This window comes from Porcisia hertigi, chromosome 34, assembly GCF_017918235.1.
Source record: "Porcisia hertigi strain C119 chromosome 34, whole genome shotgun sequence".
Classification (NCBI taxonomy): Eukaryota; Euglenozoa; class Kinetoplastea; order Trypanosomatida; family Trypanosomatidae; genus Porcisia; species Porcisia hertigi.
Genome location: NC_090593.1, coordinates 1,372,109 through 1,588,706, shown reverse-complemented (window position 1 = coordinate 1,588,706; position 216,598 = coordinate 1,372,109). Strand labels below are relative to the sequence as shown.

Here is a 216,598-nt window from a genome sequence, read left to right as displayed (position 1 = left end):
ATGTATCTCGACCAACGCATCGCGGCCGTAACCGAGTGCGCGGAAAGAGGGAGGGGGGGGCGGTTCAAAAATACAAATATTTTTAAAGAAAGAGGGACACAACAACAGAGGGATCCGAAGAGGGAGAAGAGAGAATGAGAAAAAAAAAACGGTGCGAACTGCGCTCACGTGCGCGGTGCATGTCAACCACAAGTCATCCCCAGCCGAGAGATCACACACACAAATGCGTAACAACAACGCCACGCAGCAGGACGGCAAGTGGTTCTGCAACTTGTGTGTGTGTGTGCCTCTCTGGCGGTACCGCCCGAGCCGATAAGACAGTCATGGGAGGTGTGCAGGGCTGAAAGAAGTTGCATGGAAACGAGAGAGGCGTGGGTCCCTTTAGGTGACGTCAAGGGCCATTCATCGAGAGATTTGCTGTGGTCCTCGAGGAGGGGGGTAAGGGAAGCTCACTGACAGCGCCGCCGCCGGCGCCCTCTTCCCCCTTCTACACACACACACACGAGGGGCTGGAAGACCGGAAGCGAGAGAGTAATCGAAGGCAATACGCTGAGTGTAAAAGAGGGAGGGCAAAAAATCAAACTTCGCGGTTTGAAGAGGCTCGCGGCACATTGCCCATCAGAGCGAAGGGGAAGTAACGCTCAAGCAGAGAGAGAGAGAAAAAGAGGAAATGGTCTTTCCCGTGTCTCCCAGCTGCACATTAGTGGCGGCGCGCACATCACTTCTACCCCCTCCTTCCCCTTTCCAAGCACATCGCCACAGTGTACGCCGCCATCGAACAAAAGATTGGGGGAGTGGAGTGGAGTGGAGTGCAGGGGAGGGGGACGCTGCACAGCATCAGCTCCACCAGAAGTTCGCGAGCGACGCAACAGAATGACGCACGGCCTTCGCCGCCTCGTAGTGTAGCTGGGGTTTTTCTAGGGATTCCATGGCAGATTTGAGGAGGAACTTGGACAACTCAGTCTTGATGGCGGCGTTGTTCAGCAGCTTGCGCACCTGCTCTTCTGTAATCATCTGCAGTTGATCCTGAATCCAAGGATCTTGCACCACGCGCAGCACGAACTTTTTCGTCACCTCCTGGGTGTAGTGATCTTCGAACAATGACTGCAGAAGAGAGGAAACAGCGATTTTTGTTTCCTCCCGCCCCAGAAGGGTGACGACGACATCCACAGTGGCATCAAGGGATTTGGGATTGCGCAGCACTTCCAGCAACACATCCTTTGTGAGTTGCACAGCCTGTTCCCTAAGTCGGGAGTCAGCCAACGCCTCAGACGCAACCACAGCAGTGTGGTGTACCGTGTCCTCCTTCACCGGAGTGTATAAAAAATATACAAGAAAACCGATACCCATGACGGCGCCAATGCTGGCCACCACCCCTTGTTGCCAAGAGGCGAGGAGGCGGCGAAGAAGACTGTCCTGTCGCGGTGGCGATGGGGGGGGAGGCAACGGTGGTGACCGCGGTTGTGCAAAGGCGTCTGTCATTAAGTGCTCCGCACCTCCCGTCGTGGGTTCCGCTGCGGCGCCCGGTGATGCCACTTCTGTGGAGATGGGCGCCTCCTGTGTAGAAAATGCGGCCCGAGTATCAGGGAGTGGCGGCAGCGGCGGTGGCGTTTCCGACGAGATTTCCTCGGAGCGTACAGCGCTTGCCTTGGCGGGAGGAGGGAAGGTGCTCGGAGGAGACCCAGCGCGTGACCGGCCTGAAAACGCAAAGAGCACACGGGTAGCTCTGGTACAGAAGCGCCTAGCGCCGATCGCCGTTGAGCACGGTTGCCGTGCAGGGCAATGAGGAACGCCACCACACTGCCCGAGTCGCAGCGCCGTCACAGAGTGGAATCGTCTCATTGCCTTTCAAACGTTGTGTGAAAGCGGATAAATTGATGACCTCAAGGAGATACTTGAAAAACAGCACAACAACACACGAAACGCAGGGGTTGAGGCCCCGCGTCAGCGACGAGATTAGAGAGCGGAGAAGCGCGCTGTCCCAGCGTGGGGGTAAAAGGGAAAAATCCTCTTGTGCCTCTGTGTTACGGCGCGGTAAGGCCACGCATACCCCTCGCGTGTATGCGTGTCTGGCTCCTCGTGATGTACAGTGAATTCTGTTGCTGGTGATCCGCTTTAGCTCGAAGTAAGGTGGAGGCAAAAAAAAAAATAGGGCAGAGAAGCACAAGAGCAGTGCGTGACAGGCTTTACACACAACAACAGAAAAAAAAAAGGCGAGGGGATATTGTCACAGAGCGTACGACCTGTGTCGTCGAGATACGCGCCGCAATAAGACGGAAGTGGGAAATATCATGAAACAAGAAAGCGGAGATCAAGAGGCACAAGTGAAAGGGTTTCTCAAGTACCCACTCCCATAACGTCATCATCTCAGCCTCCACGCACACACACACACACACACTTACAATGCTCGCTTCGTACAGGTCAAAAGGCATCGTAGTGAACCGGAGGGAGTCAGTGTCGGACAGCCACCTACACACGCAACGCATGCGAGTGCTGCTGCGTGGAAAATGCAAACCGTGAAAGCGCGTGCGACCCAGTCTGGTGACCTCGTTACAGACGGAGTATCACATTCGACATAAGTGAGTCGATGCGGTACCCCTATGGAAGCCAGTCGATGGCTTCTCATGTCTGCATACGACGATGTCCATCCATTCTTCACCCCTCCCCCTCCCCCAAAATTTTCGAGACGCCTCTCTTGTCGCGAACACCTTCCGCGCGGCTATGCTCGCCTGGTTTTACTGCGGGGAACTACACATTACGTGTTTGTTCTTTTCCTGTTGTTTTTATCTGGTGTTTCGCTACTACATACTACACTCGCCTTCGCTCACGTCCGCACACACACACAAAAAGGAAGAAACATAGAGAAAACATCATCGGATCATCACATGAAGAGATGCACCTCTTGTTGTTAACGAGGAGAGCGACACTGGCATTCCCGCGCCCCTCTCCATCAAAGCGGATGGCAACAGGGCTGCGCAGCCTATTTCGTGAGACAAATGCGCGCGCAAGATACTCTTAACTAGACCACACCACAGTCTTTCCTCGCTCTCTGCGGTGGTTTACTGTTACTTCCCAGCGTCGCCAGCGGGGAGGCTTTCCTAACAGAGTTTGAGGAGGATAGTCGGAAGCACAATACAAGTTGAAGGGAGGGGGCGGCGAGGGGGTAAAGCAAAGGGGGGGCTCGCATAGTTTAGCACGTCCAGGACAGAGGGACTCGCAGACACGCAGAGTCCTACGAACTCTTCAGCCGGAAGTAACGTGGCATCTGCGCGCGTCGAAACTCCTCCATTACATGATCTCCGCTCCCCCTCCCTATTGTATGTCGCCTGGCATTCAGATGCTCTTGGGGAAAACCACTTCGTAGAACTGATAAATGAAGGCGCACTCGACACCCCACAGGAATAGGTTCCAGCTGCTGAGCCCCTCAATAATCTCGGGCGAGTTCTTGTACGGGTCCTCCGGGTCGAAGTCGCGGAACTCCTCAGGCCACTCGGCGTAGTTGATCTTCACCTTTGCCCGTTCTTCAGGAGAAAGCTGGGGGCGGCGCACAGGGTCTTTGAAGACGAACAAGTTGTAGGCGCGGGTACTGGCCAGCAGAGGCGCGGCAGCCGCCATCGTCGTTTTCGTGGCAACACGGCGGAGCATGATGAAGCGTGGCAAATTCACAGACACACTGGAGGACAGAGTGAGGGTGATGGCGGGATCAGCGTTTGTTTTCCTCGGAAAAGGTACATGGAATCCGGCTCAATACCGTGACAGAGGTGCCCACGCACACACACACACACACAAGGGCGAAACGTGTATATATAATTATATAAATATATATATATATATAGGTGAATTAAATTTTTATATTTATATCAATGATAGAAAAGTCCCGTGAAAGATCCGAGGGAGGGGAGGGGAGGGGGAGGAGGAGGGAGGTTGTGATGCACACGCAAAGTGGCAACATATGTGCGCACAGGCATTGCACATAAAATTGACACCACCAGGTTAGAGAGAAGCCGGGTGCATCGCAGCGTGAGAGCAGTAATCGGAGTGGTGTTGGTGGAGAGGGCAGGCTGGAAAAAAACCCAACATCATATAAACCGGCCCCCATAAGCATTACTAGTTCAGGGGAATAGACATCCATAAACGTGGCGGCCTCGCGCACCACACCAGCGCGCGGAGGTCTGAGATCCCACTCATGGCATGTGCATGGATGTAACCCTTGCCAAATCGGTTTCCCTTTGTTTTCCTTGGCTGCTAATCTCGGCGCTTTGATTGGCGGTTGGCACACTTGAACGGCGAACGCGAAGACACGCGTGTGCAGTCCGACAGTGAACGTTCCTTTCCACAGTCCTATACGCGTCCACTCACTCAGACAGGAGAAAACACTTGTTCATCGAGGATCGAGAACATCTGCACGTGGAATGCACAAGTTGTACCAGCTACCCGCCTCGAAAAACTTTGAGGCCTCTTTCCAGCCAATATAACGCTTCTTGATGGCTGTCTTGAGATGCGTTGGGCAAGCGGAGTAGTGTGGATCGAGGATCAGGTACAGTGCCTCCATCGTGTGGACGTTTATATGGACCCCGAGGATTGTATGCGCATAGCTGCTGCCTCCTATCATCACCGGAGCGGCGCGCGGGTTGCGGAAGTGCTCAGTTAGCAGCAACTGCACCGAGGGGTCCGTATCCAGGTCTTTGCCGCTTTCCAGCCGCTTGATGGTGCACTCCAGAGCTGGGACATAGTGCTGCAGGACCAGCATAATTTCGAAACTGCCGATCCAGTCGCGCGATCCGACAAAGGTTTTCCGGTTCGCCTTGTCGGGGTCGATCTGGTACAGAACTTCCTGAATGCGCCGGATCGACGGGATGGCGGCGCGCATGAGACCGGCATGCTGAAACCATGAAAGTACCGTCTGCAGACTGCGGTAGGCACAGCCCCACCCATCGTCGCGGAAGCCGTCCACACGGTAGTGGTAGTAATCATAGGGACGACAGATTGAAAATGTCTCACCGCCGCTAATGGATGGTTCGAGTCCAGGGGCAAGCTCTCGGTGCGGACTGGTGACCAGGTGCCGTTCCCAAGTCTCGTTGGTTCGGAAGTCAAAAGCTGCATTCGACCTGTGTTGCCAGCGCAAGTCCTCCCATGTGGTCCAGGCTTGAATGGCATCTTGGTGATGTAAAAGACCCTGATAGGGCAGCAGCAGTGATGCGTGTTCTGCCCGCCGCCTCGCGTCGTCGCGGGTATGCACGTTTACAGGGAAGAGCATGCAGGCAGGCCAACACACCTCCGTGTCAGTGAAGTTCTGTGCTTCGCCACCAATAAGCTGATCGAAAAGTTGGCGCACCGCTGCAACAATTTCGCTCAGAGAGTTCCCAAGATGGACCCGGGTGGTGACTGGACTAGACGCCTGCGCCGCTGCATCCGGACCCGGGATATCCTCTAGTGTATAGGAAATCGCGTCTTGCACCTCCGGCACGCTCATCAGATGCACGTGAATCGTTTCGGTGCCGTCGCCCGTGGAGAGATCTTCCCACAGCTCCACGGAGTGCTTCACCTCTCCCCACAGTTTTTCCACCGCGTTCGCGTCACTAGGGACTCCCTCGAGGAGAGCAAAGGTGGCCAGGTCGTGCGAGAGACACTTCACAAAAAGGCAGTGTTGCTTGAGCCTGCGCGACACCGAGCACGTGACCCGCGCGCACCACTTAAATGGTGCCTCCACTGCTGCCAGATCCACCAAGAATGGCTCTAGCTCGGTGGGCGAGGTGACGAGACGGTGTGTGTACCCGTCACCTCCCATGGGCAGTGCACATAGTGCGGCCTCCCCGACTACGGCGATGGTCTTATTGCCGCGTTGCAGGACGTGCAGCGGATACAAGTCTGCGCTGGTAGCGCGCGTCTGGAAACCTTCCATCAAGAAAACTTGCCAGCGTACGTGCCTTCGCCTCGGTGTGTTCCGTTTCAGTGAGGGGGGGGGGAGGGAGGGGGGAGGTGAATGAGAACGGGGCAGCGGAGACCAACGGACCTGGGGACAAAGAGGTGCCGGGAAGGGAAGGGGAGAGAGACACGGGCATAGAGAAAAGTGCAGTGGGGAGGGGGCAGAAGCCACAGCGCCCAGGTTTGAACATTGGCATCAAGGGGAGAGAAGTGACGCGACATTGACACACATCCCAAAAACACATCTCTGTTCTTTCTTACGGAACTTCACTGAGAGCTGCGGGCGCACCACGCCACCTGGAAAGCCCCTACAGAGGCAAAGTCGACAGCCCTGGAGGGTTGTGAGGGATTGAATTGAGCAATGAAAAGACCATCCGCACGTATTACAGAGAGAGAGGACGGGAGGGAAGGGGGAGGGGAGAGGAGGGGGGAGGGAATAAGAGCGGCGTCGAGAGGTACCCAACCCGGAGCCACCTTCATTGCTTCCTACCACGCGGCACCCTGTCGCACCTTGCACGGCACCGATGGAGGGACCACAAGCAGGGGAAAGACACCTGCGACGGGCTCTAGGAGAGGCCCGAGACGATCGACTCCCGGCTTGGCAGTAAGAGCAAGTGCTTTGCGCGGCACGACCGTCACTACCGCGCGGAGTTGCCACAGGAAAGTCGTGATGTCGGTGATGGTCGTCGTGGGCAGGAATCCCACGGGAAGAGAAAACTCGAAGGGAACGCACGGGGTATCGAGAACGCAGAACTCACTTTGATGAACAACTCGCCTGTTCGCGCAAATAAACTTGTCAAAGCCATGTACCCTGGTGTCCACCACACTGTCGTCTTGCATCGCCAAGGCGAACTCCTGCGTACAGCACTCGAGCAGCTCCAAAGAGAGGGTGACGGATACAGGCACTGGAGTTTCCTGGTGTTGCTTGCGCTGCGCTTGTAGGTCATCTATGGTGTCCTGCAGCCCTTGGCTTGGCTCTATCACCGTGAGCATACCCTGGAGGTAGTCGCCGAGAGAGATACAAGAGGAGCGCAGGTGAATTTGAAGCACGTTGACGCCCCTGCATGGCATCATGAGCGACAGGGGCTGCCTTTGGGCAGCTAGACAGGACTGCATCATTGCCTTGGCATCATGACGTACAGTTAAGGAGGTACGCAGCTGTGCGTCCTGTGGGCGCATGACATCTGTGAGTGGCGCCGCCATTGAAGGCTCTGGGACTGCGGCGAGTGATGTAGCTTGGAAGTGGAAACCCTCAGCTACAAGCGCCGAGTCCGGGCGGAGGGGAAAGAGCGACATAAGGGGCAGTTGAGCCACACTGGCAACCGTATTAAAGACGATCAGGGGTATCTCCAGCGCGCAGGTGTGCGGGGCGGCAGCCTTTGCGGAGTATGCCGACCGAGCTGTAAACCAGGTAGCAGATATGGTGATATCATGTCGGTAGTCAGCGGCTCGACCCTTGAATGTGGGTGGGCATCCCTCCGGTAGGCGAAAGACGAACTCTATAGCGACGGATTCGTTCCGCTTCAACTGCATCCATTCCCGCAGATGTTTTCTACCGGTGCTGTACAATGTGTAGACTTCCACAGAAGGGCTACCGCGAGAAGGCGGACTCATCTGTATTTTTCTGTCACCAGCTGCGGCTGGCCAACGGATAGGCTTCATGACACTGAGATCCACCTCGACGAGTCCTCGGAGTTCAACCTCGAGTGGCCCCACGCGCACATCCGTCTCACCCGAATCCGCCTCCGAGGAATCAATGGAGAAGTGGTTGTGCTGCTGCACACCTGGCAGCGGTATTAGCTCCTTTCGGGTGTCCTGCGCCATCTCGGGTACGCAAGTTAGGCCCACCCGTACCTTCACCACATCGCCGTCAATGTACCACGACCGGTGTGGCGTGGCAGTCATGGCGAGGGAGAACTGCATGGCTGCGTGCGTGCCAACGTTAACTTCACTCCTTTGATGGGTTTCGCTACCACCTTCATGCCGCAAAGAGAGAGAGAGGCGACTGTGTGTGTGTGGGGGGGTATCCCTCCGAGAAGGCAGCAACCACTGTCTCGTATGCGCCGCAGTCCTTTTGAGGCGTACTTGTCTGTGCACCGAGAAGAAGCCGAATGAGTGTAACGGCACCTGTTTGATTCACCGAGTTTGCACACGATACAAGACAAAGAGAAACGGTGGTGGTGGTGGTGGTGAGTGGGGCGGGGGGGGCAAAGACGTCAATGAAATTAGTGGAGAGTCATAAAAAAAAAAGAGAGCGAACATGATCTACACCGCTGCATAAATGTACCTGAAGGATTCGTACGGCGTCAGTGGGCCGCAGAACTCTTCTCCCCTGGCAGTGAAATCAGAGGGGGGGGGGTAACTTCTGCCGCAACGCCTCACATAGGTGAGAGGGCCGCTCCATTCAGTTCTGATGGGATATCCAAGAGGCCTCAGGCGAACGAACAACGTCGGCAGCCTTTGCGGGATGTCTCAGCTGTCTTTTTCAGTGTTTTACCCAATAAACCGAACGCCACGAATGACCACTTGGCCAGAGATGCGCGCGAATGCGTGGCGTGCATGGACGTGCGCATCCGCGAGAATGAAAAACAACTTGATGTACTTGTGAGGGATGCATTCAATTGTCGGTTAAGTCGCGGAGATTATCACAGAACTGAAAAAAAAAGCCGAAGTGCGGCGGAGGGACAAAGGGGTGTGTAGAAAGGAAGGGGAGGGGGGGGGGGGCGCTGCGACACCCTCCCGCTCACACAACCAAAACCCCCACACCTTTTTAGGACGCACGGACACGACATCCCTCTCTCACCCTTTTTTTCTCCATTGCTCAGAGTGGCGTATATATGAGGACACGACCACGACGCAAAGAAAAAAAAACAGACGAACAAATCCACTTTCCCTTTCGTTTTAAGCATTTTCTTTTAAAGGAGAACCAGTACAAGGGGAAAAACAAAGCAGCGCTGGCGGGCGGTGATTCGAGAGACAGGAATGTCGTGATCGAATCGTCCTCGACACAATGGGGGTCTGCCTCCATTCCTCCTCCTCTCGCATGCCAAACTTGGGAACAAGGCGGGACAGGGGGAAAAGAAAGCGTGACGCCTTCGGATGCGACTACGCGCGCGTGCGAGGGGAGGGGGGTGGGGGCAAACACATACGCGCCCACAACCGGCGTACTCTACGTATACCCCCACCCCACCCCCCCTCCGCTCCTTCTCCTGATGCATGTGCGTAGGAATAAAATCCCCCTTTTTTTTAATATTATGAGGAGGCTGTCGTTCCCCTTCCCGCGCCACGCTTCATCACAGGAGAGGGCCGCGTAGATATCAGACACCTCCTTGGAAACATCACAGCCTTCCCTCCCCCCTCCCCACGCAGCCTCGTCCTCACACACTGGGTTCGCATACCCAACGTTATCGCTGCATCATGCTCGACAGTGTCAAAAGAAGTGAGGTCGCCCTGAGCCGAACGAGGCCAAGTACTGTTTGCTGGAGTACTACACAGCGACTTACGTAGAGTTCACTCTTGTGAGTTCAGATCCTCGATGGCGAGCACAATCTTTTCATAGCTCGACTTGAGCTCCTCGTTCGCCTTCAACAGCACCACAGAAGTAGCACGCTTGCACTGTGTTGCAGTGCCTAGATCTTGACGCGAGGGTACCCACACGTACGGAATCTTTGCTTCTTCGGCCATAACGGGGAAGTGCGCCACGACGTCGTACGGAGAAGCATCAGCCCCAAGAACCAGAATTCCTTTCTGGCCCTTGCGCACAGCCTTGGTCACATCCTTGATGCCTTTGACAATGCCTTTTTTCTTGTTCGCTGTGACCGACTTCTTGATGAGAGAATACACCTTCTTGGTCATCTTGGGCTTGTCAGATGTGATCGGCCACGAGATGGGGCAGCGGTAGAGCTCACGATCGTAGTCGTATTCCTCTGTTGCCTTGGCTTGGTCTTCCTGCGACATGGTCTCACGGGGGAGGGCGGGGAGCGGAGATGAGAGAAGGTAAAACTCGAATTATCTTCTGCGGAGAAAGAGAGGCAGAAGGAGATGGTGAGTGTGTGTGTGTGTGTGTGTGTTGGGGGGGGGTGGGGGGGGCGGCGGAGGAGGAAGGGGGTATGGGGGAGAGTGCACTCGCAACACGTAAAGGGAGGAGTTAGCAGCGCGGGCAGAAGACTCTCAGCAGATGACCATCAACCTGAGAGCAAGGCACGAAAAACTGCGCGCACAAACACAGTGACAGCGACGATTCGCGTGTGGAGAAGAAACGAGTGAGAAATGAAGCACGAAAGACAGGTACAGATGGAGGGGCGGGGAGGGGGGGGTCAGAGGTAGGTGTAAAGCGCCAAGAGAGACCCTACGCAGACGTCATCAGTAGAGGGCGGAGGTGATGCACTCAATGGTCCGCTTGTAATCCAAAGAGGGGAGATTATTCTGTTTTTGTTGTTGCTCTTCTTCAAAGCAAAACCATCAGGGATGGTACAGAGACGGCTGTGCATCACAAAAAAATGGGTTCAGCGTCGCGTTCCTGTGCGCACCTTCCTCAACCCTCATCCTCCGCACAGGCGTTAAGCCGACATCACGATAGAGCGGTTGTGAACGTTTCTTCACACACACACACACACACACACACACAAACTTGCAAAAAAAAAAACAGTGCTCTGTTTTTCGTGAATGAACTTGAAAAAGAGCGGTAGGCAGAGGAACGCGCAGCTAGAAGAGACCTTTACACGCACACGATCCTTCCAGCCCCGGGGGAGACTAGGGGGGAGGGAGGGAAGCGCACGCACTGCAACCGATAGAAACTTCCTCCAAACGAGTGATGTCTTGACGTAATCAACATCATTAGTCCATCGCATCCCCCCCTCCCCGCCCCTCCATCCCCCTCCTCCTTCCCCCAAACAAGCAACTCTGCATGGCATCATATCCACAGCACATCGAAAATGGAAATATAAGACAGAGGGATAAATAAAGGCAATTACTTTTGAGAGACGCGAGAGGGTGGGTCTGCCTGTCCTGTTCCCCAACCCCCAACCCCATCCCCATCCCCGGAAAGAAAGAGACCAAGGCACCAGAGAAAAACAGAAACAAAAAAGGCAACCACCAATTAGAGCGGGGGGAGGGGGGGGCAACGGTGCGGAGTGTGGGGAACGCTATCTAGGACGACCAACTATTCCTCTTTACACCGAGAGTCGGTGATAGGGAGGTGCACACGTGTCGACCTCCAGCGAGCGGCTTCACGGTGCGGCTAAAGTTCTTGGGAAACCTGGAACGCCTGCTCACGAACCTCACCGTACACGGCATACGTTATCTTCACGCGTAGTGCCAAGGTGCGCGGCTTGGTCGTGTTCTGCGTATTGTCCACCCTTAGGTGCTGCGTAGCTGTTCCAAAAGGAATGATAGTGCTTGGCAAAGGCTCGACATCCACGGTGCACGTCCGGAGCACAGAAACACTAAAGTTCAGTTGCCCAACCTCCTCGCTGAGGTTAGACTGCAACACGAGATCTGCGAATATGATAGCGCCCTCCATCCATGCCGAGAGCAGCACCTTGAAGTCGGCGCAGCTGCAGACACATACACCAGTGACCCCTTTCCCGACCCGAGGATGCGCCGACCCGGATTCGCTCTTCGAGGCAGCCGTCAGCGGTGGTCCCGATGGAGCCGGTGCACACATCGTGCTGTCGAACAGGTCGTCTAATGGGTTCATGGTGCTCGGTGAGTTCGGCGATACCTTTGGGGAGGCAAAGAGAGCTGTAACGGGTTGGGCAACGTGAGGGGGCGATGCGGCCGGTGTGGTGTATGTGTCCGTAGGGGGCAGGTCGGGCTTGCTGACACCGTCGAAGTTGAAGAGGTCATCCAGCGTATTAGCTGTCTCTTGGTGGAGCTGTTCTTGCGTCATTGACACAACTTCCACTGGTTTTACGGCGATATCCTCGGGGGTGATGGCCGGCATGGGGCTAAAGCTGAAGGCTGCTTCTTGCGGGAAGTCAGTGAGCAGCGCTGTGTATTCGCACGCGCGCTGCTGCAGCTCGCAGTCCTTGCTTGACATGTTGCTCGCAAACGTGGCCATGGCCTGTGGCTTGGCGTCAGGGCACTTCGTAGCCACTTTCATGAGCGCCGTCAGACCGTACTGCTTGATCAGAGTGCAACTTGTGTTGGTGATGATGTTACAAAGGCAGGTCGCCACGTCGGCGCCCGTTACTCCCTTCACGGCATCGAGGAGGAGTTCTACGTACTCGCCAAGGCACCACAGTGCAACCATGAGAAGCGCCTTGCGAGACTGATGCAGCGCATCGAAGGGGTACGACGCCTCCTCCCACAGCGCCTCCACCGCGCGCGTCTGAACATCCTTGGGCTGACTCGAGAGAACGATGAGCAAACGGCGGCCAAAGTCCAGCGGGGCGAGCTGTTTCGCAGCCTTCAGAAAACGGATGGAATAATCCACACGCCAGATCTCGCTAGGGGAGTGCGTCTCGATGACATCAGATATGTGCCGCGCCACGTCGCCCTTCATATCTTCTGAACAAAGAGATAAGTACATAATAAGGTCCGGCACGAGCAGCCGCACGTTATTCACTGTGATGAGCGTCACAGTCAAGTCCAGCGCACGGCGGCGGATCGAGATATCACTATCGCGCAGACATTCCAGAATGATCGCCTGATGTTGCACCACGGCATCGAAGTTCTTGCTGGAATACAGCAGCAGCGTCTCCAGTGCGACAAAGCGCAGGTTATTATCCTTCACGGAGTCAAGAAACCTGCTGACGGTGTTCACAGCGAGAGTGCGAAGGCCCCCATCGCTCTCGATGGCATTAATCGTGCGCACGCACTCATAGAGCACAGCATTCGCCACGTTGTGCGGGGTGTCCGTGTTCGTGATCACCTGCGCCAGAACGTCGTTGAGTGCCTCAGAGGTGACAACGCTGCCTGCCCCAATAATGCGCATGAAGTGGAGCAGCTTCACCTGCAAAAACGGGTCAGTGATGCCGTTCACGTCCTCGTCCGTGAAGCGAGGTGAAAGTGCCAGACTCTTCAGGACCCGCACAGCGCCCATGGCGTGTTTTCGAAAGGCCCCTATCATCTTTGAACCGCTGTCCGTCTGAAGGCATTCAATGACGAGCGTCAGCACACACATGAGCGACTCATGGTTGCCGTCGAAGAGTCCTGTGCAGTGCTCTAGAATGTAACCCGCCTGATCGGGAGCTTTGCGCACCACTCGCAGTGCCGCCAAGGCAGCTTTGCCGCGGAGCGGCTGCGGGGTCCCCTGGAGTAGACGCAGGATGGAGCTGAGGAAGTCGCGGCACATGTCCTCGCTGGCTACATTGGCTGCAGCGTTCAGCGATATCCCGATAAGGCAAAACTGCTCTTGGGATATGCCCCGGAAAGATTCACTCACGTTGAGGTGGGCAAGCATGCGGTTCTCCACAAGCGTCAGCACCTCATCGCTCTCGTTGAACAGGAGCTGGAGTGCCAGGTATCCGATGCGCATTCCGGAGAAATCGATCTGGGACAGAAGGTTGAGGACTTCCATGTGGGCAAACTCCGTGGGGTAGCCGAGCATGCGGATGTACAGCAGTATGAGCATGTACCGCACTCGGATGTACGGCTTCGCGTTTGAAAAGCCCTTGCGCAGCTGCGCACTAATCATCTTTACGGTTGACCGCTCCTCCTCCGTGGTTTTGCACTTACGAATGAGGCGAATCGCCGCCTGCAGGCGCATTGAATCCATCGAAGACATTTCGTGGCGGCCGTTGCTGATGCGACTTGGATTTTCCTTTTCAGGGGGCTGCGGGAAAGGAGGGTGGAAGCGATAGAAGCTTCGTTCGCTTCTCGGGTGGTAACAGACAGTTACGTATATGTATGCAGATATGAAGAAAAAAAAACTTCTGACTGCGTTGCGCGGGTGGGTAGTGGGATTAATAAGAAGAGGCTTGCGCACGTGCCTGTTCTCGTGGTGATGTAATCGTACTGGTTCGACGCCTCGTTTGCTGGGTGCACAGCGCCATAATCTACGCCCCTTGATATATGTTTGCGTAGAAAGGAAAAGAGCAGAGAAAGTTAAAGGAGGCGAAGGTGCGTGTAAAGGATAGGGAGGGAGGGGGGGGGGAGGGGGGGAGGGGGAGGGGGGACCGTAGCCGACACCAAAGGTGTATACCAGCAGAATCACCGGATGGAGCAACGTAACAGGTCTGCCATGACTCTCACACTCATAACATTGCACAACCTCCGCAGTGGGACCTCATGTCAAAACTACAAAATTCCCCTCCTGCACACTCCTTCGCAGCGTTACCCCCTCTTGTTCAAGGTCATCAAAGCGGTGTCCCCACCCCCACCCCGGTCGCCAGCGGGGAGGTGGGGAGGGGGAGGGGGGGGGATGGGGGAGAGAGAATAGAAGAGCACAGTGGGCAAAAAGTCCATGAGCAAACAGTGCGGTGTGGCATATGGCGTACGCGGTGGTGCCGGGCGCGTGCGAATTAGCGCAGGCTTTTCGTGTAGAACAACGACGCCTCGTTCTCCCTTGTTTATGCCTTGCTTTTTAGTAAATATCGCGTATTTTTATTAGAGGGAAAAAGAGAGACGCGATTCTTAGCCGTAGGAAAAAAAAACTCAAAGAGCGTCACAGCACACTGGGGTGGAGGGAGAGAGAGCGCGATGACGACGACCATGACGACGGGGGAGAGTGGGAGAGAGGAATGCGGCGAAAAGGTCCACTCAACTCGCACACACACACACACACACGGGGAGAGCTGCAGAAGAACGAGGCACATAGGCGGTTTGAGTTTGTAGCGACAGCGACAGCATTGCGTGTCACCAGCCTTGCTATCGGTACTCGCCCATTCCAGGTGTTCCATGACCTTTTCGCGGGAGCCACACGCTTGACTGAATGCCAGCAAATACTGTGGGGAGAGCCTACGAAAGACTGTAGTTGCGACGGCCTTCCGTCACAGCAAACAGTAAGCGCTCCTTCATGATTTCACGGGTTGTGTAAGGCGGCAGCTTCAGGTACAGAAAACACGTGTTGCAGGAGGGAAGGGTTTGTTCCTTTTTGCTTTCCATGTCTTTCATTGCCACAGTGATGCATCGACCGAGACCCGCCAAGCCGTTGAAGGGCAGTCGAGGCGACCCGGTCAGGAACTCCAGAAAATCCCGCTGCTGTGCACGTGTAAACTCACTGCCGACGATGGAAACAAACATTTTCACGTGTGTACTGCCACCGCAGTAGCCGTTGCCCGGCGTTGTTTGTGCCTGCAGCTCCTCCTCCGTAAAGAGAAGGCTGTCGCCCACCGCGTCCGAGCCACAGAGTAACGCACTGCGCTCCTCGTCGCTGAGGCACCACAGTGCCTCCACCTCCATTACGGAAAGTAAACCCAATTGAAAGTGGCGCAAATTTTCCAACGCAACCTCAAATCGGGTAACCACTGTGTGCTGTATATGCTGCTCCAGGTCGGCATGGCTTTTGAGGGGAGTTCCATCGTCCATCTCTAGCCCCGCCGCCGCCAACTCAGTCTCCGAAAAGGACCGCAGCTGCACGAAACTTCGGTGCAGCAGCGGGTCTAGCACCTCCAGCAAGTTCGTTAGTGCTGGCACAGTCATCGCATGGAGTGGCGTGTGCCTTTCGGCGTTCTGGTGCAGGGAAAGCCCCACAGAGGGCAGCATCAACAGTGGCCACGCCTGCGGAAGCAGATCCATGTCCATTCTGTATTCATCGATGAAGGAGCGAGCACAAGCGGCACCAAGGACGAAAAACTCCTTGAGAAAAAGGGCTTTGGTGGTCGGAAAAGACAACGTCACCGGATCTGCCCCACCGTCGTCCTCTGTAACGAACCAAAACTTCGGTTCTGCGCGGAAGTACGCCGAGAGCTCCGTGTACACCTCTTGAGATGGACCACTACCGAATCCCTCCTCACCCTCGAACGTGAAGTCCAACGTCACTAGCGGAGAAGGCAGGCTACAGAAAGTGTCGTACAAAACTCGAAGCAGCCCGGGTTTATCACTGCGTGGCACATCCACCTTGTCCAACTTCGACGACTCGGGGGCAACGCCGGTGTTTCGTGACATGACCGTGGCCTCCTGATCATGGAGTATTTGGAATGCATAACGACGGCAGCCCATCGCGACGTAGCGCGTTATGAGATGTTTCACTGAAAGTGGCAGGTAGGGAGCCAAGTGTTTTGTCAGACACCGAAGCTCCTCGGGGATCGCGCGGGCGCCACCGAGAAACACAAATACTCCGGCACTTTCGTATGCTTTCAGGAGACACCGCTGTACGCCCACATCTTGTCCACATGTGCGACCAAAGGTGGAGATGAGCGCACCAAGAAGAGAGCTGTGCGTCGCCCCTGCCACATCTGGCGCCATCGCAGAGCCAGGGGAGACGAGTCCGCAAGGACAGGCCGTGTAGACCTCACCGAGATGCGCCGTCTGCCCGTGCAGACCAGCCAGCGGCGTGGCAGTGGAAATAAGGCCCCTCTCTTCAGTGAAAAAGAAAACGTTCTCGAGTGATGCATGACCTTCTGCAGACCTGTCCACGGAGCCCCGCCAATCTTTCAGCAAATCCTGCACCGTAGCCGTCAAGGCACCGCTCACGCGGTTACAGTGTGTCTTTGAGCATGAAGCGCAGATATCGTAGTCGCACATCCGGCAGGACCACGCGTCCTCAAGGCCACTGGCGCTGCATTCATCACACTTCCAGTTGCGGCTATGATGGTGGTGCAGGGAGTGCTGACTAGGACAGGTGAAGCGGCCGGAGCGGCCTCTGTCGCACACAATAATCTCCACCACACCTTCCTCTTCTACAATTTGCTTGAGCGTTCTCGACTGCTGAAGGTGAAACGCCAAGTCTTGGAGACGCTTCACCACAAAGCCCGTCAGGTGTTGCTCCAGCTGTCGTGCCCATCTGGCCGGAGCGGCGCCGCTCGTCTGGGCGGCATCAGCCAGATCGAGAACAATTTGTCTGCATGCCTCGGTGTCCCACGCACACGCCTCGGTGAATGTGAGTGTTTCAAGAAGCCCCTGGACACCACTGCGATCCCCACCTTTCAACACGCGTCGCAGCTCCAGCGGTCTCACCGTTGAGAGCTCAGAGTGCGGCAGCAGCGGCGGTGTCGAGGGTAAACTGGCGGCCTCACGACGAAGCATTTGTAGTACGGGGCTCCGCACCGCCGTGGCCGAGACGCTGCGGCGCAGGATCGTCTCTGCGACACCTACCTCGAGCAGCGTGCCCGCCCATGCCTTGTCATGTCGCACAAGAACGTCGGAGACTTCCTCGACGAGCGAGGTGGTGGCATCTGCCAAAAAACTCCGAAGTGCAGCACGTGCGGCATCCTTGGCGTGCGGTCCAGCAATCAGCAGGACCTGCAGTAGCACAGATTGAGCGTAAACCCCGACACTGCCGTCGTTGTGGCAGGCGACTTGAAGGTGTTCCAAGAGCGCAGGCACGTTGCACTTACGAAGTGCAAGCGCCAGCTCGCCTGCACGCGTCAGCGAGCACTGAAGGGATGGCGCGACAGGCACAGCTGCTGTTAGAGCAAAAGCACACGGAATTGGCTGGAAGAAAACTCCCCAGCCAAGATCGAAGGGATAAACAAACTCACGCATACTCGAAATGTAAACGCGGGTCTTGCGCTTGGTGAAATCCAGGACATCTTGACCAGCGAAGAAAGCGTTGGTAAGACGGGTGCGGTCCTCTTTGGAGAACCGAGACATGTACCCGTCGCTACCCACGGTCCACCACATGTGCTTCGCTGCCGGTACGGTCTTTGCAGCGAAGAGTCTCGCAATGAGAATAAGCAGTGGCCATTCCGGCTCCGGCAGATACCATTTGGCATCCTCGCCATTGTTCAGGAGGTCCTCCTCTCTCTCCTCGTCGGCATCCACAACCGGTGTCGTGGAGGCCCCACTGTTAGAGCCAGAAACGCCATCGCGATTCACAAATGGATTCCCAATCGTGAGAGTAGTGCGAACGTTGCGATTCAGCTCACGTGCGAGATCCATCGCGACGGTAATACAAATGTCTGCCGCAATACCCGCCACGTACGACCCGTGAGAGAGAACGGCATTGGCGCAGCTGAACACTGTGCTGCGAAAGGCATGGTCGAGACGTGGTGTGGCGCAAACTCTTTGGCAGAGTCGCAGCAGGATGAGCGCCTCATCAATTCCTTCGCGACGCTCACCATCGACTCCTGCTGCGGATACCGGCACCATACGTTGGGGGTTTGGTGCAGTGCTGCGCTTCCGTTTTCTGTGTTTCTTCTCCCTGGCCGTCGTGTTCGCTTCCGAAGTGTCTAGCGGTCGCTCCGCGTACGCCTTGAGCGTCACTGCGACCTCGGTCAGGTGCCGAAGCAGGCGTAGCCAATCTTGATTCATCTCCATGGACTCAAGTGCAACCAACCTGCTCCGAGACAAGTCACGAATCTGGGCGATCAGGTTCGGCTGCGAAGACAACTTGCAACTACGAAGTAACACGCAGCACATCCGCAGTGCCTGCAGGCACATGTCCAGTGAGACGTCCATCACCGACAAGCAGAAACTCAGCTGCTCCTGTAGCGGAGGCAGGGCAGCCTGGATCACTTTGGCGCTTCTTGCAGCGGCAGACATACACTGAAGTAACTCCTCCTGCAGCTCCCACCGCCTTGTGTGAACAAACCTCAAATCAATGTCCCTCCTTGGTAAATCACTCATCATACGACCCACCCGCCCCAGAGCCGCCTGCACGCACTCCACCAGCTTCACCCGCAGCTTTCGGGGAGGCGGAGAGATGAATCGCTCGAGAAGAATGCGAACTGCGCGCACAGACAACACGGTGGCGTCGCCGCTGAGGTCCTCGCAGTGGAGAAGATCATGAAGTACTCGAAGTGGTTGCCTCAAGGGGGTGTCATCGGTGTCTTCCGCAATAATGAGCTCTGTGCAAATTTCCAACAGCGACGTATACGCCTCCTCGTCAGTCAGCCTCGCTCTCCCGTCTCCCGGCGAGGACATGCTTTTTTTTTTCTTCTCCAAAAAAAAAATAAACGAGGTGAGCTTGAATGCGATTCGGACGAGCAATTCTGCTGCACAACCCCGCACAGCCTCGGGAAAAGGTAGTTAGAGACGTTGATGTCAGCGACGTGTACGGATGAGCCGCAGCAAGGGCGCGTCTCGCTGTAGAGGCCGGTGTACCCTTCACGTGTGAAGCGAAAGGGATAATCTTTTACACGTTTTTTGCTTCTCCCGTGTGTCGCCATGCGAAGGGGGGCACAGTGCGCCGCCAAGACACGCACACACACGACCACAGAGTCGACGACGACACCACCCATTTCGGAAAAAAAAAGGCATGAAGAAATAAGGGAAGAAAATGAGAAAGAAGTGGGCAAAGAAGGGACTCTCTCAGCTGGTGATGCGCAAGTTGGTATCACACAGCATGCAGCGCCTCAATACGCTGCTCGGTTGAAGAGATGGGAGGCGAGAAACAGTGGTGGGAAGGAGACGCAAGGCGTCCACGATAACGCATCCCCCGCCGTTGTTCCGGAGCCGCCATTGAGTACTGCACACAAGGCAGGAGTTCAACGGGATACACCGAAGTGCCACCAGGCTGCTTTCCGGGCGCTCATAAACGACCCTAGGTGGTATGGCTGTGTTTGCTGCTGCTGCTGCTGCTGCTTTGGGGGAGGGGGGAGGGAGGGAACCAGTTCCCCCTCCGCCCCACATGCACTCCCCTCCGTGTCATCCCTCTCAAGTCAGCGCCGGTGAAGGAGTGGAAGGGGACAGGAACAGACAAAGCACATGTCTTGCATGCGACAGTGGTGACAGCGCCAAGTCGCAGAGAATCCAAGCCTACCCTCTCTGTAGTCGACAAAATACTATCTGGTTTGGGGTGGAGGAGAGGAGGGGCAGCAGCGCTCTTCGAGAAACAATAAACATAGAGTTAAAAAGCAGAAAAACGAAGGCGGTGACTGCTCGTCACCCCAGTTACAGTCAGAAAGGCACTCAGTTGTGGCGGAAGAACTTCCAGCTCAACCATGTCGTGTAGATGCTCACAAACAGTCCCTGGAATATGAGTGGAGCGGCTACAACATAAAATATATCTCGGCGGACCGAGGTGGTGGTACTTGTGCCGACGCGTGGCGTCGAACCGCCATCAACCCCCCGCAAAAGGCAGGTAAAAATTCCACAGAAAGTCGTGAGACTGAAGAGCACGATGCCGATGAGCGCGGGCCACGCATAGACGAATCGCAAAAATGGTTTTTGACGATAGTCGGGTATGTCGAACGACATGACGGCGTTGAGGTTATCTGTGGCTATGGAAATGTGCGAATGGTAAAGGGTGGAGGGGGTTCGGGGGTTTGGGGGGGACGAAAAGCTGCTAAAGGCCTTTGAAACAGAGATGGTGAACAAAAGGAAAGGGAGAGGGGGGAGGGGCACGGCAAAGATGCAAGGAAGTTGCAGGGGGAGGGGGGGGGTAAGGGATTCGAGCCGGGCCCAGTGGCACGTTTTCGCTACGCGCGCTTGGCAGTCTTTTTTTTTGTGTGTGAAGAGACCTCTTGCAGCTACTTGCTTTGCCACCTAAAATCAGGGGGATTGGGGCAGAAAAGACTCCCCCTCTTCGACAGACAGGCAGCAGTACAAACTTGGCTGTTACTTCCATCGTTGGCGATGAGGCCTCGCCTCGATATGATGCCTTCATGTTACTTTGAATTCAGTTTCTTGCGTTTATTCCCCTCTCCTCCCGCTCCGAGATATTTCAAACATGTGTGATGTGAGAAGGAAAGTCGCCAGACAGCGTGGGTCCCTGCGCCAACATTACAAGGATAAGCCCGTCACCCGGCGGCGTACATCGTTGGAATCTTTGGAATAGCCGGCGACAAAGTGCAGAGAGCGTCAAGGGGTGTAACAGCAACACGACATCAACGTCAAAAGGGAGCCAAGAGAAAGGGGAGAAAAGTCGATGGCCCCGAGATGAACGAGGGGGGAAAAAAACTGCAACTTTACACAAAAAAAAACAGCATCGATTTTTTCTTCTTCTCTTTTGTTAGATACGAAAGTGTGGAGGAAGGAGAAGGCATGTCCTTGTGGATGTCGGTGCTGTCCTTCATTCTTCGCCACAATAGCGATTCAGTCGGCGATGAGAGAAAAAGAGGCCGGGAGCCGGGAGGCGGCTGGGGAGGGGAGGGGCACCACAACAAAAAAAATGGACGCGCCTCTTTTGTGCCACAGCAGCACCATCACATATTTATCGCTCCTATCGCCGGTTCTGCAAACGACAACGCATTAAAGAGAAGGTACACGTGAATGATTTCCTGAGAAGGAAAAAATAACTGCAGAAAGGCAGTGTTGGCAGGGGAGGACAGACCCGGCAAGACTCCACTGATGTGGAAAGGAGACAAGTGAGGGCATCCACCAAAAGCCGAACAGTGGGAGAAGGGAACGCTACACAGCGCAGCTCATATACGTGCACAAACACGTTTCAGCAGTCGCCAAAACCGTCTGGTCAGCACAGCCCCCCCCCTCCTCCCCCCATCCTCACCATTACCACATGTTGCCCCCCCCCCCTCGGCACAGCGCAAATGGGGATTCCAAACACCACACCAACAGGGCCAAGTGTCTCTGTCTTCCCTGCGTGGTAGGTGTACTGACTCTGTGCTCATGAGAAGCGGTGCGACGTAGGGGCTCTCGGTGGGTTGGTAGGAGGGGGGGGTGGAGGGGAGAGGGCGCTGGACTCCCCCCCCTCACCTGCCACCCACTTAAACAGCCTGTAAAGCTGAAGTGTACGCCCCGCACCACAGGGGGTCAACACAACCAAGCTGTGATTCGAAGTGGCCAAGAAACGATGATGTATATTTATCGACTTCTGTGCGGAGAGCTTAGCGTGTGGTGACGCATCCCTGTCACCAAGCGATTCATGAGTTTAAGAAAAGCAAAGCAATGATTAAAGAAACACACAACAGATAGGACGGGGGAGAAGACGTCACTGCATTAGTTATGCTTGAAGAGTTCCCAGCCCATCCAACTAGCATAGAAGCAAAGGAAAAGAAGCTGCGGTGAGACCGCCATCCAGAGAACTACGTGCCAGCGTGAGCTCAGGATTGGTGAGGCGTGATGGAAGTATGTCGACCTGTCCTCCATCCACGTGTATGCAGTGTATAGAAGCCACGCCATGGAACTCAGAGGAACGATTAACGTGATAAAGCCGTAAAAAAAAGGAGGACTACTCAGATCCGGGGGTGGAATGGCGTTGCCCTCCTCCAGGCTCCCGGAGGTGACGCGAGCACCGCATACTGAATATTTCATTTGACCAGGCGGGGCGCCGATGGACGTGTACCGTTCACCACACCAGACCAAAAAAAAAGCGGATTAAAAAATGCCTCAGTCTGGAAACCACGGATACCTTATTTACTCAGATTATATAGATAGAAAGATATACTCTATTCCATGAAGTGTCCCAACAGCGCTGATTTGGCTGAGCACTCCTCTCTCCCTTTGCGCTGTGCCTGTGCCGGTCTCTTGAACAGAGTACTAAGAAGATCAGATGCAAACGAAGGAGGGCTCACGGAGGAGGGAGGACAGGGGGTTTAAGTGGGGCGTGATAGATTGGGGAAGGGGGGGGGGGCGCACGGAAAAGAGCAGACACAGGCGAGCTGCAGACAACAACTGATGCAATATTAGCCACTCGTGTGCTCGTCAATGAGATGACCAGGGGACGAGGGGAAGAGAAAATATGAGCGACGTCGGGGAAACGTTGTGGGGAAGAAGCCACACACGCCAGCGGCTATACAAAACACGATAATGAGCCTTTTGTCTCACGTCGATGTGTATTGAGGCGGCGATCTCGCGTGGGCGCGGTCAACTTGATGGACTGCTGAATGGTAGGGGGGGGGGGGTAGAGAGACCCAGATGCGTCAAACACAATGAGCAAGTTTGATGAGAAAATAGAAAAAGTGGTGAGAGGTCCCAAGTTGAGGTGTGGTGTGATGTAAAGAGGAAGACCGAGGGCAACCGCAGAGACACCAAATACATATATATATATATATATGTCAAAAAGGGGAATAGAGTGCGAGGGGGGGGGGGCTAGCAGGGGAATGCGCGTGCGGGCAGACACACTCGCGCTCACAAAGCAGCTCGACGGAGGGGGGATACGGCCAAGAAAAAAAAAGTACCCGATTTTCCCTGCGAATACAAAATATTTAAAAAAAAAACGAGGCTGGAAGTCGCAAAACGAGACACCCGAATGATATAGCACCAATGCGCTGCCCTAAGGTGGCAACGATGTACCTGGGCAAGCGGGAAGCACCGAGCCCCTGATGAGGCAGACAGGCCAGGGAAGAGAAAGTGGAGAGACTGTGAGCAGGAATGAAAAGGCGCGGTGTCTCTGCGCTCTCCACTTATGTGCTCTCTTGAGTAGGAGGGAAACAAGAATGAGTCAAAATATAGTACGGAAAGTGAAACGAAGCGCCGCATCGGCACTTGATTAGGTTCGAAATCACCGATAGCTCGGCCGCCTGGGGCTACTGGTCCGAGGGATTGTCGCCGTTATGATGCGCTGTCTTCGCAGCACCGAAGGATGGGAAGAAGCAGATAGAGGACCCACATGGGCCATTGTCAATAAGGGTGGATGAGAATGGTACGCGCTACAGGGGATGGGCTGTGCCAATTGCGAGCTTTCTACCTTGCCGAGCCGAAAGGCGCTGAAACGCGGGTGTGATGCCGCAACTACAAGTGCCTTCAGAAACCATAGCATCATCTTTCACAAGAGGGGAGGGGGAGGGGTGATGCACCCCCCCCTCTATAGAGCTCCCCTCTGATCCCATGTGTTGGTGGATATTTTTTTTCTTCCCAGACTGCTCTTTGGCTTACTGTGTCTCCTGTCCGGTCAGCGCATGATATGAGACGGATGGTTGAGACACGAACTAGCAGCATGCCAACTTGACTGCCGCTTAGGTAAGCAAGTCACCTAAGCGGTTTCCTGGTGTGCAGTCTCTCTCTATCGCCATCAAAATACCCCAGCGAAACCCATATCTGACGCAAGCAATAAAAAAAGGGAACACCACGCCTGATAATCTCAAAAGCAAGATCAGCACGCTCATACAACACGCCCAAAATGTGCCTCAGGGAGAGTCAGTCCCCCCCTCCCTCCCCCCCCCTTACCCCTCTTTCCTTCCCTCGAACAGTTGCGCCTGCATCCACTTCCGTGCATTGCGCGAAAACAAAAGACATGGCCTTTGGGATATGGTCGTCCGTTGCTGACATGCGGATGCTAGCGATCAGCACGGCATAACCGCCCCCCACCAAGAATACACATCTTGAAAAGACGCTAAATAGCTAGTCGAGGGCTGAGCACGAGCGCATTTGGAGGGAAGGGGGGGGGGGGGCAGGGAAACCACAACGACAAGCACGATGTGTGTGACAGCAGCCAGAAAAGCGCATAACATGAGGGAACGATGAACGATTAGGAGGGCAATAAAAAAAAATGTTCGACAAAAAGAGAAGGCGACATGTTGCAGTAAAGTATAAGTGGTTGGCGGCGGGGGGTGGGGGGATACACAGCGCCGCCGTGCACCAATAAATCGGTGCACTAACGTGTCCCACATACACCACGCCCGCGATTTGAAAAAGAAAAGGAACCGCTGAAAGTGACGAAGAAGCGCACACTAAAGAATCCATGCAACGAGAATCGAAAAATCCACCACTCCTCCGCCCCCCCCCCCTCCTCCGATGTGCGCTCTGGCCCTTGTAGAAGCAAAACTGAAAGACGCGGTCTCTATGGCCTTGGGCTTCTGCCAGAGCGCATGTCCTCCGATACCGCCTAGTACGTACGTGGAGGACGGGAAAGCTTGTTGTATCGTGGGGTGTACGCACCTGGCCCGGGCGTCTGACTTGTGTTTCCCAGCTCCCTCTTAAACGTCGTCACATGACCGCGCCCCCTATTTATGCACTCCCCGAGGGCAGAGTCCGTGCTGAGGAAGTACCTGCCCTTGTAGTCAAGCAGCGGACGGAAGCGACGCTCTCGACCAAAGGTGCACGCGCGGGGGTTATCCTCTAGCAAAAAATCACCCATAATGGCTGTGCTGTCATTCTGTAACGCATCGCGCAGCGCGTTCTTCATCGCGACATATGGCGTTGCTTTCAAGATACGCCGCCGCTCGTTCTCTGACAGAATAGGTTTCATGTTAGCAAGCATGAGAGAGTCCTGATAGGTGAGGTTACCGCGGCGTTCATGACTCGCGTGCAACGCGGAGCTGGCGGCGAGAGAGTCCATCTCGCTCCGAGCGCGTGTGGTGGTCACACCAGGAGTTGAGTTCGACCTGGCTGGACCCGTACGCCCAGACGCGCTGCTTGAGACGGGATCCATCCGCTGGACCTCAAAAGTGCCTCTCTTTCCCTCAAGAAGCTCCTTGCGCTGACTCTCCAGCCGCTCGCGTCGCAGCTTCAATTCCTCCAGTTCTCGACGAATCGAGTCCAGATTGTGAGTCACGCTGTCGTGTAGATGCCTCGAGTTGAATGTGCTCGGAGTTGCTTCGCCATGAGACGCAATTCGGAGTGGCGGGGGGTTGGACGAGACATCAAGCAAACATCCTGGACAAGACGCGTTGCTCAGCTCATGGTGAACAGAAGACGACATGTAAGAAAGCGACAACAAGCACGAAACGAAGAAAAAGATGTCAAGGACTCGCAGGCGGTCACACGGAATACGCGGCAGTAAAGGAAGCACAAGCAAATCAAGGGTGCTTAGAAAGTGTCCTGGAACGTGTAGAAGTGATTGACCAAAAGTTCTCCTTGGTAATGCTAGAGTCGAAGATGGCCTTGTGCTTCTTGTAAATTTTTTTTTGAAAATCAGTAAATTTTAGGCAGTGCTGTGCGCGCTGACGTAGTGCTTTGAGTGATGGAGAGGGGGTACCCGGACTCGTTGATTCACGAAAGGGGGAGTAAGGAGCAGCTCTAGGGTATGCCTTGACCTATGGGCATTTATTACAAGAGTGCAGGAGCGGTGTTGAAGGGAGGCGAGGAGGGGAGTAGGTCAAGCAGACGCACAGAGCACAATACTTGAACGTTTTCGGCAAATGATGAAAACGCTCGGCTCGCCATAACCCCACGTAACAGCACCTGTTTCCGTGAGCGACGGACCTCCCCCCTCTTCCCCCCCCCCCCCCGAGGGTGCGGTGGAGGGGGAGGGGGAGGGGGAGAGCCTACTGATGAAAAAGCACATCGATGGCGCCTTCACTTGAGAGCAATAATATCACACATGGGGACGCTTTTCAGCGCACTCGTGGAGACTTTGGAGGGATCTGCAGCCGCGGGGAAACTTCATTGACGCGCTCTTCTTGTTTTTTTTTTGCCGTACAACATAAAGAGGTCCCCTAACCCTACACCTCTCGCTTGGCTGAGTCTACAGTGACCAGGGATGCCGAAGAACAACGGCGCAGAGATTCGAAGTCTGTGGTGCTGGAATACATGAGCGTTCTGTTTTTTCCCCCCACCCATTCCATGTCCGATGCCCCTAACCCTCTCCCCTCTCTCCAGTCTAGGCCCCTGCATCCTGCTTTGAGCTGAGGGAGTCCCCCTGGGGCGGGACTTGAGCCGGACACTTCGAAACGATTGTGACACTCAGCGAAAGCCACCAGTCGCATTGGTGGACCATTGGAGAGCGACAGGAGCCAAAATTAAGAGGGGCACCGCATGTATGAGGACGGGTGGGTGAATGAATGAGGGGATAGGCGAGAGCCCCTGAGTCCGTGTATTTTACTCAGCACACAGAGAAAACTGCCTGGTGTCTCTGCGCGCGTGTGTTCAAGCAAGCATAGGAAAACACACGCACACACACACACACACGCGGGGAGGCACCTGAGCAGACACGCCCCGCAGCGCATACTATAAGCGGAGGGGCGGATCTTTATCCAGGGAAGAGCAGTGGCGATATATATATATATATAAAGAATTAAAATACGGGGGGGAGGGAGATGCAATCGATACAGTGAACCATGACGACCACGTATTCCTATTGTATGAATGTATCAGAGCCTACACACACCCGAGACAAACCACCAAGTGGAGCTGCATTGCTGGTCGAAGTTGCTTCGATTTTCTTCTCGTGTGGGGCTTGAAACCTCCTCACATCCGATCCAAACCCACCGGTTGACAAGTGTGTGTGTGTGTGTGTGTGTGTGTGTGTGTGGGCACACCACTGGCCTACTCGAGAACACGGTCGTTGGCCGCCAGGATTACTCACGCACTAAGTTGCAAAGGAAAAAAAAGAGGAGTGGGGAAAAAGGGGTCACCGAAGACACTACGAGACCGCCGTATTCGTCACTCGTGAGGCGGCTGCACACACATCACCAAAGTGCACACTGGCTCATGTGATGCCACTCAAGCCCTCATGGGCGACGCCCCATCTGTGCGTGTTAAAAAAAAAAGGCGAGCCGGTTGGTACCGTCGAAAGAATTTGAGATGACGGTTACCGCCGCTACGAAGCGGGGGCTCATTTTCTACTACGTTGGACTGCCTCGCCTGATAGATATATTGGGGGCCCACATCCCTCATCTCCACAGCGTCCGCGTCAGTAAAAGAAAACCCGCATGTATCGGAATGAGTGGATCCCTATGGATATGCACACACACTCGCACGAGCGACCTCCCACGGGGGTGAAGAGGGGCACAGAAAAAAACAGAAAACCGAGTAATGTAAAAAAAAAGAGAAACAGGAAGATGTGGTAATATGAGAACCGGTGAACGCCGCGTGTACTGTGGCTTCGTCTTGTGTGCGCGTCTACAGACACCTGCCATACACACAGACACACGATGTTTTCCGTCGATATTAAGAGAAGCGATGGATGTTGTCGCAGCGGAGTTTCAAGAAAGACACACCCCATAACAGTCGATCGTAGAAGGTAGGGGAGAAAGGAGGGAAAGGGGATGGGGGTGGGGGGTGGGGGGTGGGGGGGAGGTCGACGCTGTGCCCCCCAACCCCCACAGATCAGTGAGGGGAAAAAAAGCGCATTCATGAGAAAAAAAAGCAGAAAGGAAAAGGGGCACGAGGCGCGGGGCATTGCTTGCACACCGCAGCAATGAGAGCATGTCTTTGTGCTCTCCAGATATTTCGTGCGGCCGCGTGTGTCACCACCACCACCACCACCAGCCGGGGCCCTCCGTCGAGTATACGCACAAAGTCCGTCCGAGAGGCCGATGCGCCCAGACTCAGAAAAGTCTTCAAGCATCGCCACATTTAAAAAAGAAAAAACGCAGACGTTCCCAAATTTAGTAGAAGCCAACAGGAGAAAGTAAATGGGATAAACTGAAAACTGCAAAGATTTTTTAAAAGGAGATGGGAAAGGGGATGCAGGCGTCGTAGGACTGTGCGCCGGATTCATCAGTGCACTGCGTTGCTGATGTCGTCTCGGCAGCTGCGGGCGCCCAACGCCACCTTCACAAACACAAGCTCCTTCACCGAGACTTGAAACTCTCGCGGAGTGATCACGGTCAAACGGACGCCGTCGACCATCCGCATCAGTCGCTTCATTTTTGAGTCCATATGTACCACTCCGTTGAAAAACACTAGCCCCATCACCCAAGATAATTCTCTCTTCTGCACCCCATTCAACCAGTGACTCGTGCGCTCCTCTTACGTAGGCGTCTCCGGTCACCAACGAATTGAAGCGAGAGTGACTATGGCCCAAGGAGGAACGGCGCTACCGCGACGCGAACTTGCTGGCATCATCGCCGACGCTAAGCGCATCTCGGCGCCTCGCCCCCCCCTCCTCTCTCTCTCTCTCTCTCCCCCATCCCGCCTCTTGTGATGTGAGTGCCTGTACGTTAGCGTACGTGTTTGGGTAGTACACGGAAGAAGGAAGCAGATGAAAAGAAGAAAACGAAAAGGAATACAGAGAAGAGAGGAGGAGCACAGATGAACAAATACGACGGGAGAGGAATGGAGGGCATTTGAATGGCAGCAGAAACCGCAGGGCTGAGCTGCTGTCAAACACACCGCTGAATGTTGCGCGCCAGGAGGGTGAGGGGGGAGATCGGATAACGCAGAGAGCACCCCTCCTCCCCGCCCCCCCCCCTCTCGGCCAAAGGCGTGAGAACCACATCTGGGCGACTGTAAAGCACGGTCCCTCCATGTGTGCGAACCAACCGAAAAAAAAAAGCTACTGGGCGCTGAGCAAAGAGGACAAGCGCCAGTGCAGGCTCACCCCATTCATTTGGGCAAGCCCTAGGTCCTTCTCATTCGAGTAGAGGCCGTGGCGGAGACCATGACAAACGGGGCAATCTCAGTGAAAGCAACCGTGTGGTTGGCCCGACAGAGGTGTGACAGGCTGCTCGATCCAGTTCTGGTCACACCCAGCGCGGAGAGGAGGGCACCAGAGATGGGCAGCGGTGTTGCAAAAGCAAGACGCCTTCTTGAAAAACGTTCCCCAGCGATCGAGGGCGGGGGTGCAGTACTTTTCTTCGACGATTTGACGCTAAATCGACGGCCCAATACAAACGAGAACGCATCGCCCAGCACACCGGGCGCAGCTGAACAGGGGCACAAGTGACCAACTCAGACACAAACACACAAACAAACAAACACACACACACACAGAGTGAAAATGGGGAAGGGGGGGAAGCCCAGCGAGAACATGCGGAAAGGGGAGGAAAAAGAAACAAGAGGATTACAGACGAACGCGCTGCGCCTCACATGTGTACCTGTGGAGCGCTGGCGGCACCGCCTCAGGAGCCTGCCATTGTTGTACCGTGAATTAGAACGACCATGCCCCAGAAGTGGGGGGTTCGAAATCTGAAGCGAAAGAAAAACATCACTCGCATCAAGCCCAGGAACCAAGGCAGCATGCCGTGAGTAGGAAGACCTCCGGAGAGCGAATTGGAAGGGGACGCAAAAACAACAACAAAAAAAGAAAGAGGGCAACCAACACCTTCATGGACGCCCAGGTTACAGACTCTGAAGATACCCGGGGTCCCCCCCCCCTTCCCCCCGAAGGGCACGACACCCTGATCCGAACCACCCAAATAAGAAAAAAAAAAAAAAGCGGGGGCGGCCAAGTTCACCACAGGAGCGCATTGGGGCCTCACAGGCATTTTCGTGTGCGATTGTTCGGTGCAATTTCTCTACCAGAATGGGGCCCACCCGGTGAGAAACGCATCCGAGAGATTGTCGAGACTCGTGGCCTCTTGGATCAGGCGATCGACTTGGTGCGGTACGTCAAGGCTTTCCGCACCTCCGTTCAAAACGCGAAGCGAGAGGTAGGTGGTTAGAAGCGGTGCAGCGAACGAGTCTTTTGGCGACTCGGGGAAGCCAGCAAGACTGTTGGAGTCCCAGGAGGACTCTGGGTTGTGAGAGCCGCCGACGTCGAGGCGGCGTGAAGAGCGCTGCACGGAGAAGGAAGTGTTCACTACACTAAAATCTTGGCCGGTGAGCTTCGCACGTACACGTGCGAGGGCTAAGTCGCCTTGCTGGTTTCGCGTCTCCTCGCCATTCTCAAACATTTGACTCATCGCTGGCAAAGTGGAATGTGCCACCGCCTTGGTCACTGACTTGGAGAGCTGCATGGCTACAGGTTTCAACTCGGCCTCTGACACGTCCACAACGCCCAGGCGCGCTGCAGCAGCAGTGTCGCCAGCAGATGCCGCGACTCCGCCGGTGTTGCTCTCTGGTCGCGCCGACTTGGACGCCGACTTTTCCACGCCATCGTTGACGGCGTTGAGTCGCCAGTTGATGAGAGGATCGTAGATGAAGGCTTCGAGAATAGACAGGAGGTTCTCACTGTGACGGTGGAGATTTTTCATAGCCAATTCGCATGTCATGCGATACACACCATCGACGCCGGTGATACCGAGTGCACACACCAGCAGGCGTGTGAGGCGAAACGGAACAGCCTCTGCGTAAAGGGCGCGGTGCATGGCCACCTCGAAGCAGTCGCCGAAGTCGATGTGGACTACGGTGCCGTTACCCTGCAGCATTAGGTTATTGAGATGGCGGTCGCCGAGACCAAGCACGTAGCCGACCATGGACATAGCGGCCAACGTCTGACCGTAGATCTGCCGGTAGCCTAACCACTGCTCACACGTATCGTTGTGGTCCCAGAAGATGCGACGCAGCTCATTCTTCGGTGTATTCTCCATCGCGTTGTGCAGAAGCGCTTTTCGCTGCTGCTTGGGTAACCGGTGGTAGTCCTCGATGGTGCTCACGCCGCCCTTCTTCAGAATAAGGTTAACCTCCTCGTAGATGGACACTCCGTGTGCTTGTCTGTATGTCTCCAGCATCTTGTATATTGTCTCCGTGTTCTCCACCCACCCGACGACGCCGACGTTGTCGGTGAGGGGAATCACAGCGTACTGTGGGATACTAAGTGCAATAGCGCTCGCCGCGTTGTCAGATTGAAAAATGGTGTCGATGAGGCGAATGAACTGCATAACGCGCTCATCCTGCCGCATGTCCTCGTGGCCTTTGAGTAAGAAGCGGTAGGTTTTGCCGTCGGATGCGTCGAGACCGATGCGGCGCGGCTTCTGTTTGGATGGCATCACGTATACATTGCTGTGGAAATTTCGAATCGTGATGAGGGACTTGTTGTGCTCGAAAGTGCCGGGCACAGCCACTATACTGTCCTGGATTTTATTCAGCGTCGGCGAGACGTCGCTCATGTAGAGACGCCGCTCCAACACGCCGCGGCGCAGCTGCGCGTACACCTGTCGCAGGAACCCCCACGCCTCGTCGGTTCTGGAGCCCTCCAGCGCCATCTTTGCGCGACGCAGTGTTTGTCCGTACGTTCGCTCGAAGCTCTGCTCACTTGGTGTGAAGGCGTTGTCGAGCTCCTTGTACAGCGGCTGCAACATAGAAAGGATCATGGCCGCGCTGCTCGGTTTGTAAGCCGCCTGCTGAATCGCGGCGTGCCACTTCTCAGTCCACAAAATTGCGATGCGCACCATTTCGTTGCTAACCAGAGACGCCTCTTTGACAATGCGGTCGTTCTCCGGGATAATGCGCATGCCCGTGATAACACGCTCAGCCATGTGCTGCCGCACCGCATCTGGAGACTTCTCCGCCACCGTGAGAGGGTAAATAAGGGAGTGAGAGTACTTGGACCCGACGCGAATCAACAAGTCAGTCAAGATGGCCCGAGCATCAGGGGCTTTGATGCCAATGCGGGCAATAAGCTGTGGCACGACATTCAACCACACATGATCCGCCACGACCTGCACGCCGTGGTGCACGGCCTCGTTGATCTCCTCCACGTCGCTTTTCGCAAACCAGACAGAGAGAATACGCAGCACATCTTGCATCACGAGGTTGCCCAGCACATCGTTGCAGAGCTGAATAGATTTAAAAAGGGAGTGGATGCACCAAATCAAGTGGTTGTCCTGCACTTCACCCTGCGTGCTCGGGTCGCGGGCGAGATCAAAGTGCAGAATTCCCAATGAGTGAAAAGCAGCGGCACTGTTGGGGCCCAGCTCCGTGGCGCAGGTGAGTTCCTCGATGGCCTCCTCGCCGCGCTCGGGGAAAAGGTACATGGTCCACTCGCCCAGAAGCAGCCAGCATTGCCCCCACATCTCAGCTCGTGGGTTCTCGGGGTCGACCATGACGGCGGACAAGATGTCCTTCAGCTGTCTGTGTGCTCCTTGTTTGTCCTTGGAAAGGTACACGTATTTCATATATGTGTGGATCAGCTCCGGATCGCACAAACACAGATCCCCGAGAGAGGCATCCTCGCACAGCAGCCGTTGTAGGAGGTGCTCAGCGTGAGAAAACCACTGGGCCTTGCACAAGCAGCGGACAACGTACAAATGCGAGTGCAGGTCGTTCGCCGGTGCTAGCACAAGTGAGTTGATGGATAGCACAGTCATGAGGTCATCGGGCCGGGTAGACATCTGCAGCAGTCGGCGATGCCACACACACTTCAGCAGTTCCTGCCGCTCCCCACAGGCGGTATTGAATAGGACAAGCTCTTCAAAGTGACGCAGGTGCTGCAGACGCGTCATGCCTTCGTATGCGCGGCTGTAGCTCTCGTTCAGCGAATCGGCAAAGGGCTCGAGCATCGACTCACGCACCTTGTCAGTGTATCGCAGCAGCTCGTCGTAGCACTCCGCCCTAAAGAGTGCAGCGCAGCGCTCAACAACGCCGAAGCAGCTCTGCATGCGCTTGTCCACGGCCAGTTTATCAAACGTATCCCACGCCCCTAGGCAGAAAGCTGCCTTGGCCCGGAAAGGCGCCACCTCACGCTGAGCATCGAGCGGCAGCTGATCCCAGTACTCTTCGGCGAGGCCCAGCACGCGGCTTGAGTGCCCCAGCGCCTGCTCACAGCGCAGCACGCCCACAAAAGAAGCCACCTCGAGGTGCGAGGTACCGCAGCTGACCATTCGTGCTTCGTATTGGCGCAGCGCCTCGTTCCACCAGTTGAGCTGTTCCAGCGACGCCACCTCCTCGAAGCCGAACTTCTCCGGTGCGAATATTTCGTCGGAAAATCTGCGTGTGAGCATCTTCAGTAGCCCGCTGGCCGCCATGGTCATGTTCAGGTGTCGGTAGTAATGAATCAAGTCCTCGGCAATGGTCATGACGCGGCGCATCTGGATGTCTTTTCGGTCCGCGACTTTGTCAATCTTGCTTGAAAGGTGCTCAAAGAGCATCTCGTTGAAGTAGATAGCCTTGATGTGCATCTCCCCACCCGAGGCGACAGACGCCAGCACTTCCAAGCTCATGAGCGGCCTCTGCCTCACCTTTACCTTCTCTTCAACCTCGTACCTCAGGGAAAGCTCGATGTGCGTCAGGCCCTCGATGAGGCCGCGAATGTCACTGACTGCACACACGGGGTTGTTGTTGATCGCTACCAACTGAGCCCCGATGGGAACGCCGGCGCGGGCGCCGAGGCCGTTAGGGGCCAGCTTCGTAACAACAACGCCCTTGGTAGGGTCTTGGTCGTAGTTGATGCCGAACTTCTGAGAAGTTGACTCTCGATCCACAGTGAAGACACTCTCGCGCATCACCTTGACTAGCTTCTCGCGGTCCTCGTCACGCTCGCCTTCCATGAACTCAGCAAAATAGAACAGCCCTTGCTTCACGTCCGCGGGTGCCGCAGCTAACGCACGATCAAAGATGTCCATGAGCTGCGCCCGCAGGGTCATGTCTAGGTGTTCGCACACGGCAGCCACGGCAAATGGGAAAAGATCTTTGGCCAGCTCTGTGTTGCGGTCTGCGACAGCGCATGTATCACGGAGCACGGCGTACGGCGAGTGGAGCAGAAGAGTCACGGTGACATTGTGAAGCCACAAAACCCACGACTGCTCGCGTTTCTTCGTCTTTGCGACCGGCAAGTTCGGCAGCGCCTCGATTACCTCCGCCCCAACCGGCTGAGGGCTCTCTTCCGTCTGCTCCACGCGCAGTATACCCAAGTTACGTCGCATGGAAGACTTGCTGTCGGTGGCCTTGCGACTGAAGAGGCTGCAGTGCGCCGCTGTGTCCGCACCGGGTTGAAAGCGAAAGTTGATCATGGTTTGGCCATGGTGATGCCGAACGTCGAGGACATCAATGTGCACGTTCTCCGCGCGCGCCACGCTACGAAACTCGTTCTCAAACTCGGCCTGCGACAAGCGTGGCAGGTGAGAGATGACCGTGATGGGGCGGTCCGGGTTGAGGTCTGTGGGGCTCAACGTTATCGTGCGCGTCTTGGCGCCGCCAGCGGCACTCTGCACGAGTTCGAAGAAGTACCCTGAAGGGAAGCCGTTACGTTCTGCAACACGCTCGATTGGCATGATAAACCGCTTTGCCGGCATACCCACCGTGTCCACCAGCCTCGCTAAGGTGTGTAAACCGACATCCATCTCGCTGTTGTTGTCAGCCAGCTCGATATACCACATGATGGTGTGAACAATCTGCGCACAGCAGTGCTTCACGAGCATTGCCTGCTTCGCCATAACGAAGTTCAAGAAGTCGAAACAGGCGTCGTTGATTTCTTTTGATTTCGAGAGCTTCCCTCCTGGCGACGCCTTCGCGGGCTCAATGCACTGTAGCACGTGGGGCAGAATCATTTGCAACTCCTTCTCGTGCATCACTGCGACAAAGGACTCCAGGGATTTCACAACACGGTGTACGAGGTCAAGGTCATTTTTGTTTTGCGAGAGACGCTGGTGAATAAACTCGACTGCCCAGCGGTTGCAACGCATCTCTTGCGCTGGGATGCCCTTCGCCAGGCTATCAAGTAGCTGGACCACGTACGCCCTGAAGGGCTTCTGACTCGCCTGGGGCAGCAGGCAAAACGCTTGGACGCACTGCAGCAGGTTGTGGCCGACAGATGAAGCCACAGTTTCCTTGTGCTGACAAACCAGAATGGCGAGGTCGTTCATGAGACCAAGTACCGTCTCGTAAAGAAACGCCCGCTCCGGGTCAAGCAACCACGTCTGCAACTGTGGAAGCAGCTGGGTGAGCAGATTGAGCTTCGACTTCCCCTCCACATTGTGCAGCATCGACCGCACCGCAATCAACGTGTCTACCTGTTGCCTTGGATCTAACGCGAGCTGCAGCGATCGGACGAGGTAGTACAGCACTGCGGGGGGGTAGCGCTCCTGCATGTCCGTGGAAACGCGCAGTCGCGGCTTGCAGTGCGCTAATGCAAGGGTCACCACCTCCTCCTCCTCTTCCATTTCATCTGATCCCATCATGCGGAACACGTGACGCATCTTTACTGGGGTCACAGCTCCGATGGAGCTGAGCACCTTCATGGCAGCAATCGTCACGGACTCCTCTTGTTCCGTTTCGCGGCGAATGATGCGGGCCACTGCCCGGTATACCTCGTTCAGTTCCGAAAGGTCTGTCTTTACAATGTGACTTATGAAAGCCGTCAGTGTTTCCAACGCTTCGCAACGGCGTGTACAGGAGTCGCCGCCGTTGACAATGGTCAGGAGCGGACGGATAAGCGAATGAAAGTCAGCGTGGTGTTGTGGAGCTGTCCGCTCCAGGATCGAGCGGATGAGCCGCAACAGGGCAAGGGAGAGAGACCGAGATATGAAGGGCTGCGCCTCCAGCCTCTGCAGCGCGATCTCCTCCACTTTGCTCCCTTGAATGAGAAGGGCACCGTAGTCCACGCACATCCTGAGCAAATCGGCGTTGCACACCGCGAAGGAGACGGACGCGTCCATGGCAGCGAGATCATTCAGCATGTACTCTTGCGCACGCTGCAGCTGCGGCAGCACGATTGCCGGATGATAGGGGAGAAGCTGGCACAGCAAAATCAGCGATTGATCTCGCGTGGCCCTGTCGTCGTCATTGCGTGCCATGAAGAGGGCATCCAGCGCATCGGGGAGACACAAATATGGAAAAAAGAGGACTGTAAGCTGCTGCAACGCCCATAGACGAACCTTTGGGTCCCGGTCCGCGACTGCTACGTCGAGCACCCTCTCCACCGTGTTGCTCACCGCACGGTCCAGTCTGTGTGTATGTTGCACATTACCGTTCGAGACAACTTCTTGGATCTTGTTGCGCTCCATAATGATTTCGCACAGCTCCAGCGCAGTAGTAATGGCGACACGCCGCACATCCTGGTTATCGTGGGAGAACATCTCCAGTACATCGTCTAGTTGCTCCGTTCTCTGTAGCGTGGTGAGCAGCGGTAGTGAGCGCAAAATCACCGGAATCGTCCAGTTGTCACACAGATTGATACGCAGCTGTGCCAGCCGCGGGTCGTCAAAACGAACCCGCTGTCCAGCAAAGCGCAGCAACGCATTCACTTTTCCAAAGTTGAGCAATTCCTGCTCGCTGCTCAGATAGCGCTCCAAAAAGGAATAAATTGGCATCATCTGGGCGTCCCCGTAAAGGTCTCGAATGCGCTCCAGCACCTCACTGATTATGGGCACGTGAGGAAGTCGCTGGATGCACGAACAAACCGCATCCACGACGGCACCGCACAGGGTGAAGTCCCTTTCTAACCCGAGCATCTCCTTCAACAGCTTGAGTCCCTCTGTGACCACCTCCACGGAATCGTCGGACGAGATAAACCCAAGCGAACGCATCCGGAGCGCCTCGTACAGGGCCTTCTCATCTTGACAAAGCAAAAAAGCGACTTTGTTCACGCCAGTTACGACAGCAACACGAGTCATCTCCGAATACGCCGACCAGTCTGTGTCGCAGAGGAAACTCACCAGCTGCGGCAAGTTCCATGGTGCCGAAACAAACGCTGGCGTTGCGGCAACGTGAATGAGAGCAGAGAGAACGCCAAGAAGCTGCGATTCATCCGCTGCGGCGCGCATGTATCCTAAGACGAGATCAGCCACGTCTTTTGCCACCGCCGGTGTCACCTCAAAGCAGCTTTCCTCCACGAGTGCGGAGGTCAGACGGATGAGGGCCGTACGGTGCCAGACATCTTGCGTTTCTATGGCGTCCTTTAGCGTCACCAACGGTGCACACGATGATGCGAGGCGACCCAGGAGTGTTGGATTTCGCTTAATGACGAAGGCGGTCGTCGACACAATTTTTGCAAGCACCTCACAAGCGACGGTGCGGCGATGTTGCTGTGCCGTGAAAAGGTCACTGATGAGAGCCTCCACATTATCTGCCAGGAGGTCCGTCGTCGTACGAATGTTGTCCGCCAGTACCTCCCCCAGACACTCGACCACCTTCAAGCAGTCGTCCGGTGTAGTGCAATGGAATGCGCGATTAAGCAACAGTGCAAAGCAGCGAGTTCTCTTGTCATGTTGATCCTTCCATTTGATATCAAAAACAACACGGAACGAGCTGCACCCCTTGTCCACAGAAGTGCAGAAAGTGCCGTCGACGAGGGCGATGATGCGCGCCTGGAGCGACTCATTTGCACCCAATTCTTTTTCGTGTAAAAAAAGCGTATCTGTCAAGGCGCTGAGACACTCTTGGGCACGTTGCCGGCGGTCTTTAGGTGTGCTATTAAGGTTGGAGAAGATGGAGGTGACCTGCTGGTCCAACGCAGCGGTGCTATCGCTGCTGAAAATCCTTGTGACAGGAAAGCCCCCCACATCTTCGTGGTCAAGCGTCTCGGCCATTCTGTGTTCCTACAGTGTGTTCGTCAAAGTTTGCAAAGAGTAAGTGTGGTGAGCGAACCGTTGAGATGACCGCAACGACTGACCCGCCCCACTCCTCCCCCCCCCCCCCCGCGCAACCACTCGAGCCACAACAAAAAGAAGAGTGGGGAGAAAGCGGAGAGGGAAAGTTGTACACAAGGGGGCGGTCCGGCACGCACGCACGCGAAAGGAACGAAGCAAGGAAAACAAGATGACCCAGACTAGGATAAGGGGTCGAGAAAGAGGGTGCAGAAAGCAGCGCGATGACCGCTAGAAAAGGAGGAGGGAGGGGGGAGGAAGCGATGAGGGCAACACGCGTACACGCCTTGGTATGTGTGTGTGTGTGTGTCGCGGTAGGGGGAGGAGGAGGAGGACGGAGCCTTCCAACCAAAGCCCCAGCGTGCAGGTTGGTAAACCAGCACACATGCCGTGCTGGAGGGCGCTGCCGTATAGCGACCGGCACAGCCACCATCATTGCAGGAGTTTTGTGGCTAGCTCCTTCATCAGTGCGTCAAGCAGAGATGTTAGTCACTCTCGGTGAACTGCCATCATCAAGGAGAAAGGGCATCTCAGGACTCTCCACACGCACGGATTCAAGTGCTTGGAAAACGATAAGCGAAATGCTGAGATTACATGAGCTTCTCCTGTGATCATTGCCTCGGGCTAAAAACTCCCTCCTTTCTGTTTCCGTTTTTTTTTCTGGTGTCCGGTGCAGCTCTGCGTCCCATAGGCGTCAGCTGAGGAGTGAAAAAAAATAACAACACAGACTCTTCCCCCCCCCGTGAGCCACTTCTCCAATACATGATTGTTTCTCCTGACTGCAAAGATTAGTCATATCTCATATTCTGAAGCAGCGGAGCGTGTGCCTTTGTCGACTTCGTGCCCCCTCCCCCCCCTCCACCCCTTTCTGCATTGAGGCGGTACACATGGAATTGGGTATTCTCCCCTGCCCTCCCGTCTTGGACTCAGTCGAGGGCTGTCGTACTACGCATGACGATACCGGCATTTAGTTCATCGCCTGAACGCGTCATGTCTGCGGTGCAGCCCCCCCCAATGAGCTTAGCACGACTCTCGATCTCCTGGCCCTCACACCCCGCAGGTCTCACCCACGGTACTGGGGTGCCAAGTGGCAGCACAAACACGTTCCAGCCGTCGCCAAACCCGTCTGGTCAGCACAGCCCCCCCCTCCCCCATCCTCACCATTACCACATGTTGCTCCCGGCACAGCGCAAATGGGGATTCCAAACTCCACACCAACAGGGCCAAGTCTCTCTGTCTTCCCTGCATGGTAGGTGTACTGACTCTGTGCTCATGAGAAGCGGTGCGACGTAGGGGCTCTCGGTGGGTTTGTAGGAGGGGGGAGGGGGAGGTGGAGGTGGAGGGGGTCAAGAGTAACGCAGTCAAGACCACCATCACCAAAAAATAAAGAGCAATGATGGGGGAGTGTGCCGAGTACAAAGCACGTTGGGGAAATGAAGAGGGGGGGAGGGGGGAAGGGGGGGGAGCAACGGGGACGAAGGGGGAAGAAAGAAAATAAGGCGAAAAAAGGCGGTTTTTTTTTACCCAGACCAATCATCGATCACGACGTCAATACAACGCGAAATATACCAAGGGAGAGGAAAAGGAAGGGCGCGTGTGTGTGTGTGCCAGTCAATGCCCTGATGAAAAAAAAAAACACGCACACACAAAGAAGACAGAAGTGCACACAGTGTCTAAATAATGCGAACCGACGTCAGGTGAGAGGACAAAAAGAAAGTTTTACAGGTAAAATCCGGCACACAAACAACACCAGCAATGAAAAAAAAAAGAATGTAAATACAGCGGTATACAAAACACTTGCATTACGAGCAAGCAGTCACGTACTCCGATAAATGCGACACCAAAACGGAGAACGAACTTTTAAAGCAGAAAAGATACGACCAAAGAGGGGGAAGGGAGGTGAAAAAAAAAGTGGCAGAGCTCCTTCTACGTCAACTTTCCTCGATACGGAGCACCCTGGACGCTACATAAGTTAGAGAACCTTGGTCTACGCCTTCCGCCAAAGCCACCCCTGATGCTTTGTGTTACCATCGACCAACGCCGTTGCCGTAACGGTTCGAAGAAGCTCGTTGTGCAGGCCGATGTTCAGGCCGCCCTGGATGAGCTCCGATCCCACCTCCAGCAAGGCTCTCTGTGCAAAGAACGGCAAGACCATTGGAGCCGCACCGTTGACCAAAGGAGTGGCAAACACGTTGTAAACTGTAGTGATGAACTTCACTAGCTCGTCCGTGTTGACATATCCGATATTGGACTCCTCTACCTCTATATCAACGTCGGTTATCGGAAGTACCTCGTAGTCGATCGAGTTCTCTGCGCCGGCGTCGATGTTCCGTACGCCGGTGGTAGCAGAAAATCGAAGCGCCAGCACCGCAAAAGGCTTACCAGCTTCCCGCGATGTCCTTCCTTTTGAGATATGCAAGGATCGGAAAGCCTTGGCGGGGTCTGCGCCCAACACGGTCGCCTTTTGTGTGGAAGATAGAGAAGAGAAAACGGTCTGCTGAGAGGAGTTGGGCCGCACGTAGAGCTCGAGAATGACGTCCTCGACACCCACGTGAAATTCGCCATCGTCGGGAACGCGAATTACGGGCTCCTTATTCGCCTCCACGAGCGTGAACAAAGGGCACTCCGGACAACTGAGATAGAGATCAGGAATGACATCCTGAAATAGAGAAGTGTTCCAGTAGGCTGGCAGGCTATGTTCCACACGCAGTTTCTTCGCCAGCACTGCGTTGTGAAGAAGATTATTTATGCTCGTTGGGGTGGTGCGCACCGCAATGTCACGAGGCACCAGATCAGGTACAGTCGACTCGACAGCCGCCGGAGGGCAGCCGAGAGTGACAGGGTTCATATCCACCGTGACAGTCAACGCATCAGCGGTCATGACAGGTGGCGTAATGGCACGGATACTAAAATTTGCGAAGGCATCGTTTAGCCCACGAGCCACTTTGGCTGACCCCTCCTGGTCCATCACTGCCATCACCTTCGAGGCCACGAAGGTGTCCAGTTTCCCAGTGAATAGCTCCACTACGTTTTGCAAAAAGTTGCATGCGCCGCCTTCCAGTTCGTGGTGGACTTCTAGACGGCCCCAGTCGAACTTCAACTTCGAGAAGGTCGCGTTCCATCGACCCTCAGGCAATATCGTGAGCCTCAGCGCGGCATCTACACCCGTCTCTCTCAGTGTGGCCCAGAACGTGCCATGGCAAGTGAGGCCTAAGTACTGAACGGTGAACTTCGTCCGCTCCACCTTGAGACGGAGTCCCTTGATGTGCAACACCACGCCCTGCGCATCTGGGGTACCGGTGCGGGCAACGAGGGAGTCTAGATGGAAATGCTGCAGCGTCATCGGACCTACCCAGACATGCTCCAGCACCTCCTCAGGGATAATTAGGGTGCCGTTGTATCTATTGAGTTCGGGAATGAGGAGAGCTTGAATAAAAAGATTAATGAGAGTGGAGGTGACACCCAGAGATAAAGTGGCTGGGCGACAGCTGATGGAGCCATCGTGGGCTGCGGAAGTACCTTCAGTGCGTGGCGATATGTAGATGCACTGGGTAACCGTGCAACAAGCGCAGCCGAGAAGGATGACAGCCAGCCAGAGCAAGAAGCCCGACCTCCTGCACACTAAGCCGTCCCAGCGGTCACGCTTTCGACTGAAGGACATCGGCGCGAGCGAAAGAGGAAGGTAGCACCAATCACTTCCAGAAGTGGGTTGGATAAAAACAGAGAAGAATGTGCACGAGACTTTTGCAGACAGAGAGAAAAACAGGAAGGTGTCACTATGGTGTGGGGTGGGGGTGGTGGGAAAGTGATACGAAGGATGGGGGACAATGAAGTCCCAGAGTCGCAATCATGTAGATACAAGACATTAGCTTCACGCCCACTACCAGGGGCTGCACCGAAACACGTCAGTGGCCTGATATAGTTGAAGGAATCACCTTTTAACCGTTCCTATTCGGCTTTCCGCGGTCGGTGTCAACTACACAACGTACTCAGCAAGTGACGAATGCCAAACGCATGCGAGTAAATACGGCGCAGGCACACACCGACCCTCTTTTTTTTGTTAACTAACGGTGAATTTGTGTGTGCGTGCGTGTGTCACACGCACGCACACGCACACAAAGGACGCCCATAATCGAAATGTGGTAGCAAAGAAGAGGAAAAGGAGCGGGAGGGCGAAGAGCTGACAACGCCGTCGCTGAAGAGAGTACATATCGAGCGCAGGTGCGTGGAAAGACGAGCGCCGCTTGGTATCGTAGAGTCGCGGCCCACACATCCGCACTGGGGGGGGGGGGATCTGAAGCACGTCAGAGGAATAGCGTGAGACGAGCAGCTGTCTGTCTTTCTCAGAAAGAAAACGTGCTTGAAGTTCAAGAGAGCCACACAGTGTGTTCCTGCACAGGTTCCATGCTCTCTTCTCCTTACAAAGGATGCAGTGGATTAATGGATCCGTAGCTTCGAAGGGATAACAAACTTGAAGTCACCGACGCCGCACCCCCCGGCGGTGCCACGAGAGTGGGCGGCGCCAAAGGCGGCGGTCTGTAGCGAAGGCCCAAACATCTCAGCCTGTCGGCACCTCCGACGCACTCTCTCATCTCGACTCGTTGGAGCATCGAGACACCTTTCTCCTTGACAACGTCTTCTATTTGGAACTCCACAAACTGCAGCGCGGCATCTTCTCGAATGAGCACAGCCAAAGGAGCTGACAGGAACGTGGTCGCGTTGACGACTGTCGTTAGATCCCGTAAGGTGGTCGAGGACGAGGTGGCGATTCGTTGTGCAGAAGGGAAATCTTCGGTTGCTTCCTCACAAATACCTGTGGGGGGTGCAGTAGATAATCCTCTCGCGTAGCGCACCACGAGCCGCTCAAACAACTCCCTTAGCACCAACAGCGACTCGTCCGCTGGATTTGGTCCAAGGTAGTCCTCCAGCAGCACGCACATCGAGGGCTGCGGGAGGGCGGAGACGGGGTTATTCTCCACCATGACAAGACGGTCCAAAGGGCGCCCCAGCTGGCTAAGGTCCTTCACAGACGTGTTGGTGTCGCGGTACCAGCGCTTGTGTCGGCTAATGACATGGTGGAACCACTGCCGCCGACCGCAGGCATGCCCAATCGACTGAAGAATGGGATTCACATAATGTGCCGTGCCGGCAGTCCACACAATGATCTCCACGGGAAGGCGGTGGAGTGAGCGCAGCAACTCCCCAACGTGAGGGCGCAAGTGGATGGGGCCGTAGCGAGCACTAACGAGCGTTTCGTCCAGATCAAACACAATAGTAAACCAGGGCCACTGCATCGAGACACCCTCTCCCGCATGAGCTGCCTCGACTGATACGCTGGGGAGAGGGGGCACAAGCCAACGCCGCTCTCTGCCTGAGGTTGGCCTTGGCTGCTTGCGAGTGCGGCACCGCTGCGAAGCTCCACCCATCGTCACCGCCTCCCTCACAGCAGTGTCCAAGTCACTCAGTAAAGTGTGGCTTGCACTCGGTGTAATCCGTGGAGCGCTGGAGAGCGACGCGCAACTTTCAGATTTCTTCGCGACTCGGCGACGGACAGGCATCTTCGTTCGTTTCCAAGAGCGGGACCGATGTGCCTCTCCCATGCGTGTGGGTGTGAATTCCCCCATAAAAACAGCGGCAGAACTCAGCAGGCCGTCCACGTCCGCGTCACTGTCAGACGTATCCTCGGAGTCCAGCAGAAAATGCTGCATCTGCTCATTGACGAGGTCATATTCAGAGTACTCAGAGGCGGTGTCCGAGACGCTCTCGAGATTCATATATCTGGCCGTCGAGTGGGTGGTTACAGAATACGAGGTGGAGACCCCCTCCCCATTGCCACCGGAGTCTACGCTACGAGGCAGCAGAGACTGCGTGGAGTGCGAGGTGCGCAAGGGACGGCGCTGAAAACGGTTGCGGCTTTGGCGCGCTCGGTGGCGGTCAGTCAGTACACTGTTGGAACTTGAGCGCGGCAACATCCTTTGCAATGGCCGCTTAGGGCGACTGAAGCTCATCGAGGCGCCCCACCGAATCCTGGCTTGGTGCAGATCACCTCTTTCGCACGGCAATTGTGTCTTCCCCTACGCAATACCTGTGATCCGCCTTGCGAGAACGCGAGAGAGTGAGACTGACGGCTGCACTGATCTCTTCACTGTTGAGATGCAAAAAAAAACTTTCTAGCATTCGCAGCGGGGGGAAAAATACTAAAACTCTGGAGATCGGCGCAAAGACCGTCCACGATCGGCCTACCGTCCCCCACGCCCACCCGCTCCCCCGACCCTTAAAAGGTATATGTTGTTTGTATGTGAATGTGTGGACGTGTGTATTGTGCGCCTCTTGGGGAAACAGGCGCCAAGCGAATTCGGCGCAACCTCTCCACTGGCGCAGGTAGCTCTATTCGCTGGCCTTCACCCACAGAGTAAACCGCCCTACCCCCAAAAAAAGAGAATAGGTGATTACAACCATCAAGCACAAACTGGCAGTGATGGTGTTTGCCGCGGAGGGGGGAAAAAATGTATACGAGGAGTAGCGAAGAAACTTCAAAGCGACCGTGGTAGACCAACTCTTGTGCACTAATCACGTATGCACTGAGGGGGGGGGGAGGAGGAGGAGGAGGAGGGGGGGGGAGGGCGTATCCATAGTGCCCTGGAATCTCCGTAGTGGTTCCTTTGAGTAGAACCAAAACGGAGTAACATTAGGTGAAGCGGAGAAGCACATGCTCAGAGTACCCAGCACAATGAGCACCCGCGTCTGTAGAGGGAGAGGAGCCCACAGTGACATCCCCTTCACTGCCCCCGACGGGTGTTTCTCCCTACTTTCTTCGACCCCCGCCCCTCGTCCGCCGGCGCTTCACCCGAAAAGAAGACTGGCCGTGCGCCCGAGGAATTCTACGCAGACAGCCATGGAAAGTGAATGTGACCATCCCGCTATACTGCGACCTCCACACCCAGGCAGCGGCGATATCTGCGCTTTACCGACCCTTTAATACGCCAAGCGAACATCGACACATAAATGCTGGCATCTCGGAAACCGTTTCAAATTAGTGTGGCAGTAGCGCTCCTAGATTGGGGGGGCAACAGCGCGTGGTGAGCAAAATGCAGATGACAAACGGCGACACAGCACATCAAATAGAAGCATGTACTTACGTGTACGTACGCTTGCATATAGGAGTTGTCAACACCGCGTGTACACAAGAACGCGTCACCAAAGGACGACGGCCGACCGCATCTTTGATTACGCCAAACCAAACAGAAATTCACTAGTGCCGTGAAGGAAGAGGAAGACGAGGGGAGGGGGGGGGGTGGAGGGGGCAAGCGAAGGCGTGAGAGTGTACACAAAAGCGGAAAGGAACTCCCTATAAACAGCGGCAGGCAGCTTTTTTGCTGACACTCAACGCGCGCGAAAAAGGCTATCTGAACAAGCGGAGTTGACGGCACAGTGCTACACAGTCATCTCCGCCTTCTCCCTGCACATGTTGCCGGGCGTGTTACTTGGTGAAGATGCCCTCCTCCTCCAACTCACGCTGTCGGATGCGCTCATCACGCGCCTCGATCTTCTTCTGGTCCTCAGTGGCCAGGTCGTACGGATTGCCACGCAGACGATACCGCGGGTTGACAGCATTCATCTTGCAGAGCGTCCAGTTTCGACGCTCAAGGAAGCAGTCGTTGGAGCCGATGCAATCCTCAATGCTCTCCTTCTCCTGAAAACACTTGCTCATGACAACACACTCAATCAGCGCGTTCTTCGGCCGCCAGCAAATGCTCTTCTGCTTCGTCTCCATTTCCAGTTGTGGCCTCTACGCGCGCCTGCCCAGGCAGCCCTTCCCTCCCCTCCCCCCCTCCTCCCCTGTGAGGTATACTGTGTACGGCTACCTTGGAAACGGATCCCGGTCGCCACGTAATGGGAACCACCACAACACGACCAAAGTGCGGTGAAAGCTTTATATACCACTGTGACACATATCATGCCCACCCCGTAGGCGCATTCAATGTAGGAAAGACAAAAAAAAAGAAGTGGGGAAAAGGAGAAGAGGCGTTAAAAGTGTTTCCCCCGTTGAAATGCCAATGCGTGCGTGTAGGGTGCGCCGTTTGACACAACCGTATGGAGCAACAGAAAAACAGGGGAAGGGGGGGAGAGAAGGTACAGAGGCAGAAGAAACGGTGATGAAAAAAGGACGAACATCGGCACAGACGCGCTCATTGGGAACAATGGAAAACGATTGCGGTGACGTCGGTGGCTTACATTGGGCTCAAATCCCTCAAGCGACAGTCCCCATCGCCTCCTCTCATTTCTACATGCACCGCCCCCGCCCCGCCCACCGCCCCCCCCCCAAACACACACACCAGACTCATTTTCACTTCCACCGATGAGGGTCAGAGTATCAACCGAGACTACGTAGACGCGTTCAATCTTCTGTGTTGAAGAGACCGTTGGAAGCGATCCCGAACAATGGCCGCTTGTCTAACCCGGCAAAGATACAGGGCATACTCTAGATAGGCCTTATGTGGATGTGCGTGTGCGTGTGTGTGTGTGTGTGTGTGTGAGTGAGCTTGCGTGTCTGTGTGCGCGTGCCTGTGTGCCACTCACATTTACCCTTGCAGCTTTACTTTTCTCCTCCACTATTCCAAACACACACACACACACACACACACACACACACAGACAGACACACACACACACACAGCTCCGCAATCACACCAGTATTCACATCATCTCAATGGGGTTGACATGCCACCAACCGTCTCGGACTCGGGCACGAGTACCTCGACCGGTGCTTTAGGGAAGCGCACACGCACCGTCGTCTGGCCACCAAGTGTGGAGAAAACATCGATGGAGCCGCCCCACAAACTCATGTATACCTTAGATGTAGGCAGCCCAACGCCGAAGCCGCCGAGGTCACTCTTGTAGTGCTTACGAGTGGTCCAGCCAAACTTCCAGATGTTCTTGAAGTGCTGCGGACGAATTCCGCCGGCCTGATCAATGAACTCCACAACCACCCACGTATCATCGGTGGCATAGCGCGCTACAACGTCGATCTCGGGATTTGACTTGAGTGTTGCTGCACACGCATTTTTGAGCACCTCATGGAAGATATAGGAGAGATGGCCTTCGACAGAGTAAATAGCAGAGGACATGACTGGGGTTGGGCGATTCTCTGGCAAATCAGCTGGACAAGAGAGAGGCGAGGTGGAGGAACTCACGAATCTGCCCGGCGGCGTTTCAGTAAGAATGCGCTTGTCCTCCTCTAAGTGAATTTCCAACGAGTGGACGATACCGGCGTCCACAAGGCTTGAGAATATCTCGACAACGCCCATGCTGGCGCGCTGCAGCAACTCGACCAGGTTTGTGTTGCCTGAAATGACCTGTGGCGTGTCAGCAGGATGGGTCAGGTACAGAAGGTGCTCGTGAAGGACCCGCCACGCGACACGACGGCAGCAAAAGCGAATGAACCAGCCGTTCAATTCGTCAGAGCGGATGGCGGCCTCGTTCACCATGACATCCAGGAGCGACTCATGGGGTCGAAGGACCTTGAGCGCCAGAGTGAGAGGGATTGTCGCTTTTCCTCGATCCCGGCTGGAAAAAGCCGCCTCTACCTCATCACGTGTCATGGCAGCCGTGGAAGGAAGCCCGGCTGTGCGAAAGGTGCGCACCGTCGGCGGCGGCGGCGGCGGCGACGAGCGCGAGGAAAACGCGGTGTCATTCTTCACGTCGATTCCTGGAGAGCTGCCGGTGCTGCCGCCGCTGGAGCAGAGCTGCTTCAGCTCGGAAATGAAACCGTCACCGTCCATGTCCTGGAGAGAGGGATACACGGAGGAAGAGTTGCCCTGTTCTTGGCGCTCAAAGCTGATGGCGGTCGAGCTCTCGAACGCTCCTTGGTGAGGACACCGCTCCAAACTGCGGTGAAGGGCAACGCAGTAGTTAAACTCACGAAGAACGTACGATTTAACCCACCAGAGCCGATCTGTCTGCGGCTTGCGCATCGTCTTCTCGATGATCGGCTCAGAGAACGACTTGTAGCACCTCGAAGTACGGATGGCCATCTCGCGCACAATTTGATGAACCACAGCGTTATCCACTTGCTGTGCTTGCAGTTGGCTCAACGTCGGCAGGTCTAGCGGGGTTCGAGGAAGTGATAAGTAATACTGAAGCGCCGTGGGATAACAACGAGGCTTTAGACTGGCGGACGTGGAAAAGTTCTGCATTGCATAGAGAAAAAAAGGCTCGAATGAGCCTCGAAAAGGATAACCGAGGAAGGACACACACACACACACACACACACAGAGAGAGAGAGACACTGAGCACAGTGCTCCGACAATGCGCCGTCAAAAAGACGTTCCCGTCTTGGGCAAAAGAAGGGAGATGAAAAAAAGAGACGATCGAGAGTCAGAAAGGGTAGCAATCGAGGAGAGAGTTTCAGGGGAAGGGGTGGGGGGGCTAAAAAACATCCCACCCAGTCGGTCAAGCAACGAGTTGCGAACTGCGTGTTCGACGACAACGGTGGGGATCTCAGCAGAAAGGCATTCAGAGAAAATAAATAAAAGGCCCTCAGCGCGCAGGCGAAGAGGGCAAAAAAAAGGAGGGGCCTTGAGGTGAAGCCGACCAACCAAGCGAGGGCATCAAAGGGGGGGGAGGACGGCTACAGTTATGCTCCTCAATCACCTCTCGGTTTTTGGTTGGAAATAGGCGCGTGGGTATGCCCTCATGGCAACGCCACAGCAACCTTTGCTTTTAGTGGCTAAACTCTTCACACCCTACCGCGTGTAAACGTGGTAGCCGTAGTGCCTGGACGAGGCATGTCGGCACAGCACTTAGGGATACCCACGAAGAACCCTGAGGAAATCTGCTCGAAGGTCTATGCACGTTCCACGTCTTTAGAAAAATCGAGTTAATCGGCAAAACAAAATACACAAGGAGTGCCGCATTGAAAGCCGATCGTCCTCTCGTTCTCTTGCTCTGAAGGAGGAGGGGATATAAAACAACAACTAATACCGTAGTGTATACACCTTCATGGGAGTCTCCTTGGTGATTACATAAGTGACCTTGTGTCGGTGTGAACGGATGCCAAGGTCAAAAATAGGGATTGGAAGGGAAGGAGATGAGAAGGTAGGGGCCAGGAAGGAATAAGGACTCGGTGGGACTAAGCAACAATTGCGCACAAGAGATGAGTTTGACCGTGCGCCAGTGCCTCACGCCCACTCCCCAATATACGCCTTTCAGTTGCCGCTTTATTTCTTGTTGGGAAAAGGACACGAGTGACACGTGGCATCTACTTGACTAATTAAAAAAAAAAGGGTGATAACGATCCGTCGGAGACTACACCTAAAAATAAAAAAAAACATATATGGACTTGAAGGAGGGGGAGGGGGGGGGAACGAGAGGTACTGCACTTTTCCAGAGCCCTCTTCTCCTCGCTTCCATCTGCAGTCCTCAGAAAAAACTTTGTAGTTTTTCATCCCCACTTGTGAGGGGACAGACTGGCCCTCACCACATCGCCCCAACCCCCCCCCCAAATCCGTAAGCATGCCCCGACTTCGTTACTTCTTGAGCTCAATGGCAGATCTCCTTTCAGACAAATATATAGGAGGGGTTTCCAATAGATCTTTTCTGCGGTGCAGCTCCCCCCCCCTCCTCCCCCCATCCTCACCATTACCACATGTTGCTCCCGGCACAGCGCAAATGGGGATTCCAAACACCACACCAACAGGGCCAAGTCTCTCTGTCTTCCCTGCATCGTAGGTGCCCTGGCTCTGTGCTCATGAGAAGCGGTGCGACGTAGGGGCTCTCGGTGGGTTGGTAGGAGGGGGGGTGGAGGGGAGAGGGCGCTGGACTCCCCCCCCTCGCCCCCACGCGATACGTCAAAACCAAGGCATTTCCCTTCCTCAGAGAGGGACGAGCCAGAGCCATCAGCAGACCATGAAACTCCAGCACAGTAACACCTGGACCGGTAGACCTTCTCCGTACATTAAAGTCGTTTAGTCGTCTTTCCCCCCCCCCCTTCTCCCCTCCCCCACACACCACTACGATCACCACCCGTTTTTTCCGTTCACATGAAGTGGCGCGCTGCTGCTGTTGCCGCCACCACCATCCGTGAACCCGTCCACAAGATCCCTGTCTACCTTTGCTGTGAAGATTTCTCTTGAACAGTTCAGCAAATCATTATGAAGACCGAAGTCCGCCTCCGATTGAGTTGTTGCCACCCTCGCACTGCCTGAAGGAGAATGCGTGCCATTCCCTCTCTCCTCATAACGCGCAGACGGAAACATCATCGCGCGCGACGCGACCTCCACCCAGAAAGGCACTTCAAGACGACACGCGCACTGATCTGCAGGCCCCATAAAATATAAAGAACACAAGACGGCCCGGAGGGAAAAGGAAAAAGAAGTGTACACCCCTTCACGTGCACCGTGCGCTGTTCGCCATCTCCCCCCTCCCCTCCCCGGGAGCCTGTGGTCGTAGTTTGTTGATCTGCTCCATCCGTTGCCTCCTTTCCCGCTCCTCGCCACCTCGCTGTCAACATTTGGGTGACCACCAGGATTTTTGCTTCGAACACCTCCCGTGGCGAATGACCCTCCAGCCCTACCCCCATCCACTTTGCCCTCCCCCCCTCCCCGCCGCCGCCGCCGCCGCCGGCTGAAATACTACACACGCATGGCAAAATCACTGAGACTCGTAGTCGCATGGCGCGCAGTACACTGCAAAGCAGGAATCACGGCATAACGGCGTTCTCAGCTAGACAGCGGATGGGAAGAGGACACCACATTGGAAGGAATCGGAAAACACACGGGCAACACAAAGGTCAAAAAAAAAAGAGGGGAGAAGAGGAAACACATCAATGTGGATGAAAAAAAGAGATGGACTTCACGCAAACAGAAACCCAGCCTTCAAATAAAAACAACGACGATGATGCCCAATCCAAAGGAGAAACAAAAACATTACAGCCGCAGCTCTTGATAAATCCAACATGAAGCGATGTAACTCATAAGGCCCTGGAATTCGCCCTCTATTCTTCATTCTCCCTCTGCCTGGCTGGCCGGGAGCATAAAAAATAAATATGTGCGCCCCCTGGGTGTGATCCTAGACATACTTGACGAGCACTATATATTCTTCTGTGCTGCACATGCGAGTCACTTTGAACCGGTGAAGGTGAGAGGAGGTGTGAAAAGACGAGTGATTCACCGGATGTAGAGGTCCAGCGGTGCGGCGCACTTCGGCGATGACGCGTTGCACAACATATTCTGGGCAACAAAAGCTTTCTGGATGCTGGTGTACAGCGAGAGGAGGTCTCGCTCTGCCATTATATTGTGAGTGCTGACAACAACCCGCAAAAAATCTGAGCTACCCTTTTCAGGAAACCAGCGCTGCAGGGCCACGCGGATGTCTAGGGGTCTGCCGTTGTAGTACACGTCAGAAACCCCCTCCACTGTGTAATTCATCGAGAGCGTGGGGGACAAAGAAGCCGAGGCTGGGGCCAGCTGATGAAAGCCTGGGAACACGGACTGCAGCTGCGCCATGGTTGTCAGGCGATTCCTATCCTTCGTGGTCAGCGAGCTCCGCTGTAGGTACTTGACCGTGCTGTTCATCAAACCGAGGGCCTTGATGTGATATGCGACCCTCTCGTAGTCGACATTGGCCATCACCTGCATAGAGAGAGTCGGATGCGTGCCGCAGAGCTTGTCAAACACGGTGCTTAGCCCGAAGTGGTAGTTAGAGCCAACATTCCTACGCACCAACCGAAATCCGCGCCCTGCGATAAACCGAGTGTCGGTATCGAGTATGTCGAGCTGCACCTTAGTGGGCGCATCGTCATTGCGAAGAGGAAAGTCCAGCCAGCCGCCTCGCTCTTCCAATATCGACCTGAGAGCTGTCAGCACGCCCTCGCTGGTGAGGCCTGATCTCAGCCTCAGGTCCAACTCGATTTCGTCGGCGCGGTCTTGGCACGGAGCCTCGCGGTAGAGCACTGCCGAAAAGGTCATCACAAGGGCAACAATGATGAACGAGAACACTAGCACAAAGGTCGCGATGCGCTGCTGCAGCACTGTTGCGTCGCGGTAAGTCGCGTACTTGTTTGGGTCTGCCTGATGTCCCATTCTGGACGCGCCTCGTCAGGGCCTGTAAGGGCAGGAGGGGGGGGGGGGAAGGCTGAGAATGATGAGGGGATGAAACCCGTAGACTACCCCTTGAAAACGGGGAGGGAAAGGGAGAGGGGGATTACACGTCACCCGATACGGGCATGACAAAGGCCAAGGCGTCAACGTGGCCGCATCGACAATTGATGAGAATAAACGATACAGCGAGGTTGTCAGGAGCGGCGGACAAAAAAAACGGGGGATAGATTACGTGGGTGGTAAAAGGGAAAACCTCTACAAAGGTGGGCGTGATGCACGGGTGAGGGAAAAAAAAAGAGTCCAAAGCGACAACGGAGGGGAAAGAGGAGAGTGGGGCAACGGCTAGCAGGGACAGTGGTAGGGGCAAGGGCGAGCAGAGAGATGCAAATCAAAGACGTATCACTCCTGCGAGAGAGCCACTATCATCGGCGGGCATGCGTAAAAAAAAGTGTGCACCGTCCTTTGTTTTTCTAAGGGGAGGAGGAGGGGGGTGGTACACACAGCCGCGCCTTACGTCGTTTGAAACGTGGAGATACGGAGAGTCGAGCGCCCTTCCTCGAGCAGCATTCACTATTGGGCGGGGTTCTGTCTTGGTTGTAAAGGCTGTTGCAGTTCAAGTATGTGACACAGTCGTAGACGATACATCAGTCTGGCGAAGAGAAAATATGAACGCCAGACAAAACAAATAGCACACACCAAAAAAAAAAAACGACAACGCACCGATCCAGAACGGAGCCTGGCCAAAGGGAACGGGGAGCCGAAGCTCAGAAGGAAGAAGACGCGGATGTCGGGATACACGAAATAAGCACAACAACAGCTGTGTTACGGTGAGGGGAATATGTACATTGGTCACAGGAGGGGGTACATAAAAGAAAGCGAGATAACACCAGGGACGATCCGACGGAGCGGAGACCAGCGCGTTGGGGAGAGTGACATGAGGGAAAAAGGATTGCCGCGTCATCGCGCAGCACCCAAACACTATCAGCGCGACAGAAGGTAAAGAAGGGGCAACAGTCACCTACGCTTACAAGAAACGAAAAGAAGAGCAACACGGGGGGGGGGGGGATGGGGAGGCGGTTGCCCTGGAGAAACGCCAACCATTCACATGTATGCGATCTAACGAAACCACAAAACAAAAAGAAAACCAAGATGGGCAACAACAGGCAGACATGAGCGCGGGCGATGATGAATGCATCCACTGCACACACACACACACACACACACACACACACCAAACAAAGGGAGCGGAAGGATTGGTGCGATGAAGGAGGCGTCGAACAGGAGATGCATAAAAACAACAAAACAAAGGTTGAAAAACGCCAACTTGAGTCTAGGCCCCCATTAGTCATCTGAGTCAAGCAACAACGCCACGTTCTCCAGCACCCACAGAGATGGGTGCATATCGGATGGGAGGTCAGCTATAAACACCAGACCCACTCCAGCGGCATTGCGACGATCACTGTTGACGTAGACTGGCGTCTTAAAGGTGCCGACCGTCTTGACACGCGAGGACTCGGTAGGCACGATTTGCATGACCGGCATTTCTGAGATGAGCTGTTTCTTTCGTTGTGGGGCCAGCGCGCGTCGTTCAGGGTCCCAGCGCGCCCCCTCGAGGAACAGTCCGCTCACGTACGCGCCATCCTCGGGCATTGTGGTGACATCCTCTGGCGTTGCGAATGCGGTCGCGGTCGTCATCATCGTGGACCGGTCGAGCGGCCATCGGTATTTACGGCACGTAACCTGTACCAGCGCCGACAGGTAAGAGTCGGGCACCATCAGACCCGAAAGCCACACACATTTGGGCTCGCCATTCGTGTTCCAAGAGAGGTACTGCTCATAGCGACGCTGAAAATGCACGATCCATCTTCCGAGGTTCTTGCGTGTTGCGGGGGCATAGCGACGCCATGACTGCGGCAGCTGGCCGTTGTCAAGAGCAGACTCCAGCTCATCGAGTTCGTTGCTCATACCAATGATACCCGCCAGCGCCTTTTGCAACTCTTTGAGTGACGATGTGATGACGCTCACAAGTGTGTTCCAGCGCTCCATCTCCTGAAGCAGCACCACCTGCGTTGGCTGCACTACTTGGTAGCCACTCGCCGTCGCCCGCTCGAGCTCCTTGCGTGCAACAACCTTCATGTCAAACTGTTGGGGGATCTGGTTGAGGATCTCCTCTGTGAATTTGGTCAACTTCGCCTCGTGCGTCTCCTCGCCCACCGAGACGGTGCTCACGCGCGGCATCAACTCAGTCAAGCTGGCCCACAGTGTCTCCGTCGAGTGCTGTAGATAGCCCGTCTCAGCATTCGAGTGGAGTCCAAAGACATCCGGAGCGTTCGCGTTCGGGAACGTGTCTACGTGTGCCACCATCTGCGCCAGGGTGATGTGCTTCTCGGCGTCGGTGCTCCAGGCAGGCAGGCAGTAGTCCGCGACGCCAGGATCGACAAAGAAGTGGAAGGGCTGGAAGGTGTCAAACAAGTAGTCACCAAAGTACTCGGCGAGATATGTCTGAACGATGCGGCGGTCCATGCTGTCCGTGACGCGCCCGCCATACATGGCTTCCCCAACCAGGTAGCGCAGCGTCTCCCACGGCAGTGGGTCCTTGTTCAAGTACGCCTTGGTGAGGTACGTGTCAAGCAGCCGCATGGACACGGTGAAGTCCGTCTCGTTGAAGTCGTAGATCACATTCCAGCCGATCTTGCCGTACTTGCGCCGTTCCTGTACCACTGCGTGAAAGAACGCCAGGGTGAATACAAGTGGTCGGAAAGCCCAGTGCGGGCAAACGTCCAGCTGATCCTCCGTGACCTTCGATAACGTGTTTTTCATATTCATTTTCAACCCATTCGGTGGCTCATTCACGACCTTGAGGGAGCGCTGCAAGATGCCCATAGGGAACTCCTCGCTCGGCTCCGTGGTTAGCCACAGCCGGAACTGCTCGTGCACCTGCGAAGAGTCCATCTTCTCTAGCGCCTTCTCCACCTCTTTCATCCACGCCGTGAGCAGATGGCAGTTCTGTAGGAGGACCCAGTGCCCGCGCGTCGCGCCTACCTCGATAAGCCGCATGGCCTCCTCGCCCTGACCCTGCCCGAGTGAGATGGAACGCATCTTGTCCGGCCCGACCTCTTTCGCAGCCAATCTCACAATCTCATCGGTTGGATTTGCCCCAGGCGATACAATACAGACGATCGGAGACATCGAGGAGCTCTTCTCCAGCACCTCCTTGTAGCGCAGAATCGGCGGCATGACAAACTGCTCGCCCAACAGGTCACATGTGGAAATGAAATTCATGACAGCGCTGTAGACACGATCTGATCGGAAGCAGCGCAGCAGACACAAAAACTGAAACTCCGAAACCTTGTTGGAGTACCCGCAGGGAAGTGGGTTGTGGCTCAGCTCATCCGGTCGGTCCAGCTCCGCCCAGGCCTGCCACTCCTCTGGATTAGCAGCGACATCTTCAGTGAGATGCTCAAAAACTTGGACGCTGGAGGCAAGCTTGCACACGTCATTCCACTGCCGCTCCGTCAGCCACTGTACTGGGTTCGCCGGGAAGCTTTTAGAAGCCAGAACGCAGCCACGAAGAAAGAATTCCAGCTCGTTCTGATGCATACGGCCCTCTTGACTCAGCAGGCGCAGAGCCATCTGGAAAGATAGCATTACCTTGTCCTTGGCAAAGATGCCCATGCAGACATACGTGTACAGGTTGTACGTGAGGGTCTGAATAATGTTGCGCAGGCGATCCTGAATTTCGAAGGAGGCATCGCTCTTCGTGATGGAATACCCAAACACGTCGTAGAGGAAGGCGGAGAGAGAGTACTCGTACATGGAGTTTATGGCCGACAGCTGGGAAATGATGAAGTAGAGCACGGCGCCGCGCTTCGCCGCCGGGCGGTACTGTTGGCGAGACTCCTCCGTCGTCCGCGCGGTCTCCTGGGCCTGGTGCAGCTTCTGCTCCACCTCGGTTGCACTGCTTTTTGTGTTCTCCAGGGTGGCGATGAGGTCGTCGTTGTCGAGGATGTTACCCGTTGCTAGCGTTAGTTCACGGATGAGCGTGTTCTCGAGGTCCTTGAGCTGCGCGCGGCTTTCGGCCATGGTCTGTACGAGCTCCTCGCTCTGGCGCTGCAGATCGCTGCGTTCGCTCGCGACGACGTAGTTGAGCAGCTGTGCCTCCAACCCATCCTCAGTGACGCCGTAGTTGATCACAAGCGTCTTGCCAAACACTTCTGCGGGATAGTTGGGGTTCGGCAGCTTCGTGCAAAGGTACAGCTGAAAGTTTTCATCCCACGGGATGTCCTTGTCGCCGATGCGGATCAAGCGCTGGCCAGACTCGTAGCGAAACTGCGGGTCGAGCACGGAGTCGATAATGGGGTCAATAAACTCGTCCACGTTCTCGAAGAGGAAGGGATTGCCGTACTGAATAGAAAACTCGAGCTTCTTGAGGAAATCAGGATCACTGAAAGTCGCTGTCTCGAATCTTGTGTTGCTCTGGTGCTGGCGTTTGATCCACCTAACCGCCTGCATCTGGGGATCAATGCACAGTGGAAAGCGAATCTTGCCAGCACGCTTTCCCTTCCCGGTGTAGTCAGTGCTCAGAGAGGTCAATATGCCATTCTGCACCGACAGCGCATCCGATGGTAGCCCATCGCTGGCCCACTGCGACACCGCGACATCGTTTGTCAGCAACCCCCGCACATCGAAGCCCTCTGTCAGTGGAATGCCGCGGGAGCGCAGGTCTGGTAGCCAGATATTCTCCAGTGCCTCCTGGCGGTATGGGTACGTGAATGCACCCAGATAAGATAGAAAAGCGGCACCAGCCAAACAGTCGCCGACGAGGCGACTGCGCGACGCGCTGAGCAGCGTCTTCTCCTCCGTCCACCGAACCTGCTCCGAGCTAAAGCCGTCGATCAACTTGCGCGCCGCGTTGAGTCGACGCTCCATGATAGATTTCTCCTCCTGCAGCCGCCGTGCCTCCTCCATGCCAGCCTCGAGCTGCAGCTCCAACCGATGCAGGCTTTCAGTGAGGCGATCGATCTCATCACGGCACGCCTGCAGTTGCCGTTCTGCCGTCTCCTTGGCCTTCTGCAACTGGCGCACTCGCTCCTGCTTCGGAAAGACTTCCTTGGCCACATTCCAGTACTGCTTCATCGCTTCTACCCAAATCATCAGCCCCGAGGCCGCTATACTCACCTTCTTGAGGTCGTTGGAGTTTACCGGAAACTCCTTCAGAACTTTGTTGATTTCGTTCATCTTTGCCTGGTTCAGCGTGGGCGTGAGGGTGTTGATGTCCACCAAGGAGCGAATAAAGTCTGCCTGACCCATCATGATCCTGCCGGACTCCCATGTCGCCGGGACGCCCTTCACGATGCACACCATGCGCACAACAGCGACGACGTTAACAGACGGCTTCGCAAAAGAGCGCAGCTCTGTGATGCTTTTGGGGTCGATGTGCCGCACAGCCTCCATCGCCTCCTCCAGTGCCGGCATCGCCTGCTCAAGTACCACCTGCGCCTCTGCCGACTCCTTCTCGATCTCTGCGTTCTGGATGTTCAGCTCTTCCTCCATTTTCAGGGACTCCACCTTGCGCACCTCGTTCTTCTGCTTCTGCTCCGTGATCTCGCGCGTCATTTGGGCGTTGATCTCCTGCTTCTCGCGCAGCGTCACCTCCTTCTCCGCCAGCTCTTCCCTCAACACGTTTACCTCGGTCTCAGCGTGCAGCAGCTTCTCGAGACCGATCGTGAACTTCTTCACAATGTCGTCGATGTCCTCGCGCCGCGTCACGAGCAGCTTGGCATAGTTCGCCAGGAAGCCGAGGTAGTTCTTGGGGGTCACATAGTTGTACCGCTTCAGCTCGTTCTGATACTGAGTCGACAGCTTGTCCGCTGTGAGGTGCACGTGCACCATATGTTCCACAATTGGCGTGCGTAACTCGTCCGGGAGCGTTTCCTCGGCCAAAACTTTACGGCCCACCGCCTCGAGGGCCTGTGCTGGCCACTTCTGAAACCAGTCAATAGTCGTGTTGTTGATTAGACTAGGAAAGTTTCGGCAGCGAGTGCGCAACGCATCGCCGGAGGGACTCATTGAGAGCACAACGTGCAAGTTGTCACGGCAGCGCGCGATGAAAGCAGTCCATTTGTTGTCCTTCGACGGGGCAAGCCCCGCTGCCTCGATATCCTCCATTACACTGGCGTAGAGGGGCTCCTTTTCCTCTTCGGTGAAGATCGCAGGGACCATACCGGAGGCCAGCAAGTTGTTGATGTCCTCCAGGAAGCTCTCCTCCTTGACGTGGCTGTCCATGAAGAGAAAGACCGTCTTCTCCTTCTGCACACCGACACACTGGTAGAGCTTTTTGAGATCCTCGCGGAAGGCATCCTTGCCGTAGTTGCGCGCCAAGACAATCTCGAACACGCCCATCTTGCAGATGGACGCTCCCAGCTTCGTCAGCGATTGCTTGCCGCTGCCGCCGACACCGATGAGGAGACAATGGCCTCGCGGGAGGGAGAGCACGCGCGTGATACGCAGCAAATGCTCGAGCGCCATGTCGAACATGACGAGGTCGATCTTCTTTGTTGGGGTGTTGATCTCATCCATCACCGCCTCGACAAGCTGTCGTGCTCGGCTGTAGGTGGAGCCAAAGTCCTCATAGATGTGCAGCCGCTCATATTCCCCGTCTGGCTCAAAGTCACCAAAGTCCCCGAGAAGGAGTGGGTCCTCCATAACATTCGCTGCATCGCGAGGGAAGTTCTTGGTCACCTGTCTCTCAATGAGACTAGAGACGAACTCCTTGTCCTCCTCGTCTGCCATGCGGTCGACGAACACACGCGTCACCTCGTTGCGCCACAGGCGCACCAGGGCGGCAGATGACGGGAACTTCTCTGGTGTAGCCCGGCAGAGACCTTCGTAGATGCGGGACAAGTCGCGCAGGTTGAAGATGTAGTGAAACTTGGCTGGGGTAGCAGGCAGCGCTGAGACGAGGCGAGCGTACAGCTGCAGAGTCATCGAGGTGATGGTTGTCGCAAAGTCGGCATCGACCGGCAGTGTCTTGTACGCGTCGGCGAGGATCTGCTGGTATATCGTGTGAATTGCCTCATCCTTGGGGAAAATAATGTTGAACACGGTAAACAGAGAGACGAAGCGAGGATCGAGGGCGTTCCGGCCACCACCGGGCGGCGCCATGGCGGCAACAAACTGCGTGTCGCGCACGTTTTTGAACAGCAGGTCCTTTCGGTCGTACCAGTGCTGACTCTCAACAAGGAGCTTCAGGAAGGCGATGGGTTGCTGCGTGCCATAAAGGTCCACCTTTGGCATGTTGATGTCATCGACAAAGACGATCAGTCGCTTCTTCGCAGGGGGGCCGAGCACGGTGTTGGTGCGCTTCTCAATGTTATCCTCTATGGTCCGCTGAGCATCCAGGGAGGTGGTGCGGGAGCTGAAGTTCATCTCGAGCAGCATCGCCTCCAGTTGAACACCGTCGCCGCTGTCCATGCCGCCCTCGCCGCCGCTCTCACTCGAGTGCATAGAGGCCCACTTCAGCTGCTGCAGATAATATTGAATTGTCACCGTCTTGGCGGTGCCGCTCTCACCAACAAACATGACAGGACTGCGGTTCAGGACGATCTTATTCAGCAACCACACGTTCCGCTCCGTATCCACTGTCGACACAAGCAGTGAGCTAAACGGCTGGCCAGGTTTCCTCTCAAACGGCCTCACGAGCACGTTCCACGGCTTCCACCGATTGTCTTGCAAGTCGAAGTAGTAGTCATACAAGGTGCGCGCCTCCGGGAGAGACCCTGAACCGACAAAGCGGGTGAGAAAGTTGTCACCAACGTCCTGCAGGTTCCAGCCACTGAGGCGCTTCAAAAACGCATCGAAGCGCACTCGGTCTTGCTCGAGGCTAATAAGAGCACCAAAGCTCCACACGCAACAAAAGATGAAGACAGATTGCAGCGCGCGCGGCTCCAGGGATGCGTCCTTGGGTGACACAGTGAGAAGCATCGTCGTCAGCTGCTTCACCATGTTTAGCTCGTTCGTCGGCAGCACCAGCTTAGGTGGCGGTGACATTGCCCCCTCCTCTTCTACGCCGTTCAAAACAAAGTTGAGCAGCGGGTCTACAAACTGATCCACCAACTCGGCCAGCGTCTCCTGTTCGTCACGCGAGCGGCGCATTTTCCACGCGTGCATAAACGGCTTCCACCCGAGATTGATGGGATCCAAAAATACCATGCCGACACGCGAGACGGTGGCAGGGGAGGCGTACTGCAAGTCGCCTACCTCAAACAGTACCGAGCACTGCGGATGCAAGCGAATACGCTCGCCGTTTGGCAGCGTCAGGAGCTTGTTGTCATCCATCACGGAGTTCATATCCTCGACCCACTTTGCATCCACATCACCGTCGAAGATGACATACCGCCGCTCCCGCCCCGTCCCGTCTGCCGGCTTGTTGATGGCACGGAAGATGTTGGAGAAAATACCGTCCGACCAGTTTCGCGTCATCGGGTCCATAATACCATACAACACAGCTGTCGGCTGCGCCTTGGGGTTGATGACGTAGGACTTCGTCGCGAGACCCAGCTCCGTTTGCGCCTTGCACAGGGTCTCGATGACCGTCGATTTACCGCCGCCAGTTGGACCCACCACCATCGACGTGTGTCGGGTCTGCATCGTCTCGTACAGCTGCACCACCTTGTCAATCTGCTTCAGGTTAATCTGAAAGCCACGCTCCTTCAGCACGTTCGTGCTGGCCTTGGAAAGGTTCTCCTGCGGGACTCGGGTGGGGTCAAGTCCGGGGAACAAGTCTCCCATAAGACCCTTAAAGAGGGGTTCGTCTTGCGCAATAAACTTCGGTGCGTTCATGTCACGCAGCGCACGCATGAGCACTGACTCCTCTGATAGCTCGGAGGAGCCACGCTTAAGCTGCCCAGCCATCACCAACACCGCCTTGAGAGCGCGCAGACCCCAGTCGTAATGGTGCTGCTTTGAGAGCTGGCCCTTGGCGAGGGAGTAAAGGGTGACCATCTTTCGCGCCAGCTCACGCGCGGTCGTGAAGCCCTCCGAGAAGAGCATATTCTCCGCGATGAGTTGCATATCCGGGACCACCATCACCACAGGACGGAAAAGCGCCTTTAGGTTGTCGGGCAGCTCAACGCGGCCGGCATAGCCGGGGTTCATTGTAATGAAGGTACCGACAGTCGGCACCAAGCGAATGACGCTGTCGCCGAACAAGAACTCCTTGTCGCCTGACCGAAGTGCTGCCTGGATAGAGCGCAGCTGCTCCGACACAACCGACAACACTGGCAGCTCGATTCGATTGAACTCGTCGAAGCACCCCCACGAACCGGTCTGTGAGAGGCCAGAAAAGATGGTGCCCATCGCCTTGTAATCGAGGCCCTCACCGCAGTTGAATACGACGCACTGGATCGCCATGGCCTTGGCCAGATCCTTTACCGACTCTGTTTTGCCCGTGCCAGCCGGACCGCCAGGGGCGCCGCCGAGGCAGAATGTCAGCGCCTGTGTCAACGTCATAAAGCAGCGATCTGTCAGCGGCGTAATGACAAGGCGACCGTTCAGACCCATGTACTCGAAGCCGTAGCGGAAGCGGCCTGTGCACTGCGCGATCATACAGGTGTCCACGGCCTTCTCCCAGTAGAACCGGAGCTGCGACTCCCAGTCAAACTCGCGAGCATCCGTAACCGAGTCACGAACGAACCGATCCACGATATCGCGGCCATGCACGTCCACAATGATGAGTGTGTTGATCTTTCTGCGGTACTGCTTGTCCATGTCTTTGTCCATCTCAGCGACCAGGTCAATGAGCTGGCGACTCAGCAAGGCGGAAAGCTCCTTCACGGCGCCGCGTTTGCCCTTACGCACCTGCGAAAAGGCGTGCTCCACCTCGTAGGTCCAGAAAACCTTTGCACCTGTCAACGTCACCATGCCGTGATACTGCCTCACCCACTCTAGGCGTTGCATCTTTGGGTAGTAGAAGACACCTGTCTTGAGAATGTCATGTAGGGACTGCTTCGACTCATCAAGGACAGCCTGAAGCCACTCCTCCACGGGGCGACCGTCCGTCTTGACAGGCGTGCCAAAGTCGAGCCTCTCTCCCTCCTGCGATTCCACGCCGCAGATCGTCTCATCGCGCTCACTTTTGAAGATAAGCCTGGCGCAGTTGTCGAACATCTTCAACATGTGATCCTGCACCGCCTTGGCGCTGCTCGTTGCGAGAATTGAAAGCAACTCGTCATCGGAAATGAAATAAAACCGCGGAAAGAGGCAGCGCTTCGTCTCGAGGTAGTTGGAGAGGTCCTTCTGGCACTCCTCGAGCTTTTCTTCCAGGTACCGCAGCTCCTCCAGCCGGCCAGTGACGTTGCAGCACTGGTTTACGTTCGGTGAAGCGCTCGTATCGTTCATGATGCGCACAAACTTCTTGTCAAGGTCGTTAAACTTGGAGGCCTCTTTGGGCAACTGCTGCACAATGTCTTCGTTACCCTTGAAGATCGATTCCAAGTACTGCCACTTCTGCTGCACTGTCACCCAGACGGAGATCACGTCGCTTATTACAGACAGGCGACGCTCCCACATCTTTACTTCATCTGCGAACGGCTGCGCCCACTTGACATTTGCAATGGACTGGACCTTGAGCATATTATCGTCAACGGCCTCCTGAATCTCACTTGTGTCGGTGAGGACGTCGCAGCGCGCGGCGCCTTTACGTGGCGCATACGGAACCGGCGTGAACACCCTCTCAGCCCAGTACTGCTTAACTGCGCGGATCTCCTGTTCGATGCCCTGCTCGCGAGCCGCCGCCAGTACGACAGCGTCAACCTCATCCGTGTAGCGGAACAGCTCCATCGCGATGAGCTCACTGAGGTTGATTTGTTCGTAGTTGAAGTTCTTCTCCGTGACCCGCATGAGTTCTGTCCAGTGGCGCGCCTTGAGTGCCGGGCTTTTCAACTTTGCTAGCAGCGGCAGCGAGCTTTGGAAGTTGAGAATGAGCTGATGAACGGCAGGGAAGGGGTTGACCGTGCTGTACTGCTTTCCCAGAACACGCGCTTGCTTGGCCCGCTCATCTGTTGTCGCCTCTAAGTCGGACAGCAACAGATCCTTCCAGCTGCTCCGGTTCCAGCGGCGCAGGTCGCCCATCCACTGCTCGTAAAGGTCGTAGATGCTTTCTATTTTAGTAAGCTCTTCGTTCAGTTGCTGTAGACTTGAGTGCGTCGTCAGCGGGAGGTCAAACAATTTCTCAGCCTTGACAAGCTGGTCACGTCTCACTTGCAGCTCGGTGAGTTTCTGCCGCCACTGCTTCTTTGATTCGTTCCCAGCCGCGAGGTCGATGGCGGCGCGGCCAGGACCCGTTTTGCGGAACTCCTTTAACACCTTCGCCCCTTCCCCGAGAAATTTGCCGACCTCTTGTACCGTGAGCTCACGGAACTCTACCTTTCGCGGCTCCAACGAAAGGCCGGTCAGGTGCACACGGGCCAGTGTACACGACCACATATCCTGCAGACTCATCGCCAGCTTCACCGTCTCGGGGTCCAGTTTAACCCCATAGTGTTGGAGCGAACTATATACATACTCAATCTCACGCACCGCCTGCTCCACTTCCAGTGAAGACCTCCGCGCGTTGTGCATCACCTCAAGTACAAACTTGAGGTCAGCAATGTTGTCGCACGGTCGTGCCAGATCTTCATTGATCCTCTTGATGGTGTTGTAGCGCTGCATCATGCGGGCACGCACCGTGTCATTGAGCTGCGCGCCCTCCATCGCAACCCACTGGTACACGTGTCCGACAAGCTCCGTGTAGAACGGTGTTTCGTCGCATCGCATGAAGCCAAAATCGTGCACGTGGTTCTCCTCGTCGAAGTCGTGAATCATGTTCAAGTAGAGCTGGAGCTTGGCGTCGTAGTCGATCCACTGCAGCTGGCTCTTTGCCTGCTGCTCCACCGAGATTTTCTTGTCTGCCAAAAAGACGAAGCGGTAACGCTGCAACATCTTGATGTTTGTAGCCAGAGCGCCGAGGTGGGTCTGAATCGTGCGGTTTATCAGTGCCTGGAGCTTGTAGACCTGGGGGAGGTTGTAGATGTCCTGGTAGTAGGTGAAAAGGGTCATGTAATCCTCCTCCGCCGGTCGCGGAATAATCTCTCCCTGTGTGAACTCCAAGCATGTCCCGCGCATCCACCGTTGGAAGTGCTTGGTGCTTTCAATGATGCCAGCTTGAATCTTGTGGAAGGCGGTTGTGATCTCTTGCTGCTGTGGCGTGTACGTCGGCTCACTTGTGAGGAGGATCGTCACCTTGAAGAGCGGCAGCTGTCTGGCCGAGAAACGCGAAGTCGAGTACCCAACCAGCTTTGCAAAACTCGCCAGCGACTTAAGGACCATGGTCGTCAGTGCGCGCCAGATGCGCTGCTCCCAGTGAGTGTAGTAGGACGCCAAGACGGCGCACCTCCCGGTGTGGGTACCCCATAGCTGGCCTTCGACTTTCGTGAGTAGTGGCTTTGCCGTACGATAGGCCCGCATGCAGCGCTCCAGCTGGTCGACACGTCGCCGCTCGATGATGTCGACAAGAGTTTGCAGCTCTGGCAGCTCCCCGCCCGGCTGCAGAAAATCACGGTACTCGGGGATGAGGCGGGTAGAAGCAATCTTGTTCACCACCTCCGTCTGAAGGCTGTCTGCACTCTTGCGCACCTCGCGACTGACATTCCGGAACTTGGTGATAGCCTTTTCACAAGTACTCACAAAGTCGGGGATGGAGAGACTAGTCCAGTTGATGTCGTGCAACCCCGGCTCAAGCGCCTGTTTCAGTTCCTGGACTTCGGCGGCGAGAATGGACCGCTCTGGCCCTGCGAGCGCGCCCAGTTCAAAGTTGAAGCTGACTAGCATCGCCCTCAGTGAATCGACATAACCATGGTAGGCATCGTCTTGGAGAGTAAGGTGCAACACTCCCTTCGGGATTTCAAAACCCAAACGGTCCAGATACTTCGTCTCCCGAATAATGTCAAAGATGGCCCAGTTAAAGTTGATCTTGTACGCGCCATCTGATTCGACGCGAAGGATGTTCCACTTGAGGGAGGCAGGCGCAGGAACCCGCACCTGTTCTCGCCACTGCAGAAAACGTGACGTTGAATACTCTTTCATCCGCCGTGACGCCTCAACGTATTTGGCCTTCACTTGCTTCCCCATCGAAGATGTGAGCATGCCCTCGTTCTGGAAACGCATAATGGGCTTCTTGAGGCGCTGGAAGAGAGACATGCTCCAGTGAATGGCGCCAGCAACGGGAGGCTGGTTTTTCGTCAGCGGCGGCGCCTCTTTTTGATCCTGGAAGATGCGCCGCACGTTCTCGACCTCGGTGAAGTACTGGGCCAGAATGCGGTCCATATTCTCAAGCAGAAGAGCCGAGATGTCGAAGGAGTTTTCGCCGCGGGTGGGCCGAGTGCGGATGCGCTTGAAAGAGAGTAGTAGTTCAAAGGCGGACTCCGCACTGCGCAGGTCGTCGTCGAAGATGCGATTGATAAAGAGCGAAACCTCGTGGTCAAGACTCGTGACAGCGCTCAGGAAGCTGGAGAAAACAACCTGCCAGTTGTGCGTTGCGCGCCTTTCAAATGGGTCAAAGGTGAGCGTTCCGAAGGGGCGCTTGAGCTTCTGGACGTCCTTCAGGATGCGCTCGATGCCAGTGACGTCCCTCAGCACCGTCTTCAGCTGTGCACTTAGCACGGTGGAGTAGTACTCCACGGCCTCGATGACCTCCAGCAGGTCCGTGCATCGGTCCGACATGTAGTCCGTCACCTCAAAGAGACGCCGCTCTTCGAACTTCCAGTGCTGCTCCCGCTCCGAGCTATTGATCTCCTCCTGAACAGTCTTGTACGCCGCCTTCCACTTGACCAGGCATTGCTGACCCTCTGTAACTTTTCGTTTCGCTTCTTCGGAGGGCAGCGTCAGCACCGTGCGGAAGTCAATGTGCTCACTCACCTTCTGCGCAATGAGCCGCGCGATTTTCTCCAGAAGACCAACCATTCGCTCCTCCGTGGAGTAGAAGCGCGAGATAATCCACACCATCCGCAGTGCCGTCATCATTGAAAAAAGCGTGTCGATGATGGGCTGCAGTGTGCCGTGTTTCGGCTCCACGCTGTGCAGCATGCGGAAATAGCGGTCTAGTGTGCCGAGAAACTTAACGTTGTCCTTGGCCTCTGAGTACATGCGGAAGAACTGCTGGAGCGTCCCAGTGATCATCGTGGCGGAGGTGCATCCAGCCTCTTTGGCGATCCTCAAAATGAATTTTGCCTGCGCGGAATTCAGCTGCTCGTAAAGCGCACTGATGGTGCTGTACCGCTCGCGCCAGTACTCTATCTCACCGAGTGGGCCCTCCTTTTGCGGCTCCAGCGACATGGCGAAGCTGATCTCCGCCTGCCACTGCGATACCGTCACATCCACTTGACGCAGGAGGTCCTTGTTGTCCAGCGCAGCCTTCAGTTGGATATCGCTGTCCTCCAACGCGTACAAATCTTGAGGGATCAGTAGCTTGCGCTCCGCGCTCACTTGATTTATGAACCCTTCCAGCTGCGTGCCGAGGCGATTGACCCATGTGTGAATCTCGCTATACAGCTGAGGATGGTTGGAGATGACTTTCAGGCCGTCCGCGACTTCCGCCCCACTGTCGGCCTCCGCTGCACCTCCGGGTGCGATCAACGCGTCACTGGCTCCGCCGCTTAGCACGAGCGCCTGGTGCGCCCTCCGTTTCCCAGCTGACTGTCTCATATCCTGCAGCATCGGCTCAAAAACATCCATCAGTAACAGGTAGAAAGAGTTGAGGGACGGCACCTGGGTGCCAGATATCTCGAAAGCGAAGTGCATCGGATTCCGCGGGTTGGTGGTCCAGTCCGCGGCGTCCTCAGCAGTAATTTCACGGTGACTGGCACGCACAAAGAAGAGACAGCGACTGTGGTCGGGGGAATACAGAGCGGAGCAGGCAATGTTGGCATTGAACACCGCACCAGTGGAAATGCGCAGCCTTTGCCCTCTGACGCCACTCTCGGTGTTGCGCTGCAGAACAGAGGGGGCCTCCGCAGCGTTCTGCATTGGGTTTTTGGTGCGAGTGTCAATCGTCTCTTTCTCACGCGCCACAACGACAAAGCTCGACTCCGACATATCGTCTATCCACATCATCGATGAGAGCACGATGTCCACGCTCTCCGTGTATTGAAACAAATCACTGAGGGATTCATCTGTGACGCCGTAGAGGTTCTTGCGAATCTGCTCGAGCACCCACGACAGACGCGGGTCCGTTCCCTCGACTGCGGTCATCTTGTCCGTGTAGATCCGTTGTCCGTCTCTGCGCTGCAAAAAAAAAAAAGGCGCGCTCACGAATGCGCTAAACAGCGGCCACGAAAGAATGTCGTATGGACGGGAAGTGGGAGGGGAAGAGGGGAGGGAGGGAATCCGCTCAGTGGGCAAGAGAGGAGACACAGACACAACCACGACAGGGGCGCAAAAGGGAGACGAACAGCTGCCCAGGAACGATCACGTGAGACGCACTGCACTTCACACGCACGCGAGAAATTTCAAGCAATATGAACTTTCACACACCTCCGCGGCTGCACTCACCACTCCAAGGCAAACGTAGGGTCGTTGCGCCAAAAACCTTGCTTCCTTTTTTTTTTGTGTGTGGGGGGAAGGGGGAGGGAGGGAGGGAGGGGGGCGCTGCAGCGAAACCACTCTCCTGGATCTCTTACCTAGTTTCTCTCGCTTTGGGCGCTTCACTTGCACCACTTGGCTATGCAGTGTACGCAGACGCGCATATGAGCACACAAAACGAGAGTATATGTTGTTGGACAAAAAAAACAGGAGGAAAACATAATAGTCAGACTCGTAGAGGTATGAGATGGGAGGGCATCATGTGTTGCCCTCGAGGATGATTCAGCCGCTACCGAGGTGGTGATGGTAAGCGGGACGCAGCCTAACGGGTATTCACGGCTACAATGAGGGAAGTGACGCAAGCCTCTCCTTCCCTAAGCACACGGTGGCTATAACGCGAATATTGACTTCTCTCTGCAATGGCTAGAAAAAAAGCAACACACACACACACACAGGAGACGGATACGGAGGAGGGGGGGGGGGGGGGCAGAGGAGCCCCAATCGGAATACGGGGGCTATTCCACTGCCTAACTCTCTCTCTCTTTCCGCCTTTCATAGTCGCCCACCCTCACAAAAGGGAGAAGACAAGTACATATGGAGCATAGCAGCCGCAGCGGTGGTGCATGTAGCTTATTCGGTGGATACACCCGTGCAGAAACAGCAGACAATCACAGTTCCAATTGCAAGAAAATACATGAGAGAATGAGAAACCACTTTGATAGGGAGGATTGCGGGGGGACCAGGAGACCCCAAAGAAGACATGTGAAAGAATTACGCAAAACAAAAAAAGCCTCGGAGAAAAAAAAGGAGAAAAAACAACAACAACGGAGACGCGAGCTGTCAACTGCGTTACCCATCAACGAAGGCTGGACAGTCCAGCATCGTAAGTAGCACGAAGCTGGGTGTCGGAAAGGATACTGTAGGCATGGCTCAGCATATGGAAGACCTCCAGTGCAGCTTGCCGGTCGCTCTCGGTGGCACGGACGAGCCGGTCTGGGTGACACTGGAGGATGAGTCGGCGATAGTTCTGTCGAATCTCAGCCGCGGTAGCCTCTCTGGCGACACCAAGCATACTGTAGTAGGTTCGGTTTGATGTTGAGAGATTCGTGTCGGTGCCCTTCCACCCTCCAGTATCCGTTCTTCTCCAGGCGCCTCTGCGACATCGCCCCATCGGCGATGAGTGAAACGGTGCCGCGACTGATGGAAATGGGGCGAATACCGGTATGGACTGTCTCTTGGCGCGTGCCTCAGCCTGGGCCGCCTCGTGGCGTGAGCGCTGCACCCGCATCTCCTCGAAGACAGCGTCGACCTTCGCGTGAAGATGCTTCGCCGCGGCGTGGTCTGCAGCCGCCTCAGCCTCCCTGCCCATCGTCACAAAGGCATCAGCCCGCAGTCGAAGAGCGAGAGCACATTCCGGATCACATTCTACACAATGCGAGGCTTCACGCACCACGTCCAGCGGCTGTCGTTGCATCCACTGTACCTGAGCACGCACCAAGTACAGCTCAGCGTGCACATGCCTCTTGGTATCTGGTATGCGTAGCATCTCGGACGTCACCGACAAGACTGCTGGGTAGTTGCTAGCAGAAACGGCAGTGGCCATACGCTGCTGCTGTGTATCGTACGATAACACGAACTCGGCAAAGAGGCGGGCCGGTGCGTAAGCGGGGTTGATCTTCAGTACACGTTGCAGCAGAGACGCAGAGATGTTGAGGTATGCACTGCCACACATGAAGGAAGCCTTGGCGAGTAGAGTCATGGTAAACACAAAATGGGAGCCAAAGTCGCCCCACAGCTGTGCGTACTCAGCTGGTCCCGTCGAAAGTGTCTCCCACGACGGCGGCTCAGGGAGGGACGCGAGGTAGGGGAGGAGGAGGGCTCGGGCAGCCTTCGGGTCGTCAAGCTCTAGTCGTGCAAAGGCAAGAATAGCGCAGAGCGGAGTAGTCTGCACCCAACTCTGCGCAAGGGCGCAGCCGTCGATGATTTTCACAGCGTCCTCCCATCGACGCGCCTCCACGCAGCGGCGGAAAGACGCGAGTGATAGCAGAACCCTTTGCTTTATAGCGAGCAAAGGTGGAGACGGTATGTCGAAAAGACTCTTCGACAGCGGCTCGGTGTTGATGTCTGCTAGTAGTGGCAAACTCTCCATGAGCTCGGCCGCGTCGTTGTACAGCTCACGCATTACAAGGGCAGCCACGACTAGTTGTGTGACGCAGCTGTGCAAGAGCCCTTCCGGACTATCGGGTGAGGAGGAACCGTCATGGCTGCGCAACTGCTGATAAAGGGCCAGTGCGGCTGTCCCGTCTTCGCAGCACTCCTTGAAGCGAAACAAGGCATAGCTGCACAAGCAGCGGTAGCTCAGGAGGTGCAGACGACGTTCTCTCTCGCCCGCCTCTACAGTCGCCGGTGTATTGCCATCTGTGAGAAGGGAAGAGGCGACAAAGTATACATCTACGTACTGCTGCTGGGACAGCATAGTCCTCAAGGCGTTGGAGTAGAGGGGGCATGCCTTTGTTCTGTCCCTGGCAGCGTCTTCCTGAGGTACGAGCACCGCAGGACCGTCCCTGCTGGCCAACTCACTTGCAATGTGGTACTGTCGTGCAGGCCTAGTGAGGGGCTCCAGTGTGGGAGGCAGGCATGGGCGATCCTCGGGAGTCGGATGCTCAGGGTCATCAGGTGATTCCATGGATACCCGCCGCGTATCTTCAAGAGGTGCTTTGTGCTCTGATGCCCGCCCGCGCTCCTTTGCCTTTCCGCTACGAGCGATCGTCGCTGGTGATCGCAGCCTTGGGAGTTTCATTGCACTGGAGACGAAGTCACTGAAATCATTTGAACAAGATCGCGTGTTTACCGTCTTTGCCACAACTTCCAGGTCGGACAACGTGTGACTTGGGAGACGCACGGAAGTATGACGGCTGCGTGTGGCGCGGCGCATAGGAACACTCAGAGAGAGAGAAGGGAGGAGAAGGCTGGCTCATCCATACGCGAAGAGTATGAGCCACGCCTCATACACCTATTCTGTGTCCTCTCGTTTCTTTTGTGACGGAAATGCAGAGGAAGCAGAAGGAGAGGGACGGAGAAGTGAAGTGGCAGAGAACCCGCACAGAAAAAGGCGATAGCCAGGAAAAAAAATGCGATTCGGTGTGACCACAACAGCGTCCGCAGCGATACCTCCCTCGTCCACGAGAGGGCGTCCTGGTGGCGCGCCTTCCTTTCAAAAAAAAAAAAAAGTAGCCTCCAACGGAAACGAAAGCGGCACAAGTCGCCTCCAAGAACCATCAGACGTGAGGTGAGGTGGGTCCATATCCCCCCCCCTCCCTCCCTCCCTCTGGATAGAGGAAATCCAGCCTACGCTGTCATTGTTTGTGTGTCAAAGTGTCCTTCGACCACACATTTGTTTTGATTGTGTACGTTTGCACTCGTGTGTAGTCTTCTTGGCCATTCTGTGCTTTCCCACTTCACTTTTTGGCTTTAGGATAAAAAAAAACAATAAACACGGGACTCCGATAGAGTCCCCCTCCCCCCCCCCCGCCAACACCACCCACAACGTCACCTTCAAAACAAGAGCGCGAACCACTACACTAACCACGCCTGCACACCAAGAGACACACGTACACGTGGATACAGACGCACACGCGGGTATCCAGGGAGCAGGCGACAACCAAAAAGAAAATGAGGTACCTGCTACACGCCACACCGCACGACCTCCGACCAATCCACCTCCACTTCTCATCGACCACCAGAAGGTGGGTGTGCGCTAGTGCAGAACTGAAACGGCGTTGTGTGCATGCTTGTGTCTGTGGTGCGACCTTAGGAGTTGCGGGCACGCTTGCGCGACGCGCCAAACCCCTTTCCGTCGCCACGCGTGTCCTTTGCCTTGGATACGATCTCGCCTGCACGGAGCAAGGCCGGGCTGGTCTGTAGGGCATCCGGCAATTGAAAGAAAACGATATTCGAGCCCCTCACAAAAACAGAGTCCATCTTCGTCTCTTTGCCGCCTCGTGAAGTCTTGGTAGCCTCTTTGAGCAACACGTTCATGTTGTTCTGCAGCTCCTCTACGATGCCGTGATATACTTCCCCTGTAGCGACCTCTATGGAAACCTTCAGATGCAGTGCATCGAACAGCACCTTCATTGGTATACTCTCCGCCATATTGCCAGTGCGCGTGACACTGCTGAAGCGTTGACCAATACCCCGGCCCCAAAAGAAAAAAAAAACAGACGTCCCCGTCTTGTATTGGAGTTCCAGTAGATATACTATCGACACCAGCGCCACCCCGGCGAGAAAAAAAAGGTGGTGGAGGGAGATAAAGATGCGTCGCCTTCAGAGACGAACCGACACAGAAGCCACAGAAAGACCAAGATGTGCAAAAGCGATCCTAGCAGCTATAATTAATCTTTGCAGGGAGATAAACGTCGCCGCCGATCCCGAACAGGAAAGACGTCTGCCAAGTATTCAATCGTCTTATAGGTTTTAGTAGGAGTATATTGCATGCGTGTAGCTGCAGGGGAGCAGATCGGCGTGGTGCACGGGTGATGGTATACGCGGCGGCTCCTTTGCTTTCCCTTTTACTTTAGTTTCACCAATTCCACTCCTCGACCGTGCGAGAGAGCGAGGCAGAGCAGGATGAGCACGAGACACAGAGAAGAATAAAGTGTAGAGGGAGACCGGGGGGGAGATGAATAAAAAGAAATGAGTGGAAGAGAGGAAGCGAGGAAGCGAAAAAGCAAGACGCACGCGATTCGTGGTGCATGACAGGGCGGAGATCGGCACCGCAACAGCTCCTCAACAAGGATCATCCACAGAGAACTCTGACACGCGTGATGGCGTTGAGACAGTAGACATCGCGCTAGGGGGGGGAGCGACACATAGCCGTCATCACGACATTTCAAAGAGACATGACAGCGTGATAGCTCCTCACACCTCCTTTGTTCCTTCCCCCCTCCTTCTGACAGTGGCGGTCAAACCGAGACGAGCATCTCTGAAGAAGTATCTGCACACGCACACACACACACACACAGCTGTATTTCGATTTGCGTTGTAAGGCATGCCAGTACCAGGAAAATTTTAGATCTGCGGCATCGAAGACGTTGTCAAAACACAGGTACCCGTGTCTCTATCATTCCCCACACAAAGCGCACAAGGCCTCTCTCTTCTTAACCAAGGAGTATTTTAGTGAGCGAAAATCTTCGATTGGTGAGAGCCACGGCTACACATATCCGCGAGCACAAACGCTCGCACACACGCACACACAAAAGAGAGATAATAAAGAGTGGATGCTCGGATATGCTCAACGACACTATTCTATTTTTCTTCTTTTGGGGGGCCCAACATGTCTACTCTGTCCGTCAGCACGTGAGAGCACCACAACCTTCTGCCTCCACTCCTTTGTGTTGCGCGGAGCAGCGGCGCGCAAACGTGCCAGCAGTGGCCGACCGCACTTATTCTCATGACTGTCTCCTGCCACAAACTCCACCGGCCCCTCGCTCGCATGTTGACCCACAGAGGCTGCCCCTACACCAGTCGTTGTGTATTGCATCCCTCGAGGTGGTGCAGGCCCCTCTCGCTAGTAGGCGGCGAGGGCTTGGCAAGAAGTCTTTCAGTCACACCGACACAATGCCCAACATGTGAGGGGTTAACGTCTGCTTTCTGCCGCCAAGCTGGCACGACAACGCCGCTCAGAGCCTCGGCGTAGACCTTGAGTAAGCGTTACTTCGCTTGGAGCTCTTGACGTCATACGGGTGTGCTGGAGACGGTTTTCACCAAAAGTGGTTTGGAATGGTCAGAGAGACACACGTCGATTTGAGGGAGGGGGGAGGGGGGTGGGGTGGGGCTTCTCGATAGAGTGGGGTAGTGGACTCTTGATAACCCGCGCTGAGGTGTCCGTCGACACCCGGCATACCCTAAATAATTCAGCAAAGAAGAGCATGCACCGGCTGTGTGCTCAACTGAAAACGGCAAAAGAAAACAAAGCATGCACCTGCACTTACAAAAAATACACGTTGATGCACCGCTTGGTCGCCTCTGCGGGGTGAAAGGGGGGGGAGGGGATTTAAGTGTGTTTCTGGCCGTGGCATGAAGGCGCAGGGCAGGGATCACTCTCTTGCGCTGATCCACAGACATGCAAAACAGTCAGAGAAAAAGAGGGCCATCCCCACCATACGTGCAGCAATACTTACCATGACGCGTTGAAACGATCCACCCGATCCCACACACTCACAACAAAGAGAGAGAGAGAGACCTCGGCCGTCTCAGTAAACCGCCTCCTTACCGATCATCACCGGCGCACGCTCCTGAGTATCCAGTAACTGGTAAAGAATACTGGCCATGAAGGCCCCACCGAAGGGAGCGACCCAGTAAACCCAGAAACTGCGGAGAGGCTCACAATTTTTGTACACGCACGACACCACCTGCGTTCCTGTCGCAACTGCTGGGTTGAAGGCACCGCCGGTGAACCCACCAACCGAGAAGCCGGCTGCTGTGAGTGTCATGCCAATGGCGAGGCCGTAAAAGTCATTCGAGCGCTGACGAGAGAAACAAACGTGCAGCACAACTGAAGTAAGAGCAAATGTGTACACAAGCTCACACAGCAGTGCTTGCCAGATGTTCACCAAATCACCATTTGGCACTGGCGTTGGGATATTGAGGCCAATGATCGCGGATGCGTAGAGCGAGGCGGCAAATGAGCCGCACAGCTGCACCAAAATATACATCACGGTTCGTCGCAGCGTCATTTGGCGGTTGAGAAACACAGCAAAGGAAATGGCCGGGTTAAAGTGAGCGCCACTGATGTAGCCAAACGTGAAGCACATCGCCGCGAGCATGAAACCAATGGGAATTGGTGCCAGCTGACTGACTCCGACGGAGGCCAATGTGATCGTCAGCACCAACAGAAATGTGCCAACGAGCTCCGCCAGCAGCTGGCTAAGGAACTCTGAGAGCATCCCTTTAGAGTCCAGTTGTCAAACTGGGCTGATGGGGCAGAGCGGAGATGAGGAAAGGGAGGGAGGAGGGGGGATGAGACGAGGAAGTAAGTGATGTGTACGTGCGTACGTGCGTGCGTGCGTATGCGTCTGAAAACGCCTCTAGCTAATAAATGTATGGCTAGATGGCATGTACCATGGGCGAGCAAAGCCCCCGTGTAAGGGGTGAGGTGACCTCCTTCAGGCACGTATATGTTTCCTCGATTGTCGTAGACTCCCCGCCTCAATATATCGTTGCGCCTTCTCCCCCACCCGCCCCACTCTCTCTACCCGCGTGTTGCAGAATTAGACGGAGGAACAGAACGAGCAGGCGCGCGCTTGTCTTGCCTCTACATTGTCCATCTACGTGGGGGGGGGGGGGGAGGGGGGGGTGAACAGGCCATGTCATCTTTAACGTGCCTTCCCTTTGCACGAGCGACCACGGCACAGGAGGGGGGGGGGAGGGCCGAGCGACTGATCGAAGAGCACAGCCTTGAAAGTTTGGGGTGATACTCTTAAAGTGTGGGGGAGAACATGCATGAGGCCTCACAGATCCTCTTCGCCCCTCTCATCCGCCCCCCTCCGCCTCTTTCGCCTGTTCAGCCTCTGCCACACACAGCATCGCAAACGACCGCCAGTCGCTCTCGTAAAGATCGTCCCCGACGCTCTCCAGCAACGGCTGTAGCCGCGGTAGAAACTCGCGCTGTACGCAGCCGACCCAGAAAAAGCGGGACATGTCTGCTTGAAAGAGCCACATCTGCCAACTTGAGCACACGTTTTCAGCCTCCATGAGGATTTCCTCTGCCGAGAGGAACGACAGAATATTGAAAACCAGGGCCGGCTGCGTGAACCATGCACCAGGCGAGTTCGACCGCGATGCGGCCATATCGCCCGAAAATGGACTGGCAGACAAACGAAAAGGGTTTGTCGATACTGCCGCAGACCCCGCCTTCTCCCGTGCTCTCAGGAGACTGGCCAAGTGAGTAGCGAAGTTGTTGAAAACTGTATCCTCTTCCAAAAGAGCTTTGGACTCGCTGGGCTGAAGTGCTACCCCTGTCCCCATGTACTCGAGGTTTCCAGATACAGCATCGATCATTCGGCACGTTTCCCTGACCTCCCGAAGCGTGTCGTCGATCTGCACCCGTGCATCCTTGAGCGCCGCTACGATATCGTCGGTAAACAGCAAAGGATTGTCGCGAGTGATGGCCAGCTGGTCCGCCAAATTGTTGGCTTTGAGGTATCGCGCGAAGAGCTCGGAAATGGCCACCGACTCCTTCTGGGGATAGTCGCTGAGCTGCGACATGCCGTATTGCGGATGTAGTGGTAGCAGAGCAGCAACAGACTTCTTTTTTTTCCCCTCCTTCCTCCCTCCCTCCCTCCCCTCACCCGCAGTTTCTGCCACAGTCCTCTGCTACTCTTTTAGTTGGTTCTACGTGTTCGATGCTGCAGCTGCGTGTGCGTGCGGGCGTGCTTATTGGACTAACACCGCTTTCCCTTTTTCATTTTATGTGCGGGATGAAAGCCTCAGCGCCTAAGGAGATTGTCGCACGATTTCACAGTTCCAAGCAAGCGCATTACTCTGATGGCAAGTGCGTAGTTGAGTAGAAAAAAAAGAGAAAGTGGTCAAGGCATGGGGTGGAGGGAGGGAGGGAGGGTGGGTGGGTAAGGGGGACACAGATTTTGGTAGATAGGCTCCCCGTGGTTTCATTCTGCAATAAAGTTCTCCTTTTTTGCTGTTTTTTTTTTCTTTTCTCTGGATGCAAACAATATTCTCTAGCGACTCCACAGAAGGTGGAGCAAGAGGAGGGGGGAGGGGGGAACGCAAATGGTATCCATTGCCTGACTATGTTCTCCCTTCCCCTCTACGCCGCCCCCTCCCACTCCGGACAAAAGAAGGCCCCAATGCGGCTGCGGGAAGAGACTAAAGACAGCGCATGCACACACACACACACACAGAGAGAGAGAGGGGGGAAGAGAGAAAAAAAAATGCATGAGCGAAAACGCCAGAGAGGTCCACAAAGTCGGACCACGGGCTCCTCCCCCTTTCCCCTTCCCTTACGTACACAACAAAGGATAATGGGACTCTAGATCGTGATAAAGCTTCACTGAGGAGGCGTCGCCACGATTCAAAACGTCGATGTGGCTCTGCAGTATCCGATTCTCGCGCTCCACTTGCGCTACACGAATTTCCAGCGCATGCACGAGTGCCGACTGCTGCTGCTCCTCATTCACTTCCCTCGCGGCAGCAGCAGCTCGACTCAACTCCGGCGCAGAAATCGTCCGCACCGCCGCCTCAGCGACAACGCTCATGTGAGGCTGCGCAGATGAGTAAGATGATGAGACATCCGTGCCGGGAGAGATCGCCGACGACGACTTTCGAAAAAAAGCCCCGTCGCGGCTGCTGCGGCGAATCTGCCGGATCTCATTGGCAGTCCGCATAATGGCCTCTTCATACTCCCGTCTTCGGCATTGAGCCACCCGCGATAACCGGGACGTACGCGCCGCGGCGTAAGCGCTTTGTACAGCATGCTGGCGGTGCTGCTCCTGCTGCCTCTGGGCAACCTCCAATTTTTTGTCAAGCTGGGCCAGCCGCAGCTGCAGGTGCTCGAATTCTTTTTTCTCCTGGCAAAAGGCACGACGCTCCTGTTGGAGCTGCTCTTGAATGTCGGGAAGCATACCAGCAAGCACGTTGTACGGCAGGCTCTTGGGGTGCTTCAGTGCCTCTTGCCTCTGGGACACCTGCGGTGCCACTGCCATGATAATGTAGCGAAGAGCGTGTCTCCGCCTTGAATTTTTGGTTCACGAAAAAGAGGTAAAAACAGTTGAACGAAGATAAACCCGAAAGGGACTATGCCATACGGGGGTATAGGTCGCCTTCAACGTCGGCGTTGTAAAACCGAGCCCTCCAATACTTCAACGCAGCGGAGGTGCACCTCCGGGGTATGGATGACATACAGCCTGTTACATCAGAAATGGAGAACGAGGCGAGAAAGTTGCCGAGAGAGAGCTCGAGAGAAACTCGAAGGAGCGTGGTGCTTCTCTGTACACGTCTGCGCATACGTGAGCACACATCTTCAACAAAGCATCAGCGTTATAGAGACCAAACAACAAAACCATGTCCTCGCATGATGTGCAGACGTCAACGTCCCACGAAGCAAGAAATCACGCACCTGGCGTGCGCTGGTGTGTTTTGTGTGTCCATGTAGATTAGAGGTGAAAAGGGGGGAACCAGACACAAACCCAACACGGACAGACACACACGCCCAACACACCTTCACGTCCTTCTCGGCCCCTCTTGATCGACTGTTATACTGTCAGCTTCATTCACTGCCGTAGAACCCGACCTCTCGCTCGTGGGCAGCTACAGAGAAAGAAGCGGCGTGCTGTACTGAAAAAGGACAGGGCAGAAAAAAAAAGGGGGAAGGGAGGGGGGGGGGCACGGAGATGCAGCAAAAAACATCAAACAATAAAAGAAAAATATATATACCAAAACTGCTGAAGCGCAAAATATCCTCGAAGTGAACCGGCACCCCGTCTGCACTCCCACCCCCCAAACCCAGCCCAAATGTGTATGTGTATGCATGCATGTGTGGGTGCGTGTGTGTTGGTAGTGGTGGTGGTGATCGGTGATCGGTGAGGAGTGGACACGGTGTCCTCTCTTCTTCTTTGCCTCTCTTTCACTAATCCGGGAAGCTGGAAAAGGCGGACCAGCTTCCATTCTGTGGTGCAACGGTCACGGGGGCCCCATTTTGCTGCCCTGCCAACAACTCCCCAGCCCCCCGCCCCGCCCCCTCGAGCGCTTCTGTTGAGAACAGGGTGAACGACACCCGTATGACGTCAAGAGCTCCAAGCGAAGTAACGCTTACTCAAGGTCTACGCCGAGGCTCTGAGCGGCGTTGTCGTGCCAGCTTGGCGGCAGGAAGCAGACGTTAACCCCTCACATGTTGGGCATTGCGTCGGTGTGACTGAAAGACTTCTTGCCAAGCCCTCGCCGCCTACTAGCGAGAGGGGCCTGCACCACCTCGAGGGATGCAATACACAACGACTGGTGTAGGGGCAGCCTCTGTGGGTCAACATGCGAGCGAGGGGGCCGATGGAGTTTGTGGCAGGAGGCAGTCATGAGAATAAGTGCGGTCGGCCACTGCTGGTACGTTTGCGCGCCGCTGCTCTGCGCAACACAAAGGAGAGGATGCAGAAGGTTGTGGTGCTCTCACGTGCTGACGGACAGAGTAGACATGTTGGGCCCCCCAAAAGAAGAAAAAGAAATGCGCTTCATACGCCTCTACCGCTCGAAGCGCATCGAGTACCCACCCGTGTTGGGGTCTTGATCAAATTTGAAGTTATCCGTCGACAACCCGAAATAGCCGAGCACTTTATTCCCAAGGTTCTTGAGCTCACCGAGCATCTTCTTCGTCTCCTCATCCACTTTCTCTTTGGCGGCCATCTTGCGAGCGCGACCTTGCGCATCCAGCACCCCGCCAAGCTTCTCGTAAGACTCGTAGTCTCCATAAGCGTTGGACCACTTCTGCATGTTATAGTAGCAGTCTGCACGACGGACGTAGGCCTTTGAATACGAGTCATCGTGTAGGATGGCCTGCGAGAACATGTGCACCGCCTCCTCCTCCACGCCCAGCTTCATGAGACACAAGCCAGCGTTACAGTACACCTGCGCCGTAAGGGTATAATCCGTCGTGTCCTCCGGCAATGTCTCTGCTCCTTCCCCGCTAGACTCTGCTGCAGTGGCTTCGCCTTCTGCAGGGGCGTTGTGATCCGAGGATTTCTCTGGGGATCTAGTCGGGCTGGCGGCGGCGGGGCGCGGTGGCGCAGGCTTGATGGGAGCGCACCATAATGCCTTTCGATAGAGCCCGAGAGCCTCAGAGATGTCACCCTTTTTGAAAAGCTCATTGCCAGCTGCCTTGAGCCGAGAGCATTCCTCGACATCTACATGGCGCTGCGCTTCTTTGAATTCGGTCTCACGCTCCTGGGCTTGATCCTCTCCCTCAGCGCTGACCTTGTCCTTGGCAATTTCTGGTGAGGATACCCCCGATGTGCTCCTGGCCTCGCCACCCTCTGCATGTTGTGTATCGGGTGAGGGGGGAGCATGATCACTATCGTCGTCTGACGAGGGCAGCTGCATCACAGTGGCCGGCATCTCGATTCACCTGCCGCGATGGGATGTGATTGGCTCGATGGACTGCTTCGTTCGGGTGACCTTCACAACGCTGACAGCGTCGTCTCGTGTGGCCTCTGGTCTGCAGAAAGTCTGAACTAGGGGGAAAACGGGCAGAGATGGTCCCACAAAGACACACACAGACACACACACACAGAGGGAGAGAGAGAGACGGACGCACACGTTCACTAGTGTGGCTGCTGTAGGTACTGCTAAATTTGTGGCGGGTGATTCGAGTCAGTAAAGTTTTTTTTTAAGCGGATCCGCTCCACTCTAACAGATACGAAAAAGCAAGCAACGATCACAAAAAAAAAAAGAGAGCGAAGGAAGGGAAAGAAAGAGAGGTGAACAAGAGCAGTGTCCTACTGGACTCCCATCAGCAGTGAATGAGAGAGAGGAGAAATATTGGCGTCAAGTACGGCGCATTTGAGGGGCGTACAGGGTAAAAAAAAAAGGGCACGAGAGTAAAAACGTCGGTCATTCCATGTCTGGGCAGTGCGCCGGCTATCGATAAAAACGAAAACAGTGGCAAGAGGACTCGCAGACGCGCAATCGGGGCCAAAGACAGAAAACACCGCCGCCCTCGCCTCCGTGAAGGGGACAATTTCTTTTTGTTTCGTAGGGACATTTCATTTTTACAGAACCACAGAAACGTGCATACGCACCAACACAAAAAAAAAACGGCTAATGAGGCCGCCATCGCGGCCCAACAACTACATGGTGGGCCGGAGAGAGCAGGTCAAGAGTAAGCACACGAGTGATAGCACTACGCACGCGAGCATGCACGCCGCCAACCCCCAACCCCAATCGTGTTAATCGATACCAATTCGCACAAGAGAAGAGCAGCATCGACTCAAACAAAAAAGTTTGCGAGCACGACAGCCTTTAGGTGGTACTTGTGGTTCACGTGACGTCCGGCGCAGTACATCACCCGCGTTCCCAACGGCACACGCTGGTCATTCATGATAATGCACGTGTTTCGGTCAAAGTTGGTCTGCAAGCCACTCATGCGCGTGTTCGTCTGGCGCCGCGTGAAAAGGCAGACCCAATATATATTCCCGGGCTTAACGCGGTGGCGCGAGACCTCACCACCTCCGCCACGTCCTTTGAAACGCTGCACAGACACACGATGAGCCACAGCAGGGAAAACGCGGCAGTGTGCGAAGCGCTCGCCTGTCGCTTTGGCAATAAGACGAACATGCTTGCAGTTTGTGTTGTCCACACAGTGCAGCTTCACCTGGTCACTAAGAGGTACGCCGGAGCCGTATCCCTCCGTGCCGTTTCCCCATCGAGAGCGGTATGAGCCCTTGCGCCGGATAATCAGATTGTGGCGGAACCACGTCTTGTTCACCGGATTTCCTGCCGGGAGCTTTGCCGCTGCGTCGGTGGTGGTAGGCGCCAGGCGTGCCCGGATACACCGAAACATGGTGCACTATGCCGATGCGCTGTGAGAAAGGCACCAAAACCAAAATGTGTCTTGTATGTCGGGGGGGCGGGAGGGGGGAGCACCTCACCAGGTCGCTGAGTGCGTTGCGCCACGTTGCAGCTGAGCAGGCCGTCGAGGGCGAGGGTCAACGAGTTGCGTGGGTGAAAAGGGGGTACATGAAGGTAGAGAGCAAGCGCTGCGACAAGATAACAGAGGCGCGGAGGAGAAACGCGATGGTGAGCGTCAAAAGTAGAAAAGAGGGAGGCCGAGAACACAGCAGAGAGGGGGATCAAGGGAGTGGAAAAGGACAAGTGACGCGTGGATGCTTGGTAGAGGAGGAGAAACGGAAGGGGAGGGAAAGAGAAGGTGTTGGAAGAGAGAGGAGTTCGCACTACCCTACGGCGCTCATCTCTGTTGTCCACCTGTCCCAAATTCCAGTTCGCGCCTTATATTGCTGCGCTGTGAGGAAAGCAGTGCGAGGCCTTGGGCAAAGCCGTTGGCCTCTCGTCCTTTTTGTTCCAGGGAGAGCATAGGAAGGACAAGAGACGGGATAAAAGAGAAAAGAGAAAGGAAGGTAAAGTGTGTACTTTCGGTAAACGGCTCACCTTGCGCGAAACAGCTTTAAACAGCAGCAAAAACAAAAATAGAACGGTTTGGGTGGGGAGTAAATACACCATCACCACTCATCTCAATGTTGACAGCTCGACTTTGCGCAACCCCACCCACGCACCCGCACCCCCTTTTTCCTTTGTTCACACCCGATATTTGTCGCTCTGCTTGAAGATGGGATACAAGGCCCCAAAGTACCTCTCCCCCCTCTACCCCCCCCCTGGAATTCGTGGAAACACCGATAGCGGAAGGCAGCTGGACTTGGGCAAGGTCTCCCCCCCCCCCGCCTTTTTCCCTCATCGCAACCCCTGTTGTACCACAAAGGGGACAACCGAGCAGCGCATAGAGCCGTGAGTGAACTTCAAAATTTTTTCGATGTTCATCTACAGCCACAAGAAGAGGAGAGGAGAAATCACCAAACTACCGCTGACAAGCGGATATGAAGCCTTGACGTTTTTGCACCCACCCGCGCACACAGCCGTGAGGGTGTGGGTGTAAAGTATTTCCAGTGAGTCGATAATGCACAGCTTCGTTTTCTTTCCCGCCTACGAAGGGAGTTGTGTCACCTCGGATCGGCTGTGGAAGATGAGGTTGCTCGGCTCCCTGCCTGGCTTTCCTCGCATGCTGTCGTACACGCCCCGCTGCTCCTTCTTGAGCTCCATCAACTTCTGCACTGTGTCGTCAATGTTGCCGTCCACCTCGTGCCGGAGCTCTTCCTTCCTCTTGTAGTAATTCTCGAGCGCATTGAACTCCCAGCCAATCCGCTTTGGAATCTGCTCCTGGTTCGCCAAAACGGGAGCTGAATTGCCGTAAACAAAATCCTTGTGCCGCATGTACGGGTAGGGGTCAATGCCCTTCTGCAGGCACAGCCGCACGCGCTCTGCCTCAGCAGCCGCGCGCTCATCATTCAGGACGTACTTCTTGACATACGGATAAAAAATAAGAGGAAGAGCGGTTACTAAGGTGCTCGCCACGACAGTGGTCACCCACGGCGCCTCTGCCCTCACGCGTTCAGAAAGACGCCTGAAGGGGTGAGTGACGGCGCGGAGGACAAGGTTGCAGCCATCGCAAAAACTTCGCATGTGATCCACCGCGGCAGTAGTCGCCCGCATCTTCATGCGCTGATACGCAAAAGACATTTGATCTTTTCAGAGGTAACTCTACTTTCGAAGAGAGAGAGAGAACAAAACGGGGAGCAGAAGCCTTTGAGCTGTGCAACCGCGAAGGTGCCTGCGCTACGCACTACACAGAGAAAATGTTTGCTTGTATTTTTTTTTTGCCTCGCAACGTGGAGGGCGGCGATAAAAATGACTCTCACCCGTCTTCATCGACGGGGTACCAAAAAGGGCTACGGAATGGATTAAGAGCACCAGCTGCGATGGGCTCTCTCTCTCTCTCCAGAAGCGGTTGATAGAGATGAGTCTCGCCAAGAGACCACAACCGAGACCATGGGGGGGGGGGCGGGGGGGGAAGGTGAAGGAGATGCATCGGAGACGTACAGAACACGGGAGAGTGAGAGCGGCAGAGGCAGGAAGTCACACTACGCGGATACGTAGCGCTGTGTAGCTGAGACAGGAAGGGGCACCATGTCATCATTGGTAGCGGTGGCATAGGAAGAAGTAATCATCATAAGACCACCAACCAAACCTCAGCAGCTGCCTTCGTGTGCGTACCAAGGAAAGCGAAGCAGCGTTCCGACGTGCTTCACTAAAATAGGTGCATCGAGACATCAGCGACACACGGGATAACCAACGGTAGAGGTTGTGTGACTGTATACGACGCCTTCGCTTTTCGTTCCTCTTCGTCTTTGCCGCACCAAAGGCGCAGCCAGAGGGAGGAGGAGGGGGGAGGGGAGGGGGGGCACCTCAATGAGAACCCCTGGTGGGAAATTATGTGAATACGATGTGCCCTTCTCTGTCAGTGGGTGGGCAGGTCGTCGGGGAAGCGGTCGACTGGGTCTAAGGGCGAGAGAGTATCAGCCAGAGGAAGGCAAAACCGCTCGTCCGCAAATGGGCGTCTGCGGCACAGAAGAGGCACCACCGCCCTCCCCCCTCCCCCAGACACACCACACACGCGCCGACTAAAACATGTACTTGAGAAAACGGCTGATAATCGCGTCGTCAGCAGAGGTGAGTACCCCCGTCGTCAATACGGGGACCTGCCAGTCCAGAATGACCTCTTCAGAAGCACGCAGTGGTTTCCGCAGGGTGAGGCAAAGATAGTAGTGTGACTTCAACAAGCGCTCCACCTCATCAAGCCTATCGTTGCCGCTGTGTCCTTTATCGACAGCGGCAGCCACAAGGTCGTCCTTGAAGAATTGAGGCAGGGACTCTAGCGACGTGGCCATTTCAATGTCTGCGTTGACTGCACGACCCACGGCGTCAGGGGCGTTGACAAGGTCCAGAAATGGCACTACACCACACTCCACCGACGATGCAGACAGCGAGTCACTGTCCTCCTTTGCGGAATCATCATCCCTCGAACTGCTGCTCGGCATACCTGCACGGACCGCCCACGCCGTCGGCACCAGCAAACCGCGAGACAGCACTACATCCACCGCCCATACAAAATGATCAAAGCAGGGTAGAATGTTATTGTCCCGCAGCTGCGAGTAAGCGGCCGACGTCTCTTCCTGGATTCGCCGGCGACCCTTGAGATAGTAGGGCAGCAGCATTGCATGATGTACGCGGCACTGCCGCTCAGCCGCGTTCTTACGGTCAGTCAGCTCTTCCATAGACGGAAGGCTTTGCAACCAACCCCACAGAGGCGACACACTGCGATGCTTCTCAAGGGCAAGCCTCCACGCTAGCTCTGGCCACTGTGCTGTCCCGGTTAAAAAGGCAACGATGCCGTCCTGCACCTCGCACGGCGGCCCTGGGGAAGCCGTCAACGACCCGTTTCTATCGGAGTGCCACGGGCTGCAAAAGGAGGTCTTAAGACCCACCCGCGACAGCACAGACTCGGAGCAGATCCGTTTAGAGGGGACCGCGAGGAGGGAGGTGCCGGCGTCGCAGGCATCGCGCACGTACACGCCGACTCCAACGGCTGCATCACGTTTCTCAATCAGCGTCGTTGGGTGAATTCCAACGCCTTCGAGAATGGCATAAGTGGAGAGGTACTCAGCGAACTTGGAAGAGCGCCTCGCCCGCATCTCGACGCGAGCAGAACACGATGCAGCCTGCAGTGAGAGCTGAGGACCACGAGAGACCAGCGACAGCAGCACTCACCCAAACACCTTCACGGTGAAGAGCCGGGGAAGACGAAGAGCCCAATGGGCAAACGTCCAAAAAAAAAATGTTGTCTTTTGAGCTGGAGACAGTGCGCCACGGTGAAGGAAATCCTGAAAAAAAAAAGGTTTCCTGTCTTTACAGAAAAGAAAGGAGTTCAGCAGAGGAATGGGTCGGCCGTAGGACTTGAGCCTGAAGCCGCGCCACTAGCACCTCTGGCACTTCTCGCATGGACATCCATGTCCCACAACAGAAAGTCAAGAGGGGAGAGACGAGTCGCAGAGAAGCAGAGGGTGAACTGTACATCTTTGTCAACATGCATGTTTTGACCAAGTTCATCTCTGGTTCAGCTCGACCGTCGAGGACAGCGGCGCTTATCTGACGCCGAGAAGGGAGAAAAAAAACGGCTGTTTTCTTCCTGTTTGCATCGTGAAGGTACACAACGCCATAGAGTGAGGGGCGTATCATGCAGAAAAGCCCGCGTGGAGTTCGCAAGCATCGCACGTCAACTCTTTCGAGAAAGGGGATCTCTCAAGTCTCTCTTGCAGCACGTCCATTAAGGTGTTCTCTGCAATGGAAGCAGGAGAAGGAACTTATTCAGCCCTGTTCCCTCGCTCTTGTCTTTGCAACAGCGGATCGAGCGGGCGGAGGGGAGCATGACATCGAAATCCATCAGATCGGCTCGAATCAAATACACTGCCCAGCAGTGTGGTATCTCTCGCCTCTCATCGGCCCCCCTCCCCCCCCTCCCCCAACCACCACACACACACACACACACACACACATACGAGAATGACACCACACCGCAGATCATTCCTCAGCACACTGGAAAGGAGCGAGAGAAAGGTCGCTTCTCGCGCCATTACAATGACTGCACTGCCCCGGATGCTCAGGAAGACCCCCAATTAGGCTTCACCCTCATCTATTTCCTCCTTGGTCGCCTGCCGCATCGATGCCCTCAGCGCTGCAGCATGCCCTAGGACTACTTTCTCTGCCGCCATATTCCCAATGGTGTGCAGGAGACCGCTGTATTCGCCCAGGGCATGCAGCACAGTGTCCATCATGACGCTGGCCCTGGCGGGCTGCGCTGGTGAAGAGCCAGAAGAGCGCTCAAAAGAGACGGCCGACCATGTCGCTGCAGCCGTCTCTGGCCAGGCGAGAATGGCCTCGTGGTACTGGGCCAAGACAAGCGCCAATAGTCCAGCCACATCCGTGTAGTGGGGCGACTCCATCAGCAAGGACAGAGATTCCAGAGGAGCTGGCTGCGCCTCGCCAGCAACCGCACCACCGCCAGCGAGTAGAAGAGCGGCGCTGAGCAGGCGGTAGCCGCGCTGGACGGAGAGCGCTGACCATCGATGAACCACTTCGGTCAACAGGGGTTGCTGTAGTTGCGGCAGCGCCTTGACGAGCAGCACAGCGTCGCGCCACCGACCTTTCGACTGGAGCGTTACACAGGCGCTGTGATATTCGCCGGCCAGAATTAACTTCTCGACGGCTGCCTCCACATCCCCCCTTGCCAGCAACATTGCCGACGCACGCTTCGCGGATGCGACGAACAGCGCCGAGGTGGCAGATTCTGCCGAGGACGACTTGACAGCAGCCGAAGCAGCCACAGCCATGCTCAAGGTGGCCAGCTCATTGTAGCTGCTGGAGTGCGCCGGCGAGTCCAGCAGCACTTCAATGACACGCTGGCGGTGCCCCAGTCGCAGCCACTCACGCGCAAGCGCGAGTCGTACCACACTGTCGTCACTAGCTCGGTAGTTGCGGGCGTTCGACGCCAGCACAGCGATGCGTAGCACATTCAGCAGAGTGCGATTGCGCCGCACAACGTGCGGAGAGGCAAGCGCTTCCGAGTATGCATCGGCGAACGCGTACGTTTGTAGTGCACCAAATGTGCCTTCACTAAGCGACTCAGGGTCGGGTGAAACATCCGGTTGGTCAGCTGATTCGGCGGCTGCCCGTGCAGGGTCAACTGGCGAAGAGACGCCAGAGGGAGCGTGCCCAACTCCACATTGAGCAACCGTCGAGGGCGACCAATGGCGCAGCACGTCCGCGGCAAGGTGAATGAATCGCTGCTTTGACATCTGGCCAAAAAAGCCCGCCACCACTGCAGCGCGTCTCAGCCACGCCAAGGGAGAGACCACCGGTACCACAGTCGCGGCAGTGGAGCCGCAGAGCCTCAGCTGCCGCAGAACCTCACCCGGCACCATCGTCGTAAGGTAGAGCTCCAGCTCATCTTGCAACGTACGCACCTCCTCAGTGAGGAGCTGGCCAAACGGGCCACGACAGGGGCGGGCAGAGACTGGCACCGCCTCCAAAAGCGCGCTGGGTGCAGAGGCCTTAGGGAGCAAGGCGGTCTGAGCGCCGTCATCTGGACCCGAATGTGGGCAGCCAAGTTCCAGCGCCACCTGGATGTAGGTGCGGTGAGCAGAGAAAAGAAAGGCGACGTTTTTCATAGGACGACGCAGCGCACGGTACCGCACGCTACTGTTCATCTCGGTCAGGGTCGCGTCGAGCACGTAGATCGATCCGTCAGCCCCCAGCACAGCGAGCGACTCGCCGGCCCAGTAAAGCGCCAAGGCACGGATGCCAGCGGTCATGCCAGCTGAAGAGACCGCGAGGCGCGCCCCGGTCGCCATGTCCCACACCCCAAACACGCCACCTTCAAAGAGAACCGCAACCGCGCGGGTCGCGCTAAAGTTGGATGTCGATGGCGAAGAAAGATCAGCGGCGCCGCCGCTGGACGGACTGGCCATGTCGTGGGCTTCTTCGTCTTGCATCAATGACCCTGACGCTGCCAACGCTCGCGGTGACGAGAAGCCCATGAGCTCCGTCGAGCCCGTCACTTGAGTGGGCGGCGGCGGCGGCGGCGGCGATGGCGATGGCCCGGAGAGACACACCACAGCCCCGCAGTTGGCCGGTGCATCCCGCAGCCGCCGCACCGCCAGCCGCGTTCCCTGCACCTGCAGCACGACGCCGTTCCCGTACCCGTCCCACATCACAAGGCCGCCCCCCACGACTCCAGACCGCACCGATCCCTCCGCGGCGCTGGGGTTGAAGAGAGGAATGGCGTCGCGGCTCGCCAACACGCGGTCCTTATAAACAGACCACAATGACAGAGTGCCCTCCGCAAAAAGAATGGCGAGGAGCTCCGGCGTGCCCTGCACACCACTCAAGCATTGCCGCATCGATGACGGTGCCCACGACACGTTCGCAACGCCCAGACCAGAGTGGATGTGCACGAGTCGGCTGTCCGCCGCTGTCCACACCTCAAACGTGCCGTTCCAGTAGGTAAGCAAGACGTAGGTGGTGGTGGCGTCCATCGTGATCTCTTTCATGCGCGTCTGCTCTGGTACCGAGGACGGCTTGCGCAAAATCCGTACAACCTCTCCTGTTCGAGTGTCAAACAGCGAGACCTGGTGGTGGTGACGGTACTGTAGAACACGGTCCGACACCACCCAGACGAGGTCTTTCCACTTATACCCACAGAGCAACACGATCTGCGTGCCGCCAGAATAGACCAGATTGAACCGTCGAACTGCAATGCTGTGCACAATATCCATCAAGACAAGACGGCCACTCTTCAGTGCCACGCAGCAGTGATGATCACCGACGGGGCAAAACGTCAGAGGGCTCACGATGGGTGCCAGCCAGCTGTCCAGCAATTTCCACCGCCGGGCCCGCGTGATGTACTGCCAGTGCGCAATGGCACCGTCCTCGAACAGCACCGCGAACCGTGAGGAGTCGATCTCCGACTGAACAACATTGACGCACAACTTGGCATTGATTCGCACTCCCCGCACATCTGTTGAAACGCTAGTAAAGCGGTTGTGTCGGGTAACGTACCACGCGAGAAGTCGCTGATCAGTGCCAAGCGAGTACATAATCGGCAGCTGTGCGGCGACCGCATCGCCTGGCGCGGCAGCAGGCTCTTGGCCCAGCGACGCAGGGCACATGTGCGCACCACTCGCGCACGAATGAAAGATACGGCGAAACTCCACGTCCTCCGGCATCCACAGAAGCGACTCGTTCAGCATCAGTCCCAGCCTCCAGTCGTAACACCCTACGGTGTTTCGTGTCGCAAAAAACAGCATCTCCTCCTGCGCGTCGCTGAAAAAGGCGTCAATGACAGTGGGGCTACCATCGCTGCTCTCGTAGAGGAGGTCCTTGGCCACAGGCGCGGCTGCGCCGCTATCGAGCTGGATAGCGTTAATGATGCGCAGACGGTCGCCCAGCACGATGGCGCAGCAATGTTGGTCGTTCAGTCGAGAAACGGCCACGATCGATGGTCTGCTAGTGCTCCCCAGGAGAGTGCTCTGCTGCACTTGTAGTGGGAGCAGGCCGGGTGGCAGAGGGGTGTCGTCGACGAGATGTGAGTTGAACACATAGCCGGTGCTTTCCTGCGTGACGACGAGCAAATGGTCGTCGGTGAGAAGCACCAGAGACTGGACAAAGGCATGACAGGGCGTCTGGATAGAAGTCAGCGCCACGCCCTCCGCTACGTCCCAGTACATTACTGAGCCGCTTGCGTCACCACTCCACAAAAAGAGGCCTGCTTGAAGGTAGGACGCCGGGGGTCGACGCCAGAGCAAAGCAGTAACAGAAGCCCTATGTCCGCTGAGCGATTGTGTGAGGAGCATGGTGTTCATGTCGTAGACAAAGATCACCTCACCCCCGTTGATCACCGCAGAGCTGCACGCGAGGAGCTGTTGCGCACCATAGCTCGCTGACTGGTATGCGAAGCTGCCGAGGCTAGAGAGAATGGTAGGAAGCCCATCGCTGCTGTAAGTATTGCTGCACCCGGGTATCACCTTCGGCGATATGTGAGGCGCCGCCGAATCGCCGCTCATGGTGGCTCCTCCCCCACAACAAAAAAGAACGACAGAAAAAATGAGAACAGGAAAAAAAATTAAACAGGGGCTAGCAGAAGCGATTTTTTTTTTTTCAAAGGACACAGTGGCTCCTCAAATAACCGAATACTACGCCCCCCCCCACCCACCCTCCGTCACAGAAGCCAGTCGATAGAGTGGTGGCGATTGGGAGGGGGGGGGGAAGGTTACAGGATGCGTGGGAGCGACCTGCAGTACGGTACAATGTCCGAAGGAGTCTTGTGATCAAAATGGATAACGTAGTATGCCGACTCCAAAGCACCGGGGAACGCAATATGCTGGCTCGACTCCAGTAAGCAGGTTAGCTCAATGAGAGTCGCACCCTACCTATAAGAACGGCGTCAATACACCACGCAGCGCGAAGGCACACAAAGAGCGACTGGCAGCTGTTTTTTTTTTTTACCACCCGATGTCAACGAACACTCTACTAGGCGTGTGAACGAGCTGATAGGTGGACTCCCTGCGTTTTGCTTTTGTTGTTGTTTTCTCATCAAAGTTTTTTTTCAGTGAACCCCGTGTGTACTGTGTGTATTTATGCGGATATGTACGCCTGCATCGCGTTTTACCCTCACCAGATCTTCACGTGCAATGTAATGTGCAGGCGCCTTAGCGGCTACGCGTGAAAGAATGATAACCGTAAACCGATAAAAACCGCAAGTTGGGGGTAAAGGGGGGAACAGAGGAGATCGATGCCCACATGAAGGTCGTGAAGGATCTCGTCCCGCAATGTCTCTCGTGCCCTTTTTTTCGAGGAGCACCAGAGTAGCAGCACCAGCTGGACAGCAGGCAGGTGGCACTGCCCGGTTGTACCAACGTTTATTTTTGGTTTGCGTTGTTATTCTTGGGGAGGAGGGCAGGCGCTAAAGAGGAGACGTCGCTTTGCCTCAAAACAACTGGAGTCCAGATGCAACGACTGTTTGGCTGGAATAATTGGATATCTCCGATGAACCCTCCGGTGAGTGTGCGAGAACGATGCCGACACCAAAGAAGTTAAAATACTTGATCCTGGTTGAGGATGTCGCAACACACCCCTGCAGAGGAGATAAGTCGAGAAGAGGAAGAGGAGGAGAAGTACAGGAAACGGCTCAGTAGAGTCACCGCAAGGTCAGGGGGGGGGGGGGCGGAGCGAGAGAAAGACAAAGACCAATATCGTGCATTTTTTTTCAACCGAGTGTGAAGCCTATTCTCTGGTGGACAAAGCAAAACGCTCGCCCCGTCCTTCAAGCGAGCACATACATACACGCACATCAGTCCAACAGAAAAACGCAAGTGAGAAGTGGAGGTGGCAGAAAAGAATCGAGTCAGAGCTTACTGAACAACACCGCGTCTTCGCTGCGCATGACGAGGCCGAATTTGTGTGGCTGCATAAGCTGACGTACAGCCTGTGCCACGAATGCATTCAGCGACCGCTGCCCCGCGGCGTCCTTGGTGACCAACTCAGCGTACCACTTGATCTTTGGCTCTGTACCGCTGCCTCGAATGGTAATACGCATGCCGCCCTCCACATGGAAGGTGATCATAGAGGTCTGCCCAAGAGACGGCCGTCCCGACGGTGCGGCCGTGTCCACCTGCGCCGCGAAGTCCACCACGCGTATGACTTGACGCCCCGCAATGCGAGTAGGATAACGGCCCGAAGCCGCAGTGCGGATGCTCTGCAGCAGCGCCACTGTCTTTGCCGGATCGTCTGTTGCCATATACGAGTTGTTCGTGAAGTGGTAGCCGTAGCGCTGGTAAAGACTCTGGAGATGCTCTAACAAAGAGCACTGCCTCTCCTTCCGGAGGTAGCACGCGAGGTCAGCCAACACAACGGCAGCCGTCACGCCGTCTTTGTCCATAACACGCTCGCCCCACATGAACCCGATTGCCTCCTCATACGCAAAGAGCGTCTGCAGCCCCTCCTTCGCCTTGCACTCCATCGCCTTGTTGCCCATGAACTTGAAACCGGTCAGTGTCTCGGAGTACTGTACACCCTCCTTTGCCGCCATTGTCTTGAGAATACACGAGCTAACAACTGTTGAGATCAGGAGGCATCGGTCGAATGCAACGCCCTGCCGCCGCGCTCGCTCTATCGCCCACCACCCCAACAGAGCCCCGATCTCATTGCCGGTGAAGACGTGCCACCCCTCCCCATCCGGAAGGCGCTCCGCCACCGCCAGGCGGTCGGCGTCCGGATCGTTTGCCATGACGACGGAAGCACCGTACCTATCTGCCGTCTCAAAGGACAAGGCGAACGCCGCCCTCCCTTCCTCCGGATTGGGGTAGCGTACTGTGGGAAAGTCTGGGTTGGGCTCAGCTTGCTCCGTCACGACACTGAGGTGCGACGCAGGAAGCCCCAGTACTTGTCCAAGTCCATATGTGACGAAAGGAGTTCCTACGCCGTGCATCGCAGTGTAAGTGAAGCGCACAGTCGACGCGTCGCTGGCCGGTGTGTAAGAGGAGCGCAGGGTGGAAAAAAAGTCCTTGAAAACGGCGTCGTACGGGTCTGTGTGGTCGGCCGCGGTGAACGGGGCCCACGAGGGCTCAAGGGGTGTGAGGTTTGCTTCGATGCAGGCAGCAATCGACGTGTCGTGGGGTGCAACAATCTGAGCCCCGTTCGACCAATAGACCTTGATGCCGTTGTACTCCTTGGGGTTGTGGCTGGCCGTTACCATTACCCCGGCTAACGCCTTGAAGAAGCCGATGGCGTACGGCACAAATGGCGTGGGGACGCAGCGACGATAGAAATATGTCTTGATGCCTTGCTGATGCAAAACAGTGGCGATTCTCTCGCCAAACTCGCGACTGTGGTGGCGGCCATCGTAGCCGACGACCACCCCCCGCGAATGCTCCGCGGGTGAAAACTCTTGTTTGATGTACGCCACGAGTCCCTGCGCCGTCTGCAGCACAGTGAGACGATTCATATGAGCGTTTCCCGCACCCATGGTCGATCGCAGGCCAGCGGTGTCGAACTTCATGCGCTTACCGAGGCGGCGTTGCAGCTCCGCCGTGTCACCCTTGGCTGCAAGGGATGCGACAGCCTGACGCGTAACCGGATCGCGGTCCCACGCTAGCCACTGCTGCACCTTCGCCTCGAGAAGTGACATGGTTTGCTTATTCGTGTTTGTCGTTTCCCTTAACCTTGCGATCGGCCATCACAGAAATCCTCGAGGGATGAAACGCTAGAGAGCGCAACAAGAGAGAGAGAGGGGGGCGTTAGACCGAATGGGAGGCGGGGGGTCTCGGCGGAAAAAAAAAAATTGAAAAAAAAATCAGAGGGAATTCTGTGGGTTGTGCAGGGGAGCATGAGGAGCAGCACACGACGATGTCAGCAACTTGGTGGACACCACGATGGTAATGCACGGCCACTGATCCCTGAGCAAGCGCAGTTGAGCAAAAATGGGATTATGTATTTTTTTTCGTTTTTCCTGTTGGGCGCCGTGGAAGCATTGCTCTGGCCGGAGAGGGGGAGGAGGAGGAGGGGGGGTTACGATATATATAAAAAAAGGCAAGATTTAAAAGTCACCAGAGAAGAAAAGTTGAGGTGTATGTGTGTGTGTGTGTGTGTGTGCATTTGTGAACATCCGTAGGAAAGAGATGCGAAGGAGGCTGGAGTGCCAAAGATGACAACCATAGAGGGACACTATCAAGTCACTTAGGCTCTCGGTGAAGATCGGAGCGAAACACAACTCACAAGACATGCGCGACACGTCGCCACAAGTGGATCAAAGGGGTACGGGATATATTGACGCGCACCCTTCCACAGCACCCCATTCGCCCGTCCACCTAGCACCACTTGCCTACGGTCATCCAACGCTGCCACCACTCCCACGACGACGACGACGCGTCTTGGGTCACTTTCTCGTTTGACGTTTCCTTGTAAATGCAAGGAACCCAATCCGCCCAAAACACGATCATGAAATACGAGAAGGAGTGAATGAGTAGGATTGACAGAGTAAAAAAAAAAATAGCGCAGAATTGGCAGTGCCATCGCACACGCCACCACACCACTACGCGTGAACGTCAACTTTGCCTGCAAGGCCCCGCTGCTCCCGCGCCACACGGTCCGCGAACTGGAGCAAGCTCGACCACCCAGAGACAAGCTCAATGCTTCCACACAGTGCGGTAAAGGCAGCCAAAGAGACCTCGCTGGATATGGCACCATCGGCACTCATAGCGGTCGAAGAGGCATCGAAAAAGCCCTTGTCGTAAAGCACAAAAGATTCCAGGCGGGAACGTCGGAACGCTTGCACGAACATCGCTGTGTCTGCGCTGTTCAACTCTGGCCACAAAGCATCAAGAGGGTAAGAGGGCCATGTCGAGGGCACACTTGACGGACCATGCGCGTCGCTCTGGTCATTTACTCGCGCAGCGGCGACGGTCGATCTCGACCTGCCAGAGACGTTCGCAGCCGCCACCCCTTGCTCCACGTAGTGGGTCAGCTCACGCAGAAGGCGCAAACTCTTGGAGCCGGCCATAGTCAATTCCAGTGGCATGCACACTGTTCGACGATACTCCTGCTGCATCCTTCGGCGCACGGTGTCATTCTGGCAGCGTATCGTGCCTGCCCGCACATATGAAGGATGAATGAGGGAGCACAGAAAGTAATCCGTCTGTCGCAGCTGCTGGGGCGACACGATGCCGTGCAGAGTAGTGGAAAGCTGCTGTGTCGCCTGCTCCTGCCACTTCTCTGGCAAAAGCAAAGAGGAGCTTCCAGTGACACAGCCAACGGCGTCGTCCAGTGTGCGTCTGGGTGAACAGCCGAGAACAGCAGCGGCATGCCCACGCTCCAGCGGCGCCTTGGACCGCTCGGTAAACTGCGGTAACGTGGAGCGCAGCGAAGCGACCCACTCATTACGGCGCTCCATCACCGCAGCTGCACCAGTACGCATCAGTGACACCATCGAAGCTGTTAAGAGTCCCGTCCCTGACGATGCGCCCCTTCTTCACCCCCCCCCCCAAAAAAAAAAGATACGACACTGCTCACCTACAGGGAGAGAAAAGGTGTGTGTGTGTGTGTGTGTGTGTGTGTGTGTGAGAGAGGAGGGGAGAGGAGGTGGAGGGGAGGGGGGGGGGGTCACTCGAGCAACAGGAATCCTCTGCCAACACGGACGTGGTTTCTTCAGGGCGCACACAGCGTATCAAGGACAGCTCAAGCGTCAGTCGCGCACACAACGACAGATCCGGCACTAATGGGACACTAATATATGCAAATCAGTACAAAAGCAAAAAAATGCGCGAGAGTGGTTGAGAGAGAAATGCGGCACCACCAAAGACAACAGACATCCACAGCCGGGGGAGGGTCGAGAAAAACAAGCAGCAGCAGCAGCTGTTACCGTTATGCACATCCGTATCTGAAGCTGCGAGGAGACACAACAGGGCGGCGGACAAACCTATTACACCACAACAGAAGAGGGAGGAGAGCAAGGCCACATCACCTCTATTCGTCTCTGCGGAAAATATGCCACTTTGAAGGGGGCCACACGTAGTGCCTCGCATGACCCACGGTGTCGATCTCGATCGATCATTTCATTCAGTGCCACAGACAAACAGACACACGTACACGTTTAGGAGCAACGAAAAAGGGGGGGGGGGGGGGGCAAAGACCGGGAAATCGAGTCACAATCCCGTGCCAAATTAAAAAAAAAAAAGACGGAAGTGCAGTGCACACACTCCATTAGCAGATGAAATGAGAAACTCTGTGCTCTCCGACACAAACGAGAAGAGGCTGATAAAGTCGTCCTTGACCTCCACTCGAGGGCCAAGAGGACGCAGAAGGGGCCAAAAGCAGCACCCGTCCCCAGAAGCAGTGGCGGAAAGTGACACGGGAAAATTCGTCACAGTCTCCAAAGATGTCTGATATAGCCCCCTTCCCCTCCACCCCCTTCACCCCCGCCTGCGGGGTGGGGGGGGGGAAGGTGGTAGCCCGGGAGAAGGGGGAGAGAGAATGACTGGTAAGCCAGGAGCGAGGGGCGTGGAAAAAAAGCGCTTGGTCTGTATTGTGTTTTTTTTCTTTCCGCTCCATATCTGATATACGCAACCATGAAAGACTACTCTTCAGTAGAACAGCTTACGATATAGCACCGATGCACCCTCCTCGGCCCACTCCCCTCGCGTCACCCACAGCGGCTCAAAAGATGAGCTAGACGCGGCCATGGACGCCCCCATCCAAGCACCATCAGCGGTCTGCGCCACATTGAGCACCCCTTCTCGCTCATAGCGGAAGTAGGTGGAGTCTTGCGCTTTCAGTTCCTCCATCAGACGGTCACGGAAGCCGGGCACGCGGCCTCCAGCACCAGCGAGCAGGTGCGGCACTGTGTGAAGCTGCCACTCTGGGTCCATCCTCTGTTTGCACATGGTCATCATAGTCACCACGCTGCGCTGTTTGTCGCTGTGTGTACTAAAGAACACCTCGAAGGGGAGGGCAGCTTTGCGCTCGTCCAGGTGCACTCGTGTGCCGTCCGGTGCCTGCAAGTTCATTGCAACGCGCACAGATGCCTCTTTGGCTGCCGATGCTGCAGAGCCCTTTCCCTCAGCAAGCGCAACACCGCCGAGGCCGCCCTGAAGCGGAAGCACGCGTGCCAAGCAGTGCTTCACATCTGCCACCCAATCACGCCAGTAGATCTCGCGTGCCACACTAGACAACACTGGAACGGCCGCCTCAACAACTGGTCGATGCCTGCTGAGCAGCTCGCTGTACTGGGCCGTGACAGCATCGCCACCCACAGGAATTGTGTCAACAGAATGGCGCAACGCGTAGCCATCCAAGACTGCAGTGACCGTTGTGTGGCTGTGACCCACATCCATTACGATGCTCGAGGCGGCTCCAGCCGCGAACGTCCATCCCACACTTGGTCGCATTGCATAGAGAGCCGTCGTGAGACCGGAAGTTTCGAGGATGAGCTGAAACAGAGCCTCCATAACGTCGGTCCGCTCATGCCAAACCTCGGGTAACACGAGGCACAGCGGGTCCTGCTCATCATTCTCCAATATGTCTCGCTTCAGTCGACGCAGTGAGTCGACGTGGGCTGCTGGGTGGCTCTCGACCTGGCGCAGACTCCACAATGGAAGCAACGCGTTTGAGGGGGTATTGCTGTCCTTGCTCCGCGAAGCACCGTCCATCCCGCATGCTTCATTGTGAGCGAAACTTGACGACGACGACGACGACGACGGCAAGGCACTACCCTCGAGGCTCCTACTGGCAGCGTACAGAATCGAGAAGAGATCCACCTCCTCTGGGGCAACTGCCACGCGCAGTGCCGGCAAACACCGGGTGCAAGTTGCGTCGCCGATATAGCCCGCCCTGACGTTATACGTGCCAACCTCCACAACCGACATTTTCTGTTGTTTTTCCCCTGAGCACGGAAGCACGAACACTCCTCATGACCCCCTCCCCCGAGCGCACACGGACCCAAACCACCACAGAGCCAAAAGAACGACAGCGAGTGCGATAGAAGCAGCAGCTGTAGTGCAGAGCAAAGTGCGGGGCGGCGGAGGTGCGCAACACTCGATTGAAAAATATATACAATTTTTTTTCCTACTTCCCAGACGAGCAGAAGAAAACAGCCCATGTAAAACCCGTATGCAAACAGGAGAGACAGTGTTTTTTTTTTGGCAAGGGGTGTGTCCCCGCAGACCGTTTTCACGCAGTGGATATATATATATATATTTTTTTTTTTTAAAAGAGGGCGCGAGGGCCCACGCAAAGGGGAACGTGAGGGTGAAGAAACACGAATAATTCAAGGCAAAGGGGGAGAGGGGAGTTATATTCGAGGACGACAGATAGTTGGCAACCCGCCTTCTACGATAACCTTTGCTGTACCACTGTCGCTGTCAACTACTTCTCTTACTCGAAAACAAAATCGTCAGAGAGTGCCGTTTCCCGACCCCCGACCACCGCACGGCAAAACACGGGTGTGCCGCCACGTGGTGCCTGGATCTGCTAACACCGAACAGCAACGCTGTAACGCTACTCGTGAAGTTTCTTTTTTTGTTGTTGTTGTTTCATTCATGTTTCACCCTCGCTCTTCTACTTGTGCACGACATTATGCACACACGCCGCACAAAAGAAAGGCGTCATTTGGCGAGGCACAAGGAGGTGGGCGCCCATCGACACGGTGGGAAGATGAAGGGAAAACATAACAGGCATACGGAGAGACAGACAATAAAAATGAACAGCACGGAGGTTCGCTCCAATGTAAATGGGGCCACCGTGCGCGGGCACCGGTGCGCGCATCCAGCCCCCCTCCGTCCCCCCCCTCCTCCTCTTCTGGGCACTAAAGAAGCATCAATCCTACCCCTCCTCCTCCTCGTTTCTCTTCACTTGCAGCGCGCATTCCGCAACGACCAGCACGCATCCCTGACTCGGCAGTAAAGCTCAAAGGGAGAGTGAGGCAGATTACTTACCGCACACAGGTTTCAGGTTGCGTTTGAGGACTGCCTCCAGCGATGCGACAGTGGCACGATCGATGCAAGTCTCGGCAGCAAGGCGAGTGGCAAAGTGGAAAACAGATGCCTTCCCCATTGACGGTGGCGGTGAGCAGACGAGATGCTGCTCTCTGGCAATACGACCGACCTCATGTGCCTCCTCAGCCGTACGAGGAATGAGGTGAACCTCGTAGCGTGCAAACTGGAAGGCTGTTGAGCCCGAAGGGATTCGCGACGAGTCGCCCTCTGAGTCACTCTCTTCTTTCTGAATTAGTGGCGCAGGTTTCCGCATAGGGCGTGTCGATACTCTCTTCGTTTGCCGGTGAGTGTGGTTGATGACATCACCGGAAGAAGAAGTCTCTGCGATGTCCCTGGGCTCTTCCTTTGCGCACTGCCTCGGCGTAGGGATCGTCTCCGGTGACGCACGCCTGCGCTTTCGGTGAAGGCCTGTGCTGACGGAGTTCTCGGCATTGTCGCTGATCTCTGCACCGGGCGCAGATTCCCCTTTGATAACCTGCTGGTGGGATCTGGAGAGTCCTAGACGGAGAGGGCGTCCGACTGGAACACCCGCGCACGTTAACGATGCCGACGCACGTGGCGTTCTTGGTGGTGGCAGTGTGGGCGCTGTTGGGGGGCTCCGTGAAGAGCTGGCATCGCTGTCTGACGGCGTCCAGAACTGCTGGAGCTTGTCGCAATTTTCGCATTCGTTGTGGTGAGGCGGTGTCCTCACCTCCGCACATCGGTGTAAAGGCGCATTCTGACGCGTTTCGAATTCTCCACAGCGCTGGCACTGCAAGCAAGGCAAGTGAAAGCGCTCATCTGCCAGCACCTCCTCCACGCACGCCCGACATATGTCCACTTGGCAGCTGGAGCAGTGGTAGAAGAGGCGCGCCTGGGGAAGGTAAGGCGCGGATGCTGACAGCGCCGTGGCATCCGCTTTCCCTTTATTTGAACGCACCCCACCTCGGCTCGGTGAGGGGGGGGTTGTCGCGTGCGCATCCCCCGCCTCGAGCCAGTCGGTGTGACCGCAAAAGTCGCAGCTGACGCCCTCGACATCACCATAGGCAGCGCGTGGGCGCCCCTCGAGAACATGGAGCTTCCAGCACACAAACTGCCGCTTAACCGGGTCGTAGAGAGGGCTGCCCAATTGCAGGACCGCGTGAAGAAGGGGATCCACTTCGTCTGTGGAGTGCAGAGTCAACCCCAAGTCCTGGGTCTCTTCGCCGACAAGGCAACCACCTTGAACGGAGTAAGACGAGTCGGTGGAAATGAAAGAAGAAGGCGCCGCTGCACCGCCAGAGACGCTGCGGGATGTTGATGTGGCGGCATGAGTGGAGAACAGCGCCTCATCTACCGTTGCGCTCCGCGTCGTCGCGACAGACTTGGAGTTCACAGAGTACGGCCTCCTGTCTAGCACCTGCGTTGCGGCTAGCTCGTTGTCAATCAGCTCACTCCGGACCATCTCCTCGTGGCGCGACTGGGGAGTCGCCACGCGACTGGTAGAGGACTGGCGTTTGACGGTCTCAGTCGCTGTGAGTGTCCGGTCCTCAAATGGTCGCAGTATTTGATGAAGCTCCTTGTCAGGGGACAAGCTGCGAGAGTAGGAACGGGCCAACACGACGAAGCGGTCGAAGTTCACCGGCGCCGCTGAGAATCGCCGAGGGCCATTCATCGGGGCTGGCCAGTCGAGACGAGGCGTCGGGGTGGGGTAGGGTGGGGTGGAGTAAAGGACAGGGGGGGGTGGGAGGGGAGAAGAGGAAAACAAAGAGGAGGAAAAAAAGAAAAAGAGCGGAACCCTTGAACCAGGAAGAGCAGAGACCCTCCAAAGTGCAGTCCGACAGCAGAACCTTACAAGCAGAACCACACTGGAAAGGCACGGAGACGGGGAATCGCCACGAAAACAGAGAGAGACCAATGAAGAGGGTGAACGGAGGCTGATGTGTGCGTGTGTGTGTGCGTGGGGGGGAGGGGGGGGGGTAAACAGGTATGGAGGGGGGTAAAATATGTAGGGGGAGTTACTCTATGCCGTGGCGCAGTTCCTGAGCCAAATAAGCTTATATAATAAAACGGATGTGCAAGTGCGTGTTGAGATGTTACGTTACTTTTTGTTCCTCTCGGGGTATCCAAGACGAAGGCGCTCTAACATGCCGTATGATCTCTTGAATCGCTTTATCCCTCTTGGACAACAGATAATTGTAAAGGGGAGGGAGGGCAGAGAAATTGGAGGTAGGAAAGACAAGTGAGTATAGAAAACAGTGTGTAACCGGCCGGCACTGTTGACCTTTGCTTCTTTCGAATACCGGCACGAAGAAGTGTGTGTGTGTGTATATGTATATATAGGTGAACATATATGTGTATGTTGTGGACAAGTGTACGAGTAAATGTCAGAATTCACTTCTCGGCTTGTATGGCTGAATGCAGTGTGTGTGTGTGTGTGGATACGCATGGGGAAATGAAGGAGTGCTGCTGCCCATTGTGCAATTGTTTCTCCCGTCACACGCGCCCGCACTACCGTCGATGGTGCATCGGGAAAATAGAGAAAGCAGGCGTGAAGACATCAGAATAAACAGAAAGGGGGAGGGAGAAACAAAAATAAATGATCACGCGAAATGACCGCCGCCCGCTCCCCCCTCCCCCTTCCCGTCTAGTGCGCAACCAGAAGCGCACACGATGGGCACCGAGAGTGGGAACCATCATACCGTAGAGCGTGGGAGGGGGAGGGGTCTGTGGATGTGGATGTGGGAGATGCACAGAGTCTTTGAAATATGTTAATCACGATCCACACACACACACACTCTCTGAAGGTCTCTCGGCGTACGGCGAGAGAGACCCGAACAGCAACCATGGAGCCTTTTCCCCTGCCGACAACAGTTTTGTTTTAGGTGGCCCGTTCGCCGATACGGTTCAGCTCCTTGTGTTTTTTCTTCGGAAAGCGCTGATAAGTTGCACGCCACGCCGAAAAGTCACGACAGCAAAAAAAAAAGAAAGCGGAAGGAGAAGGAGAAGCCACTCTACAGATTTGAGGGGAAAAAGAGCGAGGGCAAGCGAGCACACCACACACCCACGACACGCACGCAGACGTGTGCTTCCTTCCCTCCCTTCAAACCTCTCCCAGCTACCCGCCACCGCGCGTGGACATCTGCGTCATCATCTTTGCGGGCCATCCCTCCGCATGTGGCCCTGAGAGTAGATCAAAATCTTTTTTCTCCACTGATGGGGCATGAGACAAAATACGGAATCGCAGAATAAGTCCACTACCCGCCACCCTGCCAACAAAAACAACTTGAAACATATATGAGGAAAAGAATGCAACGAGTATGTGATGGGGAGAGGGAGGGAGCAGGGGGGGGGGGGAGTGGAGTGGAAAGGCGACCACACATAAACTCCATCATTCATTTGAGGGGTGAAGAAAAAGGACCAGCAAAACAAAAATAACTCCGGGACTCGAAAGGGAGACGCGCGGAAACATCTTCGTGATGGAATGGCCCCGAGAACTACAGCTCAAGAAGGGAGGGCAGGAGAAAGAGCATGGCAGTAGAGGCACGACAAAACACAATGCAGCGAGTAACACAAGAGCACAGATACGCCAAACGCATACGTACAGGTGAGTATAGGAACTCAGGCAAATGAAGAAGCTAAGAAGGCGACCTAGAGGGAGAAACAAACAAAATAAGGAGCAGTAAAAAAAAAGGAGAAGCACACCAACAACAACATCCAAAGGTTTTTCACACAGACCACAGACACGGACTAACACAAGGGAGGACATCCTTGTTAGAGATGGGGAAGAGGTGTTTGGGGAGGGGGAGTGGGAGGGGGGGGGCACAGTGTTGCCTTTGAGAACATCGGCAAAACTGCACAGTGGAAATAAAAGAATTGGCGGGTAGAAAAGTGCGGGGGGGGACCCCCCCCCATTTCTTAACAAACAACGAAAATAAAAGGAAATCTCAGAAGAGTATAGGGGGTTACACTGTGTCGTCTTTTGCTGCAAAGAACCCTCTTTTTTTTTTCTCTGCCCCTCGCCCCCCCCCCTCCCCTCCTCCTCCCGCACCCCTCCCCCCTTTTTTTATCAATAGCCGTGAGGTTCTGTTGGTGTCCACATATCACCGGCTAACGCGAGTACCGCTCTTGCCCACCCCCCACAGTCTCGCTGATACCTCTCTCTTTGTGTAGAGGCACAGGTGCTCCGAGAAATATATAAGGATAGACACATGTATTCAGATGTATAACCCACACAGTGGTCAGAGACCAACGCACGTCAAGAAGGTAAAGGGAGTCTCCAGCGACAGCGGCCGTGGCAGTCTTCAAAGAAAAAAAAAGGACGGGGAAGTGGAGAGAAGAGGCGGAGAAGAATTGAGGGGGGAGTAAAAAAAAAAAAAGAGGGGAGTGTAGGGGAGAACAAACGTGAACAATGGAGGAGAAAATAAAAAATAGAAACTGCACCACATCGGTGGGCATGCGCAGCCTTCAGTTCAATCAATACACCACGCCAAGATACAGAAACGACAGCGTAGAAGTACATCTCTTGATGGGAATCGGCCCGGCTTTTACGGCAATGATGGCACTACGGCCGCTACCACTGGCCCCGGGTCCACCTGCTTTTTTTGAGGGACAGATGCCTGTAGAAACTGGGCAGATAACCTAATGCCGCTACTCTTGTGGTGTAATGTGCGAAGCGAAGGGCGTCGCACAGAAGGTGGTTTCATAGCCGCTGGATCCGTTCGGCAAGACGGACTTTGCAAAAATGGGGTGCAAGTGGTAGGTGTAATAGAAATGACCTCCTGTGAACGCAGGTGCGCATCGTCAAGGGAGCGATCCGACGAGCAGTCAGCCCCGGCGGAGGAAGCAAGGTGGCCATCGGTGTCCGTTGCAGCGAAGCGCATAGTGCTGAGCACGTCCGTCGGTGCCTGAGATGGTATACATGAGAAGAAGAGCGAGCTAGTGAGAAATTCCGAGGACAAACTCGAGCCACCGGCGACGCGGTCGGGGTGCTTGCTGCACCGGACGCCCCTGCGCGTGCACACATCTGATGTTCGAGAACTCTCGACAGGGGACTCGCACGGTGGCGAGCCTCCCTCATTCGAAGCGCGTAAAAGCAACCCAACGTCGACGTTGGGAACGGGGTTGGGTGTCGAAAGCACCGCCTCCTGCAACTCACTATTCCCTTTGCTCACAGAAGAAGCCCGTGGTGTGGCGGCGATGATAGGACTGACGCCTGCGTCAGAGTTGCACGGCATCAGCGACGCCTTCGCATCTTCGGGTATCTTTGCAGCATCGTGCTGTGCTGACCTGCCTGCAGAGGAGCCCAATCGATGCAGCGCGGCATGACGTCTCTGCGTTGACAACAACAAGGTTCGTAGACCGCTGCCGTCAAGTTGTGTGTCGATCGGTGTCAGCGTGGCTCGCCTCGATGCTAATGGTTGCAGAACCGGTGTTTTGTGGGCCCCACACCCTGATGCATCACTGTCACACGCGCTAACACCATCCGCATCACCGTGTACTCGTACTTCTGCTGAAACGGTACCGCCTACGCGATGCGGCGCTTCCACAACAAGCGCATACTCACGGAATGTCATGGAGGTGCCGAGTCGAAGATAGAGAGCCGGGAGAGAAGTGGCGGAAGCCAAGGTTGGCTTCTTGGACGGTGCTTCACTCGACCACGTCGGGCAGAAGGCACCGCACTCCATTGACTCCACATTGCCAAACTCCACCCATTGGGAGCTCGTGTCGGCGCTCTGGCGGGCTCTGACCGCCTTTGTCAGAGCCGCCTCAATCACACCTTCCTCCACCCGAATTCTCTTGTGCTCAAAGTGTAAGAGTGGCGAGTAGTACCAAGTCATCGTCGCACCGCAGCTATTCGAAACTCGGTGAACGTCGCCACTCTCTCCGCCGACGTTGAGAGTGCCCGTCTGGGGCTCACCCACAAAACAGAACGCTGTCAGAAGACGGTCGCTGCAGCAGCGCGAGCCGGGCTCAAACTCGACGCTGTGGCAAATGGGCAGGAGCTTCAACTCATGCGAACCGAAATGCAACGTGGGAGGCAAGTCCATTGCTGCTTAGACCTACTAGCTCTCTCTGCGGCGTTTTTTTTTTATCGACCCAAACACAGGGCTGGTGTACTTGATATTTTTTTTTATCTCCTCTCCAGTGCCAGATTTCACACGGGGGAACCAGCCACCGTGCCCCGCAGTCGTGAGGATGAGACGAGCACCAGGGTGACGGGGAAACAAACAGCGAGTGGAGCAGCGGCAGTGGCGCCTCCCGCGCAAAGAGAAAAGACACAAGCCAAACAGAGCACACAACAGGTGTGAAGGACGAAAAAAAAAGTTGACGGAAAGAGGGAGGAAGGAATGCTCCTCGATGGCAGGAGTTGGGGTCCGGGGGGGAGGGGAGGTGGAGAAGAGAAAGGGAAAGACAGCGAGAAAAAAAAATGAAGAGAGCGAGACGGTAGAAATAAATAATAAGAGTGGGAGCAATACAAAAAGAAGTCACGGCGAGTGCAAATATTTCTTCGTGGTTGGCACGAGCTGGGAGAAGGGAGAGGAGGGAGGGAGGGAGAGGGAAGGGAAAAGGAAAAGGAAAGGGGGGAGGTGACAAGAAAAAAGTATGTAGCGTGGAAGCGTGTTTCAAGGTCTCAAAGACCCCTGTACGAGATGATGTGAGAAAAAGAACAGTGAAAGAGCAATGCTGAAGAGTGGAACAGAGAGACAGAGGGGGGAAGAGGGGGCGGTGCAAACAGGCACAAACGATGAAAAAAAGAGGGGGAAAATAAAAAGCCACGACGTTACTCTTTTGTTTGATAACGGTCGAGTGAGTGAGTGAGCAGCGATCCTTGATAAAATGAGAACAGTATGGTGGAAGGAAGGACGGAGTGAGGTAAAGAGGGGGAGGGAGAGGAAGGAGTGAACAAATGTTCGATCTTGAAATAGAGTCAAGGGACCCAAAAAAAAACAAAAGGAGATAGACGATAACAATGCAGAAATAAAAAAGTGCGTAGGCCACACACGTGCCCGCTTTGCGTATGTGTGCCTCTGTTGGTGGCGTCGCAAGAATGTCACCGGTAAAAACTCGGTAAACTACGGGGAAGATGGGAAAAGGTGGACAATCGAGAAGAAAGTGGAGAGAAATAGAGATTTTCGTATATGAACCAAGACCAAAACAATATACACAGTTCTGAAATGCCGGGGCATATGCGTACGCGTGCGCAAGGGAGGAGAGGGGAGGGGAGGGGCAGATGGAAAAGAAGATCCTCTCCACCACTACCACCCACCACCCACCACCACCCCCGAAAGGGTGAAAAGTAAAGACGCCGTTATGGTTTGAAGGGACTAGAAGGTAAGCCTGGCGAGGTGGTCTCTTAAGATGAACCAAACAATTATAAACCCAGGTTTGGTGTGAAGAGGTGAATGTGGATTAACTGCACCCACTCGCCGCTGTATTTCCCTCCCTTCTCTCTCTCACCAGCTGGGCGGCGGAACAGGTGACGCTTGCGCAGAATTACTCGAATGCAACAATGACTCACCTGCACAAAACTGCAAAAAGAAGATGTTCCACTACGCAGGCGGGCTGGGGGAGGGAGGGAGGGAAGGAGGGGGGGGGAGGGAGGGGGCAGCACTGATGGTGACAAAGGTTGATTTGGTAGACAAAGGGGTGCGAAATAGGAAAGAGTGAAATGTAGAAGATCCAGAAAGACATGGAAGAGCCGCATGAAGAAAACGGCTCCGAGAACGCATACGCATGATAAATCTTGGATCGACGCACTACCTTGCCCACCCGCCAAGAGAGAGAGCGCTGTAGCCCGTAGGTCAAGAAACGAGAGGTGGAAGCATGAGTACAGAAGAACCACTAGATTCCTAATTAGGTGGATAGTGCGAGTGCGGACATCCTATTCGGGCAGGCATCGAAGATGCGAGGCAAATACGCCTGCTTTGGCAACAAAATACCGCCCTGGTTGCTTGTTCTGCTATGTATGCACACACACACACACGCGCGCGCGTTCGAGCTTCACTGAATATTGGCCATGCTGACACGGCATGCAGTGGCCAAAATTTTGATGACATGAAGAATACGAAAACCCAATGAAGGGGGGGGGGGGACGTGACAGCTAAACCGCGATGGGCTGGGGGGGGTGAGAGAAAATAACGCGACAGAACGCGGAGGAGGAAAGAGAAAAGGAGGGGAGAGGGATCATGAAGTGAACCCAACGGGAAAGCAAAGACGCCCACAGAAGAAGCTCGAAAATTGTGAGAGCCATTGTGGATACAAAACCTCAAATGAAAAAATAAAAAGAATGCGACATACATGCGTGCTAGGGAACACAACAGCTGGGGGGAGAAATAAAAAAGGAAAAAGGAGGAGACAACACAAGACAGCAAAAGCCACTGAACACGGATAATTTCTCATAATGAGAACTGCGCATCTGGGGCATCCAAATTGTGTGCGTACACCAAAAAGAGCGCACCAGTGGATTATCATGGACGTCAACTGTGCATGTCTGCAAAGTGAAATATACCGAGAAAGAAGGGGACTTCGCTGCTAGGGTATTACGTAACACCTGTTTATTCCTCCCTCCCTCCCTCCCTCCCTCCCTCCTTTCCAACAGATATCACTCCCATGTGCCGTGTCCGTCGCTGTCGTCACAAAGGATGCGCTCATGCACCTCTCGGGGACGCCAACCACCTCAAGGTTGGTATGACACCTGGAGAGGCTGAGAGAGAGGAGCGCAAACCAGCTGATGGAAACCGATGCGCGCGCTGCTAGACAAATCCACCTCTATCGTGAGCCTCGCACAGAATAGACACAAAACACATATACCGTAAGACTTCCCGACTCCGCAATATAACCGGCAATCGAACGAGTCGACGTCAACGCCGCCCACCCCCATCCCCTCCCCCTCCCTCCCTTTGACCACACCACACCAATTGCCGCATCAGCGTGAAAGATTTTGCCGACAATGTGAATGGCCTTCAGCGTGGCGCACGAACCTATCCACAGATCGGCGTCACTCCTGGTATCACAGCTGTGTTGCCACCTATGCGAACTCAGCCTTTACGGCAGACTCGATCATTTTGAGCGCTGTCGTCACCTCTGCCTCTGTCGCCAGACTCTTGGCCACAATACGCAGTCCGGAGACGTTGGTTACCGACTCGTCCGTTGTGAATACGTTTCGCACCACCGCCACCCTCTTTTTCTGTAGAGTGTTGATAATGCGCTGGAGGCGGTCCTCCACCCTCTCCAAGCCCTCGCTTCTGACGTAGGCCGGCACCACCCCCAGAATAATCACCGGGGACACGTCGTCTATGCTGTCAATGAGCTTCACCTTCCTGGTGTTGAAGCCGGACTTGCGCAAGTATTCGCGCATGCGCTTCGCGTGTCGCTGCAGATTGCTAACAAAGGTGCTGTCCCGCTCCAGCACCACGAGCGACTGAGAGACGGAGGCTGTTACGTAGGGCGGCAGCGACGCCGAGAAAACGTAAGCGGTGGCAGCGAGGCGCTGATGATCAATCATGTTCGATGCGCCAGCGCAGAAGCCGCCTACTGCACCCATGGACGTGCTCAGGCTACCGATGTAAACGTCCACGTCCATTGTTGGAATGCCGAACTGCTCGGGGGTGCCGCGCCCCGACTTGCCCAGCACGCCAAAGCCGTAGCTGTCGTCCAGTACGAGGCGGAATTTGTACATGTGGCAGAGCGCCAAGATCTCCGGCAGTGGGCAGATATCACCGGTATTCATAAAAACGCCCTCTGTTACAACGAAGCGGCGATGCGGCTTGCCGCCCCCGTCCTTCGCCACCACCTCCTTGAGCCGCGCCTCCAGACTCTGCATATCACAATGCATGTACGAGCGAATGTCAGACCGGGAAAGCACACAACCCTCCATCACGGAGGTGTTGACCCCAGCGTCGTACACGAGGTAATCGTCGCGGCCAGAGAAGCAGGAGATGAGGGTGGAGACAGTCGCGTATGCCAGACTGTACACGATGGTATCCTCCGTGTTGAGAAATTTGGCCAAGTCCTGTTCCACTAAAAGATGTGGTTTGATGGTTCCGTAAAAGCTGCGAGGCCCACAACTGCCCACGCCGTAAGCGTTCACGGCCGCCCGCGCAACCTCGACGATCTCCGGCATCGTTGAGAAGGAGTGAAAGTCGTATGTGGCGAGGTCTAGGCACTCCACCACCTCGTTGGAGCCGGGCCGCACGATGGTGATGTGGCTTCCCTCACGCCCCAAAACCTCAGTGATACCGTGGAACTCCGGTACAGGTACATTTGACGTTACGGGACATTCAGAACGAAACGGCGCTGACTGGAAGGCGGCAATACGGCGCTCCTGCTCCTCGGGGGACGGCATGACTACCGGCCTCGGCGGCTTTGCCACCAGGTGGCGACTGAGGCGCTGCAACAGAAGATAACCAAGTGCAGCGGCAAGGAAAAGCTCCAGTAGAAGGTGGAACGGGTGAACCCACAACTGCTGTGGAAGCATGCCCAACGCAGAAGACATTTTTCCTTGTTGTTCTCGTTGTTTTGCGTCTGTCTTGTGAAATACAGTCTGAGAAAAAAAAAATTGGGCAAATTAACAGGAGAGAACCTTCCGTGGGGAGGGAAGGGAAGGGAGCGAAGAATGTGTGCTCAAGGTGCGACAACGCTGAGTGATCAGACAGACAGACACAGACAGCACAAACGAAACAAAACACTGATGAGAAGAACCCGATAAGTGCACACGACAGCAGAGAGAGGGGCAAAAAAAAAGTGTGGGAGTGAGAGTGGAACAAAATCCCCTTGCTCAACCTCACCACTCCTGCGGGAGTGTGTTTGTAGTCGTGAGATGACGAAAAAAAAATCTCTTCGATAGAGGAGGGGGGAGGAGGGATATGGGAAAGAGACAGTGTATTGCGCAGCGAGGTTGCCGTGGCTAAAAAAAGGGCGCACCCCCAAGGAGAAAAGACGCAAATGTTAGCCAAGAATGACATCTCGGAATCGCCGGCGACCCAGCAGAATGGGCGCGAAAAGAGCGAAAGGAAAGAAGGGATGGGGAAGACACGAGCACAAGCATACGCCAACGTTCGTGTGTGCGCTCCGTCGCCCCGTGAGTGTGAAACGAGCACGGCGAAAAGTTAATGGAAGCCAGCAATGCGAATCTTCAGTTCCTCCAAGCATAAGCAAGCTAGGCGCATTCTTCTCCAGCCCACGCCTCTCCCAAAGCATAGCATACCCTGTTTCTCTTGGAGTGTCGCTCTCCCCCTACCCCACCCCACCCACCCCCCCCCCACGCACACACACACACGCTCTGAACTTCATCCATTTCGTAGCGGCAAAGAACATTATCAGTGTACTCTTTTCGGGGGAAGGAGGGGGAGAAGAGATTTGTGTGCGCCTGCATGTCTTCTCTGCACGTCGAACACGACCCCGACCGTCCATCAGCAGTTCCTCACATTTCTGTGCGTATCCCCTTCATAGCAGGCACCCAGAACTGTTCAGCCTCTCAAGAGAAGAGACGTGGCAAACTACACTTTCCGACACAACGCTCGTAATCCAACGCGCGGAGCTGATGATGCCACGCCCAGTGCAAGAAGATGCGCAACCGAAGACGAGCCGCATTCGCTTCCCGCAACAGTGCGGCCTGTAAACGCCGTCGACGCCACCGCTTCCACCGATCAAAGGAACTCCGCGCTAAGTGATAAAGTACCTCTTTGTAAATACATTTCAAGTCAAGTGCAGTTTGCGCTCGACGCTGCCACGCGCGAAATACGGCCGTCGCCAATCCCTGCGCCGTCCGCACCTGCAGTGGAAAGGCAAGATAATCCTCCAAGGTATGTAGGCGCCACCGGATCAGAGCAAAGTAGGCCAGTGAACGCTCCGCGGAGAATCGAATCTGCTCCAATGCCTGGAGCTGACGGCACTGCCGCCAATGGCTCGTCCACGTGCGAAATCGAAGATACCCGTGCCGCTGTCGGTTCATGAGTCCCAGGCGCATGGCTATCGATCGCTGCCGCGCATGTGCTGAAGCCCACCGCCGCCATCGGCCCCATGCGACGCGACAAATTCCCTCAAGCAATGTCAAACCTTCTCGCAGGTCAGCTTCTTGATGGAGCACCTCTCTGGACAGGCGCCGCTCTGTCACCAATCGCCACCACGAAAAGCACCTCGCACCCACTCGGTGCCACAAAACAAAGCGCACCCGACGCTGAATGCGCCTCAAGGCAGCGCGGCGGACCGCGTAGAGGCCCCACCGCAAGAACCACCGCTCTGCCACCACTCTGTGTGCATTTGCGGAAAGGCGCTGAAGGCCGGCACAAAGAGCGTCGCGGCTTTGGTGCTCGACAGGTCGAAAATCACCCTTGACTGCGAGACCGCCGCTTGATGTGAGGACATCTGTCCGTAAAGCGGCGTCCTGAGGCATATCCTCCTCTAACAGTCTCGCATAACGCGCCGCGCTGCTGCTATACTCTCCATGGCGGGCCCAATCGAGCTCCGGTATAGCAAAAAATGCATCGAGCTGCCGCGGCCATGACGCCCCCTGGAGTTGCATGGAAAACAAAAAAGAGGAGCAACAAAAAGAGCAGCGCACTACTGCAGCGACTCACCAGCGCCTTAAAATAAGTGTTACGCTCCCCCCCCCCCTCCCTGTGTTAGACAAACACGGGTGGTCTATTCAGGGAATCAACACGCAATCGAAAGCACGACGACTGCGAGCGCATCGATGCAACTCTACCTATTAGGAGGCCTTGAGGAAAAAAAAGGGAAGAGGAGGAGGAGAAGTGAGAATGGTCGTTATTACCAGCGTACATACATATGCCCGGAACCTCTCCAAAGTACCGGTACTCCAACGAGCACACCCACCCGCAAGCCTCATGCTTGGCGCCTCTGCCTGTCAACTCTCTAGCCCAGGCCGCTCCCAGTGCGGCAATGGCGCGGAAGACCAGCTGGTGAGTCCTGCGCGAGTGGTAATCGGCCCTCTGCCGGAGCAAGACATCGAGTAACGGACAAGACGTCCAAAAAAAAAGGGGGGCGTGAAAAAGTAAAGACAGGGATATGCCTGATTGGCAACAGCGGGGCACACGCTTGCTCTACGTGTGTCGGTGCGTATGGAAAGGGCCAAGTGGGAGGGGGTGGGGGAGAGGACAGGAGGGACACACCCAGGACGCTAATCTGGGGAAGGGTTCACCCACCCGGAACCACCTGCGAAATCGCTCCCGACCAGAGGTGGAAAGAAAAGACCCTCGCGAAGAGGGATGAGCTTTGCCGTCAAAAGTCAAAGTGCATTATCGTCCACAGCTCTGCGTTTTTTCCCTTTAAGGCACGGATGACAGCTTAACTGGCCAGCCCCCAAGCTTGAGATTTGAAAACACCAATATAAAAATATATATAGATATATATGAGTGACCGCAGTGCTCCACCAGAAAGAGTGACACCCTGAACCGCACTGTTGAGCAGAGACACCCCCCTTGACCGTGTAGGGAGGAGGAAAGGAAAAAAGGGCGCGCACTAGTTGACAACTCATTGTGCCCAGAACATAAAAGCAGCCCATCGTTTCCTATGATAACACTCCCATCCTTTATTGCGCTTCTCGATTATTCGAATCGTTGTGTACACATACCGAGAATTACCGAGGGATACAGCAGCCCTCTAAAGTGTGTGTGTGTGTGTGTGTGTGTCTGTGCGGGGTAGGGGGGAGGGAGGGGAAGGGGGAGGCCTGCGCCACTCCGTGAGATGCGCCGGGAGTCAGCCGGCATTGTGGGTACTTCTGTGAGGCGGCATTGCGGTGCAGGGGCGGTGCTGATACGAGGGAGTCGGCCATATGGGCGGCGTGTGTATACCGCTGCATTGGGGCCTGCGATGTATGTGTAGCGGCAGCCCAGAGGATAGAGGCGCGGCGCATCACTGATGCACCACGGCAAAATATACGCATTGAGTCAAGCACGACGCCTAGTGCACACCCTCACGCAGGCATTCAGCGAGTTCCGGCAAGAAGCTTAAGGTGATCTGCGCAAAAAAAAAAAAAGATAGGACGAACAAGCTGAGATCCGTTTGACTTCCTTTGTAGACTGTGGGAAGCGATGCCCCAGTCTTTTTTCTGGCCTCCACGACCACAAAAACCTCTCGAGCTTCACATTGAGCTGCAGCGCCAGCCGTCCTCACATCCAGAACGCATCATTTCTGTGTGCTTCAGATAGCAGCGCCAACGGTATTAAGTGGACGCCACCTCCCCCCCCCTCCACCCCTCCACCCCTCAGCATCTCAATACCTTGACGGTCGACGCGGCGATGAAAGGCATCTTGAAGTCAAGAAGGAGCGTAATGAAGAGTGATGACACATACCTGTCGGAAGTCTCCCCCCCCCCTCCCCCACGCATGCGTGGGGGGGGCGGGTCCACAGGTTCAGTTGATACGATGTTTCTTGTGTCGGCGAGGCGGCGTACCTTCCAACGCCACGAGGACCGACCGTGCCCGTGCACAGAAATCGGGGCAGAGAGTCGCTATATGAGAGTCGTCCTGCCACATGTACTGAACGGCTCCCTTAGACCACACGTTGCCTTCAGGTAGGAGAATCTCGATGTGGGTGCCATGGAGCCCACGCCAGTCTGCCATATGTCGCTCAGACGCTGCCCTCACAAAAGCTACTATAAAACTCATGAAAAATTCTCTGCTGTCCAGCGTTCCCCGCAGCGCTGACCGCTTCTCCTCGTCACTCTGCTGCTCCACGCCTCCCATCTCAACTGGCTCGTTGGCTAGCTGATACTGCAAAAGGACATAGTTGACTACAATTGAGCCAGCGGGATTCGATACCCCAGCGAGAGTCTGGGCGACGAGGGCATGCAGACACTTCACGTCCGTTGGATGACCCACGGCGGCATTGCCGTATTTCCGCAAAGGCGGCGGCACCTGCGATAGAAAATGTGCATCAAAGAAAGCCCACTGCGCGGGTGAAAGCAATCCCTTGGCGCGAACGGTGTAGTCGTCGTGTGAGTGCACGTGCCACTCACAGAGAGATGTCTGCTGGGCCATTGCCTCAGTTACCGCCTGCACACCTCGGTGGCCCTCGAGCCTCGCTATGATGGCGTTTAGGTTCGGGCAAGTTAACCAGAAGAGCGTGGCGCCAACAGCGGCCGTGCGCCCGTTACGACCGTTTTTGCCGGCCGTGACGCACAGAACACACGCATCACCGTGTTCTGCGCACGTGAAAAGCACAGCGTCAGCGACACGGTATCGATTCTGATCCGCTGCTTTGGCGTAAGCACTCGGCTTTGCCCCCAGGGTAGCGGGGGCACGCGTCACCGTATGCTCACCTGGCATTATATTGGGAAAAAAAAAAGACCGCTACGGCGGAGGGAGGGAGGGAGGGAGAGAGGAACACTCCCACACAAGGAGACTTCCGTATTCGGAGTACGCAGGTTGGGTGTCGGTCATCGCCAATGACCAAAAGTGAAAGCAAGGGGAAAGGAGGAGTACGAAAAGAAACGGCTGGGTGGTGACAACAATGAACAGAGGGTTGGAGTAGTTATGATCTTCACTGCACAGACACGTCAGCTAAAACTGCGGTTGTAGCGTGCCGCTTCCGCAGGGAGAGGGAATCAAAGCAACTCCAAATGCTAGACGGAAACGGGGGCTGAACGGAGTCAACCGCGTTTCTCCCGAACCATATCATCGACTACACCTACATAACTCTTGTCGGCACGCAGTTTCATAGATGCAAGCGAAAGAGAAGACCGGATGCAGCGCAAAAAAAAACAGCCAAAAGGAAAAAAACTTGGCAGTGAAGTGCACCCCGGCCGCGACCTCAACCTGTTCGAGCGAAGACTTTGAGATATTAATAGCGGAGTGGGTTTGAGAAATTGGTGGACTGCCAGGCAAAAGAGAGCCCGAAATGCGCTGGCAAAAAAAAAACTCGCTAATGTACATCCGACGTTGGCGCGAGCGTGGGGGGGGGGGTTAAGAGGCAACATTGCAACATAGTGCCGCGGTGAGAGTCTGATGGAGGCATTGTGATTGGTAAAGAGAGGACACGTCAGGGCCACTACAAAAAAGAAAAAAGTGGGATCAACATCACAGGCCGTAAACCTTGTTGATCTCTGCGACTGTAAATTCGGTCTTCTTCGGCTTGCTCATGCGGTTGATAGACGCCTGTAGCGCATCCTTGGACATTTTGGCCGCCTTGATGTCTTCGGGATGAAACCCATAGAGGCGCTCACTCTTCACTTTACTCGCCCTCCTGCGCTCGAGTTCTTCTGTGTAAACACGTTGCACATACAAGCCCACCTCCTCCGATGTCAGAGTTTTCTTGGAAGCCGTGAGAGCTTTGCTGTCCTTGTAGCCCAGCGACGAGACAGCAACCATGGCATCTATTTCCTGCCGCCGCTGCTGGCGTCGCTGCATCTCATCATCGACCTGGCGTTGAATACTCTGCTGGAGCGTCGTCTCTGAGATTGCATGCGGGGGTGCCACGGGGTAATAACGCACGTCCAGTGCCTCCATAGTTGACTTCTTACGAGCCAGGGATTCCGTGTAGAGGCGCTCCACGAGCTGTGCCTCCTCTTCAGGAGTGAGGCTCTTGCAGTGTCGTGATGGATCGGCACCCTCCATAACGGCTTGAGACATCCTGACACGTCAGGGGGAGGAGGGGAGGGGGGGGGGCACAGTGACTGTAGCCACTTGTGAGCGCGGTTGGGGGATGCGTGGGTGGGGGAAGATATGTACTTTCACGAACACACAATCGCAAGTGAATGTGGTCCACTTTTGACGACTCGACGAGCTGCTTCGAATGTCTTTCGATAAACCACAAGAGAGGTCGTGAAGAGGGGGGGGGAGCAGGACAACACCTCGTGTTGGTGATCCCTGCAACGCACGTCAGCGGCGCCGAGGAGGAGGAGGAGGAGGACAGCGTACAAGACACCGCAGTGGCACAGTCGCCGACACGGTATGCAGGAAATCTGAGAAAGGGAGCAAAGGAAAATGAGCACAGTAGACGAGTTGAATTCATGAGCATTGCAGTACCGCGAAGGAATGCAGCTTCACGGAAGCAGCGGGTGGCGCGAGGCGAAGCAACAGAAAGGGGTAATTACATGCACGCATCCTCTAACGCAGCAAAGAGGACCAAAGAGAGAAATCCAATCAGAGATGCACATGTGGCCGGAGGGGGCGCAGAAGCCGCGGTAGCTGATGAGCGAGGTCAGACCGAAACATTGAGCCGCTGATCCTCCAAGCATATATTTTCTTAGCATGTCTCTTCATGTCAGGGGTGTGCTGCGGTGGCGCCACATCAGCGAAAGGAGTTCATCCAAGAAATCTCCTACCGGGTCGGTGGCCCACGCCTTCTGCTAGCAGGACCTCCTGCCCTCTTTGCCTCCGCACCCGTTTCTCGGAGTACTCCGATGCGTTCTTCAAACAAGCAGAAGGGTGTGCACTGGAACGACACAGGTCCCATGCCTCCCCCCCCCCCGTGCGTGGAGCAGGAAAACCTCCGTGGACGCAGAGGTAGACGGAGGAGGGGAAGACAGTAAACACACACAAGGGAGTAGCGCGCACGCGCCAAGGCGTGCGACTTCGCTTCTCATATGCGTGGTGGGACCGCGGCGCTCGAAAACGGGAGGAGGAAAAAAAGACGAGGACGAGATGCGCAAAGCGCCTGATGGGAGTAAAGAAAAATTTTGGGGCGAAATCACAAACGTTGGCGGAGAGACCGCACACACCCCGGTAGATGTGAATGCGCCGAAACGTGTGTTTTCTTTTCTTTCCGGAGTCAAGAACGCCGAGCAGAGTGGGAGGGGAAGGGGGGATGTGCAGCAGCTTTACGCGACAAAGCAAAGCCGCACCGGTCGCCAAGATGCCAGCTTCACTGGCACACCTTTCCCCAGCTCTATTCCTATTCCAACTCAACTTGCTTGTCGATTCTGTGAGCCATGAACGCGTTCACAATGTTTTGGTCATGGAGGTAGTAGTGTTCCAGGGACTTGTGCGTCTTGGCGTCCAGGTCCACCACACCGACGCGGTAAACATCCGAGCCGTGTCGCAAAAATAAGCCACCGCCTACCTCCGGTGGAACATCGGCGACGACCACGAAACCGCTCGCGGATGTCTCCGGTTTGCCCCTAGAGCGCGAAACGGCGATCAGGAGCGAGACGTCCTTCGCAGTGGTGGAGACGTAGAAGCGGTCTAAGCACGTTGCGTAGTCCAATAATGGCGCCACATATCGAGGGTTTGCGCAACACAGCCGCTTGGCGGCGTTGTCGTCGGGGAGCGAGGCACAACTGCAGAGCGTCTCTGGATCGCTGTCTACAACGATCCACTGCACATCGTCTTCTTTTCGGGCAGTGGACCAGTGGTGAAGAAGATCCGCGTCAAGCACCGGTACCAAGTGCAATGGAGTCTCCTCCGGTAACGCATCAGCGCTTGTGGGGGCGCAGCCGTACAGCTGCAGGTGGGCCAAGGGAGCTAGCACCTGCGAAGCGTCGATGGCGTCCGCAATGCCGTTAATCTCCTCGACTGTGAGCACCTTCGGGTTGCATGGGTGCTCGTTTTTTCTGCGGGATTCATGGTAGCTAATCACCTTCAGATTGTTCTCCGGGCTGCGCAAGAGTCGCTGCAGCCCTTCGCGTGACGAGAGGGTAGGCCGAAACAAGTAGTTGGGGCAATAACAACCACCACCATTCTTGACGCTGCCTGCACTGCCTCGTGGTGCTGGTGCAACCATCGGCGCCGGGCCCTCCTCTGCCTTGCCTCGCACCTCCTTGTATCGAAGCATCTGGGCGTAGCGGCAGTGACGACGCTTCACCTCACCAATCCAGTGAGCGGTGCCATTCACCACGATGCCCACAACTTGTGGTGGCCGCCAAACGCTCTTCGGCTTTACCTCCACTGTGTAGTCGGCCACCCGCTCAGCGACATCGGACGCCGTTACGTCCATCTTGAGCAAGTGCGCTGGATCGCTAGTGAAGTTGGGCAGCAGTGTAGCCTCTGATGCGTTTTGCATCAGCGCGTGGTACCTTGCCGGTACGACGCTCGCTATGGCTGCATGAAGATCTGCGGGAAGCCCCACCACCTGCCGCTTGCCAGCGAACGCCTCTAGTGCCCGGTAACACTCGAGGCATTCCCTGTGCCCCGCGTTGCGGATGCGTAGCGCGGCGCGCTGTGTGGCCACATCACCAGGACACCGTGCCGATCCCAGTGAGCCGCTTACATATGACATAGGGACATCCACCACTACGTTGCACTTGCCGGCGCCTAGAAAAAGAATAGTCGATGTGCCCATGGCTGATGCGGCGCTGAGAGAAGCTCATTCACGAGATTAGACGAGGTGCATAGCACTGGGCGTTACGGTGGAGCAAGAAAACCACGCACGCCAATGATGCTCAGCCCCTCCTCCACAAAAAGAATTCCCTCTCCGTCTCTCGGTAGGAGGAAGAGGTGAGGGTACGGGTGTGCAGACAAAGGACGAGGTCGTCGACTGCAGGCGGTAGAACTGAGCAAGAGAGAGAAGGGGAGAGGGACAAGGAGTGTGTGTGGGGGAAGGGGAAGAGAAGACCAATGCAGAACTTTCACGCATGCCGCATCAACGCCGTCGAACGGTGTCTTTCAATTTGAATGGATAATAAAAAACACATGTTTTCCTGCATTTTTTTGGAGTGCGGGAAGCGAGTAGACCTCCTCCATCGGGTTGGTGTGCTGGCCTGCCAATAGAAATCGGAGACAATACACCCAGTCCCAGCAAAAACACGCGCATTCCTGCATCTGCTTCCGCCCCTCCCCACCCCGCAATCCCACACACCCTTCAGCTTCCTCCTCCTCGTTTTTTTTGTTGTTGTTTTCTCCTGCCCGGGTCTTTCATTATGGTTTTCCTCGGCCGATGGCAGGTAAATAAATAAAGGGAAGAAAAAAGACGGGTGATGAGGACGTTAATTTCCTGAAGTAGTGTACAAGGAGAAGGAGGAGGGAGAGTCGCGGTCATCCAAGAGGCCGCCTGGCGCCCTCGTGCAACACGACGGGGAGGGGGGGGGGGGGGGGGGGGGCCGACGGCACCGGATGTGGACTGCAGAGGCGGTCTGCTCAGTGAATGCTATAGGGAAGGGCACGGAGGAGGAGAAAGGGGAGTGGGGCGCAGAGCGCAGGAGGTAACCCCCGCCGCGTGGCTTGAGATGCGTGTATGAGGGGCTTTGGAGCACCGTCGCAAAAGCAATCACCTGTGAAGAACAAAGCGTGTGCAAGCGTCATTGGCGACTCTGGCGCGCAGCCATCAGACCTGCATGAGCGGTATCTAGCGCTGGCGGCGACCCATTGATGGAGGAAACCGCACTCGCTGGGTTCTCCTTCAGAAGTTGCAGAATCGCTTCTGTCTGCTGCTGGACTCGAGCGTTGGCCATGTCACTCACACGCGCGTCATGAAGTGACTTGCCGTTGGTCGTCGATCTCATCACGATAAAGCCCTGCCGACGAAGAAGCTCGCCGCACCGCAGCCGCTCATCGGCGTTCCAGCCGTGAATGATGGTCACCACAACCGGTGAGAGCAGGGCCTCCGGTGTATTCACGGAGTCGGAGGATTTCGTTGAGTCCTGTTTGGCCTCTGCTGCCGTCTCAGACCGCACCGACTCCTGCACAGACTCAAGGAGAGCCAGGGATTGCACCCATTTGGAGTGTCCACCCGCCTCATTAGCCCATATCACGACCTGTTCAGGGCAGTCGCGTAGAAAACGGTGCTGAGAAAGCAGAATCGATGTTGCGGCAACGCCGCAATGACGAAGAGCGCACACGAGCAGCATACGCTCCTGCATAGTTGGGTGGCGAAGATTCCTGAAGAAGAGCAAGGCGGCCACCCAATCGGCTGACCCGCTCGTTTCCATAACGCGAGAAAGCAAATCAGAAGTGAACGATGCCGGCACGGGTACTTGAAGGACGCTGCTTGTAGTGGAGTGAAGCAGCCCCAGCACGGTCCACACGGCACATGGAGGTGCAGGAGGTTTGCCCGTACGGTCCGCACCGGAAGATCCAGCGACAGTAGCGCCCTCTGAGAGATCCGCCTCGAACGCCCGGCGCAATGCTCGGCGGGCATCTTTAAGGGGTAGACTCAGCCGTTCCATCTCTTGCATTCTGTTGAAGAGCATGTACGCCAGCGTCAAGGCGACAGGGTGCGGCAGTACGGCGGGTGCCTCACTCTCCCCCAACGCACGCCTAACCACGCTCTCAGAGAGAAGTCCGCCGTGCGAGAGAATGGAGCGCAGCAGGCGCAGCAGGGCCAGCAGCAGCACATCCGGATAAGCGCAATCGCTCGCTCGCTCCACCAAGCGCACCAGTGCCTTAAGGCACCCCACCAAGTCGTGAGCAGCCGCGGCCAGCTTGTAGAAGCGGAGTGCCGAAAGTGTCGCAGAAAAGGGCCGAAGCCGCGCTAGGTCGCCAATGACGTCAGCGGTGGTGTCAGAACGGCTCATCTCCTTACATAGCCAGTGCTCCTGCGCGCACCGACCCTCGCGTGCCTCGGCTGCAAGGATCAGCGCTGCGTCCGGGGCACCCAGAACGCGCAACAGGCGCTGAAGACCGTGCGCGTCCACGTCTGGTGCGCGCGCCTTCTCCTTCCCTGCTGCCCGTAGCACACGCCGCAGCGCGGCCTCGCTACTCAGCAAACAGAACGCAGCCCCCAAAAGCATTCGACTACGTGACGTGCAACTGAGTTTCTGCTGTGCACCTCCGAGACTTTCTCTCTTGCACGCGTGGCGTACCTCGTCGCAGAGCTGCCGGTCATCGTGGAATTGATGCAGCTCCAACAACAGGAGTGCAAGTGAGCAGGATCTCTCGCTCTGGGGCGAGGCGTCGGTGGACAGAATGACAGACTCCAGTGCATTCCAGTGACGCACCGCAGCCGCTGCGGGTGAGGCGTAGCCAACCTGTGCCATCGCCTCTAGAAGCGTCGGCGGCGGCGCAGTGAACTTGTGTGTTTGTGGAGTGCCTACACGGGGTGTGTCTGAGTCGATGCGGAGTTCGCCACTCCTGTGCTTGCGCAGCAGTCGCGTGCAGAGCTGCAGTCCCGCTTTCCAGTCACCCACAAGCGTGTAAGCATTAAGGATTGGGGGAAGGGCCAAACTGGTTTGATCCACGAACATGGAGGGGATGGTGCGTGTTGTCAGTGCCACAAGCGAAGCGTCAATGGAAACGCGGAGCAGTCTTGCCGCCTTAAACACGGCGAGTGGCCAATGAAAACGCTCCGAGGACGAGAGCTGAACCACCCCACTTGCCGTGAGGGCAGCGATACACTTGAGAAAAAACTCCTCTGTGAGACGAGGCTTTTGGTTCGCTGGAACGGCGACACCCTCGATGGTGTGCGTCTCCCTGAGGTACAGTGATACGTCTGAGAGAAGCCGGGCGCACTCCTCTGGCGTCGTGGCCACTTGGTGCCTCCAGGATTGCAGCCGCGCACTTAGCAGCGTTCTAGACCCCCCACCTAGAATGGAGCCCGTCGGCCTCGAGTTTGCAGTGTGAGAAAAGTCATGAGCGACGCTCTGGGTGTCGTCAGCGGCGGCAGCAGCGGAGACATCGAGTCTCTGTGAGTCTGATCGAAAATTTAGCGTTGGCGCGTTTGTCAAGGGCGAACGCTCGAAATGGTGAGCGCGCACCGAGGCTGGGATGACCTTGAAAAAGTACTGCTGATTGCGCCTCTCTGCCGCCGCGCAGACGAGACGCGAAGCTGTACGGGATTGGAACGTACAACACTCTATTTCGCTGCGAGTGTGTAAGCCCTCGCTGGGACGCTCGAGGACGGTGGAGTCACCGGCCTCATCGCACGCGGCGAGAAGGAAGTAGCGCAGCCGCGTCGGTAAAGTAGTGTGCGGGCAAGACAGAAGAAGAGTACGCCATGTAGCAGGTGACGTGGCCGCCAACGCATGTGCCAGCGCCTCAGGGTACGCGAGAGCGGTCGCCGACGTGGCCGATAGAGACGAAGGCGCAGCCCCTATAGGCAACCTCTCTTGTTTCAGGCGCTGTGCTGCCGTCACGTAAGCACGTAGATCCGAAGGAAGGTCTAGCGCCCGCGGCGGTGCGTCGCTACTGGTCTTCGCTGCGCAAGGAATCAGCGGCGCTGCTACGTCGTAGTATTGTGCGGCACACGTCAGCGCTAGCGCCATGACCCAATCGGCCTTGTTGATGCAACTCACAACTCGCCGAGTCAAGGTACCGGCAAACATCCGTCGCACGCAGCATTGAAGCACCGTCGACGCCAAAAGAAGGTACATGCGGTCCTCCTTCACCTCCGGTGGTAGGCTGTCAAGCACCTTACGAGCGTCGGGGTACGTCTGTGCATGTGGCTCCTTCGTGATGAACGCACGCAGACCCTTCACCCAGTCAATGGAGGTGTCCTCGGGGTGTCGAGAATTTTGGGAGCCTAACCGGGCCGTCGAGATGCTGTCGTTGCGAAAACCGGCCTCAGCGTTGCCGTGTAGTGAAGCCGAGGAACGGTGCGACTGCTCCAGCTGCACGGGCGAAACAATTGGTGGAGTGATCTGGCGCATCGTCAGTGACCGCACGTAGCGCTCCATCCCTTCACGCGCGGAGGGGCGCACCGCGCGACTGTGCAGCACAATGCTTAAGGCAGCCTGCCACTCGCCAACCAGACCCTCAAGTGTCACGTGACTGAGGACTAGGCTCTCCTCCGCTCTACGCGGCAGTGCCTCTCGGCCGAGCAGCGTCATGTGCTTGCTTAGCTCTAGCGCGATCTTCGCGTCCTGTGGTGAACGCCGTCCAAGCGCGTAGCCGTGCTGCATCACACTGTATGGAACCGGTAGAAGCCCATTTGGAAGCGCAGGTCGCTCTCGTAGGGCCGCGGAAACGAGACGCGCGTATTCCACCATGTAGGCAGCGCGCCTCAGAGAGCGGTACTGCTGGACAAGTGCCGCGTCCTCGTGCAGGTCCCATGCGGCGAGGACAAGCCTGATCACCCTCTCAGGTGAGCGTGCCACACGTGAGCGAAGAAATTGCTGCTGGGCCGGTGTCAAGGTTAGTAGCTGCCACGGCAGCAACGCCAGAGCGTCCTGCCACTGTACCCGCTGCCGCCGAAGCGACCGCCAGATGCGCTGCGCACTCTCCTTTGAGCTGAGAAAAGGCGGAAAATCGGCTAATGATGGTGCGGCCGGCTTGGGCGAAGGAACGCCCGACGACGTCAGAGCCGGCGCACACTCTTGGAGAGACGATATCGTCTTCTTTAATAGCTCCGTGGCTAAGCCGGTGACAGTACCTGAACGTGCTGCGTCCAGCTCCGCCCAGCGACGGCCCAGGTTTTCCACCTGGGTGCCATGCCCATCTTCAAGAACCCTCAGAGAGACCCGCAGCTGCCATAAGCGTGTACTACGCATCAAGAGGCCGTGCGTTGCCGACAATCGAGAGGGAGTTCAGTCGCTGCTCAACAACAACAACAAAAAAAAACAGACAAACTGCGCAAAGCAGATCGAGAAACGCTACAGGACGAGTCGGTGCGCCTCGTTTGGATTCACGTTTAGCGGTACAAGTGCGAGTTTGTTGAGGAAAAGGGGGAACGGCTGCCTATGTGTATAAGAATGCATAACGCAGCGCATCGAAAAACGTGCACGGAGAAGCTTTGGAACCGTTTTTTTTTTTACAACAGTTCATAAACATGTGTCCTTGTCCCGAATTGGGCGAAACGGATAGCTAGCAGTGCGAGAAAGAGGTTCGACAAGGCAACACACTGCAGTTTCAGATTCACTCCCGCCGTCCTACTCGTCCCTGTATCCTCGAGTGGGTGCTGCCTTCTCGCGCTCTTACTTACTATAGCGGGCAGGCCTCGGCATATGCCCCAAGCACTCGTTCGTTGGCGGGTACAGCATATATATATATATACACGACGCACACGTGTACACATGTGCGGTTTCAACGCATGGACACGCAGACCACACACGGCTCCGGGGGAGAAGGGGGGAAAGGGGGAAGTAAAAGACCAACGTAAAGTCACATGAAACTCAAGGTCCTGAGGACCAAAGAGCGCGACAGGTAAGACGCGTAACGCTGAACCAAAAGTAGTTCCTCCACGCCGCCACCCTGGGCTAGGGAACTCTCCTTTCTAGCCACTAAACCTCGACATTAATATGAGGAGGAGGTTGAGGGAGAGGGGGAGGGAGGGGAAGGGAAGAAGACGAGTAGGTTGCACGCTTCGCCGCGCCTTGGGTGTGCCCACCCCACTGCCCACCTCCATTTGCACTACATTTGAACATGAAGTTGGTTCATTCATCTTTTGTGAGATAACGACACGCATACACACTGACGACCAAAGCAACCAGACTTGCACCCAGGCACAAGAAAGCGAACGCTGTAGCCAGCTGGAGCCTCACAATCACGACTGCCAGCATGCACAGGCACACACACAATTTCATAAGCAGAGTCACCGACACCTCCACATGCCCGCTGAAGAGAAACGGCGGAAAAACTACTTTTCACCGGCATCGAAAAAGCCAGGCGACGTCCCTCGCCCCCCCCCCTCACCCCCTCAAGGTAAGCCGAGGCGGCAGAGACCATCAACTCATGAATTGATTCGGCGACCAGCGACGCTGAAACATCGGGTCCTTGTACCGCCAACCCTTCATTGCAGTGTCTGTCCAGACCAACGGGCGCGGATTCTTATCGACGTGAGGGTGGACACCAGTTTCGTAAAGCCACGCCTTTTCTAATGGTGCGGTGCGCATCTTGAGCTTGCGAACAAAGTGACGATTGACCTCGTCTTTCAAGTACCACCACATCACCATGCATGGGTCGCGCTCATACATCTCCGAAAGGCGCACTCTGTACTTGCCACCCGGGTAGGCGGTCTGCCACGTAATGGGGACGCGAATCCAGTTGTCACCAGTCATGACAGCGTCCTTTATGTTTGTGATGACAACGTGGTCTCCAGTGATCATACCTGGCGTGAAATCGGGGCGGTGTTGACCGGTGATGTACTGAGCCGCAATATGCGCCACGTGCGGGAGCTGCTGACCACGCGCGTCCAGCAACCACCACCGTTCCCCCTCGCGACAGAGCCACTGCTTGGAGAGGTCATTGTAGAGTGGCAGACCTTCTGGGTGGTACTTGTGACGCCGCAGCACGCTCTTGAAGGGTGCACCGAGAGGAAACGTCGTCCTAAGCATGGTAACGAGGCGACTCACCAGCTCCCTTTTTTTTTCCTCTCCTCGAGATCGACGCAGGTCTGTATGTGGCGAAGGGGGAAGGGGGGAGGGAGAGGTGATGAGGGGCGTGCCACTACCGACTGGGAAGTGTTTTACCTCCCTTTCCTTGTGCGTGCGTGTGTGTTTTTTGTTTGGGATCTCAGCGGTGTAGGCGGTACCCCCTTCCTCCCAACGAAACCCTGAACAAATAAATTTAAAAAAAAACGGAGGCGCGTCTGGTGTCTCCTTCCACGATATCCGGTGATTGAACGCGGAGTCAACGATGGGGACTATATTGAATCGCTATGGCTGCTTGTGATACGCGGCTGTGCACGCGCGGGGGGGGAGCGAGAAGGGGCTCGACGCACGATGCTGTTGTACATGCACGCACAAACACACGAGACAAACGCGCTTACACAAACAACCCCTTGTGAAATCGAGGGTGGGGAAGAGGGTTAGTGGGCTGCAACGATTTGAGAAGAGCACACACACACCCAAGAGATGATAATAATTAAGATCGTAAACGGACACGAAAAAGGAGAATGACGAACGGCAACCGCTGTTTTGTGATTTATACAAGTAGTCAGTTTTTGTCGAGATGGATAACAACGTCTTGTATGCAGCGCCTCTGGGAGAGCACGCCCCACCTCTGTTACACTTCACTTGGCTACGCCACTTATCCACGACGCAGGCGATCTGCTCACCGTATAAAATTGCGAAAATGGTGAGAGAATGTGAAGAAGTGAGCGCAACAAAAAAAAAGAAGGGTGAGTACTGCTCGACCGGTGAAGTGCCTCCAACCGACCCTCTGCATTCACAATACCATCAGCGCCCCTTTACATTAGCATCGTCGCCCCTGCAGACAAGATATCCTCGACGGGGGGAGGAAAGGGGGGGGGACGAGAATCGGCCTGTGACACTATGCCAATCCGCATGCCCACGTATTACATGTCGATGCCCACAAAACGGTGTGTGTATTACTCTTGGGCTCAAACACACACACAACACACACACCCACACTCCACGAGTACTACAAATACATCTTTTCGTTTCCGTTTGAATATTTTCTTTCGCTTTTGAAGGGGAAGAGAGGGGTCCGTGTGGAGACTGAAGAACTCTCCGCACTCATCGAAGCGGCACCACAAATAGGGAGACCACCACAGTGTAAAGCACCATCAATCTCCGCCACACCTGCACACTGCCGCAAACACCACAAGAAGAAAAAAACAATACAATACGACACAAAAGATCCTGAGAGACAAAAGAAAAAAAGAATAAGCCAACGACAAGCTGAGCACGGCGTCGATCAGGCCTCCTTTGCATTCGTCGGCCCCTCCAGCGCGTCTGACATTCTGGCCTGCGCAATATCCTGCATTACTACCTGCACGCTGCGCCCTCACTCTTTTCTCCAGCACCACCACCACTGCCCCCTTCCCCTTTCCTCCGCTTCGTGGCTCGCGCAATGAAGGGAGAAGAGGTGAATAAGAGGATAAAAAACTAGTACAACATGGCCGTACTGCACACAGCCACACACAAACACACAAAAACGACTCAGCAGGCAGAATAAAATAACCCGATGGACACAGGCCACACCAACACCAATCGCTCGCAGGGAAAAAGTGAATTGTATAATCGCTGCTGCGGCAGCGGTCGCTTGGTGTCTATCACTTGCTTTGGCGGCTTTGGTCTCCTCTCTGTTTTAGCTGCGGTTCACCAAACGCGGGGAGTTCGATAGAACAAACAAAAAGTACAGAACCGCACAAACTCAAGTCGACACCACAACAAAAAACTAAAAAGCGAGATTCTCGCCCGCCCCCCCCGCCCGCCTTCAATAAAACATGAATTAAAAAACGATGGCGCAAAAGAGAGAGCGAGGGGGAGGGGAGGGGCTGCCCCTCCGTTGAGGAGTCAAGGTAATTGCCGCAATAAAGATGTGGATGCGTAGGTAGTGAGAAAGAGAATGAAGTGTGACTGACTTCACTTCCTCACCCCTTCTCCTCCTCTCCTTCGCGAGGGAATCAAACACACAGCAAGCGAAAAGCGAGTGTTTGATCCCAATAAGATCACACACTCAGACAAGCACATCGGGCATACTTTATTTCCACACTGGCTCCAGGTCAGAAGGGATGCAAACACACACACACACACACAAAAGACGATACCAAAAAAAAATCTTGCACGCGCTTCCGCAACGGAGGGAAAACCAGCTCAAGAAGCAACCACGGAAACCCATACAAATGAAACGAAAATGAGATGCTAACGTTCAAGAAATAAGTAAATCACTGTAGGAGTGAGTTGAAGGAGCTGATGATCTCCTCGTTCTGCTTCTTGAAGTAGTCTGTGTTCGCCTCCTCACCCTCGATGGGGTCGCGGAACTTCATCTCGGTCAGGCCCGTGTAGATCGTCGGTATCTTCTCGCGGATGTAGTTCCATGTGATTTTATGGTCGCCAGCAGACTCAGCTACAACGCGCTGGGCCTCTTCATAAAAGGTGACGATGTTGCGCAGCATCCAGCAGGTCTTGTACAGCGGGCAAAATTTGTCATACGGAGTGAAAGCGTTTTGCTGCAGAAACTCCTCACGAATCACCTTGGCCACCTCGAGGATGATCTTGTCGGACTCAGAGAGGGAGTCCTTACCTACCAGCTGCACAATTTCTTGGAGCTCCTCCTCGCGCTGTAGAATCTCAGACACGACGGCGCGCAGGCGCATGTAGTCAGCGTCGAAGGTGCTGAAAAAGGGCTCCAGCGCATTCAGGTATTTGGAATAGGAAATAAGCCAGTTCACAGACGGGAAGTGTTTGCGCTGGGCGAGACGCTTCTCCAGACCCCAGAACACCTGCACAATGCTGAGCGTGGCAGACGTCACCGGGTCGGAAAAGTCACCGCCCGGTGGAGACACCGCACCAACAATTGTGACGGAGCCCTGGCGCTTCGGCCCGCCGATACAGGTCACGAGGCCAGCGCGCTCGTAGAAGGAGGCGAGACGGGCACTGAGGTAGGCGGGGTAACCACCATCGGCCGGCATCTCCGCCAGCCGACCGGAAATCTCACGCAACGCCTCGGCCCAGCGAGACGTCGAGTCGGCCATCATGGCAATGTGCTTGCCCATATCACGATAGTACTCAGCCAGTGTGATGCCGGTATAGATAGAAGCCTCACGGGCTGCAACTGGCATGTTGGAGGTGTTCGCCACGAGGCAGGTGCGCTTCATGATGGACTCCTCGCGACCATCGATCACAGTCGTCAAAGTCGGGAAATCCATGAGCACCTCGGCCATCTCGTTCCCGCGCTCACCACAGCCGACGTAGATGACGCAGTCCGAGTTGGAGTACTTGGAAAGGGCCTGACTGATCACAGTCTTGCCGCAGCCAAAAGCGCCGGGGATAGAACACGTACCACCCTGTACAGAAGGGAAGAGGGCATCCAGCACCCGCTGACCAGTCAGCAGGGGGTGGTTGCCCGACTCCTTCACGGCCACCGGGCGCGGCGTGCGCACGGGCCAGCGGTGCATCAGACGCAGCGACTTCCTCTTGCCATTGTGCTCGATCTCCACCACATCATCGTCCAGGGTATAGTTACCACCTGGCTGCACCGATACCACACGACCCTGCATGTTGGGTGGCACCATAATTCTGTGGTTGCTCATGAGCGAGTTCTCCACCACGGTGCCAAGGAAATCACCGCCCGTGAGGATGTCACCCACCTTCACGGTCGGTGTGAAGTCCCACTGCTTCTGTGCGTTGAGCGCACGCACTTGCACACCCTTCGGAATGAAGACGTTCTGCACCATTTGGTAAATTGTGTCGAGTGGGCGCTGAATCCCATCGAAAATCTCAGACATAATGCCGGGGCCGAGCTCCAGCGAGAGGGGCTTGCCCGTACAGTAAACCGGGTCACCCACAGTCAAACCGCCAGTCTCCTCGTACACCTGAATAGTGGCCGTGTCGCCCTCCAGCCGGATGATCTCACCAACGAGGCGGAAGGAGCCAACCTGTACAAGTTCGTACATGGCGCTGCCGCTCATGTTTTCAGCAATCACGACGGGGCCAGAGACAGCCTTGACAGAGCCCATCTGCTGCTCCGACTCGAAGGCATGCTGATCTCGGGCCATTTTTCTTTTTTTTTATTCCGCTCAGTTAGACAAGAGTGGGTGGGAGTGGAGAAGTAGACAAAGAATGCGCCTATCTGTAGAGGGAACCACAAACACAGAGAGAGGGTACCGATAATAAAATCAAGAGGGGGCAGCGCGCGATTTACTTGACGCAACACGGGTGTTAGAAAGTTGATCGTGCGCCTTTTGAACACTAGGATACTTCTAGAGAGACAAGCGCACGCGGGGTCACAGAGAAGGCGACAGGCGTGGGAATGTGGAAGAAGTGGACATGGAAAAATGTAGAGAATGAAGTCCGTGGAGCAGTTTGACAGGTAAAGCACAGGGCACCCGGGAGAAGCCGAGCCAGCGAGTATCCGGAAAACAGAAACACATTTTCAAAAAGAGTTGCCAGGGGGAAAGTAAGAAAGAGCGCCAAGTGAAGGACAAGACACAGGTGCGCGTGGCACGTAATTAAAGACTGCAGCGGCGTCTCAACAAGAGGCAACAAATGACCAAGACGCTTTTATGGCGCCTCCTCCATCTTTCCCGACCCTCACCCCACCCTGGCACGGTGGATGAGGGGGCCCGGGAAAAAGGGGGGAAGAGGGAGAGGGTTCGATAGGAGTCCCCTGTATGATAAGCGGATGGAACTGCGCCTCGTAATCAGCCACATCACCCGCCACTCATGACCAAACACCCTCACACAACCAAAGAAAAACGACTGATGCTGGTGAGAGCCGTTGTGTGTGCGTGTGAGTGTTTTTTTTTTTTGGGGGGGGGGGATCCCGCTTGTCCGGGCTCTCGTAGACCGCTGCAAACAAGATTTTTTTTTTCAGGGTGAAACAGGAATCGTCTTGTCGGTAAGCGCACACACACATACACGCATAAATGCGTTCGTCCGTGGGGCAAAAACTTCACAAAAAAGGGGGCATCGGCTATAAACGACAAGAAAAAAAAACTCATTCGAAAAAAAACAAGACAAAAAAGGGTGTGAAGAGATCCGCCTCCCATTTCAAAGACGTGCACATGTCCGTTTTGTATTCCTACTTTACGGTTGAATGGAACCATACGTGACTACAAAATATATATGCGTGAGTTCATCTGGACTCCCTCTCGAGTATCCTCCCGCCTGCCCTCCTCACCCGAATCCCATTCTAGGCCGATGGTGAGTGGCGAAAGCAAGCGACAGTGTGAGAAAAGAGAAGGAGGAAAGAAACGTGTCAATCTGAGACGGAGTTAAATAGGAAAGCAGTGGTTCGAGGGCGATGATGCGGTGGGACCGCAAAACTCTTCAAGGTCATCTCACACACTCCCTCACTCCACCACATGAACGTAGCAAGAATGACACGAGGTGTATCACAGATAAGGCACAATTAAATATCACAATGATGACCGCAAATATGTCTGTTTCCCTCCCTCTCTCTTGCTTCTCGATCCCTCCACCCTGTATTTATTTATATATATATATATAACCTACATGAAAGCTCAACTCAGGAAAACAGTAGAAGGGTCTGTGTGTGTGTGTGTGTGTGTGTGTGTGTGTGCTTGATGAGATCATAGTAGGTGCAACTACATATGAATGACTCGCTCGGATCATCGGGGTGTATATTCGAGGCTTCGTCGACCCCATTCCAAAAAAAAAGCACAGCACTCGGAAGCTCGCTCGTCTTGGCCCTCAATGTCGCTGTGAAGCACGTCCAAGTCTCAGAGCATATATATAAAGTGCCACAATCAGGCTATACAGTAGTTCCCATCTATGTTCGTAGAGAAGATTTAATCAGACCCCCCCTCCCCCCGGCCACCACGGGTGCCGTCACCAAGGGTTAAGCACTTCCTGTGAGCCGTAAAACTGTCGCACAGGAATGCTTATTAGGCAACGTGATGAGGTAGTACACCCCCCCCCAATCCTAGATAAAGTACTCGAGAGCCGTAGTGACGTCCGGTGCCGTCGCTGTGGCTCTGTCTACGCTGTGCCATGTCGAGATGCCTCTACCGTTAACTCCGACCAAACAGTCACCATTTGCAGTAGCCGCGTAGAAGACTCCTATCCCAGATGAGCCGTCCCAGTCGCGCCCCACACCGGTTAGCGCGGGCCGGCGTCCATTATAATGGCGTGAAGACTGTGTTCGACGTCAGTCCGTATCGAATAGTGAACATGCGGTGGCGCCTTGTTGTCACTCGTAGGAGCAAAAATGTCCGCCAAAGTGGATTTGAGTAATGAGGCCCCCCTTTTTCAGCAGAATCCAAAAACTGCATCACCTTTACTTCGTCGTTGACAACGGGAGGCAAGCCTCGACTAACGTGCAGGTCCAGCTGTACGAGTGTCGAGACAACAGCACTGAGTTTCTTCTCTCTGGCCACATCCACAATGCTTCAAAAATTAGGGAGTGGAATACCCAAGAGACCGAAGGGTTTGAAATGCAGATCTGGCAGACGACCCGGTGGTATCGAAGCTTCCTCCAACAAGAATGGCTACCCAAGACAGTTTTGTGCGTCAGTCAGCCCATTACAGCTCCACTCCAGACAGCGCAGGTTATCATCACCACTACGCTCAGCATCACTGCGGCAGAGCCAACGCAGAATAACACCTGGTGGATGCATATAGAGTTATCGGAGAGCTGAGAGACCCCGTGATCAAGTGGCAAAATAAACAATAATAAAAAAAACACCTTTCATGACCTCGAGTCTATTCGGCGGAGCGCCAAAGCGGACTAGTACAACAACACCAAGGGCCCACGCACATGCTTGTAGGCGGGGGCTGGCAGTTTCTTTGACTTCGCCACAGGGTGTGGCACTAGGCCCCTGCCCACCAAATGGCAGCCGGCCGATATCCGCAGAGACATCTTCGCGTGGAAAAAAAAGTTTTCAAATCAATAGACGTTGGCAGCCTTGTAGCAGCGGTGTTTAGGAGCACAAACGTGTGTGTGTGTGTGCGTTGTTTTCTTGCAGAGACGAAGCGGGCAGCCGCGCGCTGTAAATATTGGTGCCTCGTTTTTCCAACGTCCCTTTGGCACGTCAGCGCGCCTCGCTTCTTCATTGCGACCCTCCTTCCCCTCCCTCCCGCACCGTATTGAAGAGGCTGCGCGAATGAGTCAAGGAAACGAGGGAGAGGAGAATGCATCAATGCCATTCTAATAAAATCCCTTCACAGGGAAGTGGAGGAGAGGAGAGGGGGGGAGGAGGGGGAGGGGGTTTCTACACATCTGCGCGTTACACGTTTTGCGGATACCTCCCCTCACCCGATAAGAGAAAAAGTTGAGCACAATGCTTTTAAGTTGGCGCGTTCTGCTCTAACAAGCACACACACACACACACACACGCAGCGAAAAAAAAAAGACTAGACTTTCGTCAGAGCCTACCAAAAAAACTAATCAGCCTTGATGGAGTTGTACATCCTCCGGACCAACCACAATGAACCCAGGAAGCCGATAGAGCCAACCGCCATACCAAACATGACAGACACACCGAGCATGTAGCCTAGGAAGAGGATAATTGAGGAAAGGGCACGAATCTGCAGAGAGCGCTTCAGAAAAAAGAAACTATATACGAACAAGTAAAAGCCAGTAACTGAAAGAGAAAGGTAGCTGGACCACCACCAGCGGTAATCCTCCCTGCGCAGGTTGAAGTAAGTCACTACAATGCTCACTTCTGCGCAAAGGACGATCAGCGCGGAGGAGAACAGAGTGAGAAAGCCGTACAAATATACCGGCTCCTCGCGCCAGAAGGCATTCAAGGCAAAGAACATCTCCGCCCAAGACGCTATAAAGAGCACGAGACTGCCAACCAATGGGTAGAAGAACCTTGAGTTAGCTGCTTGTTCCGGTATGAGTCGGGGGATGTTGCTGACCCTTGCCATGCCAGCTAGAGAGTCCATCTTCAACCCCCAATAGATTCCACACAACCCAAAAGGGAGCGAGATAAAAACCCATGCAAAGAACACGCCGACCACCATCAGAAACGGGATTGCCGCGGTGCTGTGCTTTGCCCAATGAATCAGGTTTAGCATCATGACACCGCTACCGAGGGCCGCCGGGAACATGCTCATGCACCGCGAGGCCTTCTTCCACGAAGCCATGTTGAATAGTTTCAGGAGCCGGGCTATCACAAACCCAGAAACGGCGTGGGCAACCAAGAAAAGTACGATTACAGTGCTCAGAAATGTGCCACGGTGCGTTGCGTCCACCACCTTGACGGTGCACAGGAAAATGCTCATGAACAGGGTCACCGCAATCTGGCATCCGGCGCCAACCAGCGTCGCCAAGGCTTCGGGTTGCGGAGGTGCCCGGAAAACGTCGCCATACACCAGCTTCCAGCCTGTCTCATCACGCACCTCTGAATCGTCAAGATCCTCGTCAAGGTAAAGAGCGAGATCCTTGCGCACCGTGCGGACTATCACCAACGCCACCAAAACACCCACCAGTACCGTAAGCAGAACACCGTACAGGGCGGCAATCTTGTGCCCGCGGCGCTGGGTCGTCTCTGAAACGCTATACATGATGGGGTACTCCTCATCGGACCTCTCCCACGTCACACTGTATGTGAAAGGGACCGTAGGCTCCTTCCCACGCCGTGTTTTCCGTAATAAGAAGGGACTCGCTGAGGGCTCGAAAGCCGTCTTTGTGCACGTGGTGACCTGCGCAACACTCGAGGCGGTGACTTTGAAACCGACCACCTCCTCTCCAGTGAAATGAGACACCACTGAGCTCTTGATCCGAATCGTGAAGTCTAGGTGATTGTAAAGAGTGTACCTTCCGCCTAAATCAGCGGTCGCGTCCAAACTGCCAAGTGGGTACCCGCGCCTGTAAAGTACACCATCCGAGCCCGGGACTTCAGAAACAAGAGGCTTGTTGTCGAGCGACATACGCACGTAGTAGTCCTTTTCAATCATATGCATTGCATTATATAATGCCCGGAATGAAAAACTGGCGTTGCACAGACTAACGCACGAGACGTTCTCGCCCACCTTGAACGAGAACCCAGTCGGCACGAGACGGTTGCCCATGAGTATTTCACCTATGGCGGGATGCTGGCGATGATTATCCATCACATCCTTGGAAGGCTTGCAAACGGGAAGGCGATAATACTCAATCGGCGAGAGGGTGTAGCGACTTCGGTACGCATTCGCCAAAGGAGAAATAACGGTGCCGGGTTGGTAGCCCGTTATACTGGCCGAAACAAAGACGTCAGTGAACAGAAGTAGCAGTATAACCGCCAGCAGAGATCCCCATGCAGCGGACGTTTGCTGCACTCGGTGCTGTCCTCGCTTCGCTTTTCGCATTGCACCCCTTGCAGCACCAAAAAAAAATGAGACGGGAGGAGCAAGCAAGAGGACAACTTACCAGCGTGGGGAAAGATTCAGTGAGGGAATATGTGTGGATGTCGGTGTATATGCGTGTATGCAATCAAGCACGAGAGCTTCTTCACTACTACACTCACTCTCTCTCCTTCCTCGAAACGTTTTTGTATGTACGAAAAGGTTTTCAAGATGAAGGAGAATGAGGTAAAACGGAGCAGGAGGGGAGGTAAAACTACCAATATTTTTGAAGGCTTCAAAAAAGAATGAGGCTCTTCTCTAGTCTTTTTTCTCCTTTGGGGGGTACACACTTCCTTGAAAGCGACTCTCCGTTGTTGGGTCCGTCGTTTTCTCGTTGCGGCGATATGCGGCGATATGCGGCGGTGGTGGTGGTGGTGGTGGTGTCGGTTTAGGGAGAAGGCAGGGGAATGGCGTTTTTGGCTTTGGACAACAATTTTTTGTGATGGTACTTTTTTTTTCGGTTTGGGGACGGGAGCCGTGGACGGTCCAGAGATGGGGAGAGAGAGAAGCGGCAGTGGAGGAGGATAACAGCGAGAGAGACAGAGAGAATCAGCGAGGAAAAAAGGAATGAAGTGGAGAGGGACAGACTTCGAGGTCGAAGGGGAGATGTGGGGGGAAGAGAGATGCCGAAATGGGACGATTCGGCGCCTGCGCGGCGGTTTTCCCTATCGCGCTGATGTTCACCAGCAAAATCTTATTCCCTTGTCAACCTCTCAGCTCATGTGTCGTACAGAAGTCAGCGCGTAGTGCAAAAAAAAAACCGCAATGATCAATCACACACACACACACACACACACATGCCCACAGACCTCCACACGGGAAATACAACCACTGCTTCCTGTGTGCTCTCTTTTCTTTTGCAGGGAGCGGCACAGAAAGGAGGGGCTGTAAAGGGAAGAGAGAGGGGGGGAGGGGGGGGGCGTCAACCATTGAATGGCCTTTTCGCGCACTGAAACGGTGCACACGCGTTCCGCGTTGATGTCTTTTTTCCTCTTGTATGATTTCATTGAAATATTTTATTTTTTCTTTTCGTTTTCTCCTTCCATATCCGAAATGAACGCGTTCATTGTTGTTGTCGCTGGTGCTGGTGCACTTGTGTTTTCGTTACATTATGACCCGCACATTCCATATGAAGCGCACACTCAGGCACTAACTCAGAGCGTCGTCTGTGTATTCGCTTAGACACTCAACGCAGGCGGGATTTCGAGAAAGGGAGTACACGTGCGTGTACGTGCGTCCGAAAGACGAGATAGTTCTGTGTCTTTGACAGAGTCCCGTGCGTGAACCTCAGAGAGTGAAAAAGCAGAGTGACTGAGTGTGTGAGTGAGTGGGCGCGTCTGTCTGCGTGCGCCTCTGCGTGTGTTTCGGGAGAGGAGGAGGAGACCCTTTGGAGATGAGCGTAACTGGGCCTCGAGAAACGGTGGCGGGGGACGTTCCGAGAAACATGCGACCGCACCATGAAAAGAATCAAACAGAAAAGGAAGAACCAATAGGAGGGAAAGAAAGAAAGGGAGAGGGGGGGGAGAAGAGGGTCCAAAGAGAAATATTAGAACAAACATATATATATATATATGTATATATGTATATATATATCCACCTCAAACATATATATATATATATGGGGGTACACCTTACGGAAGGAGTGAGGGAGAGAGAGTGGAGGGAACGCCCCACTAAAATGAACCAAAGAAATGAAGAACAAAACAGAAGACGCGAGAAAGGAAAAGAAGAGGGGGGGGGTCGGCGGCAAGACAACTCAGAACTCAAACGGAGAAAAAAATTCAGAAAAGATAGCAAGAAAAAAAAAAGTAGTCGCAGAGGACCAAAAGGAGTGACAGAAACGAAGGAGAGGGATAGAAATTCATCGGGGGGGGCAAGAGGCCAACATTCTCTTGTGCAGCGCTGTATCGACACTACTGGGAAAAAAAAAGCACACTAAGAGGTGCACCCACACCACCAGAAAAAAAGGCCATAAAACCTTTTAAGATCGGGACCACCACTTTCGCTACGCCCTGCAGCATCACGATCAGCGCGGAACAAATTGTCTGTGCGTGTGTGCGAAGAAAGGGAAGAGGGAAGCGAAATATACAACCATCATGTCTACCTGGATCCAAAAATCGCTTTGATCTTTCTTGCCTCTCCCCCCCCTTCCCCCTCGAAAAAAAAAAACGCACTGATTGACAGAAAGCAAAATGAAAATTGTCGGCCACGGAGATCTTCGCACCTCCGCATGAGTAAAAATACGAAAGAAACAAAGCCGACACCTTTAAAAAAGACTCGGCGGAAATTCTCAGCTACGAAACAGGAAGATAAAAAGAGGGAAAAAAACGATGAGGAGGGGAACAAAGTAGGGAGAAATAAACACGTAAAAGTAGGGAAAAACGGGGCGGGGTGGAAGGGCCAAAAAAAGGATAGACATATTACACATATATAATATAGAATATACATACATATGTATATGTATATGTATATGTATGTATATATGTATGTATATATGTCATATATCAGAACCCTAACACCATTCACGCAGAGGGAGAGGGGTGGGAAAAATAATGAAACGACAGGCGTTCGACGATACGTGGATCGAAAGTAGTGAAAAGTAAAGATGGGGAACCTTGATAGAAACGTGGGGGGAAGGACTCCTCTTGAATCCACAAAACACGCAGCTGAACAAAGTACCCAAGAAAGAGTACAGAAACACACACGCACAAAGAATTGGGGAGAAGCAGACAGACAAAACAAGAGCGTACGCTCACCAATTTGGAGACACGCACACGGGCCTGAGTCGTCAAGTGTAAAGGCAAAACGGCAACGTGGAAGTCGGCAGTTGAGAGGGGGGAAACGCGGAAGTGTGAAAGAAGAAAGAGTGTGCGCTGCGGTAGGGGGCAAACAACAACAGAAACGAGAATCAACGCCCAAGAGCGAGAGCCCCATCAACTGGGACAGTCAACAAACAGCAGCGTCCCCTACCTTCCGTGTGGGTTTTGCGTACTCAAAGACATGTTCTTCTCATCTGCGTATTGCTGCAGGTGTGCGGGTGATACCGGATGATGTCGTTTCCCCTCTCCTCGAATTCCTGAAGGTATGAGGCAACGATGTCGGCACAAAACGGAAACAAACGCAGGAAAACAATCAAGAACGCGCACACATGAACAGAAGGCAGAATACGGGGGAGGGGGAAGGGAGGGGGTAGGGCTTTTCCGCTAAGCCCGCCTCCACACCATCGCCCCCCCCACTCCGTTCATCTCTTCCGGTACTGCACTTTCCCCTCTTTAACGCAGCGTTTACAGGACTTCCTTCACGGCATCTCTTTCTTTTTCTGCCTTTCTATATTGCTTTTTCGATACCCCCAAAAAAACACTCGAAGCATCAGAAACACAGAAAAAAAAACCGCTCAACGTCGACAGCACACGCCGCACGCTCACAACCCCTCAATAACCAGCACAGCAGCACAGAAACATATACCAGTATGCATGTCGGCACAGCAGTGAAGTCTCTTAGAGGAAACAAGAAGAGGGATTTTAACGTTTGCGCGCTATCTTGTTGCCGCTGCTTACTTCTTTATCTCCTTTTGAAAAAACGAAAAATGAAAAAAATGAAAATTGAGCACTTGTGGGAAATCCGTCGCTTTTTTTTTGATCAACATCTGCCTTTCCACACAGTGCGCCTTTTGAACGTGGAGTGTGGGGTGTGTTGTGCATGTCCTGACTTTTCCTTCCCCCCCCCTTCTTTTTTTTTTTTTGTGTGTGTGTGTTTTGTTCGTCAAGATCCCTCTCGTTTTTCTTCCCCCCCCCCCCCTTCCCCGAAGGAGGAAATGGAGGGTGAAACGGGGGGGGGGGCGGCTCATAAGAAAGACGAGAACGAGCGAGATCTGAAGTTGAAGAGAAATCAATAAGTAAAAGCGACGCACATGAAAAGAAGAAGCTCAAGAAGCTCAACGACAACGAAAAAAAAAGGACAAAGAACAAAGGACAAAGGCGAGGGCTCCTGCGCAACAAATCGGTTTCCCTGGAAAACTGCATGCGTACACCACCACCGCAACCGACCACTTCCTCGAAAACACACGCGCACGATGAGAGGCCAAGAGGTGTGAGTGCAGTTAGTCTTCAGGCAGAAACACAAAAACAAAGAGAGCCACTCGGGAGGGGGGGGGGGACTGATAATTAGTGTTACGTGTCAGAAAACCAGAAAAAAAAAGAGGGTAAACAGCGTGATCTATTCATTTTCGAGTCTCACTCTTCGCAGAAGCCCTCTCCGGGACATAGACATCCACTTGCGAGGCCTCGACGAGCGGGACACAAGAATCCTGGCGAAGAAAGAGAGGATTGTTCTGAGGGCTGTGCCCAGCACCGACGACCGGCATCACGTCAGCAGCAGCGTGATGCTCTTCCTCTTCCGCACGGCACGCCATCTCCGCGGCGCGGCGCTTCGCCTCCTCCTTGGGCCTCTGATTCAGTAGCTCCGCGCGCCAATCGAACTCGAACTTCGACAGCGAAAACTCACCGCTGCGCATTTGTGGGATCAACCTCGACAGCGCGTACATCACCGCCAGTGATATTGGCACACCGAGAATCAAGACTGTTGTTACAATGTTGAGGCTGAGGTTGACAGGAGCAGAAGCAGGAGTCTCCGCCTGTGCAGCCGCAGGGAGCACCATCGCGACCACAGTGATCGCGGTCGCCAGGACAAGCTTGCTCATGGAGGGCATGAAAATCAAGTGATCGGGAGAGAAACTGAGGATTCGAGAAGCTCTGGGGATTTTTGAGGATAAAGCTGCGGTGCGTAGAGAGGCTTGAGGTGGTTCTAGATGAAAGCGTGAGCAAGGTATTCTGTTCGAGCAGAAAAAGGAGCCGGAGAAAAGTGGAGAAAAAATGTGTGGGTGTGCGTGGTGGTAGCATTTGTTTTTTTTAAAGGGAGGGGTGGGTGGGAAGACGGGATAGGAACCAGCTCGTTCATAGCCCTGGTGGTAGCAGAGGAAGCGCTTCTCTTCGGTGGGGGGGGGGTCGCGCGGGTGCAAGGGGTGAGGGGATGTCCAGGATAAACGCCCACGCGCTGAGGAAGACCATCTCAGCAGCCTTCGTCTGTCATGTGCCGTAGTGCATAAAAGTACACTTTTCACCGCACCCCCTCCCTTTCATCTGCTCGTCTCCCGTCTCTTTTATTCTTTTTGGGAAGCATGATTTTTGTTGTTGTTGTTGGGTGCGTGTGTGCTTCGCGTAGACATTGTGATTATACAACTGAAGGCAGACTGTCCTTTGGCATCGCTTTATAACGAAGGGCATCGAGCAGCGGAGACAGAACGGGCGGGAGGAGGAGGAGGAGGGGGGCAGGATGCACAGAAAGGCGCGCGCACAGAAACAACAGACAAAACGGAATGACAGGAAGCAAACGACCTTAATAAACGCAGTCGAATTGCGCCAAAAAAAAAAACGCGGACACGAGGATCAACAGAAGGGCCAGAGGAAGTCCTAAATGCTGTGCAGAAATGAGACAAAAACCGAAAATGGAAGAGAGAGGCAATGGCGTCGACCTCCCGCTGAACTCGCCAATGCCTGCATCGCGTGCCCTGTTCTCGCTTCTGGAATTGTAGCACTTTCAATAGAGACCAAAGTAGCGAAGGCGATGTGGGGAGAAGGAGGGAGAGGGAGGGGGGGAGGGGGAGAGGGAGGGAGAGGGAGAGGGAGAGGGAGGGGATGGGTGAAATCTCCTCGCCGTGACTTTTGTTGCCCTCGGTAACATATTCAGCCACCTGGGTGGTTAAAACGCCTTCTCGAGGCTGCCGGCTATCGTTTCTCATGAGTTCCTCCCCCAAGCCACCCCGCGCAAGCTTCTGTTGTGATCGACAAATGTATGGGGGTTGGGCGTCGATGTGCTTGGGTGCCATAGCTGTAGGCGTGCAACCGCCTAAATGCTTGCCCGACCCGTCGACCAAACAGACAAGTGCGCTTCACGGGTGAGCATCACAGTGACAGAGGGTCGCAGAAAGACAAGGAGAACAGTAAAAAAAGAAAACGAGCGCGTGCGCACAAACACGAGACACAGACACACGGAGACGGACAGAGAGAGAGAGAGAGAGAGACCAGCGTGAAGCGGGGGAGAAAAAAAAACAGACACTGGAAAGCCACGATAGCGTGAAAACTGAAAAGGGGGGCGGCAGAAAAAAGGGGGAAAAATATGCGCCAAGGTCTCTTTGCCCTTTGTCTTTCGCAACAAGGGCTTCCCCCGCATCGAACACCTCTTGACTTTCGAGTGGCCCCTCCATCCCTCCTTATCTCCTCTTGACAAATAAACCTCCGTACGGAAATGAAAAGAAAACTGGAGCGTAGGCAAAACACGAACCGCCATATAAAACCGCCTACGAAACAGTGGTGAGAAATGTAAGATGCGAACATGCTAACCTGTTCTCTGTGCGCTTCTCACCCCCCCTCCCTACGCACACACACACACACACACACACGGAGAGACAGGCGCGCATAATCGACCTCACCCCTTCCATCATCCGCGCCTGCTCATATTTCGTGTAACCTCGTTCAGTTCGCAACAGGAATAGCTGTGTGGATGTCACGTGAAGAGATGAAAACGTAAGCGAGGGGGAGGAGGAGTGAAGAGAGGAAACTTGAGCTCTTCTGGCTGTTCATGTTGTCGTTTTTTTTTTTCAAATCACAGAGAACCAATACAAACAGACACATACATGCATACAAAGGTAACACATTCAAAAGGACGCACATCCAGATATACCAAGCCGGTATCGAGAGACAAAAATATATAAAAAAAGAAAACACACATACTCTCTCTATCGCCCAAAATGAAGTCGGCAACACGGGAAATTCACCCACTCCATTTTAAAGGAAAGGAACACCACACACACACACACATACTGTAAGCACACGGGGAGGGAGAAGACATTTGAAAAAGCAACCGTCCGTCGTAAAATGAATGGAAAGGTGTGTGTGTGTGGTGGGGAGGGGACGGGGGGGGGGGGGGTACAAACAAAAAAAAAGAAGGAGAAATCTCCCCCCAAAGGGGGGGAGGAGGGGTCACCACTTATGACTCCGCGCAACATTTGGAATAGCAACAACAGGAAAGAGGGAAAAAGAAAACGAAGACACAAACAAGAGAGAGAAGATAAATACAGACACGCAGAGTGTCTGTCCGTGTGTGTGTGTGTGTGTGGGGGGGTAAAAGTGAGGGAGAGAGAGGGCAACGGGGAAAACAAAAACGGGAGCACCGTACGAAGGCCATGGCGGTGCTATTTTGCTTTCATGTTATTGTTTTCTTTTCACTCTCTGTTAGGTCCCAAGACAAAAAAAAAGACGCAGTACTCATAAACAAAACACAAAAAAAAGAAATTAATCGGTGGAAATTCGTGTGCACGGCATTTGTGGGTGGTTGTGCAAGGACGAAGAGAACAAGCAGGAGGCGCCACTCTTTTTTTTCCTTCTTGGAAAAGAAGGGGAATAGACAAGACGAAAAAGGCAAAAAAAATGCCGCACTGTAGGCAACATGCAAGACAGAAACCGAGAGAGGTCTTAGCGGGATCACAGCTCCACTTACATATGCGAGCCCCCCAACGAGACATGCACGCACGCCCACGCGGACATGAACGGCGCAATCTTAACAACTCTGTTGCGTTCTCTCCCCACTCTTCCGCTTTCTGCTCTCTTCCCTCTCCAGATTCCTCACCCAGATGAATCATTATATACAAGCGAGGATACAGTGGAACAAGGGAAAAAACGACGGGATGGGGCAAGGAGAGATGAATCTCTGGAGCTTTGTTTTCCCGCGTCCGCCAAACATATGTGGTGTCCCCTGGTATGATCACCACAACAGCAGCCTTTGCCACCACACACCACAACGAAAATCAACGTGTACCAATAATCGAGTACCTTGAAAAAGTGAAGCTAAGCAACGCCGAAGCACCGGCAGTAAAAAGGAAAGATGAGAAAGTACGCCACAGAGCCCCCCCCTTCCAAGTGGTCATGTGCGATGTTTTGGGAGAGTTCTGTTTTCCTGTCTGTGTGCCCAGATGCACTTCTATGTGAGCCCCTCCCTCTCCGGGCCTTTGCCTCTCGTCTGCAGCCTGCGCTTCGCCCTGGGACGAGGAAACATGGGGGGAGACAGAAGGACTCGACAGACGCCTCCCACATCAAATATACGCACAGAGCAATCATAGAAAGTAAACCTGGAAAAAATAAGAGAGACACACAGAAAATCACAAAAGTAAAGAAAAAACGCTGTCGAAGTCACAACGACCATCACACACACACACACACACACACACACGCACAGAGGGGGGGGAACCTTATGTGGAGGGGGGAAAACGGGGGGAAAGGAAGAGGCAATAGCACAACAGCACAATGTGAAGGGGGAGGGGGGGCCGCGTGAGAGATACAGCACACATGCACTGACGCTGACAGACAGAGCAGCGCATGCCGCAGACACGTGCACACACCGACCCAGAGGATCTCAGGAAGGGACGATGATATGTGTACATGTTCGAATGCGTTTTATTCCACTCGATGCGCCACCGCTCACCAAAAAAAATGCAGACCACGCACAAATTGAAAATAAAAGCGGCATATCTCGTGCGCCTGCCCCATTCCTTCCTCCCAGATGCCAAGGAGCGGAACGGGAGCCTCTCGTCACCTTCCTTGTGCTGCTGTTCTCTTGCCTCCACCTCTCCCCCGCCCTCCCGTCCTCAGCCCCTTGTTTCTCTGGAATGCTTCGCCACATTACCAATCTGAGATTTTTAAAGTTACTTCGTGGGGTTGCATACCGATCGTGTGTGTGTGTGTGTGTGTATGTGTGTATGAACCTTTCTACTCGCGAGGCACCGTCACCGCGACGTGTTCACCAGCCACACGGGAGTTTTCATTTTCGCACGGCGACCGAGCCGCAACCTCGTCCCCTTCCCGTAGTTCCACCAAAGGCTGAGTGTTGGCGTAATGAACGCTGCTCTCATCGTTTTCACGACTCGGGAAGGTCGCGAACTCTTCCGCACGGCACGTCATCTCCGCGGCGCGGCGCTTCTTCTCCTTCTTGGGTGTCTGATTCAGTAGCTCCGCGCGCCAATCGAACTCGAACTTCGACAGCGAAAACTCACCGCTGCGCATTTGTGGGATCAACTTCGACAGCGCGTACATCACCGCCAGTGATATCGATACACCGAGAATCAAGACTGTTGTTACAATGTTGAGGCTGAGGTTGACAGGAACAGAAGCAGGAGTCTCCGCCTGTGCAGCCGCAGGGAGCACCATCGCGACCACAGTGATCGCGGTCGCCAGGACAAGCTTGCTCATGGAGGGCGCGAAAATCAAGTGATCGGGAGAGATCAAATGTAAACAGTCTAGTGAAGATGGCAAGATCAACAAGAGGAGGGAGGACAAGAAGGCAGAGATGCTGTGTGGAAAAGGGAGAAAAATATCACGTGTGTGAAGAGAAAGAAGTCCGAAGCGTGCAAAACCTCCTTTATTTTCTTTGTACGGCCGTGTTGCGGGTATGTTTGGGATGAGAAGAGAGACTTCGGCCACGGTGCAACGCACGACACAGAGAATAAGTCAACAGTTGTGTGTGTATGTGTGTTTGGGGAGGGGGAAGGGGGAAGGGGGGTCAAGAGAAAGCAACGGCAGGGGAGAGAGTGGGACATCAGGAAAAAAGGGAGGAAAACCTACACGGCGAACGTCACAGGATCAACGGCAAGACGAAACGAATGTCTTATTGGCGTGTGACACACGCACCCGGGCCTGTGTCAAGTAATAATTAATTAGACACACTTTTTGTTTTCAGGGTCTCGTTGGGCTCCGTCTCGAGGGAACGCCTCTTCCCGCGGTGATGCGGACAGTCGGAGATGCCGAATTTCCGAGGAGAGAACCCCGCGAGCGGGTCTACCGGAAGTAGGAGACTTCGCGCCAAAAGGGAACAAGTCGCAGAGTGGAGCAGCTCGGACATGCGCAATACCACACGAGCCACTCCGTAGGGGCACCCCTCGCACACAAATGATGATTGCTGCAAAATTTGTGCTGCAAGGAATGTCAAAGCTTCACAGCATGAACGAAGGAAGAGTGAAAGAAGAAAGGGTGATGCACAAACCTCAGCGAAAAAAAAAAACCAACACACAGCAGCAGATGTCCGCAGCGTTTCTCCTGATGCTTTCTCCGCGGCGAATTTACTTGAGAGCATCGGGAAAGGTAACAAAAAGAAAAAAGGTCGCGCCCCTTCACACATTTAGTACCCCGGCGTAAAAAATCCTGCCGTGGTGCATCAGTGATGCGCCGCACCTCTATCCTCTGGGCCGCCGCTACACATACATCGCAGGCCCCAATGCAGCGGTATACACACGCCGCCCATATGGCCGACTCCCTCGTCTCAGCACCGCCCCTGCACCACAATGCCGACTGACTCCCGGCGCATCTCACGGAGTGGCGCAGGCCTCCACCTTCCCCCCCCCCATCCCATCCTCCACCAGCAGGCAGTGAGGGCCGGGTGAGATGTGTTCGAGTCCTGCTGACACGTCGTCTATCACACAAGTGGTGCAATCGCCGTCACTGCCGGAGGTCACCCTGACGCCACGCCATGCAATATCCCAACGCCAACACCAGCGACGATACACGGATCCAACCTTCCTCCTCTCCCTCCCCCTCACCCCCCACACACACACACTTAGAGGGCTGCTGTATCCACTCCCCCCCAAAAAAAAAACACACGACGCTGAGGTATGTCCGCTGTTAAAAATGATTTCATAGCGACAATACCCACGACAAAGCGCCTTGGCAACGGCGTGTCAGGGGGAGGAGAGTGGGGGGGGGGGGGGGGGGGGGCCTCAAGGGCCAAAACTCTTCGAAATCGGGAATCAGAGCACTCCAATGTACAGGAAAAGGCACCGGGGGTGGCGTAAGCCCCACGTGCCTCTGTGTCTCCGATCAAAACGGATGCAGAACGTCTACCGCCCAGTTGCCTTCCACGATGGCGGTGTTTTTCCGTTTCACGAGGAGGGACCTCCACCAGGCTGCAGTCGTCACTCGCTCCAAGGAGATCGTCATCTGTCCGCTGCGGGTCATGAGCAGTAGGACCATGCACGCCGCAACAACGAGCAGCGAAAACATGACAATGACAGCAATCACATATCCTGAGGTTTGACAGTCCTGCGGCGGAACTATCTGACCCTCGTACTCGTCCACACAGCGCTGAACCTTCGCGTGATCGTTCTCCAGCATGGAACACACAACAACGTAGCGGCAATGTTCGTCGCAGTTCCCTTTGGGGAATACATCAAGGAGCTTCTTGCCACCGCAGAACATGGTGAGGAAGTGCTCCCACATTGCATCGTCTCTCGCCAGCCGCGTGATGGCCTCTTGCACTTCCGCGAAGAACTGCAGCCCGTTGGTCAGACCGAGTGCTGTCCTGGCAGAGTGCCCGGAGTGGAAAACCCCACCATCGGTCATGTAGCGAATTAGTGTGTCCTCGAGTGACCATGCGTCAGTAAAGTTGGCCACCAGGTAGGACGGGTGGTTGTGGAAGATTGGTGAGATAGCGGGCACAATGAGGCTCAGTACACCATTCCGCGGGACCGTGAGCAGCCTAAACCTATGCGTGTGCCCGAACAACTGCGTAGCGATGTGATCCTTGTACTCGTATATGATGCTGTCATAGGTCTCCTCATATTGCTCCTTCCAGAACATGTCATCCGCCACCGACTTGAAACCGCGGCTGAGCACGTCATTGAGGCTAAGGCCGGGGGGAATATGGCCCATGATGATTGCTCGCTCTCTAGCGGCACGCACCTCGGCGAGCTCACGTCGCAGAAATAGAAACTGATTGCAAGGGTCGCTGACATCGGGGGGCAGCGGTGGCTTCAGCGTGTACGCCCACAGTAGTGTGTTCAGCACAATCAACCTTACGCCGGGCACCTTGTGTGTGTAATAGCCGCACTTCCTCATCATAGAAGCCTCCGCATTGTCCAAAACCCCGACCTCTTTCATCGCCTCCACGCGTTGCGACAGCTCCATCTTCGACTTTTCCTCCTCCCACGCAAAATAATAGTCCGGATCGACATCATTATTACCCAGCGACGTACTGAAGGCGATCGGACCAAGCGAGCCGTCCACAGAAACATGGCGAAAGCGCTCGGACAGGTCCTTGAAGAGAGCAGCTGGCGCTAGCCCGCTAGCCTTGTAGTTGTGCCGCTGCCAGTCGCCGACATAGAGGAACAAACTCGTGTTCTGCGCCGACACATCGTCGAGGGTACGCGCCGTCAGCTGTGGCGACGCATCGCAGCCTGGCAAGCCCCAGACAGGATCAGAGGGCTTCGTGCAATGGAACGCCTTTGGGGTTCCATACAGCGGATCGTAGTGAATATCCGAGACCAGTGCGACTCGGAGTCCACCGACTGCTGTCGTACACAGACAAAGTGTCAAGCACAACGCAACCACCACCAATCCCGCTGGCAGACCGATGTGTGCGCTCATGTCTCCGTGTTCCCCCTCCCCCTCCTTGGCTTTCTCGTGCTCGGCCCTTCACAAAGATCGCCGCCCAAATGAAGCACCGATTTTGCAGGGGGGCGGGGTAGAGAGGGGAAAAAAGCCGAGCGGCGTATGACAAACAAATACTAAAGTACGTGGAGGGACACCAAGACTAGAGCAAATACTAGCGAGTCCACAGCTGAGAATACGCAACTCTGTCGGGCAACAGGAACACAATAAGACGGTTAGAGTAAAGGAAGTTTGAAGTGAGCGAAGGAACGAGCGGTGCTTCATTTTTTCTCCCCGAATGCGTACGGGAGGAGACACCAAAGCACCTTCGGTCGGGTTTCGTTGGCACGCACACACCCCGCCCCCCCCCCCCCGCGAGGCTTGGAGGAGCTGCCACGAAATCTCGACGTAACCTCATAGTGACCACATTAGCAATACATTCGTCCCACGGCCCCCAAGCACACTACGAGAACGGAGTCATCGGCGGTGCCGTCGACGGTGTTCTCCAAAGAGACTGAGAAGGCAGACGTTGTGCCAGTCGTCTCTCCCCTCACATGTCAGCCACAATACACAACACGCTGCACATATGTAGTCTGAAGAGAATTGCCTTTTTTTGTTGTTTTTGTTTCTCTCGTACGGGAAAGGGGGAAAATGGGGGAGAAAAGACACGCACAGCATGACGCCAGACACACCATCGTGGCGACACGCACACGGCGAGAGCATTCGCAGACGCACAGAGGTCACGTGTAAGGCGCGAGGTAATAGCAACGATGAGGCGGTGGGGGCGACAATGGCTGTGGGATACATGAAAACAAAAAGGCAGAGCAGAAAGAGAAGCCGCGCCTGGCCTTCCGCTGCCGAATATGCGAAGGGAAACGCGAGACACTGGAAGGACCGGTGGAGCAAGTTGTGATGCCGTAAGAATCACCAAGGGGGCCAAATCATACCAGTGGGCGGGAAGGGGGGGGTTACTTGCAAAGGGGAAGCCGCTTCAACGTGGCCGCCAGGACTTGTTCGACCGAGGTGGACATGCGCAATTGAACCAGCCTAGGCCAGACCTGCCGCTCCCCCTCCAGGACGAGCTCCTGCATATTCACCGTGGTCGGGTTGTACCACAGCCGCAGATACGCCCAGGCGCGCGAGATTGGGTGCACGCGCATGTTCTCGCCAACATCATCCTCGAATAAGGTGCTCATGGAATTCGGTGACGGTGCGGCAATGGCGCCGTAGCCGACCCACGCAAGCACACGCAACAACACATGCGCCAGCCCGAGGAAGCAAAGGGCAAACGTGTAGCATGCCCAATCCCACAGACGCGCTCGGTGCCGAAGTCCGTCCCCGTAGGCACTCTGGTACAGCATCTGCGACAGATAACCACGCACAGACGCATCCGAGACGACACAAAAGCGTATGGAGAACAGGCCTCGCATCCGCTGGACCGGGTCCATCACCCCGTATCCGACGTGATCACCGCAGAAGTAGGGGTAGCTTTGATGCACAACAGGGAGCTCGTAAGCAATAATGGTGCCTGTCAGCCGTGTCCGCGCAAGCAGTGTGTGCGTCAGTGGCGCCGCACGCGCTGACGACCCACGACTAAACGCCGGGGTGGGAAGCAACGGAGAGACGGCGCACATCGCGCAAAGCACCGCAGAGCGAACGATAACGTCGGGAGACGTGAGATAGTTCAACAGCTGAACGTCCACAGCAGCGTTTCCATGAAGCAGCACGGACGATGCAGCGACAAACGGGATGTTCAGCACGCGCCCAGTTCGCGCGTACGCCTCGGCAAAAGTCACGTCACCGATAACTTTCTGTAGATATTCACTCAGGGCAACGGGGTCGCACGCCTCGCCACTGTGCAGCAATCGGTAGAGGCGACTCCACCGTGAGTGCGCACTGGACCTGCCGAGGAGCACATGCGCCTCCAGAATGCCGCGGCCGTTGCCGCTGCTCTGGTCAAAGAGTGAGGCCAAGTCGGTGCAGCAGCACACGAGCGTCGCCACCAGAGCACCGCTGCCGCTGCCGTACACAACAGGGGGAAGCAGTCCAGCCTCACACAGCGCCTTTGCCACGCCAAAATGGGCCAGCGAAGCAAGCACGCCACCCTGCAACAGTAACGCGGTAGAGCCGTAGACGTGATACATCTGCGACAGCACTTCGCGTGTGCGGATGGCTAGCCACCGGTCGACCCGCGCCGCCTCACCCACGCGACCAAGAAGAAAGCAAACGAGAGAGTTGTACGAGTGGATGACTGTCTTGGTGCCAGTGCGGTACAGGTACAATCGACGGTGACTGATGCCGTAGAGGGAGCGGTGCACATGCTTCTGGAGGCCGTCCAACAATCCCTCCACGTTGCCAGCGCTGCGCAGCTCCAATAATTCTTCTATCGACCGCATCACTCCCTCGAAAGAGAAGTACGACGACTCCTCATCCGTGCGCCATTTCTGAAAGCCGTCCATGTCATCCAGCGTGGAGGAGATCGGCAGCCATTCCTCGTAGGTGGCGGCGCAGCCGGCCTGATGCATGAGCGCGCCATACTGCGGAGCATCGGTCGGTATTTCAAGCACACCCGCGATCACCTCGCACACGAAGAACAAACATGAGTATATGACGTAGACTATATAACTCGTCCAGTGATACAGGGATGCGCCATGCATCCGGAAGCCACTAAACGCAGACTCCATTGCTCAGTTGCCTGTCCTTTTGCTCAAGAGGAGACAACTCGAGAACAGAGAGGCCCGAGCCCCACAGACTCCCACGTCGTCAGTTCTGGGGGATGGGGGGAGGCGCGTGTGTTGAACGTGACACGCCAGCACCAACGCAATTTCGCTTGCGAAGACAACGCGCAGAGGATAAAATGTTGTCCTTATGGGCGGGAAAAGGAGGGAGGGAGCTGAGCGCCTGTGCGACGTGCGACGTGCGCAGATGCACACAGGGCGTCAAAACAGCGGCACAGCGGCAGACTTGGGAAAGACCCGCACGAGAAACGAAGAGGGAAAGAGACGACGACGACAAAAAAGAGACGTCCTCCGTTCAACTGAGAGGCGGGGCGAGAAGAGTGGGAAAAGGGCGTCACACACACCCGCGCGCATAAAACTGGAAGTGCGCACGAGGATGAGGACTGCCGATGTGCGTCAAAGCTAAAAGAAGGGGCGAATGCCGAGTCAGAGAAGCGAAAAAGAGAGAAACCGCGCCTATATTGTTCTACAGCACCAACATTGACATGTCAAGCATCTCCATATGTAATCATTCAGCTGTGTGCGGAGGCCGGAATGAACTTCAGATGACAAAGCAACGGCGCGAGGAAAGACACTGCAGTCGGGGACAGCACGTGGAGCACATCAGCCACCACCCTTTGATACGCTGCAGTTGTGTTTGTTCCAAGATACAGGGAAGCGCACGAGCGTCATGGATGTAGAAGCAGATGCGGAAATAAAGAAGAATCAAGCGGACAAGACGCGGCGAGGTTAAGAGAGGGTGGATTCGTCGCAGGAGAAGGAGAAGTGTGGAGACGCTGGGGTGTGGCTTTCCCACCGACGCGGGGGGGAGGGGGAGGGGGGGGCCGGAATGACGCCAAAAGTGACGTAGCATTTCGGGGGGAGGGGGGGGGAGGAACCCACACTGCCGTCGGGGGCGTGAGACGGCGCACCGCGTTCTGATCATAGTTTTGGCGGTGGGCGGTGTCGCTGTACAGCATACCCGAAAACAAAAAGACGCTAAAAGGGGGGAGAGCACAGAAACAAAATGTAGGAAACAGACTGGGCGGATGGTAGCAGTTTGAGAAACAGTCGAAGACAAAATGAGTGAACAGCGCCGTTGCCTGCTCTGGTGTCAACGTGGAGAAAAGAGAGAGAGGAAACCCCCAGGTAAACGCAATGCGCATGTAAGCAAGTCGAAAAGAGATGCAGCTCTCTCCAAACTTGCGGCGCAGGGTAGCACCGACGAAATCAGCGCACGGTGGAGGGAGGCTCCGCGTTTGTGTCGTAGTGGTCAGCGCGGCCATCCACGTCTGCCTCGCCAGTGTTGTCCTCGAAGTAATAACCTGCCCTATCTGACCCGCCCATAACGCCCAAATTCGCGCTCCCCTCGGCGTTGACGCCAATATTGGGGTTTACCATGTGATCGTAAGCGGAGTCAAGGTAGGCCGCATACGGTACCCCGCTCTCTTGCATTGAACCCTGCATCTTATTGAAGGGCCGCGGGTAGGGAATGTTGTAGTGAAGCGCCATCTCGTATCGCATCTCTACCTCGCGCAGCTTGCGCTCGATCCGCCCCGCATCGCGAATGCCACGATTTTGGTGGAACAGCCGCCGCGTCTCTTCCAAAACATACAGTGCATCCTCGTCGGAACTCCATGGCGCGGTAAAGGCGGCACGCAAACACCGCCGGTACCACGACAGCACCTGGGCACGATAGGGACTCTCCGCCATGTGGCTAACGTTTCGAATGGTGTGCTTTGCTGACAGCATGACCAAATGTGATGCCGCCAACGCAGCTGCTGTGTTGCGTGCGGCCCGCGCTTACTGCAAACGTCACGGGATACGGCAACGCACACACAGTCACGCACGCGCGTACATGGGGCGGAAGATGGTCTGTGAAAAGAAAAACTGTGAGTGTGCTTACGTGTAAATGGGTACGCGTTTGCGTCTCGGGTGAAATGATAGTGCAACGCTCAGTGGTACACAACTGACAGTGGGGGGGGGGGGAAAGCAAAGGAAATGTGCACGGTAGACAAAGAGGCTAGGGTGCAGGAGAAAGCCACGCGTGAATAAAGGAGCAGCGCAGTCGAAAGGAAAATGAGCCAGGAACTGATACACACTGTTTTACAGGAAAAAAAAGGGGGGGTTCATCCATCAGCAGGTCAAACGAACCCCCTTCCCCCCCCCCCCTCCTCACTGCCTCCACACAGCCCCCTGTTCCCTGGTTTTAGCAATCCAAGTGGACGTTGATACAGCACATAAGCGGATTTTTCTCGCCCTGGGAAACTTGTGCATCACGGTAGTCTCAGCCCCCGCACCGCTTGAGCGCTACAGGCATGACTCTCGGTTGGACCATTGCGCGCGCGCGCGCGAGAAGGGATTCGCATCCGTGGTGGGCTCCTCAGCCTCTGCATGCCCTTGAACCGTGCTGCATTTTCTGTACTTTTACTAGCCAATGGATTCTCCCTGCTACGCGCACGAGTAGAAAAAGCCGCGTCGATCGAAATGACGTGCACGTACGCACGCACACTTACACACACCAAGAAAAAAAAAACTTGGTGCCCTTAACCGAGAGGGAACGAAAGGAAGCACACCCTCCACGAGGGGTGGCACGAATGGGGGAGGGGGGAGGGGGTTGAAGAACAAGTCTACCATCAGAGGTGGCTGCAGGGGTCTGATATTTTCATCAACGCTGTTTTCACCAATCGAGTGAATGCGTACGCCGCATCACATCTGCGTGTTGTGTCCCCCCCCCTCCTCCACGCACACCCCTAACCCACATCTCTTGTACAGGTTGCACTTTTCCTAGTCGTTTATCCTCCCAGTGTATCTAATTTTGGTATCCTCTCCCTCTTTTTGTGCCTCACACCACGGCACACGGCGGCAGCCCAGCTCAAATGTCTACGGAGCACCTCACTACTACTAACAACAGCCGCATTTCCATTTCGGGTCGGATTCATTTTACTTTCTTTTCCTGCAATGTGCCGCAGTTCTCTTCCTGTCTTGGTGTTCCGCTTTTTTTTTTACTTGGTGTGGGAGTATTGTTTTTACGTTCCTTTGCCCACCGCGCTGTATTCTGCCTTCCGTCTCCGCACGTGCTCCTTCACGAGGGAGGAAGGAGGGGGAGAGAAGGAGGGGGAGGGGGAGGGGGGGGACGAAAAAGAAAAACAAAAAGACACGTCAGCACGCGCATAGAAAAATGAACGCATACCTAGCTCAACATGTTTGTCAACACTTAGCGATCCCGATAAGAGACGAAGAAACACAGACAAGGGGAGAAAAGGGGGGGATAAGCAATAATTCAACAAATGGACGCAGGGGAACGTAAGCAGGGGAGCGGGAATGGGGTGTAACTAAGGAAAAAAAGGCGACGAAGAGAAGAGAGGCAACAATTTCGCGGAAACACAAAATACATTGTTGAGCAAACACAGGTGATGGATAACCTCGGGTGCATCGTTCAGTTGTGTTCTGCTGCTTCCCTTTGCACCACCGCTCACCGATAGCCTCTCCTCTACCTTTCTCTCTCTCGGCCCCCCCCCTCCCCGGCTCTCCATTTGGTGTTGCCACTGGGTCGGTGCAATGTCGGCCACCATAGAAACAAAGACGACAAAAAGTAGACAAGATCATGCAAGAAAAGAAGCAGAAGTAATCCGACGTTTGTAAAACCAATAAAAGGGGAGGTTTGCCAAAAGATGAGTTTTCGCGCACAACACCACATACACATGTACGCATGTCCCACATCACACGCATGGTGCTACACACCCAAGCAGAGGTGATGGGGCAAACACAGTAGAGCATTAGACTGATGTGTGTGTGTGTGTGTGTGTGTGTGTTTCATAATGCCCTGTGGTGTGTACGGGGAGTGGGGAGGTGGCCGTGTCGATCATTCCAATCCAAGAAACGCCCCAGCAAAACAGAAACTGGGAAAGGGGGAGGGAAAGGGGGATCCCGAAGGAGGAGGGAAACAGGAGTCAACACATACCGTGAGGGGAGGGGGAGGTGGGAAATGGCGGAAAACGGTGGCAAACGCAACTGCAGATGAAGTCTTCCCCACTGACACACGTGCGCATAGTCCAGTGAAAAAAAAACAAAAGCGCGAGCGCAGACAAAATGTATGGTGAAGCACGATTAATTAGTGCGCATGCACTGCACCATCGTTTCACACTGGAGCCCTGCACCGCTATGAATCGTTTGGGGAAAGGGAGGCTTGCAGCGCACTGAGTGGGAAACGTGGAAAAAGCAATTAACCACACCCGCACATAATACATGGCAAACAATTCGCACTGTTTCTCCCAAGTGAGCATTCCTGCCGTGGTGCATCAGTGATGCGCCGCACCTCTATCCTCTGGGCTGCCGCTACACATACATCGCAGGCCCCAATGCAGCGGTATACACACGCCGCCCATATGGCCGACTCCCTCGTCTCAGCACCGCCCCTGCACCGCAATGCCGCCTCACAGAAGTACCCACAATGCCGGCTGACTCCCGGCGCATCTCACGGAGTGGCGCAGGCCTCCCCCTTCCCCTCCCCCCCCCCTACCCCGCACAGACACACACACACACACACTTTAGAGGGCTGCTGTATCCCCCCCAAAAAAAAAAAACACACGACGCTGAGGTATGTCCGCTGTTATCACGGCTAACATTCCTGGAGGCAAGGACAAAGGGCACTTATCGAGATTGACGTATCATCCCTTAGGCCAAGAGCGATGCACAAAAAAAAAGGGGGGGAGTGAAAGATTTCGAAAAGGAAACCAGTTAAAGGAAAGAAAGAGAGTGACTCGAAGCCCAAGAACAAGCGTGAAAACCAATTACTTGTGCAATCGGAACAAGGAGAAAATACATCGTTGCCCAACAAGCGCCAAAAGGGATTGAAACACAAAATTAAAAATTCAGTGAGCGCGACGAGCGTTTAACAAACTGCAAGTCATGACAATGGCGCACATCACTGATTGCTCGAATTCAACAGCAAGCAGCGGACACAAACGCAGGTAAACCCAACAACTCACGCACTCAAGGCTGCACCTATGATGGTGCCGAGATTATGGGCTCTTTGCTGCTGTATTTGTTTCCCGCCGCTCCTGTGAAAAAAAAAAAACAGCAGGCAGGGAAGCCTTTCAAGTGGCGCTCGAGGTGAATACAGGCGCCTCCGAGGCCCTAATCTGACGCTCCAGGACCGGAGGCGCCCCACTCACAACCGCACCGTTATGGCGAATACAATTCTGTGCGACGGCATGGCCAACCTCGATGCTGATGGACACGTCACTGTTCACGACATATTGAGCTAGGAAGCCTGCGACGAAGGCGTCACCAGCGCCGTTGACGTCGACAATCTCTTCATGCGAAATCGGCGGTACTGGGTAGAAGCGGACGTTGTCGCCGCATGCGACGTATGTGTCGTGCGCACCACACGTAGCCACAACAAGGCGCTGGCGACTGGTGGCGACACGTGGCAGCATTGAGATGCGAGCAAGAGCCTTCACGAGCGCCGTCTGGCGCCTTGAGTTAGCTCGCAGGGATTCACTGAGGGTGTCCAGATCGAAGTCATCCGGCCACCGCACGGAGGCGTACGCCAGCAGATCCTCGTCGCTGCCGAAAAGGATATCGACGTGTGGCATAAGCATCTGCAAACGGCTCTGAAAAGCCATGCTAATATACGGCGCATTGAGGTTGAAGCAGAACAGCTTGCCGTTCTGGTTGGCGTGGCGGGCAACAGAAAGAAGATTGCCGGGGCTAGAGGCGGTGTTGAGGAAGAAGCCCTCAGCGTAGTACACAGTGGCCTGCTCAACAGCAGTCTGTACGGCGTCTGTTTCCATGTGCTTCGCCGACAACGTCACGGCCGCCCCGAGATTGGCGATCAATGATCTATTCTTGTTGAGCACGAGGCCAGCACAGGTGCCTGTCGGCTTGTTGTTGCACTCCTCGAACAGCTGCTTGACACCAGCGCTGGCGAGCGCACTCTTGAGAATCTCCGCGAAGCGATCTTTTCCCAGTGCGCCGACGTACGAAACGTGCGCCTCAGGGAATACCCAGGAAAAAGTGCGCGCTGTGTTCATGGCAGCCCCACCAGGGACATAAGCCACGCGTCCTTTGAAATCATCCAGTAGTTGAGAGAAAATGCCAAGCTGCTCCGGCTCCGCGAGTGTGACGCCCCCTGGCTCAACGTGATACCTCTCCAAGAAATCCTCATCGACGGACGCCATCATGTCTAACAACGGATGACCAAAGCAGAGAAATGAAACCGGGGTCGGCAAAGTGCCGCTGCCGAGTACATCCATCCCCATCGTGCACAGTGAGTATGTACGACAGGTGTGTGGCTGTGTGCAAGCAAGCGTTTCGTCCGAAGAGTAACCCTCTCTTCGAAGCGCTCCTCTTTTCTGTGTGTGTGCGTGTGTGTGTTTTCCTTCTATATTCGCAAATCCTCTCAAAGACCTGTGTGTGCTTCCATGTGAATGGGGGGACGCGGTTGAGGTGTGGGGCTGGGGTAGTAATCCGGAGGTCTCTTTCCAAGAGCAAGTAAAAGCACGTGCGAAAGGGGGGAGGGGGGGAGGGCGATGCGCTCGAAAAATGGCGACCGCTGGAATAATAAGAATAGCAGCAGATAAAAACAAAAAGGAAAAATGGGGGTTACATGCAAGTACGCGTGCAGAATGTGTCACTCAGAGAGTGAAGCTACGTGACGAACATAGATCGGAACACATCTGAAAATGAGATGGAGGGAGGGAAAGCGGGCAGGGAGGTCCGCATGTGTCCCCCTCCCCCCTCTTCCCTTTCGTCTGATGAGGTTCGCGCACAGCTGATGTGTGTTTCTCCCCTCCCCTCCCCCAACCCGCCCGCCCCCCCCCTTCTTCCGGGATTGCCTGTAAGCTGCGTGGTGTGCCCCCATTTAAACTGCTACACAGCCTACCCTTTTCACTCCATAGGATAGTCAGAGTGGGTTTGCACGTATAGGGGAGAGGGGGGGGTATGGAACGTTGCTGGGTGTGCGGCAAAGAAAAGATGAAGCCTGCTATAACTAAATATTGAAGTGACGGCTGGTTTACCACACTGATAGTCAGGCAACTGGCTACTCAACAGGCACACACACATGAATCAGGAACGAAAAACAAATTGTGAAAACACTGACAAGGAGGAGGGAGGCGGGGTAACGTCTTGGTTGCACCCTCCCTCCCTCCCGTGTCCCATCACATCCTTGCTGCTGTAGCACACCAGCATCGGTAGCGATGGCGGTTATTTTCGGTGTTGCCCGCCGCCACCGCCCTCCCTCACAGGGGAAAAAAACAAACGAGACAACGATGACATGAAGACATCTCTGCAGACGACACAAAGGCAATGAACAAACTGTGCTTTGTTCAGGGGACATCGAAAAAAAAGGGGGCAACGTGAGCAACAAGAATAGCAGCAGTGGTGACGGGAGATACACACACACACATATATATACTGAAACGGGGCAACAATACGAGAAGGCCCCAAATCCCTCGGGGGTACACGTCATCCGAATAGACGGTTACAGACGAGCCAGGTAACAGACAATGGACAGGGACGAGAGCACAAGTAAAAGAGTAAAGTACATGGACATGCTCTTTTTTTTGTTTTTGCCCATGCACTAATTGATAGCAACACTCGCCCATGAACGCGCCCCTACACACGCGGCACCCTTTGTGATTTCGCGTACAGAGTCGCATGCTAGAGAATGCCATTCTGTAGGCTCTGGAATTGGTCGTAGCGTCGGGTGCGCCAGTTGTCGGCACTATTCACAATGAGCTCCTTCGCGTACACGGCGTAGTCTGCCTCAGAGAGCAGGTCATCGCGAAATCGTTCACGCAGCTGGCGTACAGCGACTCTTGGATCTGCCCCAAAGCAAGGCATTGCGTTGTTTGGCGTCACGAGGGAGATCAGCGCCAGTATGTCCTCGCACCGTTCACGTGCCGCTGCGAGTGCCTCGTACACCAGAACGCAATAGTAGTTGAAGGCGTCACTCGAGGAACCACCCATGACGTCGATGAGCTCCTGCGTCAGCTTGAAAGGTGCAGATTCAAAGTTTAGTCCACCCGGCGACGTCATGAAAAGAAAGCCGAAATCGATATGAACCAAAGCTCCATCACGTTGAATCATGAGATTGCCGTTGTGTCGATCCTTTATCTGGAGTATGTAGGAGATGATACTATAGGCGGCCATACTCTCAACAAAGTTCTGCTGTGCCTTTCGATAAAGAACGGAGTCTTCGCCATCGTAGGCCTTTAGGTAATAGCTGTGGATGCTGCTGAGTCGGGTCGCCTTCTTGATGCTATCTACAGACGCAGAGTCCTCAACCACCTCAAGCAAGCCACAGTCGTGGTGTGTAGGCAGCGCTATGTACGGCCTTACGCATACCGTCAGACCTGCCTCCTGCCAGATGTTGTGAAATGTGGAGATGAGCTGTAGTGCCAGCTCCTCTTGTCGGAGATCGTCGCCTGCCTTTACAATCATCGCGTTCATGGACCAGTTTGGGTGTGCCCCCCAAGGGGAGGATTTGCGCACTCGCGCCATGCGCACCCCCTTGCTGTCACCAAACACAGCCTTCAAGCACTGCAGCGCTTCTGGTGACGGATTCTCCACCGCGTCGACCTCGCTAAATTCCACTGAGGACAAAGCCGGCAACTCCGATTCAAATGGCCGCCCTGGTACAAACAGTTCATCGGAATCTGCCCGGACGCGGAAGCGCCCGTCGGGTTGTCGTAGACGCGTCACGGTGGGGTCGTGCATAGTCGCTGTGTCGTCGATGATGACCTCGTAGCGAATTAGATATGGCGCCCGCTCGCGTGATGAGAAAACTGTGCACTCATCGACGGAGATATTCACAATCCACTTTACACATTCGCTGCTGGTGCAGAGAGGGTGGACAAGCCACATGGACTCTAATCGTTCATTCAGTACTCGGAGACCCCTGCGCAGCTCGTCCGTACGGCGGTTTCGATCGGGAAAAAAGCGAAGCATGTTGCTCAGGTTCGTCAATGTTGTCACGAAGGTCCGCTCGTCGTTGTATAACTTGAGACGTACCTCCTTCCTCTGGACGACACTAGCATCGACACCGCCAACTCCCTCCTCGAGGCCGCAGGAGGACTGACTTCTGTCTTCGCCGCTGGAGCTCATAAAAGGCATAACTGGATGTCCCTGATTGATGGCATAGCTCTCAAGTTTGTCGTGGATGTTTTTGAGAGGCCCCGCAAACCCAGTGAAGCTGTCAAAAGCTGACACAGCATCCACAGACCAGGCAAGACGAAGCGCAATGCACAGCGAACGCCCGGAAAGCCAGAGCATAAAGTTCTGCAGGAGCTCCTGCGTGTGTGGATCTGGGTGCGTGAAGCAAACATGTGTGACCTGCAGCAGGCATTCCTCCAACGTGCGTAAATCCGTCTCATACAGCTGCCGGACACACCGCTCTTGCTCTTCAAGAGACTGTTTGGCAAAGAAGATCAGCTGCAGGTTTTCGAGGACTGAGTGGCGCTGCGCTGCTGCGCGTCCGTTCGGTATGCCGCGCATCCCGTCAGGCTCGCTCGCGCGCTGGTGCCCGTGTGGGTTCCTCGCTCAAGTCGTAATGTGGGAACCGCAAAGCGAAACAGATGAACGCCAGAATGAAAAGGAGAGGCATAAATATGAAGCGGACGAGAAGTGATGAGAATTGGCGGTAGGCGCAGAGGTGTGGCGTCGCTTCAGTGACACGAGTAGACTACTTTCGACTCACCTCCCCTTTTTTTTACAAATGATGAAAAGCAGCTGTGCCTCACCGAGGAGAAAATAAAGAGTCAAAGTCGCCTTGCACAAATGCGAGAGTAGACAGAAGAAAGCGTGTATCAAGTAGGGAGAGCCTCTTCTAGTGCACGCGTGTGCGTGGATCGCGCTTCCTCCCTCACCAAAGCGCAATGCAGACACTCACACACACATGACCTCCAGCGCGACAAGTCTCTACGCGGAACCCTACGCACATAAGAGAGCACTCTGAGCCTTTACTGACCATTCCTCCTCCAGCAGCGCCAACCCTCTTCTTCCTCTTCGCGACTGCCCACGTCGCTCGAGTTGAGTCGGCACGGTTCACCGTTGTTGTTTTGTGCTCAGAACAGACGGCACTCTGCGAAGGTGGGCAAATGTAGGGGGAGGGGGGAACAAAGTTAGTGTACATCATCAGTGTGTGTGTGTGTGTGTTGGCTCGCAGCAGAGAACGCTAGAAATGACGCCGCACGCACGCACGCACCGCTGACAAAGAAAGAAAAAATGCTGACGTGTAAAAAGAGGCCGCGTCTCACACGCTGCACCACGTCCTTCAAGTTTGTCGATTTCCTTGAGAAACAGAGATGAGCAAGCAGGAAAAGAAGTGAGGAGGAAGCGTACAGCGTGTAGCGTATCCTTCGCACTCCGCTGTGTGGTCAGCGCAACCGTTCTTTGTCACTCACTCAATTCGGGAATGGCCATCTCTTGCTGCAGGAAGTGGGCCTTTACAACCTCCGAGGCCTTGCGCATGACGGCGTGGAAATCCTCAGTTGGATTTACTGTACCGTACTGAGACACCAGGCGCATCGCACTCGATCGGTTTTCAGGGAGAGGCGGAAGCGTCGCAGGTGAGCGTATCTGGAGTGAGTGGTGTTCTCGCAAGGACGCAATCAGAGCAGCGCGACTCTCCTGGGTTTGCTCCAATCGCATTCTATGACGATCAAGAGCCATGAAGAAAGGCACATCGCGGAAGGCATTGTGTGGAATGCAGCGGATGTCATGTGCTTGAGGCTGACCATCCCCGAGAGAGGGAGGGGGATCACTTCCTGCAGTGGAGGGGGATTGTACAAAAGAGAGCGCGAGCTCCAAAGCGCGGGGCACATCAGGAACGTCACTTAGCCCCCCGCCTCTTTTTAGGAAGAGCATTGTGGCTAAACAGCCGATGAAGTCCGTGAAGCTGAGCAAGCTGGCCTGCCCTGGGAGGGCGGCCATTGTGCTTGCACCTGCAGACATCGCCCCCTCGGCGGTTGAAGCGCTCTTCTGTCGACTGCCTGTGGAGTGAAGAATGCGCTGAAACCCGCAATACTTATCCCATGCCTGCGCACAAAAAGGCGGCAGGTCGAGCTGGCGTTTGGACGGAGGGATGCACCACTGCAACAGCCGGCACAACTCGCACACCGCTGAAAGCGTTATGAGAGGCGACACAGACGCAGCTGGATTCTCGTCGCTAGGAGCCGGCGTCTGAGATAAGAAGAGGGTGTGGAGAGGCGCGAGAAGACTGTGCGAAATGACTTGCACAAGTGACGTCTCGGTCACCACAACGTCCACGCAACCCCAAGGGTGGCTCAGTGCCACCGATTTACCATCTTTGTCCCCGGGCGCGGCATTGTCATGAGCGACAGCCAACTCAACAGGGAGAGATCGAAAGGGTGTAAAGTGGATGTGCAGAACCTCTTCCTTGGCCGGTCCACTGGCTACTGTGGCACTGACAGCCTCTACAGCGCACCCATAGAGGATTGGGCGGAGAAGCGAGTCAGGGAGGGTAACTTGTAGAATTTCAGGGCAACTCGTCGGAGTGGCCTCTGAAACAACGCCACCCATCAAGATCGCGTGGTTCAGCACGACCCCACTAGAGCCAAAGAGGGGCACACTTCGATTCCGTTCCAGCAAGCTCCACTCTTTCATGAAAAACATGGCCGCAACCCCCAGAGCAACATCAGAGTTGGCGCAACGGTCTTCTGGAAAGCACGACGATGGCTCTCCTTTCGAGATTTCCGCCACTTCTGTCAAAAAGGGCGACGCCTGGCTTTCTCCATCGTACGCCTGCGCCGTGATTGGTGATACTCTGCCGTTGTCCGCGTCGGCCCCCTGGATATTAAGGACCTCCACCAAAAGGTATGGACACTGTCCCCGCGGTACTATAGCTGGGTAGACGGAGACCAGCCCAGGCGAGACGGTGGCGTAGCGACCTGTCACATACGGGTCAGGGCACATGGCAGTGCCGTAGAGCGCGCGCCCACACACACGATCCTCGAAAAAAGACCATACTTTCGCAGTAATGGGTCGTTGAGCGGGGTAGCGCGCTTCATCCGCGTACACCACTACCGCGAGCATCAGCATGGCTTCAATGAAATCTGTCAAACCAAGCGTCGGGTGAGAGACTAGCGCGGCTACTTCCGGAGAGGCAGACGCCTCGAGCGGCTGAATATTTTTCAGAAGGGGACGAATGTCTGGAAACCCGCCGTGGTGAAAGATCGCTCCCGCGCAAGCCTTCTCGATCGCGTCTAGGCCTGGGAAGTTGTCTTGGAGAAATGCGCGATAGCCGACTTCTGTGAGGCGGCCCGCCTTTCCATACTTTCGGAAAAGCGGGAGAATTACCGGGTGGAGTAGCACACCGACAATGTGCGTCACTAGTCGGTTCACGTGAAGTGCCCATCCGTTCTGCGCCGGGCGAAGCCGCATTTGCGACGATGCGTAAATGATGCTCCGCGAGATGAAAGGCCGAAAAAACGCGCCAGCAGTGTACTCAACCGACTCTGTCAGCAGAACGTGATCCTCCGCACTTTGAAGTAGTGCCACAAGAGCAGAACCTCCCTCGTCTCCATCGTGTTCACCGTGACCCTCGCGTAGGCGCATGTATCGCTGTGTTTGGAAGATACGCACGCAGATCACCTTGATCATATCCACAAAAGCGCTGAATCCCACGAATTCGCCCCCGTTTGTCTCACCTGACAGCAGCGGCGAGGAGTCGGACTGTTCAGCCAATACATTTTGAGGATTCCCCAAGCCTTTCGGTGTCGAAGACCTACGTGATGAAGCAAAGTCCAGTGAAAAGACTCGTGATGAGACCGATGCATCTCCCGGCTCGTGGTCATCAGCTGTTGCTTCCTGCGCGTCTACCCCCAAAGACTGGCGCTGCCAAAGCTGCTCCAACAAAACAGGGAAGACTCCTGTCGCGGTGCCAATGAGCTGTGCGGAGCTGAGAAACACCATCCAGCCTTCATGCGAGAGTCGCCTTGTTCTGAGCATCTCCCCGTGGCTCAGGGCGATGTCAAATAGGAGCCGCCACGACGACTCATCTTCCGAAGACATGCGACGTAGAGAAAAAAAAAGGAAATGAAATGCGTTGGAGGCTGGGACGCCCTAACGGATCCCACTGTTTGTTTTTTGCTAGTCGGAGGAGGGATAGTGACCCTTTTTATTTTCTGTGTGTGTGTGCGTGTGTCGATGGGAAAGTAATGTCCTGTGTGGTGGTGTTTGCGGAAGGGAGGGGGGGGATGACCCAAGAACGAGGCATGAAATTAAGGCAAAGAGCCTCCCCAAAAAAAAAAAGAAGCGAAGACGACCACAGAAATCAGCAAAGGACGAGTGAAATCAGCCAGCAGAGCAACACAAAGAAGGGCGTCTTCAACTGATAGTGGCAGATTAGTGTTTCCTCTCCTTGATTTCTCATCACCCACACCCACAAGAAACGACCAAAAGTGTTGGCAGTCGACTGGAAAAAAAGGCACACACAAAGAGGAAGGGACGGGTGCCAAGGAAAACAGGACTATGTGGGGCCCTAACGACTCTCCCTATAACCTCCCCATTCACCACTTGGGAAAAAAAAAATGCTGTCGAGTTCTTTTGTAATAATGCAAGTAGCTAGCCGGTTCCCCGAGTACATTCACCAACAATACAGTCAATAAAAAAAAAACAGAGCAGAAAACGTGGGAGGGGAAGAAGAAGAAAAACAAGAGGAATCGAAACAACGGGATTGACATGAGCACCAGAGAACCCGCCCACTCGACAGGTGGGAGAGGGGATGTGGAAGTAAGACCAAAACCACCGTGGACCAAACATGTCCCCCACCACCACCACCACCACCCACCCGCATAGACCGCGCACCCTGGGAGAGGAGAAACATGGAAGACCAGACTCATTTACCTTCACACGCACGCACACACAGACGCCGAAGACAGTCTTTACGACCAGCGCGAGAGAAAGGGATTGTGCAGTTCAAAGTCGTCACCATCGTTTTGAGGGCGCTGCATCTGCGGTGGTGCTCCTGTCGTTGGCGGGTGAGACGACAGTGGTGGCAGAGGTGGGTTGCCAGACCGCCCACCAGTCAGTGGCCGCTGCCCCTGCGTAGAACTAGGTGACAGCCCTTGAACTCCGTTCGAGGGCGCCGTGAACGGGGGCGTTGGACACGAAAGTGGCGGTCTGCGCGTAGCGTCGAGAAGCGATGTTACCTGTGGTGGTCCCCGAGTGACCTCAAGCCCTTGCGGTAACAACGACCGGGGTGGAAAAACGCCGGTGTTGAGCTGCACAGGTGTCGGCAAAGGAGTGCTGCCCCCCGGCAGATGCGAACTCGCATTCTGGGAAGCCGTGGACAGTCCATCACGCTGCGACGACAGTGCACTTCTGTCGCTTTCCAAATGACTTTGCGATTTCACATCACCTGGAACGTGTGACGCATTGGCTACGCGAGGTGGCGACTTGGACAGGGGTGATGCCTGCGAACACTGAGGCATCTGTCTGCTGCTACGAGGCAGCGTGCTCTGTGTGGGTTGCGGAGATGTTGCCGCTGCTTGATGTTTTGCCACAAGGACCTTGTTGATTTCCTCAACATCGTCCTCTCCACGACACCCACCACGGCACCACCAGAGTATCTGAACAGTGGTGGTGATAGCGATGATCACCGCGGTACCAATGATCTGGACGCCCCCCCTCACCTTGAACGGTACGCCACTCCTGTGAGGATGAAACTTGTGACTCGTTTCGTTATGGCCTCCCTCGGCGGACCACCTTATGAGCGTTCCGATCAGCTCTTGACGATATCCGACGCGGCTCTCCTCCGATTTCTCTAGCGTATGCACCCGTGGTTCTGCGAGGGGCACGGAGGGAGGTAAAGAAGATGTGATGCCTTGCACTGATTGAGGGGGATTCGATGGCGATGGCGGCGGCGGCGATGGCGGCGGCGGCGACGGCGGCGGCGGCGACGGCGCCTCCTCACGGAGGGTCCCCACCGCTGAGGGTGTAACAGATGGCGGAGGATGAGCGACTACGTCATCAGGAGTCCTGGCAACCTCTGCAACCACTTCCTCCTCCGTCTTTGACCGCCTCTCTGCCTCTGCCAATTGCGCGTCGAGGGCCTTCAGACGGTCCAGGAGCTGCCCAACAGCCGCATTGTGGGCAGTCTCAAGCTCCCTCCTTCGGTCCGCTAGTAGTGTGTTCTCCTTGAATGGAGGATAAGGGGTGTCGTCGTGACTCGCCACAGCCGCACGCGCAGCGTCGGTGAGTGAGCCGACCGCGACACGGATGCTTTGGAGAGACTCGCTCACTTTCTCCACCTCCTCCCCCAACGCTAAGGCGTCCTTCTCAGCCTGGAAAAGTGACGTTTTACTGTTCGAGAGTGCAATCACCCTGCCGTGAAGCGTCACGGAAATTTCCCCAAGTGCCAAGACATCCTGCTCGAGGTTTTCAAGTGTTTTCCTCATGTTAACATGCAATTCGCCGACAGCAGCCCTCTCGCGCTCCACCGCAGACATCCTCTCCTGCTCCTGCTCCTGCTCCTGCGCCATGAGCTCAGACGTGGCGGCCTGGAATGACGCCACTTCCTCGTCCATTTTGACAAGCACCTCCCTCCGCTCTGCAGCCAGCTGCTCTTGAGTCTCTCCCGCCGCATTCGCCAGGCGCGTCTCCTCCTCAGGCCCCTTGCGCGTGTCCTCATGGTGGGGTGCCCTGTCCGCTCGCCGAGCCCCCGTAGTGACCTCATCCTCCCCCATCCTTTGCACCTCCTCAATCATGGGTGCACGCACTTCCTCTTTTGTGGGAGGGTCTGTGGTGGGGGTCGCAGCAGCCGTTGAGTATGCATCCTTTTCCACATGCGCAGGATCGTGAGGCAGCGGCGACGGCTCAGTTTGGTGCCCTGCTGAATCCTGAGAGAGATCGACTGCATGCAAAGTACCAATGTCGGATCCCTGAGTACCGCTTTCCTCAACCGGAGCGCGAGCTGTCGATAACAGGGACTCCCTCCCCTCTCCAGCCTCGTCAATTCGCTGAGTCTTTACCGCACTCTGTGCTGCCGCCTCTTCTGAAATAATTTGGGCCTCCAGTGATACCTCCGCGTTCTTCCCACGTTGCTTATCCTCAACTCGTGTATCCCATGCAGCCCGCTCCATCGCATCTCCTAGATGCGCAGCTTCAGCCTGTTGTCCCTTTTCTCGCAAGTCCGCCTGTGATGCCATTTGCAACTCTTTGTCTGTGCGGATCGCTTCCGCTGCCCTGTCCGTCCCAGGGAACCTTTGCTCTTCCGCAACAGCAATACCATCCGCATCCACGTCAACCTGTTGCGTATTCCATACACCGTGCTTTGTATCCGCGAAGTTCCTCAGCGGAGCCTCCACCTCGGCCTCCTCAACAGTCTGCCTGGCACCCGCTGAAAGACCTAGGGCGGGCACATGCTCCCCTGCAGAGGTTGACGTGGAGTGGTGCAGCTCCACATGGTGCTCAACCTCCGATAGCCCCAGCGTGCTGTTGCGCGCCGGCTTATCTTGAGCCGTCGTCAGCGTCAAAGAAGAGCTGGGTGAAATGACGAGTAGAGCGATCAGGAAAACGCACGTGAGTGCAAATCCTCGTCTACATCTGTGTGAGTGCATGAGAACTTGCACAACTGCGCTGTGATGTGTTTTGTGAGAAACAAACGAGGGGAGGGGAGGGGGGGGGGGGACGAGCAAGTTTGAAAGAAACAGGGAAAAACAAGGGAGGAAAAAAAAAGGTGCACCTCTGAAAGAGGAGACACACAGATTCCAGGGCTCGGTGATGCGCCTCTCCGATTGATAGGAATGTGCACGGTGCGAAAACGAGGAGGAACGCGGAGGAAGCGAGCGGGAGAGCACAAACAACAAGGGAGAATAATGGTATAGTTAGCAAAGCGAGAGAAAAACGAGACTAGACAAACACACGAGCGCACACACGCATACACACAGTCAATAGGAAGAAATGAGTGGTAAACTATAGATGGTATTTTCAAGGGGATAGAAAGCACAGAGGCAGCCCCCTTGTGTAGATAGACACAGGTGGACAAGGAAGGGGGGGAGGGGAGGTGAAACGATCGAATGGAGAGTAAAACCAATCTCCCAGAGATACCATGCCAAACAATGTCTACCAGTTTTCAACTCGGCAGTGGTATCCGTTTGAGAGAGAGAGGGGGGTGCACCCTTAAATCAAAATTGACGATGTCAGTAGAGGGGGGGGGGAACACTCGCCTCCCTGATGTCGTCAATGTTATCGTTACGGGTGGGCAAGTGCAAATACAATGAAGTGTTTCTTCGCTTGTTTGTGCTTCGTATTGGTTCAAGTTCTTTTTTTTTCCCCGCATAGAGGTAAAGAGAAAAAAGGACACGTACACCATTGATTACGAGCGGGTGCGTGTGTGGGTGGTGTATTCACGTCAAAAATGAACGGTGGAATATGGTCACAAGGTTGTGAGATAGGCGCAACGCGTAAGTCGATCGTACACACACACACACACACACAATATGAGAGAAAGAAAAGAGGACGTCTGAAGTAGAGTAATCAGCGGCACGTCAATATGATCATCCACCGTAGGTAAAACGATGCCCAGTAAACCATTGGGTGGAAATGAATGAGCCAAAAAAAATTGATACTGTTGGCGCCCCCCAGTCTCTCCCCCAGCTCCCCCTTGCGAGACAGCGTTGGGTGGACTCAGAACAAAGAAGATCACTCCTACCGTTTCATCAACGAAACCTTCGCAAATGCAGTTCCCTCATCAAACAAATCAAAAGGTCCACCAGTTGGCAGTCTGTACTACTCGGTCCGACTCCAGTTACCCTTGTTGTCATCCCTTTTCTTGTCGGAAGCGCTCAAACGCGCGCGAATGGGAGACCACTCTCTCTAAGGGCAGCAAGCGCGTATATCGAGAGCGCCTAGTTCACTTTTGGCTTGGCGGCTTCGCAGGGATTCAAAACATCGTCAATACATCGGATTTGGTTCTAGAAACTCAACAACAACAAAATGCCAAAGTATGGGCCAACTGCAATGGAAACAAGACACCCTCCACCGCTAGAAAGTAAGTTGGTAGTGCGAAGAGGATAAACGCTCATAAGAGGCTCCGCCTGCGGCATCACGTACAGGGGCTGGTAAGGGGCAGAAAAAAAAAGCCGTCACAACTATTTTAGATGAGTTCTCAAGAGCACCACAGCCGGCTGATCCTGAAGCGGATAGGAAAGTGGAATTGCCTATTTCTTTGGGGGTGGATAGTACTGGACACCATCTCCGCTGATTGAATCGACGCGAATTGGTTCACGGCCACCCTCCTCCGTGCCGGTGCCAACAACCATAGACGTCCCCCCAATGCGCGCCAGCCTCGCCGGTGGCCGATTCTGCAGCTCTTGCGGAATGGGTGGAGGCGAATCATAACCCACTTCCTCCAGACTCCGGCAAGGACCGTACGACTCTCCCGTCAGGGGATTGTGCGTACGTACTTTGGGTTCCGGCACTTTGATTTCGACCACCTCCATCGGCTCTGTGATTGGTGCTGGCACATTTGCAGAAGAGCGTCGACGCAACTCCTCCCTGAAATTCTGGTCAGCCACGGCCTTGTCCAGCATCTGGTCCGACGACATCAGCGGCCGTGGAAACCGTCGCCATTCTGAATCAGCAATCGCCTTCACCTCCTTCAAGTCGGCGCGCGAAGCTATCAGTAGTACGATAACGTACTGGTACCCCCTTTCAGCGGCGACGCAAGCCGGTGACTTGCCGTCTTGGTCTGCTAGCGAAGCGTTTGCGTTGGCCTGACGCAACAGGTACACGGCTTCGTGGTATCCAGCCTTTGCAGCCTCATACAGAGGGGTTTCTCGTCTCGCGTTGCGTTGATTCACGGCTGCGCCGGCGTCCACCAAACAGGAGAGAATATCTACAAAGCCGCACCTTGCCGCCAAGTGCAAAGCAGTTTCTTTATGAGGTCCGTTTACCGCATTCACGTCTGCATTGCGGTCGATGAGGTACTTCACTACGTCTAAGCGGCGATTGTACGCGCCAATGTACAAAGGCGTCTCGTCATCGGTGCCCCTGCCGTCAACCGCGGCGCCTAACTTCACCAGCTCATCAATCACCTGCAGAGATACGGACCGCTTCATGCACGCAAAGAACAGCGGAGTGTAGCCCTCCCCGTTCACAGCGTTGACGGCGTTCTCGGGGGCCGCATGCAAGAAAGCTCTTACGCCCAAGACATCGTCGCAGAGAATAAAGTCCTCGAGTGACATGTCAGAAGCACCCGCTCGCGTTGCCTCCGAATACACACACATCGAGTTTGTATGCGGAGAGTGTCGGGCGCCTGCGCGTCTAGGTATGGAAACAAGGATCCCACAGAGAAAGAAAGCGGGCGTAGGGCAGAAATATACTTGGGCTACTCAACTGCACGGCGTTCTCTTTGCCGACAGAGTAGTAGTAGTACTGAGAGACGAAAAGCCGGGGGGGGGGAGGTGGAGGTGGAGGAAATGGGCAACACAATGCAGTTAAAGCAAAAACGAACACCCTTGACAAAGAGAAGTGAAGAAGGTCAGAAAAGTTCGACCAAAGCACCCCATCGTACTAGCAAGGCAAAGGCATTAAGCATCGCACCACCGGGTTTCGGTTCAGTAGTCTATCCCCACTTTCAATACGGAGGAGGGAGGGGGCAATGCACACCTGCCATGCCTACGCATACGCACCACACAAACGCTGTACCTGTTCGTAAAAGCGCTTCCTTTATCGGCAAATTACCGATATATATATGTTTCTTTTTTTTTTTTAACGGATGAGTTTCTTCCTCGCAACTTACTTGGCACGAACGCTGCTCGGGTGAACATTTCTTTGCGCTGCTAGAGTTCATCCTCCACGACGACGTACTCCGGTAGGTAAGGAGGGTTAGAACCTGCGCTGTAGCAATTACGGCTGCAAGTGTACACGAGAACATTACTGAAGTGCAGCGCAGTGTTCTTGGCCTCACCAATATCCTTGGTGAGGTAGTAGACAACAGGGGCAGTGAGCTGCATCTCAAACTGGCGAGCAGCCCCACACGCAGGGCACGGTGGCGGCAGTGAACCTCCATGAACACCAATTGGCATTGTGGACGTCCGAAGTGGTGCGCCGCCGGGGCACCATCGCACGCATTGGGATGGAGTCTGTTCCATCTTCTCCATGTACTCCCGCACGCAAGTCTCCGCTGGAGACTCGTGGTCGTCGTCGTCGAAATCACCTGTACCCAGCTCTGCATGACGGCCGTACATGGACTCCACGGCGGCCAGCTGCTCCTCAATCGAGAGCTCCCTCCTCCGGTTGGGTAGAGGCTCTTTATACAGATCAAGCGGAAGACCACTCGTGTACACGACGCCTTTTAATGGTGCGATCATGCCACGTGACGCTATCGGAAATGCGGGCTGCTCTTTCGGCACATGCTCTACTGCGCCGTCGTCTGTCACGCCGGCCTTCTCGTGCGGGGCCGGTGGTGACGGCCCTGGATCTTCCGCCGGCCCGCCCCCCGTTCCCCAATCCCCCGCATCGTCGCCCCAGTCGTCGTCACCGCCACCAAACAGCGGGGCACTTTTCACTTCCTTCTCACTCTCTGCCTCAGCTGCCTTCTGAGCCTCTGCGTGAAGCTGTTTCTGCACCTCGGTGAAGTACTCACGACTAAAGTTCTGACTCCTCAAAGCAAAGCAGAAGCTGGTGAGGGACTTTGCAGCGGCGGCAGCTGCAGGGCTGCTGCTCTTGCTGGCGCCAAAGGTCAGCGCGGGCACCGGTGGGCCTCCTTGGAAAGAGGCAACTGGCCCCGGTCTATTCGTACAGGAGGCACACGTGAGAACGTATAGCACTCGATCGTAGACCTCGAGAGGGGCGTACACCTGGCACAGGAGCGAAACCTGAGCAGTGGACTTGCACTGCGGGCACTGGAAGTACTTGCTTAACGTACTAGCAGACTGCTGATCCGCCTCGCCGGCGCCAACACGAAAGTAAAAGGCCTGGCCGCCGACCCTGGACGTGTACGGATCTGACACGTCCTCCTGCGTCGCCCCGCGTCGAGGCGTTCCAATCCAAACAGAGTGTATATCACTGCCACTCATTCCTGCACAACGCGCACTGGTTGGGCCTATAAAAATGTGTGGAGGCAGTGAGTGTTTGAAGACCTAGGGAAACAGGCACTAGCTGTGAAGAAGTGCGGGGACTCAAGAAAGAAAAAAAAAGTTACGGAGAAAATCATTCGATACTGGTATACACAGACGCCGCCAGACTGCGCGTGCGCACGACAGCGGTGGTGCCTGGAAGGCCTTTCCAAAAGTTTGGATGAAAGGGGAAAGTGGAAAGGAGAAAGGGGGACAAGAAGAGGGTGTCCCTTTCTTCAAACGACCTATTATCCCACGTGGAACACGCACAGCTGCACTCTCGACTACTTCGCTATTTTATCTTTCGCCTTTGGACCTCGCTAGCAGTGGAATATTCTTATTTTTTTCCGTGGAGCATTCACTTGCCCATGAAGAGCACCCCGTGAGTTGCACCGCACCGGTCAATCGTGAGTCGGCGTCTTGCGCGTTAGCATGCATGTCGCCAAGCTGCCAAATACACTGCTAAATACAGGAGAACAGACAGAGCACCAGCGTATCTACACCCTCCTCTCACACACACACACACCACACACACACATGCATGCATGCCCACCCCAGGGCTACATGACGTGCAGAAATGCAGCCCAGAGGGCGTGCCGGAGGCACAACAGGAGACAAGGTGAGAGGAACGGGGGGGAAGAGAAAATGTGTGTTCGTGGCCTTTGGGAGGCCGGTCCTCGACTCTTCGAATCCTCTGCACGGCTCACACACAACGCAGCTGGGGATTCCCAGTTGAAACGGCATGGATCAAATTCGAATTGCGTCTAGGCACCGCAGCCTGTACCCTTCAAAAGCAGCACTTTGCTCTTCCCGCATATGAACGTGTAACCCACACACGCAAATCGTGAGAAGCCCGGCACTTACCCGCAAGTGCATAAGGAGAAGCGCGTGGACGCAAAGAGAGGACACCCGAGGCCAACGAGAGAAGACGTTCGGCCAGCACACTCACTCAAAACAATTTGATAAAGGGAATCGTCAACCAGTCGGGCCCGTACGCCTGTGAGAGGTAAAATGGTGCGTTGTTGGGACACTTGGCATCCACACCCGAAACGGTGCACGGCTTCAACGGTAAAAGATCTGACTCGTTCGATCGACCCTCACCAGTCTTGGCAACGCCGTTCACCAGAGCCGTTTCGTAAAACTCGGCACAGATGCGACTTGTGCACTTGCGCCAAATTCGTAATTCGGGGTTTTGAGACCCCTTCCTCACAATGGAGCGGTAACCAAAGCACTGCTCATCCAGCGCAGACGCAGCAGCATCAAACCCAGTCGGAGACGAGACCAACACCCCAAAATCGAGATCTGCATCCCACAACACAAGACGACCAATCCGGGTAGATCCGAGCAGTGTTCCGTTGAGTAGCCAGTGACCCTCCCCGTTCATTTTGAGTACTCGCTCAGAGCACTCCAGAGCATTATGAAACGCCGCGTCAAGGTCAAAGTAAACCATCGAGCAGAACGAAATTGTGATCCAGGAAGCAACCGCAACAAGCGCCACCATACCGATGCGTGTCCACATCAGCCCAAAAGGAGTCTTGCCCGTCTCCGGTGAACGCGCTGAAGATTCAATTTGAACATCTTCACCTACTTTGGTACTGAGTGGATGCTGAGGGTTGGTACTCATTGTGGTGGCACCACCCTAAGCACAAAACGCGTGTGACCTCGTCGGTGTCTGTATAGGTGCGCGCGTGTGCCGAGAAGAGAGAATCAGCTTTCAAATGTAAATACCACGCGGGGGATGGTTATATGTTGAGCAATAAAAAAAAAGGGGGAAGACCACGAAAAAAAAAAACACAATGCAGTGCAGTGCGTGCAGTGATGACACCCAGATATGGAAAACACTATCTCGCAAGGAAATAGGGCATCCCAGCTGGGAAAGGGGAGGGGGCGTACAAGAGACTCACACAAGGCAAAACGATCACAGGTGGGAAGTGGTCAGAGAGGGAAAGGGAGGAGAGAGCGAGAAGAATGCAGCAAAGCCTGCTGTAGCATTTGAAACAGGGAGCAGATCAAAAGCACTTACAAACCACAAGGCAGCATATACGGATCCCTCAAAAGCCCAGGGAGACACACGAGAGATCGCTTTCCAGTAGCGGTTAGCATTTTTTTTCAAACGGAAAAAACAAACAGCGGGTTCACCCAGACGCGTCGACCACGTCTTTTTTCCCGCCATTTCTGTTTGTCGGTGCAGAGGTAGTCATGGTTTTACCACCGCTGGGTTAGAAAGCATCCATCGGTGCTCTCAAACACATTAAAGGTGAACGAGATGTGCACTCACAATCACATCAAAACAGCACCTCAGAAGCGGTTCTCTCTGTGCTGCTGTATGGCCGCTGCTGCCTGTGTCAAGAAGAAAATAAAAGCAACACCGCTGTCAACAGTTCGCGCTTCCATGGCGGAGGAGGATTTCGCAGTGCGGATAGCCGCCCAGACGCGTCCGCAAAAAACTGCCGTGCCTCACGCTGCCCACCGCCGATCTTGGCGCGCCTGCCTATGCACAGCATGAGCTCGCGTTTCCAGGCACTTGAGCTGGCTGGAATTAGCGACGCTAGCACCCTCTGCGACCACCAGGGCTGATTTTTACTGACTGTGACGGCCGCTAATACGCACGCGACCCATAGACCCTCGTCGTACCAAGACGTGCGCTCGTAAAGAGCGTCAAAATACACCTCAGTCCATGGCAGGGTAGCCATCTCACCCTCATGGCACGCTTTTGAGTACCTCAGCATAATATTCCACAACTCATATAAAACGGAGCGGCGCTGTATTATGCTGGAAAAATTGAAGCGGTTAAGAAAAACAAGTACAGCGTCTGTAGTGTGGAAGAGGGATTTGTGCACCCGCTCCGAGACAACAAAAGCAGCGTTTTCCCCTGCCAAAAACTCATCCCACTTGTCAGGCGATTCGAGAAGTGGTACACCTGCCTGTTCAAAGTCGAAGAAGAGAGAGCGAGAGCTATCCGCGTCGAGGTCCGCGGCGCTGTGGTGCACGAAGGCCGACTGTGTCTGCAAAAGCTGTGAGCGCCACGTCCGCTCTTGAAGCTCACGCGCCATCCAAAAAAACACCCTGGTATTAGAATCAGTAAAAAACTCGCATGCTGCGGCAGGCGCCAGCGCCACCTGTGGTTGCTGCAGACCGCTATCAAGCACCACCAAGCGGCAGAGTTCCCACTGCGTAGATTTGAGGACCAGCTTCTTGAAGAGGGACTGAACGGACTGCTGGGCGCGGTTGGTGAAGTGTTCGCTAGAGTTGAGCTCCATAGAACTGGCGCGGCGCCAGAGCCCTTCCCAAATACGCCAATAGAGTTGCCCACCACCTTCTTGCAGAACACCTGGGACACGGCCTAAGAAGTCGATAAGCACCTCATACCAGCAGCCCGCTATGCCAGCACCCCACTGCGCATCCACTAAATCCTCCACGAGTCTCGGCAAGGCGATGTTGTATACAGCCTCCGTCTCAGGGGTCGCGCCACAGATGGACAGGTGACGAAGGCACTGCAGAGCGCAGATGTAAGATGGTAGGTCACAACGCAAAAGATACGGGATGTACAAAGCGAGCGTACATGACAGTTGAGCTGGCGGCTGCGAACCACTTGGACTCTCTTGAAGCCACCCCTGCAACAGCTTGCTCAACAGTGAGACGACGCTGTTCAGACACAGCGCGTCCGAGATAGTCTGAACACGCCTCTCATTTGGTAGCGGCCCCAGCATATGTTGAAGACAGTGTGCCGGAGGATCCAGGGATGCATTCGCATCAAGCAGGGGAAACATCTCCGCGAAATCGTGCGCAATGCGGTAAACCTCGTCTAGACTAAAGGCATTTGACTTCAGCGACGCGCGGCAGTCCGCGTCCACTGACCCGGAATGTACAAGCCTGCCCAATACTCCAACGGCATCCAGTACACTGCTCGGCATAGCACCAGTGGTATCCGAAAGCACCCTCTGTGCCAGCCCCGTTGTAACGTGGCGGATGGCAGCAGAGAGGGAGCGTGCGTCGTTTCGGTTGAAGTTGCTCTCTGCGCCAAGCATGCGTTTGCGCGCCCACCTATCGGATGGCATTGCCCCAGTATCAGCAGCGTCTGTCAACTTAGGCGCACGCAACAAGAAAGAAGCTCCATGATTCACAAAAGAGTCCCCACCGCTGCACGAGATAGTCCCAACAAGCCAAAGAATGAACCGGAGATTGTCCTCATCCAGCTCGGAGTCTGTTTTGCCGTATGACAGTAGCTGGGGCGTGAAAACAGCATGTAGCTCCCTCTGAAGAAAAAACGGGAACCCTACTTTTACATGAGCACGGCACAAAAAGGCAACAATGGCTGGTTCTTGCAGCGACGTCACCACCTCCGTTGTGATTACATCCCACACTTCGCAAATGCAGTGCTGTACCACCAGCCAAAACACACGTTCACTAATACCTCCCGTTGTGAAGATGCCAGAGTTGTGCACTGCATAACGGACCACGCAGACTGCAGCATCGTCGGGGGTTTTTATAGTGGAGCAGAAAAACAAATTAGACAGCTGCACAAACACAGTGGTTACTTCCTCGGATAGGGAGAGTCTATCTGGTTCCTCTTCATTTCCGAGGTCAAGTGCTTCTGACGCAGCTAAAAAACGAACCTGACAAAAAAGGAGCCAAGAGCTGAGTTGCAGCCACTCCCTCAGTTCAGACTCCGCCGGGGTGTCTGCAGCAGCTCTTACAAAGAGCTTGAGGAACTGCAGTAATAAAGAAGGATCCCAGGAAGACATTTCACAGTCCACACCGCTTGAAAACAAAGTCGCTAAAAGATGAATGTTCCTCGTGCCAAATACGGTCGCAGTACAAGTGTCCTTGTCGCAAAGCAAGCAAAGAGGATGCAGCGGCGATACCCTCCATCGGTGCAGCACCCCTTCTACACACCATGAAGAAAATTTTCCTCCCACCTCGGGGGGAAATACTTCTGTAGATTCCTGTTCCGAAAACGACTCCTGATATGAAAATGAGCATGCATAATCATCCAATGAAGACACCAATTTTTTTCGGAATACGTCCTGCTTGATGTTTTCTCCATGACAGAACCTGAAAATGCCTTTAAGATATCTACTTAACGGAGTGTCCAATGATCGCCAAGCTCCGCTCAGTAGCATTTGCTTCGTCTGCTTTCCCCCATACCATCCCCAGGAATAGGCGCGAATAATTGCTTTGAGAACGTCATCGTTCTCCCCCATCACTGCATCTCGAACATCAAACAAAAGAGGGGATAGAGACTCCTGCTTAGCTTCTGTCACAATGAGCAGCAGCACATCAAGTACTTCGCGCTCAACAGGGATCCGAAGAACAGCCTCTACGGCTTTGGGGATGCATTGCACATCGACCGCAGCCGCACACACCAGTTGCTCCACATTGAGAGAACTTGTCAGTATTTCTTTCAAGTGGGTCTGTGTTAGTGCACAACTTGCATTCCACAATTCTGCAAAACGCTCAACGCGCTCGAAAAAGTCACCATCGCAACTACTCGCAGAAAAAAGGTTACACATCTTTTCTTCAACACTCTTGTTGGCGTCTGATGCTGCGAGGATGTAGAAAACGTAATGAATACACTGCCGCTTTTGTGCAAAATCGGGCATTTCATGTAAGAGCTGAAGCATTTTTTTCAACGAGCACCGTGGGATAACGCGTATCATGTGCTGGGAGTAGACACTATCGCACAATGCCAATAGAACCTTCAATATGGCAGCTAATGCCTCAGCATCGCTGTCGCTTTGAAGACGAAGGACGATACGCTCGCAAAACAAAAACAAGTCACCAATTAATGCCCAGTTGTTGGCAATGAGTTCTTGAAAGAAAAAAAAACCTTCCTCGGCATCTTGCAAAACAAATAAAAGCAGAAAATTGCAGATTTCTTGGCAGCACAAGAGCAAATCGATTTCGATTGCATGCTTCAGCAACCCGTTGCATTCACGTGCTACCGACGAAAGAAAACACTGTTTGTCTCCACCTCCCTCATGTTGTGTTGTTAGAGCTGCGCTACCGACTTCGAGCAGAACTGTGAGAAGCTGAAAAACAGTTTTTGGTGAACAAGGAGCAAGAGCAATGCAGCATTCAAGCCAAGAACTCACTGATTCCAAAAGCTCCGCCAGAAAAAATGGTGTATCGCGCAGTAGTAAGGCACACGAGGATAGTAAGTTCGTATTGCTCGCCAAAATCTCGTGAAAAACGCTTTCATAAAAAGAGACCTCGTTCGAGAGAGCAATATCTCGACACGCCAAAATGAGATGGTAACAAGGTGAAGAGAGAGAATCGGTGCAGAAAAAACGACATGTTGGTGAAACAGATTCTGGAACAAAGATAGAAAACATGACAGTGGTGCAAGTTATCATTACACTCCAGGAATGCTGTACTAAACTGCTCAACAGGTGAAGGTCTTGGCGGATCTCGAGTTCATTCCCTTGAAGACAAGCTACGCACGCCTGTACGAGAGATACGTACGCATCACTCGACAAGTTATTGTGGGAAACGAGGAGTTGCGACAGAAGGCAAAGCATGGTATGCTTGAAAAAGTCGTTCCCGCCGAGATCTGTTATGCTCGCTGTGCACATCTCCTTCACTGCGTCACACACGATAATGAAGCTCGCATGACTTTTCGCCTCGCTTTCAGCAAATGTGGTAAGTCGAGCGTATATGCACTCGGCAAGTCCTCTTGGACGATGAAGGCGAAACAATGAAAGGAGGTCATCTTCGAAAGGCGCCTCCTGTTGCATCTGTATAGCACCTTCTAAGTAGTCTAGGTCATTCGTGAAGTGTCCGCTTGATTGCACCCCGCTGTCGAGAAACATCTTTGTGGAGAAATGAACAAGCACACAGAACGCTTTTTTGGTAACTGCCCGATCGGGCGATACCAAAAAAAGTTCAAGCGTAAAGGCCACCAGTGCATCTGGTGCAACGCGCGCACTGTGAAAGACGTTGAGGAGTTCGAGAAGCGCTGGGACATCGTGATGCAGTCCCATTCCGTGACGACGACAGACGTATAGCAATTTGGAAAGGTAGAGTTCCTCTGTAGAAGCCGGGAAATGTCCATGCAGCAAAAGCATCTTCAGAAATTTGAGGATCGCGACATTTGTGTAGGAGCATCCCTCATCGATGGAAAGGCGCAGTCTTTCTAATAAATCCGCTAACGCCAACCGCCTGTCTGGAGGCTCCAGAACATGTGCGGTGCTAGCCAGTGCTGTGTAGGCATCGGCGCGCACAAACGGGTCAGTGCTACCTGTAAGTTTCCACAAAATATCAGAGTTCCGCACCCAGCTAGATGAAGTAACTTGCAGAAATTGCAGAAAAGGACAGAGGAGCAGTTTGCTGACCTTTGGTTGAGCGAGTGCGTCCAAAACGAAAAGTGTAAATGGCGCAGCAGTGACCGGTTCCCACGATGAACAGAGTTGCTTCAATCGACGGTAGGTGCTGATACAGGGCGGAATAACCTTTTCGCTTGCCTGCGGTGCCGCAAGAATGTGTCTCATTGTTTCCTCCAGGTGGTCGCAGAATGAATCGATGCGTTGTGGCTTCAAAATGCGACCTGGAATGGCCTCGGCCGATACGAGGGTGTCAAGCAGTATTGCAAAACTCAAGCACTCCAAGTCGTACTTTGCGCGGCGGAGAATCTGCTCTGGTGATGGGCTCTTTGGGTTGTCATTCGCCATGGCTGTGATTACGGCGGCTGCTGCACGGAGACTATCTGTTCGTTTCCCTTCCTTTAGGTGCCCGTAGAGGACATCGAAGAGTTCATCAGAGAGATTTTTCTCAGCAAAAGAACTAAAACACCTAACCGTTGTAGCAAATGACTTTTGAAAAGTGGGATTCACAATGGCTTGAACGTCTGCAAGCAGTGGACGCACCTCGACAACGAATGCACGGAACGCAGTCTCGGCGTGGCTTGTGGGCAATGTCCAGCAGACATTGGCAAACTGTTTGAGGATGTACACCTTGATGGCGGGCTTGTCAGTTGTGCGCATCTGCTGAAAGAGGGCTGCCCACATGGTCGTGTGCATCGGACCGGCGTTCAGGGTGACAAGTGCGCCAATTATTCGTTTTGCCTTTTCCTCCCATACCGTCTCAAAGTAGCGGAAGGCCACGCCGATGTTGTGCGTCAGAGTGGCTGCATTGCGTGAGGGTTGCGTTGCTTCGCACCAGAGTAGATCCAGTAGCTCCTCTTCTTGTGACATAACGGTTATAGGAACGCAAGGCGCTGCACCTGGGTGGGAAACAAGATGAGACTCTGATGGTGCCCAGATTCTGTAGAAGAATTATGTTTAACACCACCTTCCGCTCTTTTTAGCGGGGGTGGGAGAAGCGTTGTGTGGGTTTGGGGTGGGACTCATTGACTTGGGCGGGAGAGTCCGAAAAAAAAAGAGCAGAGTGGACGTTGGGCAGGGAACTAGTTGCTACATTCATCTGTGCGTTCTCATAGCTGCGCTTTGAAAAGGGAAGTCCCCCCCCCCCATGAGCATCCGTAGTTTGTTGGTGTGCGTGAGGGGTTTTCCATGCACGCGCGGTTAAATAGGGCGCGGGCGGCGACTCCCCCCCTCTTTTTCGTCAGCTCTCAAGGGTAGGCCCCCCCCCCCGCCTCGCCATGAGGGGAGTGGGGGCGGCGATGTGCTGCGGGTGTATGCGTGGGTGGGCCAAAAAGGCGGGGGGGGGCATTTGGCCGCACAGGGATAGGAGGACGCCTCCTTCCCCGTCTAGGCGGGTTGGTTAGGGGTGAAAGACAAAAAAGCTCCTCCCGTTGGATTCGAACCAACGACCTGTAGGTTAACAGCCTAACGCGCTGCCGACTGCGCCAGGGAGGATTCGAAAGACTCTTGCATTTCCGCGGGAGACACGCAACCATACAAACACACACGTGCCTTAAAAAGGATGCGAAAAGGGGCCGCTAGGGGAATTGAACCCCTGACCTCCCGCACCCGAAGCGGGAATCATACCACTAGACCAAGCGGCCACGACAACGCGTTCTTCAGGCACGAGGCCAACATTGCTTTGTGTTGTTGATATCAGGCTGTATTCGAATTCCCAGTTCGTGGCCGCTTAGCACAGTGGCAGTGCACCACTCTCGTAAAGTGGGGGTCGCGAGTTCGATTCTCGCAGTGGCCTTCGTTTTTCTTTCCACGAGAGTCAGTTTTCTACTGAGGGTGCTATTTCGATCTAACAGTGCAATGCCCTTCTGTAGCTCAATTGGTAGAGCATGTGACTGTAGAGATCGCAGGTATCACAGGGTCGCTGGTTCGATTCCGGCCGGAAGGAGACCTTTTCCCTCTCAGCCACACTGGCGCGCGTAGTGACGCGGCTGTCGAGAGATGGCAAAAAGGTTTAGCACTACTTTGCTCATCGGGGAGTTCTCGAATCCTCCCTGGCGCAGTCGGCAGCGCGTTAGGCTGTTAACCTACAGGTCGTTGGTTCGAATCCAACGGGAGGAGCTTTTTTGTCTTGTCCCCCTTTTGAGATCCAAGCGGGAAAAATGAGCGGAGGGGCGGGGAAGTGTAGGGAGAAGGTGTTGGCATGTTGTGTGCCGCCGGCGGTTGGGAGGGCGACGGCGAAAAAGAAAATGGTCGGGGGTCGGGGCAGAGCCTTCTACTGCACATCTCTCGGGGCCCTTTCGGGTAGTTTTTTTTTGTCTCTTGCATTTATCTTTTTTTTTGTGTTTTTGGTGGGGTTCAGAGCGTGGGTTATTTCTCAAAAAAGGCCCATCACAGGGCACAACTCCCCCCCCCTCCTCATACGCTCCCGCAGTCCTCATCGCGTGACAAGCCGCGTGCCCGGCGGCTTCGGTGAAGGGGCACTCTTTCCCTTTGAGAAGAGGGCGTGGATGCGCGCGTGCCTCTCGATGTCCTTTTCCGAAAGCGATGGCCGCGTCGTCTCGACCGAGGCCCACAAGTCGTTCAGCGACAGTGGCTCCGCCGTGGGGCCGGCCTTGTTGGAGGGGGTCGTCTGGGCGCCGCGGCGGGTGGCCAGACACAGGTGTTTCAGCGCGTCCCCCACTTTTTCCCGTGTTGCACCGTCGCCGAGGTCAGCGATCAGAAATTCTTCTTCGCCTGTTGTCCCGGCGCTTTCACTACCGACGCTCTCTGCTCCGCCAGCCATCTGCTGCGCCACTCTCTCCATGAACCGCATGTTTACCAACGTGTTCGCCGACGACACCATCGCGGAAAGGTCGGCTGGCGTCCAGTTTTCGGTGCGCTGGGCTACCTGGCGCAGCTCCTCATCCTTCAAGTGCGCCGATGTCTTGCTTAGCAAGTAGCGCAGTATCGCCAGCCGATCATCCTCGCTCGGCACAGGGCACACGACCGCCTTGTCGAGCCGACCCGGACGCAGCAGCGCCGCGTCGATGAGGTCTGGCCGGCTCGAGGCTGCGACGACATAGACGTCCTTGCGCCCCTCCACACCATCCAGGTAGCACAGTAGCTGGTTCACTACGCGATCGGTCACGCCTGAGTTGTCGGCGCCGCGTTGCGGCGCCACCGAGTCAAACTCGTCGAAGAAGACAACGCACGGCGCCGCCGCCTGCGCGCGCTCGAAGACGTCGCGGATTTTCTGTTCACTTTGCCCAATGTACTTGCCAAAGACCTCCGGGCCGTTGATGACGATGCAGTGCAGGTTCTCCGCGTTGATGAGTGACTCGAGGATGAAGGTTTTCCCGCACCCCGACGGACCGTACAGCAGGAGGCCGCTCCGTGTCTTGAGTGGCAGTCGCGCAAACAGTTGGGGGTGCTTGATGGGCAACACAAGCGTGTTGTATAGCGCCTTCTTCGCCTCCTCCAACCCACCAATCGACTCCCATGACACCGTGTCTCCCTTAAGGAAATTGATACCGGTGTGCGCCAGTGGTGTAAAGGAGGCCACGCACGCCTCCGCGCACTCGCGCAGGGACAGGACTGGCTTCGCTGCCAGCTTGGCCTGCATCCGCGATGCCAGCTGCCTAACATCAAACGGTGTGTAGTTGTCCATGAGTGCCGTCGCGGCCGCTACGTCGTCTCTCGGCGCCTGTGGGAACAGCTGCCCCATCAGCACTGTCCGCGACGCGCGATTCAGCGCATCCAGCATCACCACCCGCCGAAAACAATACGCCGACCGTAGCGTCGCGTGCACCGCGTCGCGGCTCGAGCATGTCGCCAGAACAACTACCGCACCACGTGGACGAACGGAGAACTGGTAGCAGAAGCGCGTCAACGTCGCTTCCAACGTTGCTTGTGTCATGGCCGACATCGCTGCAATGTGGCCCTCCTGCTGTGCCGGTGCGATGGTGTCAAAGTTCTCCAGCACCAACACTGCGGGCTTGCATAGCACGCATTCCATCAGGGCCTTGGCGACGTCCGCGGAAAAAGACTTGGTCTTCCCACACTCGAGCGTTAAAGTGTGCACGTCAGGCAGCGCGCCGAGCACTGCGCGCACCACCGTCGACTTGCCGGAGCCTTTCCCGCCGCACACAAGCACGTTGTTTTGGTGCAGATTGGCAAAACGCGGTACGCTCGACTGGTGGAGGGCGGCCACAAGGTGCCGCCGCAGTTCCTCCGCCACCTTTCCGTGCACCTGCACGACTTCGTCCAGCCTCACCGGAGAGAATAAGGGAGGCGCGGGCCTAGAGAGCGCCGGACCGGCCATCGCCGCCGTATCATCCCTGGGGGCACTGCCGACCCTCCCCCCGGTAGGGGCTGACCGGTCGAATCCGTGAGGGGTGAGGAGGAGATTGGTCGCCTGCGTCAGGGACTTCACCACGCACACATCGTCGTTCGCCGCCGCACCTGCTGCCTCACTGTCGGCGGCGTCCGCAACAACCACAACGGTGACCTGCTTCAAGTACGCCCGCAGAAAGCCGGGTGTCAAGTCCTCCTTGTCCAGTTTCGCCACCGTTGCACAGTCGAGAGCACCGAGCACTGTACCATTTTTCCAGTGGTACTTTTCAGCTGTGGCACTGTGCACCCACACCTCATCCGCGTCGCTTCTCTGGGCCTCATTGTCAACGGCGACTCCTGTATCCACGACGCGAGCGGGACGTCCGCGAACAAAGGCCCAAAGCGGCGACGCATCAGCACCATCTCCAGCGCAGTCCATCTGTTCGCGACGGGCGCGGGTGGCGATAACAAAATGCGTGCCCTCGTGCATCGTGGCGCATCCGCCAGGCAGCTTCTCTGCATCGCCGCACTCGATTGTGGTGACGACGACTTTTGCGGACACGCCGGGAAAGACAGACACAGAGATAATCATGGAGGCGAACACAACCTGCACCTGGCGAAGCAGCAGGTTCTCGATGCGTAGCGCATTCTGCTCCACTACTTCACTGTCGTCTACTGTGACTGGCGCCACCAGCACCTTGGTGGCACGTGGCGCGTTGGCCAACGGCACGCATTCCACTAGCTCGCCCTCCCGCAGTCCATGATCATAGCACAGCGCGAGGGGGAACAGGAGCACGTATCTTGAGCGCGTGTGCGGACGGTTACTGAGGCACCCGACATAGATGTCGTTGCCGCTCTGCCCCGTAATGCGCAGCGGCACGGCTGGCGGCAGGCAGCCATTGTAGAGCGGCCGCAACACACTGTCGAGGTAATGCTGCGAAACCGTCACGAAGGAGTGCTGGCTGCTCCTGTCCAGAGCAACCTCAAAGGATGATTGTTGCATGGATAGGTGTCGAGCAGAGTGAGAGAGCTGCACGCCACTTCGGGGTTTACAACTTGACCAGATGAGGGACCGAAAAAGAACTCAGACAGCTCCTCGCATTCCACAATCTACTAAAGTTTACGTAATTTGTCACCGAGCACACACAGCGACAAAAAAAAAAGAGAACCGTCCTTTTCCCTCCTCCCTGCCTATTCGCTCAAGCCTGCGAGTCGTGCTCGTCCGCGTGTTCGACTCCTTTTATTGGCGCTCCCCCGGAAGAGGGAAGTGTTGGTGCTATTTCGAGAAAAGCAGACAGGATCAGCACTGTGAAGTGAAATGAGTGAATGTGTGTGACAGTGGCTCGGTGGGTGGATGATGTACTAGTTGCCACCTCTTGTACCCTTGGTGGCTGTTCTTCTCGAGAAATCACCTCGTGCTTATCAATGAATAACGGGACCAGCAATTAATCTGTACGCGGCTCACAATGCACACACGTGGAGAGATCTAGGCACGCATACACCCCCCCCTCCTGAGGGTTTTAGATATGTAAATGAAACACCAAGGAGAGAAAAGGAAGGTGATCGATATAGCATTCATTATTCCAAAGCAGAACTGATTCTGCCCACCAGGCCGTTTTTTTTTCTTGTAGAAGAGGCACTCGACCACATACGGAGGTGCTGCCAAAATATTTCTGCGCTTTTTTTTTTCCAAACGTTGATATACTCCTCTTTTCTTCGGCGGCTATCCTCCGCATTCTTCGGGCTGCCCCTCCTCCCCCCCCCTAGTGAACCTAGTGCATGACACAGGCAGTTGTGTGAGAATGAGTGATAGGCGCGTGGGAGGGCCACCAATGGCGTCACCACAAAGACTTGTGCGCGATCCCTACAATGCATCTACTCGGAGGTCGGTACGTAACCAAAGCGCAACTGCCAAAACTCTGCATCCTCAGTCGTTTGGACAGGCCGCTCGTGCCACCGCAGGGTAACTTTTTCTCCTGCACACAGCGAGCGTCGCGTCACAACATGCACGAAGGGCTCTCCGCCCGACTCTGCCCAGCACACCGGCCGAACTGCTGCAGTGCGCTCATCTTCGCCGACACAGATGTATGCGTTCGGGTCAAAGCTGTGCGTGCAAAAGTCGATTAGCGGATAAAGGCTGAGCCCCTCCGCGTCGTCTTCCATAGCGCGACTCAGCACCATAGACAACGCCCATGCTGTCGATTTGGCGGCAAAGTGGGGAACACTCTGCTCAAGGCGACGCTGCAGCCGTTGCAGCCGCACCCACTCCACGCGCTGACTTGAAGACGTCAGCTGCTCCTTATCCAGGAACGGTGCGTTGAACGCCCCGCGTGCTTGGAGCGAGTTCCCGGCGTACATGACGTCTAGTTGATCCGCCAGCGCCGCGGCGCGGTTGTAGCAGAGGCTGACAGGAAGCGCGTCGCGCGGCTCTTCTGTTGCCGTGTTGTGAAGATCATGCAGAAATTCGAGATATGCGCGATGAGGGCTGTACGGGTTGTGCAGCTCACGGGCAAGGAGCTGTGCAAAACTCTCGAGGGAGTTGTAGCGTCCGACGAACGTGCCCTTGCGCAGTTCGACAGAGCGAACACCCAGCGAAAGCGCTACCGGAAGAGAAATGAGCGTGCGTCCTGCGGTGATGGGGCGCGTCACCTTTAGATGGCATCGGTGCATTGCGCTGGGAGTTTCGCTGGGCTGCAGCCGAACGGCACCGTGCACTGCTGCACCGCGACGGGAAGCCCATCTGCACACCTGCAGCGCACCTGGGACTTCACGAGAGAAGAGATAAGGCCAGAAGTAGATATACGTTGCCTCGTTGCGGCATACGATCCGGCGCGAGGGCTGGGTGGTGACTACAAACTCTAGCATCTGACCAATATGTACACACGCACCCAACACGAAAAGTAACGTGCGGGCACGTCGTCGCGTCCGTCGGGCGTGGTGAATAACCGTAAGTATATTCTGTGTTTCAAAGATCGCTACATGGCCACATCAAAGCTGGTTATATGGTTTTTATTTCTGTTTGCTGGGCTCCCTTTTTCTGCTTATCCGAGTACTGCACTCTTCCCCAAGCCGGACACCGAGCACGTTTGTTCTCGTTTGGCCAATGAATTAAAAACCGAAGTGGCAAAGGGAAGCTGAGGAGTAGTAGAGAGAGAGAGGGGGGGGGTGAGACGGCAAATATAAGCGGGGTGGGTGGCTGAACACGATGGCCGAGTTGATGAATAGACTCATTTTGTGTGCTTGTACGCGCTGACATCGTAAGGAAGCAGGGTGTTGCAGAGACGAGGAGGCAGGTGGGGAGTTGGGGGAGGCTACAGAGTCAATCACTCGTGTGGTTTCGTGCCCATACTTCACATACATCACACATGAGGCGGCGTCACTCTTTTTTTTTTTCCTTTTTGTCCATCATCCTAGACACCGGGATAAGATAAAATAATCCCACTTTCCTTTCCTCAACATGACAATGATAATAATAAGAAAACGTACAAAAAATAAACAGATATACACGCACACGCGGGGGGGGGGGGGGGGTGGGCGCCGTAGCACAGCTTCTTCTTACGGCGACGGCCTTCGCCTCCCACGTACACTTCTCCCATTGCTCCTGTTGCTGCTATCTCCCTTTGACTTTTTCTTAAAAGTTGGTATGTTTGCCACCCCGCCTCATTCTCGACAATATGGCGAGCAGCGGTAGGCACACTGATGCACGAGTGCGCCCGGACGCACTTGGGGCGACGGAGCGATACACAGCGCTGCGACAACCACTGGGAAAAGACGGGAAGGGATGGGCGAGTGCGTGAGTGGGAGACATGGATACTGTTCACGGCGCATCACCTCCGCGACTGTCTCGGTAACGATGTACTATTGGTACACGTACTCCTCTGCGTGGTCATGCAGGAGACGAGCAGACGCCTTGCCGTCCTTGAAAAGCTCATTCACAAGGTCCACATCTTCCTCTTCGATGATGTCTCGGCCGTTGGTCTCGGCAATGATCAGTGCTGGCGTCAGCAGTTGCGCGACGAAGCGCAGCGACGTGTTCTCGCCGATTGCACCGAGTTTGGTCAGGGCCGCCTCAGATATCTTCACCCCTTCCACATGTGCACGAATCTCGACGATCGACGTTATTTCGCTCACGTCGTAGTTCATGGTGCGGATGATGAGGAGGCGGTCGAGCAGATCGGTTGGCATGCCGTGCGGCGCGCGAATCTCTGTCCCGCGAATGCGACAGCTTCCACGGTTCGTGGCGAAGATAACGACCGGAGCAAGGGTTGACTCCAGTGCCTTGTTCAGGTAGGTGAAGCACTCAATGTCGAGCATGTGAACCTCGTCTATGAAGAGGACGCCGGGAACGAGCTCAGCGACACCCTGGTCGATGTATTTGTTCACTACCTTGTTGATCTCTTGACGCAGCTTCTCTGTCACCTCGGTCTTTTTGTGCCGCATCATACTGCTCACAATCGACAGGGCATCTTGCCCCTGATTCGGCTTGGCGTTCGCCATGTCCAGATCGTGCAGCGTCACATCCTGAATCACCTCTTTTTTCTTATGCACGTCGCCCTTCGGGATCGGCACGTACTCGTCTGCCTCCAGGTCGTGGTCACCGATATACGCATCGCTGCGGCCCACCCGCTTTACTGCACCAGAGCTTGCCTCGATGTAGATGACGTCGCCGACGGATACCTTTTCCTTTTCCAGGCTCTCGTAGATTGCCGCATCCAGCTTTAGCACCTTTGATCCCTTCTGCGACTTGAGGGTGATAATAACATGCGAGATGGACTTGCCATAGCCACCGAGTGGGTTGTCCGTCTCCTCTGCGCGCAGCTCAGTTACCTCGCCCTCGTACACCTCTTTGTTCTCCTTAATGCGTAGACCGATGGCGCGGCGGAAGTTCTCCATGAGCACCTCCGTCTTCTTCACCTCCGCGCTGTACACTTCGCTGCCCACCATCGGACAGAAGGGCACCTTGGGCCCGAGCTCCTTGGAGATGCCGAGGGCCAGCGCTGTCTTTCCAGTTCCCGGTGGCCCCGCAAACAGCAGGGCTCGACCGGCCATCTTCTTGGAGCGGATCAGCTCCACAGCAATACCGGCCGCCTCTCGCGCCTTCTCCTGTCCGACAAAACCATCAGCGATGTGCTTTGTTGTTCCATCTGGGTTCAGGCCGAGTCCCTTCACGTGGCTGTGTGCCGCCACCCGCTCCTTCTTGGTGGTCGATATGACCTCCTCAATCTTGATGCCAGACATTGTAGATACGGCGATTATTCTATGCCTGTGAGCTGTGACGTGAGCCAAGCAGGTTTACCTTGATTGAGTTCAATGTCAGGCGAGAGTGCAGAAAACAGAAACACAGAAGGGGACAAGAGAGGTGGGAAGCCGTTACGAGAGGGGGCAGGGGCGAAATATGTGATAGAGGGGTGGGGGTGGGTGGGTGAGCCTGTTTTCAACGGGGTTCGATTTGCTGTTGGTGCGCGCGCGCGCGTGTGTGTGTGTGTGTGCATGTAGATGCATGTTTGCATGTGATAAAGTGAAAGCTGAACCAGCGTGTCCATGAAGGAGTGGCCAAGGCCATATGAGTGTCCCCACGCGCGCGCGCGCGACTCCTGTCCCACCCCGCGGGTATTCGCGTACGGTTTCAAACTTAACGCAAGAGTCATGAAAAAAAAACGTGACAAAGAAGACGCAAGCGCCAGTCTGTCTCGGATCAACACTCCAACTATGTCCATTCGCTTTTACACCTTCTGTGTACCATAGCATACACCGCCTTTATCCGCAGAGTAGGTACCTCTACGCAGTTGGCCTGCGTAACTGAACGGCTGCAGAAAAAAAAGTCAATGCATGGCACATCAAAGATATGCCGTCGCCCCCTCCCCCTCCCCACTTCACCGTACATACACGTGGACGAGCGGTCGAGGCGCGATCGCCACACTACTGCCTCATCTCCTCTGTGACCTTGTCCAGTTGCTTGCAGAGAGGATGCGCTGGGCTTACGTTTCGGTTCAGAATAGACCGCGCCTCGTCCAATAATGACTGTGCTTTCTCCTTGTCTCCCTGAATAAGGAACGCGCGGGCAGCGTTCACGGCGGCCTTGCCGGTGGCAATGTGTTTCCCTCGGAATCGCTGACGCGCAATCTTGAGTGCCTCAAGGTGGTACTGCGCTTGCAGCTGAGGATCATTAAGCCGCCTGCAGGCATCGCCGAGTGCGATGTATGTATCAATGAGGCGAGTGTGTTGCTGCCCAAAGGACCGTAGCTGAAGTTCCACTGCCTGTTCGAGCAGCGCTTTCTGGTTGTAGAAGTCGCCATTCGTCATGTGCGCCTCGGCAACTTCCATTAGGGTGACGGCCAACTGCGGGTTCATTGGGCCAAGCTGCTTCTCTTGAATGCTGTAGGCTGCTTGACAGAGCTGCAGGTGTCGCTCCACTTGCCCCGCCGCACCGTAGGCTCGCCCGAGGGTTATCATTGCAACACTGGTCTGCACATGATTCGATCCGCAGTGGCGTTTCACAATCTCATATGCGCGTTTGGCAGTTTGTAGTTGCGCTTCGCGCTCGCCGAGATGGCCGTGGGCGGCAGCGAGCAGCAGCAGAACGCGACCAACTTTAGCATGTTGTGGGTTGAACCGCTTTTCATGGAGCGCGAGAGACTCTTCGAGCAGCTGTTTCATTTCATCGTAGAGGCCAATCTCCTCTTTGGCGCAGGCCATATTATACAGCACCATCCCATACTGCGGGTGGTCGGTGCCGTACACTGTCTGCACCAGGTCTCGGGACCGCCCTAGTAGCTTCAGCTTTCGTACGTTGTCACCCATTTCTCCGTACGCGCAAGCGAGGTTGTTGAGACAGCTCATGAGGGTCGGACTATTTGGGGTGTGTTGCTTCGACTGCACAACCTTTTCCCAGGCTTCAATAGCCAAGAGAAACTCACCCTTTTCGAACGCCTCCGCTGCTGACTTGTTGAGTTCGATCAACGCCTTCTCGCTGAGACCATGCGTCACTTCGACATCGGTGCTGGTTGCGTCCGTGTTGGCATCGTTGCCGATATCGCAGGAGCTGGCCCACCGTCGAGAGACACGTATTGCACCAGGGAAAGATGGGTCACGGCGGGCTGCTGTGATGCCCGCCAGCCGACTCCGGTAAAGAAACAAGGGGCTGCCCGTCACCGTGATGGCGAGGTGCTTCACTGGCCACGCAGAACGAGCGAACATCATTCCTGCTTGGCGGGCGTGTGTGTGCGCGTAGAATATATATATTCGTTATTGGGTTCGGGTGGCACCTGCACCGGATGCTGCTGAGGAGGTCGGGGGGGGGCAACAGAATCTCTCATTACGCCGCACGCAGCAGCCACACAAGGGCGAGTAGAGATGTGGGAGGGTCAAAGGGAGCTACAGCGTTTTATCGCAAACATAAAGATACATTGGCCCACTTCCCCTCCAATCCACACGTTTCACTTGCGGGATCCAGGGAAGAAGGGATGAAGCGCGGAATCATAGGTAAGATAGTCACATTGACACTCACGAGCACGTCTTCGATGCCACTGTCAATGACAGGCCGTCAGAGGGGGTAGGCCGGGACGGGACACTGCGCGTACACGGCCGCGTGGGAGAAGGGACAAGCGCGATTGTACTCGGACAGTCGCACATTTACACATCGATATGTGCACATATGTGTGTGTTTGATGTCCCCCTTGCCACCCACTTGCATGAACACGGCACACTCGTCCCAGCTACAAGAGGGGGGGGGGGAAGGATATGCATAAACATTAGACGCACCACGCTGTGAGGGTGTGAAAGAGCAGTGCAGAGAGAGAGAGGCACGCACCCCCCCCAAAAAAAAAATGTACATCTACCAACGGTGGCGCTTGCCTGCGATGGGAGGCGCTGTATGAGAGGAGCGACACACACTGAACAAACCGAAAGGCCGTGCGTCGTTGATTCGGTTGATGCTATTCGTGGCGCTCCACCTCCGTTTGAGACGCGTGGCGTTGATTGTGCGCCAACGCCGTCTCTAGCCGTCGCGTCAGAGGTGCGATAGACGCAGAGCCGTGTATGTTGCAGTACACCAGAGCCGGAAACGTCCGAACGAGGCGTATGAGAGCCTGCACACCTGTGCAGCCGATCGGATTCCCAGAGAGGTCCAGGCAAGACAGCTGCACGAGAGGAGGGAGGCTGGAGGTCAGGAGAAGAACGAGTTCACTGTCCAGCTGCTGGTTCGACAGTGACAGTGAGTGAAGAAGAACACAGTTAGAGAGGGTGACAAAGATGGGCAGCCAGGCTCTTTTGCCAACGTACGTGGGGGAGAAGTCGAGACGACGCACCATGTGCAGCACGCGATCTGCTACGCCTTTGGATATGGCGGATTGCGCCACGGCGTATCGCGCGAGATACTCCACGTAGTGGTTGCACAGCGGGTAGCCATACGTTTTGCAGAGATGCAGGTATGTGTCGTGGACATTAAGCGAGTCCTTTGGGTCAGCGGTTATCAAATCTCGGGCCGCATCGCGTAGCTCCACGTAGCGGCGAAGAGCCGCTTGAGAGGGAAGGGTCTCACTAGGGTACATAGGTAGGGGTTGCCTAGTTCTACCGAGGAATGATAGGAATCGGGTGCCACGAGAGAGAAAAATGGTCTGCAGTTACGCTTCAGTTATGAGGGACATGAAAGCCCCCAACCCCCTGAGCGCAGCGAGACAAAAGAAGACGGGGTTCGGTGATTAGTATCCTTTTTGATCTCTCTCACAGTCGCGTGTGCAGTGTGTGCGTCGGTGGGTCACCGCGGCCGGCATTATAGCATTTTTTCCGAGTTTGACAACAGTTGTGAAGAAGAGTGTGCGGAGGAGTCGGAGAAGGATTAGTGTTTTCGTGCGGAGGACATCACCAATCCATACGCACACCGCAAAGGAGGGGAGGAAATCCCCAGAAACATCGCCGCTCTCTTTCCTTCTCTCTCTCACACATACACATACACACACACACACACATGCCACCTTCAGTTATCGAGTCAGAGACGAAAAAGCCTTTGCCCAATGACCAGGAGCTGACAGGAACCGATCAAGGGATTCAAGAGGCCCCCGTTCCTCTCTCCAAAGCCAGGAACGCCTGTTGATGAGAGATTGCGCCGTCTAACCTCACCACACCTCTCTTTCCCGTCCACTTTCCAGCCCTTTCGTTGTCCTTGTTTCTCTCCTCTCCTCTTCCGCTGTGAAGTCTTCCTCCTCCTCTTCCGTTTTTTTTTGTTGAAGGTGTCGTCAGAGGCAGCGGTGATGTTCGAGCCAACACGACACAGGAGGCGGTCAGCAAGAAAACACACAAAACAAAAGAATGCACAAAAAGAACACCCTCCAACAAAAATAAGGGCGGTGAGGACAGTCACCACGAGGACGCGCGCGAACACAGTCGCTATTCGACTGTGGCGTCAGAATGTGGGCGTGTGTGTTCTTTTCCCGGGTTGTCCCTGTTCACCCTCCCTCCTTCCCCTTTGCGGCTGTTATTTACCTGTACCTCACAGTGCTGGCGATTTTTGCCGTTCTTGAAAGCGAGGCGGTTCAGTATACCTATGTGCCTCCGATGGGAGTCAAATAAAGCGGGCTGTGCGGACGCTGTCTAGCGCAAAGACTGTCGCCGCTGGGTCCAGGAGGGGTGGGTGGGTGGGTGGGTGGGGGGGGGGGGACACCACGATGAGGTCCAAACCATCACCACCACCACTAGTCGACAGCGAAAACAACAACAACAAAATAAGACGCCAATGAGGAATTTCGGCGACGCGACACATAGAGCGAGGGGTCAAGGCCGCCCACTCTCCCCTACACAAGCGTCATGCCGGTTCCCTGGAAATGAGCATGCGTGCAGAGGCGCACAACTTGAATGGCTTCCCCACTCATTTTTTTTTTACTCTCGAGCCCCTACCGCTGACAGGTCACACGTGGCCCTTCATGTACAGCGTGACTAGACATCCACAGACAAAGGCACACACACACACACACACACACACACACACTTGTATGTAGAAATCGACCACACGAGATCGCGCAGGACGAGGTGCTTCCGATGCGCACGCTTCCCCCCTCCCCCTCCACTGTTCTACCAGACTACAATCGGGTTGTGCCGTGGGTGCACGTTCGTTTCCTGGGGGTTTCTCTTCGAGACAGAGAAGACCCCCCCAAAAAAAACGTACTGCCCTTGCTTTTTCTGTTCGTCTTCATCACGCCAAGAAGAGGTTGGTCATGGACTCTAGCTGCTCCGCTTGCTCCCTTGAAAGCCCCAGCTTTTCTTCATTGTGCCGGACAGCCTTGAAGAAAGTAGCAACGAAAGGGACAGAGCCTTTGTTCGCATTCCACGCAGTGAAAGCCAGTTTGCACGCAGACAGCAGCACCTCTGCCTGGGTTTCGTTGAGTTCCATCATCGGGTCGCCAGCGGCCTGGCGGATGTACCGGGAGAGTTCACCAAAAAGTTGCGGAATAGTGGGGTCCAAAATGCCGCGTTCCATGATCAACTGCGCAAAAAGCGCAATGGCGCTGTTCGGCGACGTGTTTGCGGGCACGAGGCCTTCGGTGCGCTGCCGCTTCGCCACAAACCCGTCCGAACCCATCTCGTACTCGTCGTCTGGCTCCATATGGATATCTGGGAAATGCTTTGTCGCCTTGCAGCGCTCCTCTAGGGGGTTGGACGGGGCCTTGCCAAGAATGCGCACACGATACGCCGCCGCCCGCTCCTCGCGGTACTCCTCCGGGGATAAACCCTCTTGCCGCAGCTTGAAATGAGCTATGGCATCCTCTGGTACGTAGGGGTTGTAGCCAAACTGCTGACGAAAGGCTGCCGTCACCTCCGGGTCTGGTGTGCACAAAATTTTATCTTCCACCGACGGTACGCGCCCTTTCTTGTATTGTGGTTTCTCACGCACGCAGTTGGAGCACCGACGGCGAAAGTGCCGATTGATGACGCCGCATGCTGAGCACTTCCAGTCTCCCATGCGACACTCCGCCGGCAGCGATCCCTCCTCGCCGGGGGGATGGTATAGACGACAGCTATCGCCCCAGTTGCAGTGCCCCTGCAGGTAGTCGATGCACGGCTGACCAAAGTCGTTTAAGCCGTCTTCGTCCTGCATGGCTAGCTCCTCCTGTGCCCATTCCTGCTCTTCCGCCTGTTGCTGCTGCTTCACCTCGTTTGGGTGGTCAACGGCCCAGAGGCGCTCCTTTTTAGCGATCCACAGCGTATCCACGACATGCCGAGGAAAAACATTTTCCCAGTGCTCCACAAGGCTTTCATACTTGCCGGCAAGCTCGGCGTCCTCGTACGGGATGTGGTCTCGGCCGACTTCTAGAATATACTTGCCGGCAGTGTAGCCGTACTTGTCGCGGTCTTCCTTGCACAGTTTGTCAAGCACATACCAGCATGCGAGCTGCTTCTGCCCTGTCCACGTCTTGATGTGACGGAGGAGTGCTCCGACAACTAGCTCGTAGGCCAGAAGGGTGTCACCAACTTCGCGCGCCAGCGTGGCGGCTTCAGTTATGGTCTTCTTCCCAGGTTTCTCGATAGCGCGAAGACGAGCGCAGAAGGTGGCGTAGCGGCTCAGAGTATCCCGGTCGATCTCGGGCGGGTCCTGAAAGTACTCTTCACCTCCACCAAACATTTTTGTCGCTTCAACGCCCACGCGCACTTCCTTTAGCCTCCGATGTTAACCCCAGCGTGTGGTTGGCGTTTGCGCACGACTCCCCCTTTTCGCGTGCGTTTCTGTTTGTTTGGTACTGGCGCACTTGTGTGTGTGTGTGTGCTCCGAAAGGAGTTAGAGGAGGGAGGGAGAAAAAAAAAGCGACGTGGAGAAATAATGCTATCTTTTTTTTTTCAGGGTGTTCTGGTGGCACCAAATGTCAGCTGAAGTGCATGCGGCCACGGCTCTGTTCTGCCCATCATTGCCAGGGCCTCCACCCGCCCCCTCCCCTTTCCCTTTATGGAACGGAGCATCGTACCGATATAGGGGCGCTGAGGTTGAGGGAGGGGGGAAAAAAGAGAGTGCTTCGGGGGCGTGCATGGTGAAGAGGCAGACAAAGACCAGATCAAAGGAAAGTGCGGGAAAAAAAAAAGAATACGCGCGTTCGTTGGAGTCATGTGCGGCGCGGGCCACTGCATCGAACACTTTTACACACCCTGTGCTTCCTCTACTTCTCTTGCGTCTCGCTTCATGGGCGTCACTCCTCATTGACTTTGCATGTGATGGTCAGTAGCGAAACAATCCACTCTTCATAATGTCCAGGAACTGATGCCGTTCGTCTTGCAGTGCAGCTACCAGTTTTCCAAGGCGGTGCACCTCCCTTTCCTGAGCGGCACACTGCCTCTTCAGTTGTTCGACATCTGTGCAAGAGAGTGCCGGGGCTGCTGAGGAGCGCAATGGCAGGGGGTCAACTCTATAGGCTGCATGCGATGGCTGCGGCTTTGTTTGTGTGCACTGCTTCTCATGTGAGAGGTGAAGGTACCGCAGAGTTTCTAGGAGGTAGTCACGATCGGTCTCAAGTTGTTTCGCGTGCTCTACTAACGCCTCTACATCGGCTTCCGGGTACGGCGATTCCACTCGGCTCAGTGTGGTCATCCTCTTCTCGGTAGTGGACGATGCCTGCACAATCGCTCGACGGGCCGCGATGGAGAACAGAGCACGCCTCGGCTTCAAGGATCCCTGGTCACAAGAAGAAATGTGGTTGAATTGCGGCGCCGGCCCCACCGTGGCTTGCTCGACAGGCGCAAGTGCGGATCGGTGATTCCATAGAGACGGTGACGGCACCAGCGTCGGAACCGTCGCTGTGTCAGCGGGTTCAGTGCATTGAGTTAGTCTCGGGCACTGCTGCTTCAGCTCTGGGGAAAAAAGCATACGCATCGCAGGGGGCGGTGTCGGCTCATGGGTGAGACCACTCAACTGTACGTGAGCCGCGGTGGGGTTGCAGAGCGGCTGTGGCGACTTCTGCCCTTCCGTGGAGGCAGTAGGCCAGATGAACGGCGTGATTGCACCACTGGTGGTACTGACACCAGTGCTTGGTGGCGCTTCAACGGCGGAAAGCCCAGCTTCTTCGTCCGAGGAGCTAGGCGCACTGCAGGCGTCTCGCGTTTCGTTTTTCGTCACTGAAGACGGCGCACACGGCCACCGTGTGCGCCCCTCACAGGCTGTGGAGGGGCGCCAGACAGACGTTACGATCGGGCTTGCTGCGGCGCAGGTTACCCTGCTAGGCGTTAGAGCATCCGCCAGGGTGTGGCGCACCACCGTAATGCGCGGCGAAGATGTGTGTGCATCCAGGTGCCCCATCACCTGTGTGTGGGGTGCTGGCGTGAAGGGAACACCTTTGGTCTGTGGCAGGTCGGCCCAGATGCGGCGTCGAGCCGCCGTGCACCGCTCGCTTGCCCTCTTTTCCGCCTTAGCCTTCCATGTGCGGAACGTCGCGCCAAGCATGTGCCTAGCGATCCCTGCACAGGTCTGCCTGCATCTAAGACGAAGGAGAGTCGATTTTGTCGATTTTTGATGCCACAGGTTCCACACTTTGCGGAGTTGTCGAGAGCGCAGGTCCTGACGCAGTTTCGTTTGTCGCCACCACAGGCTGAAGAGGCCGCGTTTGCGCTCAACGTAGGTTACCTGGGCAAGCAGGCCACCCCAAGATGGGCTCCGCAGATGCGCAACAGCGCCGTCACTGACCTTTTCGCGAATATATGCGACGGCGATGCGTGATTGCCAGCGATGACGCAGTGCCGAACACCATTGCTGAAAAGCTTGGTGCTTGCAGCGTCTTTGCGCGAGCGCCTCAAACGCTTGGATGGACTCGGGGCAAGTGACTGCCTTTGCTGAGGCCAAGTTCGGTGCGGCAGCGTCAACTGTGGTTTGTGTATCCGTTGCCACTGGAGTCTCGCGACACGACTCCAAGGGCCGCGTCCGGTCAGTACGTGGGGGTGCAGAGGGCAGTGGTACCGAGTCCCGAGGCAGAGACACAACATCAGAGGTCAGCGAAATCGTGGACGCTTTCACGCAATCCATCGTTGTGTCACCCACGTCTCGGTGCTCCAGGTGGGGCGAAGAGGATAGGGTACTGACGAGGCACTGCGGCTCCTTTTTGAGCTCGTCCCAAATGTTCGTCCGATGCTGTGCGACTGCCTCAACCGGTATGCGGCCTGTGACGGTGGTATTGGGGATGCATTCCTGTTGCGTGATCGTCACCTGGTTCGCAGCGGCACTTCTCTTGGCAGTTTGGCGGCCTGCCACGGCTGCACCGAACTTGACGATTGAACGCCGCGACCCCGTTACATTAACCTCTTCTGCTTCGGCCGGCGTACAATGCAGGACTGCATGCAGCCAAACTTCGCACAGGCGGTCGACGTCGTGGGACGTCAGCGTCTGCCCCATGGCGCGCGAGATGCGCAGGAAGAGCGTACACAACCGGACGTCCAGCAAGGCGATTGTCTGCCGGAATGCGTCTTTCGACCAGACCTTACATGTATCAGCCGCATGCGAGGCGTCGGCGCGGCGCAAGGACCTCCGACTCCAGTCTAGCTCTGTACTGCCAAGAAGATGCGATAATGACTGTAGAACATCCGCGTGGTCGGGTCGGGTGTTTGTGAACAGCGAACCGGAGGAAACGGTGCTGGTGCTTGTAATGTCGCTTTGGTCCAGGATGTCAGATCCGAAGTGCGTAATCGTGGTGGACGTTACGTCGGCTGCGCTTTCGCCCTTCTCGTCTACCGCTTCACACACGCCTTTGGTGTTTGTCGCGCTTCTATGGGTGTCCCTGCGTGTTATTGTTGCACCTGAGGGTTGCCCAGTGCTATGCGGACTGCGAGAGCTGGAGGTCGTGGGCCGAAAGCGGCCGTCGCGCACAAGCTGGCGAGCCAAGTGTGCTGCCCCTGCCACCTCGATCCGCGACAGCGCGTGCGCTACCCCTCGTTCTAGTAGCAGCTCCATCTTCGTGTGTTCGTTCAAGTCCTGCAAAACGTGACCGCGTTGACGCAGCTCGTGGTGTAGGCGCTGGCGGTTTTCGATATCCACTAGAAAGGCGAGGAGTTGCATGCGGTAGAGAAGCTCCGGCATCAGCGCTGATTCGCATCTAAGGCACAACACTGCGCGCTTCACTTCTGTCGTAGTGACCGGGGTGCTGTCTAGTTTGCGCAGGCGGCATGTGTTAGGGGAAAGTTCCTGCGGCCACGAGCAGATTCGCAGCATGTGCGCGCGGTAGTGCGGCAGCTGTGCCACTGGATTGTACTCCAGGGAAAGGTACTGCAAGTCCGGCAGCATGGCAAGCGGTTCGCACTTCTCAATGGTGCGGATGTGGTTGCCCAGGAGCGATAGTGAAACGCAGTGCTTGAACTGCACTATGCCGAGAAGGCTTGAGATGCGGTTGCGCGAGAGAAGTATCGTGTGCAGACTCATGGCAATACCGACATTGAAACAGCTCATGTAGGAATCGTCGTTGTCGGCCCTTTTTTTTTCTTTGCTTATCGATCTGCCGCTGTTACTGTCGCTTCCCGGGGCGGTGGTGGCAGTGTGGCTGAGCGACATGACTTCCCCATGCAGGGCCCGGTCGCGATTGCACTCGTCGCTCGGCCGCTGTGCACGCTGGGTGCACCGGGCAACTTGCATGAACGCGCGAGCACTCTTGGCAACGCTGTCCGGTGCGCCCTTCGCGACCAGAGCCGACAGTACAGAGGGGTAAATGTCAATCACCGCTATTCCCTGTGCGTTGCAGGACATTTTCTCTAACGAGGAGCTCACGAGGTGCGGCTTCGCCCGCAATGCGGAGGACAAGGTGACATTTGACATGGGATACGACCACACCAGAGTCGGCAATGGAGGAGGTGTGAGACGAGAGGGAAGCAGCGGTGATGTGCGCAAGCGAGGTTCGCGGCGCGACAAACTCTGGACAATGGGCCAAACGAAGTCCAGAGTGCTGCTCTCTGCTAATGTCTATGTGATGAGGTGAAAGGGGGAGGGGAGGGGGGGGGCAGTGGCGATGCAGTTTTGGACACCACCACCGCTTCTATGGAGGACGACGTGTGGAAGGTATGGGAAGGGAGGAGAGAAAAGATCGGAGCTCACACACCCTTTCACGAAGACGACAGCGCGGTGTAGAGGGCTCTCTAATCACTTTTGCTCGTCCGTTTAGGTGTGTGTGCGTGTGTGTGATGGCAGCAATACTTTTGCGTCTTGGATGGCAGCGCTGGGGTGGGGTGTGGCATGGGCAGCCCCCTGGTTTTCCCCCGCTGCAACACTATAGGAAGAGGACAAGCAATCGCAGAAACGTCAAGACCGAGGGGAGGGCCGGGGAAGGGGTAGGTGAGCGTATACAAGGTGTATATGAGGAAACAACAGATGCGGGATTTCAAAGTCTTTTTTTTCACTCATCACACTAGGTGTACCCGCTTGAACCAAAGTGAAGTGGCCTGGGGTGGCGCCGTTACGGAGGTTTTGGTCCGGTGCGTGTTCAATTGCTTTTCCTCCTCAGCTGACAGTCCTCGGGGCGTAGATTGTGTGATGCCGATCAGTACTCCCTGTTTGTTTTTGAGGGTAATTGTACCACATTCTCGTTAGTGTGCCTTACTCTATTGAGATTATTGACGTAGGCCTTCTCTCTTTCTCCTTCTTTCACACACTTCGAACATCGGGCCGCAGCATCGACGCTCAGGAGCGGAGGGGGGAAAAAGGAGAGAAACGAGGGCACACGGGTATACCTGCCGTGAACACACAGACGTCAGCGAAAAACCGAAGAGTGAAAGGGAAACAACAACAAAAAGTTGATGCACGTACACGCAAATACACACCGGGATGGGGAAGGAGGAGTGTACGAGGACTTCTTTGTCCATACGCCCATACACGCTATGTCTCACGTTCGTTTGCCCGTGCTGCACCGCAGGGAGTTGCCAGGCGGTGGCTCACACAGAGAGGCCCGACAATCTTCACCCACACCAACGGCAAAATACACACACACACACACACACACACACAAGCGCGCTGTAGTCTACTTTAAAACCGAGTCTGCGCTTTAGAGGTCGAGTGCACACTGAAACCACCACAACACCTCGGCGTGAAAATACAGGGTAGTGTGGGTCCAAACATAGCACAGGGCGCCCCCCTCCCCCCCAACCGCTTAGACTAACTTACCCCAAACGAGCAAAGGTATAGTAATAATAGCACACACACACACACACACACACGCATGGCCATCTAGAAAAGTACCGCCACAACGTTTCTCTACACACACACACACACACACAAACACACGTGCCCAAACAGATTCACCTGTTAATGTGCACTTGGAGGTTATAAAACAGTTGAGGGCGCCAACGAGGCTTTTCGAAAGAAAGAATCAGCATGCCGACATGTCACCCTCTCTGCGCAGAGCAGCTGGCGTCGCCTTTTGTCCGCGGCGAGTGGTCTCTTCCCTTTTTAGTTTTCTTTCCCGTCAACAGCGGTGTGTAAAAACGTACTTAGGCTCTCAGAGCTGCAAGGGGCACGTCATCGTCGTCGCTATCCTCCTCCTTGACGGCGCGCTGCCGCTTAACACCAGCAGTTTTTTTTACCTTGGCGGCCAGGCTCATGAGAGGCACATCATCCGCGTCCTCTTTCGACTTCTTTTGCGCCTTCTTCTTGGATGACTTGCTGGCTGTCTTTTTGCTCGAAGTCTTCGCTTTCTTAGAAGACTTTCCACTCTTGGCCGCCTTCTTCTTGCCAGAAGCAGGCGCTGTCTTCTTGGTGGCCGACGGGGATTTCTTCTTGTGAGAGCTCACGCGCGGCGCCGTGCGCTTTGCCACGATTTCTTCAAACTCCTTTTTTTGCTCTTCCGTGCCGTAGTTCTCGAGCCACTCGCGCTGCATGCGGTCTTGCTCCTCTAGAAACTCCTTCGCTGCCTCCTCGACCGATTGCTTCTTTGCCGTGACCAACGCCCTCTCCAGCAGCTCAATTGTCTTGCGGGTGTACTTTGACTTGGTAGACAGCTGCATCATCTGCACCTTGAAGTTCTTTGAGACGGATTTTTGATGGTTGCACAGAATCGCTACCTCGGTGTTGGCCTTGTTGAAATAGACCAGCTTGTCGGGGATAGACCATTCGGGGTTGACCGGCTTCTCTTTGAACCACTTATCGAGAGTGATAGACGCATTGTAGGTACGGAACACCTTGGCGGAGAGACCTTCCATGAAGGACTTGAGGTGATCATTCAGCTGCGTGGGGTTGAGTTGGTCAAAGATGTCCACGCCTGCCGATTTCCGACGGGTGAAGCGCTGCAGCAGCGCGTACACCTCCGGCAGCACAGACACGTCATTCTGGTAGCGAATCGAGTCCTTACCAAGGAAGTCGAACCGGACAATGTTATCCGGCATCAACTGAATGTGCTCCACACGCAGCGAGCAGCAGCCCACCGTGTCTGCCTCATCCTCGCCCTTTTCATTACCGACACGGAGAGCAAGGCGGTCAATGAAGTACATGGCTACAGCTCGCTGCGCCACGTGCGTATCGTTGGACTTGAGGTCGTTCATATAGGCGGCACGTATGTCATCCACAATGTCTTTGAGTTTGCGCGCCTTCTCAAATTTCATCATGTCAGATTGTCCTTTGATGCTTGAAGACGGGGCGAGCATGACGTACTTGAAGTTTCCAGCCACGCTGTCGCGCCACATGGCAAGCCACGTTACCGTATGGTCGTGTTGCACAGCAGCCCACTTGTGTCCTCCGGGCGGCACCGGCACCTCTGCTGTTTCGCCGATGTTGATAGTGATATCCTCGGGTCGAACGCGCACCTTCAGCTTGCCCATCAGCGGATGCTTGCCGCGTCCTCGGAAGAGGCCCGGGGGCTCAACGCGGAAATTCGCCACTTGCTCCCGACGTCCGTCCCACATGCAGTAGCGATACGGCTCAGCCTCCGCGTCCTGCTTCTCCTTGATGGCTTTCTTCTCCTCTTTTGTTCGGCTGAGCTTTTTTTCTCGCTCGCGGAGGTGCCACTGATAAATGGGTTCGAAGTCGCACAGCTCCAGGCGACGGATGGGGTGCTGACGCTTGTCCAAAATCTCGCGCCAGCTTTCGAAGAAGTTGCGTCGAAACGCTTCCATGCGGTAGTAGTCATGCTCCTTCATGACGGCGAACATCGTCGCGACTTCCTCCTCCTCCGGCGTCATCTTAAACTCTTCCCCATTGTAGAAGATGGGGATGCCATGGGGCTCGTACTCGGGCGGGAAGAGAACGCCATTGTGACTTAGCGTTTCCCAGCGACGCTCGCCCTTTCCGGCAATGCGGAAGTTTTCTTGTTCCCACCAGTTGAGGTCCTCCTCGCTGCTCTCTTCATTGTCGCCAGAGTGGCTCGGTTCTTGCTTTACCGCCGTCTTGCTATCCTCCACTTTCATGATGCTGTGGTGGTCAAAGAAGAAGAATAGCTTAATCCAAACACCTGTATGTGGGTGAGTGTGTGGGGGGGGGGTAGAGGGGGAGGCGAGTGCACAGGTGGTGTTTGTCAATACTAAAGAGCAAGCAGATGAAGTGACAGAGAGGCGCCCAGCAAGGGAGGAGGAGGGAGAGAGGAGGGTGAGGAGGGGGGGGGAGGGAAGAGAGAGAGACAGAGAGAGACACGAAACATCAGCAGACCACCGAAAGGGACTTTGGCAAAATCGCAATTTTGCCAACTACTCCCCTTTCACTCCAAGACCTAATGAAGGGTAACCACCAACAAAAACAACACCAGCAAAAAAAAAAACATATTTTTCTCTGAGAGCGTGACAGGGTGTGAAGGTGAAGGGGTGAACTGTGGCTTGATGGGGGGCACGGACAGGAAAGGGGACCTCACAAAGCGAGTCTATAAACGTAGACGTGCGTAGGCATGCACGCATGTGGTATAGTGTTCCACCTCCTCCCCTCCCCTCCCTTAGGTCCGATTCGAGCAGAGTTACCCCATGGACAGTGAAATGATCTTCACAGTTACCAAAGAAGCTCTTGTGAGTTTGCGTGACTGTGGCCGAAAGGGCGTGGGAGGGGGTTCCATTGGGGAATCTGACGGAGGCGAAGAAACGAAAAATCTACACGCCATATCGAGTGTAGGATGTCGTCTCTCTTTCTTTCCACCCTTTGGGTGTTTCCTCTGTTGCTGTGTTTTATATTTCTGCCATGTTGGCTGGTGTGTGCGGTGCATGACGCACACGCATGGGCTTCTTTTTTTTCTTTCGTTTTTTTTTACCCCTTTTCTTCTTTCTTTAGAAAGGAAAAACGAGCCGCACTTAAGCGCATCAACACTGAATTTGTGTGGAGGCGCACAACAGCACGTTATCGGCACTCGCCAAATAAACCGAGAAAACGGCCCCCCCCCCCCTTCCCTCTTCATCCCTCTCCAAACGCACCTGACAAAACTCAGTACCGTCTCTTATACCTCACATCGAGGCGGCTGCGCTAGAAAGGTAAAAAAAAAAACACGAGTGATCGAGTATCATAGAGAGTTCCTCATGCCCTTGCTTATCGAAGCTTGTACGCCCCCCCCCTCTTTCTCTCTCTCTCTCGACGTGTAGGCAAGCGGGATCTGGAGTCGAGTAGAGAACCGTGAGAAACTGGGGTGGTGGTGGTGGTGGTGGGGAGGAGGAAGAGGGGCGGCTCGCAAGACAAACGTTACTCTGCCACCGGTTCTTCTCCGTGAATCATGCCGCAATCGCACCAGCCGTTGTCCACTGGAATAGGAAACAACGTCAGATAAATGCGCTTGAGGATCTGCTTCAGTTTCTGTACCTCTGGCGCATCGTAGTCCACGTCCTTCTTGCCAGTGCTGCGCTCCAAGTAAACTTCAATGCAGTCTACGATGTTTGCGACCTGGCCATCCGGAAGGGTGATACTGCAGCTGCCCGATGACAAGTTCGTCTTGACGGATGGGTAAAACTGGGAGATCATGTAGTGGAAGCACTTGACACGGAAGATACGGTCCTGGCTAGAGACGTCGGCAGGCACTAGCACGTCCTCTCCTTCGGCCTCATGAGGCTCCTCCGCAAGCTTGGCAAGCGCGATGCACGTGACATCAGCAAGGAGGTCGTTGTAGTGACTGCTGTACCACGTGATGGTGAGCGTCGTTTGCGCCTGCGAGCTTTTGTGCACGTCAACGGTGACATCTTTGGAGACGTACAGTTGCCTCGTGTCGGGGTCGCGCACCTCACCACGCTCGGCAGCCACCCGGTGAGCCTCTGCCGCCTCCTCGGGATTGGACGGACGCGGCGCCACATCCTCAAACATTTTGCTCTGCGCGAAGTACCGCTGGAGCACCTGCAGCACTTCCAGTGGGGAGCGGTGGCGTGGGAGCGGGAGAACCATGGCCTGCTGAACGCGGTTCACGCTCAAGTCAGTGAACACCGGGACATCGTCGGGGTGGACAATACTGTACTGGTGCTGGCCCGACACAAGCATCACCCCGCTTACAAACTCACCCTCGCGTAGGCTTATGTTCGCCAGCTTGCCCATGACCTTCGCGGTGCGCTCCTGCACAAACGGAATACGTATTGACTCTTGGTTCATAGTCGTATAAACAGACATGTTGCGGTCACGGAAGTCCTGAAGGAGCTTGTTCTTGAGTTGCCCCATGGCACCAGGGTTGCCGTGAACCAGTATTGTGTGCTTCACCTTGGTGAGATGGTGAATGAAGTCGCGTGTCTGCCGACCGTCGGAATGGGCGGAGAAGGAGACGGCCTCGATGGTGCTCATGCGCAGCGGTAGGACTTTGCCATCCGGCTTCGTCACTTCCTTCGGCTTCGCGAGCACGTCCTTTGCAATGGTGCCATCAACGCAGTATCCAGCCATAATGATGCCGTTGCGCCGGTCACCACACCAACGCTCAAACAACTCCAGCGAGATACCGGACTGAAGCATGCCTGGCGAGGCCAGCACCACGCAGGGGCCGTTGTCCTCAAAGGACTTTGTGTCCACAAGCGAGTGGATGTACTTGAAGACGAAGGGGTTGTGGTGGTTGGCGTGCTGCTGTTTCACACGGTCATTCATGGCGCTTACGAAGGTTTGGTAGAGTTTCATGCACCGCTGCGCCAGGGAGGAGGCGTAGTAGATGGGGATGTTCTGCAGCTCCTTGTGTGCATCCCAGTACTCTTCGAGAATGAGCAGCAGTTCCTGCGCACGGCCTAAGGCAAAAACTGGCACCAGACAGCGACCACCGCGGCGAACGACGTCATGAACACTACTCGTGAAAAGATGCTCGCGCTCTTCACGGGACTCGAGTTCGCGGATGCCGTTTGTGCTCTCCGCAATCAGGATGTCGGGTGAATACGGCGGCACCTCCGCCCCTAGCAGGTGGCGGTCCGGTACTCGCGAGAAGTCGCCGGTGTACAGTGCACGCATGCCGGCGATATCCACCATAAACATGGCTGCCCCAAGGACGTGGCCGGCGTTGAACGGCTGAAAGGAGATGCCATTCACGGTGACCTCTTCATGGTACTCGACCGTCTCGATGCGGTCAATCGTGCTCTGCAACCACTCGCTTGTGACGAGGTCACTAGCCCCAGCGCCGATGCGCAAGAAGTCGTTCATGACCATCTTGTAGAAGGCCTTGGTAGCGCTAGTCATGAAGATGCGACCCTTGAAGGACGTCTGATTACAGAAGTACGGCAGCGCACCGCAATGGTCTAGGTGAAAATGCGTGATGAGCACCACATCGATCTCATCGCACTTGATGCTGTCAAAAAAGGGAAGAGAGTCAAGGCCACTTTTCGCGGGGTGGTTTCCGCAGTCCAGCATGACACCGCGCCCCTTGTACCGCACCACCACGCAGGATCGACCCACCTCGCCGCCGCTGCCGATTGGCAGCACTTCCACTTCATCTTGGGCATTGGAGCGAAGGGACGCTGGCGCTGCAGCGGTGTCCACCTCAGGGAGCAATGGTGCCGCCATTCGGCCCGCTTCGTAGTTATAACTGCTTGTGTGTGTTTGAGTGGAGCGGAGGGTTCCGACTCACTTGAAGACGATAAGCAGCACCCCACCCGCCCCACCAGAGTCAATATAGAGGCGATGTGCGTGTTGAAGCAGTAGATGTCTCTCGTGGGAGAAGTGGCAAAAAAAGAAAATGACAGGAGGGGATATGTTTTGTAATACAGGGCGGAAGAAAGGTAGGGTGTGGAGACGCGTGGGTGCGCAGAGGGGCCACGGGTCCTGAAGTGAAGAAAGATGCACTACCAAACAGGCGACCCCACAACGCAGCAGCACGTGCCCAGGACGTTGTGTTCAGGGGCGCGGAAAAAAAAAAGCGATGAAAACCAATATGAGAGGAGATGGAACGATGAAGACGGTGGGGATCTGGGAACGGAGTCGATTCAGCGCGATGCATGTGGTGTGTCTGTGTGCGTTTGTGCAGACAGGCCAAACACCATGGTGGTTATATTACGGTCTCTCGTGTAACAGTACGGAGAAGGGTACCGTACATCAGCGAGAGCGAAGGGAGATGGAAGGAAATCCCCCACCCCGGAAAAGGGGGGTTCAAAGGGGCCGGCGGGTGCACGGGTCAAAAAAGCAAAACCAGACGCAGTTGCCATGAAAAAACGAGGCAGCAGCAGCGGCAGCTGCTTCTTCTGCAGAGCCAAGCACATATGGGCAAATCTACAGCCCTTTTCAACGACGGAGACCTTTTCCACACACACACACACACACAGCTTTAGGCATCTCATGTGAGAGGATGAAAAGGGAAAAGTACATAGCGCCACGGGGTGGTGACACTACATGCTTCCCTGGGGTCTCTTCCTCTGAGCATCACCGGCAGCAGTTCAGGTGCGGATTTTTGAACGCTGTGCGCGTCTCTCTTTTTCCAACCTTCCCCTTTCCACGCCGCACGTCATAAAGAGACTTGTATGCGGACGAGTGACGCAGCCGAGTACGCGTCTTTTCGAATTTCATATGCTTCAGCCTATGCCCGAGTAGGCGCCATAGCGACGAGTCGTAAAGCCTCCTCCCCTCCCTCATTCCTACACACCTACGCACAAAGAATGAGGGCATTACAGAGCCAGGGGCCAACATACAAGAGTGGAATAAGGGGGACAAAGAGGAGAAGCAATAAGCAGCGGTCGAGAGCGGTGCCTTCGTTGTGGTGTGAATGAGCAACTCATTAGCACCCCCCCCCCCCCCCTCCCCCCGTATCTCAGGAGAACCCAAAGCAGTCGTTCGCCCATTACTAGCAGCAATTCTGGAGGGGACTACAGAAGAGTTGACCTGCGTCCAAACAACTCTTCACCCGACCCAAACAGACGCTTTCCATTCTTTTTCGAGACGAAAATCGTTACACCCAACACCGCAGTCCACCAAGAAGAGCCATGGGGCGTGGAGGGGGTGATCGAAGGAGATCAGGATCAACGACATGAACAGAACAAGTGAACTGGCAGTAATCCATTGGTTCGGCTGCCGCAGCTTGCGTGCCGCCTTGTGCCTACATCACCGAGGTAGGAAGGCAACGACGGTCAGAGCAGTAGATGGCCCGTTCCACTGCATTTGAATCCATTGGTTTGTCCTTCTCTGCCTCTGCCAGCGCGGCAAGCACCTCTTCGTCGACGGTCAAGAGCGGGTTCACTGTCTTCTCCACCTTCAACGACGACGGCATAGTGCACAACGGAAGGCGGAATGGCGGCTTCTGCCCGTCCACCTTCTGTCCCATATGCGCTGCATCCTTGAGCCCATCCGATTCGATGCGCAGCACCTTCACTCCGTGAAGCGCCTCTGCGACTTTACGAGCGTACTGCTTGCCGCGCGGGTCGCTGGAAGGGTCGCTCGTCACGGCGCGCGCCATCAGCGTGACCACTTCTGTCAACAAGCGCTCCGTATACTCATGCCCCACGTAGAGTAGGACGTCTTCTTCTGCCACCTCCTGGCCTGTGCCCGGTTGCGTCCGCATGCGTGGGTCCTCCAGAAACGTTGCACGCACCTTCATGATCTGCGTTACTGAGGCTGTTTCAAACGGCGCGCCGCAGCCGCCACAGAAAAGGCTGTCGCCCGTGAAGACAGCCACGCGAGGCGGGCTGGCGGCAAGGATGCCCTCTTCCGCTGAGCCAACCACAAAGACGAGAGATCCTTTCGTGTGGCCGGGGGCAGCCATCGCCTGCACCTTCCCCGCACCGCCAATGATATCGAACGCGGGCGACTTATCATTGACGAGGACGTCGCAGCAGAGAGGCGCATCTTCTTCAGACCCGATAAAGCGCATCAGGGGATTAACCAGCGGGATGTTCGGGGCACAGTCGACGCCGGCATTCTTGTGCGGCGGCACCGGGACCCCTTTTTTTGCAAATTCTGCCAGCATCTCATTGCCTCCTGCGTGGTCCCAATGCTTGTGGGTTGTGAGGACTTCCGTCAACTGGAGCGGTACCCGCAGCTGGGCGCGAAGAGATTCCATGATGCGCAGCACCATCTCCGGATCTGCTGGGTCGACTGCGGCGACCTTGTGCGTTTGCATCGAGATGATAAGGTAGGCGTAGTTGTCGGCGAAGATGGGAATGGGCACAACAACAACACCACGCACGACTGAGCCGTTCCAAAGAGCCGCATCCACGACACCCCCGGCGCGCGCGTAGAACCTTGTGAGAAACAGATCGTCCCCTGGGGTACCTGGAGGGGCCGACTTCAGCGGAAGCGGACTGCCAGCGTCAATGCAGCGAATACCGCTGCGGTAATCCGAGTGTGGGTAGGCAACAGGCTGGTGCATGACAGGGCGGAGAACGCGGTATCCAATCGTGTAGGTGCAGTACAACTTGTATAGCAGGGGAAAGATGTTTTGGTTAAACACAAATCTGGGGAAGAAGGGATTGCGCGGCATCACCCCCGAAGCGTAGACTAAGAAGAGAATGCTGCAGTAGGATGTCGTGGTCAGAGGAAAACGGTAGGCCGTGCCGCTTTCTGCCTGGGCCGCGGAGGGATGATTGGCCGCATACGCGTAAGCCACGGATGCCACCACAGCCGCAGGTCCCACCCATGAAAACAAACTGCTCAACTGTGTATGCATGGTTCTCCTTGTGCTTTTTTCTCTATTTCTAATTCCAAGAAATCACCAGAGTTGAAAGGTCAGGTGCCAGTGATGAGGTGCAGAGAAGGTGAGGAATGAAGAAGATGCAGAAAGCACGTGTGTGTATGTGTGTGTGTGTGTGGGGGGGGGAAGAATAACAGAATGTGAAGGGGTAGGCCGAGGAGGAGTGGGCATGAAAGGGTCAGATCGTCTCTATATTTGACCATAGAGATTGTAAAGGTAGCCAGGGATCGTATTACACATCTGCCGCATCTCAAGAGCCGTAACGGCTAATCCGTTGAATGGAGGTGGGTAGGGAATCGATGCCGAGAGCACCCCGCATTTTTCAGAGAGGAAAAGCTTCGTTTGCTGCTGCACACGCAGTAGGGGATGCACCGCGGAGGAAGAGGGGCGGGGCTCAGGTGTAGTTGGACGTCCTTCAAGGGTATCATACTTACGCTATACTTTGAAACGCATACAGGAGGGGGAAAAAAGTGAGAGTGATAAAAGTAATGATGGCTGCATACTTAAATCTAAGGATGACAAGAGGGGAGGGGGGTGGGGGAATGAGCAGACCCAACACGCAAGAAGGGGAGAGAACAGAGGACATGATAGACTTCATGAGGCGTGAAAAGAGCAACAACATCCCTCCTTCATAAAGCTCAAATCTCTTGAATGCCGTGTTTTCCGTGCTTTTCGATGGGACGAGGATATTGGTTTGGGGGAGAAGAGAGAAGTGGGGCAGAGGCTTCCATCGAGGAAAAAAATGAGGGGGTGCCAACCCCCCCCCCCCGAAAAAAAAAAACACACCATGAACACGTAAACGGGTACGTATGAATATACATATACACACACCCCAAGAGGATTCAAGAAGAAAGCCCTCCCCTCCCCAATAGAGAGAGAGGCATACAGGTAGATGCAGGTGTGGAGAAACAAACAGTTGTATACATGAGAAGATGCAACAAAGACAGAGGGAGGGGGGAAAATCTGGACGATCCGCAAAAAAAAAAGAGGAGGCACCAAACGGACGTGCACACACACACACACAGCAGAGCGGAAAAGAGCGGGGAAAAAAAACGAATGAAGTGTAGTGAAAGGAGGCGTGTGTGTGTGTGTGTGTGTGATAGGCACTTAGGGAGGGGGCAAGAGGAAGACACATAAAAAAAAGGAGGAGATTATGGGAGGAAAAAGAAAACACTGGGAGAAAAGAGAGGTCAAAAATCTACGAAGAGGGAAAACATGCCAAGGGAACATACAACAGCTTCAAACAAGTGCCCACATGTGCGGGAGCGTTAGACTCACAGACGGTCTGGCCCCGAGGGGAGTGAGTGGTGCTGAGGCGAAATGGGCTACGGAGAGTGACTATACGCAAGGCCTGGGAGGCAATAATAAAAAAGAAGAGCGGTCGACAACGCTGAATAATGTCACCCTCCAGAAGATGATCGTATTAGAAAGCAGTTAAGCTGGCCCACTAAACTCTGCACCGTCCATGTGTCGGCACCGCACTTACCACTTCAATTTACACCAGCAATGGGGAAAAGTTCAACAAATGGAAAGAAATATTTCCGAAGGGGGGCACGCCCTGTATCGAGAACAGATCAGCAAGTATACGTGATGGAGAGACGGCTCAATCAGCCGCTGTCGTCCCCCCCCCCGGGAATAAACATTGCGTGTTGCACTATGTTTGTTCACGCCGTGTCTGCACCAAAGAGCATCCCCCCCCCCCCAAAAGGGTACCAACAATGGAAAAAAAAAGAACCGAGGCTTTTCCCTGTTTTGCATGCGGGCATTTGGCGTCCCCTTCTTCCCCTCCTGCTCTCTGGACGAGCTTTTTCACTCGTCTGCATTCCAGTTCCCCATGTGACCCCTCCCTCTCCCTGATTAGTACCAACAGCACGTTCTCCTTTCCACTCAATGGGTGCGAGTGTGTGTGTGGTTCGAGTATATTAGAGCTCCTCCTTCTCTTATGTGCGCATGTTCAGCCAATAGAGATGAGAAGCACGGATGCACCAAAATCAAGGAAAAAAAACGAGCTGAAGTGTCGATGAAGGGGTGCCAAACAGAGAGAAGGGGGGCATTCGAATTCAGCGAGCCTCGGAAAAAAAAAATAAAACGCAGTAGAGGAAGAAGAGGGTAGGGCTGTTTGTGCAACCGAGCACCAAGAAGCAACGATAGCGGTGTCCAGTAAGACACCCTAGCAGACAATCCCGCGATATAGGCAGCACAAATCGGAGTAGAGAGCGTCATGGCAAAGGGCACCAATTTGTGAGAACGCAGTCACTATAGAGGCCCCTCACATCTTTGAATCGCATGCACGCGCATAGAACAATCACTTCAAACGAGTAAACAAATCACTTGACAGACACACAGGGAGACGAGGATATCAGAAGATAACGAGAAAAGGAAAAATGGTTGTTTTCATATCAAATGGCAGCACCCATGTGTGCTTTTCGTTGCTGTCTTCACCTTCAAATTCATGGCAGGAGTGGGGAGGGGATGACCTACCGGCGGCGTGAGAGAGTCGGAGAGACAAAAAAAAAACCCATGTATAAGTGGGTTGAAACGTCCGTCCTTTCTGTACGTGGGGCTCTACGCTTTAGTGGGTGTGTCTATGCGTATATATAAATATATATAAATATATATAAATATATATAAATATATATAAATATATATAAATATATAAATGTATATAAATATATATAAATATATATAAATGCGGGGGTGGGTAAAACCCTCTAAAGAGCAAATGCGCCTACTGCGCATGCACAAGTGAGGCGTGTGTGTGTGTGTAGGTGGGGTGGGGGGGGGGAGCGCCTCGAAAAAAAAATATTTATTTATTTATATATTTATTTATTTTTGGGGCAGTCAAGAAAGGAGTAAAAAAAAGGGGGAAGGATTGAGTGGGCGGAAAGCAGCGAGGTAAAGCAACGCACTAGGGCAGTCAAACTGGGTAATAGTAATAATCAGGTATTGCTTCCCCGAAAAGAAAAATATAAAAGCACACAGGGATACACAACGGCATAGACAATACTTCACACAGAACAGAAAACAACAACAGCAGCAGAAACCTCCTCCAAACATAAAAACGGAAAGGCGAATGAGGAGGTCGTATAGGCGTGAAAGTAGTATGATAGAGTGGGGGGGGGAGGGAGGGAGAGCGAAGAAAAGGTACGTGAGGGGGGGGGGGGTGGGGCTTCTGAGAGAAACATCTACACGCACACACACAAGCGGAGGATGAGCGCTACAAGATAACTGAAGAAGACACAAACGAGAATCCGTCTCGCTAGAAGGCAGAAAGGCACAGTGTGCGGGGGAGCGGAGAGGAGGAGTGCACTACACAAACATACATACATACCTGAAGAGGGAGGGAGGGGGGGGGGAGGGAGGGGGAGCGGTAACGTCGTCAAATTCTTCGTTTTCGGTTTTTTTTTGTCGAGCTCCATTTTTTTTTTAATGTGTACAAGAGGAGTCGAGAAAAGGGCAAAAAAAGGGGGTGCAGAGATGATGCTGGGACTACGGTAGCGGGTGTAATGGAATGAGATGGACAGCGATTCCGAGAGGACAATGAAAAGTCCCCCCCAAAAAAGTATCCGTGGTAAGGGGCGGGTGGTGAGTAAGGGCGAGGCCAAAGCACAAGGTGCAACTGCGCATACAAACGCACGATTGCCAAAGAAAAGACTTTGAGTGCGGAGGAAGGTAGTGATATAGTGGAACACAGAACGAAAACACAGTATATCCTCCCCCCTCCCCCCCAAACAAAGACCCATGTGCACGCAGACACGCGCACGACATCTGAACATAACAACAAATAAAAAAAGAAAGAAAGGTTAGCGTTGTGCAGAGTGTACCGTCGCGCACGAGTGCCGCCAAGAAGGGGAGAGCAGGACGGTAGAAATGAAGCCATTACAGCGACAAGACTCTATGAGGCATACCTCGTTCACCGTAATGGCAAGCACATCGAAGAAAAAAAAGGCACAAGTGAGCGAGGCTCGGGAAGACCTGCGCCACCCTTTTAAATCTCCAAAAAATTGACACCTAATCACACCTACAGAGGGGGCGGAGTCACAGCCAAAAAAGGGGCCTCAACGAAGAAAACTGTTTTTGATTCCGAGTGGTTGCCGAAAGCGTAGAGGCAACAACACCAAAGGCCGTGTGTGTGTGTGTGTGAGGAGCGGGAGATGTCACCACCACCAGACAGAGTAAACAACATATACCCCAAAAAAGACGAGCACCTACTCTATTTCGCACGCAGAGGTGACCACAAGTGCGCATTACGTCTGATATTTCGGAGAGGCCCGGGAGAAGACACCGACACATATTCACCTAAATGGCCACGGCTATCATTAGTGCACACCCTCAGAAAAAAAAAGTGCAACGAGAGAGAGAACACACAAAAGTCCAAAGACTTGGAGGAGGTACTCACTCAGCAAAAAAAAAAAACTGTGAGGAGAGAGAGGGGGGGGGGCGGGCGGGCGGGGAGGGCAGCGATGTAAGAGGTCGAGGAGAAAGCTGACGATACCCTTCACAACACAGTCTGTCGCCATCCCTGACGCATGCAAAAGGCTAACCGGTCTTGCACTCTCCCCTAACCTTCTCCTGGCTGCTGAATGTGTTGCGTTGGAGCACTTCTACACATTCAATTCTTGAAACGGCGCGAGCAGGCCACCCGTGTCATGTGTGGGGGAAAAGAGAGCGCGCTGCTTCTCTAGTTCTGCCGAAGAAGCCCTGCGAATTGTCCTGCGAGACTGCTCCGTGATTGCTGCTGGTACTGCGTTGACTGACATTTGCAGTGCCGAGGGCCTGCGGCTATGGAGGCCTTGCAGGGAAGAGGGAGTGTGAGAAGGGCGAGCCGGTTGTGAGATGCAAATTGAACGTTCGTCTGGATCTCCAACTGGCGCGGCTGCTACACAGTTAGGTGGATAGTACCCGAAGATGAAGATTGCGCGTTCAATCTCGGTCAACAGGGCTGAGAGCATGTCAAGAAAGAACGCGAGGTCGTCTGGGTCGACAAACGTGTTCTCGCCCTCTGGCTGCAACCGAATCATAAAGTCACCACTGCGCGGTATGACTGCCCAGCGTAGCGGCTCGTCTGGATGGAAGGCGAGTGCTGCCGGGTCGTTCTGCGCGGTCCAGCGAATCCACTCGAGGTCGTCTGTGTCTTGACGAGTAAGGCGCAACAGTGCCCCCGAGGTGCGAAGTCGCGGGGGGAAGTGAGGCTCGGCTGACCGGTTCAGTACTGGCTCTTGTTTCAGGTTGTCATAGGCAGCGTGGATGCGCTGGAAAAACTCGAAGGCATTAGTTTGCGTTACACGGATTTCACGTCCGTTCGGGATCAAGTCGTAGTAAGACTGGTTCGCGGTGAAGAGACAGAAGGTCAGGTGCAGCTTCTCAAAGTCCTCGCCGCTGATTTCGTTTTTCTTGTATTGGTTCTCCACTTGACACATGGCGTTGAACACCTCAGCGTCAATGTCCTCCGGCTGAAGAATGATGTTTTTATTCCAGACATGTGATTGACTAGCAGGATAGCGAGCGAGGCCGCCCTGCCACGTCTGCGGAGCCACACAAAAGGGGGCTGCCGCGTTCATGACACCGGCACTCACACCAACGAAAATATATCGTGTGTGTGTGTGTGTGTGTGCGTGTGTGTGAGGAGCGGGTCTCTGGTGCGTGGCGGGAAAACGGATAATCGAAAAAAAATTTTTTCAAACCCCGTCTCATTCCGACTGTTCAAATTCCTTTTCCCTAACAAAAACAAAGGATTGGGGGAGAAGGAGGGCGGAGACGAAAGAACACAAGGCGCATCAAATACCCCCAAAAAAGGAAGAAGACTTGAAACAGGGGGGGGGGTGGCCGAGGACTTTGACGCGGCGGGACAGAAGAATATGGCAGGGGTTTGTCCGGTTTTAATAATAATAAAAGCGTGAGAGAGATTACGAGGGAAGGTAGGGTATACAAACACGTGCATGGACCCGCAAAAGAACACAAGAGGCCGAGGCGCAAGTGGTTCCCTGGTTTGAAGCCCAACGACTTTACCCCCTTTGAACTTTTTGCGACCAAATCGGCGAGCGAGCACAAGCGTAGAGAGAGACACTCAGCACATTGAGGCAGGAAGAAAGAAGGGTGACACGTCACACCGTCTTTTTAAAAATGACGCCTTTTTTTTGTAAAGAAAAAATATTTTTTTCTTTGTTGCGGTGGTCTTTCTAAATTTTAGGTGCATAGAAAAGGAGAAGGCAAAGGTGGCGTCGATCAAGGCAGACAGAACAGTTAGCACAGCGCCAATGGTACGACGAGTTCAGGAGGAGGAGAGCCCGAACGGGATGGAGAGAGAGGAGGGGGGAGGGGGACGAGAGATTGAGGATGACGAAGCGTCCCTTACAGTAAAGGCAAAACAGACCCGTGGCACTGTCTATAGACTACGACGACACGTTTCCAAAGAGTCCACGCAGGGCCGTCGCGTTGGCCCCAGTCGAGGGAGTGGGGAGCGACAGAAAATGAAAAAAAAAGTGTAAAAGCAATAAAAAAGGCGCAGCAATACGCAACACGCATACACGTGGGTTGGCACGGGGGGGAGTAGAAGAGGTTGGTGAGGACAAGCGCTGGTCGAGTAAGTAGAGTACCAAAAGGCAATTTGCTATCGTTTTGGATGCCAATGTCATTTTAGAAAAGATGGTAACACATGAGTGTATATCATTGGAGGCCGTAAGAGAAGGGAAAGAAGGGGCAGTAAAAATAGCGTTGATGAGTGCAGCTAAAGTAAAAGGGGTGATGAAGGGGAGAGAGTAGGGGGGGGGGGGCGGGGGGGGGCGGAGCGGCCGAAGTCGAGGTCCGATATCGCTATAGGTGCTTTGAAGCAAAACCAAGAAACAAACAAACAAGCGGTACCGCCTTCATATTATCCCCCCCCCAATGACGAAGGGTGATGTGGGAGTGACTTGAGCTAAACCAGTACAGCGCTGGCCCGAGAGATGTCTACTGAGAGCGAGCGAGCAAGCGGCACAACATCGCTCCTCATTCCACCGCTGCTCTTGAAGGCTCTCAAGAATTCGTTCATCAATCCATTCCTTCCGTCATGCGCGTACATAGGCGAGCATCCATATCATTCTCACAACTTATTGATGTTCGAAGCAGGTTCGGGGGCATGCCGCGGAAACTCAACGAGAAAGTGCCCTTGAGCGAGACGCTGTAACAGCCCCCCCCCCCCCCCGACCCCCTTCCCCCCTCACCACCACGACTACACGTGTCTTTTGCTCTTTTTTTTTTTGTACGGTTCTTACTTTTTTTTTTTAAAATACAAATTCTATACACCGGGCTTCGCACATGTCTGCATTCGATTGAAAAGGAACGCAGGGTTATGAAAAAAAATACTCATATATAGGCGGCTGAAGGGACAAGTAGAGCGAACCGAGGTGTCATGAACAAAACGACACTGGCGGTGGCTTCCATAGACATACCGGCAGACACACACATGAGCGAGCTGAAAGAGCCGACGGCGGTGCTGAGGAGTGGCGATTCGATTTAGCGCGTTTGATGAAGACGGACAGCCCTTCCCTCCCCTTTTCCCTCCACCCCACCCTCATCGAAAAAAGAAAGAGGCACCAGTGGTGCACGTCGTGAGGTGGATAGGGTAGTGGTAAAGATGTACATTCTTATTTCCCTATCCGGGTGCCGTGTTCGTCTTCTCCCATACAACAGATGTGTTCAGCTCCAAACTGTAACTCCCGTCCCTGCGGCACGCTCACTATCTGTGGTGTAAAAGGCGCGATGTACGCGCGTTAAAGCAGCGATCGAGTCAGTCGTGTGTGCATCACTTCAGCACCCGAACAGTGGCTCACACCCACGTCGCAGGTCGCCTTGGCAGCACCTCATGCAGGTCCGACGCACTGACATCTGTGGTGACACATCGGTTTGCCTCCCCTACACACCGAGGAGGTACCTGGTCTCTCATAGTCTGCGCTGGGGGGGGGGGGTGTCTGCTCCGGCCCAGTAATGGAAATAGAGCTTAACTCAGAGGGAGACATGGATCGACGAGGAGGAGAGCGCCACAGAAAAACAACGAACAAGAACCGCAAGGGTACATGATTGAGACGTCCTCTATAAACGACTCGTCGTTCACCAGCACCTACTCCGCCATACAAACAAAAGAGGGGAAAAAGAACAAAAATAGAGAACGCATCCAATTTGTCCTGGAACGAGAGAGGAGAGAGCGAAAAAAAAAAGAAACACGGCGACGACACGACAGCCAAAGTGAAAGCAAATGCACGAGGAACAATAAGAATTCCAAATATATACATAAATTTGCACATATACACAGTCGAGGACAGCAACCGACGGATACGTCTTGCTCTCTGTATATATAGACACACACTTGCTTTTATTGAGATTTTTCTTTGGTTGTTTGAGTCTGTGAATGGAGAAGGGGGTGGTGGTGGTGAGAGGGTAACAACTCGAAAATGTTGAGAAAGCGAGACCCCTGCCCCTGCCCCTCCCCCTCCCCCTCCCCCTGCTGCACCCTGGCCCAGGTCTATTCCTAAACAGAGAGGAGGATTGGGACACCGAGACAGAATACACAGGCACGTACGCACGCACAACCAGAAGAGGTTAAACAACACGACAGGCGAGTTGAGTGATGTGTGCTGCGGAAAGGGAAAAAAAAAGACTGAGAAAGGCCTCAGTGTCGTCCGGGAAGACTCTAGCAGCGATGGACGAGTGTGTGAACAAAAGGCTCCGCGATGTAAAAAAAAAGTCTGCGGTGAAGACGACGACGACAGTATCTCCAAACAAAGTGGCATAGAGGGCCTTCCTTTTCACGTTACACACAGACATATATATATATATATATATAACACAACACACACGCACCTATTGCCGCTACACAC

General features: G+C 54.9%; 63 protein-coding genes across 63 annotated transcripts; all 63 read right to left on the bottom strand.

Annotated features, from left to right (window-relative positions):
• Nucleotides 1–837: 837 nt before the first annotated feature.
• JKF63_01969 (uncharacterized protein) lies at nt 838–1,842 on the bottom strand (the record flags this gene model as incomplete). The annotated part of the gene is made up of 1 exon (XM_067898012.1): nt 838–1,842. One exon carries the CDS (start codon nt 1,840–1,842, stop codon nt 838–840), a length of 1,005 nt encoding a protein of 334 aa, XP_067754169.1.
• A 1,491-nt stretch (nt 1,843–3,333) lies between these two features.
• Nucleotides 3,334–3,645, bottom strand: JKF63_01968 (uncharacterized protein; the record flags this gene model as incomplete). The annotated part of the gene is made up of 1 exon (XM_067898011.1): nt 3,334–3,645. The coding sequence occupies one exon, from the start codon at nt 3,643–3,645 to the stop codon at nt 3,334–3,336; it is 312 nt and encodes a 103-aa protein (XP_067754168.1).
• Nucleotides 3,646–4,381: 736 nt separating this feature from the next.
• JKF63_01967 (uncharacterized protein) lies at nt 4,382–5,902 on the bottom strand (the record flags this gene model as incomplete). The annotated part of the gene is made up of 1 exon (XM_067898010.1): nt 4,382–5,902. One exon carries the CDS (start codon nt 5,900–5,902, stop codon nt 4,382–4,384), a length of 1,521 nt encoding a protein of 506 aa, XP_067754167.1.
• Nucleotides 5,903–6,411: 509 nt separating this feature from the next.
• JKF63_01966 (uncharacterized protein) lies at nt 6,412–7,848 on the bottom strand (the record flags this gene model as incomplete). Its single annotated transcript, XM_067898009.1, has 1 exon — nt 6,412–7,848. The coding sequence occupies one exon, from the start codon at nt 7,846–7,848 to the stop codon at nt 6,412–6,414; it is 1,437 nt and encodes a 478-aa protein (XP_067754166.1).
• A 1,587-nt stretch (nt 7,849–9,435) lies between these two features.
• On the bottom strand, nt 9,436–9,882 carry JKF63_01965 (uncharacterized protein; the record flags this gene model as incomplete). Its single annotated transcript, XM_067898008.1, has 1 exon — nt 9,436–9,882. The coding sequence occupies one exon, from the start codon at nt 9,880–9,882 to the stop codon at nt 9,436–9,438; it is 447 nt and encodes a 148-aa protein (XP_067754165.1).
• A 1,282-nt stretch (nt 9,883–11,164) lies between these two features.
• Nucleotides 11,165–13,654, bottom strand: JKF63_01964 (uncharacterized protein; the record flags this gene model as incomplete). The annotated part of the gene is made up of 1 exon (XM_067898007.1): nt 11,165–13,654. One exon carries the CDS (start codon nt 13,652–13,654, stop codon nt 11,165–11,167), a length of 2,490 nt encoding a protein of 829 aa, XP_067754164.1.
• Nucleotides 13,655–14,826: 1,172 nt separating this feature from the next.
• On the bottom strand, nt 14,827–18,894 carry JKF63_01963 (uncharacterized protein; the record flags this gene model as incomplete). The annotated part of the gene is made up of 1 exon (XM_067898006.1): nt 14,827–18,894. One exon carries the CDS (start codon nt 18,892–18,894, stop codon nt 14,827–14,829), a length of 4,068 nt encoding a protein of 1,355 aa, XP_067754163.1.
• A 1,067-nt stretch (nt 18,895–19,961) lies between these two features.
• Nucleotides 19,962–20,117, bottom strand: JKF63_01962 (uncharacterized protein; the record flags this gene model as incomplete). The annotated part of the gene is made up of 1 exon (XM_067898005.1): nt 19,962–20,117. The coding sequence occupies one exon, from the start codon at nt 20,115–20,117 to the stop codon at nt 19,962–19,964; it is 156 nt and encodes a 51-aa protein (XP_067754162.1).
• Nucleotides 20,118–21,867: 1,750 nt separating this feature from the next.
• JKF63_01961 (uncharacterized protein) lies at nt 21,868–22,182 on the bottom strand (the record flags this gene model as incomplete). The annotated part of the gene is made up of 1 exon (XM_067898004.1): nt 21,868–22,182. The coding sequence occupies one exon, from the start codon at nt 22,180–22,182 to the stop codon at nt 21,868–21,870; it is 315 nt and encodes a 104-aa protein (XP_067754161.1).
• A 2,512-nt stretch (nt 22,183–24,694) lies between these two features.
• Nucleotides 24,695–25,510, bottom strand: JKF63_01960 (uncharacterized protein; the record flags this gene model as incomplete). Its single annotated transcript, XM_067898003.1, has 1 exon — nt 24,695–25,510. The coding sequence occupies one exon, from the start codon at nt 25,508–25,510 to the stop codon at nt 24,695–24,697; it is 816 nt and encodes a 271-aa protein (XP_067754160.1).
• A 4,480-nt stretch (nt 25,511–29,990) lies between these two features.
• Nucleotides 29,991–37,880, bottom strand: JKF63_01959 (uncharacterized protein; the record flags this gene model as incomplete). Its single annotated transcript, XM_067898002.1, has 1 exon — nt 29,991–37,880. One exon carries the CDS (start codon nt 37,878–37,880, stop codon nt 29,991–29,993), a length of 7,890 nt encoding a protein of 2,629 aa, XP_067754159.1.
• A 2,044-nt stretch (nt 37,881–39,924) lies between these two features.
• Nucleotides 39,925–41,598, bottom strand: JKF63_01958 (uncharacterized protein; the record flags this gene model as incomplete). The annotated part of the gene is made up of 1 exon (XM_067898001.1): nt 39,925–41,598. One exon carries the CDS (start codon nt 41,596–41,598, stop codon nt 39,925–39,927), a length of 1,674 nt encoding a protein of 557 aa, XP_067754158.1.
• Nucleotides 41,599–42,355: 757 nt separating this feature from the next.
• On the bottom strand, nt 42,356–43,945 carry JKF63_01957 (uncharacterized protein; the record flags this gene model as incomplete). The annotated part of the gene is made up of 1 exon (XM_067898000.1): nt 42,356–43,945. One exon carries the CDS (start codon nt 43,943–43,945, stop codon nt 42,356–42,358), a length of 1,590 nt encoding a protein of 529 aa, XP_067754157.1.
• Nucleotides 43,946–45,417: 1,472 nt separating this feature from the next.
• On the bottom strand, nt 45,418–45,711 carry JKF63_01956 (uncharacterized protein; the record flags this gene model as incomplete). Its single annotated transcript, XM_067897999.1, has 1 exon — nt 45,418–45,711. One exon carries the CDS (start codon nt 45,709–45,711, stop codon nt 45,418–45,420), a length of 294 nt encoding a protein of 97 aa, XP_067754156.1.
• A 928-nt stretch (nt 45,712–46,639) lies between these two features.
• On the bottom strand, nt 46,640–48,133 carry JKF63_01955 (uncharacterized protein; the record flags this gene model as incomplete). The annotated part of the gene is made up of 1 exon (XM_067897998.1): nt 46,640–48,133. One exon carries the CDS (start codon nt 48,131–48,133, stop codon nt 46,640–46,642), a length of 1,494 nt encoding a protein of 497 aa, XP_067754155.1.
• Nucleotides 48,134–51,103: 2,970 nt separating this feature from the next.
• On the bottom strand, nt 51,104–52,018 carry JKF63_01954 (uncharacterized protein; the record flags this gene model as incomplete). Its single annotated transcript, XM_067897997.1, has 1 exon — nt 51,104–52,018. The coding sequence occupies one exon, from the start codon at nt 52,016–52,018 to the stop codon at nt 51,104–51,106; it is 915 nt and encodes a 304-aa protein (XP_067754154.1).
• Nucleotides 52,019–53,377: 1,359 nt separating this feature from the next.
• JKF63_01953 (uncharacterized protein) lies at nt 53,378–67,321 on the bottom strand (the record flags this gene model as incomplete). The annotated part of the gene is made up of 1 exon (XM_067897996.1): nt 53,378–67,321. The coding sequence occupies one exon, from the start codon at nt 67,319–67,321 to the stop codon at nt 53,378–53,380; it is 13,944 nt and encodes a 4,647-aa protein (XP_067754153.1).
• A 1,186-nt stretch (nt 67,322–68,507) lies between these two features.
• JKF63_01952 (uncharacterized protein) lies at nt 68,508–70,586 on the bottom strand (the record flags this gene model as incomplete). The annotated part of the gene is made up of 1 exon (XM_067897995.1): nt 68,508–70,586. The coding sequence occupies one exon, from the start codon at nt 70,584–70,586 to the stop codon at nt 68,508–68,510; it is 2,079 nt and encodes a 692-aa protein (XP_067754152.1).
• An 875-nt stretch (nt 70,587–71,461) lies between these two features.
• JKF63_01951 (uncharacterized protein) lies at nt 71,462–71,803 on the bottom strand (the record flags this gene model as incomplete). The annotated part of the gene is made up of 1 exon (XM_067897994.1): nt 71,462–71,803. The coding sequence occupies one exon, from the start codon at nt 71,801–71,803 to the stop codon at nt 71,462–71,464; it is 342 nt and encodes a 113-aa protein (XP_067754151.1).
• Nucleotides 71,804–73,902: 2,099 nt separating this feature from the next.
• On the bottom strand, nt 73,903–74,595 carry JKF63_01950 (uncharacterized protein; the record flags this gene model as incomplete). The annotated part of the gene is made up of 1 exon (XM_067897993.1): nt 73,903–74,595. The coding sequence occupies one exon, from the start codon at nt 74,593–74,595 to the stop codon at nt 73,903–73,905; it is 693 nt and encodes a 230-aa protein (XP_067754150.1).
• Nucleotides 74,596–75,181: 586 nt separating this feature from the next.
• On the bottom strand, nt 75,182–75,916 carry JKF63_01949 (uncharacterized protein; the record flags this gene model as incomplete). Its single annotated transcript, XM_067897992.1, has 1 exon — nt 75,182–75,916. One exon carries the CDS (start codon nt 75,914–75,916, stop codon nt 75,182–75,184), a length of 735 nt encoding a protein of 244 aa, XP_067754149.1.
• A 752-nt stretch (nt 75,917–76,668) lies between these two features.
• Nucleotides 76,669–77,370, bottom strand: JKF63_01948 (uncharacterized protein; the record flags this gene model as incomplete). Its single annotated transcript, XM_067897991.1, has 1 exon — nt 76,669–77,370. The coding sequence occupies one exon, from the start codon at nt 77,368–77,370 to the stop codon at nt 76,669–76,671; it is 702 nt and encodes a 233-aa protein (XP_067754148.1).
• A 1,525-nt stretch (nt 77,371–78,895) lies between these two features.
• Nucleotides 78,896–79,765, bottom strand: JKF63_01947 (uncharacterized protein; the record flags this gene model as incomplete). Its single annotated transcript, XM_067897990.1, has 1 exon — nt 78,896–79,765. The coding sequence occupies one exon, from the start codon at nt 79,763–79,765 to the stop codon at nt 78,896–78,898; it is 870 nt and encodes a 289-aa protein (XP_067754147.1).
• Nucleotides 79,766–80,636: 871 nt separating this feature from the next.
• JKF63_01946 (uncharacterized protein) lies at nt 80,637–81,209 on the bottom strand (the record flags this gene model as incomplete). Its single annotated transcript, XM_067897989.1, has 1 exon — nt 80,637–81,209. One exon carries the CDS (start codon nt 81,207–81,209, stop codon nt 80,637–80,639), a length of 573 nt encoding a protein of 190 aa, XP_067754146.1.
• Nucleotides 81,210–82,363: 1,154 nt separating this feature from the next.
• JKF63_01945 (uncharacterized protein) lies at nt 82,364–82,957 on the bottom strand (the record flags this gene model as incomplete). Its single annotated transcript, XM_067897988.1, has 1 exon — nt 82,364–82,957. One exon carries the CDS (start codon nt 82,955–82,957, stop codon nt 82,364–82,366), a length of 594 nt encoding a protein of 197 aa, XP_067754145.1.
• Nucleotides 82,958–83,898: 941 nt separating this feature from the next.
• On the bottom strand, nt 83,899–84,969 carry JKF63_01944 (uncharacterized protein; the record flags this gene model as incomplete). Its single annotated transcript, XM_067897987.1, has 1 exon — nt 83,899–84,969. One exon carries the CDS (start codon nt 84,967–84,969, stop codon nt 83,899–83,901), a length of 1,071 nt encoding a protein of 356 aa, XP_067754144.1.
• A 981-nt stretch (nt 84,970–85,950) lies between these two features.
• On the bottom strand, nt 85,951–89,895 carry JKF63_01943 (uncharacterized protein; the record flags this gene model as incomplete). Its single annotated transcript, XM_067897986.1, has 1 exon — nt 85,951–89,895. The coding sequence occupies one exon, from the start codon at nt 89,893–89,895 to the stop codon at nt 85,951–85,953; it is 3,945 nt and encodes a 1,314-aa protein (XP_067754143.1).
• Nucleotides 89,896–91,235: 1,340 nt separating this feature from the next.
• On the bottom strand, nt 91,236–93,017 carry JKF63_01942 (uncharacterized protein; the record flags this gene model as incomplete). Its single annotated transcript, XM_067897985.1, has 1 exon — nt 91,236–93,017. One exon carries the CDS (start codon nt 93,015–93,017, stop codon nt 91,236–91,238), a length of 1,782 nt encoding a protein of 593 aa, XP_067754142.1.
• A 903-nt stretch (nt 93,018–93,920) lies between these two features.
• JKF63_01941 (uncharacterized protein) lies at nt 93,921–94,814 on the bottom strand (the record flags this gene model as incomplete). The annotated part of the gene is made up of 1 exon (XM_067897984.1): nt 93,921–94,814. The coding sequence occupies one exon, from the start codon at nt 94,812–94,814 to the stop codon at nt 93,921–93,923; it is 894 nt and encodes a 297-aa protein (XP_067754141.1).
• Nucleotides 94,815–95,967: 1,153 nt separating this feature from the next.
• On the bottom strand, nt 95,968–97,248 carry JKF63_01940 (uncharacterized protein; the record flags this gene model as incomplete). The annotated part of the gene is made up of 1 exon (XM_067897983.1): nt 95,968–97,248. One exon carries the CDS (start codon nt 97,246–97,248, stop codon nt 95,968–95,970), a length of 1,281 nt encoding a protein of 426 aa, XP_067754140.1.
• Nucleotides 97,249–98,308: 1,060 nt separating this feature from the next.
• On the bottom strand, nt 98,309–100,009 carry JKF63_01939 (uncharacterized protein; the record flags this gene model as incomplete). The annotated part of the gene is made up of 1 exon (XM_067897982.1): nt 98,309–100,009. The coding sequence occupies one exon, from the start codon at nt 100,007–100,009 to the stop codon at nt 98,309–98,311; it is 1,701 nt and encodes a 566-aa protein (XP_067754139.1).
• Nucleotides 100,010–102,881: 2,872 nt separating this feature from the next.
• Nucleotides 102,882–104,384, bottom strand: JKF63_01938 (uncharacterized protein; the record flags this gene model as incomplete). Its single annotated transcript, XM_067897981.1, has 1 exon — nt 102,882–104,384. The coding sequence occupies one exon, from the start codon at nt 104,382–104,384 to the stop codon at nt 102,882–102,884; it is 1,503 nt and encodes a 500-aa protein (XP_067754138.1).
• A 2,981-nt stretch (nt 104,385–107,365) lies between these two features.
• Nucleotides 107,366–108,832, bottom strand: JKF63_01937 (uncharacterized protein; the record flags this gene model as incomplete). Its single annotated transcript, XM_067897980.1, has 1 exon — nt 107,366–108,832. One exon carries the CDS (start codon nt 108,830–108,832, stop codon nt 107,366–107,368), a length of 1,467 nt encoding a protein of 488 aa, XP_067754137.1.
• A 981-nt stretch (nt 108,833–109,813) lies between these two features.
• JKF63_01936 (uncharacterized protein) lies at nt 109,814–110,860 on the bottom strand (the record flags this gene model as incomplete). The annotated part of the gene is made up of 1 exon (XM_067897979.1): nt 109,814–110,860. One exon carries the CDS (start codon nt 110,858–110,860, stop codon nt 109,814–109,816), a length of 1,047 nt encoding a protein of 348 aa, XP_067754136.1.
• A 1,849-nt stretch (nt 110,861–112,709) lies between these two features.
• JKF63_01935 (uncharacterized protein) lies at nt 112,710–113,624 on the bottom strand (the record flags this gene model as incomplete). The annotated part of the gene is made up of 1 exon (XM_067897978.1): nt 112,710–113,624. The coding sequence occupies one exon, from the start codon at nt 113,622–113,624 to the stop codon at nt 112,710–112,712; it is 915 nt and encodes a 304-aa protein (XP_067754135.1).
• A 750-nt stretch (nt 113,625–114,374) lies between these two features.
• JKF63_01934 (uncharacterized protein) lies at nt 114,375–114,926 on the bottom strand (the record flags this gene model as incomplete). The annotated part of the gene is made up of 1 exon (XM_067897977.1): nt 114,375–114,926. One exon carries the CDS (start codon nt 114,924–114,926, stop codon nt 114,375–114,377), a length of 552 nt encoding a protein of 183 aa, XP_067754134.1.
• A 1,264-nt stretch (nt 114,927–116,190) lies between these two features.
• On the bottom strand, nt 116,191–117,576 carry JKF63_01933 (uncharacterized protein; the record flags this gene model as incomplete). Its single annotated transcript, XM_067897976.1, has 1 exon — nt 116,191–117,576. One exon carries the CDS (start codon nt 117,574–117,576, stop codon nt 116,191–116,193), a length of 1,386 nt encoding a protein of 461 aa, XP_067754133.1.
• A 955-nt stretch (nt 117,577–118,531) lies between these two features.
• On the bottom strand, nt 118,532–122,656 carry JKF63_01932 (uncharacterized protein; the record flags this gene model as incomplete). The annotated part of the gene is made up of 1 exon (XM_067897975.1): nt 118,532–122,656. One exon carries the CDS (start codon nt 122,654–122,656, stop codon nt 118,532–118,534), a length of 4,125 nt encoding a protein of 1,374 aa, XP_067754132.1.
• Nucleotides 122,657–123,829: 1,173 nt separating this feature from the next.
• Nucleotides 123,830–124,438, bottom strand: JKF63_01931 (uncharacterized protein; the record flags this gene model as incomplete). The annotated part of the gene is made up of 1 exon (XM_067897974.1): nt 123,830–124,438. The coding sequence occupies one exon, from the start codon at nt 124,436–124,438 to the stop codon at nt 123,830–123,832; it is 609 nt and encodes a 202-aa protein (XP_067754131.1).
• A 2,297-nt stretch (nt 124,439–126,735) lies between these two features.
• Nucleotides 126,736–128,568, bottom strand: JKF63_01930 (uncharacterized protein; the record flags this gene model as incomplete). The annotated part of the gene is made up of 1 exon (XM_067897973.1): nt 126,736–128,568. One exon carries the CDS (start codon nt 128,566–128,568, stop codon nt 126,736–126,738), a length of 1,833 nt encoding a protein of 610 aa, XP_067754130.1.
• Nucleotides 128,569–131,917: 3,349 nt separating this feature from the next.
• Nucleotides 131,918–133,828, bottom strand: JKF63_01929 (uncharacterized protein; the record flags this gene model as incomplete). The annotated part of the gene is made up of 1 exon (XM_067897972.1): nt 131,918–133,828. The coding sequence occupies one exon, from the start codon at nt 133,826–133,828 to the stop codon at nt 131,918–131,920; it is 1,911 nt and encodes a 636-aa protein (XP_067754129.1).
• A 10,955-nt stretch (nt 133,829–144,783) lies between these two features.
• On the bottom strand, nt 144,784–146,328 carry JKF63_01927 (uncharacterized protein; the record flags this gene model as incomplete). The annotated part of the gene is made up of 1 exon (XM_067897971.1): nt 144,784–146,328. One exon carries the CDS (start codon nt 146,326–146,328, stop codon nt 144,784–144,786), a length of 1,545 nt encoding a protein of 514 aa, XP_067754128.1.
• Nucleotides 146,329–147,299: 971 nt separating this feature from the next.
• JKF63_01926 (uncharacterized protein) lies at nt 147,300–149,015 on the bottom strand (the record flags this gene model as incomplete). Its single annotated transcript, XM_067897970.1, has 1 exon — nt 147,300–149,015. One exon carries the CDS (start codon nt 149,013–149,015, stop codon nt 147,300–147,302), a length of 1,716 nt encoding a protein of 571 aa, XP_067754127.1.
• Nucleotides 149,016–150,278: 1,263 nt separating this feature from the next.
• Nucleotides 150,279–150,800, bottom strand: JKF63_01925 (uncharacterized protein; the record flags this gene model as incomplete). Its single annotated transcript, XM_067897969.1, has 1 exon — nt 150,279–150,800. One exon carries the CDS (start codon nt 150,798–150,800, stop codon nt 150,279–150,281), a length of 522 nt encoding a protein of 173 aa, XP_067754126.1.
• A 3,347-nt stretch (nt 150,801–154,147) lies between these two features.
• Nucleotides 154,148–155,314, bottom strand: JKF63_01924 (uncharacterized protein; the record flags this gene model as incomplete). The annotated part of the gene is made up of 1 exon (XM_067897968.1): nt 154,148–155,314. The coding sequence occupies one exon, from the start codon at nt 155,312–155,314 to the stop codon at nt 154,148–154,150; it is 1,167 nt and encodes a 388-aa protein (XP_067754125.1).
• Nucleotides 155,315–156,716: 1,402 nt separating this feature from the next.
• JKF63_01923 (uncharacterized protein) lies at nt 156,717–158,552 on the bottom strand (the record flags this gene model as incomplete). Its single annotated transcript, XM_067897967.1, has 1 exon — nt 156,717–158,552. The coding sequence occupies one exon, from the start codon at nt 158,550–158,552 to the stop codon at nt 156,717–156,719; it is 1,836 nt and encodes a 611-aa protein (XP_067754124.1).
• Nucleotides 158,553–159,452: 900 nt separating this feature from the next.
• Nucleotides 159,453–162,089, bottom strand: JKF63_01922 (uncharacterized protein; the record flags this gene model as incomplete). The annotated part of the gene is made up of 1 exon (XM_067897966.1): nt 159,453–162,089. One exon carries the CDS (start codon nt 162,087–162,089, stop codon nt 159,453–159,455), a length of 2,637 nt encoding a protein of 878 aa, XP_067754123.1.
• Nucleotides 162,090–162,961: 872 nt separating this feature from the next.
• JKF63_01921 (uncharacterized protein) lies at nt 162,962–165,637 on the bottom strand (the record flags this gene model as incomplete). The annotated part of the gene is made up of 1 exon (XM_067897965.1): nt 162,962–165,637. One exon carries the CDS (start codon nt 165,635–165,637, stop codon nt 162,962–162,964), a length of 2,676 nt encoding a protein of 891 aa, XP_067754122.1.
• A 1,602-nt stretch (nt 165,638–167,239) lies between these two features.
• Nucleotides 167,240–168,265, bottom strand: JKF63_01920 (uncharacterized protein; the record flags this gene model as incomplete). Its single annotated transcript, XM_067897964.1, has 1 exon — nt 167,240–168,265. The coding sequence occupies one exon, from the start codon at nt 168,263–168,265 to the stop codon at nt 167,240–167,242; it is 1,026 nt and encodes a 341-aa protein (XP_067754121.1).
• A 597-nt stretch (nt 168,266–168,862) lies between these two features.
• Nucleotides 168,863–170,101, bottom strand: JKF63_01919 (uncharacterized protein; the record flags this gene model as incomplete). The annotated part of the gene is made up of 1 exon (XM_067897963.1): nt 168,863–170,101. One exon carries the CDS (start codon nt 170,099–170,101, stop codon nt 168,863–168,865), a length of 1,239 nt encoding a protein of 412 aa, XP_067754120.1.
• A 988-nt stretch (nt 170,102–171,089) lies between these two features.
• JKF63_01918 (uncharacterized protein) lies at nt 171,090–171,764 on the bottom strand (the record flags this gene model as incomplete). The annotated part of the gene is made up of 1 exon (XM_067897962.1): nt 171,090–171,764. The coding sequence occupies one exon, from the start codon at nt 171,762–171,764 to the stop codon at nt 171,090–171,092; it is 675 nt and encodes a 224-aa protein (XP_067754119.1).
• Nucleotides 171,765–172,485: 721 nt separating this feature from the next.
• Nucleotides 172,486–178,332, bottom strand: JKF63_01917 (uncharacterized protein; the record flags this gene model as incomplete). Its single annotated transcript, XM_067897961.1, has 1 exon — nt 172,486–178,332. The coding sequence occupies one exon, from the start codon at nt 178,330–178,332 to the stop codon at nt 172,486–172,488; it is 5,847 nt and encodes a 1,948-aa protein (XP_067754118.1).
• A 1,564-nt stretch (nt 178,333–179,896) lies between these two features.
• On the bottom strand, nt 179,897–182,776 carry JKF63_01916 (uncharacterized protein; the record flags this gene model as incomplete). Its single annotated transcript, XM_067897960.1, has 1 exon — nt 179,897–182,776. The coding sequence occupies one exon, from the start codon at nt 182,774–182,776 to the stop codon at nt 179,897–179,899; it is 2,880 nt and encodes a 959-aa protein (XP_067754117.1).
• An 872-nt stretch (nt 182,777–183,648) lies between these two features.
• JKF63_01915 (uncharacterized protein) lies at nt 183,649–184,638 on the bottom strand (the record flags this gene model as incomplete). Its single annotated transcript, XM_067897959.1, has 1 exon — nt 183,649–184,638. The coding sequence occupies one exon, from the start codon at nt 184,636–184,638 to the stop codon at nt 183,649–183,651; it is 990 nt and encodes a 329-aa protein (XP_067754116.1).
• Nucleotides 184,639–185,631: 993 nt separating this feature from the next.
• JKF63_01914 (uncharacterized protein) lies at nt 185,632–187,011 on the bottom strand (the record flags this gene model as incomplete). Its single annotated transcript, XM_067897958.1, has 1 exon — nt 185,632–187,011. The coding sequence occupies one exon, from the start codon at nt 187,009–187,011 to the stop codon at nt 185,632–185,634; it is 1,380 nt and encodes a 459-aa protein (XP_067754115.1).
• Nucleotides 187,012–187,692: 681 nt separating this feature from the next.
• Nucleotides 187,693–188,973, bottom strand: JKF63_01913 (uncharacterized protein; the record flags this gene model as incomplete). Its single annotated transcript, XM_067897957.1, has 1 exon — nt 187,693–188,973. The coding sequence occupies one exon, from the start codon at nt 188,971–188,973 to the stop codon at nt 187,693–187,695; it is 1,281 nt and encodes a 426-aa protein (XP_067754114.1).
• A 734-nt stretch (nt 188,974–189,707) lies between these two features.
• On the bottom strand, nt 189,708–190,322 carry JKF63_01912 (uncharacterized protein; the record flags this gene model as incomplete). The annotated part of the gene is made up of 1 exon (XM_067897956.1): nt 189,708–190,322. One exon carries the CDS (start codon nt 190,320–190,322, stop codon nt 189,708–189,710), a length of 615 nt encoding a protein of 204 aa, XP_067754113.1.
• A 1,637-nt stretch (nt 190,323–191,959) lies between these two features.
• On the bottom strand, nt 191,960–193,387 carry JKF63_01911 (uncharacterized protein; the record flags this gene model as incomplete). The annotated part of the gene is made up of 1 exon (XM_067897955.1): nt 191,960–193,387. The coding sequence occupies one exon, from the start codon at nt 193,385–193,387 to the stop codon at nt 191,960–191,962; it is 1,428 nt and encodes a 475-aa protein (XP_067754112.1).
• Nucleotides 193,388–193,972: 585 nt separating this feature from the next.
• On the bottom strand, nt 193,973–197,542 carry JKF63_01910 (uncharacterized protein; the record flags this gene model as incomplete). Its single annotated transcript, XM_067897954.1, has 1 exon — nt 193,973–197,542. One exon carries the CDS (start codon nt 197,540–197,542, stop codon nt 193,973–193,975), a length of 3,570 nt encoding a protein of 1,189 aa, XP_067754111.1.
• A 1,664-nt stretch (nt 197,543–199,206) lies between these two features.
• JKF63_01909 (uncharacterized protein) lies at nt 199,207–201,114 on the bottom strand (the record flags this gene model as incomplete). The annotated part of the gene is made up of 1 exon (XM_067897953.1): nt 199,207–201,114. The coding sequence occupies one exon, from the start codon at nt 201,112–201,114 to the stop codon at nt 199,207–199,209; it is 1,908 nt and encodes a 635-aa protein (XP_067754110.1).
• Nucleotides 201,115–202,360: 1,246 nt separating this feature from the next.
• Nucleotides 202,361–204,631, bottom strand: JKF63_01908 (uncharacterized protein; the record flags this gene model as incomplete). Its single annotated transcript, XM_067897952.1, has 1 exon — nt 202,361–204,631. The coding sequence occupies one exon, from the start codon at nt 204,629–204,631 to the stop codon at nt 202,361–202,363; it is 2,271 nt and encodes a 756-aa protein (XP_067754109.1).
• A 1,522-nt stretch (nt 204,632–206,153) lies between these two features.
• On the bottom strand, nt 206,154–207,719 carry JKF63_01907 (uncharacterized protein; the record flags this gene model as incomplete). The annotated part of the gene is made up of 1 exon (XM_067897951.1): nt 206,154–207,719. The coding sequence occupies one exon, from the start codon at nt 207,717–207,719 to the stop codon at nt 206,154–206,156; it is 1,566 nt and encodes a 521-aa protein (XP_067754108.1).
• Nucleotides 207,720–212,347: 4,628 nt separating this feature from the next.
• JKF63_01906 (uncharacterized protein) lies at nt 212,348–213,304 on the bottom strand (the record flags this gene model as incomplete). Its single annotated transcript, XM_067897950.1, has 1 exon — nt 212,348–213,304. One exon carries the CDS (start codon nt 213,302–213,304, stop codon nt 212,348–212,350), a length of 957 nt encoding a protein of 318 aa, XP_067754107.1.
• Between the last annotated feature and the right edge of the window lie 3,294 nt (nt 213,305–216,598).